We start from the raw sequence: 258,077 nt of genomic DNA on the forward strand, positions 1-258,077 counted from the left end.
TTTTATTTATTTTGTATGATATATAATTATATTTCACTGATATGGACATAAATATATAGTATATTTAATGTAAATAGTTATTATTGAGACTTCCTACTCATATGTTTTTATTAATATTTGTACATTTGATGTAACAAAAAAATTTAAACCATTAATCCCAAATTTTTTTATGTGATATCTTTTAAGGCAAATTTCAAAATTACATATTTTTGTATTTTTAAATGGTACATAGTTTAATTTAAACACTATTAAATAAAAAAATCATATTAATACAATATTTGATCATTGTATCTTGTTATAACAAAAATAATTAAGCCATTGATCACAAAATTTTCAAAGGGATTTTGAACTATTTTTGTAATTTAAAGTCGTTTTAAAAAATTCATAATATAACATATAAGAAAAAAATCAAAATTTTTATTATATGGTTAATGTGATTGTTTAATATCTTTTAATAATATAATTTTTTTTTTAAAAATGAATAATGATACAAAAATTGTTATCAAATTTTTATTATTCATAATCATTAGTTGTGTTAATCATATTAGTTAACACTGGAGATTTAATTTAATGAAACACGTTTCTTATATTTTGCGTTAATATAATGTTCCTTAGCAATTGAATTTTGGACCTACAAATTATTCAATTGGTTCTTATGCTACTCAAATTGACATCCTAACAAGTGACACATAATCAAATTTATTTTGTAATTAGTACAAAATATATGTTAGAGATGATGATAATTGATAAATAGAGAATCATAAGATGACGTGAGTAGACGTGGATGTACTGATAGTGAGAGGAATAGCAATATACTTTTGTAAGCGTGAAAAAACGTTAGATTTCGGACTTAGAGCATCTGCGCTTTACATGTACACACATATTTGGGTATTGTAACCCTTTTTTTTATTGAAGACACTTCTAACTACACTGCACTAGAAACTAAACATAATACGAAGAACTTCAACACAAACTCATCTTTCTTTTATTGTCCCACGTGACTAAAGCTTGAGATCTTGTAGAAAACTTGACTTTAGAGCTCCTCGCTGAACGTCGACTTGGATGATTTTTGCTTCAGGCCCGGTTTGAGGAATTCAGTGAACCATTTTGCAGATTCTTTCTCCATACGAGTCAAGTTGTTCTTGAAATCGATGTAGTAGAGACCAAACCTAGCTGTGTACCCGTCTTGCCACTCGAAGTTGTCCATTAATGACCACACAAAATAAGATGTAACATTCACCTTGTCTTCACTGCAAGATACAACAAGGATAATATGTAAATGGGAGAACAGCATGTATAATTAATTAAACATCATTGCCTACCACAAATGATTTAATTGATCTCACCAAATAGCCTGATGCAGGGCCAGAAGATGCCTCTGGTGATAGTATTTTCTGTTGTGGTCATTGAGAGCAACGCTATGATCTGTATCCTTCTCGCCAAGGTCCTCCCCATAACCTATAAAAAAGGATTACAAAAACAATAATAAATTTATACTATGAGAAAAACATTTTAAATATTGACAAACCATTCTCAGTAATTATGATCTCAGGGTTGCCATATCTGTCTTTTATGTATTTCACAAGCTTCCTTAAACCCGCTGCGTATACAGCCATCTTAGCAGTGCTGGGCTACAAAATAAGAAAGACGAAAGCAATTAAAACGCAATTCATGATATTTAACTAAGGTTATTAAGAACGAAGTTGTGTAACCTGGCTACCAATCTTAACGGATCCATCAACAGTCTTGGCTAAACATGTAAGAAAAGCAAACAAAATGTTAATTTATTTTTGTTGAATGAACATTACACTTGATTTATATGAGAATAGGAATATTATTCTTACCTGCATATATTTTTCACAAAATAATCATACATACGTAAATAGGTCTCCATAGATTAATAACATCCGTTGTTCCAGTTACATTTATTAACACGTTGATAGTATATAGCACAAAATAGCAATTTTTTTTTGAACACAGCACAAAATAGCAATCTATTAATTAGAATACGTGAACGTATATAAATATGATGAATCTTACGTTCAAACTCCACTAGAGAATCTGTAGCCCAAGATGGTTGCCGATAATCAGGCTTTTCGCTTGCCTTTGCATAGAACGAACTGTAATAATTTATTCCCACGAAGTCTGCTGAGCCTTTCAGTTTTGCCTTTTGGGCTTTTGTAAATTTGGGCAATCGAGCTCCGACCGCATCTTTCATACTTTGAGGATAATCTCCGTACGTGGTAGGATCCAAATGCCTACGGAGCAGTTCATACGTCCATTCGAATATGAATATGAATATGTACATCGAGAATAAAACAATCAATCGTTCCTTTACCAGCCCATGATGAAGTCAAGTACACGGTCTACAGTACGTTGACCTCCTTCCACATCTTTTGGTTCAAACCAAGCCGGGCTATGAGCAATCCCAATTTTACCACCTTTGCACTTTTAAGAATCGAATAAACCAAAATAAATGAGAAAACAAAATGCAACCAAATTGTCTCATTCTTTATGTTTTGGACTTTTGGTTTCTCTTTTACCTTTTCGCACTTTCTGAAAGCGTCAACGGCTTCAGCGTGACTAATGAGTAAATTGTGACTAACGACATAAGCCTCAAATCCTGACCGTCCATCTTGGCAAAGATGTCCAAAATCTTTGATGTACGGAGAACAACGCCCCGGTGCTTTCTTCCCAGTGTCGTAGCCTGAACGGCTAAAGACCCATGGCTCGTTGAACGTAATCCAGTTTTTCACTTTGCCCCCATATTCGTGGAACGTGAAGTTTGCGTACTCCACAAAATCCGGCCTGTATATAGTTGCAATTTAGGAGAAGAGTTTACGTAACTGATGTTGTTTGCGTACATTAGAGAAAAGTAAATGTAACTGAGATACTAATTAGGTACAAAAGCTTACACTACACGCTCGCTCAAAAAGCCACCATACTCATCTTCCAAATCGGCGGGCATGTCCCAGTGGAAAACCGTTACTAGTGGTGTTATGTCTAAAACAACAATGAAAAGTTAGTTTTTTCCAATTACATTATAGGTTGATACAATAAACCAAAATGAACAAGATAGTGAGAACATATGTGACCATTTTTAAGGAGCTCGTCTATAAGGTCGTGGTAAAATTGAACTCCTTCTTTGCTTATTCCTTTCTCCATCCTCCCATCTGTTATATATTCATCAGTTTCCAGCTGTTATTACAACTAATTCGGAAAATTTTACTCCCTATTTTTATGTATTAAAAACTTCTAAGTTTTAACTTACGGGGAAATATTCTTGGCCACGCAATGGATAGTCTAAAAGCATCAGTGTTCAGCTTTTTCATCAACTTGATATCCTCCTGTTGAGTTTTACGATAAATGAATTTACAAAGGAGAGAGAGAGAGAGAGAGAGAGAGAGAGAGAGAGAGAGAGAGAGAGAGAGAGAGAGAGAGAGAGAGAGAGAGAGAGAGAGAGAGAGAGAGAGAGAGAGAGAGAGAGAGAGAGAGAGAGAGAGAGAGAGAGAGAGAGAGAGAGAGAGAGATTACCTTGTACCGATGGTAGAAATCGACGGCCTCATCAGCATTGTGATTCTTAACTCTATCTGCAGTTTCATATTGAAAAAACTTTTTTATTTTGTTTCTTTCCACTTTTCATAATTGTTTGTTTTTTCATTGGGGTTGCCCTTATGTTCATGGTGAAGTTGTTTTTTCTAAAAAAAACTAAAATTAAATATTTAACAATATATAATAAAAATATCATTATTTTCTAATTAAAACCCTCAAAAGCAAGTTCTGAATACTAGGCAGGCTCCAAGCAGAAAAAAAAAATATATATTGTATTATATATTGTATATTTCGTAGTAAAAATAAATGGTAGAGGAGAGAGACGTAGGTGGAAATTTCTTGGTGTAGAGATCCCACAGGCTTGGTCCTCTACAACCTTCATTTACTGCGCCTTCAACCTATTTTCACCACAGATACAATACATCTTTAATAAGTACTTGTGTTTCGGAAAAGAGTGACTACGTATATATTTTTATGAGTCATTCTTGGGTTCACCCCGTAAGGTGAACCTAGAGGTTCACCAACCAATAGGATTTCATTATTTCAAATTCGATATCTTCTAAAAAAGTAAACAAAATATTCTCAAATTATATTATGTTTTTAAAATAAAAAAGTAAAAAAAGATAATAGTTACAGAAAAAAGAATTAAAAAAAAAATATTTTTAATGTTGTCAACAAAACACTAAACCCTAAATCCTAATCCCTAAACTCTAAATCCTAAACCCTAAACCCCTGGGTAAACCCTAAACCCTTGGGTAAGTCCTAAACCATTGGGTAAACCCTAAACCTTTGGATAAATCCTAAACTCTAAATAAAAAACGACTAAAACCCTAAACCATAAACGCTTGAATGTTTTAGTGTATAGTGATTTTGATTTAGAGTTAAGGATTTATCCTAGAGTTTAGGATTTATCCTAGAGTTTAGGGTTTATCCAAGGGTTTAGGGTTTATGATTAAAGGTTTAGGGATTAGAATTTAGGGTTTAGGGTTTAATGTTATGCTGACGACGTAAAATTTTTTTTTTGTAATTATTATTATTTTTTTTACCTTTTAATTTTAAAAACATAATATAATTTGACAATATTTTGTTTCCTTTTTTAAAAGATATCAAATATAAAATAAGACAATCTTATTGGTTGGTGAACCTAGAGGTTCATCCTAGGGGGTTGACCTAAGAATAAGTCTATTTTTATTAGTTGAGCATGCGCAGCGTATAGTATTTATGCTCCCATGCTTTTAATATGACTTATTCTTGGATTCACCCCCTAGATGAATTTGTAGGTTCACCAACCAATAGGATTGTGTCATTTTAGATTTAGTATCTTTTAAAAAAGGAAACAAAATATTATCAAATTATATTATATTTTTAAAATAAAAATTGTATTAATCAAAAAAGAAGATTTTAATCGCAAAAAAAAAGAATTTGTTTTTCAAAAGTATTTTTAACGCTACTAACAATTATTAAACTCTAAACCCTAAATCTTTAGGTAAACCCTAAACTCTTGAATAAATCATAAATCTTAAAATTTAAGATTTGATCCAAGAGTTTCGGATTTATCCAAATGTTTAGGGTTTACCCAAGGGTTTAGGATTTACCCAAGAGTTTAGGGTTTAGAGTTTAGATTTAGAGTTTAGTGTTTTGTTTATCGTATTAATTTTTTTTGAAAACTTTTTTTTATGCAACTACTTTTTTTTTTAATTTATTTATACTTTTTTTTTAATTTTAAAAACGTAATATAATTTATATTTTGTTTCCTTTTTTAAAAGATATCAGATTTGAAATAACTAAATATTTTTTTTGTAATTACTACTATTTATATTTTTTATTTTTTTATTTTAAAAACATAATATAACTTGACAATATTTTGTTTCCTTTTATAAAAGATATCAAATTTAAAATAACATTATCCTATTGGTTGGTGAACCTAGAGGTTCAATCTAGGGGGTGAACCCAAGAATAAATCCCTTATAAATAATAAACTAAGTAAGTGTTGCTTTATTATTATATGTTTATTTCAAGTGACATTTTCACTAACTAATAACTAAAATCCTAACAAAAATAATGGACTTTCAGAAGGTTTTCACTAACAAAATACCTGATAGGAAGCGGTTGCGGTACCAAACATGAAGCCCTCCGGGAAACTGGCACGACTAAGGGTTTCAGTTTTTGGGCAAACAGGTCCTTCCTCGGCCCTGGTAGGAGAGCCAACAAGACTTAGGAGCAAAAGTAACCCCAAGAGAGGAATCTTCATTGTTGATCTTTTGTATAACCTCACGAGTGTGTTTCTTGGTAAACGTTTAAGAACTATAAGTGGAACACTATTGTTAATGGAGTCGATAGGTAGAAGGGAAATATCGCCGTTATAATATACACACATATATAAGTAGCAACTATGGAGTGATGAAATCTATAGCCGAAAATTGTATTTGGAGGCCGCCAAGTGTCTTAATTACACGAGTTTTTGAAGGCCAAATGTCTCCTTTTTACTCTTACTACTGCATGCACATTGATCACCTGTCTATTGTTTTCTTCTCGATTGTTCTCAGCTGACTGTAAGATTCGTAAGTCAGTAAGTGTACGTCGAATATTCCTTACAGCTGGATGTTAGGATAAGTGTATGATTCTTCAGAAGTACATGTGGACGTTAAGTTTCTTAGTTACACTATTACATGCACATTGAGTTTTGGAAGGCCAAATGTCTCTTATCACTCTCATTGTTGCACGCAGACTGATCATTTGTCTGTTGCTGTCTTCTCGTTTTCCAGCGTAAGTTCATATGTGTATGTCGAATGTCTCTTACATATGGCTGTTAGGGTTAAGTGTATGAATCTTTAGAAGCACATGTGGATATCAAGGCCAAGTGTTCGACACTGGAGGGTTATTAGTGTCCCATTTCAACAAGTGGGACAATTGTCATATAGAGTAACGTGTGATCTTAGGACCACAAGTTTGGTTCTGAGTTATCGCCTATCTAGATGTGCATCTCTGTGTATATAAAACGCACTTGCATTCATCTTCATCAGTACCACACGAGCTCTCTTATCTCTTTCTGTTATCTATAAAAATAAAATAAAAAAACAGAGGTATTTCTCTCTCTCTCTCCAAATGCTTGTAAATGTCCATGTTTTTGGTTAATTCTAACTATTATGAAAACTATATATAAGTTCCAACTGATATGTAAAAAAAAAAAGTGAGCGGGCCTTGTGGTCCAGTGGTAGTGGATGGAATTTGGATGTAAACACATTCCGGGTTCGATTCTCCTGCTGTAGAAACTAAGTCACATTGTGCTGCTCACTACGGCTGCGGATATGTCCGTATGAAAACCCGGGAGAGGGCCTGTTGTGGATTGCACCTCCCACTCGGAGGTTAGGTCTGTGTCTTTAATAGACCCGGATTTAACCTTTTTTTTTACAAAAAAATATGTAAAAAGTACGTAAGTTATGTTTCCATAAAGAAAAAATAACTGTTGGTATATAATGATGGTCAGATACAACAATGGCAGCCGCAACAATGTCTTGGGACGACGGGAAGCACATGAGGGTGAAGAGAGTTCAGCTTACATATGAAGATGTTATCAAGTCCATTGAGGCCGTGTATGACGATGACCAAAATCCTAAGCGTCATGGCACTCCTGGCAAAAAATCTGACGGCGTTAGTACTCACCATTTTCACCATATATTTTATTATTTAGTGTGTTATTTTGATAAATTGTAATATTTTTAATTTTTGTAGGTGAGCCTGAGTCCTGACGAGTACATAACAGATGTTACTGGCTACTACAAAACTACGGGGAACGAAGATGCTATAGCAGCGTTGGCTTTTAGGACCAACAAAACCGAATATGGTCCTTTCGGAAACAAGACCGGGAACCAGTTCTCCATCCAGGCACCCAAAGATAACCAGGTCGCTGGTTTTCAAGGCACTAGCAGCAATGTTCTCAACTCCATTGACGTCCACTTTGCTCCCATACCGTCGGCTTCTGCTGGTGGCCAACCAGCTGGATCAGCTTCCAGTGCCAAAAAACTAGAGGCAAAAGGTGGTAACGCGGGAAACCCATGGGACGATGGTGCTCATGATGGTGTTAAGAAAGTGTACGTTGGTCAAGGCGAATCTGGTGTAACGTACGTCAAGTTTGTCTACGAGAAGGACTCTAAGGAGGTCCCTGGAAATGATCATGGAAAAAAGACACTACTCGCACCTGAAGAGGTTAAATATATAAATATAAGAATCAGTTAGCTCTAAAGATTGCAATATATATATCTTGTTTACGTTAAATCTGTGTTTACTTTCGGTTAGCAAAAAAAAAAAAAATCTGTGTTTACTTTCTTTTGTGCAGTTCGTGCTTGATCCAAACGAATACATCACTGCGGTGGAGATTAACTACGACAACATATTTGGAACTGAATCCGAGATCATAACGATGCTTAAGTTCATGACAAACAAGCGAACCTCTCCACCTTTTGGACTTGAAGGTGCTAAAAGTGTCCTACTTAAAGAAGACGGTCACAAGGTCGTTGGTTTCCATGGCAAAGCAGGTGCTGACATACTTCACCAAGTTGGAGTCCATGTCAAGCCTATCTCCAAGTGAGTTGATAATGTCTTCTACTACGTCCCAGTGTAACAAAGATAGTCATATGTCAATAAAGAAGGCTCTACTTTAGAAATTGTCATTGTACGTGTAAACGGTAAGCGAAAGGATTGAATAAGGTATTTCCACGTACTGTGTGCTTGTGTGTCAGTGTCTCCTTGTGTTGTAGTGGAGTTTGTAACACTCTTTGTAAGATGTATAAAATCTTGGCTACGTTGTAATGTGCTTACGATTCCTTGATGTTTTGAGATTTCAACCAGGCAGGGTCGGCTTAACAGACTCGGGCAAAAAAAAAATTTACCATTTATATTTACATAATGTTTAAATATTTTTAAAATTTAATCAGTAATATTTTGTATATCTTCACATCGTCAAACTCTCCTCCTTGAACACCTCTTGCTTCCCATCTTCATATACAACGTAGTGATTCTTAGCCGATCCCTTTAAGAGGAACCTCTGTCAAGTATGTTCCTGACATCGCCATGTTGAAGCTTCTAAAAAGCTTTTGGTTACTTTTCCTTGTAAGAGTGTATTTTTAATTGTTGTTTTCTGTATGGTTGATGCAAAAATGAAAGTATGGCCCTTCGTTTATATACATAAACTCCTCACAAGATTACAAGAAACCATATATAATTTGTATATATATTTCATTATTGAAACAATTTTTTGATTATTAAATAATATCTTACTATGATGTAAAGTTTTTGATTGTAGAGGTCTGATGAATTTGGTTTGTCTTTTAATTATATTTTTTTACGTAACGTCTAAATAATGTAACCTTCAAAACATAAAGAAAAAAATACCTGGGCGAAAGAGATGGAGAGGAAAAGTAGGTGGAACTACGGGTTTTAGGGTTTTTAAAATGCTCCTCAACGTCATCGCGTGGTATTGGTGAATCCACACATGTGGTCTATGTGTCATCATCTCCACTCCTTACTTAAGGTTTCTTTGCAACCCATTTACCTTCTCAAGCAAATTTATGCGTGATTTTGTGTTATATTATTACTATTGATAATATAAAACTAGAATGAGTCAAATAGTTGATCAATTCCTAACACGATTTAGTTTTTAGTCTCTATTAAGCTATAATTTTTGTAAAATTTCTCCCAAGATTTAAATAACAATATATTTGTGTTGCTTAAAACTGATTTGTAAGGGAAAAAACTCGTATGGATTCATATATACGTTTGGACTACTTCGTTTGGCTCAGATCAGATATTGTGGCAGCCTATATGATATTTCAATCCAATATAGCAGATATATCAATAAACGAAGAACAATACTATTCATATAAATAAAAGTTGGACATAAAACACCATGATGATAGTAGGAAGTGTCATGGACGAAACAAACACACAAATTTATTTGACACACATAAACGAAAGAGGATGTGATGATGATGAAGCATCATCATTCCTGGTCCTGGAGGATGTGGTCATCCATGTCAGCAACCATCATCTCGACGAACTTCATGTAGTTGATAGGCTCAGGAGAGTCTTCGTTCCGCTTCTCCCACACCATAGTGACTTTGCAGATGCAACCTTCCTCAGACGCGGGGATGAAATGAAATGTTACAACATACACCTTTAACTCCTCCATCACGTGACCCTCGAGCCCATTTATCGTCACGGCCATCTTTTCGTCGTCCATCTCTATCATCTCCTTGAACATTTCCTCCTTCCCATCTTCGTCACACACGCAACAAAGATTTAATTTATGTACTAATAGTTGTATTTATCCTTCCAAGAAAATTAGTTGTGAGATAGATTAGTATTTTAATTATTACAACTGTATAGTTTAGTCTTTGCCCTATATATGTTCAGCATTCAAATCCTATCTATAGAGAAAGAGAGTATAGATACGAACCACGAGTGTAGTTCCAGATTTTAATGGTGCCGTGAGAGTCCCAATCGCCATCGTGGACGGTGACTCCTTGGATGTGATGGCCAATGGCGTCGGGGAAGAGGTTATGCTCGCTCCTCCATCTCTTGTAGTGTTTCTCTGCCGTACCCTTTAGAGGCACATCTGTCACGTATGTTCCTGACATCGCCATTAATGATGAGAATCGATTAGCTTTTGATTGTTTTATTTTAAACTGTGTTTTGTTTATTTTGATGATGAGATTGTTATCGCCCTTTCCTTTTATATACACAAACACACCATTAATAATTGCATTAACAAATAACGACGACATTAATAAGGATTTTCTTTTACGGCTTTTCAAATTGTCTGACGGTTCAAATTAGATAGTCATCATATCATATGTGCAGAGCCCTGCTCACCTTGTCAATTTTGGAGTATTGGCCCATCCCCTCCCACATTAGTACATTTTAAGATCTTCATATTCATAAATCATATAATCAATATATGATAATATGATAAAAAAACTATAATTATTTCTTAATATTTTTCAATAATATGATCATTTCTGCTTAGTTGTTGTGAATATTAATTTTATTGTATACTTTTTATTTTGAATGTCGAAAACATTTTCCTACGTATAATTTGAGTTTGTATATATAATTTTCAGTTGTAACCAAAATATAAATTTTGTCATTAATTTTCATAAGATTAATTTTTCTTAAAAATAATTTTAAAATATAAAATAAGAAAACAATTTATTTTTTGGTTCGTATTAAAAAAATTAATACGCATATTTGATATAAAATAAATTATTTTTGTCCTAGACTCCTAATAGCCTTCGCACAGCACTGCATATGTGCATCACTTTTAATAATTGTGCTATATGATTGACTTAATTTCTAGCATGTAATTGAGGAGAAACATCAAATTATTTTTTCTTCAAAATAAATTAAAGCTAACTATCTTATCACCAATTTTAATTTTTCATTTTCTATACGTTGTAACTATTCTAAACACTTACGAATTTCCAAGTAACTCTATCATAACTATAATGCGGTCCTTTCTATACGTTCACAACATTTCCCAAATCGTTGTCTCCAGGTGGTTCGAAGATATAAATAATTGATTATTCATTTAAAAACATCAACCAAGATATTAGTGACGGTTTACAATATCACCAAATCTTATTGAAAAAGATGCCAGCCATTTGCTGACTAACACAAATCTCCCTAAAAGGATAAGTCAACTGTTCAATGGTAGACAATCGTTATAATAATAATTTTAAAATATAAATAAGTTGAATGTAGTTTTCCTTTCTAAGCTACTCGCGAATTGGAACATGAAGCTGGAATGGGATGAAGACTTGCGCAGGCAATTACCGAAACCGGCACAGGACATTTAGATGTGTGCTGGTGAATACAGTGCAGGCATGCCCATCAGGCCGTCCTTGACTTGATTATGGAGCTAAACCGGACATTTAGATGTGGGCTGCTAGAGTTATTAACAGGGGTTTTTTTTTGTTCAACAGACTGTCTTTTTATTCTTCAGTAACTTATATGCGACTTTTTCGGGAAAATAGTGATATGGAGTTGACTTTTGAATTAGAAAGACTGTAGATTTTCAACTAATAAACAAGACTTTTTAGACCGCATTTCTAGGAACAAGCTACGAGATTTTGAACAATGAGTCAGTAGAATGCAAAAGGATCACCAAAGTCACATATGTAAATGTGCTTAGAAAGCAAACAAAGATGTCCAATAAAATTATTCTTTTGAAGTGGTGGATGTATTTCAACACAGCACACTGGAAAGGATAGAAGAAGTGTATTTTATTGAAGTCCTGATTACTAAATCATGGTTATAGTAACAATGTTAGCTTATACAGATTCAAATTCAGGAGTTAGTCATTTCCAAACAAAGAGAGATCAGTCTCCAGCCAAATTTTGCAGAAGCATCACATTCACTGGGGAACCAAAACAATCTATAATGAATAATTCAGAAGCGTATGGCTCCAACCTTACCATGATTGTGGCAATTATCTCAGCCTGACCTCAGCTTTCACTACACAACGCATCAACTTCGCTGCCCTTAGCTCCGCAACTTCTGTACTTCAAGGTACTTGGTCTCTCATGTCTAGCTTGATAAAGAATGATGAAAAGCGGCTAGGTTTGGTTGCCATAGAACTCTGGACCCGACAAGGTAATGTTGGAGGATGGAGTGCCTGTTTGAACTCAACCACCGCCTATCCATCAGATATACCTCCGGGAATTGAAGTCAAGTGCTCTAGAACTGGAGTTCAGGGCGAATTTCTCTATGACCAAGACACCCTCGTGGAACTTTCAAACCAAGACAGCATACATAGCTCATCATTGTCTAGCCTCAGTCGCACGTATGCAACCGTCTCACGGTCTTCCTTGCTGAACAATATGATTTCCGGCACAGTTGAGATTCACCTAGTCTCCCGGATTATCATTGTCAGTATTACAGCTGGTCTTGCTTATTTAATGGACTGCATAGCCAAATCCAACTTTTCTAGGAGCATAGCCAAGGCCTTGATCTTCACAAGACAATACATCCGAGGATCAACCCGGCAGGACTCTGTACGCTCTCCGGTGGTAGCAGAGGCTCTAACGCTTCAATCCGGCTTTATCACCGCAGAGAACCTTGAGTTACCAACACTCAAGATGCTCTCTGACAACTCAACGTTCGTTAGAGCTATTAACAACGACAACCAGAGCAAAGAGATCTATGGTATTGTGAAAAATATCCAACAGCACCACTTTAGGCTGTTCTCTTGTATTGGACCCAGTTCGGACCGGATCTTGGGCCTGAGGCCTCTTTTAAGATTTAATGAATTTGTGCAAAAAAAAAAAGAATAATTCAAAAGCTTACTTCTTTTTTTTTTTTGAAAAAATTTTAAATTTTATTTCAAAAAAAAACCTTTGTACAGAGTTTATACTGCTACCATATACAAAGACTACTCATTCAAAGGAACATTTAAAAGAATATCAAACTGTGTAAAATCTGTTATCTTCTTCCAAACCAAACCTCCATAGTTTTCTCATACTTACTTCCTTTCCTTCTAAGTGAGGTTATCCTGTTTCTGATTTGCTTATCAAGTCGATTCACCATACACAAAGCTGGCATTGTTGGATCTCCCACTCTCCTAACATTCCTTTCAAACCAAAGTGCATATATCACAGCTTGAAAACAATATCGAAACAGGATGGACAAATTCTTTTCATGCAGCCCTGTTATCACCAGCTGAACTGCATTAACCCATTGGTGAACACTCCTCGAGCCAGCCAAATCCTTCACTACCCCATACCATACTTCCTTAGAGTAACTACAATAAAAAAATATGTGATCCCTCGTTTCTGTTGTTGCTTTACACAGCCAACAAATTGACTCAGCTTGTGGATTCCATTTAAGAATCCTGTCCCCTGTAGCCAGCCTGTTATGAATTGCCAACCAAGTAATAAAAGCAAACTTTGGAGTAGCTTCTGAAAACCAAATCCCCTTTGCCCAAGGAACCTTTAGGGACCGATCCCGAATTAAATTCCAAGTTTGAGAAGATCTGAACATCTCCTTAAAATCCCCATTCTCCTGCTTCCATAGATAGATGTCATCTCCTCCAGATAGACCTCTACTCCTTAAATCCAATATTTCTCGATCAATCAACCGTAGAGTGTTAACTCTATGCCTCCTTGCCCTATATATCTGAATAGCTCTCTCAACTGTAGTATGTATAGGGATACCAAGGTCCATGCTTCCTCTGTCTCCAGTCATCTCGATCAATCTACCCAAAGGCGACCATTTATCAAACCAAAAAGAAGAGTTTGAGCCATTGTTTACCTCCACTTTAGATAGCTGCATTGCCAAAGGTCTGAGACGTAGCAATTTCTTCCACATCCATGAACCTAGACTGCTTGTCACCTTCACACTCCAGAAAGAGCCTTTGCGAATGAGATACTTCCAAATCCATCGTACCCAAAGAGAATCACGAGTTGATAAAATCCTCCATATGAGCTTTAAACTTGAAACTCTGTTCGCAGTGGCAAGGTTTTTTAGGCCTAAACCTCCTTCATCTTTTGGCTTACAGACATCATCCCAAGCAATCTTTGCTTTTCTAGTTGACAGGGTAGGACCCGACCACAGAAAAGCTGAACATATGCTGTTAATTTCCTGGATACACTTGTTTGGAAGCCTATAAGCCGACATCCAAAAACTGGTAATACTGTAGATGACTGATCCAACAAGTTGTAACCTTCCCGCAAAAGTTAAGTGTCTCACTGTCCAAGAAGAGATCCGGCTTCTGATTCTAGCAATTAGAGGGCTATAATCGTGTACATTCATCTTCTTTGTTAGAAGAGGGAGACCAAGATAGCGAACTGGGAGAGACCCTGCTTCAAAGGGAAATTGCTCTAAAATAGCTTCACTGTCTTCTGCTTTAACCCCTGCTAGAAACAGAGTAGATTTCTCAAGACTAATATTGAGTCCCGAAATTTCAGCAAACTTCTTGAACACTTCCAGCACCCCTTCAATAGACCTCTTCCTCCCATCCGTAAAGACCAATACATCATCAGCGAAACAAATGTGAGTTAGGCGCAACTCTTTACAGTAAGGATGATAACCAATTTTCTTCTCAATAGCGGCTTTATCCAGAAGAGTTGAGAGCACTTGCATACAGATTACAAACAAATAAGGAGATAGCGAACATCCCTGGCGCAAACCTCTCTTACTATTAAAATAACCCGCCAGTTCTCCATTAACCTGAACTGAGAAAGAAGCGAGCTCAATGCACTTTCGAATCCGGACAATGATCTATAACAGACCAAAAAGACAAAAAGAAGTCTACATAGACCAATTGTGATCTATCATGGACCAAGGGCTGGTAAATTACCAATTTGCCATTAATGAAAGTGGCATGTGAACCATTGGATCAAATAATGGAAACTCTAATCTCGGTCGTCCAATTTTCTTCTTCCTTTCTCTTTCTCTCGCCTGGGTCCCACCCAAAATCCATATTAACTCCCTCACATCTTCATCTTCTTCATTACTCAACCACCCACGAAAATTCATTTCAATCACCAACCAAAGTTCTCTTCTTCAAGTTTTTATCCACAAACCTTTAATTCTGTTTCTTAGGGTTCTTCTACAGCTTTTCTCGTCCTTGAAACAGCAAATGTGCCTCGTCCTTGGTCTTGAAATCGCTTGGTAAGTGTATACTCTCTCCCTCTCCTTCTCTCTCACTCTTCTCTTCTTTTTTATTTGTTTTCTGTTTAGTTTTAGTCCCATAATATGTATGTTACCATTATGAGTCAGGTTCCATGGTTTAAGATAACGTTCTTATAGTATGAATCATGATATTGTAGATTAAATCATTTTTTACATTGGTTACACTGGTACAACAGACGTTGAGTACACCTGGTAAACCTGGTAAAACTCGTTAAGAATAACACTAGTACAACTAGTAAACCTGGTACAACTCTAAGTAACACTGAATAAGACTATGGGTAAAACTTGTATAACTCTTAGTAGTCCTTTGACAAGTCAAATACTAGTATAACTAGTATAACTTATAAACGACTGTTACATGTAAACCAGTATAACTGGTAATACTAGTATAACCCGTATTTTAGCGACTTTAGAACTCGTATAACTGATATAACTTGTAAGCTGTAATGTTGGTTTTAACTCTTTTCAGGAACTATGGATGGTACTGGAGCTGTGGTGATACATTTTGATCATGGTGGAGACAAAAATATTTATACATTAGTAATGAGAGGAAAATATGAGGAGATAACCTATTCTCGCTTGGTTGATAGAATAGGCAAGAAAATGAATATCGATGTAGCTGCGACGAAGCTTCAACTGAGCTACTATCCCCTGGTCGTGGATAATAAGAGGCCTTGTTATATTTTGGATGATGAAGATGTTTTAGGATATTTAATGGAGGTGGATAGGAAAAACCGGCGTAGTGTTTTGCATGTGGAGTTTTCCGAAAATATCTCAGAAAATCAGAGTAACGAGCAGTTTTCTATGAACGAGGAAATTCAGATTGATGCCAGAGCTAATGATGGTATGGCTGGAGTTGAGGAGTTGGCAATTGTTCCTCAAAACCAATCAGATGGGTATAATCATGAGGAGTTAGCAATTGTTCCTCCAAGACAATCAGATAGGTATGAGCATGAGGATTGCAATGAAGAGGGTGATGAAATGAATGATAGGGAGGAGTTGCCGGCTGTTACACCATCTGTAGACACAATTGTCAATGCTGAGTGGGATGATGGTATTGATATGAGTTTGTATCAAGAATTTGCGACTAAGGAAGAGCTGAGGAATTTAGTGGACGCAGGAGTGCATTCGAATTGTTTTGAGGTTGATATAATCAAGACGAATCGTACTGTTTATGTATTGAAATGTCGTGGGGTTGGATGCAGATGGTATTTACGAGCTGCAAGGCTGAAAAACTCAGCCTTTTTCAGTGTCAGAACGTATAGAAAGATGCATACGTGTACTCGGGGAGAGGGAAGTGTAACCAAGAGGGGGAAAAGAGGAACACCAAGCTTGGTCGCAGGAGTGGTGCATGAAGATTATCCAGGCCAATACAAGACTCCAGATCCAAAGTCTCTCATAAAGTTGGTGAAGAACAAACTAGGTGTCACGGTTTCATATTCTACAGCTTTGAGAGGGAAACACAAAGCTGTCAGTGATTTGCGTGGTAACCCTCAGGAGAGTTTTGCTAGACTTCCATCTTACTTGTACATGTTAGAAAGAATGAATCCTGGTACCATCACAAGATTAGTAGTGGATGAGAAGAAGCAGTTTAAGTATATGTTCTTTGCGCTTAAAGCTTGCATCGAAGGGTTTCAAGCAATGAGGAAAGTGATAATAATGGATGGAACTCACCTGAAGGGTGTGTATGGAGGAGTGCTTCTCATTGCCACTGCTCAGGATCCAGATCATCATCATTATCCCCTCGCTTTTGCGGTAGTAGATGGTGAGAAAAATGCGAGCTGGGAGTGGTTTTTGACTATACTGAAAACTTTGATACCAGATGATCCTCAGCTTGTTTTTTGTACTGATAGAAACCAATGCATCATCAAGAAGGTGCACGAGGTGTACCCAATGGCGATCCATGGATATTGCATTTTTCACTTGTCTAATAATGTTGCCGGAGCATGCAGCAAAGTTAACAAGAAAGGGGTTGCCAGAAAGTTTAGAAAAATTGCTGGTATGTACACAGAGGTCGAGTTCAGAAAAAGCTACAATGATTTCAGGAGAACGTTGCCTCAAGCCGCTGAGTATCTAGATGAGAGTGTTCATGAGACCAAATGGGCAAGATGTCAATTTCCGGGAGAAAGGTACAACATAGATACAACCAACACTGTTGAATCAATCAATGGTGTTTTAAAGGAACCAAGGAAATATGCATTGTTGCCAATGCTTGATGTGATCATTGGGAAGATGGTAGAATGGTTTAACAAATATCGTGATTTATCTTTACGCGTTCCAGAGAGACAGATACTAATTCCCTACGTGCATGGGATATTGCATCACAGTTATCCGAAGGCAAAAAAGCTCACGGTGATGGAGCTAAACAGATTTGAACGTCAGTACACTGTGATTGGCAAAGATGGTCAAGGTTATTATGTTGATTTAGGCAACGGAACATGCCAGTGCAAGTGTTTTGATATTGATCGGTATCCTTGTGTGCATGCACAGGCTGCGATCATCGCGCGTGGAGAAATGTCTGAAGACTATTGTTCTAAGTATTATTATATGGAGCAGTGGACTTTGGCATATTACAAGACAATATATCCAGTGCCTCATCATTCATTATGGGAAAGTTATGAAATTCCAGATGAAATCCTATCTCAGGTTGTCTACCCTCCGCATGTGGAAAGAAAGAAAGGAAGACTACAAGAAACTAGATTTCCATCAGCTGGGGAATATCGGAGGAAGAAAAAGAAGAAGTATCCACCATTGGTGTGTGAGAATGATGGAATTGACAGCGATGAAAGTGGAAGCGATGGAATTGATGAATGAGTCTTACTTATGTGTTATGGAACTTGCTTATGTCTTGTGAGTCTTACTTATGTGTTATGGAACTTGCTTAGTCTTGTGAGTCTTACTTATGTGTTATGAAACTTATTTATGTGTTGTAGAACTTATTTATGTAATGTGTTGTTTCTGTCAGGTACAACAGGTACAATTGGTACCTTATCACCATCACAATTGTACCTGTTGTACCTCCATCACAAAAGTTTGCTTGATCTACCTTATACTTTTAAGGTTTGTTAACATATTTGTCCACATATTTTTTGAAAAACATACATGACAAGTATTTTCACAATAGTGATGATTTCATTGTATCCGGGCAAACACATGTTAACATAAATGAGTGGTACAACTTAGATAATGGTATTTCTCTTTGGTACAACTAATATATTCAGGTTTCACTGCCAAAGTACAACTCTGTACAAACTAGTATAACTAATAAACTAGTACAACTTTGTGCAAGCCAGTATAACTAATAAATTAGTACAACTTTGTAGAAACCAGTACAACTAAAAAACTAAAACAACTTTGTGTGCATAATGAGTTTCAAATAAGTGGATTCCCAGATAAGTCCTACACTTTTTAATTTAACACTAGGTGTACTAGTTTTTCTAGTTATACTACTTTCATATTTTTTGGCATAGTTGATGCTGTAATGTTGTTTTACTTCCCACCTGTAATTGCAACCTGTTCAACCACCAAGTTTGGATTTAGGTTTTAAAACACACACACATACAAGTTTTAGGTTTTAAAACACACACACATACAAGTTCATCCGTTTTAGGTTTTAAAACAAACACATACAAGTTCCAAAAACAACAACATAGTTCAGCCAAATCAGTTTGGCGTAAAAGGAGACCTCAACAAATGAGAACGCTTGGGCACCCTCTTTGGCATCTCAGCAGGATCCTGTGAATCTCCAACCGAAGCTGTGTTCTCTAAAGCGTCATCAACTCTAACCTCACCTTCCTTCTCCAAAGCATCATCATCTACAACCTCATCTGTCTTGTCCACAACAGCTTTTTCCGCAGCAGCCTTCTCAAATCTCTCTGCAGTGTCTGCCATAATTTGAAGTGTAGATTGCTCATCTCCATCTTCAGTATCTACATTGAACAAAAATACATCCTGACTTAGATCATCATCATTAAAAATAAAATTTGAAGTTATATGTTATCATGACTTACCTTGCATCAACTTCTCAGCCTCTACCTCGATATGTTTCTCACCATCCTTCTCAGCCTCTGCCTCAATCTGTTTCTCACTATCCTTCTCAGCCTCATCACCCTTGTCAGCCTCTGCCTCAATCTGCTTCTCACCATCCTTCTCAGCCTCATCACCCTTGTCAGCCTCATCACCATCCTCGCCCTCCTTATCAGGCTCATCATCACCATCCTTATCAGCCTTATCACCATCCTCACCCTCCTTATCAGGCTCATCATCACCATCCTTATCAGCCTTATCACCATCCTTGTTAGTCTCATCACCATCCTTATCACCATGCATCTCGCCCTCCTTATCACCAAGTATCTCAGCCTCCTTATCACCATACATCTCGCCCTCCTGGAACGACCAACTTTCTCTCTGGATTTTTTCTTCTTCCAACTCCTTTACTCTTGCTTCCAGAAGACGAATTGTTTCGTCTCTCAATGCAAATCCATCATCCATTCTTTTGTTCAACTTCAACTCTAATTCTCTTAAACTCTCACGACCTGCTTCGCCCCCTGTTTGAACTCCTGCCTCACCCCCTGCCTCGCCTCCTGCCTCGCCTCCTGCCTCTCCTCCTGCCTCGCCTCCTGCCTCGCCCCCTGCCTCGCCTCCTGCCTCCTCTTGTTGCTCTCGGGTTCTCACATCCATCTCATATAGATCCGGCCAGAAGATTTTTTTCCCTGGTTCCATTAGGATCTTGTTCCAACTGTCAACAGCTATGTCTAGCGTATCCGAATCATCTATCAGCTCCAAGTCTTCAAAAGTCCCTTCATCCATTATTTCATACAAAAGGTCTACTTCATTTCCTTTTGGTTCCAAAACACTGATAATCTCCTGAAATGACCAACAACAAATTACACATTTAATTAACTATGAACTTGAAGAAAATGACATAAACAACACTTAAAAAAATTATAAGCTTTTACCTTTGTGTTTCCTAGCGTCCGATAAATCATGTCAAGTGGAAATCCTGTTGTTCCGGTCCTCTTGAACTTCCATTTGCACATTCTTGGACAACCATCAAAACAGTTTGGAACAGGCTCTCTGAATCTTTCCCTAAGGACAGGGATACATTCAAATGCTAATATCTGCACATCATTTCACACAATCACTTTAGTTATATTATAACAAATATGCTTATGAAAAATGTTATTCATATACCTCCAAAGGGTTGATAAACCCAGGAAATACCCACTGTGCATGCTCTGGGATCCCATCACGAAAATGATCCCTTACATGAAAAATCTCCTTCATGCAATCATCAAAGGTGTAACGGCCCCATGGAAATTCGGTGCAAAACTCCAAATCTTCTACTGCTTGGAGAAGGAAATACTCAATGAAGTATCCTGCTTTGGACCTTCCTCTTAAAACTGTAGCCAGAAAGTAAAGAACCGCCATCCTCAGACGATCGCCACTACCATCAAATTTCATCTTCTGAAGTTTCTCCTTAACATCCGCTTCTGTCACTTGCAGACCCTTTTCCTTCCCATCCTTTGTCTTCTTCACTTTAAAATACTTTCTCGCAAACTTCAGTCTCCCTATGCTCTGATAGTTTTCTGGATATGAGTGGCAGTATAAACCAGAGAGGAGGCTATGTTCCCTGATAGAGTATCTAATTGGAACACCGTTTACCCCAAACCAAGCTTGTCGACCCTTCTCTGTATGCATAGTACGAAGTAGCAACATCCACAATCCCATCACTTTTCTTGTTGAGGTACAATCCATGTGGAATATATGCTTGAACTGAGGATGTTCCTGAAACCAACTCTTCTCTGAGGCATCCAACTTACCAATCGTCTTGTTCAGAAAATCGTGTTGATGGCACCTTGAGGAGAGCTTGCAACCCTTTCCATAGTTGCTCGGATTGAAGAAAAAACCAGCAGGTCTGTCAGCTTCTACGGTCATATCATCACTCTCAACCTGAAAAATACAAACAAAATACAAAGAATAAATAACTGAGTTATACAACACATAAACACTTAGTTGTACCAGTTACACTAATTAAATTAAAAATAATATTACTAGTTCTACCAGCAAGCCTAGTTATACAACAACAACACCATCTCATTAAACAGTTATACAAAATACTTCTCTAGTTATACTAGTCAGACTACGTATAAGAAGCGTAGTTGTACCAGTTATATTACTTATAAAAAAAAATTTACTAGTTATCCTGAATTTGTTTACAACATATTATTACCAGTTGCACCATTTTCACTCTTTTAGTTGTACTAGTAATTTAATACTCGGTTGTATTAGTTAGACTAATTATACTTTTCATAGTTATACCAGTTATATTAGTTATAAGAAGTGTGGTTGTACTAGTTATACTAGTTCCATTGATTCTGTTTTACAACATTTTATTACCAGTTGAACTAGTTTCATTCTTTTAGTTGTACTAGTTACACTTCTTATATAATCACTACTTATTTTTTTTTTCGACCCTATGATAAATATTTCTAGAACCATTTAAGTTGACTTGTTTACCGTTCTTGGAGCGTCGTTGTCAATGGCAGCAGATCCAATAGCAGCCTCATGTGAATTTGAATCTATGTTGTTAGATCCAATCTGCTCACGGTTCCTATTTGTTAGTCCAATTTTATCATAAAAATTCCAAAACCATTTTAATTGATTTGTTTACCGTTTGCCCGTCATTGTTAATGGCAGCCTCGGGTGAGCCTGATTCTCTGTTGGTAGAAGTTATTGGAGCTTGCAGTGGATTCTCCGCCTCATTGGGTGTTTGAGTAGGTGATTTTTGTGGCTCAATCGGAACTGATGGGCTTGGCGTACCCTCTCTATCATCCTGCGAAGGTAACTCCGTTGATAGTGGCGGATAATGATCAGGATCGGCTTGATGTTCTGGTGAAGATGCGGTCTGAGGCCGCTTGGTTGGATTGGACGAGGACTCATCGTCTACACCACTGTCTCGCTTCCTCTTCTTCTCTGCGGTTTCAATCTTCTTTTTCTCTGCATCTCTTTTTTTTTTAACGGCTTCTCTCCTCCTTTTCACCGCTGCTTGTTTTTTCTTTATCACAGAGTCTTTCTTCTTCTTTTCCGCCTCAGCTTTCTTCTTCTCCACCGCAGCTTTCTTCTTCTCCACCACTGACTCATTCTTCTTCTTCTTCTCCGGCGCACCTTCTTTGTTCGTTTGTTCGGTGAAACGAGTCTTTGGAGCCATAGTGTTTCAAAGAGTAACACGAAATAGAGAAACAAATGAGATAGAGGGAGATCGTGATGATTGTGGTAGAGTTTGATTAGTGAGATGAGATAGAGGGAAGGGGGAGAGATCGTGAATTTTTTTCTGTTGGTTATGTCGGGGAAGAGGAATTAGGGATTTAGTTTGATTTAGGGGGAAGGATCCGGGAAGGGCACGCGGGTCGGGTTAGTGGGTGGGGTAGGTTGGTTGGATATGTAAATAAGTTAAAGTTTTAGGTTTTATAGTATTTTCAGCTTAATTTCGATTTATTATTAATTCATTAAAAAAATAAAAACAGAAGTGTCCTTTTCCAGATTTTTGTGTGCCCATTTGGTCGATCTCAGCATTTGATTCTTCGAATCCACACAATGAACTTCACCGGAAAATTTAAAGCTTCCAACACGGTTAGCAGGAAAGACCACTGCACAGAGTCAAAAGCTTTTGAAACATCTATCTTGACTGCACATCTCTCTGTCACTGATTCTTTATGGTAACTTTTCACAAGCTCCGATGCCAACAGAACGTTCTCCATAAGTAATCTGTCTTTGACGAAGGCAGATTGATTCAAAGATATGAAGAGAGGAAGTAAGCTTTTCATCCTGTTTGCTAGAAGCTTTGAGATGACCTTATATAACACATTGCAGCATGAGATTGGACGATAGTCTTTCATGAGGATTGCATCATTCTTCTTGGGAATAAGTGTTAAAATGGTTGAATTAATCCCCTTTGGCAGAAATCCCTTATCGAAGAAAGACTGAATGGCGACCACAAAATCTCCTCCAATAACTGACCACGAAGCCTTAAAGAACTCACTCGTAAACTCATCTGGACCAGGAGATTTATCCGCAGCCATAGAAAATAAAACCTTCTTCACTTCCTCTGCTGTGACTTCCTTCATAAGCATTCTTCTATCATCCTCAGAACACTCAAAACTGAGAAGAGCTTTCATATCTTCTATATTTGTCCCACTATACTCCGAGGGAATATGAGTTAGAAACTTTTGAAAATGATCCACTGCTTCCTGTTTTATATCCTCTTGAGTAGCTGCAATAGTTCCATCCGAACGTTTGATTTCTCTTATGGAGTTCCTGATTTCCCTTACTTTAGCTGCAGTATGGAAACTTTTATTGTTACCATCACCCACATCCAGCCAGTGAATCTTTGCTCTTTGGCTGATGACTTTTTCCTCTATTGCGGAAAGAAAAATCCATCGCCTATACGAGACAGATTCAGCTTCAATATTGCTCTGAGAGGGATCTTCTAACGTCCTCGTCTGATTATCACAAAGCGTCTTATAAGCTTCTCTTGTCTTCTTTACTATATCACCCACTTTCTCCTTACTCAATCTCTTCAAACTCGGTTTCAAGGCCTTAAGCTTCTTCGACAACCTGAATAAAGCTGAAGTCGAGTTAAACAGAGGCTCTGTCTCAGCCCAAAAATCTTCAATCACCTTAAGAAACTCTGGCATCTCCACCAATGCGTTGACAAATTTAAAAGGCTTCCTTGGCTTCATAACTTCACTCTTTATAATGATCCTACACCTTTGATGATCCGAACAACCTCCCGCTTCAAAAACACAATATGATTGAGGATATTTTCTCCACCATACCTCATTCATCAATGTGCGATCCAGCTTTTTACAAATGACTCCATTATCCCTTTTATTGCACCAAGTAAAACGAAGTCCCTGATATGTCATATCTATCATGGAACAATACTGCACCACTTCCTGAAACTCTCTCATCCCCATAGCGTCATGAAATGAATCCAAACTAGAATGCTCAATCCCATTAAGTATCTCATTATAATCCCCCAGCACAATTCAAAAGCTTACTTCGAAGAATCTATAATAGATAAAACAAAAAGGAACCGGTCAATGTACAAAAGCTTTGTTCTCCCCTAACCTACATTTATTTGTGGGCAACCCAACACTAGACACTAAATGTACAAAACGCACGGGGTGGTTCTTGGTGGGAGCTAGTCTCAGTTCCTCAGTCTAGATACATCGACTTCAACGTGTCAAAAAATCCCACACCCGTGGACAATGCTTGAGAAGGCCCTGAAGTTGCAGGCTAGTCCTCCTCTCTCTATCGCTCTGTTATGCGGATGTGTCCAAAGAATTGAAAGAATTACCAATACAATGCAACTAAACAATGGGACTAGATTCCAGAATCTCTACCAACAATGTATCAGGTGGTTGCTGTAGTTTTGTTCCTGCGGCACATACAGTCAGGGCAAGGGAATATGTAAATGGAGTCACTTGATCGTTTCAGCTCAAACCCCTTGGAGTCGCTATGAGACCTCATGTTTAACATTTGATGTTTAAAACTTCTCCAGCTGCAAGGTGAGATCAGAAAGAGTCATTGAGGGATCAACAAGATATTATAAAACCAAAAGGCATGTGTATAGGTTGAAGAGGTAAGCATCATTACCTCAACTTGGGATTGTCAAAGAGTACTGCTAACTTTCGCTTGTCTGGCCGAATCGTCTTTGAATGTCCTCCAAACAAATACCTCCGATGCCCCATGAGGAAATGAGGGAAGTTCCCTCCTTGTGTCGTCACAAACACCTCACTGTGGAGACACACTGTGTAATCTAGTGCAGCCATTCTCGAGGAGAAACTCTGAACGCAGACACATAATTTAATAAGTCTGAAAAGAATCATCACGTGGATGAGCAAACAATGGAAGATCATGGAAACCAGAAGCCTACCTTAAAAGGAGCCAGTTCTTCTTCAGACGCAAGCATCTCCTTCGTCTGAAGATTAGGGAACATCTCGAGTAGTGGAGCCATAGTTCTGTTCCCACCATATATCGGCCCAGAGGCCAGGTATATATATGTGCTTTTGTTGAAGCCCATTCCTCTAAGTATCAAACCCACCTGATAGGTTTACAAGGAAGACAACTAAACCAATAGGAACAAGCTACTCTACTACTCACATCATTCCTCACAAGGGTATCTACGGATTATTCCACAGTAGTTTCTAGGGATGAAAGAATACAGTGATATTCTCGTATAGTTTATGCTTACCTCTAAAGGAGTTAAAGGGCATTTGCCATTGAGCCTGTTAGCTCCTGGTCGTATGACGCGGCCCGGTTTTGTGAATTTCCCTTTCCAACCCCGTTCTCTCGCAGCAATCATGTCTTGTTTTTCTTGGTTGCCACCATCAAATACACAGCAAGAGAAGGCTACCATATCCTGCAAACATGTTCTTATGATATATCAAGTCTTTCACCTCAGACACAGATCTGTTTTCAGTATATACAGACTTGATATAATGAAGCGTTTCTCCTTTACAGGTAACAAACCTCTTCAAAACGAAGATGCACAGAAACGTACTTCCCAGTGTTGTTTGCACTAAGCTTCTTCATTTTCTTCACCAGTGTTTCTCCTTGGGTGAGTATTGGTTTTGCAAATCGCAAAGCTACATTATTCGCCAAACATCTAAATTTCTGAATAGCTCTTGGAGCATCAAACGAAAGTCTATTTGCAAATGGGGAAATCCTTATAACCCTGTGCCATGAAAAGACAACAAATACTTCAAGAACCTGTGTCCTAAACCAGAATCAAAGCTATATTACACAAAAAAAAACAAGGCGACTTATGGTAGTAACCAACATTAATAAGTGAAGAACACAGTGTGACTCACTTTTCTTCAAGCAGCTTTGGCAGGACTGAGTCCCGGTAATAGCTAGTGGGTGCCCAAGCTTTAACTCTGAAGTTATAGACATTTGTCAAGTTATAGTCAAAACGCTCCATTAAGTACTCAGGAACCGAATCGACCACCCGGACATCATTTGCTAAGGTACTGATAAAGTATTCTTCATCGTAGATGTCCCCAAATTTACTGCAAGAAAAGCCCTCTGTCAGAAAGTAGTTGAAAAAGGGACAACTTTGTTGAATTTAGAAGACCAAGAGAAGATAAGAAAAACTGATATCAGAAACCTCGGATCTTTCCATATGCTGTGATAGTGAAAGTTGGGAATCACAAGGGTCGCATTAAGGTAGCCTGCCACAGCAACCGCATTGCATATCTAAGCAAAACATAGTTAAGTCAATAACTTTACCTTAGACAAGGTCGCTAGACACATGCAAGAAGGCTAGGGTGAAACAAATCAGATTGACTGATAACATGAAAAGATAGACAAACCTACCGAAGTCCGCTGCTGATTCAACCCTCCATTTGCCTCAATGAATATAAAACCATTTGATTCAGGCAAAACTACAATTGTCCCCAGCAGGCGCAAAAAAAAAAAAAAGAAGAAGAAAACTTCATTAGGACAGTATAGTTCTGTTCTTCGGGCAGAGCTTCATCAGTGATATAGGTCTTCCATAACATGAAATGCTTCTCAATGCTGAAACTTATTATAACATAGAACAAGGAAAGCAATGTAATACCTCCATTAGACTTGTTCACGCATGGCTTCCACTCCACGCCTTTATACGAACGTTTCCAAATCGTTGATATCTAGAATGAATACAATGGCATCTAAAGTTAGGAAGGGATATAGCATATCAATAACAACAAGTACCTTATATATATAACAATAATATGGCAACAGAGAAGACATCAGCTAATCAAAAAAAAAAACAGAGGCAAACCTCACCGCATCAGCCGTGGCATTATCGGCGTCAATCACGGCGCGGAGCTTAGCGTAAACCTGAGGGCTCCTGTAGACAGATCCGGGGGCGGGACGGCGATGGATGGTGGGACCCGCGTCAAACGACGCCGTGCGCATGTGAAAGAGCATACAGGAGATGTATATTACAGGAGCGAAGAGTAGAATTCTCCGATGACGCCGGAGGATAACCGATAAGACGATCCAAGAGATTCGTTGAACGAAGGTTTGATTCGCCTGTGAGGTCGATTTAGACCGGGGGAGACTAGGCGACGGCGGCGAAGAAGGGGAAGAGTGGGAGCTTCCCGGGAGCCGGATTTGAATCGACGGATCTCTCTCCGCCTGGGAGATCATGGCTTTCCCTCCTCCTTCGTCAACGCCGTGCGTCGTTATCATTACATCCTTGCATTGTGACAGTGGCAGGTGGCAAACGCCAATTGGGTTAATTAATCCCCGGCGGTGGAGAAACTGTGACGTTAACGGAGAAGTATTTATATATATATATTTATTGTACACTCGTGCGGTGGAAGCGTGGTCGATTCGATCACATGCACTTTGATATGTGTTTTAACTTTTAAGTTCTACGATTCTCTCTCTTTTTTTTTTTTGAACAATTTCTTTCTACGATTCTTTTCATTTCCTTTTCAATGGAAAACTCTAATTGAATGCATTGGTTTCGGTTTATGGTAATTTGTATTATATAGAAACCACTCAGGACAAAGACGTACACATTAATATGCTTCCAAGATATTTTGATAATTAACACAAACAAACTATTTGCCGTACTGCAGCTAAGACAAGACTATACTATAATAATAACACACACCTAAACGACCAACCAGAACCCTTTTGTCTATTCTTTTGCTTTTTGAAAGCAATTCGAAAAGGAGAAATAACACAGATGGCACCAGTTTGCAAACTCTAAAACTCGACCTGATTCAATTGACAAAATGTAATGATGTCAAAGCCATAGAAACAAATCAAGCAGTCAAATAAGCTAAATTTCTAGTTATAAATCCAGTAATGAAATTCGTTGACAAAAAAATATATGATCGAGAGAATACGCACATTCAAGCAAGTCATCATCAGATCACGGAAGAAAGTAACAAAAGGATTGGAATCACAAGATGCAACAGTCAAGTTAACTTCTCTTAAGACTGATGACATTTTGGAAAAACTGGAACTACTCGGTGGGATTAAGATAGTCCATTTAAGGTAAAATTTCAATGACACGTCCAACCACATTCAAAGATAAAACTAAACTCTTATAAATAACTTGTTTCTTCTCTTCCCATAAGATAAAACACAAACAAGACCGCCGCTTGCAGCTCTACTTAGCCTTCTCAATCTTCGTGCAACGTCCCCAAGACGTCCTCATCCCGGAAGAGATGGTACCTGCATCCATCCCCAAAAAAACAACAGTTTTGAGTTCAATTCGCACATATGCAGCTGTAATTGCCATTCTATTCTCCTGATCACGAGATTTTCCACTAACCAGGCATTCAATTACTCAATACGAGTAACATAATTTCCAAATTCTTCACGATGTTACAGACAAATTCTCTATATTTTCATATCTAATTACCAGACATGAGGGATGCTTTTAACAGTTATCACATTTACTAATGATCTGATAAAGCAATCTGCAATGTCAATTTAAGAAGAAAGCTGGTTTAACTTACTCCTTCTCGCCGAGCTTGACCTGAGTGCCGCCGTACTCTGGAAGAAGAACAGTGTCACCTTCCTTGACAGAGACCGGAATCAATTTCCCGTCCTTATCCCTTGATCCAGGTCCCACTGCTATCACCCTGCCTGAGTTCAGCTGTAAATCATCAAGAGAAGCTCATCGTTTATAACATCTCTTGAAATCTAAATCAAATCAGAAGATCAGATCGGTAAAAAGAAATAAACGCTAGTATTATTACCTTGGAGGCTTTCTCAGGGAGGAGGATGCCACTCTCAGTTTTAGCAGGCTGGATGACTCTCTGCACCAGGATGCGGTTGAACGTTGGGATCAGACGCTTCATCATTTCTTCTCTCTGGGGCTGAGTCTGAGGAATTCTAGGGCTTTTAAGCAGACGGAAGACGGAATGTTCTAGATAGCAGGTTGGGAGAAAAAGAGCCAAGGGTTTAGGGTTTATTTGCACCTTCTTGGGCCTGTAATTAGTTTATGGGCCTAGATCATTTCTTGCTAGCCAAGTTCTTTCCATTGCTGCAACGACTGGTAATGGAATGAAATAAAAACGGACTCAGCAAGCCCATCATGCCCACTGATTCAAGATATTTATGTTTCAATCCTGAGTTCTGACTATCATCTCCTTTTGCTCAATCCACTCCTAATTATATGTGGATTTATAGACACTATCTGGTTGAGATGAAATCCATCAATGGCAACGAGACAGAATCATGTATAGAAACATTTGCAAATAAACAGATTAGATGATATAGATGAAATATCATTAGGGGAGGGGAATACTTAGTAAAGGGAGCTAATCATGGAGTTGGAGTTGGTTGGCAGGAGTTCAATGCTGGCACATGAACTTTTTTCCTTATGTATATAATTTTATAAGTAGAAACAACCCTTAGATTTGTACTAATTACTACAAGAAAATATAAAATCAGTCGGGGATTGTATACTCTTAGTCAATCAAAATGTCTGCCTGCTTTTGCCTTGTACAACAAATCAAGGTCTGATCTTACAGTGTGTTTATTACATTGGTGCGCGTATATGCCATGCTCAATACACCAAGACATATTCTTATCTTTCTTGGTGGGAGACTCAAAGAGGAAAGAGTTGGACTTTGCAGTAACAAGATTAGGTACACAGCAGAAAACCGGAGTTGTTTTATAATCCATCAACGCCTCCCTCTAGCCACTTCCATCGAGCTGGCCTTGAGAAAGAAGGTGAGCCATGTATTGCTGCATTTACAAACAACGAACTCATCACTTACTTGGTTTTGTATTCAAACAACCATTTCTATTAACACATGGCACACAAGAAAGTCAAAACACAACATCATCCGCACTATATAAACTAAGTCAAGAAGTCAAGTTAAGACCATAGAGAGATTTAAGAAACATACAGAGTGGTAAACGTATGGAGACTTTCCCTGGCGTTCAAAATGCTTAGCCATTATACGGAACTCAACAGGACCCCAATCCTCAGATTCATAGCAGTTCCCAAGCGCCGCTTTGTACAGCTTTAACACCAAACCAATTGCAAATCAATTTCCATCACTAAGAACAAATCAACTCGAAAAGACACAAGTCAAATGTCTCTGTCAATAAACGAGGACTCACCTTAGCTGTGTCGGTCAGAAGTTCGGTACCGGCAGGGTACGATGCATAGAACTGATCGCCCCTTGAGAATCCAGCTCTTGTCCTACAAAACAATCGCAATTTAAAAAGCAAGAACAACCAAATTAAGAAAATGTAGATCCGAGGTTCAGCTTTGAAGAAGTTTATTACGTGTTGTTTGTATAGAAGAATGTAAGGGCGGCAGTGAAGCTGTAGAACCCAGCGTAAGAGACGACCCGTCGTAGCTTCTGGATCTTTAGAATCTCATTGCATACATCCAAAATCATCATCCTAACCCTCGAAAAATCCAACTCACATCCAAGTAACCTGTGGAAATTCTCTCAGGTATTATATCGAACACGTTGTGATCACATTCTTAAAAGTAGCACAATCACAATTAGTAAAGCCTTTTATTTGTCCAGCCTCTTTGTGGGCCTAACGAAGCCTTTTTAAGTTTTTATATTGCGTCACTAACTTTTTACTATGAAAAGCATACCCAAAATAAAAATGTTAAAAAGTAATAATTTATTCATGTTTATGCAATTTAGGTTAGTAACCACGTGTTGCTATAAAATAATACTAAAAATGTTGGTAGCCACGTTACAAGACAAACACAAAACGACAAAAGTAAGTATTGCAGTCAAATAATACAAAGCTATCTTTATGTAAAACCACGAGCTAGTGGCAATAATGAAGCACGTCCCTACACTCTTCCTCTTGCTCTCCACTCTCCTCCTCGCCGTCTCCGTCGAGTCTCTACCGCCTCCACTGTTTCCCGATGAAGCTCTACCCACTAAATCCGGTTACCTCCCGGTTAAACCCGCCCCAGGCTCCTCCATGTTCTATACCTTCTACGAAGCCCAAAAGCCAACTACAACTCTCACCGACACTCCACTTCTCATTTGGCTCCAAGGTGGGCCAGGCTGCTCTTCCATGATTGGCAACTTCTACGAGCTTGGCCCTTGGCGAGTAGTTTCACGCGCCACCGAGCTAGAACCCAACCCCGGCGCCTGGAACCGCTTATTCGGCTTACTTTTCTTGGATAACCCCATCGGAGTCGGATTCAGCATCGCCTCTTCAAAACAAGACATACCAACAAATCAGAGACAGATGGCAGAGCAGCTATACGCAGCTCTCGTGGAGTTCATCGAGCAGAACCCAGGTTTCGAACACCGACCGGTTTACATAACCGGCGAGAGCTACGCCGGGAAGTATGTCCCGGCCATTGGTTACTATATCCTCAGAGAAAAGCCCAATGGGAAGGTTAATCTAAAAGGCCTTGCCATAGGAAATGGGCTAACCGACCCGGTAACCCAAATCCGCACCCATGCGGTCAACGTCTATTACTCGGGCCTGGTCAACGCAAAACAGAGAGAAGCGCTGGAGATAGCTCAAGAGATATCAATATCTCTCGTGAAGGCTCAGAAATGGCGTGAAGCAGCAGATGCTAGACTCCAACTATTAACGCTACTAGGCAACATGACGGGACTCGCGACGCTCTACAACACCGCGCGAATGATACCGTACAGGACGGACCTAGTGGTGGACCTCATGAACCAGAGGGAGGCGAAACGGGTATTGGGAGTTAGCGAAACGATGCGTTTTGAGGAATGCAGCGATGAAGTGGAAGAGGTTTTACGAGGAGACGTGATGAAGAGCGTGAAGTTCATGGTGGAGTACGCGGTGGAGAGGACCAACGTGTTGTTGTACCAAGGTATGTTGGATCTAAGAGACGGCGTCGTTTCGACTGAGGAGTGGATGAAGACTATGAACTGGTCGGGGTTGGGGTTGTTTTTGACGGCTGAAAGGAGAGTGTGGAAAGACGGTAACGGTGATGTCGCGGGCTACGTACAGAGGTGGGGGAATTTGTCACACGTGGCGGTTTCAGGAGCGGGGCATTTCGTTCCGACAGATAAAGCTGTTAACTCGAGGGATATGATTGAAGCTTGGGTTCTGGGAAAAGGTCTGTTCGGTGGTGAGGATGGACGTCAGACATTAACGTCAAATGTTTTAGAGTCCAAGTCCAATAGATTTGATTCTGAAAATTGAGTGAAATATCTACCGTACTAGTTGAGTTGTGTAACACTGAATAAGATTCTGATTCTAGTTGTTTTGTAATTTTTCATTGTACGTGCAATTGATCATTATGTTCTCAAAGTATTTACTTTCGTGGGCCAATCATTGGCCTGATATATGAAATTTTATCGAGATTTAAAATTAACAAACCAAACGGTGGTTGAAAAATAATAAGTTTAAAGAAAACTCAATTTAATCCTACTATATAAAAAGAGCTAAATCCTAGCTTTTCTAAAGGTGCCACAAGGGCAAAATAATCTCTACCTATTAAACTGTCATGTCACTAGCGGGCTGGGCTTCAAATTAAAATTGCAATAAAAGATTTGGATTTCGATGTCGCTTACAAAATTTTTGGTTTGTCTACGATTTGCCGGTGAGCCAAGTAAAGAAAAATCTCGCAGCCCAACCCATTAACCCAAATCGCCGTCTTCGTAAAACTATTTCCTTCGGACATCCTACTATATAAAAGGAGCTAAATCCTAGCTTTTCTAAAGGTGCCACAAGGGCAAAATAATCTCTACCTATTAAACTGCCATGTCACTAGCGGGCTGGGCTTCAAATTAAAATTGCAATAAAAGATTTGGACTTCGATGTCGCTTACAAAATTTTCGGTTTGTCTACGATTTGCCGGTGAGCCAAGTAAAGAAAAATCTCGCAGCCCAACCCATTAACCCAAATCGCCGTCTTCGTAAAACTATTTCCTTCGGACATCCTACTATATAAAATGAGCTAAATCCTAGCTTTTCTAAAGGTGCCACAAAGGCAAAATAATCTCTACCTATTAAACTGCCATGTCACTAGCGGGCTGGGCTTCAAATTAAAATTGCAATAAAAGATTTGGACTTCGATGTCGCTTACAAAATTTTCGGTTTGTCTACGATTTGCCGGTGAGCCAAGTAAAGAAAAATCTCGCAGCCCAACCCATTAACCCAAATCGCCGTCTTCGTAAAACTATTTCCTTCGGACAATTACTTATTTCAACTGTCAAACTATTTTCTTTTGAATTTTCTATTTATTCAGATAATTTATTATTTCTTCTGTTTTCTTTAACAATGTGTGAACCGGCTAAGTTTCCTTTCATCTTAAAATTGTCCGCCCAAGATAACACAACCCCTTCATTTCATACACAGTCACTATAAATTTCTAAAAAAAAAGCCTAAATTCTACTATCAAACCCACCCAACAAATTTACAACTACCAGTTCCAATTACTCATGGTTCGACCTCATTCAAATAATTATGGGCCAGCCTACTTTAATTTTTAAATAACCATGTCAATAATATTTAAAAAAAACAAACAAACCATAACTATGTTCACTTCAAAAAAATATAAAATTAATAAAAGATGGGCAATACAAAATAATTATCATTCTTATTTGTGTAGAACATGCAGCAGAAGATCAAAACAATTGGGACGACACCCTCGAACCGCATCCAATAATCGTTAGGATCATTAGGATGTGGCCCATCACAAATCACAAAAATAAAAATGCTTTCTAGGAACAATTTTCATTTGTCTTGACATTCAGGTTTGTCTTAAAAATACTTACTTTCAATTATTCCAACTACATTTCAAATAATGGCTTTTAACCACTAAACATGAACAAATAATGGAAGGGATGGTGTCTGTTTCTACGTCTGACACAATCTACCAACGCTTCGAGAAAGAGAAAATTTATCATATTAGATATTTTAATCTTCTTCCCAATAACCAACAGTACAGGCTTACCGTTCAACCATACATAATCAATATCAATGAGACAACAATTATTACACTGATTCAAGAAAACATTTCACCGATTCCTTCATACATATTCCGGCTCCAACGCTACCACCAGTTGATCAGCTTAGCAAATGCAACCAACTTCCTCCCAAAAAAAACCAATAGCTCTCTCACATACAAATAAATACTAAATTTTTGTCCCTAAAACCAAATTATTCCTACAGATGTTGTTGGCCGCATATGCTTCATCTAAGGAAGTGATTTATATAACTACTACACATATTCAAAAATCATCATTGGATTGCGTTTAGACATGTACTAACTTTTTATTAAATAATAATTGATTTACAACTAAACAAAATATAATACAATAATTATTTGTAGATCAAAATTGGTACGTCTAACTTTATGGGACAAGGAAGCGTCGAATTTCAGGGAGTTAAATCACATATATACCAGGAAAAACCAAATTGTAATCATCACAAGTATCATTCCACGGTTACATGAAGGTAATAAACTAAACATAAAGTTTATGTCAAAATAAATGCTTACATATATTTGACTTTTTCAGGAAAACTATCACTCACAACCACATCTGGATCCCGCTTCTACTTGACAACGATATTGGTATCATATAACGCTTACAAAAGAGGAATAAACTGATATCCTAAGCCTCATAGCAAACGACACCAGCCAACTTTTAAAAAATTTACGTTACCACTTCCTATGTCAATTAAATAGGCACACTCAAATACTATTTTCTCTTACGAATATTGAATTCCTCAAAACAATTTATTATTCAAAAACTATGTCAACGTCTTCGCATTATAAAATAAACAAAACATAACTTATCCTTTCAGAAACTTCACAACTCTCAATTTTAATTGAACTGGACTTTTATTAAACATGTAATCCGCGCGAAGCTTGGACACCGACCCTAGTTGATTATAAGAACAAAAGCATGTAATGGCGATTGGAGGCGGGATTGTGATAAGAGATTCAAAGTGGAGAGTAGAAACTACTCAACACAAAGAAAGCACATAAGAACCCGTACTATGAAGCCATTTTATCGTTTTAGGGAAGAAGAAGCAAGGGCACCCCGTAGAAAACCTACGAGTATTTCAGAGCTATTGATCAAATCTCTCCCCTTATTGTTTATTTCGCTTCATTCCCGGATTCATTTTTTTCCAGCAGAGAAACATCACAACAACGAAGAAAATGAAATCTTATGTCTAATCGTTCCGACAACTCCGACAAAATAAAACATACACCGATGCCTCTATGATAAGATTGGAACCTAAACACGGCTCTGTTTCCATCGGTGAAACTTGCAGATTTTATAATGCGATCGCAGGACAGCGCTAGGGCTTACGATACTCGCTGAAGCTGGGCTTACATTAAATTGAGTTTGAAGTTAGAGTAAACTAGCCCATTGGGGTTCATTGTAAACTACGTTTCCATCGTTTGATTGACATTGACTCAATAGTCAATACGCTCATCAAACTAAAAATCGGCAAATCATCACTTAACTAAAACAATTTAAAAAAAAATGATTTATACAATCCGAATTGATTTAAACTATTTAATATCAATTTAAACCGTTTTATATCAGTTATGATCGATTTAAATTTTGTTCAAAATGTTAAATTAAGTTTAAACATGGATGACTGATTGATTAAAATGTAAAAAAAAATTGGAATTTTTTTTTTAACGATGGATTCATTCAATCAAAGTTTGAGCAAAATGACTCAAACCAAGGCAAGCCTCAAAGAGAGTACAAAGGTTTCAAAGAACCAAACAAAAGAAACAACAGAAAACATGAGGAAAGTAGAATTTAGTCCGTATAACTTTTTGATATAGATGAATCTAAAATGTAGTTGTAAATATTAAATAAGCAATGAATAAAAGAAAGATATTCCTACGTCATAGATACAAACCAAAATTAAAACACTTGCTATACCCCCAATCAATCACCTCACTGGTAGTACAAATTTACAAATTTGTCTACTTGTTCTGTATATCTAATTATTCATCAAAATAGTATTATAATCAAATGAAACCACTAAAATAATCAATAATTAGTTGACGGTAACCGGATGGTGATTTCTTGAACATTGATCATCAAGAAGCACGATTCATCCCCTTCTCTATTATTTCTTAACTCAATGGCTGCTGGCTGCTGCTACAATAAAATATGACCATGATTATGTTAATCATTAGGGGGCAACCGTTTCGTACGTTAAAAATCACATAAACAAATTAGAGGTCAATGGTCATATAATTATTGGTTCTTGATGCAATTAATAATGAAGAACGATATAGTTCCAAATTAACTTCGATCATCCTTTTCTCTTCTTCGGAGCTTCATGTGTGTTTGATGTGTACGTGACTATAATCTTGAATGTCCGACCGTGTCCTCAGATTTGTAAAAGACGTGTACCTGATGAAATCGATAAGTGAAACTGGCAGGAACATGAGAAATGTGGTCCTATCAATACTACGATAAGGCAACGCGTAAAATCATTTTTATTTCTTAAAGCCAAAGTAATCTTTGTCCGTTTTATATCAAAACAAAAACAAAATTATTCGAAAACTTCCCTTATAAATAATGTTACCCAATCCGTCAACTTGTCTCCTGAGAACAAGAACAAAAAAAAAAAAGAAATGGAACGCACACTGATCTCATCGTCACCATTCAGGTTCCACCCTTTGACGACGTCACACAGAATCGCCACCATAACTAAGAGGAGAAAACAAACCACCGTGTGTTGCGACTACTACTACCAAGGAGGACGAGTGGTGGACGAGAACATGGTGGTTCTTAGGAAACGGATCCATGAGATGAAGATGGTTGAACGAAACTACGAACCTCCTTCCCACTGGATGCAGTGGGAGAAACGTTTCTACTGCAGCTACGACGCTACTATATGTGACGCTCTCTGTATCCTCCAGACTTTCCTCATGAACTCTCGTCCCAGCGTGGCGTTTGGAACATTGTTTCTCATCTTTGTCAGCGTTCCCGTCTCCACTGCTTTCTTTGCGTTTCGCATCTTTGACATTGTTCTTTGGCTTATGAGTGCCATTCACGCAGGATGATCGTGTATAGTGCGTTAATATATGTGTTTATATTTTCTTATAGTTTATTGTATCGTTACCTAAGATAACAAGAATCCTATTTTTGATATGGTTTGGGGAAACAGAGTAGTAGATATATAAAAGAGAAAGATCAAAAGAGTGATATATATAAGAGATCATAGACAATACGGAGACTAATGTTTCAAGAGAGTAACCAATTGATTTTGTATATTATATTATCCATTAAATTCAAATAAGCTTCTAGAATATGTTTCCAAACGAACAACTTCAACCAAATATTTCTGTTTCATATTTTGACTTTGTTAAATTCTTTGTATTCCTCTCTATCCATTCATAGATGCTTCTCTCCTCACTTTGGCTTTTTTTTTACAAGGCTGATCAACCTGTGCCCATAAAAAGTCAATGTTAAAGCCACACATATATAGTCTTGCATGCATATACGATCTTGAAAACTTGAAGTACATCTTTTGACGAATCCGGCCACAAGATGTCAGAGAAGTCTTCCTCATGGACATGGAAATGGAGAAATTATTTTGATCTTCACACAGTGTGTTTTGTAGTGATCTCACATTGTAGATGTGAGTGGTGCCACTCTGAGGCTTCCAGGGGTTGTGGAGCATGGGTTTCTGGACATGCTTCCATTGTGAAGGTAAGCTTAATGTTAATATCATCAACAAAGAGTTGGTTTAGAAGGAAAAACAATTTTGATGATGTTGGTTTAGAGTTTGGACTATGGTGGCCACCAAAACAGAATTTTATATAATATATAGATATAAAAAATCTAAATGTATATAATTCCAAAATCGAAGAGAAGAATCTATACAATCTGTAAGAGAAGAGAAAAAGAGAACTGAGGCAGGCGACTTTGGCATCTCAACCTCAAATGTCTTTGTATCTGTTGTCTGTAAGTTGCAACAAAAAGCAAAGCTCAGCTTCAGTTCCAGCTAATTCCTCTCCATTGTCAAAAACATATGAGCTACTTTCCTCTGTTAAATTATTATCTCTCCTTTTCCCTCTCGCTTTCATTGTTACTGAACGTGTTCATAACCATAAAGTTACTGTTATATCTCTTTAGATAGTGCGGATTGTGATAGTACTTCCGGTTCTTCTGCTGCGTCCTCCAGTAGCATGCAAGCGCCCCAAACGCGCAGCTAGCAAGCGCTATGGCCAACGCAGCTCCCACCGGCACAACTAGAGCGTTGGTGGGAACCGCCATTTCCTCTGCAGCTGCTGCAACAACCACCTCCTCCTTGCTGCTCCCACCGTCACCGTTTTTCTTGTGAGAGGACACCAGTTTCTCTCCGTAGTACTTCTTCAAGAACTTGTAGACTTCATCGTGATCCCAGTCGGTGCTCGAAAGGTAACACGGCGGGCAAAGCTGCTTCGGCGGCCATATCATCTTCGGGAACTTGGGGTCTCCTGTTCCGAGAGAGGCCTCGTCTTTCTTGAGCCTCTCGTTGACCTTGTTGTGAGCGCTCCACAGCCACAAGACGATGTCACGTGACTTCTTAAACGGAGTTTTCACGCTGTCAAAATGAAAAAGAAAAAACACATTGAGCTGTTAAATGAGCCAACACTGGGAGGACCTCTCTCTCTTCTTTACCTTAAGCACATGTCGTGAAAATGCTGGCGGCATTCATCACACATGAAGAAGTTGTTGATGAAATCACAGACGGCTGTGAATGCAAACTGGCTTTCTCCATCTTCGATCCTCACGGAAAGTGAATGCATCATGATCCATAATCCGCAGCTGCAGACAAACAATTTTTAAAAGAGTTCAATTACTCTTGCTTGAATCTAAAGATCCTGTTTTCAAAACACTACCTGAATCCTCTAGTTTCGTTCTTGCTGCCACGGCAAAACATCTGGCGATGCAAATATAAAATGGGAGAATTAGATATCTCTGCGTTTAAGGGAAAACATTAAAAAAGCAAAAGTTGTTAGGCTCACTCACGTAATATCCACGCGGAAGATCCTTTCCACATATATGGAAGCTTCGTAGGGTATTGTTTTTCACTGCAGAATCATGGCCATAAGAGCATTCGCCTAACGGACACAGATCATCAAAGTTCACGAGTATTTCAGCACTTCCTTTACGACATCTATGGAAGATGTAACAGTTGATCAGGCATGAGAGAAAAGAGTGAGCAAGAAAACGTAGAAGATGGATATTTTGTTACCTTCTTGAAGGATGATGTGGCACTAAAAGCTGCAGGAACCTGACAAACGAAGTGCTGGTTTCAGATGACTTGATTGCCTGTGGTCATCATTCAACAAAGGTGAAAGGGATTATACTTGCATACAACAAAATCCAAAAGACTTGGTCTACCTTATGTGACAAAATGATATCAAAAGCTTCTTCGGTTGCTTCCTCAATGTCATATAAAGCCTGAGAAATCTGTTGATAAATCAACAAACCAGCTCTATTTAGTTTCTTAGAATACTATTATTAGCAAAAGTGGGGGCAGAACAAAATTCTAAGAGACCTGTTCATGGTCAGACATATTAGGCAGGAGATGATCGTTTCCAAATTTTTGATCATCCAAGCCATAAGAACTGCACAACATTTAACAGAAAACAGATTAGCCAACTATAACATAGAGAGAAATAGATTTGCTGGAACTAAAAGCACAGTAGATATGACTTCACTGTAAAAAATTTAAAAGCTTTCAATGCATGTTTACCTGCCTATCTGCTTGTTAATCCAGCTCAGCAAAAGATCAGAAGTGCGCCAATCATCCATTAGGATTATCTCACTTTTATCTTGCTTAGGACCCCAGCTGCCACCAACGAACTTTCTGGGAGGGGCCCAAAAGAGCACAGGATAATGAGTAATGGAGAACTTGTCACAGAGCTTCACATTCATCTGCGCTGCCATGAAAATCACAACCAAACCAATTAGAATAAATTGCATTTACACAGCCCACGATTCAGTATTCAATCCCCAAGTAAGTACCTTTACTGCGCAATCAACACGGGCCATTAAAACGAGGCCAGGATGTACAGCGTCTGGTCCATTGAAGAGCCTTGCGACTTTTTCATAATGCGGCTGACACAGTTCCCAAAACGGCATTTTGAATACAAACACAAGTTGATAAGACAAAGACATTGAATAACCAAAAAGAGAGGGAGGGCATTGTCTGTACCTTGTAGTTTCTACATGCAGGACACCTTGAAGAATCCATCATCAATTTAGCCACAGACAGAACAATGATCAATGTCAGTCACGGCACAAACCAAGCCTTTTCACAATTCATACATTCGAATATTAAAGTTTAGTTCTTTCTGAATAAATCTCAAATATTTTTAATTCAGTAGAAACCAATTAAAAATAAAAATAAAAATGGAAACTTTGTTCAGACAGAAGATCACCAGTGAGCGAAGAACTCCAAAACGGCGTATTTGGCGGGGGTGTCTCGGAAGACTGAATCAAAGTTGGTAGCGTTCAATTCAAAGGCGTTATCTTTCTGATCATCGGCGATGGCATTGCCGATGTCTCGGAGAATCGAACGCGATCCCGGGGAAAACGACGCCGTAGCTTCAAGGCTCACCAAACCCACGAACATTAGCAGGTGTGTCAACACAGACATGATCAAATCCAGTTGAGTATGGTAACCTGATCCGAAAGCTCGAGACTTTTTTTTCTTCAAAGTATCTTACTTTTTCCTTTGTATGGAAGTTTCACTTGATTAACGAAGGAGAGATGAAGCGTTACAGAGGGAAGAAGATCTAAGAGAAACTGAGCTTCCCTCGCTTCCGTTGAGCTTTGACCGGCGTCGATCGATAGTTGTTGTTCTCCGACTACTTTCATAATGGGATTACTAGGCCCATTACTATTTAAGCCCATTATATTTAAAACCCATTAAAAAGATTAATGAATTGGTTGGACATGTACTTGCTGGCTGTTGTGTAACGGCTGAGTCAGCATAATCTTCGAAAAATCGACAGTGCTTCCAACCACAAGTCAACACCATCTCACACATTAACAATTTATCATATACGGATATTCCCCCTTTATACTGGTACTAGGTCTTTTTCCGGGCTACGCCCGGGTTCTGGACAAATATATTTGTATCTAATATATATATATATATATATATGCATATATATTGTGGACATATAAATCCAAATATTATTTTATCTTATATATTATGGATTCTCATGAAAAAAATTGTTGAACAAATGATCAACCTTTGTTTTTAATTTAGTTATTGAATTTTTTTACTAACAATCAAGTTCTTACTTAGAATCTATATGACTTGATGCCGCTAAAAATGATGGCATGATAACTGATGTTGTTAGAAGCTCTTGGATGTATGTATTATTTTTTGGTTATAAAACAGTTAAGTCTCTTCAGAATTGAAAGGTAAATTCGTTGTTTTAAGTTTCTCCGAAATCCGTATGATAAAGATCAAATTTCTTGTACACTCATGCATAATTTCGTTGTCTTCAAACTCAACAATATCTCTCTTGTTTCTTTTCTTTGCTACCACATCTCTTTCGTGGACATTGATCCTGCAAAGAGGATACAATATATGCATGTGTTATATTTGAAGTCATGTTTTTTCTTTTATACTCCTATATTTTGGGTTGATGTGTTTGTGTTTGCTTTGTTTTATACTTTTCATGTCATGAGTAGTTGCTGTAAGATTCTAGTGTCAGTACTCAGTAGCAACCGTAATCCACCATAATGCATTCATTTGGTTGATTGTATATCCACCCGGTCCAAAAGCTATTCATATGCATCCATTACTTTGTATCCCACCATTGGAACCCATATCTCTCTCTCTTTTGTGATTTTGTTAAGGGATATCTTCAACATGTTAATGGCAAGTAACCAAGCAAGTCTCAGCATCATTCGTTCAATGTTACATTAAGAAAATAGCTGCTATACAAATATGAACATGTAGCATTAGAGAAAAAAAAAAAAACAGCAATCTCACACAGGAATAAGCAACATTTTTGTCATCCAGAGAACTTCTATTGAGCAGAGAGGCATTTCTGTCAGTATTTTCAGAAATATGTAGTGATGGACAGCCTGAGCAACAATCAGATCAGCTGATATTCCCAAGTTCTTATCCCAAGATTCCTTCATGAATGGCGACCATTTACTATCTCTTAGTCCATAACCGTTGAACACAGTCCAAAATCCTTGAACCGCATAGCTAGCGCAACTTTGGCGGAGTTTATTCTTTGACCTCTAAACAGATCAATATTGAAACCCTTTTCTTCACCAAGCATGACTCGAGATGAATCATCAGAATCTCCGCCCAGTAGGACGTGCAGAGCAACAGCTTCAGCTTTTGTTGTACAACACATTCTTAACTTTTGAGATCTATATCACTTATAAGTATACACACATCTAATGCATTGGCTCTTTTGTTGTATTCTCTTATATATATATATATGTATCTTTATTTTTCCAAGATAAAATATTTCATTAATTGTACTCGAATTGAAAAAAAAAAAAAGTTGAATGGACTTGCTTTCTTTGTACCAAAGCAGATTCAGTTTGGTTCACAGTTTGTGTTTTGAAACCAAATTTGGATGCGGCAAATGTGCCATTGCATTGCTTTGGTGATGACATTGAGGAAGGGGTCCTGGTCTCTTGTAACTTTAGTTGTTTCTCAAACATCATCTGTAGGCACTGCCCTGTTTTTCAAACTGTAATTGCAAGGACCATTGTATCTGGGGCATATAAATTAAACAACATCAAATTATAGGACTAATACTCTCTTTGGTTAGAAAGCAGACAAATTTTAATTTTAGCAGCTATGTAGGTGAAATCATTACCTCGAACTCATGGAAACATTTCTAAGCTTCCATATGTAACATTGGATCTTATCTGATCTAAATGCTCCTGGTAAAAAAAGAGTGAAAAAATAAAACATATAAGTAATACTATAACAATCAAATTCTGAACCAATGCGAAAGAATGATTCCATGTTTGTTGTGTAGTCAGAACAGAGACATTTCTTACGTTTTAATGTCAAGAAATTTGATATCTTTGATAGATGTCATCTTATTCACTTAAGGTCTCCTGTGAAAGAAAGGAAAAAAAAAAGAATAGGTCCCTTTGTAAGCTGTTTGCCTTCGAGACTTTAGCATTTCTAAAGACTAAGTAACTCTCTAGAGACATGTGTGGTTTATAGCTCAGAAAAAAAATACAAAAGTATTATGTGAAAGTATATACCGGCAGCCTCTGAAACACCTTAAGCATCCAGTAATCAGATTGTACTGATCGTACAAAAAAATGGGACTGTGCGTTGTGAAGTCAAGTGGTTTGGGACGGGTGTGAAACACCTTAAGCGTCCATTGTTCCTCCCTTTACAGATTAAGAAAAAAGGAAAAGAATGTTAGGAGCTGGAGGAAGAAAACCTCAAGCCAAATGCAGAAGAAATCATAGCTGAGTTAATACCAAAGTAAAGAGAACAAAGATAGGTGAAAGAAAAAGGCAGAAAATTTGAACACAAATATTGCAACTTGTACAAATCATGAGAACCATTTCATGATCTTATCTCTTCTCAATCTGTAAACCTACTCCCGAACTGTTTGATTTTTGTGAAACGAACTCGTCTAAGCAACTTACCTCACTCTCTCATGAATTCTTCAAGATGCTTATGCACAACTCTCCTGAAGCTTAACTATAGAGAAGAAACACAAAGTGGTGAGGAATATAGCTGAAAATAGGTATGCAACTTATCAAGGATGAAATGAAATTGTAAAGCTTGATAAATGTTTCTCTAAGTAAGTAAGCTCTTCGTCACTCACCTTTCCTCGCGTGTTTGGTTGGAAACGTCTAGATGGAGGTCCATATCCATCTAAATAAACTATCTTGAAAACTGAGAGATAAAAAATAGTAGACAACTTGTAAACTGACGACATAATTAAAAAGGCCAATGCCAAAATCAGAAAACTTTATAAACCATAGTGTAGCCGCTTAACTTTTGTGTAGAAGGGTTGATTTCATCTTATTTGGAGATAGTTTGAAAACCCGAAATCACACATCTAACACAAAACTTGAAACTTAATTGAAATTTGATCAAATGAAACAGTAAACGACATACCAAAAGAAGTTGGATCAAAATCTTTTTTTTGTCGCCTTTAACATTGCTTCTCGTACTGTCTGCCCTCACGGAGGAATAGATTCTTCACTCCTCCTTCTCGGAGATGGTCCTAATCGTCACTCCCTGAGCCTGTCATTTTCAATTGGAGAGAGAAACATCTACATGAGTTTTTCCGGTGGAGAAGGCAGACTTTCTAGTGATTTCAAGGCGGTGGATAGTTGTTTCTACAGAGTTTCGATTAGGGTTGGAATGAAGATGATATAGAGTGCTTTGTATAGAAGGAGAAAGAGGGGGAGGTGGAACGAAACCATTAAAGAAGAATTAAACAGCATAATATTTTGATGAAGAGTTGGTTTTGGTAACGGCGAGTGAAATGGTCGAGGTAGAACAAAACTTTACGCTTCAGACATCTAAGGTGAGATGGGCTTGTATTGGGCTATTTAATAAATGCAAACACAGCCCAAATTAAAAACCCGTTTCTGGACTGAAGCGTATGACATGGCAAATTAACTTGTTATGATTGGTTGATTTTTTTTGCAGACGTGGACAGCTTCTCCTTTGAGCTTATTCTACTTTTAGTATTGTGATTATCATTGCCACTTTCCTCCATTATCAATTTTTTTTTTGTTCATACGGGAAGAGAAAAATGACACTAAAATGTGCCGATCATGTGCACATCCTCTACCTCTAATAATAACAATAAAATAAAAGAAAAATGAAATTGTAACTACAAGGTCCACGTGCATGAATTCATTTTCTGATATCAGGAGAAGTGGCATTCGTCCGACATATTTAAATTCCCTGATTTTTGTGAGTATTAATAACTGATAAACCACTTTAGTAAACTGTGTTCTCACTTCTTCATTCGTATTATGCATGTATGGAAGAATACCCATTGCTTGAAAAAGGTTAAATCAAAGATGAAGAAAAATATATCTATATCCACCTTCAGTCTATGTATATTTTCGTGAACTAACTAAAAAAAAGATTGAATAATTTAGAGAGCCAGTCTTTCTTTTTGTCAAGTCTGCTAAAATAGCATTTCAAAAGTCCAATTAATCTAAATGTGTTTTTTGCCCCTTGCCGTCCGTCAATATCTAGGATCCCACCACATAGCTTATTACTAAGGCCATCGGTGAATTTGTTATATACTCCCTTCTATTATGCAAAATTTCCACTTCTTCCTTTTTGTTTTGAAATTATAACACATAACCCTATAATTCAAATTTACAACATTGTAACTTTTATTTTGAACAGCTTCAAATAATTTCATTTTAATTAGAAAATGATAGAAAAATGTTTGCTAACCAAACAAAATAAAAACTCTTTCTCACATACCCACTTACAGTGGGTTTAGGCCTTGGGGGGGGGTGTATTACTGATTCAAAAAGAAATATGGGTGAATAAGTAACTAATCATAACTACAATGGTCGAATCATGCAATAAAAATAAATAGCGGTGTGTTCTTCTTTTAATTTGACTCTCTCCTCTCCCTCTCTACTTTCTTTTTTCTTTTTGTAAAATCAAAAATCTTTCTTTCTCCTCATTTGCTTGAATCGTGTTTAAAACTCCTCAAAACTCTCAATTTAAATCAATCTGTACGACTGACTAGTGGGGAAGAGTGTTACATCGTCGTCGTTTTGAATCCCTTTTGAGATGTTGGGAGCTGGGTTTCAGTTGACTAAGCTGAACGACGTCTCTAATGGCGGATCGATTCACAGTCAAAAAGGGTCTGCGTTGGAAGCATCGACAACAAGTAATGTAGAACGGTTTTTGGAGTCGGTCACACCATCTGTGCCTGCTCACTATCTCTCCACCTCCAAGGTCAAAAGTCGATACCTTTTCCTTTTATAAAGACAAGAACTTTTTCGTTTTGTTTAGAGAGGCAGTGATGTTGTTGAGTTGCAGACTCCTCCTTACTTTGTTCTTGGAGATGTGTGGGAATCGTTTGCTGAGTGGAGTGCTTACGGCACTGGAGTTACTCTCTCTTTGCATAACAGCAACTACAAGGATCGTGTCATACAATACTACGTTCCTTCTCTCTCCGCCATCCAAATCTATACTGATCAAGCGAGGTAGAAAGAAAGAAGCTTGATCTAAATCTATTGCTGATGAGCAAGCTTCTTGAACTTGTGCTTCAGTCTAAAGCTTGAGTCTTGTTTTTTTTTAAAGGGGGGCAGGTGAGGAGAGCGAGAGCGATTTCAAGGATTCTAGCAGTGAAGGAAGCAGCAGTGAGTCAGAGAGAGGACTCTCTGGTGGTATGGACCAGCTCTCGTTAAGAAAGGAGCATCGTGAAGACTCGTCCAGTGATGATGGGGAGCCTTTAAGCTCTCATGGTCGTTTGGTATTTGAGTATCTTGAACATGATCTTCCTTACATCCGTGAGCCCTTTGCCGACAAGGTTTGTCCATCTATATTAACACTGAATATCAAGTTAACAAGTTATTAGAAACCATAAGGATTCGGAAAACATGTGAAGTGTGCTTTAGACTAAAACATTAAAAATCTCATAGTTTAAAATTAATTCTTTTATGCGGCTACGCGGAAGTTAGGTACTATAAGGCTTTGCTGTAATCAGATAAGTTTAACTTTTAAAAGCAAACACTTGAAGTGACGTCAAATATTTATCTATGAAAGTAATGTTATGAGTTCATGTGGGATGTTCAACTGCTGTCTTGAAACTTCTCCAAATCTCAAAGGGAAAAATGCAATATCAATAGCTGTCTGTCTTTATTTAATTGTTACCATTGCAGATGTCTGATCTGGCCTCTAGATTTCCTGAGCTGAAGACGCTGAGAAGCTGTGATTTATTACCTTCAAGCTGGTTTTCTGTGGCATGGTATTCCTCTTTGTACTTACTTAATCCATGGTGCCCTCTCGTGTCTCTTAGAATCCCTTACTATACTATGTAGGTACCCAATTTACAAAATACCCACAGGACCCATGGTCAAGGATCTGGATGCTTGTTTCTTGACGTATCATTCCCTTCACACTCCCTTTCAAGGTTAGAAACACTTCTTCGAACAATTGTTTTAGGTAAATAACGTTTAAGTATGCTAGCCATATTAACACTGGGATAAATATTCATTTACTGTCTATCTTTTGGCTCTTTTAGGTGCAGGCATTACAACACAGTCTATGTGTGAGGTGCAGCCAATGGAGAGTGTTGAGAAGACAACCCTGCCTGTGTTTGGCCTTGCTTCATACAAGTTGAGAGGTTCTGTATGGACAAGCATCAAAGGATCTGGGCACCACCAGCTCGTGAACTCCCTTTTCCAAGCCGCAGACAACTGGCTGAAGTTGCATCAAGTCAACCATCCTGATTTCATCTTCTTCAGCCGATGATGATAGGATTATTATGACGACAAAAGATGTAGGAACTCTTTATAATTACTGTCCTGAGGAAACTCATATATACATACATACATATAGGGAACTTGTTCATGTATTGGGTTTTGATCATTAAACTTTATTGTGAACCCTGCTCAAATGGTGATTGATGTATACAGAAAACTAATTTTCTTTTATATGTAAAACATGTTTTTGCAATAAAAGCTAATAGTTAACTATGTCTCAGTGGGTTCAACTTCCAGCAGCTTCCTCTTGATGGCATCAGAGCAAAGACGAGCCTTCATACGGTGGAAGGAGAGCAGGTCAGATAAACGCTCTGCAGACAATTTGTCCATTGCTCTCTCTTGCACCTCTTTCCTTTTCATATACACACACGAGTTCCTCACCGTCGCTCCCATCTGCTTCAGCCTGTTCTCTTGTTTCTTGCTTAGAGCCGTGTTTGATGCCTCTAGAAGCTCAGCCATGGAGAAGCTTTTGACTAGCCTCTTCTTCTTCGTCTTCAGCTCCATCACAATCTCTGCTGCCTCAAGTTGCTTCTTCTGAAACGCGGTAACAGCTTTCACAAACTCCTGATAAGCAGTAGCGCATCCCGGATAATCAAACTCATCAGAGCCTCCCGAGAGCCTCATCCTCTCGGGATGAAACTGGAGACCCACCAAGAACCGACCTTCCTCTGGATTGTACCCGTTCGGATCGTAGAACCCTTCTATCAAACCATCAGGAGCGTACGCCATCGGCACAAAACGTTCCCCTAGTCTCTTCACAGCTTGGTGATGATACGAGTTCACCATTATCTGATCCATCTCGTCGAACCATTTGTGCAACGGGGTCTCCTCCACGACTCTAGCCTCGTGCCTGTGGTCATCGTAGTTGTCGTAGTCTATATGCTTCGTGGTGGTTCCTATCTCCTTGTCAATGTCTTGGTAAAGAGTTCCTCCGGCGGCCACGTTGAGGATCTGAGAGCCACGACAGATGCCTAAGAAAGGAATGTTTCTTTCGAGGCAGAGTTTGGCTAGAGTCAGCTCGATGCTGTCTTTCTCTATGTCGATGGCCGTGTCACTCGCGTGCAAGCTCCTGATCTCCTCCATGTCCTCCTGAGAGAGTCCTTGTTGTTCTGCGTCTGCGTAGAGAGATGGGTCTACGTCTTCTCCTTCGCAGAGGAGGACGCCGTGGATGGGCTCGAAGCTCTTGAGCATAGAATGTATCCCGCTGACACGTGGGACAATGACAGGAACTGCGCCGTTTGAGACGATGAGGTCGAGATGGTACTCTCCCACAAAGTCCACGAACTTGTTCTTGCGTAGAGTTCGACGAGAGACGATGAGAACTCTGGGGAGAATCTTGGACGTCGAGAGATCATTATCATTAGCAACCACCATGTTTAATTAATATCTGTGTTTATGTCTTTTTTTTTTTTTTTGGTTGAAACTGTGTTTCTGTGTTTGTGTTTGTCTTTGTTTTAGTTCTTGTTTGTATGCTTTTATGTTTTATTACGTTGTATTGTGTGTTATGTCTTTGATTGTGTTTGTTATTTATAGAGTGGAGACGCAGCGTACAGGCAATGCACAGACTCCGCACTCTGTCAACATCATCATGTTTATCTGTACTTTTATTGGTCAAAGCTTTACAACTAGATGCTGGCGTGGACTTTTCTGGATATAACCAAATTAATCTTCCTTTTTGTTAGGTTAGGTTGGATTGTTTTTAAAAAAAAAACGTTTCATTTACATATCTTTGTTATAATAAAAATGTGTTTTGTGATGGGTTTTGGGAGGATTGGATATGGATGGATGACTCACTGACTTGTTGTAACCAATATTAGGCAGGCATTGCATTACTGTCTTTATTATTTTTTATTTTGTACGTAAACCATATCTCTGTATTTGGAAAGTCTTGAATTAAATTATGGATATCACGTTCTACGTTATATAATTTAAAAATTCATCCTAAACAACCCCTGTTTTGTTAGTTAGTCTCCTGTCACTCATACGTGTAAGATAAACGTCGTAGACTTGAAACCAATTGGTATGAATGAAAATGTAAGTGTAAAAGATTTCCATTGGTGCCATTGTTAAGCTCCCATGTCTGGTAACTATTCAGATTTCAGTCACACTTGCTAAACAATAATACTTTATACTTCGATCGACATTAACTTTTATTTTGGTTGGCAAGACAAGATTCAGAAAGCAAGAACCAGAAAGGAGCTGATATGGACATTAGAACAAAGAGTGCAGATGAGAGAATCGTCAAAGTTTTTGAGCTTAAAAGAAAAGTAGAAAATCGTTTCTTCTTGTGATTCTCAGCCGCTCCACGTTTTCTACCAACTCCCTGCCATTTTACAATAATCTCAACTCATTTAAACGCTGTACTTAAGTACAAATTACAAGTTTGTTTGTATATAGAGAGAGTCTTGAGAGCTTACTTCCATGAAACATCCTCAGCATTCCTCCAAGTGCCTTCTTTGTCTTTGTACACCAAAGAGAACTCTGATTCTCTCTCGAACAACCTCAATCCCGTTACACTCTGCATCCCTGCAGAATGCAACCAACATCATAATCAATCCCATATAAGTCTATTAGGAACATTACAACTTATCTTTGAGTCCCATGAGGAGTAGAAAATTCTGAAAATACTTAAAAAAGTACTAAAGCTTCTCATCAAAACCTTACCAAACATGTCCTCTAGTTGATGAGCAAGAGTTGAATGCCCTCCATGATCAAGAACACAGACCTTACGACCTACCACAAACCCATCCATTGTGACCTTTACATAACCCACTTCTTTCTCCCTCCTTCATTACTCCCACATTCTTTACCACATCTTCCATTTCTGGTTTCGTGCCTCTTCTGCAGAAACTCGCCACGGTTGGACTTCAAGTCATCTGTAACTTCTCTATATCCTCCCACACCTACCGTTTTGATTCAAAATTAAACAAAAGAACAGAAAAGAAACTGGAATGTTGATTGCTGTGGAAGTGAAGAAGACACTAAAATGTTGAAGTGCAGACAATCTTGACCATTAGGGGGAACTATTGTTATGCTTCATATCATAGAAACCAGATAGATTTGAGAGAGGATGGTCATACATGTTAATAAACAGTACACATCGTTTCAAAGTTGAGAAAATCTACCAAGGAAACATGTTTTGTATATTTTGCCCAAAGAAAACTCTAAATATATTCTTTTTGTTTCATTTTAATTGTCGTTTTAGTTTTATGCACACAGATTAAGAAAACATTAAATTTTGCATATTTCCAAAATAAAAACATCATTACTTATACATTTAACCATATTTCAATAGACGAAAATATAAATTGGAGAATATAATTAATACATTTTGTATCAAAATTATAAAATGGTACTTATTTTGACAAAAAAAAGTTACTCAACAACTATAATTAAATCGAAACGGAGGGAGTATATGTTAGCTGAGAGGTAATGGAAATAATAACAAAAAATCTCACTTTGGCCTGATGTGTGGTAAGGCTCATGTTGTATGGTTCTAAGACTTAGGCCTAAATCGATTACGCTGCCACATTCCATGGTCTAAGAGTTATATGGATGATACTTAAAAAAACTTCGGGAAAAACAAGGTGGATATGAATCTTCTATGACAAATGGAATAAAAAGGTGAGATGAATGATGTGGATTTATAGCACGCAGCTAAGGCTGAAAGTTAAGAGACATAATTGCAGGCAGGGCAGAGACAAAAGACAAAGAAGAACCCATTACCAATCACGCAAGGGTCAGTTTTGTGGTCCTTTTGTTGTTTGTCTGATGACACTAAGTGCAAGGGATGGGGGAGGTCATCACAGGTTCAGTGTTTGTCACCCCATACGTTGCTGTAATATTTCTTGCCAGCTAGCATTAGCAAATAAACCTGAAATCATCAGGATTGTACTACTAATCACAGCAGACAAATCTCCATCTCGTGAGCTGCCTCAATAATATCAGAGTGTCGCCAACTCAATGTCTCAAGTCACAAAACCTGGAAACTGGAATCACTCAAAAAGAAAATATCAGAAGTCAGTATGGTCTAACATGATGGCAGAAACACACTATCTTTCAAGAGAGACAACTCTGTTGTTAAATACTAGACAACTCAGTTGTATCATTAAGTGCATCATGTCTCCCACACCTTACTGAGAGGTAGGACTGTGAGGTTAGTAAATTCCAAGACAAACATGATTCCATATTTCCATGTCTATAAAAATTCTCTCGTGGATAATTTAAGCCCTCCAAAAGAAGCGGTACAAGGGAACACACCCATACTTGTACAGATAACTTTTCAAATAAATAGCTCGTCGCCATAACAAAGGAAGGTAAATGAGCTTCCACCATCTCATTAGATGTCTAATTTACAGGTGTATGACTTCAAAAAAATAAAATTCCTCATAAGCTAATGTTCAGTTTTCCCAAATAGTCAATGTATATGTCTTAAACGGAAATGACATCCTTATTAACATGCGCTTCTGATACACATGTTATGTACTAACTGGAGACCACCTTAGAGCAACGTTTACATGCCAGGAAGGGAAGAGCCCATAAAGTTTCACTTATGCAGAATCATGGTGGCTAAGAAATTCAGTTATGCAATGATAGACTTGCTCCACTGCCTTCGGTGAGATTATCAGAGATAGAAAACAAACACGAACATAACATGGCAGTGAACAAAGTTCTAACATGAGAGACCTAGATATATATGCAACATACCAGTCGTCCTCCCACTAAATCTTAGTGTGCATAATGTGGTCCGTCTGGTTCTCCAAGTAACTTATAAGTGATCAGGGAACAGCTTAACAGTGTCTGCCATATTCACTAGCAACTGTAGTGGTTAGAAAACATAATGCATGACAACTACGTTAATTGAACTCTGTCTTGTAGACGTTATCAGTCTTTGGTGCGTGCTTTCTCTAATTTTTGGGCTGGGCTGTAATTAAAGGCCATATGGCTCGTAGTAATAGAAAGGAACAGACTTCACACCAGTTAAATGACCATTAGCTAACTAGAAACTAGAGATACAAAAAAAACTAGGAGGGTGTGAACCTCCGACCTTGTGGCTAAGAGCCATCTGAAATTCTGAACTATTCCAGTTTATTGTTGACAATTTACAGTTGTGAATCTTAAGACCAAAGCCAGAACTTTGAGGTTTACAGAACACAATATTTATATATTTTCGGGTCAAAAACAAATACAGAGTTCAAACTGGATGATATGAGTGTATAACTAATATTAACGACTAGGCTACACATTCAGTCGATAACATATAACTAGGATAAGATCCGCGCCTTGCGCGGGATTAAGTTATTATTTTTATTATATTTTGGAGAATGAAACAATAGTTTGACTTCATTTGGATTACGGGTGTTCAATCCGGATATCGGGTTGGTTTCGGTTCGGTTCGGTTTTTTTTTTATATTTGGTTAGTAAAATATTACTACTATTCTAAATCCATATTTACTTTGACTTTAGTCTTTCACATACTTTTGAAAGATTTCAACTGGACGACTAAATTGATCAGCCAATCTTGTTGATTTAAATCATTAGTGTTTATATATATATATATATATATATATATATTATTTAGTTTGAATATTTATTAAATAAAAATTCATATGCGTTATATTTTATGATCATTTGTAACTTATTATAACAAAAAATAATCTATTGATCACAAAATTTTCAGAGTGGGAATATTCAAATTTCTAATAATATATAGACGTTTTGAAAAATTTAAATATAACATATAAGAAAAAATATAAATGTTTTTGTTATATATTTAATGTGATTTTTTAATATCTTTCAATAATATAAAATTAAAAAAAAAAGAACTAAGATACCAAAATTGTTATCAAATATTTATTATTCATAATAATTAATTTTCATATATACGTTAATCATATTAGGTAATTTCGTAGTTTCTAATTAAGGAAAGTGCAAAAAAAAAATTTGGTAGATTATTTATCAATTCGATAGTTAGTTTAATAAAAAATATAATGTAAGTCAAGATGGACCAACCTAGTTTTCTAAGAATAGTATATTTTATATAGTCATTTATTAAATGAGAATTTATAATCATACAGTTCTATGATCATTCATATCATTTTATAACTGAATATTTAAATCATTGATAACAAAATTTTCAATGTGAAATCTTTAATAAGTTTATAATTTATAAATATTTTTGAAAATTCATTGAAAGTTTTAATATTAAAATATTTATGTAATCTTATGGTATATAGTATAATATATATATATATATATATATATATAAATATATGTTTTACTATTAAATGATATTTTTTACTCATATGGTTTTAAAATAATGTGTATCTTCTTATAATATTAAATAAAAGTTCATATTAATACAATTTTATGATCATTTATAACTTATTATGACAAAAAAAATAATCTATTGATCACAAAATTTTCAGAGTGGGGATCTTCAAATTTCTAATAATTTATAGACGTTTTGAAAAATTCAAAATATAACATATAAGAAAAATTATAAATGTTTTTATTATATATTTAATGTGATTTTTAAATATATTTTAATAATATATAATTAAAAAAAGAACTAAGATACAAAAATTGTTATCAAATATTTATTATTCATTATAATTAATTTTCACATATACGTTAATCATATTAGGTATCGTAGCTTTTATTTAAGGAAAGTGCAAAACATTTTTTGGTACGTTATTTATCAATTCGATAGTTAGTTTAATAAAAAGTGTAATATAAGTTAAGATGGACCAACCTATTTTTCTAGGAATAGTATATTTTGTATAGTTATTTATTAAATAAGAATTTATAATCATACGGTTCTATGATCGTTCATATCGTTTTATAACAAAATATTTAAATCATCGATAACAAAATTTTCAATCTGAAATCTTTAATAAGTTTATAATTTATAAATGTTCTTGAAAATTCATTGAAAGTTTTAATATTAAAATATTTATGTAATCTTATGGTATATAGTGTTTAATATATATATATATATTTATTTTATTATTAAATGATATTTTTTACTCATATGGTTTTAAAATCATGTGTATCTTCTTATAATAAAAATGTTAAACCATTGATCATTAATTTTTAACATAATAATTTTAATAGTTTTAGTCATTTATTGTCGTTTTTAAAAATTCAAAATATAACATATACGAAAAAATCTAAATTTTATTTTTATAGCTAATTTGATTGTTTAATTTATTTTAATAATATAAAATTAAACAAAAAATGATGGAGGAGATATACATTGTTATCAAATCTTTATTATTAAACTCATTAATTGTCATATATATATTAGTCATTTATGGTAATTTCGTAGGTTTTATTTAAGGAAAGAAAATATCATATCATATCATTATATCATATAGTTTGACCAACTTATGTATCTAACAACATATAAAAATCGAATGTGGACCTACTTATTTTTCAATTGAATGTAATTGACTACCTAATTGAGTGCCACCTATGCATTGGGGTCTTTTTTAATTAATACAAAATTGAGGTTACATCTTTTCAAATGTTCCTCAATTAATATATAAGGGATGTTATGATAAGATTTATGATGTGATAACTAGTTTACATGAATTTGTTCTCTTTTCTTGTTCAATGGGCATTTGGGACCTGTTAGCTATTACTATTGCGAGTTGTTTTCTTCTTGTCAAAAGGTAATGCGAAAGGATATTTGTGGGGTTCAAGGCCCATGCGTCGCTTAGGAATTGACCCACTGCCGTTTGGCCTTTTCCTTAATTTTAGGATAACATTATTTTCTCAATTCACACTCTTTTCTCCCTTTGAGTATCCAATGATTGCTTTTATTCGGTAGGAGTATATTTTATGGCTGTTTTAACGAGCAAATAATAAAATATGAGCCATTTTATTATGCTTTTGATGACTTTGTCCAATGAAGTTTGCACTCTATGTCTTGGATTCCTCCTAAAGGTCACTCTTTTTCACCTCCTTTTACTTTTACCTTTGTTGAATTATGCAAAATTTATACTGCCTTATTATATTAAAATACTAATTCTATTTGTATAATTGACTAATCAACTACGTGAGCTAGCTGTATATGGACTAGAAACCTGGAAATATTGAGTTCAGCTGAGAGCTGTACTTTCACCATTTTTGTATAATTATTCAAGGACACTCGGTAAATAATTTAAAGATTATTAAGCGTTAAGTGTTCTTTTTCATCCTAATAATATATTTTTCATCTTCTAATGGAGTATTATTTATGTGTGTGTAGTGTAGTGTAGCCGTATGGACCATTTATGACTGATTGTTGTTATCATTTTGAAAACTCAAAAGTGTGGTATTACTACTATGATCATGGCTTAAAGCAAGCCATTTCACTTCCCACACACACACGGGCCTCCTACTACTAGGAAAAGGTAGTATATGCAATATGCTCATATATCACATTTATCATTATGTCGATCATTTTCTTTAAGTAACAAGTTAATAGTATGTCAAACCAAAACAAAAAGGTGCTCAACATACAAAAAAATAAATGAATGACGCAGAAAGTGGCGTTGTCATGATGTAATACAGTCTAATCTGAGTAGTGCGGAGTGTGGACGGCCAAGATCGAAGGAAGGTGTGACCGTGTGAGAGTAGTCCCACTCACGGTGTAAAATGGGAATATTACGTAAGAGTGGAGGGTCAACGTAAATAGATATAAAGGTGTTACCTTTTTGTCTATTTAGTCACTAAAGTGTAAAGATGTTTGACAAAACTCAGAAAAAGTTTACGACACGATAAAATTGAGACCCACCTCTGACTGCCACCACATGCACGTCTTCTCTTATGTATTGTTTCTACTTTCTTGAATTTGGATTGCTTTGCAAAAAAATAGTGTAGATGTGATTACAATCAGAAAGCCTAGAAGACAATGAATAGACTGAGATTAATTACTAGTGAATCTACTAAAGCTCTGCGAGTCGGTGGAATTAATATGGATTGGGATTTGGAAGATGGATAAATGTGCATTGGGCGATGAATGAGTACACAATCAGCACACAAAAACATACATATGTGTGTGTACACTATAAAGAGAACGTACGGCGACATGGATGACCAAATGAGGAAGGCCCATTTATTTGTCTGCTTATAACCTAACATCCAAATCTATACTCATTGCTCTCCGCGTCTTCTTTTGTATTTATATGCAAAATGCATATAAATTACTACTCCTATCTTGATAACAAAAATAAGATAACATCAGAAAGAAACGTATGCAGTGACAAGTATGTCATTTGAAGTGTAACAACAAAGTAATAAACAAACCAGAAATACTTTAACTAAACAATTTGTTTTTGATAAATAATCCTGAAATGCTGTTAAACTAATTTTGTAGACTAATGAACTGTTTCCTTTTTAATTATGTTTTGAAATAAATATAGAAAATGTGGAATTGCGTTTTTTTTTAATATAAAACATGAGTAAACATTATATTCAACACCGTCGTGGTAGAATTCACGTATGCTCCAATTAGTAAATACAAACACGAGAAAATAAATATACAAACGTTATATTAACTGTATGAACGAAATAAAAAGACAAAAATATAGCATTTGGTATAGTGAGGACTGAGAAAAAGAAGGAAGCTGCACAACACTCAAGGCCAAAGACTATTCCACCATCTCTCCATCTACGTGCCTTTCTATGCATTTCTTCCAGATACGTATTTAACTAGAGTAACCTATAGTCCCATTATCTAATATTAAGTCGAATAACCATGCTACATGCTTCTTAATATTGTAAAAAGGGTTTTAGGGAAAACATACCCTATAGGCTCGGAGATCAAAGTTATTTAGAATTCTTTTACATTCCCCCAAGAATTATAGTTTTAACTTTTGCCCCTCAACGTCATTCTAATCTCCAAATCCCACCCCAAACTGTGTGTCAATCACTTGTATATCATTGCTAATCACAATCATATTTACTTTTCTTTGTAATTATTTATATCAGTAAAAGGAGGAGGGACATAGCCTCCTTGACCCTTTATATAAGACGCACTCATCATTCCATCCTTTTGCACACTGCATACTATATCAGTCTTCTTCTTCTTTAAGTTGCTGCTTTTTGTTTTCTTTGAGAGATAAGCTATGGTGTCCACAGACGAAGAGGACGACGGTCGAAGGAAAGTGATGGAAGGTGTAATATATATGAATTAACATATTGAGAAAGATGGGCTTTGCAATAATCTACGCTCTTTCATAGAGAAGTAAGTCTAGGGAGAGCGAGATTATTGCATTGCTTGATGCTGGGGAATCGAAGGTTACTGGTCCGATTTTTTCCTTAACCTGAAAAAAAAAACAATTCTTATATCTATTACTATGATGGTGTTTGTGTGTGAGCTTTGTGTCTGTGTGTGTTCAGCCTACGAATACATTTATGTTGTGTTAATGTTATGAAGAGTCTCCTCTTGTAGAAATGGTATAACTTAATAACAAAGCTTACGTTGCAAATAAAAAGAGTATAGCAGCATTAATATATACATCAAACGGGTAATGAGTTGAATCTTAAGAAATTAAGATTATGTTTAACCTAACTAAAACAACACTTTAGCTTCGTTTTGAGCTTGTACGATTGGCTGAAAAAATCAAACTCTGCTATACAGAAAAATGTGGAAGATGGTTATTAATTGATACAGGATAAACAGAGTTCTTTGATCCAACATAACACCAGATATCCTTCCCCTAGATCTATACCCCGTAAACTCGCTTCCTAAACCTAGCGTGGAAGCACTATAACTTTAAAGATTACAAGTACTTGAAGCATATAAACCACACTTTCCTGAAGATATAGGTTCGTTCTCTTCGAAAGCATATTCGAAGCTTCCAATTGCATTCAAAGCTTTGAAATCCCTCTTAGCTTCTTTTTTTAATTACCAACTCAGTGATAAAAGGGTTGATGCTATAACTTCTGCCACATGTGTTTAATTCGAATTGGGATGAACTATTTATAATGCTTGAATTTCTGGTGAAAAAATGAAACCACTGTTTTGGAGAAAAAAAGTTTTGCATTGTTTTTTAAAAAAATTCTAGATTTTTGAGTCATCAATCTAGGTGTTGACAGGCATATATTGGAGCCAGAAATAGGCCAACTATGATGTTATTGGGCCATTCCCTCTATTCGAAAGCCCATATTACTGTGTTCACACATTTTTCTGAAAAGAAAGATTCAACTGGATCACCAAGACGTGTTCAACTTTCTCAACTTTTTGTATACAAACCGAAAATGGGGGCTGAAACATTGCAAACTGAGAGTGAAATAACAAAGAAATCCCTCTTCTCTCCACTCCTTTCAAATTCTATTATAGCGGCCGCCAACTTGTTAAAAAAAAAATGGGGGACGAGTTCACACTTTTCTACTTGGACAAAGACGGGTAGGTGAGCCCTTAACAACATCCAAGTTTACGAAAGACGGACCATGATGAGTCTTTTATGAGTTGGTGATGCGGTTTCGCTTCTTCACCATTAGAATATTATCTGTTCGCCACTGTAATAGAATTTGAAAGAGAGGTATTGTTTCTATTAACTTATATGTCGTACTGAAAACACACTTGACACTATTTTAGCTTCGTGTTGGTGAACAACAAAAATACTTAAAAATGCGACATAAAACATGAATACTAGAGATATTGTTTAATCATTCTTCACAAATTTACATATGGGCAGTATTGAAAACACACAAAGGTCGTCCTCGGAAGGGATAGACCTAAAAAAAGGAGAAATAAGGGCGCGCATGGGTCAGCCACCTAGTTCTCTGATATCTACCTACCTCTTTTTTTTTTATATGTAATTCATATATATAAAGGACAATTAAAGATGGGTGAATCACCACCGTTGGATCGAAATCTTCCGATCCGGTCACACGCTTGAATCAATGGAGAGAGAAGCACGAGATCAAATCCCTCCCAACGCGCCGCTGCGTTCGGGAAACGCAACCATCGGCGACCAAAGCCGATCTACATAAAGGACACGTGAAATTGAGGTGATGAAGCCATCCCTCTAAGCACAGCTTGTGGAACACGTGTCCACACTCCAGCTTCCTCACCTCCTCTCCTTCATGCAGCTCCGACAGGCACACGACGCAGTCTGAACCGCCTTCGCCGGCGCTCCGGTACGAGGAGAGCCGGTTCAGGCTCAGCTGATCGGCGAGGACGATTATGTTGGCGAGTCCCGAGGCTATGATGGAGCCGTCGACGAGGGGGAGATTAGAAGCTGGATCGCAGGGAGGGAGGAGGAAAGAGCGGAGACGGCTGAGGAATACGGCGAGGAGAGAGAGGAGCATGAGAGGGAGTGAATCGGAAGAGACGTCACTGAGCTGACCTTGTAGCCCCATCTTCTTTTCTTCTTCGTATCATTTGCTTAGCTCGTTTCCAGTATATATAGCTTTCTTGGGTTTTACCTATTTACCCCTTTTTTAATTCATGGATAACTGGGTCAATCGGTAATATTACAAACTTGTTTTTAAGATTATTCAAGTTTCTACTAACAAACACCAAAATAAATGCTTTATGATTCAATTATAAGCTATGGTAGGAAAGCGTTTGATTATGTTAGATTTAATAATTAGGATTGTAACAAGATTTCTCATATCATTGTGTAACTACAGCTGTATCTATCATTTTCTTACCACTCCGATGATTATTATTATCTAATTAAAACACGTATAAACCCACAAATACCAAACTTTTATGCATGTGTTATGATATGTACTATATACATACAAACCACTGTCGTAGAAGATGATTTTTTCCTCTTCATATTTCAACCTCCTCCACTATTCTCTATTCAGAACAAATTGCTGAAGTGAAAGAAAAAAAAAAGATTTTGCACGATCCTCGCTAACTTGTTGGCTCAAACCACCTTCGATATTTTATACGTGATGATAACGAAGCAAACACATGATGATAATGAAGGAAACTTAAGCAAAAGATTGAAGAATAATTAATTAACATCATTACTTAGAATAATGGCAAATGGCGATGTTAAGTATTCAGGTTTCGCTATATAACATACAATTATAAATTTAGGTTTATAATAAAGAAAAGAAAGTGGAGAAACACAAGTCTCAGTTTTCGCCATTCAGACCATGTTGAGAATCCCCCGATTGATAAAAGATAGCACAAGTTGGGATTAAGAAATTTGATTAACACATTAACTAGGCAACTAACAAGACCGTATCATTGAAGCATAGTAGCTACTAGCTGATAACGAAATGCTATATGGGGCAAAATTATACTAATAAAGAGAAATTCCAAAAAGGGAAGGCTTAAAAGCAATTGACGGAAAGGATATTTTGTCTTGTATATCGTAATTAGCAAGGTTTATTTATTGGTGGTGATCACCTACTCCAGTTATCGTGTGGTGATAAAACATTGAATAATAAAGTAATAATACAACGAGCATCTCTTGTTTTTTTTCATACTTGGTTGGAGAAGAGGCAGGTAATGCAGAGGCCATTCATTTCAAGCATATGATGTGGCCAAACGGAAGCCATACAAGTTTAACAAATAATGCTGTTGAAAAAGGCAAGTCGCACTCCCAGCTGAAGTAATCACACCAATAATATTAGATGGATCCAACTTGGGCCTAGTCTACATCAGTATGGGCTTAATTACTTTTGTTTTGCAGTACTTGATGGCCCATTTTGTTGTCAGTTATCTTTGTTTAGAAACATTGAAAGGGGTTATTTTCTCATTCTTATCATCTTTCAATTTTTGTTGTTTGCTTATTAAATAGCTCGAGTAACTTAGTTACATTATTACTATTCAATTATTCACGATTGGGATGGTCATCCTAAAAACTGCAAAATACGCATATAAACTTGTTAACGGTGTTACTAGGTCAAATTGATTTTAGACAAGTTTATAAGTTTTAACTTGGCATGGGCCTCTGCCACTGCCGTGTCCATGGACATAACAAATATGCACAAAAGCCATACTTATCTATGTTTGTAACTTGTAGGTATATTCCTTTATTGATATATACGGTTACTTCTTCTACATGCATTTTCTTGTTGAACATTTTTTGGTTTTTTAGTGAAGTTTGGGTAATTTTTTTTATTCTACGAAATGAATTGTTAGTTTCTGTTTAGGATTTATAAAAGTGAGTGAGGTTCTAGAAAATGCAGCTTTACCAAATAGATTGGAAAGAAAAAGGGATCACGTGATAGTTGGATCTAACAAGAGGCAATATTAATTGGTGGTTAATGTAGCATTTCAATGTACCGATTGACAAACTTCAAACCTGAAAGCAGCAATTTATAAGAAGAAGATATGTTGTGTTATTGGTGGCGTTGCAAGCAATTAATGGAGATAGTTATGCGATATATATTATATGTGAATATGTTTGTCGCATTTCTCGTCGCACTATATTGTATTCACTGAATTTGCGAGTGGAAATTTTCTAAGTGTGACCGGCCAGTGAGGACTGAGTGATCAGAAAACTTCGAAAACATAATAAGTATGTCATTAATTATCATAAAGAATAACAAACAAAAATGACCAAACTCTAGGGGTTGGTGGTCTTAGCAATTAGGAGCATGTGGGTGGATCAGACATATATGCATATAGTAGAAACTATAATTAAAGTCGTCCGGACGGAACCATAAACAAGAATGGACCACTCTTGATGCTTGTCTTCATGTGCTAACACTTATACTTGAGACTGACTATTTTGAGGTTGTCCTTCCTCACATCATTTCTAGATGTAGACCACACCTCCCTCTCGTTTTACCATTTACGTGAGATTAACTCGCTTGTGTAGTAATTCTACGTGTTACAGTTTCGTCATAATCATAGTTCTTACAGGGTGGTATGCACTTATGACGAAAGCATTATCACACCATTATTGCTGTCAATCAATATTTGGTAATATTATGTAGCGATAATAGTAGTATATAGTTAGAGCTGTAATGCTTTTTATTCTGCCAATCATTACTACCTCAATGATTTCCGAATATCATCAAATCATTATTCTTAATCCCTCTAATCTAATCCCATCACTTACTTTGACCCTAATCATTATTATCTCTCTCACACACACGCTTTTCTTCTTGTACTATTCCTTTACTCTAGATATATCTTCACTTTCGTTCCTAAGATTCCATCTAATATCAACTTCTTTTTGTTATTTTCAAAACCCATTGTTTATTATTTGTTAATTATTACTAGTGAAAAGGTTAAAAAAAACAAAGAGAGAGAGAGAGAGAGAAGGGTAATGTTGTGGCAAGTGACTACAAGTGGCGTCTCCATCTGCATGTTCTTCTTATAAGAGTGAGCTGTTTAATTTGTTTCTATTCAAATTCAACTTATTCGATATTTCCTCAGTGTTTAAAATTTTACTCGCAGTTATGTGATCTAAACCAAGAGGTAGATGCATTAGTTAGGATTTCAGTTCTCTACATTTTATACAAGTATGGTAGAGTTGATTGTGATAGCTTTTATGCATAGCTAGACATGTCGATATCAAATACTAAATGACTTTCATTTCCTCCTTTTTGTATTTTTTTGGTCATTCAGTAAAATAAAAAATAAATGATTATATACTAATTAGGGTTGTTATTCTCTGCTTCTCCGTTGTACTTTTGAGAATATCTGTCAACTCAATTACTTAAACAATAAAATGAATATACTAACAATTGATGTGTTTCATTTAGTTGCAATGAAACAATCGCTTTAGTTATTGCAAAGCCATTAATGTTTGAAGTTATACTTTCCCATCGACGACCCATACTGTATATCATATATTCAGATTATATAATACTCAATTTTCTTTTCGGCCGGATCAAAACCTCAATCACGGTGGTCTGTTTAAAGCACATGTAATTTGCTTATTTTTTTTGTTCGTAATTCAAAATGATATTTTTGACATTTATTTCTTCTAAATTATAAAAATTTATTCATAATTTTTATTTTGACAAACAATATTTATAAGGTGGTAGTGACGCACTGACAACAAGACGTATATAAGTATATATTTATTAGGTAGTATAACCAGACGAATTAGGTGAAAAGGGAAATAAATGGTGAATAAGACATGAAATAAAAATTGTTTGAAATAGTATCATTTGTCTGTGATAAATTAGACAAATACTAACAACATAATCCCTTTATTTTTAATCGAGAAACATTGATAAAAAATAACCTTAGCCTCATATGTTTATTATATGAGTGTTATTTTTTTAGGTGTCATTACCATATTCACTCTCATCTCCTTTAAAAAAAAGCTTTTTATCAACTAAAATAATTACAAAACAAATACCACTGGTCATAACATTATACTATAAAATTTTTGGATTTCAGAAAAAAGGATCGGATTATGTTCGTGGTCAGTCTGTTACGCTTGACTACATTCGGATTTCCAAAAAAAAAAAGGATTTAACTAAGGCAGCATATTAACTCTTTCCAAAGAAAAACTTTATGATTTGTTCGAAAATTTGGAAGTGGTTCTTTTAAATAAGGTAACAAAATATATGAATGTAAACTCGAATGATTTGAATGAAAATTTGGAAGTGATTCTTTTAAATAAGGGAACTTTATGATTTGCTTGAATTGGTTATTTTAACATGTACGAATGTTCATATCATAACGTTTACGAATGTTCATATCTAATCTTCTCAGAAATCTTTTTATTGTGAACAAATATGAGCTTCAAATCATGTTTGAAATAATGTTTTGACAAAATAAAAATGAGCTTCTCATAAATTTACCCGCATGCAAACAAATATACAATTTAATTTTAAAGTCAATCACATATAAATTTATATTGATATACTAAAATTCTTATATTCCGTACTTTCTTACATATATATATTTTTCTTTCTATGATTTTAACTGACATTATGTCTACATACTAAAAGATATAATACTTTAAAAATTTCTGCGCTCTGCGCGGATTATAATCTAGTAGGACTGTTCAATATGGTAAAACTGAACCGTACCGAACCGAACCGAACCGAAATAGACAATATGGTTTGGTTTTGGTATATACCATATAAACCGAATGGATATAATTTTATAAAAACCGTAGGATTTGGATATAGTTTGGTATATAACCGATTAAACCGAATAAACCGAACAAAACCGATTAAAAGTAGAAACATGTAAATATGTATCTATTTTATAACAATACATGAAAATATATTTGTTACATAAGTTAAATTTGTGTTAATAACTATTACCATAATTTTATAGTAATAAAAACCTTAATTTGTAAAACACTTGAACTATAACTAATACATCGCAATTCAGACATCTTATTTTCTAAGTATTTTTTTGATCTTTTTGATTTATTTTAGTCTTCACTAAATTAATATGAAGATTATAAATTTGATGGACAATAATTAATGGAAAATTTTCAATTGAAAAAGCATGACTTTAATGAACACTAAATATGGAAGAGTGGAAAAATTTTTCTTTCATGTTTCTGTTTTGTTTCATATTTTTATTTTCAAAATTTCAAGCTTTGATTTTAGTTATAGATTTGATTATTTTATTTGATGGTAGAAGCATTTTTACTTTTTTGTTCGTTTATTTGAACATGTAATATATTTTTAATAAATGACTGTGTTGACAATATGACTCTAAAATTCATATAATATGATCTCAAACAAAATAATTATGTTTTTTTGGTATAAAACCGAAGAAACCGAAAACCGACAGTATATAAACCGAACCGAACCGAAGTAAATATGGATTTAGAATGGTAGTTATATTTTACTAACCGAAATACCGAAAACCGAAAAAAACCGAACCGAAACCGAACCGATATCCGGATTGAACACCCCTATAATCTAGTAATAATAATATACTCCAATAAATCGATGAAGAAGTAGAAGTAAAGGGGTAATTGTGGAAAAATAAAAAGAAGGAAATCGTGGGGGAAAGAAAGAAAAGCAGAGTCGTTTTCAGATCGTGAATGAAGCAGAGAAGCGTATCTCTCTCTCTCTCTACTTTGACCATTCCTCTTCCTTTTTATTCCTCCTCCTCATCATCATCATCTTCGAGCTTCCTACTCCGATTCTTACTTCTTCTTCTCTTATCCCATTAATCAATCAACCTCTCTAGGGTTCTTCCTCTTCAGGTATCCAAATCTCCTCTCTTTTTTCATTTTCTCGCCGACCCATTTCGTTTTTTTTGTTTGTATATCCGCTTTTTTTTTATTTTTTTACATAAATCTTCTTATTATTGCGTCTGCTTTTTTTTTTATAACCTCTGCAAAGACAGAACCTTTTATCTGTCTCTCTGCTTTGTACCTTGTACCTTCCTCTCCCTATCCACTCTATTCTCTGTCTTTCTCCTCTCTCTCTCTCTCTCTCTCACTCTGTTTTGGTTTTTTGAATATAACTTTGCAGAAGCTGGTTCATTAGCCATGGAGCCCAATGGGTATAATAGGAAAGAAAGAAAGAGAGAACCTTTTGGGAGAATGAATGGTAATGGTGGTGATGTTGACGCTGAGCTTGATCCATGGACTGCATGGGCTTACAGGCCTCGCACTATCTCCCTTCTCCTCATTGGCGCTTGTTTCCTCATGTGAGTCTCTCACTTCTTCCTTCTCCTCCTCCTCTGTCTCATTTCTTCTGATCCTCAAGCTTTTTTTTTTTTTGAAATGAATTAGTTGGGCTAGTGGAGCTCTTGATCCTGAGAGCACTACTTCTGATGATCTTGTCACTTCTGTCAAAAGGTTTCCTCTTTCTCTTTACTTTATGTTTTTTTTTCTTCCTCATTTGAATCCATTTATTGACACTACTATGTGTCTTCTCTATAGGGGAGTGTGGGCTATGATTGCTGTCTTTCTTGCTTATTCTCTGCTTCAGGCACCTTCAACGTAATCTTCCTTTACTTTTTGTGTTTATTTGCAATGATGATTACTTGTACTACTCCTGTCTTTAATAAAGTTGTTTCCTTTATGCAGGGTTCTTATCAGGCCTCACCCTGCACTCTGGCGCTTAGTCCATGGAATGGCCGTTATTTACTTAGTTGCACTTACTTTTTTACTCTTCCAGGTTCACTTCTTTATACCTTTACCTATACTTGTGATGTTAGTTTTCTTGTTTTTAGTTAGCAAACTCTAATAGTTACAAATAATTATCCCTCCCAGAGACGTGATGATGCTAGGCAGTTCATGAAGTTTCTCCACCCTGACCTTGGAATAGGTAAATATATATATTTACTGCTGTTTTATTCACCACTTATTCTTATTGAGTTTGCTAATGTTTGCAGAACTTCCTGAGAGATCATACGGTGCTGATTGCCGTCTTTATGTGCCTGATCACCCAACAAACAGGTTTAAAAATCTTTATGTATGGTATCTTCTCTCTACAACTCTCTCCCCCTTTATTTTTATTTTTTAAGAACAAAGTTGTCTTTATCATAGGCATAGCCTTTGTATTATTAATCTAAAGGCTTATTATGCTTTTGGTTTACAATTTTTTCCAGGACACTATATTTGACGAGTTTTTCTTGGCCCACATCTTTGGATGGTGGGGAAAAGCAATTTTGATAAGGAACCAGCCGCTTCTGTGGGTGCTTTCCATTGGTTTTGAGTTATTGGAGGTTGGTCTTTGTCTCTTCCTTCCCTTATGTGTTTCCTGGTTTATAGCTTCCCCTGTGTCACCACCAGTAATGTGTATGTTCTATGTTCTCCAGCTTACTTTTAGGCACATGTTACCAAATTTCAACGAGTGCTGGTGGGACAGTATTGTTCTTGATATCCTGATATGCAACTGGTTTGGTATGATCCTTAACCCACCTTCCATTCTATATCTCTTACATCTAAATTGTTATGTAGAGGAGCTGAGTAACGTTTTGTATTTGTTTTATAATGTTGGTAGGGATATGGGCTGGAATGTATACAGTACGCTACTTTGATGGTAAAACATACGAGTGGGTTGGCATTAGCCGCCAGCCTAACATTATTGGCAAAGTAAGGTTTTGTTCATACACATGGTTGGTTCCTAGCTGTTGTACGTTTCATGAGAGTTCTTGATTTTTTTTCTTTTCTTCTCAGGTTAAAAGGACATTAGGGCAGTTCACACCAGCTCATTGGGACAAAGACGAGTGGCATCCACTGCAAGGACCTTGGCGTTTTATTCAAGTGCTCACTCTTTGCATCATCTTCTTAACAGTGGAGCTGAACACATTCTTTCTCAAGTTTAGCCTGTGGATCCCTCCTCGAAACCCAGTGATTCTCTATAGGCTGATCTTGTGGTGGCTCATAGCGATTCCAACAACGCGGGAGTACAATTCATACCTCCAAGACAGGTATAACTATTAGCCACTGTGATATTGGTTTGGTGTTAGTTGAAATATAGAGTCTTTTTATATAACTAGTGTTCTAAAAATCGGCCTAGGTGCCCGATTAAACAATAATCTCGTTAAAGCGATTAACCACCGCCTAGCAATTTCTTGAACATTGTATATAACTAGTTGTTTTGGTTATTGACAGGAAACCTGTGAAAAAGGTGGGATCATTCTGTTGGCTGTCACTGGGGATATGCATAGTAGAACTTCTCATCTGCATCAAGTTTGGAACTGGTAAGTTGTGTTGCTTACATATGTTCTACTTTATTCATTTTAATGTTACTTATGGTTACATGCTTGTGTTGTGACACAAAAACAGGATTGTACCCAGCGGAAATGCCAGTGTGGGTAGTGACGCTATGGGGAAGTGTGGGACTTGGGCTTGTGGCCTTCTTGATGGGTTGGACATGGAAGATTCAGAAGACACTCGAGAGAAAGAGACGCTAATAAGCTCATATATTATTGTTGCAGCAGAGGTGAGACAGTCAAATGCCATTGTAGGTTTTTTTTTGGTTATTTTGTAAATAGGGGAGAAGAGAGAACAATGTAAATGCAATTTTCTTTTAGGGATAGTTGTGTGATATTTACATTACAGAGCTGTTTCCAATCAATTCTTTCATGCATCAAAATTGCATTTCATTGATCTTTGTTCTCTTCTACTCAAACTAGCAAACATGTTTGGTTTGAATGGTGTAACATGTTAGTAACATTAATATCATCAATGTTGGTTATCAATATCATTCACAGTCTTTTAAATTTAACGCACGTTTTGATGCATTTAAACCAAGTCAGCGCCAACGAGCGTTATTATTACTTCTACTGTCAAATGTCAATCTCCACATTGATTTTATTGACATTAAATGCTATTATCATTGAAGATATTCAAAGCTGTTGTCTTCTTTTGATTTGGTATGTAATATAGGTACCACAACATAGATAATACACATACCTATATGGCTATATATCATAATGACATAACGACATTCTTCGTTACATTTACATATTTAGATACTACAAAACAGTAGCAGGCTAGGCTGTCTTGCGATCAATGCAATCGAGTATCATCTCCCCCTATTATTCTGTGTTATCACAATCAACATAACTAGTTTTCTTTCTTTCTTGTACGAAAATGAAAAGAAAAAAGACGGAATCAAATTTGATATTGGTGGGTGGATAATAATATTAAAGATTGTATGACGTGCCGCCCCAACATGTCACATGTGTTTTGATCTTTCTTAGGTTTGCAAAAATGTTAAGTTGGCATCTAGACTCCGACAATGTTGACCATCTTTTTATCACTTTTCCAACATCATATTCTATTACAACTTCCTTAAAAGCCAAAAAGATGTCAGACGAAGTCTTATGTAAAACGAATATGTCGTCCTTACAGGGAATCTTGGGAGAATCTGGTTTTCGAGTTTTAATGGGCTTTGGGCTTTTGAGATTGTAATTTGTTTGGGCTTACGTCTATCAGAGGCCTATCGAGAAATTTAATGAAATGAATCTGGAGCCATAAGAATATGTCGTCATTATAGGGAATCTTGGGAGATTTTCGGGGTTTTAATGGGCTTTGGGCTTTTAAGATTGTAAATAGTTTGGGCCTAACGTCCATTAGAGACCTGTGGGAAAGCGTAATGGAATGAATCTAGAGACATCTAAAGGAAGACTGACTCAAAACTCAAAACAAATCTGTAGGGTTCGTTGTCTCCTTAAGGTCTCGATCTCCTCTCCAGGACAGGTCAGATTTCGCTAAATAGATCTTACTTCCGTTTTGATTTTGATGTTATCTCCTTACAAACCTATCGGTTCTACTTTTTTTTTTTCTCTGACAAGAATCTCATATATGTGTTGCAGTTTCTACAAGCTTCAAATTTGACTTCTCGCCATGTAAGCTTCGACACCATCCTTTTAGGTTGATTACCAATCTATACATCATGCTGAGTAGATAGATCTCATGTAGCTGTCTGAATTTGTTGACTGGAATCATCATCTCCGTTTTTAGATTTGTGCTATATGGTCTGTGGTGGTGCTAATTGAGATGTAGTGTATTATAATGTATCCTTGTTTAAATTTGAGGTGACTACTACGTAGTGTTGTCGTTGATAATCAAATGAACGGAGTTTCATTTTGTAAGAATGACTCTGGAAAAGACAGATTCGTTTTGTAATGCCATCACACGGGTTTGATTTTTAATAAAAAGATGTTTATTTCGTTTTTTAAATATTTCAGGGCAGATGAGGAAGTTGTTGATCCAAAGAAGTACCTTGAGGAATCTTGCAAACCAAAATGTGTGAAGCCACTACTCGAATATCAGGTGAACTGCTGATGACATTGTTCCTTTGAACAATATACGAATCATGATTGTGTGTGTGTGTGTGAAGATCATTGTTGACTGATACAGTTTTTTTTTTGTGGTTCTCAGGCGTGTGTAAAGAGAATCCAAGGTGATGACTCTGGCCACAAGCATTGCACTGGGCAGTACTTCGACTACTGGCATTGCATTGACAAATGTGTAAGTAGTAGCTATGGTTTTCCCTTTGCTGTTCACATCATCTCCTTCTTTCTACGTTACAATACTGAGATGAAACTTGATTTTATATCTCCAGGTTGCACCCAAGCTTTTTGCGAAACTGAAATGAAAACAACGCGATTCTGGACACAGTATCTTCTTGAGTTTGCTTCATGTTATTTTTAAGAGGGTGTATAAAACGCAGTGGATGTTGAATAACTGCAAACCTGAATATGCCAAATGGCTTTTGTTTCTATCGCCGTCTGCGGTTATTACATTTTTTTTGCTACAGATTTTTTAAAAGTAATTGCATGCCTAATAACGAGAATCTGTCTTTATCTTGGTCTTGATGTCTCTCTAGAGAGGAATCAACAAATTGATCAGGATTGGAGTTTCAATAAAGATAGATTTTGGAGGCCTCTGTTTTTAACCTCCCCGGTAGGATAAACCGCACCAAAGTGTAAGCCTCAACTTTGAAACTTCTTGGGCTTCTAAAGAAACACTCTGATGGGGACGTATAACTAGGGGTGTCAATTCGGGCTGGCTCGGTCCGGTCTAAACCCGCTAAATCTGTAAATATTTGAGTCTAATACGGTCCAGTTCAAAAGTATTTTAGACCTAGAATTTAAATCCGGCCCAGGTTTTATAGGGCTTTTGTGGGTTTTTCGAAAAATAGTGTCATCATCAATTTCATCGTTTTACTACATGTAAATTTTCGTAAAAAAAGAGTTTCATTTAAAAGAAAAGAAATATATAAAATGAGTTTAAACTTTTTTTCTTTATCACAAATGTTTTATTTTTTCGTATGATTTAAAACATATTATAAAGAAACCAAATTTAATAAAATTTAAATAATCAAATATCAATTATAACTAAATATATAAGAGAACAAAATTTATGATAAACATAGTTAAACGTTTTATACTTTGTATTTTGAAATAAAAACGCATGTTGTACATGAAAGAAGAATGTACATTTGTAAAATTTAAAATGTAACACTCGTAATTATGAAACAATAAAGTGCATTAACAACTTCGATTACAAGAAAAAACAATAATATTTAAAATAAAATATAAAATTTTAGATTTTTGAACCAGCCTTATCCCAAATGGGCTTAATCCTAAAATACCCAAGCTCAAATGGACTTAGCCTGAAAGACCCAATTTTTTGGGCATATAAAACTAAGCTCAAACCCAGTAGTTTTTAAGGCTGAGCGGGTTCGGAATGTGGGCTTCGGCCACGTATAACAGAGAAAATGGCCTAACATGAACTTTAAGTGTTTCTTTTTCTACCTTAACTTTGTATATTTCATATTGAACTAAACATAAATTCGAAAATACAACATGAATTTACGCGTCGTACCTTTTTATTCATGAATGTTATACTAGTGCATATTTCATACTGAATTAGATAAAAAATCAAAAATATTGCATGAACTTTCAAAATAGTGTTTATATATATTAACGGTCAAAAGTGTTAGTCATCCTTTGTGTGAAGTAGGAGTGGGCGTTCGGATATCAATTCGAGTTCGGTTCGTTCTATACAAATTCGGATTTTCGGAGTTAAAGATTTAAACCTCATTCAAATATTTATAAAAAAAATCAGTTTGGGATTCGTTTCAGATATTTTTTGGGTTTGTATAACCCATTTATATTATTTAAAATAAAAATAAATTCATATACCATAAATTTCTCAACTATAAAAAAAAAATATTACATATAAATTTTAATAATGAATGCCAAAATGCCAATATATAAATCTCAACTATCACTTCATCACTTAATTAGCCTTGTGTATACACCACTTTATACATACAACACATATCAGTTAAGCCTCACACCCTTTTCAGAGATTCGAAAATAGTTTTGCTCTCTTCCACAGTGATAAAGACAAAACTTTAAAAAATCTGACAGAAAAGATCAGGTTTTCTTCACAACTAAAAACGGGTGACTTGCTTGAACAGAAGATAATATTATATGAATTCTTTTTTTTTTTTTTTTGAGATTCTAATGCTTGGTACCATCACAAAGGAACTTAAACAAAAGTCAAGCCAAATAATACCTCAGCCAAGTATGACTATATCCTGTGGATTTACTTCAAGACATCTGAAAATTAGTTTCGGTCTAATAATATTTTAGAAGAAAAATGAATGAACAATGAAAATGAGATAGAGAAGAAAGAGCAGTTAGGTTAGAAGTCTTACTTGTTTGGCAATAAGTTTCGTTAGTTATCTATAGAGTTATTTAAATATAAATTAAAATTAAAAACTTTTGAACCAATCAAATTATAAAAAAAAATTTCAAACTTTTTGTATAAATAACACATCCTCAAAAATCATTCATGTGACTTCTCAATTAATATATAGGAGGATACTGAATCAACCAAAATTTTGTTTTGACGTTTTCAAGATGTGTTTTGATTATGGTTATTATTAATTAAAATCAATCAAGCTTCGGCTCGTTCAATTTTTTTTTTAATAATCTCCACTAGTTTAGTGGTGTCGTAAGTGTAGCATTGTTTTGCCATTGATGTCAGTTGTTTTATGAACGAGTCAAAAAAACTTTCTGAAAGATGGCATGCTTATATTTAATCTATATTATTATTTGCGAAGTAAATTTTTAGAATCGAGCTCTCACGTTAAAAGTTAGAGCGGTTAATATCGTTTATACCCTTAATGAATAAAATGTATAAATAAATTAGAAAATAAATTCGAAATTTTAATTGATTTGATTAGATAATTGATTAATATTAATAATATTAAGAATTATCCAAAATCTGAAAATATAATTTTAAAAATAGATAATTTATGAATTATCTAAAATCTAAAAAAAAAACAATATCTATATATATATTGTATTATTATCTGAAAAATTATTTTAGTAAAACGTTAAACATAAATTATATAATTTAATATTAATCAAACAATTTTTTTTAATTATATAATTAAAAATATAATATTGAGTTATTTAAAAAATTATTTTAGTAATGAATATAATGTACAAAAAAACTTTTCAAAAATTTATGAAAATGTTTAAGCCCGCTTCGCGGGCAAAACACCTAGTTAATAGTATAAGTAATAGATAAAAAGCCTTACTTGTTAAAACTGATAATGTTTTTAATTGGTATTAAATGGCTTATTAATTCTGGGTTTGTTTGGCTTTGAACGTTGTTTTTAAATAACAACTCTGACCAATTCTCATTTGCCTACTATTCCCAATTGATTTGCCGTATATTTTGGAATAATTTAAAATATTTGTGCAATTTATTCTAGATTTTGCATTTATTGAAATTAGTTGTCGGAGAATTTATTAATTCTATAGATTTAATCTAATTTGTTACTACAATTTATTCACATTATTGGGCATCTAAAGTTGGATAACATACTAATATAACTATGTGTCTTTTGAACATGTTTAATATTGAGTATGATTATCATAAAATTAGTAATCTGAATCTAGTATATGTACCTTTTTTTTTGTCATCAAAGAATCTAGTATATGTATATAAGAATCAATTTAGATGTTTTGATTCGCGTTAAAGATTGACTAATAAAGATAACATGATAAAAAATATGTTGAGTCGACATCCCATCTTGGGAATGATCTTCCATATATGATCATGTGATATATGTACTGGAATTATAATTCTTATTTGAATGTCCAAACTTTATTTATACTGGTTGTGATAGAGGTAAAAATTGTTAGAATCTAGTGAGTCGACACACTAAATTCAGTTTGGTAGTGGTGTGTCATATGATTGTATCAGGTTCCGATAGTTATCAGATTTTTAATTTAATGTCTAATGCTACAAGCATAACTTTTATATATTGTGTTGTTACCTTGAAATAATATTTTCTATTATAAAATTTTAAAATTAAGATATTCAACAATTTATAATCAAATAGAAACATTTGCATAAAAATATTTTCTATAATATTTTAAATATTTGATTGCTTTAATGAAAACTTAATCAATTTATTAACCTCAGTCTCTTAACTGAGGTTATTAGCTTCGGTTAAGAGATTGTTCTTAGTTTTTTTTTTAGATTTTAACTAAGAAAAACTAAGGATTGTTTTTTAAATAAGAGATATAAGAACATCCATAACTGTGTATCCCCATTAAAATTCTTAGAAAAAGTGTTTTTCTATTTTTTTTTAACTATTTTTTCAGATTTTTTTTTAAAAAATATATATATAACCAATCGCGGACCATCACATGTTAGTGGGATCCGCAAATAGTTAAGAGATTCCACAAAATTGATCCTTAACTAAGAAATTTAAGGGCACCAACAGAAATCTAAAAATCGTGAGCCCCATATAATTTTATAATAATTTGTTTTTTAAGAATTCCAACTAAAGATTATTATTGTACTTGCTCTAAGAACCTTCTTTTAGCCAAAAAAATGTAAAAAAAAAATAAAAATAAAAAAAATATCAAATCATAAGTTAATAACTCTATTTAAAAGACCGGGGTTAACCATGTCCTAAAATTCTTTGAAATAGACCTTTTTCACACGTATAGCACATGGGAGCCGCCGCGTTTAGACTTAATCGTCTTTCCACGTGGCTACAAGTCTTTGTTTCTTATAATTCCACACATTCACGCTACAACTACAATGTAGTTTCTCCCACCCTCATACAATACCATCACACAGCCATGAACGGTGGAGACGGTCCTTCTAGCTATGCTCGCAACTCCTCCTATCAGGTTTAGAGTAGATATACATCACCCCCACTCCCCAACCACCTTTTTTTTTTCTTTTATTTATTTATTCTAAGTATACCAACATGTTCAACTGTGTGTAGAGGGGAGCCATTGACGCTGCTGAAGCACTCCTTAGGAAGGAGATCCACAAGCGTCTCGACCTCACCAACCATACATTCTCTACATTCACCATCGCTGACTTTGGATGTTCCTCTGGCCCCAACACCCTTCTTGCTGTGGACATCATCATTCAAGCTCTCCTCCACAAGTTCAGCTCCTCTATGGCTAATGATAAAACCCCTGAGTTTCAAGTCTTCTTCAACGACCTCTCGCACACTGATTTTAATGCACTCTTTGCTTTGCTCCCTCCTCAGAGTCAACGCCCCTACTTCTTGGCAGGTGCATTACTTTACTTTGGTTTTAATCGGCTCAAGTAACAACTCTACTTAATGGTCATAATAATGTTTCACAGGTGTCCCTGGCTCTTTTTATGGAAACTTGTTTCCCAAGGCATCTCTCAACTTGGCCTACTCCTCCTGTGCTCTCTGTTGGCTCTCCGACGTGCCACCCGAACTAAGTGATACAACCTCTCCTGCTTACAACGGAGGCAGGATTCACTACACGGGAGCATCAAAAGAGGTTGCACAAGCCTACGCCTGTCAGTACAAAAAGGATATCACGTCTTTCCTTGTTGCAAGATCACGGGAGCTCGCAGAAGACGGGCTGATGGCATTGATTGTGCCCGGTGTACCAGATGGCTTTCTCTGTTCTCAGGCTTCAACGGGATCCGAGTTCGATCTCGTGGGCTCATGCCTCATGGACATGGCTAGAGAGGTACTTGGTTGTTGGTTTTTCTTAATAACCACATGAACGAGTAAAATGACTCTAAAACACTTTACCGCAGGGACGAATCAAGGAGGAGGATGTAGATAGTTTCAACCTGCCTATCTATTACACAACTCCAAAGGAACTGGAAGAGATCATCAGATGCAACGGGGAGCTCAAAATCGAGAAGATGGGGACACTGGATGGTGTGGAGGCACACGACACCATGCCTGACCTTGAATCGAGGGTCCTGTACCTCAGAGCGGTCCTGGAACGTCTCATTCGCACCCACTTTGGCCACCAAATCCTTGACGAGCTGTTTGACCGCTACTCTCTCAAACTTGCTCAGTCCTCTTTCTTCCTCTATCCTCGAACCCACAAATCCATCATGATATTTACCCTTCTCACTCGCCTTCGTTACATCTGATGCATGTTGTCCAATTTCAACCAATAATAAGGGTTTACTTTGTTTATGGATTAGTAATAATAATGTGTTTACACAAATGATATCACATTGTCTATATTTTGAATATTCAAAGAATTTGAGTCATTATTAAACAAGACTTCATGTTCACTCAAGAAACATGCAAAGGAGATGGATAGATATTCATGAAGTACTCACAGAAAACAAAAAAAAGATAACAACAATAACACAACAGTTTATTGGTTCCACGGTAGAACTCAATGCCTGTAGTATCCACCGCCTTGGTGAGGGGGCTGAGGCTGAGGCGGGTGTAGGTACGGGTTCGGGGCGCTATAAGGAGGCCGAGGCTGCTGTGCCTGGGGATCATAGTACGAGCCTTGTTGCCATGATGGATAAGGAGGCTGTTGCTGTTGCGGGGCCTGAGGAGGGTATGGTTGTGGCGCCTGGCCATGAGGTGCCTGGTACGGGGGAGGTGGACCATAGGGTGGCATAGAGTAGCCAGGTCTAGACACTTGCTCGGGCGGTCTATAGTATGGTGCTTGTGGGTGAGGATGAGATGGATTATGAGTTTCTTGTGGAGGCGGCGAACTTGTAGCAGTCGGCTGATGTACAGATGGGTATGGACCGGAGTTTCTACGATCCTGAAAACTCAGACCAGACATCTGTCGTTGCACATCCTCAATCATTTCTCGGCACTGGATACTCCTTGTCATCACAAAATCACTGCATTGCTGCTTCACATTCGTGATTGCATCCTATTGACACCAACAAAGACAATGTCTCACATTGCAGGGAAAGTAATATCGTATCCTCAATGTAGTGTAAAAATAAGAATTCAAGACCCTCCCAGACAAGTGACATAGTGTAGAGTGAAGACATGCTTATACAGAGGTTGGAACTATAAAAAGAAAAGAAACTCACTTGGAGAGTGACATAGAACTTCAAGCCCTCATTGACATTTTCCTTGATCTCTCGATACTTGGATATAGCCGCTTGAATCTGGTTATAGCACTTCTCTCTGGATGCTGAAGAACAGGGAAACACATAAAACAAATAAGTGGGAGCAAATGAACAGGGAAACACATAAAACAAATGAACCTGAACACAGGAGCATAAAAATGTCATTTTCTTCAAAATCAGAATGTACCAGTTTTATCACAGATTACGCATTAACCAAGATATAACACAAACTACTTTGATCCATTATATTTCTTCAACATTTTTATAGAGTGCATGCAAGACAGTAGCTGCGAGCTCACCTTTATAATCTTCAAGATTAAAAACAGTTGAGAACTCTTCATTTTGAGCCTATAACCAAGGAAAGAAACCCATTATGAGTAGTCAGTTTCTACTACCAATGAGACATGATCACTAGATATTGATTACTATCACCTTACATTCATTGGTTATCAAAAAAGGATAAAAACCATGATGAAAAGTAAAGTGCTACTACAAGAGTGGTCAAAAAAGGTACACCTGAATTTGCCTCAACAACTGTTCTTGAACTTCAATGTTTTGAGAAATATCTTCACAGATGTGATCATACTTTGATATCTCTTTCCTGAACATATCTTCATATGAACCTGTAATCGTCATCAGCTTTGGCAGTATGTCATCCTAAAACAGGTATCCAGTAAAAGTCTAATGAGTTTTGCATTCCAATATCAAGAAACATAATGATTGACCAATCAATAGAAAATTATTTCACCTTTCTTTTCATCTCTTTGAGCATGTCTTCAAGACCTGCCCGCTGAGCACCAAGATTTTCCAGTTGCCTCTGTGCAAAAAGAAACAAAATTGTGAGAATAATGATTCGTGAAAGCTGCCCAAATTCCTTCCTAAGTATATAATCGCAGCTTCACCAAAGGAAATAGGATATACCAGACTCTGCTTCAGAGTTCCCACGATGGCATCCTCCGTTGCATCCAGAGACATCATTGGCTTAGCTAGAGATGGGATGGCAGATTCTATCTGATAATCAAAACAGAAAACCATAACGTCTAAGTGTGTGATTTGAATAGGCTGCACCCAAAGATTTCAGGTACTAGGATAATCGAAACGAAGAACCCTAAGAGACAAGTTTTAAGCCTAACCAAAAAAATATTAAAAAACAAGGAAGTACATACCGGCCTTCGATCAAGAATTGACATGAGGGCGGAGTTCTCTCTCACAGAACGCTCAATCTTCACATCACTTTCTCCAGCTTGTTTCAAATTGGCTGCAAAACGATTTAACCTATCCTGCAAGTTCTTTGTCAGAGTGCTAGACTGAGGCCTAGTCCACCGAGTCCCAAATTGGCTTCTAAATTGAGTATCTTCAGTTGCTTCTTTCTGCAAAAGCTCTTCGGTGTGCACCAACAACTCCTGATTAACCCTCTTCAAATCTCTAAGTTGCTGGAGTTCAGCTTCCAAGCTAGCTGGACCACCACTGATCTGAACAGCTTCTACATCTTCTCTAAGATCAGCCGGAAGAGTTGAGTGACCATCCACAGCAAGAATAGAATCAGGAAGATCCATCTCTTTGAGCCTCACCCGAGTTAGTTCGCTCGCTTGCTGTAATCTCTCCGCCTGAGTCCTAATCACATCATCCACCATCTCAGTGTATCTAGAGAGCGCTTTAGCACTACTATCCGGAACAAGGATGGCAAACATCTTCTCCTTGCTTGCATCCAATATCTCAGTCATGTTCATTGGCTTAACCATTGAGAAAGTCGGAAGCGGAGACAAAGAAGCAGGAGAAGGAACCCTCATAAGGTACACTCTATCGTTTTCCTTGACAGCCCTATCCAAATTGCAACTAATGCTCGCCTCTAGTTTGTTCATGGCTTCTATAAGCTGAGCAGGAGCTCCTCTCGAAGACTTCTTCGCCTCTGCCAAACGGCTGCTTCCGCTCCTCAGCCGAGCTATCTCTTCTGCAATTTCCTCTTTCTCGTGCAACTCCATTCCATACCTATAACAAGCTTCACTATAAAAGAGTGCTGCTTTCATCTGCACATGAGAAATCCAGCCTTTCTCAAAATGATCCTTCAATGGTGGAGCGGTTAACGCAGCCAAAGCTTCCTCGTAGTATATACCAACCTGATTTCAAGCAACCAAGAATTGCAAATTCAAGCTAATCATATATGCTCATACTGAATCAAATTCTAGATCATATACACATTATAATGGTTTTACACTAACCTGTCTAGCAATTTTAGCACAAACACCAGGAGTGCTTCCTTTAGCAATGGTATTCTCAAACACACATTCCTGAGCCTGAGCCAACATGAGCCTCTCCAACATCCCCACGCACTCCACCGACACATCCACGGTGGTGCTGCTCTGCCCGATCGACGCCTTAGTGGACTCGTTATCCCTCAGGTACGCGAACGCCCCCGCCGCACCGATGAACGCGTGCGAAGCCTGACGGCGCCCATCCACGGTGGTGCGATCGTGACCGAGCCCGATCTGGCTGTAAGTAGCGGCGAGATTGAAGAGAACGGCGGCTTTCTCCAGATGAATGTTCTGCTGAGTGGCCTTTTGCTTCTGCTTGAAGGTGTCGTGCCATAGGAAGGAGACGGCGTTGACGTGGTGCTTCTCGGGGGAGATTGGGAACCGCGTCTCCACGAGGCATAGGGCTTTGTAGTAGGAGATGAGAAGGTCTCTTCTGGCGGAGGGAGACGGATCGGGGACGCGTTCTACGTCGGAGCGGAGTTGATTGAGGGTTTCGAGATCGTCTTCAAGAAGCTGAGCTTCGCGCTCGGAGTAGGTGAAGGTTATGTAGTTGCGGAGAGGACGGTAGAGATCGACTGAGTTCGTCTTCTTCTCGTGGATTGCGAGCATCAGATTAGAGAGCGCCGATGAAGCCATGGCGAATAATTGATTCGAATCAATCGCTCTTCTCTTTGATCCTTAACTCCTTATTGACTAAGGATTGATCGTGTTGGAGACGGCACGAAGTCCTGCTCTTTTATATGGAAACGGCATGCTGTTTAATTATGTGACTAATGCGCGTTGAGGACTGATCTTTTCCGTATTAATGAGACAATTAATGGATGTAGAAACTGGAGTACATTATACTTTTCCACCTTAACAAAAAGTCATTAGGAAGAACTAGAACCTTTCCCGGGCTACGCCCGGGTTTTTTGCATAAAATTTAACTACAATATAAATTTAAATGTTATTTTTTGAGTATATATTCATGTATATTTTTACAGCACTAAAAGAAAAATAATTTATGAATCTGAAACTATTTAAAATTAAAATTTATTGTTTTTTTTTGCAATGTGCATATTTGCTTAACTATGAAAAACAAAACCATTTGGATACCCAGAATTTATTGTACCTAAAAATTGTTCTGTTCCAAAATGCTTCGGTTCTTCAGACCAAACTAATCTTGAAATTTCAAATTCTTGCTACTCAAGCTACTATTTGGGGTTGAAGGGTCGTTGAAGTTGTTAATGAAAACAAACCATGTATGATGCATGCATCATATGACAGATTTGAACCGTTTGTAAACACAATAAACAAAAACCACAAAACAATGAGAAGACTAATATGACTCACTTCGCTTTCGGCCTTGAAGAAACTTTTAAACAATGAATAAAACTAACGAATAATCTCATTTTGAATCTCTCATTTTTGGGGTTTGACGATCATGTGAAATACAATTTATGAGGTAATGTTGCAAGTTTTGATCCCTTCAGAAAAGATATTGACTCTTTAGAGCATCGGGCAAGTTTATAAGTACATGTGATCCCTAATTTACCTAACGAAGCCACATAAATATTTTAAAATTCAACAAATAATGTATGCTAAATCATCTGCTTACAACTGTTGCTTTTCTTCCAAGTAACTTTGCTGAGAAGAGTAACCAATTCACACGAAGAAAAACAAAAACAGAAATTGATAAATATGGAAAACAAAAGAGTTTGGTTATTTTCCCACTTATATTACAAATATAACAAAATAAAGAGACAGTAAACCAAAGAGTTTGATTCTGGAAAACCTTTCGGCTCACCTACTCCGGATTTGATTCCACAAATGAATTGGTCTCCAAAATTTCAAATCGAGTGAACAAAATAATTGAACAGAAATTATTGGCATGCTTTACGAAGAAGCTCTAACGAAGATGTAGCTTTCCTTTTGTCTACCTCTGTTTCCAATGTTGGACAGATCCATCAGTGGGCACAACTGAACCGAATCTACCTACTGAGACCAGCCTCTCAGTGTCTCTCTTATACAGGGAAAGCAATGGCTGCGCCTTCTCTCAGATTGTAGCTTAATCCACCTGGAGAATATCTATAAATGCCAGTAAAGTATTAGTTTTTACTATCACGGCTTTCATGTCTAGGTTACTTATATAGTCCAACAGTATTGTCTAAGCTTCATCAACACTTAGCATTTTCACCAATGCAGCTACTATACCGGCTCTAATTGTCCTGCCTTTGTTTCCATGCTTAAGGCAGCGACTGAACAACGTCGTTGCTGCATATCTCTTCTTCTCTCTCAGGTACTCGTGCTCGAGAAGATGGAAGTTAATATTTTTGTTGCTTTTTATTTTGATATATCTTATAATTTTAGTATAAATTTTAAATTACTTATTTTATGAGTATTTTAAATTTTTACTTTTCATATCTTATAAAATTTGTCTTCTAAATAGTTTTTATCAACATAAAATGTTAAAACCCATCTTCAACTTTATATTTATATAGATTGATTAGCCATTATTTTAGTTTATTTTGTATTCTTGTGTAATCTATTATAAATGTATGTAATTATTTATATATAATACAAATACTTTATATATAAATAAACTTATAGATTAAATTTCAAATTTTATTAGTTGAGATATATTGGTAGTAGTCACCTATTTATTTTTATATATACTATTTTAAAGTTCTTACAAAAATTTTGACAAAATGTTTAGTATTCTCTTCTGATGGTATTTTCTGATAGAATAAATGTAGCTCTTTAATAATTCTGCGAGTTTTTCTACTTTTTTGTTATTTTAAAAAGAGATACTTACTGTTAATTTTCTTTATTTTTAGTAATACAACTAAAATGAAACATTATTTTTTTTTTAAATATAAACAACTTTAATTATTTATATCACAAATGCAAATATAGATATATAATACATATATAAATTTGTTACATAACTATTTTTGCTTTATTAATTAGTTAAAATATGTACATTAGAACATACAATTGACTAATTAGTCAAAGTTCTGTTAAACTTTAGATTTGAGTTGGCATATGAAACACTTGCACACTTGGAACAGATACACCATGTATCAATAGGAGGGAGGGATTCGCTAAAGTTCTAATTAAATCACTCCAAAACATGTTCAGTCACCATGAAACATATCCCAATATATAACTCAAACCGAAGAAACATTAAAAGATCAAAATAACAATATTATACAAACAAAGATTTTGAAGAGTCTCTACCTAAGATTTCTATACAATTCCCCACACATTCTCAGAAGCTAGACCCTCAACAACTGGGTTTCCGTTCTCAGCCTCTTCCATGTTAGCATTTTCCTTGTTCAGGGTTACCTAGTCACGCTACAGCCATAGCCCGATCAGTTAGAAGAAGATAGATGGAGCTCGAATGAAAACAGGGGATGGTATACCAAAAACATTAAAAATAACTACTGAATCTGTACGCATAAGGAAAGTTCAAGACATCAATTTCCATGTGCTTTCCACTAAACAAAACATAGGGAGAGAAGGCTGTATGACTAAAACGTGACGGATGCTTCTCCCACAAAACACGATATACAGGCAGCCCATCCTCAGAACTTGCAAGTGTACGTAGACTCAGTAGCGGGGGCACCATTGTCGATGTTGTCAAGTGGAATCCGAAGTGCCACCATGTGCCTTTGTCTATACATATATTCAAAATTTGAATACATATCAACTGATTAGATGGTCTGGTACTCAATTTGAAACAATATACATAACGGATCTCTTGCTAATCTGTATAACACACATGTACGTTTACATGAAGCGGGCACCATCATCAACTTTTCCAAAATTTTCTTCCATCTTCTGTTTCTCCTCTTCGCCCATCTGTTCTCTCTGTCTTCACTCAATAATATGTAATTAACGTAGTCGTTTGAACAGGGAAGTTTCATACCAAAAAGATTTCAGTTGAGTTGTCCATAAAGCTTTTGACAAAATGTATCATTGTCATCTGGACATTTACGAATTTATAAATCTTTACTCTAATAAAAGATGAGCATTCTCGATTTGTATATCCAGAAAAAAAAACTTGCATTTCCAACTTACAAATCTTCGAAGTTTACCAATGTAGTAGCTTGGGTACCGTACATAATTCCTCTAAACTGGTTGGAGCCAAGTTGTCTGGAAACACAATTTTTCTTTTTTAACAAAACCCAAGGATTCTTCTGATTAGCCTCAAGGGAAGCTACAGTACAGTAATGAGAAATTAGTGGCATAACATATCTTAGAGTTTTTTAGTGATAGCTTAAAATGTTGCTACCTTCTTGATCCAGTGACTTTGGCTCCATAGAAATCTTCAGGAACACCTTAATGTGTTGTCACAAACATCACCTATGAAGCAAAACAGTTTAACCAGATTAAAAAAAAAGAAAAGAGGAAGGGTTTAACTTTTTCAGGTAACTTTGATTCTGAGGTATTTTGTGGCCAAAATCCAAGGTTCTACAGTGAATTAGCTAACCCCATCACCGTCTAGAGCAAACCCCCCAATATCCTTCAAGGTATCAACTCGAGACATGATGAATCCACGTTTACGTCTCCGGTGAAACTTTTCCGCAATAATGAAAATGATGCAATATTTCTACATCTTCGGTAGATTTTTCTTCCTTTTCTCAACAGCTATTTTAGAATCAGAGCACACCCACATTAATTCCATCTGATGCAGGCTTCGAGACCTGAAACTCAACCCCACATGCTCTGAATTTTACTTCAAAGTTTATTAAACCTCATTACTTATTAAAAGTCGTGACTGATGGAAGATTATACCAAAAACTAAAAAGAATGTCTTAAAAAAAGAGTAGCTTGTGATCACCAGTTGTAATCAGAAACAGAGGTGGTTCATTTAGATAGCCAGTAAAGACATATATAAATCGAATGGATGTTCATCAACTGATTTGCAGACTCTTTTTTTTTTTTGCTCTTGAAGATGACGTTGATGATCTGGATGGCTCTCCAAAGATTTGACACTGTTAACTGTAAAAATAAAACTAAAATCGTTCAAAGAAAGAAAATATGGAAAATATGGAAATTAGACCACATAAGTGAACTAAATACGAAGAAGACAAACACAAAGACTTAAGTCTTGAAGAGTGTTAATCAGAATCAGTTGATTTGACCAGATTGTTCTGAGCTGTAAGGTGGGATCGCCAATGCCATTCTTACTTGATTGTATTATTTATGCAATTAACTAATATAGTCCAGGAAAAAAATGAGCAGACCAGATAGGAAACAAAAATAGCTTACAGTTTCTAGGGTCGTCTTCTGGTGATAGCGATGAGGACTCAGCAATCAAGATTCAAGACCAATAGAATCAGCGGTGGCATAGCTTTTTCGGGTGATGATTGACTGTTTGCAGAGATGATTGACTTTCCCGATGGGAGACGATGAAGGTGAAGCGGAGTCGTCAGAGATCACTTGCTTTGGAATATATTTGGGCCAAGAGATGGGCTGTCTGAAACATAGCCTTTCAATAAAAATGATGCTCTCTGATTGGTCTGAATAAACTGTCCTACGTGTCATAACTCTCTGCTCAGTATATCGAGCTTTTAGTAGTGTTAGATGTTGTGGTGTTTATTTTTTTTTCTCAAAAAAATAATAATGTTGTCGTGATAAACAATACATATCATTAATCTTAAGGGATTACAAAAATCTAGATGTGTGTGTGTATGAATTAGAGGGGGGCTTTGGTAGCAAAGAATAATCTACTATCTGTCAAAAGTTTTTGAGCATCTTGTCATTTGAGACTCCATCGGCTACAAGCATTGCTGTTATCTCCTGCAAATAGACACAAATCAAACAACGATATAGATACAATATCTTCTACATAAGCATTTTAGATTTCAAGCAACACAAGACAGTGCATACCTCAGCCATTTGTCTCTGTCCGCACAGCACCACTCCTGTGGCCGAGGGATCTGAAACCTGTTTAGCGGCCCTTGCGAAAGCAGCCTATACAATACATGATCTATATATTAGTTTGATCCACTTTTAGTTAAAGCATTTAGATTGATCTCACCTGTACATATCCGGTCTCCCCTCTCCACCCATCATCTGGCTGTGACAACACCGGCACAACTTTGACACCTGATGATTCCCACTCTTTAAACTTTTCCTGCAAATCGAGAAGCACATGTAAATCCTTCTATAGATCAGATCCAGAGCGATAGATAGAAAGGCTCTTGCGCTTATCATCAAAAGATCTTAACAATTCAATGCACTGACGAATGAGGGAATGAACCAAACCTGATAAGCCATTCTTTTCAGGTTCCTAGCCCCGTAATAGAGTCTTACATCAGATCTTCTATCAGCGCCAAACCCTGTCTCGATTAGTGAGCGGATGGGACTGCAGAGAGATAAGAAGAACATGAGAGATCACATTCCAAGTAAAAGACAGTTGCTATAAGTCCCCTATCACCACCATCACTAGACCTTGTTGCTAATTGAACTAAGCATCATATAAGCTACGCTCGCAATATCAGTAACCAAATTGAAAGATACAGACTTTGAAAACGTTGTGCACTTAAACCTTTAAGCTAGACCAAACTCAGATCATGGAGCCATCAGCTAAGACGTAAAAGATTCTAACTTTAGCCTCTCACCTAATTCCAGATCCAGTGGCGAAAATCAAAACTGTGGAATATTCCTCGGGAGGATCGATCTGATCGACGTCGAAACCATTACCCATCACGGAGCTAAGCTCCACGGTCTCCCCTCTCTTCAACCCGCAGAGAATCTCCGCCGTGGATCCAGCGATGCTCTTGACCAAGAACTCGAACGCACCGCTCGCAGCCGCGAAGGAAGGAGGAGAAGCGATCGCCAGAAACGAAGGCCTCTCGACATCGGGAACGCGGAGCTGGAGATACTGACCGGGCCGCGTGTAGGAAGCTGCGAGATCCGGGGAGTTGGAAATGTCGATCGAGATGTGGAAAAGCGATTCCGCCGCGGATTCGACGAGAGAGAGAGGAGCTGGGGTCCAGAGGGTGGCGTCGTGACGAACTGCGGCGGCGGAGGAGACGCGGTTATTGCGGGAGAAGGGTAGATGGCGTGTAAGGTGGGGACGGCGCAGGATAAACATGGGAGAGAGGGAGTTGCTAAAATGCGCAGGGGTAACAGGAAGCGCGAAAGAGAGAGAGTGGGCATGGTGGAGATGAGTGTTTTGGGCTTATTGGACCGTCAAAATTAGCCGAAGAAGAAAAAGTCGCCACGAGGTTCTTTTTTTAACACTTAAATCTGCAGCAGGTCTTATGTTTCGCCACGTGGACGGTTGAGATATCGTTTGCTATATCTTCTTCTCGGCCACTTGTTTTCTGTAAAGGTTCCCCCAGGCACTTTGATAACCAGAACAAACAAATAATCTAACAACTCTTTGAAGAATGGCAAACTTTTGTTTGATATCTTTTTCGAGAAGATTCCAAGAAATTTTTTACCAGCAATTGGTTTACATTTCCAAACTTGTACACAAACTCTTTACTGATTTTCTGGAACAACCGTCGGTTTATATTCTTTTCAAGAAGATTCTCAAAATCATGGAACTGTGAATGACACAATAATGGGATCAACACTACAGTGAATCAGTGATTTACAAACAGACAAAGGTTAGTACAGAGAAAAGTAATGGAAATGTCAAAGAAACGTTGGTAAAAAGTCATTTTCTCTAAAAGTCAAAACAAAACTCTTTGGGATATACTACAATATATAGACGCGAAAACCTGTCACCCGTGAGCAATTTAGCTTAAAAGGTGATGTAAATTTTAGTATATATAGTAGAAAAATATGAAATTGTGAACCACCCACGACGATGGACAAACAAACAGCAAAATACAGAATTGTGAGTTTAAATGACGTTGGGATCTCATCTTAGACTTAAGCCGCATATAAAATTATTTGTTTACTTGGTTTTGGAAAAAAAATATTAGTTGAACGGAGACATGCAGGCAAGCACACAACAATAACATCATCAACACCGCCTTGTTTGACACTTTCACCACATATAACTCAGTTTAAACATTTTTAAAACACAATTTTCTCTCTCTCTCTCTCTCTTTCTCTCCGGCTAGATGGTGGACGCAGAGAGCAGCGCCAAGGATGTCTTGCTACTATCGGTAGACAGAGTTCAGGTAGTGACATGGAGAGATCTGCGAGACGGATCATTCACCGAAGAACTCAAACGTCTCATCTCCTTCGCTGCTCCTATGGCTGCTGTCGTCATCGCTCAGTTCTCCTTGCAGATCATCTCTATGGTGATGGTTGGTCACCTCGGAAACCTCGCACTCGCCAGCGCCTCCTTAGCTTCTTCCTTCTGCAACGTCACTGGCTTCAGCTTCATCGTATATGCTTGCTTACACCTCTAAATTTGAATATATTCACTTTATCTTTGTTATATTTAGTAATCAAGAACCTTGATTGTTATTATTTGTTTGCCTCTGATGCTACTACTAGATAGGATTGTCATGTGCCTTAGATACTCTGAGCGGTCAAGCTTACGGAGCTAAACTCTACCGTAAACTAGGCGTTCAGACATACACAGCTATGTTCTGTCTCACACTAGTATGTTTCCCTATCTCTATCATATGGTTCAACATGGAGAAGCTTCTTGTTTTCCTTGGCCAAGACAACGCTATTGCGCACGAAGCCGGCAGGTATGCCGTCTGGCTCATCCCTGGGCTCTTCTCTTACGCCGTTCTCCAGCCCCTCACTCGCTACTTTCAAAACCAGAGCATGATCAGACCCCTCTTGATCACCTCTTCTTTTGTGTTCTGTCTCCACGTACCTCTCTGCTGGCTTTTGGTTTACAAGTCAGGGCTTGGTTTCCTAGGTGGAGCCTTGGCTATGGGTTTGTCGAACTGGCTCTATGCTATTCTTCTTGGGTCTATCATGTACTTCTCCTCTTCTTGTTTTGAGACGCGTGCGCCTCTTACTATGGAGATGTTCAGTGGCGTTGGAGAGTTCTTTAGATATGCTCTTCCTTCTGCTGCTATGGTTTGGTATAATTAATCACTTTTCTCTGTGCCTTTCAACTTCTCAATATGGTAATAAACTATTTTCATGTGTTGCAGCCTAGAGTGGTGGTCATATGAACTCATAATATTGTTCTCTGGACTCTTACCCAACCCTGAACTGGAGACTTCTGTGCTCTCTGTTTGGTAACACTCCCCCATTGCATCTACATTTCATTTTCTTGTCACATTCTTGAATAACAAACCTATTAACAATCATGTGCAGTCTCCAAACAATTGCGACAATCTATTCAATACCACTTGCCATCGCGGCTGCTGCAAGGTTAGAGCTATAGTCCTTACCTAAGAGAGCTGAAGCATACTTGATTCATATGTTTTCATTTTCATAAGTGGATTATTTTGCATGTGCAGCACAAGAATCTCAAACGAATTAGGTGCTGGAAACTCAAGGGCAGCACATATTGTGGTCTACGCGGCAATGTCTCTTGCAGTTGTGGAATCATTGATAGTGAGTATGTCTCTGTTGGTAGGAAGGAATGTTTTCGGATATGTTTTCAGCAGTGACAAGGAAACTGTTGACTATGTTGCAAAGATGGCTCCGTTGGTCTCTATCTCTATCATACTAGACGGTTCACAGGGTGTTCTCTCAGGTCCTATTCCTCTATTGTTTTACTTAATCTCCAAAGTGAAGTGTCTTTTACATGTTATATACTAATCCATCTCTTATAATTTGCTTCTGGATCCTCACAACATAGGTCCATGTCTTCATGTTGTTCATGTTGTTGTCCTTCTTAATCCAGTCATCCCAAAGTTATACTCTTCTCTGCCACTACTAACCCTGGTTTAAAATGGCTAGCAGGTATTGCAAGGGGATGTGGATGGCAACATATAGGGGCTTACATCAATTTAGGAGCTTTCTATCTATGTGGGATACCCTTTGCAGCAACTTTAGCCTTCTGGGTTCATCTGAAAGGTGTTGGCCTTTGGGTTGGAATACAAGCTGGTGCCGTTCTACAAACTTTTTTGCTAGCTCTTGTCACTGGCTGCACAAACTGGGAACACCAGGTCCATTTCCTTTTCTCATCTCTCCTTCTTCATGACTTGTTTTTACTGTGAAATAGACTTTCATTGGATAACTTTTTTGAACTCTAGGCCTTTGAAGCAAGGAAGAGAATGGCTTTAGCCTAAAGGTTAAGCCGCCGGCCCCAAGAGCGTCTAAAGATTATAGGGACCATGTTTTCCTCAAGTTTTACCATTTTGGTAGCAGTCAAATTGTATGTTACTTTGGTTGCTGCAAAATAACGAGTTATTTTTGTAGCAATAGTTCATTACGAGTGTACTTGTGAGGTCATTTCTTTCATCAACATCATATCTTTTAGTGGAATCAGATGGTGTTCTTTCATCAGCTTGTAAGTAGATATATTTACAAGAAACAAATAGCTGAATAATCAAATCGCATAAGCGCGGGAAACTAAACAACAAACTCATAACCGCCATAACGGTCCCTTCTCTTCCCTATATAACAAACTCATAACCGCTTTCTTCTTCCTTCTTCCATCTTCTCGCTCTCTTCAACCTCGCAAGTGATCAACAATGGCGACTATCTCATTCTCCTTCGCCATCTTTCTCGTTGCTCTCATCCTCTGTTTCCCTCATCCTTCCGCCGGAGTTCCTCTGGAAGAACTGGAAAGAGCCATCACGGTGCTCCGCGTCAGAGGCCGAGCTCTCTTCGCCAACGCCATCGTAACCTCCGATCTCCTCTTCGATTTACTCTCCGCCGAAACCCTCACACTCTTCGCCCCCACCGACTCCACGCTTTTCGATCTCGACATGACTCGTTCTTTCTCCTTCTACGTTTCCACCCTCCGCCTCCACTCCGTACCCGTCCGCCTCCCGTTCTCCGATCTCCGATCACTCCCCAACGCCACCTCTCTCCCGACGCTGCTTCCCTCTCACCACCTCCTACTCAGTAAGTCTTCTTCGTCGAACGAGTCCGTTTATCTCGACGGCGTTCGCATTCTCCTCCCTGGTTTGTTCTACGGTCAGCATCTCGCCGTACACGGTATCGACGGTCTTCTTTCGCTCACGACTCCTTCGTCTTCGGAACTTTCCGTTGATTTGCCTCCCGTGGTCGATTCGCCGGCGGAGTCACCGTATGTTGTGGATTCGAGATTCTCGCCGGCGCCACAGCCTTACGCCTCCTTTCTTGGTCGTACACCAGCAGAGACGCCGAGGGTTGAAGAAGTTTCACCGTCGCCGTGGAGAGAAGGCATGATCGTAGGCGATGAAGGAGGACCGTTAGATTGGAGGAGTAACCACTTCTGAGGACACGTGTCGTAATCTTTGCAAGTGGAGATTTAGCCGTAAACAAGTCCTTTCTTGAGAAATTTGTAATCTTTGATTTTGTAAACACATTACTCGTTCTTGAGCGTAAAGATTGGAGTTTCATAAGTAATAATAGCTTTTTTAAGTATGCAAAGTTAAGGCCAAAACTAGTTGATATATAAATTAAATCACAGCACAAAGGCAAAATCCCTTTTACAATACCATAGTCCAGCATAGTCTTCTTCTAACTCGTAAACTCCAGGTGTCCTATAACACGAACATCAAAGAACAACACACACTAAGACCTTTGACAATCTACTGTTCAATGTCGCCTTCCACTGCTTCTGCTTCCGCAGTATCTGTTGCCACTTCTTTGTCGTTTCCATCTCCCTCTTCCAGTACATCATCCATTGTCATTTCATCCTCCCCACCATTGATATCCTCTACTTCATCTTCTTCATCTTCATCTCCTCCTCCACCACCTCCAGGTATCTTTCTTTTCTTTGGACCGTGCTCCATTATATGCGTCTCTAACTCCTTATCCATGGTTTCCTGCAAATTCATATCCCCGTTGTTTGCTTTCCTCGCCTTCCTTGCGTTTTCCCACTTTTCCAGCTCTTTCTCCACATTACTCAGATATTTCTCTTCTATCTCCTTTTGATACTTACTCACGTCTTGTCTCTTTGCCGCCTTCCATTCTAAGAATGCCTGCGCCCACACCTCACCAATTACATTTCAATATCATATAGCATGCATGTCAAAACATTACATTCACAAAAACTACACTTTACCTGCTCTTTGCGTTGCTCCGCCTCAGTTGTATCTTCTTCCAAAGGCCTCGTTGGTGCATAGTATATATGTGGCTCTGCTTTAGTCCTGAAACAGCCGTCCATATGCAATCAAATGAAAAGGATGTTAACAAAATACCTCTATATCATCTAGCAATTTCTACCTATGGCCTTGGCCATCAACATCTTTATGCACGTGAATGGAAACTTATCTTTGTTTCTATTAAATTGTTGTGAATATGCACACTTTGGACCGAAATTAAAAATAACCTGCAGATAATACACATCATTAGGATTCATCATGCAGAGGAAGTAGGGGTAGAGTGGAAATAAAAACAGCAGCTCACCTTATAAAATTGCCAAGTTTCTTCTTCTGCTCACACCACCTAAGGAATAGCAGTTCCAACTCTTTTTGTTCTGCCTTAGCAGCAACACGGGCTCGAAGCGTCTGATTGACAAGTTAAATTGTATATCAGAACGCTATACACAAGAATGCCATTTGGAATAGAAAGTACGAATAGCTGGGTGCTTACAAGATCTCTTCTCCTCTTTTCAGTCAGAGTCTCACGCTCTTGCAGCCTCAGTCGCTCACTTTCTTCACGAGCCTTTTGCTCAGCCTATACGAGTAGGAGGTATACACGGTTAATGCATTGTAGAACTATGAAAGAAGTTTAGATATAACCTCACACCTAACTGGACATATAATGATAACTTATACCTAACATCTTAGCAACAATAATATTATCTCCAAATAAAAGGCCAAGAAGATCCAATTCCAAAAATAAATCATATCGAGATAGATTTAAGCTCCTTTACAAATGCCACTCATGTAACTAAACTAGAGGCCAATCCTGTATTGGCTAGAAGATGAAGACTATCACATCCAAGTACAATAAAGTGACAGTTCCCCTCACTAAACAGCAATAACTTAGAAAAATATCTCGTATCTGGGTTTTAAGTAGATGGAGACTATCACATCCAAGTACAATAAAGTGACAGTTCCCCTCAATACACAGCAATAGCTTAGTAAAATATCTCGTATCTGGGTTTTAAGTACGTGAAACAAGCAATGAGAACATGAGTCTGTGCTTACCTTTTGTAGCGCAGCGGACCTTCGAGCATAGGCATCTGTTCCAGAAAGCTGTTTATCTTCTTTTCTGAACCTCTGCAGAATAAAAAGGAATGTAAACAAGTGAGACTACGAAAATTTTGAATAAAAGAACGACATATCTGCCATGGAACAAGCTAAACCATGAGGGACTAAAGAACATGAGCATAAGAGCAATGTCCATGTAATGAAAAAAATACCTCCAAAGTCCCTAGAAGATTCCCCAGCATTCTTCTGTTCCTATTAACCAGTTTAGGATCCTCATTCTTAGGTAGATTCCTTGGTGCAGGCTCAGGCAATTCCATAGCTTCAAAACCCTGATAAAGAGCATAGCGACAAAGACTATTGAGTAAACTCTCACTATGCAAAAAACTAAAGAGACGATCTTTGCAAGAACTGTACGTGGGTATTGATTACCTTCTTGACCCCTCTATGTTCTGCATCCCTCTGAGACCAACTTCCACGACGATGGCCATCTAGCTTCCTGTCCCTTAGATCAGAGTTCCCATTTTCACCAGCCGAAACATGAGTTTCGTTGCCATCATCAACCTTACTAACATCTTCACCTTCGACCTGAGTCTCCTAATAGTTAAAAAAAAACACTTCTTAACGATCTATTAATAACAATACATTACTTTCTTAACAAGAGAGTCCTCCTTCAGATACCTTAACAACGGCGGAAGACAATCTCCGTTTAGCAGGAGGCTCATCCTCTACATCATTCCTCTCCGCCTTCAAAATCAAATAAACCTATTAACACAATCTCAAAGAAGAGAACTATATTAAGGAGAAAGGAAAGTGAAATTACAGGTCGAAGAAAGCCTCTACGGGGTTGGTTGCGAGGACCAGCGCCTGAGAGTCCTCCTCGTCGGATTCCACGAGGATCGCGAAGCCTCTCCGTAATCTGATTACGATATAGAATCGCCGTCAAAAAAAAAGAGAATTGGAATGGAGATTTAAACTGAGAATGAGATTGAGGTGGAGATGATTGTACCTCGCGCTGCTGACGGCGAAGCTCATCGATCTCGTGCCGTAGCTCTTCGGCGGTTTTCTCCAAGGCGGTGTCTCCCATTGTCGCAGCTGCAAAGAAGTTCACTCGAAAACCCTTGCAACTTTCTCAGAAGAGACGAATATTTTTTTATATGGGCTTTAGAACGATTCAGTACCGTTGGGCCGTAGTTTTCTTTGGCGGTCCGAGTCCATTTACCATAAACTTCAGGAAAAGGGGTTTTATTCGTTTATTATATTTTAATAACTAGTTTTTTGGGTCAAATTATATTTTAACTAGTTTAAAAATAGTAGATATAGGGGTATTGTATTGTATAGCATTAGTAGATATAGGGGTATTAGCCAGAAAAAAAAAATGAATAGTGCAAGTGGCATTTAGCTAAACGGTGTATATGAAGCCTAATATGAAGTTTATTATTTGTGATATACTGAAAATTGTGATAATATAAGTATTATCAGTATATGTTAATTAGCACATAAGTTGTTCTCTAGTTTTATTTATTTTTTAAAACAAAAACAGGTGGAATTATTGGTTTGTGTATTATAATGAATTTAAAAATCTAAACAAAATAATGTTAATTATCACCGTCGTTTTGTATTAGATAGCTAGATTGCATGGAAATAGAAACAGATACGCGGAAACGAAACGATTGAAACGTGGAAACGTGATTTTTTTTTCTTTTGAAACGTTTTAGAAACATATATATGATATCTAATTCCGCGAGTTTTAGAAACACGTTTTCTCGAGTTTCCGAGAGATTCTAATTTTGAAATGTAAAACAGACCTTCAACAGAATTTCCGGTGTTAGATAGTTAGTGTCCAAGAAAACACCTTTAATATGATATCTAATAATACGACTAATCTAATTATCATATTTTAATTTAATCACAGCTAGTCCTCACTTCGGCCTCTTCCTTTTCTCCCCCGACAATCAAGGGAGGCCACGTGATTTCTCCCATGCAAGATTCGTTTATAAAGATATCGTCTCAACATTAAAAAAAAAAAAAAAATCGTTCGTTGGTTAAATAAACGTGCTCAAAAATATTTTAAGTGTTGTTGAAAAGATGGCAAAGAGCCTAAGCGGCGATGTGACAGAGGGACATCATATCTGTCAATTTATTTTAAAGGTTTTGTACACAGTTGACAGTTCATAGCTGTCATTCTCGTGGGTACAGTTTTGTTCGGGTTCTGCACTGTAATTAGTACATTCGTAACGACTCTCATCCTTATCACTACCACTATCAATCATGTTCCTAGTGCGTTTCTTTTTTTTTTTTTTTTTTTTTTTTTGAAACACTTTCCTAGTGCGTTTCTATAATCATGAATCGTTAAGTAATAAAGCCACCTTTCTATGATTGGTTACAAGAGAAGGTGAGGCAAAGACAAAACAAATAATCCCAAAAAAAATTTACCAACCTGGCTAGACCACCAGCTACAGACGTATCATATCAAATATTTAGTGTGTATGATTGATTTTTAAGTTTATTAAGTGTGTATGATTGATTTTTAAGCAGCCTTTATCGCTCCCACATGGATTATACTCTGTTAAAAAGGGTTCCATTATAACATAACTTACTAAAATAATCACAAACTTTTAAAATGGCTCAACCAGTTGCAGATATTTTATGGGAATATTTTATTTATTTTTTCTATCGTTATGAAGAAAGTGTTCAAAGTTGACCTGACAAAGTCTTTACTCCTCTGTTTCGTTGCTATTTAACATTCGAATTGTTGTAGGAGGAACCAGCGGTCTTCTTCTTCTTCTATTTTTCTCATCTCTTTCTATTACAGTCACAACCAGACTATAGTCTAAAAAGAAAAAAAGAAGAAACATCTAAGAATCAAGAACATAGAGGTTCATCCAAGATGGATTACGATCCAGCTCATGCCATGAGCAGAGGAGGCAGTATGCGGCGAAGCATAAGCCGTAGCGTAAGCAGAGCAAGCAGAAACCTCGAAGACATATTCTCACCGAGCTCAAGACGAACCAAGTCAGTCAACGAAGACGAAGAAGCTCTCAAATGGGCAGCCATCGAGAAACTCCCTACATACAGCCGTCTCCGGACAAGTCTCATGCCCGCGCTAGGGGAAGACGACATCTACGGTAACCAGATCCTCAACAAAGAAGTCGACGTCACCAAGCTCGACGGCGAAGAACGTGCCAAGTTCATCGACATGGTCTTCAAAGTCGCGGAACAGGACAACGAGCGTATCTTAACAAAGCTTAGGAACAGGATCGATAGAGTTGGGATAACGCTTCCCACGGTGGAAGTGAGGTACGATCATTTGACTGTGAAAGCTGACTGTTACACGGGTGATAGGTCTCTTCCTTCGCTTACCAACACGGTGAGGAACATGGGAGAGTCTCTTCTTGGCTTGGTCGGAATCCATCTTGCTAAAAAAGCGCAGCTTACGATTCTAAAAGATGTTTCTGGGATTGTTAAACCTTCGAGGATGACGCTTTTGTTGGGTCCTCCCTCTTCGGGGAAGACAACGCTTTTGTTGGCTCTTGCTGGGAAACTCGACAAGTCTCTTGACATCTCAGGGGAAGTGACTTACAATGGTTACCGCCTCAACGAGTTTGTTCCTATCAAAACCTCTGCTTACATTAGCCAGAACGATCTTCATGTCGGTATCATGACCGTTAAGGAGACTCTTGATTTCTCAGCTAGGTGCCAAGGCGTTGGTACCCGTTATGGTATAACTCATTCAACTATTTTATTTTATTTTTTAATTATTTTGTCAAGATAACAACTTTTTTGTGTGACAAGTTATGTAGTCTAATGGTTTCTTGTATGACAAGTTATGTAGTCTAACGGTATCTATCTACTATGGCAGATCTATTAAACGAGCTGGCGAGGAGAGAAAAGGATGCTGGGATTTTTCCAGAAGCTGATGTTGACTTGTTCATGAAGGCATCTGCTGCTCAAGGCGTCAAGAGTAGTCTCATCACTGACTACACTCTCAAGGTTAGCCCCTTTCAACATTAGAACCTATTTCAAAATTCATATAGATTATGGTTCTTATGATCATATAGTATGTCGCTTATGTTATGATACTTATGAAGGTTTTTTTTTTTTTTTGGTATAAATGTTAAGAAGTACTTATGAAGGTTCTTAAAAATAAATGTTTGATGAAACAGATTCTAGGGCTTGACATATGCAAGGACACTATAGTAGGAGATGACATGATGAGAGGTATCTCAGGAGGTCAGAAGAAGCGTGTGACAACCGGTGAGATGATCGTCGGACCAACTAAGACGCTGTTCATGGATGAGATATCCACAGGGCTTGACAGCTCCACAACTTTTCAAATCGTGAAATGCTTGCAACAGATCGTTCACCTTACTGAAGCCACCGTGGTCATTTCTCTTCTGCAGCCTGCTCCTGAGACGTTTGATTTATTCGATGATATAATCTTATTGTCTGAAGGACAGACTGTGTACCAGGGACCTAGAGACCACATTGTCGAGTTCTTTGAGAGCTTTGGGTTCAAGTGTCCTGAAAGAAAAGGAACTGCTGATTTCTTACAAGAGGTAAAATACACATTTCTCTAGCTAGATTCGTACTCATACCAATTGGAGCAGCGAAAATCTCGCCCCGCTTGACCCACTAAGGCGCTAACCCACGGATCAAATAGTTTGTTATTCAAAATTCTGACTGACCAGCTAAGAAATTTTTTTTTGTACCCGTATCCGCCCACCAAACTTTGCGGATAACCTGCAATAGCTTTTAATATATTAATTAATTCTGAAAATAATATAAATTATATATTTAAAATTGAAATAAGAAAATCTTGGTAGTTTTTTATTTATTTTATTTTCACAAAAATAACTCATAAAAAAATTGACTAAAAGATGTTTTGTTGAAGGGTAAACATATCTTTATACCCCTAAGATTAATTAACCATATACTTTGGGTTATGAGTTAAAAGGATGAGGTTTAAAATTTGAAAATTTAAATAAATATTAAAATTTTAAAAACAAAAATTTAGGCATTTTGGAATTTCAAAAATAAAATTTGAAAAAAATCAAATTCTTTTTATAAAAAAGTTAGAATTTGAAATTACATAATTTTTTATTATTTATAAATCTATAAAGCAATATGTAGAAATATATTTTGCATCTTTAATGACACTTTTTGATCATTTTTTCTTTAAATGTTCTTTTGCGACAAATTTTTTTGAAAAACTATTTAATAGATTGTCCTTTAAATAATTTAAATATTCGTAATATTTTTACGAATATATGTCATTTTGAAAACATTTTTTAAATTTATTGATTAGCCGATTCCCGCATATAAATGACTCATATTCCCAGCATAATACCAACAACACTTGACGTGTCGGACAGGTTACCTCTAAGAAAGATCAAGAGCAGTACTGGGTGGATCAGACCAAACCTTACAGATACATTACAGTGCCGGAATTCGCCAGAAAATTCAAGACGTTCCATGTTGGTAACAAACTCTCCAACGAGCTATCAGTACCGTTTGACAAATCCAAAGGCCACAAAGCAGCTCTAGTGTTTGACAAGTACTCAGTGAAGAAGTCTGAGCTTCTCAAAACCTGTTGGGACAAGGAGTGGATGCTCATGAAGCGAAACTCCTTCTTCTATGTCTTCAAGACAGTTTCAATCATCATAATCGCTGCGATCTTGTCTAGTGTTTTCCTCAGAACAGAGATGAACACAAGGAACGAGGCTGACGCGAACATGTACATGGGTGCACTTCTGTTCGGTTTGATTATGAACATGTTCAACGGTCTTGCGGAGATGGCTATGACGATACAGAGACTTCCCGTGTTCTACAAGCAAAGAGATCTTTTGTTTCATCCACCTTGGGCATACACGCTTCCTACTTTCTTGCTAGGGATCCCAATCTCCATCTTTGAGACAACTGCTTGGATGGTTGTGACGTATTACTCCATAGGACTTGCACCAGAGGCAGAACGGTTCTTCAAACAGTTCCTCATCATATTTCTAGTCCAACAAATGGCTGCTGGGATATTCAGATTCATTGCATCTATCTGTAGAACCATGACCATAGCTAACACAGGTGGTATGCTAGCGCTACTAGTCGTGTTCTTAACCGGAGGGTTCCTTCTTCCTCGCCGTGAGATCCCGGTTTGGTGGAGGTGGGCTTTTTGGGCTTCTCCACTTTCATACGGTTTCAATGCCATAAGCGTCAATGAACTGTTTGCTCCTAGATGGATGAATAAAATGGTAACTATCTTTTAAAATCATATACTAAAGTTAAAAAGACTGCAAAGCCCTCATGTTGTTTGTATACATGCAGTCTTCAGACAACACGACGAGGTTAGGGACAGCGATGCTTAACATGTGGGGTGTATTTGATGACAAGAACTGGTATTGGATAGGCATTGGAGGTCTGTTTGGTTTTGCTGTCCTCTTCAACGGTCTTTTCACACTTGCACTTTCTTATCTAGACCGTAAGTTTCCTTTTTTAGTATTACTTCCAGCACAAGCTCATAAAGATACTAACTATATATATATATATATCATTACAACAGCACTTGGGAAGCCACAAGCTATACTCCCAAAAGAAGAAGACGAATCCAAGAGTAAGTATTACTTTGTTTATACAATAACTTATATGAGAAAAATAAAAAAAGGAAGTTAATGCTAATGTATATATTGCAAAACAGATGAGATTCCAATGGAGAATGTGAGCACCAAGAAAGGAATGGTTCTTCCTTTCACTCCACTAGCTCTGTCCTTTGACGATGTTAAATACTTTGTTGACATGCCTGCGGTAATCTTTTTAAACACTAGTTTGATTCTTATTTTTTTACTATAAGTGAAAAACATACTCATAGGAAACTTTGATGATGCAGGAAATGAGAGACCAAGGAGTTCAAGAAACAAGACTGCAACTACTAAAAGGAGTAACAAGCACGTTCAGGCCAGGAGTGCTGACCGCATTGATGGGTGTGAGTGGTGCGGGGAAGACAACCTTGATGGACGTTTTAGCCGGGAGAAAAACAGGAGGATACATAGAAGGAGACATAAGAGTGTCTGGTTTCCCCAAGAAACAAGAGACTTTCGCTAGAATCTCTGGTTACTGTGAACAAACAGATATTCATTCTCCACAAATTACTGTAAGAGAATCACTTATCTTCTCTGCTTTCCTTCGCCTTGCTAAAGAAGTAAGCAAAGAGGAGAAAATGATGTTTGTGGATCAAGTGATGGAACTGGTTGAGTTGGTGGACTTAAGAGACGCCATTGTGGGTATACCAGGTGTCACAGGACTTTCCACTGAACAGAGAAAAAGATTAACAATCGCTGTTGAGCTTGTGGCCAACCCTTCAATAATCTTCATGGACGAGCCTACTTCAGGATTGGACGCTAGAGCAGCTGCCATTGTGATGAGAGCTGTGAGGAACACAGTGGACACAGGGAGAACAGTGGTCTGCACCATTCACCAACCTAGCATTGATATTTTCGAGGCGTTTGATGAGTTACTACTAATGAAGAGAGGAGGACAAGTGATCTACTCTGGTCCTTTAGGCAGAAACTCTCACAAGATTGTTGAGTACTTTGAAGCCATTCCCGGAGTGCCAAAGATTCCTGAAAAATACAATCCAGCCACTTGGATGCTTGAAGCTAGCTCCCTTGCTGCCGAGTTGAAGCTTGGAGTTGACTTTGCTGAGCTCTACAAGTCTTCTTCTCTATGCCAGTGAGTAAACATAACAACAATATTCTATAGAGAAATACTTTAGAATAGCAATAAAAAACTTTTTATCACAAAATAGCTATTTTAATATTTATATATATATATATATATAAAGTTATTTTAATATTTATTTATTTATATGTTTATAGTTATTGTCTTCCTTATTTATTCTTTTGGTCATAAAAACATTTTTAAGTCTTTTTTAGAAATTTTGCTTTTTCTATGTGTTACATCCAAACTTACTAACATATGAGAACTATTGTCACAGGAGAAACAAGCAACTGGTACAAGAACTCAGCGTGCCTCCACAAGGAGCATCTGATCTCTACTTTGCCACACAGTTTTCACAGAACACATGGGGACAATATAAATCATGTCTATGGAAGCAGTGGTGGACTTACTGGAGATCACCTGACTACAACGTTGTCCGGTTCATCTTCACCTTAGCAACAGCTCTTATGATCGGTTCTGTCTTCTGGCAAATCGGAGGTAAGAGATCAAACGTCCAAGACCTGACGATGGTGTTAGGAGCAATCTATTCAGCAGTTATATTCATTGGAGTGAACAACTGCTCCACGGTGCAACCATTGGTGGCAGTGGAACGTACAGTGTTTTACAGAGAAAAAGCTGCTGGAATGTACTCAGCTATACCCTATGCTATCTCCCAAGTGACTTGTGAGCTGCCTTATGTCTTCATCCAGACCACATACTATTCACTTATCGTCTACGCAATGGTTGGATTCGAGTGGAAAGCTTCAAAGTTCTTGTGGTTCCTCTTCATCAACTACACTTCTTTCCTCTACTGGACTTACTATGGCATGATGACTGTCTCCCTCACACCTAACCAACAAGTTGCTTCCATCTTTGCATCAGCCTTTTATGGTATCTTTAACCTCTTCTCTGGCTTCTTTATCCCCAGACCTAAAATCCCCAAGTGGTGGATATGGTATTACTGGATCTGCCCTGTCGCTTGGACCATATACGGTTTGATCACCTCTCAGTATGGTGACGTTGAGACTCCCATTGCTTTCCCTGGTGGTCCTCCTAACCTCACTGTTAAGCAATACCTTAAAGACCAATATGGTTTTGAGTCAGACTTCATGGGACCTGTTGCAGCTGTCCTTGTTATCTTCCCTGTCTTCTTTGCCTTTGTCTTCGCCTTCTGCATCAAGACTCTCAATTTCCAGACTAGATAAAACCATGCTCTCTTTTATTATCCACTGTCTTGTTGCAATAAAACTCTTTCTTCTTTTATTATTTGTGATATATACTGAATTTTCGATAATATAAGTATATGTTAATTGCTGTCAAAAAAAAAGTATATGATAATTACGATTTACCCCATAAGGTTGTTCTCTAGTATATTAAGATTATTAATTTGTGTATTATAATGAACTACATTAAGATTCGCGCATTGCGCGGAAAAAACATTATGTAAACAAACTATTTTTACGTATTTTTATTTATTTTGTGTATATTTACGTATTATGAAATAATGAATATATTGAATAATTGAGAAGCGAGTAAATATTATGTATATAATTAAAGCGGAAGAAACACATAATCAAAGTAAATAAATAAAAACAATCATTTTATTTATTTTATATGGTATATAATTAATTTTTTTTGATGAAATTTAAAATTTATTGATCTGTTAAAGAATGTTATATACAAACCCAGCCTCTAGATTATAAACTTTCTACTCTATGGTATAAAAAGAAAAAAAAATATCTGATCTATGTGGTAATCTCAAACCATCTCTGTAGGAGACCTCCATATTTATGATCTTGTACCGTAAAGAGACCATTCTGTTCCTAACGGCTTTGTCAATGACTCTTCTCAGTTGATCAATGGATGTCCATGTTTGGTGATGTCGTCTCGCGTTACGTTCTCTCCACAGATGGTAAATCACACTCTGCAGTAACATCTTTGAAAGAATTATGTCCATTCTCTTCTCCCCCAGCCGCTGCAAACGATTGATAGTCCAATGCCAATCTGGATTGATTCCTCTTCCCATTAATCGGTTTGCAAGACCTTCCCAGACTGTATAGGAGTATGGATATACGAAGAAGAGGGGGTCTCTCGTTTCATCTCATTCTCCACAAAACACACAACCCTGCACCACACCCCATTGCCTCATTCGGTCCCCTGTGGACAATCTGTTTTTAATGGCTAACCAAGTGATAAAAAGGAAAACCGAGGAACTTCTTGCGAGAACCACACCACTCTACTCCAAGCTATTTTAGGGGTCTTAACTCATATGATTTTAATGATATTGACATAAGTATAGAGTATATCATAATATGAATATTTAATTGAAGTTTCCTAGTTTCTACTCATATGATTTTTATTAACATTTGTATATTTTTTTCATTGTGAAATTTTTAATAGTTGTAGTAATTTTTAATCATTTAAAAATATTCAATTAAAATTTAAAAATTAAAATATTCAGGTCTCAATACCTTTTCAATGTAAATTTATTAACGTATTTATATATTTTTTTTTTTTGAAACACAATTAACGTATTTATTAACGTATATATATATATATATATTATATGGCATATAGTTTAATTTAAACGATATTAAATATATATATATATATATATATATATATATATATATATATATATATATTTAATCTGAATATATATTAAATGACACTTCATATTCATATAATTTTATGATCATTTGTATCTTTTTATAACAAAAATGTAAAATAATTGTTCACAAAAATTTCATTGTAATATTTTTAATAGTTTTAGTAATTTATAGTCGTTTAGAAAATTCAAAATATAACATATAAGAAAAAAATCTATATATTTTTATTATATATTTAATTTGATGGTTTCTTTTTTGTAATAATATAAATTAAACAAAAAGGATGGATGATGCAAAAATTATTACCAAATATTTATTATTGAAAATTATTAATTGTTATATATATGTTAATCATATTAGGTAATTCTGTAGCTTTTATTTAAGGAACAAATGAGAATATTTTTATGCATTACTAACCGATTAGTTAATTTAAATGTATAATACATATTTAGATGAACCAACCTATTTTTTTTAAGATTCTGAAAATTATTCTGGTGATGACACGTGGCTATACTCAAATGTTTTTTTTTTCCTCTTTAAAAGTGAAGGTAAAAGTGATAAGTGTAAACATAAAAAAATGGTATTATGAATGTTTATTTTTGGCAATACGGTAATCAAATCCTCAACAAAGAAGTATCATACACTATCCATGTTTCCAAACAATATGTATTATTAAAAATAAAGTATATTTTGAAATTGTTTGAAAACATGGATAGCAATATAATTGAGAACTAGATTTTGACCCGCGCTTTAAAAGCGCGGGATTTTTCTTTTCGGTTCTACTTCGGTTGTTGTTTTAAGTTCTTAGGTTAAAGAGATAAAACTGTTTGATTATGTATAGATTTGGCTCAAATTATTTGACCTGATTAGTTTTTGATATTTGGTACATTGATTCCGTTCTTGGTTTAGTTCTAATTTAGTCTAATTTTTCATGTTCTACAAATATATAAATCAAAGCGCATGATTTTTTTTTGTCATAATTTTTTTAGACTAAAAAGATATAAAAACCATTCGATTATGTATAGATTTGGCTCAAATTATTTGACGTGATTAGTTTTTGATATTTGGTACATTGATTCGGTTTTGGTTTAGTTATAATTTAGTTCAATTTTTCATGTTCTATAAATATATAATTCATTCTGATTTATATGAACATTTTTCACCTAACTTCAGAAGATCAGAAAAGTCATATCTCAAGACAAAAAAAAAATATCTGGAGCTAAAGGATACAGAAAGATCGATCTCTTCAGGTCAATTTACTTTCAAATAAGTTTGTTCAGACAGTCTACTTAAACAATAAAAAAATCAAAATCTGAAGTTTTTACTATTTTCAGAATATGTTTCATGTCACCCGATGAGTTATGCCGTTAAATGCTTGTGGATCAATGATCGGGAGAAAATTTCTTACTCAATACCTTCAACTTCTTGTTCTAAAGATAAGTCTTCAATTTTTCTCACATTTCTAAAGTTGTATGCTATAATATAATATCCGTTCATATTCAAATGTTGCGTTATGATCTATGTTTGATTTTACTGAATGGTTTGAAAATTTGTATCAATACATACTTGAGGACACAAGCTTTCGTATACATACTTGAGGACACAAGCTTTTGTACTTTAGTTGATTTATTATTTAATCAAAGTTTCGAGATTGAATATATTAGTGTTTGATAATTGGATGTTTGAATCTTTACTAAATTACAATATAATAATGTTGGTATCAATAGCAATTACCTTTTATTTGTTGATTAAAAGGAACCCTCTCAAAGCGTTATGTGAACTTCATGATTTGTTTGTTTTTACTCACTGTATTTTTGTCCGTTTATTTTAATGTTCCTATGATTGTATTGAATATTGATATCTACATTTAAGATCTCTGTCATGAACTATTATTGTTTAGTTTATTAGATTATGATAACCAGAAACGGTAAAAAGATCTCCAATCTTAAAATTTCTAATTGATATATCATTTGTTATTCAGTACATAGCTCTCATTTATTTTCAATATAGTTTGATTATTGTTCCATGAACCTTAATTCTCTGGTTTGTTTCAGGAGTAAATGAAAATGGTTACAATCTATACCAAACAAAGGTTCCTCTTATTATCAGGTAATTATTAGCTCTCATTTTGGTCGTAACTCTTTTCCAAGTTCACTAACTTGGAAGTTTTCAATAGTCTTGCATTCGCCAACAATGCATTGATCCCCCAAAGATTTCAAATTGTTATTTCTACAAGTAGCATGAACTTTGATACGCTCGAAGAAATTTTAAAGAATAACACATTATTCACGATTTAAGTAAAACTAATCATTACTCTTGAAAAATTTAAATTATAGCAGTATTACCTTTTTGTCTGCCAATATGATCTCTAAAGTCTCACCAAATTCGGCTTTGAATGGTTTGCAGATGTGTATGACTTTGGTTTGCAGACCAGTTTTTTCTTAGAAGACATTATATGAGAATTGTTTTGAAATCTGCGTGATTGATCCGAGGTTAATATGCTGTATATATAGGAAAAAAAGGCCGTGGGTTTAAGATATTCCAAATCAATACTGTTAAAGTATATAAGGCATGAGTTTATTAAAATCATTAATCTTGTTATGATTGGTTGTTATTTATATTTTGAAGATATGAAAATAAAAAATTTAACCTGGTAGTTATGCTTTGGTATATTCTTTATTGTTATCTAAGGAACCTCCGAAAATTTAGATCCTTTTCTTAAAAGATTGGTGGTACAAACGATTTAGTATATTCGATATTGTTAGGTAGGCTCTTCCGGCAATCAAGTTTATTTGCCAAGTTTTAAGGTTTTGATTTAGTGGATTATATTTTTGGTATTTGATGTGGGAAAGTTTGGGATTTAAATAATTTGGTCAACTATATTTGAATAATGCAACATATAGGATTTATGGTGCAATCGTTTGTAAGCAAAACTTCTGTTTGGAAGTGACGACTGGTAAAAACAATGATATTAACAGATATGTACTGTTTTTATTTTGAAGTTTGCAGAATCCAATAAACGTTCAAGCTTGGTGTTGCTGGAACATCATTCTCAATATACAAAGAGATGGTACATCTAATCTATAAAAAAGGAAAATTAGTGTTGATGCAATTGAAGTTTGTTTAAAATGTAGATGTTACTTTGTTATTTAATGATACGTTATGTTTCATTAGGAAGACATTATGTTACTTTTAAAATAAAAAAATTACGTAGCTGTAATGTAGGTGTTTCTGTTTAAATAAAAAGAATTTCGAAAATACTGATTTTAATTAAAAGCATATGTTTAAATAAAGTTAGTGGCAGTATATTGTAAATACTTTAAAACTCTTAGGTGACTTCAAAAAAAGCCCTTCAGTTTTAATAGTATTGATTGGTTGGAAAAAGAGATAGCAGTATAAAACAAGTATAGTATTCTTTTATTAATTTCATTAATATAATTACATTAATTATTTTTTCATATTTCACTCAGTTTAACAATTTCATTAATTATTTATTGTAACAATACATCACATCATTAAATATATTACCATAATAATAATAAGTACATATTTTTATTTATTAGTTTTAATTTTGTGCCAATTATAAAATCAAAAATGTAAATAACTGGGTTTTACATATTGTTAAACGTTCGGTTGAGTTTGTTTTACTAATTTTTTTTTGTTTCGATCGGTGGAAAAATACGTAGCCAAAAACATAATTCAAAGTCATGTTTTTGTAAATAAAATAATAACTTAAATCAAAATAATAAAAATGTATTACATTTATTGTCACTTAATTTTTTACTCCATATAACTATTTTACTTATTAAAAAAAAACTTTTCTATTTCACTTAATTTAGCCAAACACATAGAAATAGTCATTTTTTTTAGTTTATAAAATCAGATATGCATGAACATTGACTATCCATTTAGGTACGGGTTGTTCCTTTCAAGTATCGTTTTTTTTTTTGAAATTAAGCTTCGCTTGAATATTATAAATTTATGTGTGGGTATTGAGTTGGGTCTTTCTGGATGAATTCGGTTGTGATATATAGGAACCTAAAAATACCTAAATAACAAATGTATCTAAAACGGGTTCAGATATTTGTACCAAAAATAATCGTATTATCTGATTCGGTCCAGGCCATTTGAATACAATTAGTTATATTACTACACATTTAAAATATATAATACTAACTATGAAAAACAAATATCAATGTATAAAAATGTAAGAACCAATATCCGCGCAGATGCAGATCAATCTCTAGTTATCATTTATATTGCTATCCATGTTTTCAAACAATTCTCATTTATACTGTTATCCATGTTTCAAAACGATACCAAAAAAATATTTCAATTTTAGTAATATAGATGATAAAACTAGAGAACAACTCATATGGTAGTTAACATATACTGATATACTTATATTATCACAAATAATAAAAGAAGGGAATAAAGAGTTTTATTGCAACAAATATTTAACACCAAAAATAAACACAGAGCAGGGGGTTTATCTAGTCTGGAAGTTGAGAGTCCTAATGCAGAAGGCGAAGACAAAGGCAAAGAAGACAGGGAAGATAACAAGGACAGCCGCAACAGGTCCCATGAAGTCTGACTCAAAACCATACTGGTCTTTAAGGTACTGTTTCACAGTGAGATTAGGAGGACCCCCAGGGAAAGCGATGGGAGTATCAACATCACCATACTGAGAGGTGATCAAACCGTATATGGTCCAAGCAACAGGGCAGATCCAATAATACCAGATCCACCACTTGGGAATCTTAGGTCTTGGTATGAAGAAGCCAGAGAAGAGGTTAAAGATACCATAAAAGGCTGATGCAAAGATGGATGCAACTTGGTGGTTAGGTGTGAGGGAGACAGTCATCATGCCGTAGTAAGTCCAGTAGAGGAAAGAAGTGTAGTTGATGAATAGGAACCAGAAGAACTTGGAAGCTTTCCACTCGAATCCAACCATTGCGTAGACGATAAGTGAGTAGTAAGTGGTCTGGATGAAGACATAAGGTAGCTCACAAGTCACTTGGGAGATAGCATATGGTATAGCTGAGTACATTCCAGCTGCCTTTTCTCTGTAAAACACTGTACGTTCCACTGCCACCATTGGTTGCACCGTTGAGCAGTTGTTCACTCCAACGAATATAACCGCTGAATAGATTGCTCCTAACACCATGGTCAGGTCTTGGACGTTTGATCTCTTACCTCCTATTTGCCAAAAGACAGAACCGATCATAAGAGCTGTTGCTAAGGTGAAGATGAACCGGACAACGTTGTAGTCAGGTGATCTCCAGTAAGTCCACCACTGCTTCCATAGACATGATTTGTATTGTCCCCATGTGTCCTGTGAAAACTGTGTAGCAAAGTAGAGATCAGATGCTCCTTGTGGTGGTACGCTTAGTTCTTGTACCAGCTGCTTGTTTCGCCTGTGACAATAGTTTTCATATGTTAGTAAGTTTGGATGTAACATATATAGAATATTGTTAGTTACGGGGTTTCGGCCCGAACCTCCTGGTATTAAAAATAAAATTAAAAAAATTGTTATGTTATGTTTACTCACTGGCATAAGGAAGAAGACTTGTAGAGTTCAGCAAAGTCAACTCCAAGCTTTAACTCGGCGGCAAGGGAGCTAGCTTCAAGCATCCACGTGGCTGGATTGTATTTTTCAGGAATCTTTGGCACTCCGGGAATGGCTTCAAAGTACTCAACAATCTTGTGAGAGTTTCTGCCTAAAGGACCAGAGTAGATCACTTGTCCTCCTCTCTTCATTAGTAGTAACTCATCAAACGCCTCGAAAATATCAATGCTAGGTTGGTGGATAGTGCAGACCACAGTTCTCCCTGTGTCCACAGTGTTCCTCACGGCTCTCATCACAATGGCAGCTGCTCTAGCATCCAAACCTGAAGTAGGCTCGTCCATGAAGATGATTGAAGGGTTGGCCACAAGCTCAACGGCGATCGTTAACCTCTTTCTCTGCTCAGTGGAAAGTCCTGTGACTCCAGGTAAACCCACAATGGCGTCTTTTAAGTCCACCAACTCCACAAGCTCCATCACTTGATCCACAAACATCATTTTCTCCTCTTTGCTTACTTCTTTAGCAAGACGAAGGAAAGCAGAGAAGATAAGTGATTCTCTTACGGTAACTTGTGGTGAATGAATGTCTGTTTGTTCACAGTAACCAGATATTCTAGCGAATGTCTCTTGTTTCTTTGGGAAACCAGACACTCTTATGTCTCCTTCTATGTATCCTCCTGTTTTCCTCCCGGCCAAAACATCCATCAAGGTTGTCTTCCCCGCACCGCTCACACCCATCAACGCGGTCAACACTCCTGGTCTAAACGTGCTTGTTACTCCTTTTAGTAGTTGCAGCCTGGTTTCTTGAACTCCTTGGTCTCTCATTTCCTGCATCATCAAAACTCTCAATGAGTTTCTTTCCACTTATCGTAAATAAATAAATAAATTAAAACTAGTGTTTCAAAAGATTACCGCAGGCATGTCAACAAAGTATTTAACATCGTCAAAGGACAGAGCTAGTGGAGTGAAAGGAAGAACCATTCCTTTCTTGGTGCTCACATTCTCCATTGGAATCTCATCTGTTTTCAATATATACATTAGTATTAACTTTCATTTTTTTATAGATATGTTTTTGTATAAACAGATGAGTACTTACTCTTGGATTCATCTTCTTCTTTTGGGAGTATAGCTTGTGGCTTCCCAAGTGCTGTTGTAATGATATATATAGTTAGTATTTTTTTATGAGCTGGTGGGAGTAGTAACACTAGAAAAGGAAACTTACGGTCTAAATAAGAAAGTGCAAGTGTGAAAAGACCGTTGAAGAGGACAGCAAAACCAAACAAGCCTCCAATGCCTATCCAATACCAGTTCTCATCATCAAACACATCCCACATGTTAAGCAACGTTGTCCCTAACCTCGTCGTGTTGTCGGAAGACTGCATGTATACAACAACAACATGAGGGTTTTTGCAATGTTTACTTTGTTATGATTATGAAAAAAAATAGTAATGGAAGAGTTACCAATTTGTTCATCCATCTAGGAGCAAACAATTCATTGACGCTGATGGCATTGAAACCGTATGAAAGGGGAGAAGCCCAAAAAGCCCACCTCCACCAAACCGGGATCTCACGGCGAGGAAGAAGGAAACCTCCGGTCAAGAACACGACTAGTAGAGCGAGCATACCACCTGTGTTAGCTATGGTCATGGTTCTACAGATAGATGCAATGAACCTGAATATCCCAGCAGCCATTTGTTGGATCAGAAATATGATGAGGAACTGTTTGAAGAACCGTTCAGCCTCTGGTGCTAATCCTACTGAGTAATACGTCACCCCCATCCAAGCAGTTGTCTCAAAGATGGAGATTGGGATTCCTAACAAGAAAGTAGGAAGCGTGTATGCCCAAGGTGGATGAAACAAAAGATCTCTTTGCTTGTAGAACACGGGAAGTCTCTGTATCGTCATAGCCATCTCAGCAAGACCGTTGAACATGTTGACAATCAAACCGAACAGCAATGCACCCATGTACATGTTCCCGTCAGCCACGTTCCTTGTGTTCAGCTCTGTTCTGAGGAAGACAGTAGACAAGATCGCAGCGATTATGATGATTTGGACTGTTTTGAAGACGTAGAAGAAGGAGTTTCGCTTCATGAGCATCCACTCCTTGTCCCAACAGGTTTTGAGAAGCTCTGATTTCTTCACTGAGTACTTGTCAAACACTAGAGCTGCTTTGTGGCCTTTTGATTTATCGAACGGTACTGATAGGTCGTTGGAGAGCTTGGTACCAACATGGAACGTCTTGAATTTGCTGGCGAATTCTGGCACTGTAATGTATCTGTAAGGTTTGGTTTGATCCACCCAATACTGCTCTTGATCTTTCTTAGAGGTAACCTGTCCACAAGTAAAGTGTCATTGATATTAGTGCTGGGAATATGAGTCATTATATGCGGTCCCATTCCATTTGATCCGCTGCGGGTCGGGTGCGGATTAAGCTTATTTTAAGCAGAGTTGGTGCGGATTGACCAAATTTAAATTTCGGGTATTGGTAATTCGCTAATTATAAAAAAAAGTTTTAAAATAATATATTTTTATAAGAATATATAAAATATTACAATATTTTAATTATTTTAGTTATAAATATATTATTCATATTATTTTTTAAAATGATGTGTATTTTACCTCTTGCAAGAAATCAGCAGTTCCTTTTCTTTCAGGACACTTGAAGCCAAAGCTCTCAAAGAACTCAACAATGTGGTCTCTAGGTCCCTGGTACACAATCTGTCCTTCCGACAACAAGATTATGTCATCGAATAAATCAAACGTCTCAGGAGCCGGCTGCAAAAGAGATATGGTCACGGTGGCTTCCGTGAGGTGAACGATCTGTTGCAGGCATTTCACGATTTGAAAAGTTGTGGAGCTGTCAAGCCCTGTGGATATCTCATCCATGAACAGCGTTTTAGTTGGCCCAACGATCATCTCACCGGTTGTCACACGCTTCTTCTGACCTCCTGAGATACCTCTCATCATGTCATCTCCTACTATAGTGTCCTTGCATATGTCAAGCCCTAGAATCTGTTTCATCAAACATTTGGTAAGAACCTTCATTAGTATTATAACAAAACCAATATACTAGAAGATTCATCTGCTATGTTTAATAACTATAAGAACCAATCCAACAATCTAGATGAGTTTACACGCTTTAAAAAGTGTTTAAGGTTGAAAGGGGCTAACCTTGAGAGTGTAGTCAGTGATGAGACTACTCTTGACGCCTTGAGCAGCAGATGCCTTCATGAACAAGTCAACATCAGCTTCTGGAAAAATCCCAGCATCCTTTTCTCTCCTCGCCAGCTCGTTTAATAGATCTGCCATAGTAGATAGATACCATTAGACTACATCACTTGTAATACAAGTAACCATTAGACTACATAACTTGTCACACAAAAAAGTTGTTATCTTGACAAAATAATTAAAAAATAAAATAAAATAGTTGAATGAGTTATACCATAACGGGTACCAACGCCTTGGCACCTAGCAGAGAAATCAAGAGTCTCCTTAACGGTCATGATACCGACATGAAGATCGTTCTGGCTAATGTAAGCAGATGTTTTGATGGGAACAAACTCGTTGAGGCGGTGACCATTGTAAGTTACTTCCCCTGAGATGTCAAGAGACTTGTCTAGCTTCCCAGCAAGAGCCAACAAAAGGGTTGTCTTCCCCGAAGAGGGAGGACCCAACAAAAGCGTCATCCTCGAAGGTTTAACGATCCCAGAAACATCTTTAAGTATCGTAAGCTGCGCTTTCTTTGCAAGATGGATCCCGACCAAACCAAGAAGAGACTCTCCCATGTTCCTCACCGTGTTAGTAAGCGAAGGAAGAGACCTATCACCCGTGTAACAGTCAGCTTTCACAGTCAAATGGTCGTACCTCACTTCCACCGTCGGAAGCGTTATCCCAACTCTGTCGATCCTGTTCCTGAGCTTGGTCAAGATCCTTTCGTTGTCTTGCTCCGCGACTTTGAAGACTACGTCGATGAACCTCGCACGTTCCTCGCCGTCGAGCTTGGTGACGTCGACTTCTTTGTTGAGGATCTGGTTACCGTAGATGTCGTCTTCCCCTAGCGCGGGCATGAGACTTGTCCGGAGACGGCTGTATGTAGGGAGTTTCTCGATGGCTGCCCATTTGAGAGCTTCTTCGTCTTCGTTGACTGACTTGGTTCTTCTTGCGCTCGGTGAGAATATGTCCTCGAGGTTTCTGCTTGCTCTGCTCACGCTACGGCTTATGCTTTGCCGCATGCTACCTCCTCTGCTCATAGCATGAGCTGGATCGTAATCCATCTCTCTGGTTCTTGATTGTTTGATGTTTCTTCCTCTTCTTTTTTCTCACACTACGGCTTATGGTTGTGAGTGTAAGAGAAAGAGATGAGAAAAAAGAAGAAGAAGATGGTTGGTTCCTCCTACAGCAAATTCAGATATTAAATAGCATAAAGCAACACGGCCAATGGTCATTTACTATCCTTCGAGGAAAAAGCAGCAAAGACTTTGTCCAAGTCTGCTAAATTGAAATAGGAAGAAGAGTAAAGACTTTGACAAGTCAATGTTGTCTACCTTTGGTTCTTCATACGCTGCTTTTCAACACTTTATTTTAAACAAAATAAATAAAATAAAATATCTGCAATAGATTGAACCATTAAAGTTATTATTATTTTAGTAATTTATGTGATAATGGAAGTATGGAACCTCTATTTTTAACAGAATATGATCCATGTGGGAGCGGTAAAGGCTGCTTAAAATTAATCAATCATACACACTTAAAATATCTGATATGATACGTCTGTGATGACTCCGGTGCCAAATGATGTAGTTGGTGGTCAAGCCTGGTTGCTAATTTTTTTTGGCTTTATTTGTTTTTGTCTTTGCCTCACCTTCTCTTGTAAACTATTATAGAAAGGTGGCTTTACTTTTAAAGATTCATGAATTATATAAACGCACTAGAAACATGATTGATAGTGGGAATGATAAGACGAGAGTGAAGGAACTAATTACAATGCAGAACCGTAACAGAACTGTACCACGAGAATGACAGCTATGAACTGTTTTGTACCTCGGTCAGATCGCCGCTCAAGCTCTTTGCCATCTTTGTCAACTACATTTAAAATATTTTAGAGCACGTTTATTTAACCAACGAACTATTATGTTTTATTTCTATAAGAAAGATTTTTCTTTTTATATTGTTCACCTTTCTAGAAGGACGATTATGTGTTATTTTTCCAAAAATGTTGATACGATACATAAATAAACGAATCTTGCATGGGAGAAATCACGGGCCTCCCATTATTGTCGGGGAGATAAATGAAGAGGCCGAAGTGAGGATTAGCTGTTATTAAATAAAGTATGATATTTGATTAATCGTATTAACGGCACACGTTCAGTTTCCTTGGAAACTAATTGTCTAATACAACTAGAAACTCTTCTCTGTCAACTACTTTTCCCATCTATCAAGTCTTTATAATTTGAGATACTTTTTTCAATTTTGTTTTGGCCAAAAACCTTTTTTCAATCTGAGAGACTTTTGATATTATGGAATTTAGAAATGCCAGTAAAAAAAAACTAGAAAGACACGTTATGTTCAACTATAGATTTTAGAAAAGTCAGCAAAAAAATCTCTAGAAAGAACCGTTAATGTTCAACTGTATAGACTTGAGTTCCTTTATTTTGAGAAATAATTATAGCCTCTGTAGGTAGTGCTTTTTTTGTATAAATATAAATGGTCGACAAACTATTTTTTCATGAGAATTATCATATACCACTAAATATCTATGAAACTATGACCCCGTGCTATTGAACTGAAATAAAAGTTCGAATCTTAAGATAGTATTCTAACTATCCATAGAATAACTGATTTGAGTTTTCTGGTTTTGAATGTTTGTAGTATAGTTGTGCTACTGTTATGTAAGTATTATGGTTCAACATGTGAAATAGTTGAGGCGTCATCTGTTATTATTATTTTTTAATCTGTTAATTTTTATTTCTTTGTGCAGAATATATTGCTGTGTTGACCTGAATTTTCATGATGTTCAAAACAAGTTACATTTGTTTTAGCCATTGTCGTGAAGGAAACGCAGAAACATCATTCGTGGATGAAAATATGATATTTGATTAAATCGTAGTATTTGATTACTCGTTTTAAAAGAGGAAGATTCCTCAAGGAAGAGTTTCCACACCATTTGTCTCCCATGTTGAAAGACAATTATATCTGCTTTTGTGGAATTTCATCCGAAACCTTTATTGCTATTGGCTTAGATACTAACATTAGTGATTTTAATTAAAAAACTAATCATCTAATGTCCGAAAGATTAAAGGTTAAATATGAACTTAATTAATGGCTTTTTATGGTATTATGGGCTAATTCACTCTTTAAATAATCCGAGGACAAAATGTAGACAAATCATCTGCTATTTAAATATAATTTCATAAATGTGACCAAGACCTGCAGTCCAGATTTAGATGAAGGCTAGAAGCAATTTATTAAATATTTTAACTAAATTTTTTTTTTTACAAATTTAGGGGTTTTTAATTTTTTTTCAGAAATTTACATCTAAGTTTTTTTCAAAATTTTTATAAGTGTAAGACTAATGTTTCATTTAGATTTTTCCCATGACTGGTCCTAAATGTTATGTTATTTTAATTTTAGTTTTAAAACATATTATTATTATTTTTAAAATATTCTAAAGAACCATTTTACAGAGATTTTGGTGGATTTCGTAGTTAAAGATATAAAATCTAAATTTGAAAATTCTAGATAAAATTCTTGTGTGTTTTATATAATTCAATAAAAATCATTTAAAACTCCTGTAAGATGAAATAATTCCAAACTCTACCCAAATACGATACTATAATAACATACCTGGTCGGGTCTAATATAGAAAGGAGAAAGCCCATATAGAAGATTAGTATTCATTTGTGGCCCATCTCATCTCATCTCATCTCTCTTATAGTCAAAATATCAATTAACACACTGATTCTAAACACTACTAACAGAGTAGCACATCAACTTGTTCTTCGATAATGGATGCTCCCGAAGATTCCTCCCACTATTTCACCGATTTCACATTGGCCGAGGTATATTTGTTTTCTTTCCGTCTTCATAGATTTTAGAGATTTCATGCGATGTAGTGAACCTTAGTATTGCTCTTCTTAATCTGCGAAGATTGTAGACATGGAGACTCTGTTCAAGGAGCTCGGTGATCAGTCTCTCCTCAAAGACTTTTGTCAAACTGTTGCCTCCTCTTTTAGGTATTTTTATTTTGAGATCATGCAACTCCTCTTTTATTATGTAATTAGATTTTATTTGTATATATGTTGTCTTAACTGTTTATGTCTGTTCCATGATTTAATTTTGGTCGGAATCAAAAGTTGCTCAGTGAACCGGAAGGGAAAATCATCAATAACATGGAAACAAGTGCGTTTCTTTATTATATCCTTCTTACAACGCAATGTTGCTCAGGGAGAAGTAACCTTTGTTTCGTTTGAGATGATGTTTTTTTTTTTTCAGGTACAGGGTTGGTTTCAGGGGAGTTTAGAGAAGCAGAACCAACCAAAATTCAAGACTGCGCCATCTTCCCCTTTGCTGATTGTTGACTTATCAAATCCCGGTGGTGTCAGAGATGCTGGAAGTCCTGAAACTGTTACCTATGGTCAAAGAGTGAAAGGCTAGTTTCCTTTTCTTGTGTGCATTCTTTTTCATTAAACGCCTATCCTTCTTCCTTAGTCTCTTAAACATTTTTATTTTTGGGTACACAGGTAAGGCCTCTGATGTATCTGATCTCGCTTTTGAGGCTAAATCTGCTAGGGATGACGCGTGGTAAGCGCTTTTACTTGTATTGAATATCACATACATACGTTTGGGCGCAATTCTTTAGCACAAGACTTTTGTTAAAACTGGCCATAGTAAAGAAACATGGAATGTATTATATTACCTGTTGATTGTTAACTTAACAAGCAATGCCACTACCGAAGCATATGATCAGTCTGAACGTTTGGCTAAGCACTTTTGTCACAAGCCTAATGTCAAGCATGTAATATACTTTTGTGTTTATATATATGTGAGCAACCTGGTCTTTCAGGTATGACGTGGCATCGTTCATGACTTATAGATATCTTCGCACTGGTGAACTGGTAAGGGCTCGTTCTCTTTTGCTGAATGGCTGATTTGTTTGCAACTGAGAGTAATGTCTGCAACAGGAAGTGCGTGTCCGGTTTTCTGGGTTCGACAACCAACACGATGAGTGGGTGAACGTGCAAACGTCAGTGCGTGAGCGGTCTATTCCTGTAGAACCATCAGAGTGTGGGAGAGTGAAGGTTGGAGATCTGCTTCTGTGTTTTCAGGTAAACTTAACTTTTAATCTAATTGAATGGAAGCTTTAGAAACAAAAGGAATTAAAAATAATAATGGAGACATGGGGGGGTGGTTAATGAGCAGGATAGGGAGGATGAAGCACTGTACTGTGATGCTCATGTTGTGAATATCAAGAGAGGGGTTCATGATCACAGGAGTTGTAACTGCGTGTTTGTTGTTCGCTACGAGTTTGACGGTACAGAGGTAAACAGCTTGATCTCGACCTTTATGTTTGGGAGGTGTGGGAAGTATAATTCACGAAGTTGAGTTTTGACTGTATGAACAGGAACCGCTGGGACTTGAAAGTATTTGCCGTCGTCCTGATTCTGAAGAGTGAATTTGTTTGGTCATGAAGTGATCTTTAGAATCAGATTCATGATACTCGGTAAACTAGATTGTATATATTGAACCAAGGGTTGCCCAAGGTGCCAAGCAACTAAGTGTTAGTTTCTTTGGTGTGAATAATGTGGAATTAAGACCTATAAAGTGCAAAAGGGCTTTAGACAATGTAACCAAACCTAAATGCTTAAGCAGTAAAGTCCGTTTCTTATATGAGATCACAGGGGCTCAGTTTCTAAAACCTCACTTCAAGTTTTCTCTTGCCACTTACAATTTTCAGTAGAATGGAGAGAGCCAAGGTTTGTTTTATTCGTAACCTCTGAAGAAAGAGATACAAATACAGGGAATATTTTGCGATCTGCGTACATACAAAAACTTAGAAATTGAGACTACAAGATGAACTTTAGTTCAATATCTAAGTCTATCATTCTTGTGGGCAATTGTGTGGTACTCATTCCTTCCACATAGTGTTTTATTTGGCTAAGACGATAATATCTGACTCAAGCACAACAGAGCTAAGGAGGAACTAACGGAGATTCAGCCATCTCCTCAGCCGGGAAGCCACTCCCTGAGGAGGAGGGGGAGGCGGAATAAGAAGATCGAGAATGGTGACTCTCTCTTTTGGAGTCAATGAAACACCTCTAATAAGATCCAACGCCATGATGTGCACATTAGTCCTTTGCCTGTGCTTACTGTAAACCAACCCTGCAGCAGTACCTCCAGCTATCAGAACCTGTCATAACAAAAAACACCAAAACTCCATAAAACTAAACGTCTCTGTAAGGAGTCTTTAAGTGTTAATTGACCGCTGAAACTGACCGGAGTTAGCCACAATGCAGCTGTCTGCATATCAAATTTGGGAGCATAAAGAACAGTCTCTCCAAACTCATCCTCCAGCTTACTGTAGATCTCTTTGTCGGTTTTTCCAGCTCCAATCTCATCGCGTATCAGCTGCAAAACTCTGGTGTATTAGAAGGGGCAGACATCAAAACTAATATCTCTTTGGAAAGTTTTGAAGAGAAACACACACTCACCTGTCTAAGGAGAATAGCAACATCTGCCTGTGAGTCTTCAATGGACTGACTCCCACACTCAGTGCAGCGAACGTTGTGGCTGATGTTTCTGGCTCGAGCGTCCAGCATCTGAGCCTTCTTCAGATCCTCGTCTCTTTTCTCCATTGCCCTGGACAAATTTCATGGTATCCAATATCGTAAGTTTTCACTCACGCATTTCGTCGAACATGTTGTGGACACAACATATCAAAATCACATAATGTAACGAACTAAAAGTGAATGATGAAGGAAGCGAGAGAGATTTGAAAACCCGCCTTAGTCAGCCCTCAGCTCAGATGATCAACCTGGAGCTGAAAAATGAAACCTTTCGAATCTCCGAGCAACAAGGAAGAGATACCGGTTGATCGAGAAGGGCGTGTGAAGGAGCGTTGAAACTTCAAACTGCAACGTGTGTTGTAGAGACGACCTTCGCGTGTGAGAGTTATGGCCCGAGAGCATATAAACAAGGGTAGGGCCCTTCCGTCCATATTAAAATTGGGCCCTATAGTTGCATTAATTAGAAGACAACAAACATGGAGCAATGAACCTAAACATACAACTGAGTCAAGAAGGAACATATGCAAAACAACAATTCAAGCAAGTACGCATTCTACGATAGGAGAAAGTGAGACTGAACACAAACGCACCACACTGATAACTCGTTTCTCTAAACAGAAATGTTCCTTTGTGGTGTGTTAAAGTGTTACTCTTCTTCTTCATCATCACTCATCTTGTGTACTTGGGGTGTGGAGCCATGGGTGGATGGAGGCTAGAGAAGCTTTAACTCACTCAGGTGTACCCTAACACTAGCAAAATGCTATCATCTCTCTCTTTGAACATACTGACGCCAGAGACCCAATGGTGCCTGATATTTTGGCCGTCTTTCTAAATCTTTTAGCGATGTAAGTAGTCGTCTGGTCATTACTTGTGAAGACCGCACATTCATTCAGGCATATCATAACTTCCATCTTTGCTTTTATGCCAAGACTGAGCAAACTCAACAACAGAGGGAAGGCAATTAATCTATTTCTATACACAGAATTTCCCAACAACACACATGTCTAATATGTGTTTCTAAATGCCTTTGACAGACCGAGAGCTAATAAGAGTTTCTTCTCCACAAGACATGTTTGAAACAGGCACAAGCACACAAACTATAACACTATAAAATTCAATATGGGACTTGATCCTCCAAAGAACAGATAGAGAAGAGACATACATGCCTGCTATGATCAGCAGTCAGCGCCGTTATCTCCCTGCATTCCTGCTATCACTATCCATTAGTTTGAGACAAAATAGCAAAACGAATCAATAGTTCATGGGATAGAAGCAGGAAAAGTAAGTCAAAAGAGATCGTATTTCATCCAAGTTTCATGTTTTAACATGCGATACAAAAGCTTTGACACCACTGCAAATGAAAGACAAAGCTCAGACTTTTAGAGGCAAAGCTGCTAAAAAGTCTAATACTTTATTTATATACACAACTCGTGGAACACTCTTCAGACAAATCCTTCAACCAAAATCGGCTTCCTCTCCTCTTCCTCGTCTTCTTCACTCTGATCCCTCTCCTCCCCGCTGCTCTCAATACCTTCAACGTCTAGATCTCTCAAACCATCACCGCAGCTCTTCCCTTCTCCTCCTTCCCCCGCCACCACCACCGCATCTTCCAACTTCTCATTGCCCTTTTCGACTAGACACGGCCCAGCATCCCCTCCATTTTCCCCGCCTACGACGATCGTATCAGAACCTCCTAGAACGGGCTTCGTCTCCGTTCCCGGACGCGGATCCGCTACGCAACCGCCTTCTTCCTCGTCGCACTCGAAAAGCGACGCCGCGCGAGATTTCACGGCGTCTGCGGCTTTGCGAAACGCTTCATGTATAGAATCAGGCGGCAGAGCACAATCTTCTAGGCCGGCGTCTGCCAACGCCGGAGGAAGGATCTTGTCAAGCAAGCCGACTCTCTCTTTCGCAGCCTCCATAGATTCAGAATCAGAGCTCTCTTCTGTTAATCATGAACCCTAATTTCGATATTTTAATATTTTCGAGGGGGAAGGCGGTGACAAGGGTATTTACGTCATTATACTTAATTGTTGGAACAAGTTAGCGAAATAGCCAAGGGTATTTATGTCATTATACTTAATAGTTGGATCAAGTTAACGAAATAGCCAAGGGTATTTACGTCATTATGTTGTTGGATTAAGTTTAAAGAAAGAGCCAAGGGGTTCTGGCGACGAACCAGGGTTCGACGCTTTGCGAGAGATCACATGGAGTTGGTTGCCAAGGGTCCGATTGGTAATGGCTGTAGCTTTAAATATTTTGCTGTAGAAAAAAATCTGTAGACTTTTTGCTGTGGCTTTAGATTTTATTGCTGTAGAATTTTATTGAAGCACTAAAAAATTGCTTTGGATATTTGGCTCTGCAGAGCACTTGTACAGCTGTAGGATATTTTAAGAGCTGTAGTTTCAAAAAAGAATTTAAAGCTTGATTGCTCTGAATTTGGTGCTGTGGAAATAAATAGAGCTGTGGACAGCACCTACAGCAACTACCAATCACCCCCCAAGTGTAAAAGATTAATGAAACTGCAAACCACGAAGAGGAGGAGATAATTAATTAATAAAAGATCTTTTAACATCTTCCCGGGAACGCTCGCCGGAGAGGAAGCCTCCGTAATCAACAAGCGTCACCGGGAGAGAGAATCCATTTCCGCCGATTCTATCGATTCCCTCAGGCTTCGATCCCAAATCAGCTCGTATTCCTTCGAATGAGACTTTAGTTTCCGCCCTAGGGGAATAGGGGGGGGTTTGATTCAGCTATGAGCACACAGAAGCAGGCGGCGACAGTTCGGGACCTGGTAGAGGAAGCCAAGAAGCGGATCGTAATCCTCGTGGTATGCGTCGTCGGACTCTCCTACCTCCTCTCCCGTAAGTTTCATACTTTCTCACTTGCTGACGTGTCTCCCTCTAATTAATTTGAATATTCACGTTTGTTTTTGACACAGTGACAAGCTCATCTGTTTTGGTGAACCTCCCTGCTGCTGCGTGTTTAATCATCCTCCTTCGCTACTTCTCACTCGATGTCGAAATGAAAAGAAAGTCTGCAGCTTACAATAATAGCAAACCTTCTTTATCTCTGAACAAACCTCCTGAACTCCTTAAAGCCGCTCCACGCTCTGACTGGAGAAGCAAAGTGAACTCTCAGGTCGTTGAGGATGCTATAGATAGCTTCACTCGTCACCTCATTTCTGAATGGGTGCTTGATCTCTGGTACTCTCGGATAACAGCGGATAAGCAAGGTCCTGAGGAACTGGTTTTTGTTATTAACGGTGTTCTCGGTGAGCTTTCACGGCGGTTTAGAAACGTAAATCTCATTGATCTGTTGACGAGGTATGTTTTACTGGTTATGATTGCCTCTCCAAGGAACGAAAGAACTAAACTTTATGATTGGTTCAGGGATCTGATTGATATTATATGTCGTCGTGTGGAGATTTTCCGTGAATGTCAAGGAAAGATTGAGAGGAAACAAAGGAGAAGTCTCAGTTTTGAAGACCGTGACTCAGAACTAAGACGTGTGATGGCCGCTGATGATAAATTGCACCCTGCATTGTTCTCTCCTGAATCCGAGCATAAGGTTTAATGTAGTTTTAGTTGCAACGACCTGTTATGTTAAAGTTTTTTTTGTTGTTTGTTGTTATATTCTGGTCTCTATTTTTCAGGTTCTTCAGCATATAGTGGAAAGACTCATAACGCTAACGTTTAGGCCAGAAGATCTACACTGTGCTTTTTTCCATTATACCGTGAGGGAGCTTCTTGCTTGCTGTGTGATGCGACCAGTCCTAAATTTAGTCAATCCTCGGTAAGCTATTACCTCTTTAGACCACGTTTTGTTCCTGTTAATTTCACCTTCAGTGGTCCTCAAATTATTTTCCAGGTTTATAAATGAGAGGATTGAAGCTGCTGTGATATCAAGGATAAAGACTACTGACGGTTCTAGTGCTGCCAAAGAGACTTCTCAATCTGAAGATCTCTCGGAAGTTTCTCATGATCCTTTTGCTAGATATCTGGACCCCTCTGTCACAGGTGTTGAGCTTGTGCAATTGAAAAATGAACAGCAGAAAGGGAAAAAGGCTACAGATAAACAGCATGTAACAGATTTGGCCAAAGATCCATTGCTTTCAATGGACACTCGGTCTTCCCGATCTTGGAACTCCTTACCCTTACCTTCCAAAGTGGTTGATGATATTAAAGATCTTCAAGAACATCGAGAAGGAGAGGGATGGGGTGATGTATTAGACAAGATGTCACAAAGGAAAACTGAGACCCTTTCTCCCGAGCATCTTGAAAGCGTGTGGGCAAAGGGAAGAAATTATGAAAAGAAGGAAGGTGAGAATGTTGTTGAGCGGGTGCCGCCCAGATGGTCTAGCAAGGAATCGTGCAACGATGCTGATGATGCACGGCCTAAAAACTTGAGTGAAGGCACTGCAAACGCAAGAGGAACCAGTCAGCATAATGTAGTAAATAGAGAAAGTTACTTATCAGATTATTCCTCTGCTGAAGAGGACGAGGGCCAAACAAAGAGTAGTCATTCTTATACATCTGAGGATGAGGAAACGGTAACAGGTCTAAACAGTCCTGGGACTCGAGTCTGGGATGGTCGAACGAACAGAAATCCTGTTGTCTCACGGATACACCATCCACTTGAAAATTCTGGTCGTCGTTTCGGTAAACACAGTAAAGGGGATGAATATTACGAGCAAGCACCCAGACATCAATCTAGCCGGAAGAGATCCAGACGTTCTGGACACATTGGCAATGATGATAGCGATGATTCTGAAAATGATTCTTTGGCTAGATCATGCAGTGGAACATCTGCAACCTCGTCTGCATCATACATTTCAGTGGCGGGAAGTGACCTTCCCAATGCCCTTAAAAGTTCTTTGTTGGTTGATTCCTTTGACAAATTGAGATGTGAGGTGAGTAAAATATCTATTTGTCATCCAAACACCGATAAAGCTGTAGACAATGACGAATCATATGATGGATGGATAAATTTAGGTTCTTCTCGCAGGTTTTGGGTGCCAATATTGTGAAGAGTAGTTCTAAGATGTTTGCTGTGTATTCAGTCGCTGTCACAGATGAAAGTAATCATAGCTGGTCTATCAAAAGAAGGTGATATAATATTACTGTTACGGATCTGATGATAGCGCATTGTTTTTTTTTTTAAATAATATTTACTTATGTGAATTTTCAGATTTCGACATTTTGAGGAGCTTCACCGGCGGCTTAAAGTGTTTCCCGAGTACAATCTTCATTTACCGCCAAAGCATTTCCTATCAACAGGAGTGGACATACCTGTTATCCAAGAGCGATGCCTACTCCTTGATGACTATCTCAAGGTCAAACGGCTTGTCACTTGTTTTTAGTCTCTGTTGATGCTTTATTCATGGTGCTTTTGTCTAAGGTTGTGTTTTGTTTTCTACTGAATTTTTATTTTGATGAGTATATCGACTGTGAATTGGCTTTTGTGTTTTCATGTTTTGGTAGTTACTTCTGGATTTTTGAAAAGCTATTGCTCAAGTTTACGTGCATAAAACATCACCGTGGGCTAGGACTCTGTAAATTAGTCTGAAGTAGAGTATGGCATGCTTTGATGTACTGAAGTTATGTGCTTATGTATATTGTAGTGCTGATATTTCTAATGCGTGAAGCTTTGTACATAGTTTTGTTTCGCATGCTGCCTATTCTTTCACGTTAACCAACATGTAATTGAAAAGATTTGCGTTGAAGTGATTTCCCAGTTTTTCCTAATCTACGAATTACCGTTTCTCTACTATGCTCAGAAGCTACTGCAGCTACCCAGAATTTCAGGATCAATTGAAGTTCGGGACTTCCTCAGTGTGGATTCCCAGGTAAATTCTCTTCTGTTGACTCAAAGATCACTAGTGCTAACAGATTTTGAATGTGTACAATGTTGCTGCTGTGCAGACTTATGCGTTCTCAAGCTCCTTCTCGATCATTGAGACGCTGACGGGTGGGTAATTCACAACACAATGGGATTTTGATATCTACTAGTTTTCTGTTATTTATTGTCACTAGCAAAATCGTTTCAGTTAAACATGTCCGTAAGACCTCTGCAGTATCTACAAATTTGGCTAACGTGACGCCGGGTCCTCTTCTTTCGAGAGAAAATCTGAGTTCAGAGAATGGGAAATCGGGTCAACATATTAAGAATAACGTTATGGTGGATGATCTGAAGTCAAAAGTGAAAGCTCCTGGAAATGATCATACCAAGACGTCTGATTCAGATGTGAGAAATAACAAAGAGAACGGCGGGCTAAAAAAGGGTATTCAACATGCTGATGCAGTGGCCTTTACCGGCCTGCCCACAGAGGTATATGTTAACATCTACGCGTAGCATAAGCCATTAGAGTTTTGTTTCTGATGATTCTGTCTTTTGCATTGTGGGAAACCATGAGGCCAGTGCTTGTATTTGTATCTTGCTGTGCTTGTTGTAACACTGTATTTCTTGCAGTGGGTTCCTCCAAAGCTAACATTACCCCTTCTAGACTTGGTAGATGTTGTCTTTCAACTCCAGGAGGGTGGGTGGATCAGGTACATCAATTTATAACCAAGGGCCATACTATTTTTTTCTTTTTAAGTTAACAAAATTAAGTGATTTTGATCATCTATCTTTGCACATTACAAGGAGGAAAGCTTTTTGGGTTGCCAAACAGATACTTCAACTGGGGATGGGCGATGCATTAGACGATTGGGTACTAGAGAAAATCCGTATTTTGCGGCGGGGAACTGTAGTTGCTTCTGGAATTCAACGGGTTGAACAGGTGAGAGAACCTCTTCCTATTGAACCGTGAGGTATCATCGGAAGTCACAGTGAGCAATGGAAAAAGTATTGCCTAACAGTGACACCTCTATGATATTTCAACCCATGTTAAGATTTGAAAACTAATACTTGGTTATTACCTCTCAGATACTATGGCCGGATGGGATATTCATCACAAAACATCCAAAAAGGCAGCAACAATCCAGCAGTTCTGACGAGGAACAGCAACAAGAAGCAGAGAGACGGGCCAAGTTCGTTCGTGAATTGATGATCGGTAAATGATCTTCCTGTCACCTAATGCTTTTTTGCATCAGTGATATCTAAGCTTTGTTGGATTAACACATAAAATGTTTGAATCAACCCTGAACACAGAAAAAGCTCCAGCGACTATTGTGAGCCTTGTGGGTCAAAAGGAGTATGAACAATGTGCGGAAGATCTCTACTTTTTCCTTCAGGTAAAAACATTCCAGTATTGTCTTTAGGTTGTGAGACTTGAGCTCAAGAATTGGGTTTGATTTTGTTTAACTATTGTTGTTTCAGTCATCAGTATGTCTAAAACTGTTGGCATATGACCTTGTGGAGCTGTTGCTAACCTCGGCGTTTCCGGAAATGGAGCAGTCTTTCAAACAGTTGCAAGAAGAAAAACATCTCTTTGGTCAATACACACCACCAACCTGATCCTTAGATTGTGCGTTGCAACTCCTCCCAATCTTAAGTTGAGTATTGCTAAATATGTTTATACAGTGAAGAGATCACGAAAGCATTTCAATGAATGAATCATATATACCATCAAAGCATTTCAAGAAAACGTAGTAGTAGTTTCAAAGCCAATTGGCACAACACTTTCTTCTCTCAAAACATGGGCTTACCCATTAAGGGCTTGGTTCTAATTATTTAAGCCTGTGCAGCTGACATGTATGATGATTGATGAGCAGTGGTGGCAACAACGATAAGTTGGGGACCATTGTGAACACTGCTTATCAATGTGATGACGATTTCTTACCTATAAAAGTGTCCTTGACACTCATCCACATGACACCTTCTTTAAGTCTGACTTTGACATATCATATCAGCTCCCTTCTTCTAACATGCCACTGAATGAATGTTAGGTTTCGTCTTGAGTTGCATAAATATGGTTATCGTCTCAATAAAGGAACAGCAGGAGAGACAAAAATAGCTACAATGATGAAACCCTCAGCGAAATCAATTCAGAGAGTTGGTCGTTTCTTAAGGAAGAGCCTTGGGAGCATCAAGTCCACTGTCTGCTTTGGTAAACACCACAACTTCCCTAACAACAACACTCCACTCTTGAGCCCCTTCTCATGCAGTCTTAGCCACCCATGTCCACAAGATTCCCAAACTGAAGAAACATACAGCGTTCTATCCTGTGAGAGCAAGGTTGTTGCAGATACCAGAGATGAGAGACTCATCAACAAAAGCCAACATAAGAAGAAACCGAAAGAAAAGGTTGCAAGGCCATTCGAGGAGGCGAGGAGAAGAGGTGACATGCTGGCGCAAAAGATGAAAGATCTCAACATGGTTGATCTCAGAGACGTGGAGCATGCATTGGATGTAAGAGAAGCGCTTCGATGCTATTCAAACATTAGGAGCCCTGTCTATCTAGACATTGTTGACAACTTTTTCACAGACATGTACTACGAGTTCTCTGATCCACGCACCTCTTCGAGCATCAACGGTTCAAGAAGGAAAGCAGGATCTTTCAGACTCTAAAACCCCTCTTGATCAGCTTCGCTCTCGTTTAGAGCATGCACTACTTAAGAAAGGTTGTTTATCCTATTACGCAGTACATATATTTCACTCGTTACTTCTTTGGTAAAATCACATGTCACCCTCGGTTACTACCTCTGTAGTACCTTATAGTCTTAAGTTATCTCATCTTATAGAGTCTTCATTGATGACAAGCAAACAGCATTTGATATTAGGATAGTAACCATTTTCCAATTTCAAGAAGAAGTGGTGAGAGTAAACATATATGTATGGGAGAAGCAAAGTCACTCTCTTACACAGCACACGATTATTTTGTTTTTTCAAGTAGATAAATATGCACTGTCAACGACAGGCTACATGGATAAGAACGGAATCATTTCTTGCCGCTCTTCTTAAGTCCAGAGCCTCCAAAGGATCCCTTCTGCGATGCCTTGGCTCTTAGTTCTTTAAGTGCCTGTTTTAATTTTAGAAAGAAAAAAACAATTGGTCAGGCTCTCAATAATGAGGCAAACATTTACGTTTTAACAATAGTACCCTAATCAATATCATTTCCATAATTAAAAAAAAAGAGAGGTAATGGATTATCTAAACTAACAAACAGTTAGTGATATGACCCCATCTTGTTGAAAGGCCACTAGGTATATAGTGTCATTGTTCAGATTGACAACGTGACCATACTGAACAAAGTGGCACTACTGCATAATCTCTCTAAAGTAGTGGCTTCTTAGTGTAGACTACAATCTTCGGTTGAAAAGAGGAGCAAAAAAAATAAACCTAACTATATGCAAACCAAAAAAAAACAACTAATATGAACAACAAACGAGAGTATCAAAGTGAGAACTCACCTTTTCCTCGTCTTTCTTCTTCTGAAGGTTGGCCATATCGTGCTGCAGTAATCACGAATCAACATTCAAGAAGTCAGAGAGTGTAAAAATAATGTCTAAAAAACACTTTATACTTGCAAGAGAGATGCTTATGTATCATTGTGTGACTTTTAACTTTAAGAATTCAAGTTAGTTTTACACAAATCAAAACAAGATCCAGAAAGCGTTTCAATCACATTAAAAAGGTGTGAAAAGAGGGTTCACCTCGTCGTATTCCTTCTTATCAGCTTTTGGCTGCTTCAAAGGTTTAGCCTTTCCTCCTGTTTTTCAAAGAAAAATTATTAGCAGATCGCAAAGTATGCTCTTTTATTCCTTCTTCTCGCAAACGAATCAACACAACATAAAAGAAGAACCTTAAATCATGAAATCTAAAATTGATTTTACCTTGCTTGGACGACATGACTAGTTTCTGGAGCTAGGGTTTGATGCTGCTTGTCTGAGAATTTGCGGAAGAAAGTAAAGTTTCAGACGACGGACTTGTGTCTTAGATAGAATCTCTAACCACTTGCTGTTATATATATTGTGTTCGTAGTAACAACGCAACCCATTTAATGGGCTCAGAGAGAATATAAAGCCCATTAAACATTTGGGCCACCTCACCGACTAAACGTTTATTTATCAAAGACCTAACCAATGACTTGTCGGTCAAGCAAAAAGGAAACACAAAAGAAAAAGGAAATCACAAAGACGGCTATAAAAGAAGAACCTGATCAACACCCACACACACAATTCATTAACGAACAAGAAGAGCTATAGAAGAGGAGATTCTTTTAGAAGCGTGCGTTTGGTAAGCCCTTTGATATCTCTTTACTATTAAGATATGGCAGAACTTGAAGATTCTTTCCTCGCAGAGATCGACGAGTTATCCGACTATGAAGAATCAGGATTCGAAGACAACGTCCCAAACTATGGAGAAGATATCTCCATGGACATGTCAGACTTGGAAACCCTAAAGTCTGACGATGACCTCGACACCGTCTCTAAGCTACTGAGAACTCAAAGATACGCTGACGTAATGAACAAGGTGGAAGACGCTCTCGGCAAGGATTCGTGTGGAGCTTTGTCAGAAGACGATCCTCTATACAAACTAATCGTGGACTGCAACAAGCTCACAGTAGATATCGAGAACGAGATCGTCACCGTCCACGGCTTTATCCGTTCCAAATACAGACCTAGGTTTCCAGAGCTGGAGTCGCTTGTGCATCACGCAATCGAGTACGCTAGCGTCGTGAAACAGATCGGGGACGAGAAGGACTTAACCCTAGTTACTCTCAAAGGTCTCTCGGCAAAAAGTACTCCCTTATCTGTTTTACTCTTTGCTTCGACCACTAAAGGGAAGCCTCTCCCAGAAGATGTCTTGCAAAAGACGTTAGAGGCGTGTGATCGAGCTTTTGAGCTTGATTCCGCGCTGAAGAAGATTCTTGCCTTCGTTGAAACCAAGATGGGATGTATAGCACCGAATCTCTCAGCCGTTGTGGGGAGTGCTGTTGCAGCTAAGCTCATGGCGACTGCTGGAGGCTTGTCAGGGCTTGCTAAGATGCCTTCTTGTAACGTTCAAGTTCTTGGTCAGAAGAGGAAGAATCTTGATGGATTCTCTGCTGTAACAACACAGTCTCGTGTGGGTTACCTGGAGCAGACTGAGATTTTTCGAAACACTCCTCCTGGATTTAGGAAGCAAGCTATCAAACTCTTGGCTGGAAAGTCTACTCTGGCAGCTAGGGTTGACGCTTGTAGGGGAGACCCGTTGGGGACTAATGGTAAAGCTCTGAGGGAAGAGATTCAGAAGAAGATTGACAAGTTGCAAGAGCCTGGTGTTGCAAGGCAGCCTAAGCCTCTTCCTGTTCCAGATATGACTGCTAAGAAGAAGAGAGGTGGTCGGCGGTTAAGAAAGATGAAGGAAAGGTATGCGGTGACGGAGATGAGGAAGCTTTCCAACAGGGTGGCGTTTGGTGTTGCATCTGAAGAGAGCTCGCTTGGGGATGGGTTAGGTGTAGGGTATGGGATGCTTGGGCAAGGTGGGAGCAAGAGGCTGAGAGTTTCCAGTGTTCCCAGCAAGCTGAAACTTGGTGCTAAGCTGGAGAAGAAGCTTAAAGAAAGACAGTATACAAGTGGTGTTACTACTGCAACCACTTCTGGTTTCATGACATCAAGACTTGCTTTCACACCTGTGCAGGGAATAGAGCTGTGCAATCCTGGAGCTGTGAAATTAGGTAGTGGGACTCAGAGCACTTACTTCTCTGAGTCAGGAACCTTCTCCCAGATCAAGAAGATATAAAAACCTTTTTTATTATTCTGGTTTGTTTGCTAGTTTGCTTTATTGTTTGAGATGATTGAAACTTAAATGGAATGTGTTAAGGATGATTGATACTTGCTTTTAGAAAAAAATCCTTAGGAAAACATGAAGTTTCAGCTTGTGTTCTATTAAACAATAACTACAGAGTACTCTCATGATTATTTAATGAGTAATTAGGGTAGATATACACTTCCAAGATCAATATTAGGAAACTACCCAATCCGTGTTTTAAGTACTGTACAGTTTCAATTAATACCATTTTACCCCTATTAATTGGACCCCACCAAATTCTGGAGAAAGATTACATGTGATACGATTTTATCTCAAGCACTCGGCATATTGAAGAAAGAGAAAAAGAGTAAACAGAAAAATATGAGAGATATAAGAGTGAAAAAGAAGACCAGAGAGAAAACAAATGAGAGAAAAAAGAAGAAACAAAGAAGAAGATAAGAAGAATATGTTATACACGGAGATGGATGTCGGTAGACACGAAGTGATGGTAAACGCCGTAGACGGCAAGGCAATACGCTTCCAACGGCGATTCCATCACCACCTCCTTCACTTCCTTCACCACCAACACCACCTCTAGCAACATGAACCCTAGCTAATTGCATCATGATCGCCTTCACCGCACTAGTTTTATTTATCTTATTCTTCACATTTGCGCAACCGTCTTCGGAAAGTAAAAACATAGCTTTTCGATCAAAATTAGATTATTCACTGATTAATATCTCCGTTACTAGTATTTCGTATTGTCTTCAGTGTTGATATCTTTTTGAATTGGTGTTAACTGATAATAATAATAGACCATAATAACTTACTTACGTGTATGATATATGTTAAGAAAATAACTTAGGCGATAACATTTTTCCATCAGTGCTATGTTAATAAGAAAATAACTTAGGCGATAACATTTTTCCATCATTGCTATGTTAATTTGTACTTGCTTTCCTAACTTAAAAACATTACCTTTTTGTTTGTTAATCATTGAATTAGTTTATGTCTTGTTTGATTTATGTCTTGTTCGATGGTAAATTAGGTTCCATTTACTGATACATAATTGGTTACTTGTTAAATAAAAAGATTTCTGCTAACTGTTAAATGGTTGAAAGAGTTACAAAATAGTTGTTGTTAGCTGATACATAGTTTGTTACCTGCTAAAATAGACTTCCATTAGCTGTTACATGTTATGTTAGTTGTTATTCAGTAACATTGTTGTATAACATATATATTAGAATATCTCTTTATAGATACTCTTCTAGATATATACATACCTGCTAACAAACAGTTAAAACCGCTATGTATAATTGTATCATTTATAAACCATTACTTTTTACTTCTGTGAACTCACTCAAATATGTCACCGCTAAGATGAGACTGTGGCTGAGATGAATCTAGGTTACCATCGCCAGCACACACTTTTTAGCTGCGATCCACCCTTGTACAAACAATCATTCCCAAAAAGATCCATACAATTGATTACACTACAAAATTTGTTATACGTTTTTGTTGTTATTAACGTGCTAAAATTTATGTTACAGGTACAAGGAATGGAGTTTAGTGAAACTAACGTTACGACAACCCCAACAATAAAGTTATTCTTTTTAAGACAACTCCCAACAATAAATTTATGTTACATGTACAAGGAATTGAGTCTCGAATTTTATTCTTTTCATCTGATCACGAGAATGCAAATGATTTTCTTTTTAAAACATTGCAACAAACTTTTAACAGGGAAAAACCACTAATGGAAATGTTGTGAAGATTGAAGAAGATGATTTGAGAGACACGTAAGAGTGAGATGCTTACAAAATTAATAAAGAAAAAAAAATGGTGTGGTTTACAATCAACCTACCTACTGGTGAATAGAAACCTACAAGATCTGAATCCATATCTTGTCAGATACTACCATCTAACGTGTCATGAGTAAAAGGGTAAAATCGGTATGAAAGAGACAAAATCGTACAGTGGTATGGAGTTTAAAGGCGCGTGAGGTATTTTGCCAATTTTGGCTTGGTTTCAAGCTAATTAGCAAATTCTCTCTTATTTAATTTTCTTACTAGCTCAATATATACCAAATAGCATTGTAAATAGGAGGTTACTTCATGTCTGAATGTGGCTTCAGAGTCAATGAGATCTTTTAAGACATGAGGGACCATCCCTTGGCGATGTAAGATTAATACCAATGCTCCTTCAACACACTCTCTGATTGTCAGATGGATTCAAGAGTTACCTTACGAGATATCAAAGTGATTTCTCATAAGATTCAGCTTCTGAAGCCTTGATGCAATTTGAGAAAAGGATCTTAATTAATTAACAATACAATCCTGAAACGACGCCGTATTATAATTTTTTTTTTTAATGTGAGAAATTAACAAAAAAATCGAATTTATATTTTAATTTGGATAAGACTTCGCTTCCACTGTTAAATCTATTTATATAAAAAAAAGTCAAAGTCTCTTCCACTCCATTCGATAAATCGCAGAAGAAACGAAACGCCTCTCTGCAGGTAAACTAGGGTTTAGGTTTTCTTCATCCCTTCGATTCTTCAATTACTCGACGAGGTTTCTTCATCTAGGGTTTAGATTCACGATTCCTCTCTCCTTTTCAGGTTTCTAGAGAGAGAGAGAGTTATGGCGCAAGCTGATGCAGGAGAACCGGAGTACGAGAGTGATCCCGAGGAGCTGAAGCGCTCCTTGGCGGCGAGGAGGAGAGAAGCTAGTGACGACGAAGAGGACGATGACGGTGGTGAAGGGGTTAAGAATCGTAGAGCTGAGGTCGATTCAGATTCCGAGCAATCTGATGAACATGTTGGTGCTGTGAAGTATGATAATGACGAAAGTAAGAGTGAAGATGGAGAGGAGAGTTACGATGAGGAGGAGGAGGAAGGCGATGAGTATTTGGATGATGACAAGAGGAGTAAGAGTAAGCCAGCGGAAGATGCGGCGGGTCATGTAGATGGAGAGGAAGAGAAGGAGAAGCAATCGGCTGCGGTTCCTACAGGTGGAGCTTTTTATATGCACGATGACAGGTTCCAGGAACTCTCTGCTGGGCGAAGCAGGTACACTCTTTTCCACAATCTTCTCAATTGCAATTGTTCTTATTAGAGATACAATAGACTGAAAGGTGGAGTTTTTACCCTCGTAAAGCAACGTATTATCATGCAAATTCATGAAGTATGAAGCTTTTGGGGTTGCTATGTTAGATCTGGCCTAGTTGATGCCATTGGGAACAGATAAAAATAAATTTGAATATTCATTAGCTCTTTTTGTCAACCTTTTGTCTGTTGATTCACGGTGATGTCAGAATGATATAAGTTTGTTTTTGGCTTACATAGGCGAGGGCGGGGTGGAAGGAAACCGTGGGGATCTGGAGATGAAAGAAAATGGGGACATGACAAGTATGAAGAGATGAATACTACTCAGGAACAACATTATGATGTATAACTTCTCTCTCTCTGTTTATTTGAAAATTTTTAGCTCTCTCTCTCTCTTTGCAAAAAGTGTATATTAAGTGTATAATTGACTGGTTGTCTGTGTAAATTCAGCAGAAGGCTTCAAGAGGCAGACACAGAGGTCGCGGTCGAGGTAGGGGACAAGGGCGTGGATACACTAGAGGGAGAAGCTCTAGTGCATCATCCAGCAATGGGCAGCAAATTTTTGTTCCTAAAGCTGCCACACGAGAGGGAGAGCCCAGGAAAGATGAGACTCCCCTTAGCAAAGGCAATCAAGCACATTCCATGCAGAAAAAACAGTGAGTTCTTACTTTTTGTTTTCTATAGCCGAGTAAATATTTTTTTCTCTAATACGATGTACTTGTGTGTGTACTGGATCTGTAGGTTAAGAAATTCTCGAGGTTCACAACATTGGCATGAGAAAGGGACACATCACGATTCACAGCGTTCACCATCTGCACCTGCTAAAACTGGGAATGAATATTCCCATACCAAAAAGAATGTAGTTGCTTCAAGTCTTAGTTCTGCTTCTCCTCCTTTTTATCCTTCAGTGTCCTCGAGTAATTTGGCACATGGTATACAAGTTGGAATGGAAAAACTCCACACGAATGAAAATGCCACTTCCTCTGGGAAGAAGTACAGGAATACAAAATCCGTTTATCTTCCTGTTAATACTGCCCGGAATGTTCAGTCCACGAGTCAAGGTAGAGGTGCTCCTGCTGCTGGGAACGTGTTTTACCACCAATCTCATAGTCGAGGTGACAACATGCAACTCAATGGAGATTCAAAAGGCACTGGCCAAAGCTATACTAGATCCTCTACCCAAAACACTAGCTCATCAAAAAATCGTTATCCTCCTGGTGAAATAGAATCTGCGTCGGAAACAGGTGCGTCATTTGGTAAGGGTAAAGGGACTCTCCAACCTAGTGGAAGCGGCTCTTTGATGTATAGTGGATCTCATGTGATGGGGCGTGCAGAAAGTCTGCCGTCTGGTGACAATTCTAATTTCCCAGCTTTTCTGCCTGGTAAGTTTTTTTGGAAGACACTTTTCTCTCTGCGATGGACTATTTGAAAAGAATTTCTTAAGAATGAAACAGATAATATTTTAAAATTGAAAGTTGCTGATGCTGAACCACTTGGCTTGATTGTCTTGTCCATGAAAAGTATTTGTCAGATTCTTGTATCTGCGTACTTAGATTTTTCCGGGGTCTGGCTGGTTTTTAAATTATTGTCTATCATGATTAATTGCAAATGCAGTTATGCAATTCGGTGGTCAACATGGTGGGGTTCCAACTTTTGGAATGGCTTTTCCAGGATATTACCAGCCTGAAAATGGTGTTGGAAACCCGGAGATGACTTGGTATGCTTATTCCTTCTTCTTCTAGTTGAACTTTTTGGATGCTAGTTTTCAGAAGTTCTTGGTTGTTAGTATTTCAAACAATTAGATGTTGTGCACAATGTTAGTTGAATTGCCAGTGATTTTCGTGGTTTGTATAAAGTCCCATTTGATCACCATTGTTCTAGTCTGCATGCTGGAAAAAACTGAACCTACAAAGACGTAATTTTATTTGTATGCTTGCTTTGATTTTGAATACTATGCTGTTCGTATGCCCTGTGTGCTCCATCTATATGTATTTAGTTCCTGATTTGTTCTTTCTCCTGCTTGCTGTTGAGATTTTTGTGTCTGATTGGCAGGATGCCAGTTTTGACTGGTCCAGGAGCTTTAGGAGCTTCATACAGTCCGCCATATGCTGCTATTGATGGTTCTTACCAAGCACACAAGCCAGGGTTACCTTCCTCTGCAGGATCCTCCAGGTTTAAAGAGTAATCTGCATTGTTGTTACTTGTTTTAGATATCTTTAGTGCAAAAACCATGTGGATTGTGTAGAGATTTAAATAACATAAAATCAAGTGATGTTTGTAAATTTTAATTGTTTCTCTTATATAAACCTATCGCATATGCTTGGCACATGTTATATCCCATATTTATATTTCAAAGCACGCATTTTTGGCTTACGGAATTGACTTACTAATTTTGCAGCAAAGAGAATAGCACGAATAACCTTACCGATCTGGAGAATCCCATGGAGAGTCCTGGTTAGTCATCTTGCTATACTGGGTTATAAGGGGATGAATTTGCATTTATTGGCTTTTTATTTGGAAGTAACAAAGACATTGGACTTTTTCTTGCGTAAAGGAAATAATTGAATAATGAGAGCTTATGTGATAGATAAAGTAGTACAGAAAAATATATGTGATGAATATTATTTCAACAGGTACTGTCTTCAAAAGTAGTTGTCTGTTAGTCACGAAATAGCCAATTAAGGAGATATTCATCGGCTAATATGAAGATTGAGTGTTGGGATGAGTCTGTTTAAGTTAAGCTATTTTCCTTCTATGCAGAGGTTACAGAGAGTGGGGTTTCAAAACGGCAGAACAACAACCCAAGCAAGCAACCTCGTAGGTGAGTTTTTGAAGTTAGACCTACTCTTTGAAATCCATCACCAATTAATATTGAACCATTTATTATGGCCCACTATGCATTATGTCTACAGATTAGACTCGCTCTAAGTGGCTCACTGCACTAAAATACATATGGTCGAATATTTTTGTAGGATTCATGTAGAATATGTTATGTGGAATTTGATCTGATCAAAAACAAGAGCAGTTACTTGAGTTGTCGTTGGTGTTTATGCAGGTACTCGGAGATGAGCTTTAGCAAGTGATTACATTTGTGTAATACTAAGAAGATGTGTTAGGGACTCCTTTGCGCAGGGCCCTCGCGCTTCTCCAAGCTTCTTTACTTCTCACTTTGGCCGCAGTTGTTCCTGCATTTCTTAGGTAACTGATTCAAAGCTATATTTTAATTACGGGGGATTGAAATAGACTAGCGGGGAACGAATGCTGTGGTTGCTGCAATTTTATAATGGAGTGTTAGAATAAAAGACAATACTACTAAGACTGCCGCTAGCAAATAGAAATGAAGTGATATGGGTATGTTATGCATGTGTTATTTCGTAACTTCGATCATCTGCTTGTTTAGTAATCACTACTATTTGACGCTATTTTCAGGGAAGTCGTTGTCTCAAGCCTTGGCCAGCCTGTTTGGTGTTTCTTCTTTCTATTTATTTCCTATGTAATCATTTCTGTTTCTTATATAAGGTTGATGACTTTCTTCTGGTTTGGTGATGTGTTTACTTTTCCGTAGAACAACAGACTATGTTACGAACAAGAAATGGTTAATGGTTGAGACGTGTGTGAATGAATGCCAGCTACATTTTAGCAATCGTTATTGCAATTTCCTCTTTTCTCCATTGCGTAAAACTGGGTAGCTTTACTGAAACGTTGGGACTGTTATCTTTTATCGCCTGTGTTGGTGACCCAAGTCTGCCTCACACTGTTCGGGCCTGGATGGCTTGCTTGTCTGGTCTGTAAATAAGCCAGATTAATCACTCATAAGCGGATGTATAAAATGATTCTACGAACTCCGAAATAAGACAAAGGGAAAATGTACGAAAGTTTTGCAGCACCAACAGGTCTAACGTGTATCATACATAAGAACAGAACCACCCAAACCCGAAAAGAAGTCCAATAGACCAAATGAGATGAGTATACTCTGCTTTACAAGAAGCTTTATTTTGTTAGCTTGATCAAATCCACTTATCAGATCATGCACAAACGGACGACGGTTGATGGTAAATCCCAGCTGCATCGTTGGTAAGTCGCTTCTTCCTCCTCTTCTTCGCAACAATCACAAACCCTTCACCTCCATCCGTCTCACTTTCCTTCACTGCACTGTTCTCGTCTCTTCTGTCAACTATCTCTGTTACTGTATTATCCTTTGCAGAGTTATCTGCCAAGTCATCTTTAGGCTTGTTTTCCTTCTTCGTAGATGCTACAACCTCCGTCTGGGATGAATTTACCATGAAGCTAAGTAGTATCTGCCTCGCCAGCTCTTCCTTCTTCAACGCAACGTTTTTCTCAGCCTCTAGGCTACTGCTGGAGTCAACGGACACACTTGCATCTCCACCTGCATGTTGAGAGCTATTCATCACGGATCTCCTCGGAACAAACTCTGGCGCATCCGGATTCATGGTTTTTGGCATCCCAATTCCATTGGAGTAATTAGCACCGTAATATGGTGGTGAAAGAAGTCCAGTTCCGGAAACAGATTCTGCAACCAGACTTTGCGGATCAGTAACCAAGAAACCTCCAGGACTGTAAGGCTCTGCGGCGGCCGACAGCTTTCTCCTGCTGATATCCGAAGCCTTTTGCTCACGACAGGACCCTAGATCCCCTTCAGACTCTGACGTTAAATTTTCTACTGACTCAACACTTTCTTTTGACTCTTCTTTTTCACAGGGGAGCTCTGTGCCTTCCGTTGGCAAATCCGACATTACAGCATCAGACTTGCTTTCTTCTCCAGTTGATGAACTTGAAACCCTGTATATCTGAGTTTCAGTTCTTTCCAAATTCAGTTCTAATTTTTCTAACATCGGCTTCAGAACTGTACCTGGTTGTGCCAAAGCAACCTCTTTGTATGAGAGTGACTTTGAAGCCAAAGTACTACTGGTCGCCGCAGCATAACCAGGAGACTTTATTTGTGGCTTAATTGTTTTTGTACTGACATCTATCTCCCCATTCTTCAGAGCCCTAAGAGATGATGGCTTAGAGAGTGAGGGTCTCGGACTCGCTTTCTGCAAGGGAGAAGCTATATACTGTTGATGAACATCCTGTCTCCCATTGAAATTTCTATTAAGCGACATTCTCTGATAAGGCTGCCTTTGTCTAAATTTCTTTCCAGCACCATTTCCGGATCTCCCCTTTGAGTAAGCCTCTTGCCAGCCCCCATCTAAAGCTGACTCGTCCACAGTTTGGTTGTCTACACTTGGCCTGTGTACTACAGTTTCATCCGTCTCTATGTGGACCTCATCAACAACTGCATTAGGATCATTTACTTCGTTCCTACTACTCTCGGTGGCATTTGTTTCTACCAAGTCGTTCAATGTAGCCATGCCATGCTGTGAAGCAACGCTGTGGGTTGCATCATCAGATGATGCAACATTATCATTGACCGGGAATACCTGTCGAAATAGAAGTAATGTCACACACCTTTGACATGAAATCCATCTCGTTCTTTTCGTTTCAATATGTTTTTTCCATTAACTTCTAGCGTGGGAATGGTAATTAGACAAGCAGCATAGTTTGAATTCAAGCTCTTCAAGCAAAGTTCTAAACAATTAAAGGGTTTTATAATCTGGTTGTTGTTTTGATCATCAAATTTCAGAATGAGTGACCTGAGAAAAACAAGGATCACAAAAGTTCAGGAATTACATTGAGACGCCGCTGTTTTCTGTGAACAACACTTCCTTTAGTATCTGGATCAGAACTTATATAGTCCATCAGATCTTCTACACTGCAAGAAAAGTTGGACTTTGGTGCCAATGAAATTAATTACCATATCCTTTTATGTGTTCTGGGAGTTTCCATTTTTGTACCTAAGGTGGCCTTTGCTCGCAATGGAAGCATCAGGCTTTGGGATTCCATTTCGAGCTGCTTCCTGCTGCTCTATGGCTCTTGATTCAAAATATTCAAGCCACGCAGCAGCATCCTATGAAGAGACCAAAAGAAATTTGAGTTCAAAACCATTCACTTTTTTACTTCGCTAGTAAAAATTATAATATCCAGCTGAGATTGCATGATTCCTAATCCTCAAATGTGAGAAAAAAAAATTTGTAACAGAAACATAGGAAATAATTTGTTTGTCACCTGTGTACGAAGGTCATCTGATCCAAGTTTTTTTGTAAGTATCTGAAGTGTAGTCTGTTCATGATGCACACTCAATGAATATGCTTCCATGAGAGAGAGAGCCACAGCTATTGCATGATAGCTTGCTGCTGTCTGGAAAAGTAAACATGAAAGAAATGGTTAGTTTGAGAATGTGGGCAAACAGGGGCAAGATAGATAAGAAACGAACCTGAATATGGTCAGCTCCTAGCAATCTTTTATTGCACTTTAGAGCTTCATGTAAGTATCTTAGAGCTAGATGAACGTTCCCTACTCCTTCTTCCATCATAGCCACATTAATATATGTGGCAGCAGTATTCGGGTGAGATAGCCCACAAGTGAAATGAAGAAGAAACAAAGCACGGTTCACATATCTATAAACAGATGACAGATAAAAAAAAAGGGTTAGAAAGATGGCAGATAACATTTAAAAAGAGCCAATCAGAGGAAAGGTTGGATCATAAGACGAGGTGATGGAAAAGCAAAGTAGTGTTCGATCAGTAGTGACTATATTAACTACAAGAGATCATCATGCACCACTTACTTCAGTGCCAACTCAATGTGCTGAAGGCGATAATAAAATACAGAAAGATCCCCATAGCTTTTCATAGTGTCGGGATGGTCGAGAGCAAGTTCTTTCTCATTTATATCCAGAGCCTTCTGCTGATATATAGTTGCCTGATCAAGAGAGGAAAAAAAAAACATCAGAGTTAACAATGCCTCTCATTGGTTTTCTCTTTTGTTTAAAATGGAAAAGGTTATATAACAGTGGCTAGAACAAAACATCAAGCTCGACAAAAACTCTCTATCTGCTGCTTGAACTGATAATCAGAGGTGCTATTAGGAAGAAGGTGAGAACTGATGATACCTGATTAAAATCACCAGTGTGGTACAGTACAACGGCTAGAAGGCTGTACGCACAAGCAGTATTTTTATGATAAGGTCCACAGACAGCAATCATCTTGGCTAACGCCTAGAAAATGCAAGAAGTCAACATCTTTTGGATAACAATTCAGATGGTTATAACATGAAAATATCGTTGCTTCCAAATGAATTGGTACCTTTGTTCCATGGTTGACAGCATCATCTAGTTTTCCTTTGTCAAGAGCAAGTTTTGATGACTCCAAGAGTGTCCTTCCGTCAGATGAAACGCATAGCACATGCTGTTCAATCGAACATATATCTTAAAGATTAGTGTCTAGCGTTTGAACCATATTTGACGGACCAAGATTCAGCCAGCCGTAGATAAAAAAAAAAGAGTTTGATTTCCTCGCTTTTAGTCAAGCTAATATTGGATCGTGGGGAGAAAGAAACCAACCTTGCACACAGGTATCAAGCCAAAAACATCAGAGCTCTTAAAGGGATTTGGAGAATCGAAGTCATAGTCTCTTGGAATTAGTTCTAATCCAACCTGTAAAAGCATGAGTAGAGAACTATAATTCTTATTGAAGCAGCAAATACATTAACACTGAGGTACATTACCTTCTGGCAAAGTCCTCGGAGAATGGAAACTTTATTCAAATGCTTGAACTCATCTTTCTGTATCCAACCAAATCTAGTGGAGAGAAATTTCTGTAGCCACTGTAATCTGAGACTAGACTCTTCACTGGAGATTCCATCACTCCCTTCCAATCCATGGAGGCCAAGTATGAAATTTAATGACGCAGCTATAGCCCCAGGTAGCTCTGCCATCTTATTGATAGATGCAATAACCGCCCTAAGAAGATGCTTGAAAGTTCTCGTAATCATCTCATGAATACAGAGGGACTGTATGTGAGGAAGGTCCTCAGCAAGTTTAGCCTGATTTATAGGAATAGTGAATACTCATTATCAACTTTCTACCATCACTAATTCTAAGCTCAACAAATTCCCTTTTAGATCGAATAACTTGGCAACAGGAAAGGCACTATTGACGAGGTAAATGATTCTTACCACATGTCCTAGAGAACGCATTTGGAGTCCTCTAATATGCATGAAGTCTGTCATTGTGCGGCCATCAACTGGAGAAAGCTCCAGGGACCCAAAATCTGCTACCTAATAAACCATAACAAAGATTCCTTAATATAGCATTTGGTTATAGATAATTTCAGATATTAATATTCGTTATCTAGCTTTAACACATACCAGCCTTGGCAAAGCAATTTCATCATAGTATCCATATACCATCTTGGTAAGCTCTTCTTTTGACTGTATCACAACAACAACTGAGTAAGCACCACAGTCTCCAATATGATAATAAAAATACAGTACGCATACATAAACAAAACAGAGAAGGCAGAAAATAGATTTCATAATGAACTTATGCTCTCTCCTGGTTAAAAAGCGCAAAGAAAGGTACCTTTAAATGGAGACCAGTTCCACTTTCTTGTAGGCGAGAGAAAGCTTCTTCAGAAACCAGTTCCTTCAGTTCAGCCTCCCCATCTAACTCGCGTAGACTGATATTTTCTTCTATTTCCTTCACGGTACTTGTATTTTCTGATTTCTTATTTTTGATCTTTAGAACTTTAAATTGTTTCCCCAAACCTTTGACTGAAAGGTCAGTCTCACCATTCATTGCAGGCTTCCCACAAACGTCTTCCGTTACTGTTTCTTTCTTTTGTAGATGCTGAACCCAGCAAGAACCGAGCTCCCATCTGATGGACCTTTCGGAAGATTCCCTTTCTTCTTCTAACTTCGTTAGGTTGTTTTTAACTAGTTCATGTACCAAACATCTAAAAGACTCTAAATCATCCAAATCAAACTGTGGAGGCTGGTTCCCTCCAGATTTTCCGACACTATGGGACCTGTGAAGCTGAACCCTTAAGCTGCAATAAAGTTATCAACAAAGGTGGAAAACAACAAGGAGTTAGATGCTGACATATTTTAATTGTTTTTTTACAATGGATGGAAATGTAAGAAAACCTATTATTTAACTATCTATTCCTAGTTTACACAACACGGCGATGTTACAGATAAATTAATTGGAAAATTAATACTCAACAAGTGATGGAAGAAGAGAGGCCAACAACGAGATAGAAAATGGTATTCGAACATGCACAATGTGATAAAATATGTATAAACTTAGAAATCTACTTGGGTGCACATACCTGTTAAGGTTAAGAGCATTAGCTCCTCCATCCGGTAAGTCATCGATCACAATATCACGTAAATCAGCCATTCCCTTCTTAGTTTCGCCCTTCACATTTACCACCGCTGTATATCCACATTGCCTTACAATAACTGTGCTTAAAGCCCGAATATCCTGGAAAAAAAATTCTTCATTAATACAATCTCTAGAATGAGATACATGAAAAGTATATCTATTGTGAATGGTTACAATTCCACTCTGATCCGTCATCTAATAAAACTGTTGCATGATATGATAATGAAATCTTGTAGTGCACAAATAGTCACACTTAACATCAAAGCAAAATGCTGATTGACAGAAACATACTGTTGGTGGCAAATGCAAGAACATAGAAACCATAATTTTCACTAAAGGTCTTTGATAACATAATTACTTTAAATATGGCAATGGAGCTCAAAAAATGGGTGTAAAAAAAATAGATAGTAAAGTCCTATACCATATGCATTTAGATAGCTTAGAAAAGGATGAGAAATAACTTACGTGAACAATGACACTCTCATCAGCTGTTATCCCCTTTAGCAGATTCCTTTCACTAAGTTCCTTGGAGGACAAAGGAAATGCTTCATTTTGAAATGCACCTTTAGGATTCGGGTCAAGGCCGGCTACATCACGTTTTACAATAATAGACAAATCTCCAACCCGATCTTCAAGAAGGATGGAGCCTGCAGGGAAGTCACTAGCTCCACTTGTGCGTTGATTAGTACCAATCACGTCGGAAATGGCTCTAACAGCTCTTCGAACAGAGGCATCAACAAACAGGTTATGAAGCAGAAAAGCCTTCTTATCACGAATAACCCTCTCCTCCTCAGTCTTGCAAGGAAGCGTAGCTAACACAGAAAACTCAGCCGCCCAGGGACGAAGATCATGTTCACCATTCCTCCCCTGGCCCCCACCGTTCCCTCCCCAGTTTTCATCCTCTGTTGGTAAAGGGGAGAAGGTTGATAGAGAATCAGAAGAGGGTACAAGCCACGTGTTTGTTCGTAACCCATACGGAAGGTTGCCAAACTGAAAAAACGAGAGAAGACTTAATATTATTGGGCTTGAAGAAAATCCATTAGTAGCAGGTTGAAACATCAACTTCACCTTATTCCGGTCAGTGAAAGCTTTCATCAGTGACTCATATGCCTGCATCATTTCCAAACACACTAAAAGTTAATCCCTTTGTGTCACATGAATAAAACCAAAACAAAGAGTCAAACAAAAAACGACCTTGGCAAAAGCATTGCTAACATTCTGAAGCAAATCAACAATGGAATGGGTATGAGAGAGCTGCTTCCCAACGGCAAAGAACCCTTTAACAGATGCAACCACATGTATAACCTTCCCATTGCATATCTTGACCTGAAACGAAAACAACTTACATCATTATCAGTTATAACTATCAAGGTTTTAGACAACAAAGCGTCTCTTCAAATCAACATCATCAGGTGATAATCGCACCTTAAGTTCAAAATAGTCACCATCACGCCTCTCTCCAGCTTCCTCACCATCCACTTTCTTCAACTCTGCAACGACTCAGTCAGAGAACGTAACTGCGATAACTAACTTTGCAGAGAGCAATCAGCAATACAAAACTTACGAAGAATCGGAGGAGAGACGTTGGGAACGGAGAAAAACTCGTAAAATTGAGAGAGCTTGGGCGTCGGATGGATAGCGACCATGTCCAGTCCCTCCGGCGCCGGATTGCCATTTCCGACGGCGACCAGTTTGTTGGAAGAAGATTTGGAGGCGGAGGAGAACCTGGTGGTGCACGCTACGATGTCTAGGACTCTCCGCACCTGAGTCAAAGCTTGACTTTCCTCCACGTAGTCCTCTGTGGCATAATTTTGTAAATAATACAAAACTCTAAGGGCGGAGATATAAGAAAATAAAGAGTAAAATAATGAGTTATCGTCTACCAACCAATTACAAAAAGATATTAAACAATGATTAGTGCCCATACATGTATCTCAGTGACACTATCTAGTACTAGTATAATAATATGTGGTGGTAGGAAAGGAAACTAGTGTATACTGTATAGTATTAACCACTCACCTGGAATCATACGGAGGACACAAGGCTTGAGGGTAACCACTTGGATGTTATCACTCAATCTACGCCCTTTCACCTGCAACACAATCATTCACCACAAAACCAAGTTAATAATCTCTATCACGTTTTAGTGTTTGGTGGAAACTGATGATCTTTACTTGATGCGAGAGAGAGTAGTTGGTGAGATGGCAAGTGTCAACATGAGATGCTAAAAGCCTTTTCACATCAATGATCTTGTCAGTAGAGACTCCTTTGAGTATCACTTGTGTTTCGTAAGGAGTCGTGACTGTGATATCAACCAGACTTGGAACCAACACTTTGTCTTCTCTCTTCTTTTTCTCTCCTTTCCCTCTGTTTGGCTTGCCCTTGCTTGACCTCGGTGCCATTTTGATCCTTCATGGAACACACAAAACATAACATTAGATTTCAACACAAGAAGAAAACTCATAACAAGTTGAATCATATACACAGCTCCAAACCTTGGAGCGTAGATTCCGAGAGAGATAGAGAGAGAGAGAGAGCCTTGAGTAAGAGAGGGTGAAGAGAGGATATTTAAAAGAGGAGGATAAGGGTTGCTTTGGTTTTTGGAGATATGTGACTAATACTGGCCTCTCCTTCTCGCTAACGCCAACTATATCTCTCTATCTCTATACTAAACGACGCCACATGTGAGTTTTGATGTTCACATTAAAGTTTTAATTAAGGCACCAATCCAAGTCCCATGCAATCCTACCGAGACTATAAATGATGGTTCAGATTCAGGCACGTGTCACTATTGAGTGGTGGGGACAGAGTGGTTCTTGTCCGAATCCGTTTTGTTTGTTTTCACTTTTTCTTCTCCTTACAGTACTCAACGGTTCGAATCCACTGCTCTCTGTAGTGGTCTTTTTTAGTAGTGGTTGCCCACTCAAAAGTCAATTCGCTTTTTTTAATTAAACCACCTACTTAGTGTCTACACTAAATATACACGAGTTCCACTCGTTACACTCTGCTTACAGGTGACAACAACGTAGGAACTTAAATACAACTACAGTGATGTATGTCAACACCACAACTAGTCACCCATGAGACCGAATCAGAATCCAATACATCAATGCAATCAAAAGGTAAATACTGATATAGTTTGCTTCCACTTACAAGATGGTTTCAGTTATAACTAATTTGAAAACAAATCTAAAAAAAAATAGTAAAACGGAGTTACAACCTCAAAGATTTTTCACAGTGTTTGGTTTTTGAGCCAGTCCTTGGTGCACAAGAGAGCTTCCAAGGTTACACGAGGAAGAGAAGCCTTATAACTGTCCATCTGCTTCACTTCTGTGTCGAATACGGAGTCAGGTGAGACGGTGCTTAAAGGGACGGAGAGAAGATCAGCAGCTATCTTAGAGAGTGTAGGGTAGTTGATGCTGTTGAGCTTCCACCAGCCCAGAACGTCGAAGGAATCAGACATCAGAACCAAAGTATCATCTAGGTATTGATCCATCTCCGTTTTCATATCTGACATGTCAATATCAAAGTCTCCAATCGTGACGAGAGTAGACCCTTCCTCTAGAAGCTCGTCACCCATAAACAACGTGTGGTCTTCAGATTCATCACCAAGTTGCTGGTGCTCTTCACTCACTACTTCACATACCCCTTCCACATTCTGCTTCTCTACCTTACACACTGTAGTTTGCTCTACTGTAATTGAGGCGTGCTCTTCTTCCTCTGCTATTGGACGTGACTCTATGGTTTGCTCTACTTGTGGACTTGTCTCATCTACTGATTGTACATCCCCTGTGCTGGCATCTTGAGGCATGTCTTGTTGGAAGTCAGGTTCTTCAGCCACCTCTATTTCCACATACTCATCCAGCAGGTTGTGTCCACTGTAGTTTAGGAACAGATCATGGACAGCATCACTGACGCTCTTGATCCAGTCTTCTGCATCTTCACCATACGCATTAGTAAACGTCTCCTTAATGTGCTTCATCTTGAACCGAGGATCCATGACCACAGCAACCGCCAAAACCAGGAAGCAACCTCTCCAGTACAAGTCGAATTTCTCCCTCAACGAGTTCACAGTGTTCCTGGCATCCACGTCGTCACCCATGGCTGCGTGGCTCAGCTCCAGCTGAAGCTTGGTCATCACATCGTACAATTCGTTTGCTGTCAAACGGTTTGGCCTAGTCAAGACATTACCCGCTTCGAAAAGAATCTTCAAGCACGAGCAGAGGCTCTCAACCTTTCTCCACTCTTCAGGAGATATTGATGTTTTGTATTCAGGATAGCATGTTTCCAAACAAGAAAACACTTGTCTATGCTCATAGGCCCCCACCAGCATGTTGTAACTCGTGTCCCATCTCGTTTGGTTGTCAAAGAGAAGATCTTTATACGGAACATCGGTTGGAAACAATCTCTTCAGCTCATCAAACTTATCTCCACAATCGTCATTTGTCTTCACAAACTTGATACTATCTCTAACTTTCTTTATAGTCGCTCGAAGCTGCTCATCTCCAAGCGCATCTTGCGCCATACTGCTTATGACACGAGCGTAGCATTTCCCCATCAACAACTGACCGTTCAACACATGCTGGTTCCTGAACGACAAGAAGCCTCTGAGACTCTCAACGCACGTTTTGCTCACCAACGATTGGCTGACAGTGACGCTAGAGATCTTCCCCTCCAGTTTCCAATCAGATAAGCAACTAGCAACAGGCTGGTTCAACGCGAAATCCGAATCAGGACAAGCCACAACAGCAACATTTAACAGACGGCTACTCAAGTTCCAATCTTTATCAACAAAGTGTCCAGTCACAAAGGCATAACCCACTGACTGCCTCGACGACCACACATCTACCGTAAGATTAACTCCCCCAGGAATCTCACCAATAAACTCCAAAAGCTTCTCCTTTTGATACAAAAACATGCTAACACAACCCCCATGAATAGCATCAAAGCTCGCCATACTATACTGAGGACGAAGCGCCTTTAAAAACCCAGCGAAGCCACAATGCTCCACCATATAAAGAGGGTAATCATGCATAATAATCATCTTGGCCATCTCACGGTTACAGTGATCCTGATCCAAAGGGAGATAAGACCCTTTCTTGGGAGGAGGAGGAGGAGGAGGAGGACAAGAAGAAGTGGTGGTCTCATCCTCCTCCTTGGCTTGAGGGGTGAGACTGGTCTTGGGACACTTGGAACATATACCGAGCTCAATGTGACGCTTAAGGTGGCTAGTCCCCGAAGCTTTGGCGCCGTTTATGTAAGCGTACGACTTGTTGCAGTGCTTGCACAAGGCTTTGGTGGTGTCGGAGTTAGTGGCCTCGGTGGTGAAGTGATCCCACACCAAAGACTTCCTCTTCCTCCGCTTGGCGGCGGGTTGTTGTGAATCTGATGAGACGACCTCTGGAGGATTTGGATCCATTATCCTGAAACATAATCCGATCAATCATGAGTTTGATACATACACAATTCAACTACACAATAGAAGAGGAGAGAAACTGATAGAAACTTACGCGCAGAGAGAGGGAGGGAGAGGCAGCAACGGCGGGAAGAATAAAACGCGTGTAATGGGCTTTGGAGGAGGTTGGCTCGGATTAGGGTTTTGAGCTTTTTTCTCTCCGTCGGCCTTTTTTGTTTTCCCACTTAATATAAATCAAGGAAGATGCAGTTTTTTTTTAGTATTTACAATCCGTTGAATTTTCTTCCGCCGTAGATCTACGGACCTTGGTTTAATCTGGACCCTCTATTTCTTTCTTTCCATTTATTTGTACATTGATTGCCTTATATCACAGAAGAAAGCAATAAATAAAAGGAAATTCAAAATTTTGGTAAAGCAGTAATTGATTTGCCACAGAAAGAATGTATATGATAATATCGAACATAGTTTTTAACATATTAAGATGAAAAAGTCAACTGTATGATACACACCTTAATCAAGGAAAAATGTAGCCTGGGTGTTAAGCTTTAAAAGATTAGGATTCGAATCTTAAGCTATGGAATTTCTTGTAGATGTGAATTATATGAGGTCCATGTTTCAGTTCTCAGAAAAAGCGATTTATTAAATAATTATGCAGACTACGAAAGAAATGTTTACAAAAAATCTTCAACATGGTACAAATAAATCTGGTTAAACGTAGATTTTCATAAAACGGTTTAAGTAATGCAGTTAGATGTAGATTCTCATATAGTATTGTCGATTGACAAATCATTTATGTAATATTTTTTATAATTATAATACCATAATAAATCAGCGTTAAAAAAAAATCAAAGAAAAAAATTAGAAAAAGATTCACTACTCAATTATGAAATATCATTATCATCCATCATATTTTAGCAAATATCTTAGAATTAAATTGTGAACAAAATTATGAAAAGTTTCTCATTCAATTTTTTTATAGATATACTCAACCAGGTTTCTTTTTTAGTTGTTTAATTTGAACATTTATTTATTGAATTATATTTTCTAATGGTTTGTTACTTTTTGGCAATTAATGGTTTACTAGGTGTTTTCCTGCATCATGTGCAGTGATAAATTTTTTAAAAGTTAAATTATATTTAAAATGAAATTTATTAATATTATATATTTTATTATTTTTGACTAATATTTAATATAAAGTTGATTATTTAAGCATAAAATAAAGAAAAAAATAACTTTGTTTATTTTAAATTACATTTAATAATATATATGTAATATATTTAAAATTTGAATCTTAGATAAAAAATTTATCTATTTATTTTGGTTAAATGTATTAAATCAACTTGTATAAAATTACTAAAAATCATATAGATTAAAAATTATAACTAAACAATATTTATAAAATTTGTAGATATCTAAAAGAAACTAATGAAATTATGATTAATAATTTATTAATTTTTTAAAAAGATGTAGAAAATTTTGAAAATATTAATAATAAAAATTGTATAATTATAAAAATACAATTAAATAATGTATTTCGAAATTTATAATGTATATTTCAATATATTTATCTTAGTGATAATTTATAAATTATTACCATATTTTAAGAAGTTTAACAAAAATATAAATCAACATTAAATATAATGTATTAGCTATTGCCATATTTTATAAAGTTTACCAAAAATATATATGTCAGTAATAAATGTGATTGTCCATGTCATATTAAGCTGTCATCAATCTTGTTAGCCATATCATCATTTTTTTGTGTAAAAATGATTGTAGTAAGAACATGTGGCAAAATCACTTCGCAAATATAGTTTTTAAAAAATCTAGAAGAAGAAAAGGGAAAAATGTCTAATACTTTGGCTGTGGAAGATATGAATAAACTACTATTTGTCTGATCATATGTTTGTTCCCATCTGCCTCATCAGGCTCTGCAGACCACTCATGCCACCAAACCGCTGCAGCATCTGAGGCGACATGACTTTGCTCATCAGCTGTTGAGCGCTCTTGTTTGAGCTCATATCTCCATTCTTTGGCATCTTGAATCGTTTCAAGTTGCTAAATCTCTTTGCCATCTTCCTGTACTCTTCCAACATCTCCATCACTTCTCTTACAATCCTCCCTGACCCTCTCGCTATCCGCATTATCCTTGACTCGTTAAAGGCCTTCAGGTTTGAGCTATCCAGCTCTGCACAACATCACCATTCTTTTCTTCAGAACTACTATTATCTCTAAACTACAATTAACACACCAAATAAGAATTGCTCTCACCTTCATTTGTCATAGAATCCATCACTGTCATGTATAGCTTTATCTTCGCCTCGCTTTCTCCTTCCGGCATCATTTGGGCACTAACTCCAGGCAGCATTGAGTACAACTGCACACCAAAGACCTCACTTTGTGTTACCATGAGTACAGCTCAGACTAATATTTGACAAGAAATTCTCACCTGGTTAAGTGGCCCGGAGCTCAGGACACTCTGGTACTGGTCGTACATCATTCTCATTGAAAAGTTACCCTTGGAAATCTTTTCCATAATCTCAGCCTGTTGATCTTTAGGTACCACCTCTTGTAGTTTATCTACCAATCCAGACAAATCACCCATTCCTGTTGTACATAAAACATAACTATCAAAACTCTTGAGTCAACAACCCTTGTGGAGACTTTGATTACTCCTCACAATGCTACATATCCTCTATCAATGCCATGGAAGTTACCTAAGAGACGGTTGACAAATGGTTTTACGTCAAAGACTTCAAACTGATCCATATGCTCTCCTGTTCCAATGAATATCACAGGGCTTTTTGTAGCTGCAACACTAACAAAAATAAACAATATAGATCAAACTCACTTGTCCAATGAAAATCGACCATTTGAAGTACATAGGAGGGATACTTACGCGCTAAGAGCACCACCACCCTTGGCATGGCCATCCATCTTGGTAATAATCACAGCTCCCACAGCAACACTTTGCTTAAATGCTTGAGCTTGATCAAACGCGGCTTGACCAATACTGCTATCCATGACAAATATAACAAGATCGGGTTTCTGCAAAGTGAAAAAAAAAAAAAAACAAGATCAGCGCTTCCATCATAAACCAAAAAAAAACATAGACTTGAAGAGATAAAAGAGCATTACCGTTGCTTCAGCAACTTGACGCATCTCTTCAAAGAGAGAAGCTTCTTGTTTATGGCGACCACTGGTATCAACAATAATAAGATCACAGTTTTCTTTCTCGAACCTATCAACTCCCTCAACAGCAATTTTCACAGGATCTGATTCAGTGTAGCTGCAAAGAATCACAGCTCAGCATCAGCACATTATAATCCAGAAAGCACAAATAGGATCTCATAAACTTACCTTCCATAAAAGGGGATCTTAGCCTTAGTAGCATTCTGTTTCAGCTGGTCAAAAGCACCCGCCCTGAAAGTATCCGCACAGACTAGAGCTGGTTTGTAGCCTTTCCTCTGATGATAATAAGCATACTTTGTACACGTGGTGGTTTTTCCAGCACCTAAACATATACTAATAGTAAGAAACGCATGCAAATCTATCTACGCATTAGAACATCATCTTAAAAAGACCTCACCTTGTAATCCGACAAACATAACTACACTAGGTTTGGCCTTTTTGGGGGCAAAGGCAGGCTTTCCCGGATCCAGCATCTTACACAGTTCACCGAAGATAGCCTGAGAGAAAGAAACAAGACAAGAATCAAGAGCGATAAAATTTCAAAATATAGAAATAGAGAATCTACCGTAAAAAAAAAACCTGCTCAATGATCCGGTGCTTGTTGTGGCCGGCAGCTAGATCCTGGAGGTTGACGATCTTCTTAATGTTGGTCTGCATCTCCTTGACAAGGGAAAAAGAAACATCGGACTGAAGAAGAGCACGAGTGATCTCGTTCAAGCATTCATTCAGAGCCTTTTCATCGATGATTGTGGCGTTTCGTATCTGATGTATAGCGTGTGTAATACGTCCTCCGAGCTCCGCCAACACCATCTTTCCTTGTCTATATTTCAACGAAGAAGATTAAAAAGTAATCAGGGCTTTGAGTAGTATTTATAAGAGAGACGGAGAAGGTTAGAAGTTGAGGATTTTATGCGCGTAAAAAAGCCTGATAAGACTAATGGGCCACATGATTTAAACCGTTAAGTATGCTATTAGTCTTGACTGGGCCAATCAAGTAAACCGCGGATTAGAGTGTGTGTTTGGTGATATAAAGTGAAGAGCTTTAGTCATAGGAGTATATGCCTTCAAAATAATCACATGTTTTGGTCTAACCTGTTTTAGATATGAAACTCTACGTAACAAACAAATAAACACACAAACAAAATAATCACATGTTTTGGTCTAACCTGTTTTAGATATAGGAACTTGTTTGTAACTTTGTTTATACTTTTACTAGCTTTTTTTGGCATCATTATACTTTTACTAGTTAAGTACTTGATACCAATGACTATAGAAAAACATGGTTAGTTTCAGGTTTCATACTGTTGTACATGGACTATATGAGTGTTTCCACGAATGTAATCAGCAGCTGGCAGATTCAACATTGCAGCTTTTAGTTATACTCTCAACTAGATGATCCTGATCCCTTAAAAGAAACTGTCGGGTACTGCTTTTTTAGCTTCTTCTGCTCTCCAAACTGGTGTATGGCGTCTTGAATCCCTGCAAATACGACCACAAACTCTGCTGTATCTGTTTGATTCAGCAGCTTCTTCATCACCAGTTCCAACACTTTATACCTGCACAACACATAGCTTAATTAATACTCTCTCATATCTGCTATTCAAAACTCACACTTGAGTCAATCGGACTATAAGACAATAACATTCCTTTTGATTCATCACTAACATTCCTTATCTTTGTGATGTAGAGAAACGCAAACCTGAGTCGTTGTGCCTTTGAGATTACTTTATTGATGTTTCCAAACAGCTCCTGCACAGAACCTAAAGCTTCTTCACGCGACTGAGCATTGCAGAGCGGCGAAAACGGGAGGTGGAGAACACAGGTCGCCTGAATTTCCGCATACTCCTCATCGATCACAGCCTCCTCAATACGTATCTCACGAGTAAGCTGAGAGAGCACACGTTCACTCGCCTCAGAGAGAGAGAAGTTGGGGTTTTGAGCAGCCAGTATACGAACAAGGTCAAGAATGGAAGTGGGACGCCAGTCTCCAAGCCAGGACACAGCAGCCAGCTCATGAGGCGATATCCACGTAGGCATTAGAAGGTTAGAGACGTCCTTCAAGGAGGTTGAAACCATGGTCTTGAAGTAATGCGACTGGTATCTGCTCAGCTGCTCTTCAATCAGCTCATCAAGCTCCCACCTTGATTTAAGCTCCTTGTCTAGTCTCGCAGCTATGATATTCTGTTCTTGCCTCCACAGTTCATACAAGTCTCCAGGTGATTCTTCATCTAAAGCAATTAAAGATAATTATGCTTGTAACATCAGCTACTAACAATACAATACAATACAATAACTCAAAAACTTAGTTAAAGAATGAAACTTTATGCGGATAACCTTTTCTAGAAGAGTCGTGCTGGTGAGATCTCCAGGATTGGTGTCTTTCAGAAGAACCACCGGCTTTACTAGCAGCGTATCTCTCCAGATCATCCCACGAAACTGATTCCACAATCTGGGTTTCCTCAAATGCATTCTCTTCACTACATCGCAGGAAGACACATCAATAAGCGCACAAAACTATCACATTCAAAGATCCTAATGAAATCGATCAATAAAGAAGCAATTTTGAGATCAATTCACATCCGTACTCGCTGAGATGATTTCATCGTAGCTATAGACATCTAATCAATGCGAAACGAAATAAAGAAAACCCTAAATCACAGAGTCTCGATTCGACCCAAGTTTCGAACAATCACTCTCGTTGAAGCTGGCTTATACAGAGAATTAAAAAAAAAAACGAAAGACGTAGAGAAGATACTCACAATCGCGCCACTTCCATGGCTCTCTCGTTATCTTCGAGCTTCTTCAGTTCTCGTTTCTTTCCCTCTCTCTTGGAGATTGAATTTAAAAAACAGAAAACAAACGAGAGAGAAAGGGGTAGTTTAATAATTAACTATAATGGGCCGCGTGGCGCTAAGGCCCAAGTATTCTCACTAACTAACCTGGGCCCCGCGCGAAACTAGTAATCCCAAATCGTTCGGTGTCCTCGGAAAATAAATAAATATCTCATCGAGACCAGCTGTATTGCCAGGTGTTGCATGAAACGAGTAAGCATCGGTCGCCATCGTTCGGTGTCCTTGTCCTAATCCATTAACTTCAAAAGTCGAGCCAAACATCAACAACACTTTTAAAAACGTTCGAGAACCAACACGTTACATCCAAGCCACTTTCAGACACTTATTCACAATGCAACAAGAGAAGAGCAAAGAAGATCACAGCCGCTTGATCAACATCACGGCCAAAGATCTAACGGCCGGAAACCGAAGGCTAGTGGAGGTTCCTTACACGGCAACACTCTCCCACGCAATGAACACACTAGTAGCCAACTCCATCTCCTCACTCCCCGTAGCCGCACCTCCGGGACACTGGATCGGAGCCGGAGGCTCCATGATCATGGAGTCTGATAAACAAACCGGAGCAGTACGTAAACACTACATAGGGATCCTCACGATGCTCGACATACTTGCTCACATCGCCGGCGGAGAACACAAACTCTCCGATCCCACCGATCTTGACCGCAAGATGGGTTCTCAGGTGTCTTCAATCATCGGTCACTGCCTCGAGGGACTTAGCTTATGGACGCTGAACCCTAGCACCACCTTGTTGGAGTGTATGGAGGTGTTTAGCAAAGGGATACATCGAGCGTTGGTGCCAGTTGAGAGCAGCATAGAGAGCAGTAACACTATCTCAGGAGTTGAGTTGGTTGAGTCTTCCTCTGCTTACAGGATGCTTACTCAGATGGATCTCCTGCGGTTCCTGAGAGACCATCACTTTGATGACCTCAAGGATGTTCTGTCACGCTCTATATCTGATCTCCGAGCTGTTAACGAGTCCGTTTACGCCGTGACGGCGAGTACGAGTGTTTCCAATGCCATCAAGTCTATGAAGGCTGCTTTGCTCAACGCCGTCCCCATCGTTCACGCCCCTGATGTAGCTGAAGAGGACCATCTTCAGCTTATCAATGTAAGCTCTTCGTTTTTTTGGATATATTCTTGATTATGTATTATGTAGAGTGTATTCTTCATTGTGTGTGTTTTGGGATTGCAGGGGAGGCATAGGAAGGTGATTGGTACGTTCTCCGCGACGGATATAAAAGCATGTCGTTTGCCTGAGCTTCAGGCGTGGTTACCGCTCTCTGCTCTGGAGTTCACGGAGAAGGTTACAGGGAATGAGAGGGAGACTGTGAGTTGTACTGAAGAAGCGACTATGGAGGAAGCAGTAGAGAAAGTGGTCACCAGAGGAGTGCACAGAGTGTGGGTTGTGGACCAACAGGGTTTGCTTAAAGGGGTTGTCTCCTTGACCGATATCATACGCTCTATAAGAGCTGCGCTTTTGTAATAAGATGATCTTGCCTTGTGTGTTTCTTGCCTTTTAATCTTAGAGCTGCTGTTTTGTAATATATGATCTCATCGCTTTTGTGTGTTTCACCTCTTAATGTTCACTTTGCATCCATATCATCAAACGCAGAGTGAAAAGAAGTAGAGAGTTACCTGAATAACATGTTTTATTCCCGTCCATATCAAGCAAATCATGGCACATAGCATCGTAGGGTCCATTTGTGCATGACATGAGCGATCTACAGTTACATTTTATTAATAAAAACTGTATCTTTAACTAATGATCACATGGTGGCAAGAGACATGTCTTTACAACTTTTTTGACTTCAAAGAAGGTACAATATATATATTTTTTTCATTTAAAGGTGAAAACGTATGAGCCACATTCTCCAGTTTTCAATTCACAACAAGGGATTCAGAAATCAAACCAAACAAAAATCGGAAATGTCCGAACCAATTTGTATGTGTGCGTCTTGTTCATCAGTCATATAGACCATCTTGTTCCCAAACCTCCACTAGAAAATCCACCATTTCCTGTTTTCATCAGTAGCATTAGTCTAATCAAAGTGATAGGGATTTTCCACTACTCAAAAGGAGTTTGATTAACTTACACTGAGAGGAATAGGTTGGGGAAATAGCTTGTTGCTTCCCAGCAAGCTATCATACGATGCCGTGTTCCAACTGCAATGTTTAATCACATATAAAATGTTAAAAACCGTATTCAGCCTTGGCTTTTGAAGAGACTAATGAAGCCGCCACTCACTTTATCTTGGATCCACGATTGCGATTACTAGCTCTTTCCTTCCCCACCCAACGCTCCCTTGTCTGATTCCAAAGAAGAAGCCCTGCAACACACACTTCATATATATACACACCATTCTCCAAAACACTAGACACTAATCCAAAGGCGGGGGGAAAGTGTTACCTTGGTTTACAAATTCAGGAGGTGGATTTGAGTTTCTGGCAACAGATTGAGAATCAAAAGTCTGGTTTGATGATGATATGCTTCCTCCCTGAGAAGGGAAGGTGATGTTGTCCATATCAACCGTGCTCGTTGACCAGAGATCTTCAGAGACGCTCGGTTTCTTAACCGTTTGAGCTATGGAGTTAAAAGGTGGATCCTTTAGAGGAGTTTCAGTTGATCTGGGTTCTCTGTAGCAAGCCACGCAGCCACTGCTCTGTTACAAAACCCACACAACTTCTCATCATCCTCTATTTTCAGTTTCAAAACTTTTGTCTGAATAATAAGCCAAAACAATCTTAACAAGGGTTTTTATCTATCATGAACCCAACACAGCATCAAACCGCAATCAATCAAATAGCCAAAACAGAGAGTGGAAGGAGAATCTCACCCCATCGATTGAAAGTAAAAACGATTTATTAAACCAAGGATTAGCTCCGGATAGATCTGGAAGCTCGAGAATTTTGATGATCCTTCTTAAATAACACGAATCAACAACGAATATATCTAATTAGTTACAAAATCCAGCATTTACAGAATCAGAAAATTAACTTACCTGATGATGATAAGATTTAAACAAAGGTCGTTTCCTTTTATTATGAGGCTGCAACAGCTTCTTCACGAAGAAGAAGAAGAAGAAGAAGAAGAAGGGCTCCTTCCTCTGCCCCCCTTTACGTTTTCCCTTTTCCTTTAGCTTTGAAAATTATTGCGTTTGTCAAAGATGGGAGAAGTTATGATTCATCCCTCTCCAGCCGTTATACGGATTCTCTGGCACTAAGGCTATTCTTGTCATTTACCAAAATAAAATAAAAATCTTGTAATAATAATTGGAAATTCGACCAAAAAAATCACGAACTTTGCACGAATTACCAAAATAAACCTGAACTTTTGGACTGACTAAAAAAATACCAAACTTTTTATTGACTTTAAAATTTATTAACAATGTCTTTATTGACTTGCCAATTTAGCACACCGTTAGCAAACTTAACAGAAAAAAATTGACGTCATTTATTGTTCCGTTAACTGAAACGACGTCGTTTTTGTTTTACATGATCTGAAAATAAAAACAAGTAGAACCCTGGATTTGAACTCGGGTTGCTTGGGTAAAATGAAAATGTATTTAACCACTAGGCTAAAGGCGTTTTCAATATAGTTCCAAACACATTTAACTTTATTTGGTACTCACTAAATATAAAAAGTTCTCTAAAAACATAAAAGATCTTTAAAATTACAAAATATTGAAAATAAAGATTTTGTAAAAAACAAATTGAACTTAGAAATATTTTTTTTCTTTAAATAATCAAAACATTTCCAAAAAAATTCATTTTTTTTAAATTAAATTAAAAATTGAAAAATAAAGAATTTTTTTATAAAATTAATTTTGAAATTAAAATAATTATTTTTCTTTAAAAAAAAACAAAAATCTTCCAAAATTTTCCATTTTTTAAAATTAAACTAAAAATTGAAAAAATAAATATTTTTTTTATAAAATTAATTTTGAAACTAAAATAATTATTTTTCTATTAAAAATAATCTTCCAAAATTTTCAACTTTTTAAAAAATTTAATTTTTAGCTGATAATTGTAACTTAATTTTTTGCATTTTCTTTGATTTTTTAAAAAATTTGGATTTTTTTTAAAAAGAAAAATTTTGAAGATTTTTGATTTTTTAAAGAAAGAAAAAGTTTATTTTTAATTTCAAAATTAAATTTACAAAAAATAATATTTTTCAATTTTTTAGAAATTTAAAGATTTTTCAAAAGTTTTTAGAGAATTTTTTGAGTTTATGAGAAATTAGGGTTATGTTTTGTTTTATTTCAATCATCCACGTCTTTTGATCAATAAAAAGAAATTTGTATCTAATCTTTCAAAAAGTCTCACTAGCCCAGTGGTAAAGCTCTCCTCTGTTAAGTTGAAGAGTGCGTGGGTTCGAGTCCAACCAACAACAATTTTAAGATTTTGTCTTAAACAAAAGAACTGAATGAAACGACGTCGTTTCACTAAACGGTAGTATTTAACGGTGGGTTAACACAGTTTTAACTGTCGGTTAACGGTTTGTTATTTTGGTCAGTCAATCGTAAGTTTCTTAATAAACTAAAAAAGTCAACGAAAGTTTAGGATTTTATTGGCCAGGCTCGAGTACATGTTTATTTTGGCAATTCGTGTAAAGTTCGTGTTTTTTTTGGCCGAATTCCCAATAATAATTTGACGAATCTATGTATGTCTTGTAATTATATGGACATAGTGTGTGTTTGGTCTGAATCTAATAATTATAAAAGTCAAAATAGTTGTGCAATTTTCTTCCAATGCCATTACTCGACCGGTCGACCCCACTCATTACCGTTCACAACCTAATCTATTAATTTAGATTCTTATTTTATCTACTATTAATAAATTAGTATATGATCACTTAAAAAATAATTAATATGATATATTTGATTATTTAAATTAATAATAAATCAACTATAAATTTGATTTTTTATTATACCAATATCTATTTAGAAAAAAATCTAACAATCTTAATTTAACTATTTTTATAATATAACACATTAATTAATTTTATAATTAATAATTATAATATTATTGTAAATCAATATTATAAATTACCTAAATTTTTATTATAAAACAAAAAAAAATTGTACTATTTTTTATAAATTCTATAATTATAATATGTATTATATAAAATAGAAGTATTATATGAATTAAATATGACAAAATTATATTAAATAAGTAAATTAAAAAAATATTTAAATTGTTTCATTTAAAAAATTTATCACTCTTCATTAAATTAAGTTAAAATTCGTAAACTATATTATCTTTAATACAAAAATAAATTTATTAACATATGTTAAACTTTTATATCTATAACTATATAATATATTGTTTAAAATGTTAATATACAAAAATATAATCGTATATAATAACCTTTAGTTAATATACTATTTAAAATACATGTTATTATAAAATTTTGAAATTTTAGTAGTTAATTTAAAATATTAATAAAAAATCATTTAACTATAAATTTATACTTTTTTAACTATATAAAATTCGTTGAGAAAAATTTAGAAAATATTACCAAAACAAATATAAAATAATATATTAATGTAGTAACACAAAAAATCAAAATTTATGTAATCTTTCAAACTCAAAAATAATTAAAAAATTACCAAAAATACCACATTTATAGTATCAATTTTTATGTTTACACTAACCAATATGACTTTTATTTTTAATAAAGGGTAAAACACATTTATATCACTAAGGTTAACTAATCTAGATTTAGGGTTTAGAATTAAGTGGTATGGTAAAAATTTTGGAATGTGAAATTTAGGATTCTAATAAATATATAAATAGATACTTAAAAATATTAAAAATTTTAAAAAATAGTTTCAAACATAATTTTTGATTTTCAAAAAAGAAATTTTGAAAAAAAAAATCAAAAACAAATTTATAAAAAAGTTCGAATTTGTAAAATTATAATTCAAAAACATAAATTGTTTTTTATTTAAATAATAATTTATTATATATATATAACAATGATATAAAAGTCTTTTGTCACTTAATGAAGAAAATATTTTTGAAAATGTCCTTTTAATGGTGGGAAAATGAATAATGGTACCACGAAAGTGGTACACATGAAATTCCCACAAAATAGTTGTCTAATTTTCCAAAGTTTTATTGACAAAATATAAAATTTTGAAAATAAATATTCTCACTCAAAATGATAATATTTCAAATTTTTGAAAAGATGAAATCATATATAATAATAAATAACTTTTTGAAATACACCACAAAAAAATTATGTATGCTGTAAAAAGTTAAAGTAATATAATATTTTTTGAAATCTTAACTAAAAAAGCAAGAAAAGTTAATATAATAACATCCAAAAAATATCTATATCAATAAAAGTTATGAAAATTATATGATAGATGCTACTATACATAAATTTATTAAAACAATAGACCTATATTATTTAAACAAAGAAGTTTTTTACTTCTAAATTCAATAAAATACTAAAATGATAGATGTTAAAATTATTATTTTTTATACACAACATATAAATATAAATTATCTTAAACATATTTCTTTTCTATAATATAAATAAATTTAAATATGTATTATTGGAAAATGTATAAATTAAAAAACGTATTTTGAAAGAAGTTATCTATTTAATTATTTCATATTGTTATTTTATTGTACCTAACATGAAAATATATTAGTAGTAAAAAAATTAATAACAAAGTACAATGTATTAAACAAATCACTATATATTAATAATACCGAATAAGAAATATAAATAATAATATTATAGAATTATACAGTATATAACACTAAAATAAAAATTATATATTTAAAACGTTTGTAATAATTTCAAATACATTTATAAAATTAAAAAAATATCCGCACGGACGTGCGAGTTAAAATCTAGTTAGTGAATTAAAGTGGAGCATATAATAAAAGTGGTTGATTTAGGTGTTTTTAAATGGATCATATAATGAAACACAATTGCAGCAAGAAGACAGAAGAAACAATTCAGAAACCTTTTGTCAAATTGGTTGATTTACGTGTTTTTAAATGTATCTCCTTATTCCACCTTGTTTTTTTTTTCTAACTTTTGTTGGGGTGTAACAAATCTAAGACTTTTTGTAAGTTTTAAAATCATTAATATGATATTTACAGTTTAGCAAAAAAAAAAAAGTGGATAATCTTTTCTGTAAGAAAACATTAGGGACTTATAAGTTTGTTTAGATGTCAACACGCACTGTATGATGGCTTATCAAGAGACTGATACGAGAGGAAGAATGCAAAAAGTCACATAACTATAGCTTTTAGTTCTCTGTTTCTGCCGCAGCAATGCAAGTTACTCTTTAAAAACCCTGAAGAGAACCAAGACCATATGATCTTCTCCTTCCTCTTTCTTGTCTCCTTTCTCTTCTTGCTCTTTTTCTCACCGACATGGAGGGGACAAGATTGAGACTTCGTCTGCGGCGCGTGATATAATTGATAAAAACTGCTGGGGTAATTAGTATTACTCCATGAGACAGCTGGAAGCGTTGATGATGATGTGGACTTCTCTTGATGAGTCTTAGTCACTGCACTCTTTGTCTCTTTCCCTTGAGATCTCTTCTCTTCTTCTGCTTCCTCTGTTTTGACTAGTGGAGACGGAGAGTATGCTAAGAAATCACCCGACATCAAAACTTCTTCAGGTTCTACATCGCTTTGACGAAAAGCTTGACAGGTGGACATTCTCAGACTAAACAACGAGTCATTTGTCAAGTTCGCATCCCCAGTCTTGGCAAATACCGATGCTGGGATCCTCTCGGGGTCGTAATGCGTCCCTAAGCATTCGTCCATCAACCGAACTGGTCGTAACCGCGAGGGGGAAGATGGAGAAGGTTGCTGCACACACGATATTTCAGAACCTGGAGAATAACCTTTCATATTTTTTCCTTTATGGTCCTCATAAGATGTTCGGGATGTTTTCACGCTTATCTCTATCGCATCGTCTTCAGATGATGCACAAGAGGAAGACAGTGAAGAAAAAGACAGAGATGATGATGTTAGGAAGACTTCCCTTGGTCGTTTGGAACCTACTACATTTCTCCTTTGACCACTCATTCTCTCAAACTGGAGCAAAGAAAAGAGTCTAGCGTTGGAGGTGATTAACTCTTCGTGGCTTTGTGTTCGACCTATGGGACAATGCAGTTGTGGAGAAGGAGGAAAGGGAAAGCAATATAATTTATGGAGAAATATTCAAAGTAAAAAAAGAGATCAGACAACAACAAAACCTGAAAAGTTCGAGGAATGAGAGACCGTTGATCGGTTGAATAACAGAATATGGGAAACGGTTGGTCCGTTTAAAAGACTTCAGCGTGCCACTTCTATATCGGGTGATGTATATAGATATTATGGATACTAGGGATTAACCCGGGCTACGCCCGGGATTTTTATTTTTTTTCTAATTTAAGTTGTTAAATTATTTATATTTAGGTTATGATATATATTTATATAAATGTTAAGATGCATGCCATAATTAAAATTTATTTTTAAATTTTAACACGTTAAATTAACATATTTTTTACTATTTAAATATTTTTTTGTAATTTTGCTGGCTATCTAGTTATCATATTTAGCAAAACTATATGTTGAGTGTTGGAATAAATGTTTTAGATATAACTGCAGAGTATTTTCGGATCGACCACATGCCCAACAATCGATCGATCCGTAAAAAGATGGTCGATCTCCTTGGCCAGGTAAGTACAATTTTAGCAAAAATATCTTTGATTTTCAAATATTAAGTATATAACTATTCTTTTAAATATTGTTTTTTTGAATTGTATTTTTTGATTAAATTATTGTATTATAATGTTTATGTAAATATTTTTTGTGATGTTTGAATTTGTGATGTTCGTATACTTAACCTAGATGATATTGATGTTTAACAATATATTGTTTTCTGGAAATAGAAAATAATGATATAACAAAACGTATCTAATACTTGTTAAATGATAGTATAATGTAAATTACATCCATTATTTGAAAATAACTATTTGTTGTTTTTATTTTTTTTTCTAAATCATAAATTATTTTTATTTAAAAAAATTATTCATATATAATATAATAGTTTAAGTTTGGAAGATTAATCTATATATATAAATTATGTATATTTAAAAAATAATAATTTAAGATATTATATATTGAGTAACTGAATAAAAGCTGAATTTTTTATCTTGAAAATCAAATATTTATATTTTTGTCTTCATGTTATACTCACCAATCCATCATTGATATTTATAACTTAGTATGTTTTTTAAAAAAACTTATTTTTAAGTAATAAACGAATTTAATAAATTAAATTCAGCACCTATAATGTTTTGTAAACTATATTTGAAAACTCTCTAAAATTATATTTTAAGCATAATATTACTATTATTTAATTTAAGTTATTTTAAGCATAATATATGCTAAACTAACTTAAACTATATTTACAATAGGACCATCCTAAACCGGTTAATAAACCAAAAACAATACTAAACCAACATGAACCAATACCTGATTCGGCGAGGATGGAAGTGTTTCGGGATAAACGCTTAAATGGTTATTAATTGCAATGGCTTGATCATGAAAGAGTTTGTATGAATATTAACAATAAAATCATGGATTAGATTAATTTAAATTTGTAAGAATACTTTTGAGTCTATGAAAAGCAATTCAATTCCATGAATAAGTTTGGATTTTGGAAGTTACGGGTTTCCCAACAATGAATCTACCTAACAAAAAGTTCGTTGTTATAAAAAAATCTCCTTCAAGGTCGTTAAAGGTTTTTGGGACGGCAAGAGTTGATGGTGGAACCATTGTTTTGCTCGAGTGCTTTGAAGTTTTCTTTGATAGTGTGAGGTTGATGTTGATGGAATAATGAGTTTTATAGGGACTTTCTTGATGTAAAACTATACATTTTTTTGTTTAATGTGGTATTTCCATTTTTATATAATTTACTACAATTTTAAGATAGATGTACATTTTAAGATAGATGTTTAAATCTTAATGTACTTTTTCTATTTTTTAAAATGTTTATTTCCATTTCTTATATTTTTTTATTTACGTAATATCTATATTTTATATTTTAAAATAGATATTTAAATTTTAATGTACTTTTCCATTTTTTTAAATTGTGTATTTACTTATATTATATATTTTACATTTTAAGATGGATGTTTAATGCTTAATAACTGTAGCATAATATTATCTCTAGTTAAAACAAAGAAAAACTTTACTTCTAATTTTATTTTTTATTTTTTCCCCTTTCATATCTTTTATTTTCTCTCTCTTCTTTACTCCAATTTATATCATTTAGAATTGTTGTCTTAAGTTAAGTTGACTTTATGTGATAGTAGAATCACATTTTTTTTACTTTCTCCACCTCCTAACCTGTTACACATTCATAGTATACGGTCATTCCTCATTAATATAAGGATGAATAGTTATTGATCAAGTGATGAGACCTCATCGTCATCTTCTTCTTCTTCTTTGGAAGAATCGATGGAACTTTGCAGCTGTCATAGTTGGATTCAATGGAAGGTTGTGTGTCGATGGGAGAGTTCAATATGTAGCAGCCGCATAAGATTATAACTCTATATGTAAACTAATCTCATCTGATACCATTAAAAAAAATATATATATATATATATCATGATGGCTGATGCAAGAAAAATATTCATATAGCTATACAATGAAGAAAGAAAAAAACTTTTTTTTGGTCTAAAAAAGAACTGTAATAATCTTAGTTAAAACTATGCTTTGTGGAGTGGCTGCACAAGAATAACCTTTCCTGAATCTATCTTTTTTCAGACTCTTCATATCAATTTCTACTGCAAACATTGCAGAAACGGGTCTGTGATCTGAAAACCGTGACTCTCCTGGAGTATAAGAAAGTTATACTCCTTCTCCTCTCCATAGAATCAGATCACACCTGAAAATATTCCAAATTAAAAAAAAATAGAGATTTCTAAGAATCCAAACACACCACGAAATGTGTTTCTAGAGTTTACGATAGTACCAAGCATGAGTACATAGTTGTTTTCTTTTCTTAAGACTTTGTGGCTTCTCCGGCATAAGCAGAGAAGACTCTTCATGGCCCTCTTTTCATGTCGAACTGAAGTTATCACAGATCACAAACGTTGGTTAACTGCAAAAACCAAAATTTGAAGATTTGAGTTTTTAAGATCATTCATACTACAAAACCTGGTCTTTCTCAAGAAGTGTGTCACAAATCATTGTCTTCTAGAAGTGAGAAGAACAGTGATTTTTGAAGAAGTGAGAAGAACACTTACGGCCCTGCAGAGTGAGACATAACCCATTCCATATTTGTGGCAATTATCAGGATCTCTAAGTAGACCAGACCTCATTTGTCTTTACAGAAAAAACTAAACTAAAGTTGAGTGGTATATTAGATTTATTAACAAAAAGAGTGTTTTAAGTAATAACCAACGTTGTTCAAATATTTGTGAGCACCATGACCAAGAAGATTGACTCCATCAAGAGTGATATAAAATCCAACTGTCGTTATCAGTAGAATATCCATCACTGGTTTTGATGAAGTTATGAACAGATGCAAAAGCTTCATCATCTCTACTTGCAATTTTTTCCCTAAAGAGAATACCTACGAACATAACATATACACATGATCTCAGTTGTTGCGTATGCATTTAAGCAGAATAAACAATGAAATAGTAGAGCTGCGAGAAAACAGAGCTTGAACATACTCTATACCTGAAAATTACGTAAATCTTATTCTCAATAAAACAATGTATTGAACCTAATCCTTAATCAACCTGAAGATCTAACAAAGTGAAAATGCTATAATTAGAATGGTCAAACTATAATTAGAGTGTTCAAAGGAAGGAAAAAAAATTGACGTTCTTCTGCTGCAGAAAGTAGACCATCACACCTTAAACCGTACCAGAAGCTTCAAATTTATTACACATTTCAAAATCCATACCTTACGAAGCTGATATGAACACCAAAACTTTGATTAACAGCGATAAAATCAAATCATTCAAAAAATAATAGAAGAAGAATATGTACCTTCGGGACTAAACTCAACATCGTCACAGCGCTCAAGCCCTTGGCGAATCTAACCACCCTCATGGCAATCTCAACTCCAGTTTCATCGTCATCAGCTGTTGCGCTTGTTTGGAGATTTGAGGAAGGAAAGAAGATCAGTATATAAAGAAGGAGGAAAACAGAGAGATGAAACGAAATCATTAAGAAGGTATTGATTGATTGAAACGAAAGTATTGATTGTGTAGAAGTGGCTCAATTACTATTCAGTTTCTTTGCTCTTCAACTGGAGAAGACGAAGTGGTAGAGGCGTAGAGAATCGTCATCCTTCGACAGGTTTATTTTGTGATTTGGGTCTCATTGAGCAGATTAAAAATTCGATGTAGCCCATACGCAAAACTTATAGGATGAAGCCCACACTGTGAGGCTTGTCTGATGTGGCAAAATAGAAGTTTTTTATTGGTCGATTTAATTAAACGACGTGGACAGCTTCTCCACTCACCTTATTCTTCTTTTAGTATTGTGTTGATCAGTATAGCCCAACTTAAGCCCATTTTACTTAAATCGGGCCAGTTTGTTCACGCTGTTTTCGTTCAGTTGAAAACGATAAAACAACAACAACAACAAAAAACGTAAGAGGACATGAGAACACGTGTTGATGCAAGTAAAACTCCAAAAAGGGAGATTCATATACCCGTAAAATTCGCAGTTTGGCATCTTTTCTCCAACAAGAAACCACCACCATTAGCCTCTTGAAAATTATTTGTTTCCATCACGTGTATTTCGTGTTTCAAAAGATAAATAAGTTTGTGTTCAAAATTCAATTTATATTTTTTTTGGTAAAAATTCATTTCATTTTTTTTTGGGTAAAAATTCACTTCATTTTTCTAACCATAGTACATTATCCAGATGAAATATAACAATGATGTGCTTTATATATAATACTCCAGTTGAAGTTGAAGATGGGTCATACTTCCGAGAATTTCAGCTGCAGAATTCATGATTTTACTTTACTAACAGATCCAAATTATATTAACTACAGTATGAGTATCACTCTATAAGTCGCTACAGAAGTCGACAATAAAAATAAATATCTCAAAACAATAATATATTAGATAATTGGAAAAGAAATCACATGCAAGATCCAAATACGGTAATTAATGAAGAGACTATATGGCATGGAAGCGGGGACCCTATATATACGATGACAAGCAATCATCAAATTAGCACCAATGAAACAAATAGTATATACCATATTATTATGTTTAAATACAAGCATACATTAGGTTAAATATGTTTGCTCAAATATTAAACGAGATATATATATATATGAAATTGACACATAAACAGCCTTAATTTGGACCCAAGCCGACAGTTAGGGCTTAGGCAGTGTGTACTGCAACCAACTAAACATTTTTGACAAAACCTTCTACTAATTGCATATGGGCCACCCTTTCTTTAATTTTTGTCCTTTCTTTTACTTTTAACTTGTGTTGACTAATATATGATTATATTCTAGAGAAATTAACTTTTCTTCCTCTAGATATGTGTGTGTTTGTGTCTTATGATGTATATCTCATGTGTTACTTATATTTGATCGAGAGTGAACAACACTTTTCCCAGCGCCTATTTCGTGATTGCTGTATGTGGCAATCTTTCACGGTTGACTAATCTTCTAAAATATTACAACTTTAAGTGTACTCACAGTTACGACCCAACTAAGGTTTATAGCTCAATCTTATTTCTGAGAATAAGAATAAGAAAAGCATACCAATGGACGATGGTTGGTTGATCAGGTTGATAATGATAGTTTTGGACGATGGTTGGTTGTTAACCAGCTTACGACGTATATAAATGAAACATGTTTGGTTCTTAATTCCCACTCGGCCTTAATCATAATACTTTGCAAGTACTAGTGAACACAAAAGGCTTAGACGTACGTACGAAGTAATATACAAATATAAGTGGTTGACAAAAAAAAAAATACAAATATAAGTAAGCATCAAATTAAACATGAGGGAGGCGTAGTACGTACGTAGCTAGCTATATGATGTGGACAATTGATTGGGATGTACGTTCGTAGGTCTGCTAAAAAACAATGTACACGGCCATGTGACACTTGTACAACTTGTGCCTTTCCTACATATAATACGATCTTACCTTCGAAATTTAAATAGTTTTACACTTATAACCATATATCCTTTGTATCCAAGCGGTGACGGTCGAGTAGAGACGGAAGCGATACGTGTCGCTCTGACGACTCTGATCACTACACGTATCCGGTTTCCTCGACGAGTGTACCAGTCGAAGTCGTCGGGTTTTCTCGTGGTTCGGGTTTGGGTCGTAGGCCCATTAATTGTTCTTGGTTGGCCTGTAGGCTTTTATTGTTCACTTTCGGATTAGTAGTTTCTTATGGGCTTCAGCCATGTATTTGGGCTTGGCCCTTCTTCATCAATATTAAAAACATTGACGAAAAAAAAAAAAACCATATATCCTTAACATTAGCAATCACTCTATACCAACAACTCCAACTAAATTCTCTCTCTATAATAGACTAGCTAGCGAGGACGTCACAAATGTAATAAGGGTAAGAACAAGTACAAACCTTTCATCTACCAAAATTTAACCTGTGTATATAAATATACAACATTACTATTTACCAAACATCCATCTTACATATACTACTCGTCATAAAAAATTCATGTTCTCTCTCTGACAAAGAACTCAGAGTAAGTAAGTAAGAAATGGTACAGACGAAGAAGTTCAGAGGTGTCAGGCAACGCCATTGGGGTTCTTGGGTCGCTGAGATTCGTCATCCTCTCTTGTACCTTTCTTCTTTCTTTCCTTTTTTTCTATGTTGTTCATTTATTCCCCCTTTCTGATGCATTCAGTACACAACCAAACACACACACGCTAACATATATATACATGATCGTTTTACTCATTTGCTTTCATCTCTTTAGCTAACACATAAACCCCATTTTAATATTTTATTGCTTATACGGACTATATTGTATAACATGCATGATCAAAGGAAACGGAGAATTTGGCTTGGGACGTTTGAGACGGCAGAGGAGGCAGCAAGAGCCTACGACGAGGCTGCCGTTTTAATGAGCGGCCGTAACGCCAAGACCAACTTCCCCCTCAACAACAACAACAACAACAACACAGGAGACACATCGGAGGGCAAAACCGATATTTCATCATCTTCTTCATCATCTTCATCACTCTCTACCATCCTCAGCGCAAAACTGAGGAAATGCTGCAAGTCTCCTTCGCCTTCCCTCACCTGCCTGCGTCTTGACACAGCCAGCTCCCACATTGGAGTCTGGCAGAAACGTGCCGGTTCCAAGTCTGATTCCAGTTGGGTCATGACGGTCGAGCTAGGTCCCGCTAGCTCCTCCCAGGAGCCTACGAAAAATGCTTCACAAGAAGATGTTGGTCCAGCCACTGAGGTTGGCGGCGGTGGAGGAGGAGGAGGAGAAGAAGGAGTAATGGACGAGGAAGAGAAAGTTGCTTTGCAGATGATAGAGGAGCTTCTCAATACAAACTAAATATTATTTGCTTATATATAGCTATTTTTATTGCTGATTTACAGCCATAATTATTAATTATACCCATATATGCTATATATCATGTTTATATTTATATATATGTAATAGTTATATTTTGTTTTATATTTCATTTTGTGTCCAATAAAGTGTTAGTATTTGTAACTACAATCCAGAAGTGACCTTTTTCTTATTTGTGTTGTATGTTAGTCTTATAATTGCATTCATATTTTAGACTTTAAAAAAAAAGATAACGTTACATTGTACATAATAAGTTTATTACAAGAGGACATGAATTTATAGCAACATCCCTAATCTGGGGGCCAATTTGTCTCCTGATTAAAGCAGACAGTACGCTTTCTAATTAAAAGTGTCATGTGAAATCAACTACGTTGACTAATGATTCCTTCGTTGATTTAAAGGCCTAACAATACATGGAAATTAAATAGTTGGTTAAATTAGGTTTGTAATGTAATATGTATCATGTATCCCCACAAAGCACATGCATTCAGAATTTTCTTCAATTTAGTAGTAATATTTCAAATCTAATTTGCACGCATGATGAGACGTAACAATAGTGAAGAAAAATCAAATATTAATGGGAATCCATTAATATATCAAATTTTAGATTTTATTTATTTCGCAGCCTAGAGTTCACATGAACATTATTGAAACTTTATTATGGTATGAATGTATGTGTCAAGATCACCAGACCTTCTAATGAAATCATGGATTCAAAAGTGAGTGATGGTAACTTTCTAAACTGCATCAAGTATATTGTATAGAGAAGATATGGATTATACCACGAGCTATTAAAAAGATGCTTACACAAACAAAAATCTGAGTACTCTAGAATCCATAAATAACAAAACGTTCGTTGCCTAACCGAGAGAGGAATAAGCATTAAATAGAAGTATAAAACCAAGTTTTGATTGATCATGGACGCATCTTTCATTTCTGGTTTGTTTTAATAAAATAGATATATACAAATCGTGCACCAACATCAGCTCATATTATCTCATTTTCTTATAGAAAATATATCGACGTCTTATTGTGACGTTTTGGATCAAAAGATATATGATTGAATCCTTAAACCTTTCAAATCATCAAGTGGTATCTGTCTTTTGTCCACCAAAATTATTGTACGATATTTCATCATTTGCAAACTTAGAAGTATATACATAGTGACGTGATAAATTTCCAAAAGTGCTATAACACAAACGGGAAAACAAAATATTTAATAAAAAATATGGCGACGAGTTAATTATGATTTTTTTGTTAAATGAACACATATCAATTAACTCTACCATCATCAGTAGTCAGTATTCAGTACATCACATAAAAAAAGAACTGGAGGTGTTAATAATGAGAGATATTTTCAAGTGAAGACTTTTAAAGTTAGGATTCCTTAACTTTCAAAAAGTACAAGTGGAGGTGAAGGGATAACGAATTAGGTTAAAGAAGAGCACCAACTTTCACTTCATCAGTAGCTTGTTGGTACTTGTTTGTTTGTGCTCGTCTTTATGACTTGTCCTCTCTTCACTTTAAACTTGCACTTAACCACTCATTTCATGTAAATAAACTTTCTTTTTTTTATATTTTGTGACGAGAGTTAATTTAAAATTGTCTACAAAGAAATTGGTAACAAGGAGTGTGAAAAGAGAGAGGAAAATGAAATAATGAAGGTAACAAGAAAGAAAAAGGGTGGTCTCTACTTTCTCTTGATAGACTTGGAACAGTGACACATTTCCTTTAACTCTCCATTGATATTGACCTTCCCTCTTTCTTCAACTATCAACATCTTCTCTTCCCCCACTCTAACTTAACTATCAAGTGCATCTACTATACCTATACATCCACTTAATATTTCAGTGTTTCTACTTAATTATACATATACCATCTTTACAAAAAAAAAATTAACAAAGAAAAACTGGTTAACATATCACAGAGTAGGGTTGTTCCAGTACACAAGGATTTACGTTGGGCTCAACAAATAATAAAGGCTGGACTCTGGAGGAGGACTTTGTCAAAAAAGTGAATCCATATGAAAGACTTGTTGTGAAACAGAGGGTTCAAATATTCACGACGAGAAATTACGACAAGGCCCCTAAGCGAATTCAATTTACAATGCCCAAAGGAACAACACAGAGAAGAGAAGAGAGGAAGAAAGCGTAAGAAGGAATCGCAGAGGAAGAAAGCATGATCCTTGCCGTCTTGTTCGCTAATTCCGTTGGGAACGTTTTGATCGAAAGGTTCGCAACCCAGATCCGTATTTTTCTTCTGTTAGTTTCTTCTGAATCCAATTCCTTTTGATCGCAAACTTGTTTGGTTAGCTCACTAAAGATCAAACTCGAGCATTGCCCTAGCTCTTGATCTCGTTAATGGATCTGAAAAGTTGTTTGATTCTCTTGATTAAGGTTTACGATTAGCTTCATTCATGTCTCTGCTTTGTTTCTTTAATTTTGAATTGAGCTAAAGTTTGAAGCTTTATCGAAATTAGGTTAAAATTTCCCTTTATAACTGCTTGTTGTGACTTGTTCGATTTAATTAATCAATAAAGATATTATAATCTGGCAGGTTCAATGGAGTGCCAGCTGAGGAACGTCTCACCTGGCGATCTTTCTTGGTTAAGTTGGGAGCTGAGAATCTCAAAGGTGTTAAGAACGAGGAGCTTCTCGTTGCGTGCCACAAGTAAACATCAAACTACTTCTACTCTTCCTGTGGGATTTTGGTGGCTTTGGATGTAATAGAAGAGAGTTTGTGTTTGTGTTGCAGGTCGGTTTATATCGTGTATACCATGTTAGGGGATGTTAGCATCTTCCTCGTTGGTAAAGACGAGTACGACGAACTTGCTTGTAAGCCTCTTTCTTTCTCTCTTTATTTTTGTAGCTCAGTTGATAAGTGGTTCATTCAGAGTTTGTTGAATCTTCTTGCAGTGGCAGAAGCCATCTTTATCATAACAGGGGCTGTGAAAGACATATGCGGGAAACCTCCTACAGAGCGAGTGTTTTTGGACAAATACGGAAGGATTTGTTTGTGTCTTGATGAGATCGTTTGGAACGGACTTCTGGAGAACACCGACAAAGACAGGATCAAGCGTCTCATTAGATTGAAACCTCCTTCTGAGTTTTGATTTACTCCAAGTTCAACCAATCACACCTTACAATGTGTGTTTTTCTCCCACACTATCAATTGAGTGTCAGTTGTTGAATCACTTCTCTCTATCAAAATATTATACTGTTAACCACTGCTGTTCTTCGATCAGACATGAAGGGATTCAGTGTGGTGATGGTTATTGTATCCGGTTGTAACTGTGTGTGAAAACTCCTTGAAGGAGCTGGTTTTGACTAATCTCGCATGTGACTGACTCTTCCACAAGCCAGGCGCCAAAACAATTGTGTTAACATAAAGAAGTAGCATAGTGGATCTTGGTTGGTCTCTGAACACGATCTAATCTGAATGATTAGAATACATTTGTTTAGATTATTATGTTTCCATCTAAAAGCCTCCCCGAGTTAAATATGATCTATGTTTAGTTGTAATCTTAGCTGGAGAGCAAAAGTGGTAAACGTAAAGTATATGAACAGTCGTTGTCGCCTACTAGATGAGCTGTAAGGATCAGTACTCAAACTGCATACGCTTTGATCAATCAATTAGAGCATGTTGTTTTACCATTCTTCAGGACAAACCAAAAGCATTTTGATTTTAGTTACCTATAGAAGAGAAACGGTTTTGTTTTCTACTTCACAGTCAATATAGGCAACTCAACGTCCACTTCAGAGACTTTCCTGCTACCGTAGAAAAGAAAAGAACGTATCAATCTTGTCTGTATCTCAGACATATGTTTGCTTGCTTTTTAAAAAATGTGTATTGGCCATTGGATGTGGAAACTTCTGCAAAGTGAAAGTTTTTCTTACAGTTTGTTATCTTTGATCGTTTGTAGGTATTTTACTCTTTTGTGTTTCCATTTTACAAAAGGACATAAAAGTTTAAGCCTAGTCATTTTAATTGTCTCTACCATTTGCTTGTTAAGCATATATTTAATTATGAATGCGGTATGCTTATTATTTGTCACTAGTTGTTTCGACTATGTAATTAAGCAAACCTATTTTAATCAACTTTGAAAACGAAAGAAAATGTTAAAAAAGCTTTACTAATCTTGAGTTGGATTCCATATCAAATTTTATCGGCCCTCCGACAAAAGAAAAGGCTGGCCAGATGGAAAGTAATAGTAAATGTGTAACGGGTTTAAAGTGAGTGACAAATCTACACTCACTTTTACCAAAAAAAATAAATTCTACACTCACTGAAAACATAATAATTAAGGGGGTGTTAGTGGGACTTAGATTTCTATAGAGTTTGTTGATTTTAAAAGTTGAGAGATTTGTTAAATTTGGAAAGAGATGTAGAGAATTTTGTATATTGTGAAAATCTATGAAAATAAAGTAATGTAATGATTCTAAGAATTCAAGGTAAACATGTAGTATTCTCAAAATCTTAATTTGTGAGTTAAAAGGATAAGAATTCAACTCCCAATAACACTTACTTTAATAGATTTGTAGAATCATTAAAATCTAAACTTTTTGAATAACAAATGATTTTGTATAGAGTTATAGAATCATCAAACCAATAACAATAGATTTCAATGAGAATATGAGAATCTATAAACCAATAACACTAGACTTAGAAATTTTAAGACTCATTATAAATCTCATCCCCACTAACACCCCCTAAGTCTATTTAAATGGTGGGTTTATGGGGGCATGAAACTATAAAATGATATCATTTGATCATGCGAGATTAGGTAAAACGAAACAATCAGGCTAAAATCCAAAGTGATTGTAAGCCGCCTATCTTTTCTTTTTTCGTAAAAAGATTTTCTATTAAAATGCAAGAGAAAAAAAAGGGTTACAGAGTTTTTACTCAGTGGCCAAGTGGCCTACATATTATGGAAACAAACTTGAATCATCACAAAGTGTAGTGTAGATGAGTAGAAGAAGCGTAGCTAGCAATTTGTGAGGAGAGCTATAACTGCATCAGTGTGGAGGAGAAGATTGGCCTATCGAACCTCAAGCTAGAGATTCTGATTTTTAACTGTGACTTTGATCTGTTTGAGAAAGCCTTCCGTTAAGGAAAAGAGCCGCCTTTATTTTCCTTACAGTGTTGTAATACATGTGTGTGTTTTCTTCTCTCCAACTCGTATAGTTAACTGTCATACTCGTGTCATTTAAAAAAAAAGTTTTTATCTACCGAAAATAACACAACGACAAAAACAAATTAGTTAGTAATAGTGTTACGTACGTACTGTCGTGTTATATTTTAAATTCAAACATGATGTGCATGTGTAAGTTTCTAAGTTATGCGAAATACAAAAAAGTTCTCAGGCTTGAAAGGTAACAGGGGCAAGGGCCCCAAAATCAATTAGTTTTAATGTCGACAGACATTTTTTGTTGGAATGTACGCGGGCTCAATAAGTTGAATCACCGCAGCGGATTACGTAAATGGTGCAGGAAAAACTCACCTCTTTTTGGCGGAATTCTTGAGACTCACGTCAAGCCTCTCAAGAAAAATAAGTTTGTTTCAGATATTTTTCCCGGTTGGTTTTCTGAAGACAATTACGGTTTCTCCCCTTTAGGTAAAATCTGGCTAGTTTGGCATCCTTTTCTGATTGTTTCTACCATCTCCAAGTCGCTTCAGATGGTCACCGTTGAGGTGACCTGGCCTGCTACTCGGATCAGTACGTTCGTCTCTGTTGTCTACGCGGCTAATGATGCTGCTGATAGGTCTGTGCTATGGTCTGAGATTTCTGCGCTGGCTGTCTCGCACAATTTGGATTCGAAACCGTGGCTGGTGTTAGGTGATTTCAACCAGATCAGAGATCCAGTCGAGCACTCTAAGCTGCCCACATTGAATATGGATAAAAATATCAGGGACTTTAATCAGTGTCTTCTTGATGCAAGCCTTGATGACCTTAACTACAGAGGTACTACTTTCACCTGGTGGAACAAGCGCAAACTCTCTCCACTGGCGAAAAAGCTTGATAGGGCTTTGGTAAATGATGAATGGTACTACACGTTCCCGGCTTCTGTTGCTTTCTTTGGAAGTCCAGAATTTTCAGATCATGCGGTTATCAAAATCATCTTGGACCCTGCAAAGGATAGAATGAAGAAGCCCTTTAAGTTCTACAACTTCCTCATCAAGAATCAGGACTTCCTTGCCTCCGTCTTCACTAGTTGGTTCTCCTTTAACATCACGGGCTCTGCTATGTTTAGAGTTTCAAAGAAGCTCAAGTTACTGAAGAATGTGATTAGAGAATTAAGCAGGCAGAATTACTCTGGTATCGAGAAAAAGACTGCTCACGCTCACGAGAAGATGGTTCAGGCTCAAACCGTCATGCTGTCATCGCCTTCTGTCCTCAACGCTACGCATGAGCTTCAAGCTGTGCAGGATTGGGAAGAGCTATCAGTTGCTGAGGCCACTTTCTTTTTTCAGAGATCGCGCATAAATTGGTGCTCCTTCGGCGATGGTAACACAAGACTCTTCCACAGGTACGCGGCTTCCAGGCAAGCTGCGAATCATATCCACTTCCTCATCTCCGACTCAGGGGAAAGGGTTGATTCTCAGATTGGTATTCAGGAGGTGTGTGTGAAGTACTTTCAGGACCTGCTTGGGAGCCCGGTTTCCCAACCAATGTTCCTTCAAAGTGACTTGGATTTGCTCTTTGACTTCAAATGCTCAGCGGAGCAGGTCGTTGGGTTCGAAAAAACCTTCACAGCTGAGGACATAAAGAATGCTTTCTTCTCCCTGCCATTGAATAAAACTGGTGGACCAGATGGTTACTCCACGGAATTCTTCACAGCCACTTGGTCTATTATTGGTCCGGAGGTTACTGAAGCTATCTTGGAGTTCTTCAAGTCTGGTTGCCTCCTGAAGCAATGAAACGCAGCCAACCTGGTCCTTATTCCGAAGAAGCCAAATGCGTCCCTTGCAACTGACTTTAGACCCATCTCTTGCCTAAACACGGTTTATAAGGTTATTTCTAAGTTGTTGGCATCGAGGCTTAAGGAGATCCTCCCTCTGATGGTGTCTAAGTCCCAATCTGCTTTTCTGCCAGGGCGTCTCCTAGCGGAGAATGTGCTACTTGCCACGGATCTTGTGAAAGGTTATAATACTCAGGCCCTCTCTCCTCGTGGTATGTTGAAAGTAGACTTGAGGAAAGCCTTTGATTGTGTTAGGTGGGACTTTATCTTAGCTTCTCTCCGAGCCTTGGCCGTTCCTGAGTCTTATATCAGGCTGATCTCCGAATGCTTATCTACTGCGTCATTCTCAGTCTCGGTTAACGGAGCCTCGGGGGGTTTTTTCAAAAGCACCAAAGGGATCAGACAAGGTGACCCGCTTTCCCCTTATCTCTTTGTGCTTGCCATGGAATGTCTGTCTCGTTTGCTCCTGTCGCGCTATGAGGCTGGTAACATTGGTTATCATCCCGGAACAGCTCACTTAAAGATTTCCCATCTCATGTTTGCGGACGACGTAATGGTTTTTTTCGATGGAACTAGTAACAGTCTTCACGGTATTGCGGAGTGCCTCGATGACTTTGCCTCTTGGTCAGGTTTGCACATGAACACGACCAAGACTGAGCTCTTCACTTCGGGAGTTGACCAAAGCGAATCCACCGCCATTGCTAGCTATGGATTCTCTTCTGGTAAATTTCCAATAAGGTATCTAGGGCTGCCTTTGATGAGTCGTAAACTGAAGATCTCTGAGTACTCCCCTTTGATGACCAAGATCACCAACCGCCTCCAGTCTTGGGCCACAAAGCTTCTCTCCTTCGCCGGGAGGTTGCAGCTGCTCAAGACTGTTATCTTCGGTACTATTAATTTTTGGGTCTCAGCCTTCATTCTGCCTAAAGGCTGCATTAAGGACATCGAGTCTCTATGTTCTAGATTCTTATGGTCAGGTAACATTGAAAAAAGAGGCATAGCTAAAGTGGCATGGTCCACGGTTTGCCTTCCTAAAGAGGAAGGAGGTCTGGGTTTGCGGAGTTTCACTGTCTGGAACAGAGTGCTTTGTCTCAAATTCATTTGGTTACTGCTGTCTAAGTCTCCGTCGCTGTGGGTCGACTGGCACTGGTACACCCATTTAGCGGATAAATCTTTTTGGCTAATTGAGGCCTCAGCGACCGACTCTTGGGCGTGGAGAAAGCTACTAGATCTCCGCCCCCTGGCGGTTCAGTTCTGTAAAACGACTCTAGGGAATGGACTTTCCACGAGTTTCTGGTACGATGTCTGGACCCCCCTGGGTCAGCTATCCACGATAATGGGACCGGCTGGGCCTCGCGTATTGAGAATCAGGGAGAACGCTAAGGTGGCTGACGCAATCTCAGGAACTTCATGGTCATTACCGCATCCAAGATCACAGCAGGAAGTGGACCTTCATACTTACTTAACTACCATTACGCTTCCTTTATCCCATGAGAAGGATGATGTATTTGAATGGGTTGCTGGTGATTCTTCTTTGTCTATTTTCAGGTCGTCCACTACGTGGGAGGTACTAAGGCCAAGAGAAGCGAAAAAGGACTGGATCGACGTGGTTTGGTTCAAAGGAGCTCTCCCAAAACACAGCTTCACGATGTGGGTGACGAACTACGACAGACTTCCAACCAGAGCAAGACTCGCCGGTTGGGGAATGCCCGTATCTGCAGCATGCGCCTTCTGTTCCAGATCAGATGAAACCAGAGACCACCTTATGCTAACCTGCGATTATACCACTCAAGTATGGAAGGAGGTACTCCGCAGGTGCCAATCGTCTGCAACACTGCTCACCAACTGGTCTGAGCTGCTGTCTTGGATCAGAGCATCACCGTCCAAGAGGCTCACTTTGCTGCGGAAGTTGGCCACTCAAACCACTATATTCCATCTTTGGAAGCAGAGGAACAACCTAATGCATAACCAGACTTCGATCCCACCGGAATCAGTCTTCTTTGGCATTGATAAAGACATGAGAAACATAATTTCTGCTAGGAGAGCTAGTAAACATTTTCATCCGCTTATGGCGATGTGGCTGAGATAAGGTTCTACCTTGTAGTTTGTACCTTCTATGATCCATTTTGTTTTTTCTCTCTTTTTGCCATCATGGATCAAACTTAAGATCTTCTTTGTAAAATCTTCTTTTTCATTATATGATATTTACATTTTAGCAAAAAAAAAAAAAGTTTCTAAGTTATATCTGCTCAAAAACAAAAAGTTACTAACTTATAGACGACCAAAAAAATATCTTTTTATCATGTCAAAAGGAAAAGTAAAAATAGTTTCACCGAAGGTAGGTTTCTTTTTACTCCATCTATAGCCAGAATATCGCAAACAAAAGATAACACGGCAACATAAAACAACAAAAGACTTATGTTTGGTTACTTTGGTAATTGCTGACGTGTTCAGTATAATCTCTTATCTTATTAAAGACATGGATTTGTTTTTGTTTTTGTTTAAGTTGAAGGAAAAAATCTAGAAGTTGTGATAGTCCGAGTCAGCTTGGTTGAGTTCTTACGTGTCGAACTCATCCTGACAGTGCCAGGATCACAACATTTTATGTATGCAACCGCCCTATTCTCACATATTTTTCACTTTCCATGTTTACCAATCACATCGGTTCTCAATTATATATTGCGTAGTTGTTGTTTGTTGCTCATCGATCACATTCTTAATTTTGATTATTAGTTGGATTATATTCATTTATACTTTATTATTGTTAATCTTGTTAAGTTTCTAGTAAATCCAAAGCCTATAAAATACGATGGTATATATGCCTAAGTGTGACACGTTTAAGTGTGAAGGTTGATTTTTTTCTTAAAAATCCATAATTTGCAATTTGCTTAGAGTCCTTCTATAAATACATCATCATGGCCAATGTATTTTGATCATTAGATAAGTTGCGTAGTTATCCAATATTAATTTACCTTCCTTCTACACATCTATATATATCCCCCACAACTACAATTATAACATTCTGCAATCGTCTCATCTAATCAACCTCGACTATACGACGTCGACGCCATTGTTATTTAGGAGTTTTTTCTCGAGAAAAAAATGAAGGAGAACGCAGGAAACCCTCTCCATCTCACGTCACTGAACCATGTCTCTCTCTTGTGCCGATCCATTGAAGAATCCATGGTTTTTTACCAAACGGTGTTAGGGTTCTTCCCTATTCGAAGACCTGAGTCTTTAAATTTTGAAGGCGCTTGGTACCCCCTCTCTTGATTATCTTTGTATATAAAATTTGAAAGAGTTTACAGAAACTATAAAATGAATTTAAAAAAACGTTTTGTGTTTTAGGTTGTTTGGACATGGAATTGGAATACATCTCTTGCGTTCCTCAGAACCAGAGAAACTTCCCAAGAAAACCGAGATCAATCCCAAAGACAACCATATCTCTTTCCAGGTTAGTTTTTGACTTTTTGTTTCTACCTTTGTATATTTTAAGCAATTAAACATAATTTAGGTGCATGCGTAGAAGCTCTCTATTCCCCTTAAGATCAGGATTTTCCCTTCAGAAATTTGTCTATATATATTTATTTATTGCATAACACACCAATTTCATAACTATTTATAGTTGTTGCTCTGTTTTGGGCATATAATATGGTAATTGTTGCAAACATTTGGTGTAAAGAAGAAGACTTACTGATTGTGGAAATGCAGTGCGAGAGTATGTCAGCAGTGGAGAAGAAGCTTGAGGAAATGGAGATAGAGTATGTGAGGGCGATAGTTGAAGAAGGAGGGATCCAAGTGGATCAGCTTTTCTTCCACGATCCAGATGGCTTCATGATTGAGATATGCAACTGTGATAGTCTCCCCGTTGTCCCCCTCATAGGAGGAATGGCTCGGTCCTGCTCCAGAGTTAAACTTCATCAGATGGTGCAGCCACAACCGCAGACTCAGATCCACCAAGTGGTCCAACCTTAACAATCTCTGTTTTTGTTGTCATTGTGTTTGTGTTTGTGTTTGTATGTATTGGTGTGCTTGTTTTGGAGTGTAATGAATAAGTGACCGACGTGAATCAGTGAATGTGATTCCACTCGAGGAAATGATCATTCTTCTTGCTCTTTTTACTGTATGATATAACCAAGAATTAATGCAATAATGCTTACATATATTTTGTTTTTTTTGTTGTTGGTTCCTACGAAGTCCTACAACGTTTTTTTGTGCCGTCTTGTATATCTAGCTTGAATTAACCTATTAATGATTCTTGAAATCCTCAAAATATTTAATGTTCTTTTCAAAACAATGATAAAAAATAAATTATAGTTTCTCTTATGAATGAATCCCTTGAAAATCTTAGAACCAATATTCGTTCTAAATATTTTTTTTTTGTTCTAATTGATTTTAAATCATAGTTGATTCAGAAAGGTTCTCCTAAAATATACACAAGCCTGGGCACAATACATCTAAGAAAAATAAAGTGTATACAGTTTAACTAATTGTAGCAGCATTCCATTTAAAGGTTTAATCCAGAGGGTTTCTAGGGCTGTATTGAGTTTTCACAAATATAAAAAGAAAAGTTATATACAAGAAGATATTTGTCTCAATTTGAATGCTCTCTTGTTTTTGCTTTAGTACGATGGTGTTATACATCAGAATTCACAACAAACAAGTAAAATAAATAAACATATAATTCATTATCAACTAGTTTTAAATAGAAATCCCATGAAAGTGGAGTGTAACCTAAAATGACAATTATTCTCTCTCAAATACTGCATACTAGGCCTTTCAGAGTCAACCAAATAAATAAATAATACATGAGTAGTAATACATACAAACAAGTGTGCATTCATAAATAGGTTTAAAGGCCCCGAGAGAGCATGTTGTCGATGGATTCAAGACGCTGGAGAAGAAGCTGCTTTCTGAAATTTGCGATGAAAGCTTCCGCGCACTGGTCCACGTCCATCGATTCCTTCCTCTCCACCTTTTTATTCTTTGTCTCTGTAACAACGATGTTAGTAGTAGTACCATTACCACTCTCTTGTCCCGAACTCATCTTCATATTTTTCTTGTTGTTGTTGTTCTTCATGGTTGACATGTTAGAAGGCTTGTATTTCCTGATTTGATGGGTTTTGGAGAGAAGGTAAATTGTTTGATATTTAGGATGCTCCTAACCTATATATGTATTTATAGGTGAAATTTGATAACACTTTATTTTATAAAATAAATAAGATTTGAAGGAAACGATAAGTCTTCTCTCTACAGAAACCATATTTGAATGTTGAAGGAATAAAAAGGAATCTTGAATCTCAAGTTATGTACGCGACTTAAGAGGCAAGAGGAACCATCCTGAAACCACCGCCTTTACTTTACTTATCATTTTCTAATTCTAGTGAAATGTATTCTCTGCAAAAAATATAGTTATGCTGTTGTTAATTCTGAAGATGTCTTAGATCTATGTGTATCAGCAAAAGGTTCGTTGGGGCAGACATAGCCTTGTAGGCGCAAGTAATATAAATTTCCTATCAAAATTAACATCTAAAGAGTATTGTATGGTTTTTAGGATTTTTTTCTATGATAAGTATGTTTAAAAAAAAATTAGACTGAAAATGTTATAAATATGGATCTAAAGAATTATAAAATTATTCATTCCCATAATAATATACAAACTCTAAACATGTCTTTGACTCAATCGTTTTTGCTTTCTTTGGTTTTTTCAAGTTGATTAGCGTTTCTTCATGACAGCTATGAATATGAAAAACAGAGACTAATTTTTTTTTCTTTTTCTAAAGCGATACCACATATCCTACATTGAAGAAATATATATACATTGGCATGCACTAATCCTTTTATTTTTAAAAAGCGGATACTAATTTATATCTATAAAATATATATATATATATATATATATATATATATATATATATATACATTGGCATGCACTAATCCTTTTTATTACTAAGAGAGCATCAAATAAATGATTCTGCTTGTACAAAATCTAAAAGATGTTGCCTAACTATTGAATTTGACGTTGTCAATTCGGAGAAACAAGGAAGCAAGATTCCAAAAAGCTAAATATAATTTTGACCAACAAAGTTTTGACAATTTTCGCACATAATATTGCTTACACGTCAAGAACTACGGCTTAAGCATCGGAGGTTAGCTTCCTTAACTCGCCGTCATCTATTCCTATTGTCTCCCCTCCGGTAACCCTCCCTGCTTTTGCTGGTTTCTTTTACCAAGAAGATCAAGGAAGAGATCATGTGGCTTAAGTTTGCATCTAACCTAACTCCAAACCCAACTAACAAATTTTAGGCAGATTAATTGAATCATATACAAACCTATACCAGATTTAATAAACTATGGCTCAAAGCCAACGCACATGGTTGTATGTCCACATTTTTACTCTAAAACTGTTATCGGCCATCACCAAACATTAATCCAATATTTAAGCACATTAATAGTTAAATACTTGAATCACTATAGTTTAAGATGTCATTTTCTAACTATGTTATGGAACTGTGGTGGATTGCTCCGTATAGCATCACTAATGTAAAATAAAGTAAGAGACACTTAGGATAAGAAATATTAAAACTCTAAACTACAAGATGTGGATAGTTATAAAAACAACGCACAAGACGACGACCAAGAGCTAAGAGTAATCACAGGTTTATACATATATATTTTTCTTTTTAAAAACAGTATTGGTTTTCGAAACCGAAAAGGAGGTAAAAGGAGAAGGATACAAAGCGGTGGTAACTTGATCTACAAGTTAGAGTGGCCTAAACGAAGCAAGACACGATGCCACGATGTGTTGAGCACCCCTCTTAGGTTCCACACTGACTCCACATTTTCCGGCTGAACATTAGCCGCCGAATCCACCTGCACATTCCCATAATTGTTATACAACATTAATGTCAATAAATCCACTTACTATCTGAGAATAAATGTTGGAGAGGCTTTTTACCGCTTTGGCGATGACCTCGGTACTCTGGGAGACATCAACGGTGGCTTCAAACAGCACCCACGCCCATTTGTCGCTGGAGCTGTGTTCAGAGATGTAATGCTTTCCTGGTTTCTGTGTTCTAGAAGCTTCCACCCAGCTTTTGCCTCCGTCCATGGATATATCCACTCGCTCGATCCCCCGCCCACCTCCAGAAACCGCATATCCTTTGATGCTTACCTGCAAAAAAAACCAATATTAGACTGAATCAGCTTCTGCATTTGTCAGAACAGATTGGGAAAGGAAATGACTTTCAGCTCGAAAGTTCTCACCTTTCCAGGCTTCACCATTTGCACGTCCTCCAAAGAGCAGATTGCACTCTGTTCACCATTACAAAACAAAAAAAGAATGATCAGTTAGAATCCATCATCAAATGAACTACAAACATGGCAAAGAAACTGGAAGATCCTCAACTCATACAACTGTCAGAAAGAGGGTTAAATATTTATCTACCTGAACAGGGAAATCCATTTGCGGTCTCCTTGAGGACCAGTTGATATTGTCCCAATTGACAGAAGGTGGGAACATTTTGTAATCTTTTTGCATGAAAAATCCCTTTCAACACAACATTGTTAGAGCAGTTTCTGATTGCTAAAAAAAAGGGTAAAGTAAAGCTGAGATAGACCTGGCATTCTTCAGCGAGTACATTGATGGAATCAAGCCATTTGACCGAACGTGCACCAATCACACCGGGGACAACCACCCTCAACGGAAACCCATGATCCCTGTTCAGAATCTTCAAACAAGGACAAACATTTATCAACAAACAAGCAATGATGACACGTCAAACAAGTGAATTGAATAAAAATGAAACAGACTTTTTGCTTGCTGAGTTGGCAAAAGAGAAAGAGATATCAATACCTCTCCATTCATCTCATAAGCGAGGAGAACGTCGGCGTCAGGATTAGTGGCTTGGCTAAGAGGGATTGACGCCTTATAAGGCCCACCATTCTCCTCCTATATTAGAAACACAGAACGAATCAACCAAATGCATAACTAAAAGATGAAAGGAAAGTAGTATATATATATACCTTGCAGCGATCAACACTGACAAACTCAACATGCCTGCCACCTAAAACGGTGGAGCTAGTGAGCTTTGGGATCCACAAAAGCTCAAGAACATCAGCCAGTTTGGCCCCGCCCCAGACAGCTGAAAGTCACAGTCTTTGCACTATTATTATATTATAAAAAAAAGACAGTCAGAAAGAAAAAAAAAGAACCGTTGCCAATGGCAGAAACATCCCATCCAACCCCTCTAACATTCCTAACTTTGCTCATGGCAGTTCTTCTGTTACCAGCACACTGCGTTGTTTCAACACATACAAGAACTGAGAAAAAGGCCTGAGATATTGGAAGGGATGGAATAAATAATAGAGACCACCTGTAAAGTAGCAGTGACGTTGTACTTGGGCAGGGACCTGATATCTTTGATGGATAGCTTTGTTGGGTTATCGATCAATCCGGTGACGGCCACAGAGTAGCTGGTAAGTGGAAACAAAGAATCCAGAATCAGACAAAAGGCTGAAAAAGAAACTAGAAGATGTAAGATGAAAGATGAAAGAGGAAGAGGACTTTTCGATGTGATGAACAATGGGAATGGGGCCATGGTTTCGCTTGTAGAAAAGATGGACGGGAGTGACGTAAGATGAAACTAAGGCGGAGCGAGGTGGCTCAGCATTGAAAGGCTCCTGCCATCACATCACATCACCCCCAAAACTGAATTAATACAGCAAAAGCAAAGAAGAAAGAAGTGCTTGCCTTTGCGTTGACTTTGAGACAAGGGTCACGAGATGGTTCTTGTGAGTATTCCGACGGTCCACGAACCCCAGGCATATCTTTTTTTATTGCAGATAACCACCAGAAAAGACAGCTTCCTTTGCTTTGTTCTGTGGTCAGAGAAAGGACTTTTGTGGCTTGGATCACAATGTGTTGACGGATTCTTCATGCAAAAAGATTACAAAATGTCATAAAAAATCTTACACATATTAGACGGATGCAGCAGTTGAGAGAATGTTTTTTATAAGATACAAAAAAAAATCATACTTTTAACCAAAGTATAATAATCAAAGAAGATAAACAAACAGTGAGTATTGGTCATCTAAACGTCAAAAGCTAAATCTATGCAGATCCAATACAAAAAAAATTGGAGAATAATTGTAGAAAAACACTTGGAACAATCGTAGTAAAGAGAATAAGTAACGAAGAAAATGACTAACCTTGGAGTGGAACGAGAGGAGGAGAGAGAGCTCGAGTGGCAATGAGAGGCGTTAGATCGAGATGCCACGTTTTGGAGAGAAAATGACAAATCACATTGGGCTGGTAACATAATGGGCCGAATGAGTATAGCAGGCCCAAATAGCCCACCCGATAAGGGACTGGGACTCCCTCAGTGACCGACCCCAAGCGACGACCATGGAAACCCTTTTCAGAGTCTCACTCCGTCTTCTCCCGGTTTCCGCCGCCGTGACACGTCGCTCAATCCGTTTCCCCGTTTCAACACCCGGTTCCTCCTCCCACTTGCTGAACCGTAGTCTGTATAAGTTCTCTTCTTCTTCCTCCTCTGTGAAGACAAATGCTGGTTGGCTGTTGGGTCTGGGTGACAAGAAGAAAAAGCCAACGAATTTACCTGATATCGTAGCAGCCGGAGATCCGGTTCTGCACGAGAAGGCCCGAGAGGTTGACCCGGATGAAATCGGGTCGGAGCGTATTCAGAAGATAATTGATGATATGGTCAAAGTTATGAGATTGGCTCCTGGCGTTGGCCTCGCCGCTCCTCAGATTGGTATCCCTTTAAGAGTAAGTTAGGGTATTGTTTTTTTTCTAGTATTTTTTTTAACAACATTGCATTCATAAATCACCACATCATGTTACCGCAAACACATGAAAAGTGGGAACATGAATCTAACGCAGATTCATGTGGGAACAAACGCAGACTTAACCGTCATTTTTCTAGTATCCTCTTCTTTTGATTGAATATGTTTTTTTGGTGATTCAGATTATTGTTTTGGAAGATACAATAGAGTATATAAGTTACGCACCAAAGGAGGAGGTTCTTGCTCAAGAAAGACGTCCTTTTGATCTCTTGGTAAAAACATAATAAATACTTGTGAATTTTGTTAAAATTTAGACAAAAGTTTTTTTAATTTTTTTTGGCTTGTTAGGTGATGGTGAATCCGGAGCTTAAGGGGGTTAGCAACAAGAAAGCTCTCTTCTTTGAAGGATGTCTGAGTGTGGATGGATTCAGAGGTGCGGTGGAGAGATACCTCGAAGTGGAAGTCACAGGCTACGATCGTCAAGGGAAACGAATCGAAGTGAATGCTTCAGGTTGGCAAGCGAGGATTCTGCAACACGAGTGCGATCATTTGGATGGTAATCTTTATGTGGATAAGATGATACCACGCACTTTTAGGATAGTCGACAACTTGGACTTGCCTCTCGCAGAAGGCTGTCCTAAACTCGGGCCTCAATGAGACCATACAGACAGATGCTTAGACAGAAGTTTGTTAATGTAATTTTCGATTCTTAAACATGTGAGCTTAATATCTTAAAAAGTTGTTTCGGATTCAAGATTTTTGTATTCATTCACGAAAGTAATATTAATTTAAGATAAGATCATATCACAAATTAAGACAGCTATTTCATAGTTGGAAATGTGTCATCTCGCTCGATCTGGAAGAGACACGGCGGAGAAGGCGTGAAACGCGGCGGTGAAGTGGCACCTCAGATCAAGCAAAAATAGAACTAGAGCTTAAATTTAAGTTAATTAATCAATAAATAAAAAGGAAAGATCTAATCACAGCCGTCCGTTTTGCAATCAACGGACAAACCCATGTCGGAAAGTTTATTTTTATTTTTCTCTGGAACACACTTCAATCTAAAATTCGGACAGAGATTGTGGAACCCATGTCGGAAAGTCGGTTTGATTTATACAGAAATTATATCTCGATAGCTAATTTACAAATCACCCAGAAAAAATCATAAGTATCACAATCTATATAGCTTAACCGGAGGAAATCCAGAAGAGAGTTAAAGATTGTATCAGAGAGCCACACAGAGAAATACAAAAAAAAAAAAAAGAAGAAGATCAAAGACAGTATTACTATTTATCTCTTTATAATTTTGCATGCCTACCTCGATCTGCGCTTCGGTGGCCTTTTCCTCGGATTATTATTCTTCTTCCCCGGCGGTTTCTTCCCAAACGCAGAGCAGCAACCGCACGTCGACAACCTCGGAGACGGCGGCTCCACCGCAGGAGACACTCTTCCGGTAGTTCTGTGATGTCGTGCGGCTCCTCCGCCGTTGGATCGACTCCTCTCGATTGTTGGAACACCGGTTTTGATCGGCCTGAGCTTGTCTTTCTCGTCGCCGGCGATCGGTTTCGGTTGCTCTGAGGTTTCAGACATCGGCTTAGGCTGTTCGTCGCGTTGACTTTCTTCTTTCTGCTCGTTGGCCTGTTTGTTAAGCTCGGCGATGACACGGTCGTCCCAGACTATGCCGGAAGATCCCTGACGGCGGAAGGAGATGGTTGATCTTTGAAGACCTTCCATGGATCTCTGTTTTTCTTTCTCTCTCTCTCTGCCTTGAAATCTTCGCTTCTTTTGAGCTAAAAGACGAGTAAAAAGAAAGAAAGAAAGAAAGTGATTAGGATTATAAGTGATTAATCAATCATTGTGTTCCAGACTTTTATTTCTGTTCTCACTTTTTTAAATGAGCTCGGTCCACTATTATTATTACTATTTATTATTTTGATGATGATTCATTGGTGGTGATGTATCCAATTTGAATTTTTTTTCGTTACAACTTGTATCAACACATAATCCTCTTTAGTTAATATGCAGATCCACAGAAAACTTGTCTGTTGGCTTTTCTTTTTCTATATTTCAAAAACTCAAACTGCGTATTTTTATTATTTATTAGTACTAAAACAAATGGTATGGTTTAGATAATAATAGCTTAGAAAGTGGAAACGAACACGAGAATTGACTTTTAGGCGACGATTTATTTAATCTAAAACAAAATCTTACTCTTCATTGGGTAACCAAATATATTGGGTGAGTGGGTGAGGATGGCATTAGATACCAAATCTCTCGTTTCAAATCTGAAATGAAAAAGAAAAAAATTATAATAGGGAGGGGTAAAAGTGGGTCAAAATAACTCGGTTGCCAATTTGTAACGAAGTCAAGTTCTTCGTCGTATACTATATAGTTTTATTCAAGCAACTCATCCACCCTCTCATGTCATGTATCTTACTGTTTTTAGTTAGTTTTTATTCTTTTTCTTTTTTGCTCCAAAAAAAAACTAACTAAAATCGGTTTCCTCAAAGAAGCAAGGAAGCGTCGGAAGGCAAAGGATTCAGATTGCTAAGATAGAGAAGGAGAGCCACAGGCAAGTCACTTTCTCGAAACGCAGAGCTGGTCTCTTTAAGAAATCCAGCGAGCTGTGCAGTTTGTACGGTGTAGAGGTTGCAATCATCGTATACTCTCCTGCTAATAAGGCTTTCTCATTTGGCCATCCAAACGTCTACTCTGTATTGAAACCACATCAGCAAGGAGCGAGTTAAGTCTGGTGTTGAGCCAGGTTGAAGAAGAAAGGTGAGGAGATGAGCAAAACTAAAAGCGATAGTCAAATGGACTGTGGAGGAAATGAGTTTTGCTTCAGTGACATGGAATGAAAGTTAAGCTAATGAACACAATTCTGGTGCCTCCTTCTTCTTGCATGAACAAAATGTCTACTGGTGTTGATGTCTACAAAAAAGATGGTAGTTCAGCTGGGTACGAGCCAGCAGGCCATGATGGATATGAGTGGCGTTGAGCCGTTATCCATCCACTGCTGAGAGAGGGAGGTGATCGCTGCTCTGTGAAACCAGCCTCACGCATTGCCCTCCACTTTAGGAACCGTCCGCGCGAAGCTTTCGCTCAGCACACACAGACCACTCTCAGCTTGGAACGGGCAGCCCAGAACAGTGCCACATCAAATCCGACCTGTTGGCCGAGCCAGTGTTCTACAAACTTATCATCCCCACATGGGTTACAAGCACTCGTTACTGAGCTCGACGTACAATCATTGGTTTAAGGACTTATATAAACACAACAATTACAAGTCAAGTAACCGATGTGGGACAAAATAGAAGTTTTAGATAATTTTCTGTTGTACTGCAATATTCATCAATTCTTTTTGTTTTCATTCTATATCTTTTTCTACAAATAGAACTTCAATAATTGTATGTATATCGCATTTTACATGTTAAAATCAAATCTGTATGTGTCTCGCATGAAAGTTTGGTTCCTATTGAATATGTTATTGCTGCTCTAAAAAATTTCTCCTTCAGTAAAAAGCTCTCCCTCTTTTGTACAAGTGAGCAAAGAAACTTGAGAAGATCATCCATCCCCTCCATGTTGCAGTACATCTCTTACAAACACACGACACGTCTCTCTGGAGAAATCAGTAACCGACAAGAAGAATGTGACGTACCATGTGAGGAATCAGTAGAAAACAAGAAGACAAAGGAATCCACCTAACAAAGACAACCCACAAGTTGTGCTAGGAAATATATTTATATATAAATATCTCAAGAAACCGAAAAAAGAACCAGACAGAGACAGACCACCACCTTCTCCTTGATTCCATCGCCTTACATTTTGAGGTGATTTTTTATCACTCAACTTGATGCGACTTACTATTGGTCCGTTTCTCATCAGATGATAGAGATGGACAAGCATTAGATTCATTTGAGACCGTTGTTATGATGCCCCCACCTGTTGCTTTTAGTACTCTTTCCTTTTTGTTTCTACCATCTAACACCATAAAGGCAATCAATCACTCGTCCTGCTCAATGAGTTACATATATTTCTTTTCCGAAAGAATCTTCTATATATAAAGTTTCTTGATTCATCTAGAGGTTTACTTCTGTCTTAATGAGGAGCAGAAAGTGAGTGGATGTTATAGATTCTAGAATCTTAGTTACACTTTCAGATATTCAGACAGAAGCTTGGTGATGTCTCTTCAGATATTCACAAACCCATCTCATGGTTTAGCTCAGGTATGGTTCTCTAAGAGGATATCATGCAAGACAAGACTGAGTCGTGTTCTCGCCACGCCACCGTCTTCAACCCTCTTGCATATGGACGAAAACAACAACAATCTTCCCAAGTCCATAAAGGGTTTTGATTCAAGAGGCAGTTTGAACAATCTCCATGCAGATTCTATGCTCAGGCAGGCCAATACGGTGGGAATTATCGGAGGCATTTCAACTGATTCCACTCTAAACTTCGTTAGGAAACTCGAGGACTGGAGCTCAAAAGGTGGTAAGAGCTCCTTACCCTTTGTGCTATGCTCGGATCCTAAGCTCAACAAGGAGCTTCTCTTATACGAGGAGAACTCTTACCCTTCTCTCTACCATAGAGTAAAGCGCACTCCAGCGGATGAAAACCAGATTGTGGAGAATCTAAGGAACAAGAGGAGATCTCTTGAGAGGTGTGGAGCTAAACTAATCTTAATGCCTTGTCATATTGCGCATACATGGTATGATGAGGTCTGTGAAGGGAGTTCAGTTCCTATGCTTCACATGGGTGACTGCATTGTCAAAGAGCTTGAAGAGGCCAAGATGAAGCCTCTTGAAGCTGGGAATCCTCTGCGTGTAGGTGTGATGGCGTCAAGCGCCACGTTATCCGCAGGGTTCTACCAGGAGAGACTACAGAACAATGTGAGTGTTCATGTTGTGTCCATTAGCTCTTATCATTTTTTTTTGTCTGATACTTGTTTTGTAAGCAGGGATTTGAGGCGGTGCTTCCAGACAAGGCGACAATGGATCACACGGTGATCCCAGCTATAGAAGCAATGAAGAGAGATGACATGGAAGGAGCAAGGAACCTTTTGAGGATAGCATTGCAGGTGCTGTTGGTTCAGGCGGTGAATGTGGTGTTGCTAGGGTCAGATGAGATGAGGGACCTCTTGCCAGGGGATGATCCTCTGCTAAAGAAGTGTGTTGATCCAATGGATGCACTTGCAAGGTCTGCCATCAAATGGGCAGAGAGTCTATGATGATCTTAAGGAATGAATTAGTTGAAGTTTGTGTATTGTATACATAGTTGAACTTTGTGGGTGTGTGGACCGGTGTTAGAAAGATCATATCATTACCAAAACAAAAACCAAAGTCTTTTTATTTGTTGGGTCAACACAAGTGTGAACATGTCTAAAGCCAAATAAGTTTGAACATGTGTTGGCATTGAATGCATTGTGTAATATGCTTTATTTTACAGACAATTATTAGTGGAAATTATAAAGGAAAAGATAAATTTTGTGGAGAAGTTAAATATCTGCAGGAGGATGACCAGGCATGCTTGGACAAGTTGTGTTGTTAGGATTCTTATTGTCCAAAGGGTTCTTGTTCTTATATTCATTGTTATTGTTGTTGTTGTTTTTGTTGTCAGTGTTCATCCCCAGTGTGTTCTTCACTGCCTCTGATGCGTCATGTGCCATGCTCTTCACTTTCTCTCCTTTCTGGTTAATCAACATTCTTATTTCTTTAACAAAGACAAAGAAAGAAAATGCAAAACACACATGTAGAGTTGATGTGTTAGTTAACCTCCTGAAGAAAGCTTGATGCTTGAGAAGAGTTGGTGTTGTCTGCTTTGCACTCAGCCCTCTTCACCTGATATTAAACACCAGATTTCTCCACGTTACATAATATCTTTTTTTGTCATACATATTAATATGATCGCAAAAAGTCAGAAGTAGTGGGGAAATTGAACAAGATCACTCACATGTGCTTGGCCCACGATTTGGCCGGCCCTCACACTGAACTCCTCATCCTGTCTGCTCGCCATTTCTTACTTTTCTTGTCAAACAATGTCATCTGTCTTTATAAACAATTTTTCTTGGTGTTCCATTTTTCAAGGAAGGCTTTTCGCTTTTATGATCCATCGTTTTCTCAACCATGATTTTGACTTTTTCACCCGTATTTACATTTACCTTCCGTATTCACGTCAATTTCTTTTTTTTACTTATATGAAAAAATAAAACTCTTTCTCAAAACAAAGTCAAGTCAATACAACAACCATTACGTATTAGAGAATTCATACGGAGACTTTTTGACGTGAGACTGCACCTTTTAGACCCACTCTTAAGAATCTAACAACCAAACAGCCTCACCGCAAATCAAAACTTTTTCGGTTTTCAGGAGTCTTTCCTCAATCGCTCATGTCGTCAAAATCTTCAAACTCATTGACACCATCAGCTGCTTCATCCTCTGATTCGTCTGCATCTTCATCTGTTTCCATTGCTTCATCTGGTCCTTGTCCCTCTTCATCATCAGTGTCCTTGTCCTCATAGATAAGGGGACCTTCATCTTCTTCTTCATCATCCAAATCGTCCACAAGCTACCATTAACACAATCAATGACGAATCAGTAACATACACACAGTCCTAATCAACTTTATGGATGCAAAGCGAGGTCAGAACTTTTATCGCGTTATTTAATTCCCGAAGCGATCAATGGAATCAAACACCAAATCTAATGCTACCCCTAGGCCACACAATGAAATCAAATTCTTTTACGTTCCAGGGGAATAAAAATACATACCAAGTCTAAGCTGCTTGAAACTTCAACGGCAGTGTGAAGGGTTGATACCCGTGATTCAATGAGCTGCACAAACAAAAAGAATCAAATAGAATATTAATCACTCATACTTTCTATCTAACTAGTAAGCAGTTCCTAACCTGATACATGGAGTTCAAAGCGAGCACAGATGACTCTTGGGACATAATCCCACTGGAATGAGTAAGTAACAGACTTTTTATCCACGGAACCGCACAAGCTAAAACCGCACCCCTGCAATAAAAAAAAATAAAAATCAAAACTTCAAAATCAGCTTCAACAACACACATAAACAGATCAAAACTCTTACCTAGATTGTAGTATTGGTAGAAGGGAATTAAGAAGCTTGAGTACTTCTGCTGAATTCAACTTAGCAACCGAGTTAGCAATCACCTGTTAACACACATAATTGGAACAATGAAACAAGCAATAAGAAGAGGTAAACGGAACAGACAGAACACTATCTGCCGAACCTGTTCATCTCGGTTGTACAAGCAATCAAGTAGAAGAGACCGATCATCAGCATGCAATGCTTGTCTCAGAAGAACGTTCACAGAGGCTGCGGTAGGAGGCTTATCATCGACCGCTGCAGAATCCTTACTACTCTGCTTCTCTCCCTCTAATAAGTGAAGACTCTCAAACTTATCACCCATCGTTGGCTCGTTATCAGCATCCTCTACTACCCCTCCATCTCTATCTTCATCAACACCTAACATTCATATATAAATCAGGATTTGAGCCAATCAAAATCTCTAGCTTTATACTCAAAACTTTGTTACCGGAATCACGCGGCTCTCTTGTCGAAGGCACATCGGGATCGGGTTCAGCTCGCTTCCTGCTCTTCTTCTTATGCTTCTTCTTCTCTCTAGGAGTAGTCTCGGCGATTTCACCTGTTGAATTCACAGAAAAAAGGAAAGGGGGTTACGCCATGCGAGAGGTGAAATTGAGCAATCGGAGAGTGAAGCAAACCTCCGTCAGAGGTGGGAAGAGGCTTCAGTTTCTCCTTGGCCATAGTCGGCGGTGAGCGTGAGAAGCGGAAAGAGAGAGAGAGACGGCGCGGGTTTAGGGTTTAGCCTCCACGACTACAGAGTTAAAAGCTACGGGTCGGGTTAGATTAGGTGGAGGTTGACGTGTTCTTTTTTTTTTCTCTATTGGGCCGACATGACTGAATAGTTGGGCTGAGATTATTGTGCAATCTGTTCCCAACTATGTTTTTTGTATATAATAGGGGTGCTTTATTTTTCCGCTTAATTTTATAACAAGCAAATGGTATTGTCACGTTTTTCTCAATACCTATTCTCCTTCTCCCTAAGAAAATTTTGAATGAAAGTATTTCTAAAAATAGTTGGAAGCCTGTCGGTTTTGATTTTAACGCAGGCTAATTCCTTACACCTGCGTAATGGTATGTAGTTTGTACGTTTCTCCTAGACATCTATTTGCACGTATGTAAAATAATTTTCTACCTTAGAATGTAAAGTTTATATGTATGTATATACAATTATACATACACCAAAAAAAAAATACATGTAAACAAAGCATATGTATTATGAAATTTAGACCGTAACACACGATATGTCCACTCTCTATATTAATCGGAAGATATTTCAAACTTGAATTAGACAAAATGATACGTTTTTGATCTATGTAATATTAAATATATTCTTTTTGAAACTAATCGAATTAGTCGATAGAATAAAAAAAAAATATTCTTGGAAAAATGCAGAGAACAAAGAAGCATAGTTTTGGAAAGATGACCAGACAAATATTTTAAAGATATCATATGTATGAAATTTAGACCGTAACACACGATCAGACAACCCCCTATATTAATTGGAAGATATTTCAAATTTGGATTAGATAGAATACGTTTTTGATCTATGTAAAATTAAATACATTCCTTTTGAAACTAACTGAATTAGTCGATAGAACATATAAAAAATATATTTAAAAAAGGATGTAGAGAACAAAGAAGCATAGTTTTGGAAAGAGGACCATACAAATATTTTTAACATAGCATATGTATGGAATTTTGACCGTAACACACTATCGGTCCACCCTCTATATTAATTGAAAGATATTTCAAATTTAGATTAGACATAATGATACGTTTTTGATCTATGTAACATTAAATACACTCCTTTTGATACAACATATATAAAATATATTTAAAAAAGTATGCAGAGAACAAAAGAAACATAGTTTTGGAAAGAGGACCAAACAAATGTTTTAAACATAGCATATGTATGAAATTTTGACCGTAACACACTATTGGTTCACCCTCTATATTAATTGAAAGATATTTCAAATTTGGATTAGACATAATGATACGTTTTTGATCTATGTAACATTAAATACATTCCTTTTGAAACTAACCGAATTAGTCGATAAAACATATATAAAGTATATTTAAAAAGTATGCAGAGAACAAAAAAAACATAGTTTTGGAAAGATGACCAAACAAATATTTTAAACATAGCATATGTATGAAATTTGGACTGTAACACACGATTGGTCCACCCCTATATAAATTGGAAGATATTGCAAATTTGGATTAGATAGAATACGTTTTTGATCTATGTAACATTAAATATATTCTTTTTGAAACTAACCGAATTAGCCGATACAACATATAAAAAGTATATTCTTAAAAGGATGAAGAGAACAAACACACATAGTTTTGGAAGAGAACCAAACAAGTATTTTTAAATATAGCAAATGTATGAAATTTGGACTGTAACACATGATCGGTCAACCCCCTATATTAATTGGAAGATATTTCAATTTTGGATTAGACAGAATACGTTTTTGATTTATGTAACATTAAATACATTCCTTTTGAAACTAACTCAATTAGCCGATAAAACATATATAAAGTATATTTAAGAAAATATGCAGAAAACAAAAAAAGCATAGTTTTGGAAAGAAGACCAAACAAATATTTTAAACATAGCATTGTATGAAATTTGGACCGTAAAACACGATCGGTCTACCCCTTATATTAATTGGAAGATATTTCAAATTTGGATTAGACATAATACGTTTTTGATCTATGTAACATTAAATATATTCCTTTTGAAACTAACCGAATTAGCTGATAGAACATATAAAAAAGTATATTTAGAAAAAAGATGCAGAGAACAAAGAAGCATAGTTTTGGAAAGAAGACCAAACAAATATTTTAACATAGCATATGTATGAAATTTGAACTGTAATACACGATCGGTCCACCACCTATATTAATTGGAAGATATTTCAAATTTGGATCAGACATAATGATACATGTTTGATCTACGTAACATTAGATACATTCCTTTTAAAACTAATCAAATTAGCCGATAGAACATATAAAAAGTACATTTTTAAAAGGACGCAGAGAATAAAGAAACATAGTTTTGGAAAGAGGACCAAACAAATATTTTAGACATATCATATGTATGAAATTTGGACCGTAACACACGGTCGGTCCACCCATGTAATAATTAGAAGATATTTCAAATTGGGATCAGCCAAAATGATATGTTTTTGATCTACGTAACATTAAACACATTCTTTTTGAAACTAACCGAATTAGCCGATAGAACCTATAAAATATATTTTTAAGAGGCCGATAGAACCTATAAAATATATTTTTAAAAGGATACAGAGACAACGAAGCATAGTTTTGGAAAGAGCACCAGAAAAATATTTTAAACATAGCATATGTTATGAAATTTGGACCGTAACACACGATTGGTCCACCCCTTATAGTAATTGGAAGATATTTTAAATTTGGATCAGATATAATGATACGTTTTTGATCTATGTAACATTAAACACATTCCTTTTGAAACCAACCGAATTAGCCGATATAACCTATAAAAATATATTTTTAAAAGGATACAGAGAGAAGCATAGTTTTGGAAAGAGGACCAAACAAATATTTTAAACATACCATATGTTATGAAATTTGGACCGTAACACACGATCGGTCCACCCTTTATAGTAATTGGAATATATTTCAAATTTGGATCAGACAAAATGATGCGTTTTTGATCTATTTAACATTAAACACATTCCTTTTGAAACTAACTGAATTAACCAATAGAACCTATAAAAGTATATTTTTAAAAGGATACATAGATAACAAAGCATAGTTTTGGAAAGAGGACCAGAAAAAATATTTTAAACATAGCATGAGTTATGAAATTTGGACCGTAACACACGATTGATCCATCCCTTATAGTAATTGAAAGATATTTCAAATTTGGATCAGATAGAATGATATGTTTTTGATCTATGTAATATTAAATATATTCATTTTAAAACTAACCGAATTAGCCGATAGAACATATAAAAAGTATATTTTTTAAAAGATGCAGAGAACAAAAAATCATAGTTTTGGAAAGAGGACCAAGCAAATATTCTGAATATTTTAAAATAGTAAATATAAAATCCAAAAGTTAATGTTATGATCTTATATGATTTGTTGTTATGTTTTAAAAAAAACATATATAGACATATAAAGCTACCTATAAAACTGGATCCCAACAAATGAAAACAATAGATCTGAGAGTAGATAACCACAAAACTTTTACATACTATGTTTGTTTCTATTTTATAGAAATGTATAGAAAGAGAATATGACTGGTTATATGTTATGTTTGACCGTATAAAAACAAACCATTTTCATATAAGTCTAAAGATATATGATTCCTAGTAGATTTGAATGAAAAAGAAGTACCATAATAGCTACTAATGATTTATATGAAAATTAATTTGATTTTGGTAAGGAGGACACGTATTGAAAGAAAAACTTTATAAGCCGTTTAAAAAAGAAAAGCAACGGGAAAAAGAAAGTCAAAAAGACAAATGTGTTAAAAATGGCAAGGAAAGTAGAGAGGGTGGACTTACACGAACAGAACACAGCAGGGCAGTTTCGTCATGTCTGAAAAGACGTCTCGACGCCTATAAAAAGGCAAGAGAGCCTCACCGGCAATCTCATATTCACGCACGCGTATCCAATAATCTTTTCATCTTCACCGTTTCATACGTAACTTCTTTACGACCCCCTCCCTCTCTCTCTCTCCTTTTCTCTCTTTCGTTTCTCCGGCGAGGTATTATTTTATTCTTTTATACCTTTTTTATTTCTTTCTTTGGGCGATTGATGATTAACTCGTCGGTGAATCTCTTTGATCCGATGATGTTCTGTCGTTTAGCTGTTTGTGGTGGTTGTGATCCGAGCATTCAATTTCACGCTCTGCTTATTTGTTTTATTTATTTTTATTTCTTGGGCAAAAATTTCCATCGAAATTGAATTGATCTGTTTTCTGCTTAGAAATCTTTTTTCAGAATCGAATGTTTATCCGTCTTTTAGAGGATCAAGAAGTCATTTAACACTGTTTATGATAAGTGAATAGTTTCAAATTTTATTGACCGATTGATTTGAGTTTGAATCATTTATCATATGTGGTTAATGTAACGTTCAGTAGGAGACTAAGCTCGTGTTCAACTACACATTTGAGCTATTCCTTGTCCTGTTTGATGCATTATTGAGTCTTTAGCCTTTTGATATTTGGTCCTCTGGATTCGAATTAACTCCTTTTTTTTGTGTTGCTTTCAGTGTGCAAGATGCTGAAGGAAAGACAGGTTTTGCCGGATTCAAGCAACAAGAACAGGGTGTCTCCCTACCCGCTTCGCTCTTGTCGGAGCAAGAAACAAAAGGAAGCCGAGTCACCTCTCGAGCCAGAGAACGTGAGTGAATGGGAGGATGTGAGGTGTGTGATCTGCATGGAGCCGCCGCACAATGCCGTCCTCTTGCAGTGCTCTTCCTTCTCCAAAGGCTGCCGCGCGTACATGTGTGACACAAGCGCGCGTCACTCCAACTGCTTCAAGCAGTACCGCAGGAACAAGAAGAACGCAAGCCGCTGCAGCAGTGGCAAGACTCTGAGCTGTCCGTACTGCAGAGGAGAGGTTGACGGGACGATGAAGTCAACTAGCGCACGGAGGTTCATGAATGCAAAACCGAGGTGCTGTTCTATGGACAAGTGCGAGTTCTCTGGGACTTACTCTCAGCTGAAGACTCACTTGAAAGCTGCGCATCCGGGTTTCACACCTCCGAAGATGGAACCTTGGGAGCATCTCCACATGTGGGAGGAAGTGGAAAGAGCGGAGTTCATTGAGATGATCAACGCTCGTCAGAGATGGGAAGCGGAGCAGAGATTGTTGGCTGAACATCACTACCAGGTTCCACACCATCATCATCATCCCATGATTGATCTCAACCTTGATGCTTTCATGCACGATGTTTTCGTTGGTGTGAGGGGACAAGCAAGTGCCCCCAGTTACCCGGCTTACATGTCCCAACTTGACTTCCATGGAGCCATGTATCCTAGGTGGACTCCGTGAAGAAGATTTCTCGTAGTGCCGATCAAAGTTTTGATGTCTCTTGATTCTTTTATCCAAAATGTATTCTCAGTGTTTAGGTTTTATAGTGACATCAGCTCTTGTTCTAGGCATAAGTTTTTTACTTTTTGTTTGTATTAATGTTTATGTTTAGTCAAGTCTTCAATAGAATTTGTCTAAATAAAAAAAAAATCACATTTTTTCATACTTAAGTTTTGATGTCTCTTGATTCTTTTATCCAAAATGTATTCTCAGTGTTTAGGTGTTATAGTCACATCAGCTCTTGTTCTAGGCATAAGTTTTTGGGAAAATTGCTAAAAGAGAACAAAAAAACAAGGTTGTTGTCCCCTTGGTATAAAACCAACATGAAGTTGTCTCAATAGTATAATTTTTCTCATAATCCCAAAACTATCCCTATATTTAATCTAATTAAACACAATTTAAAAGTTAATTTGAATTTAAAAAAGAAGTTAATGGAAAAAATGAAAAAAAAATTGAAAGGCAATTGAAAAAAAAAAAAAACGGTATAGATATGCATCATAGAGAACAAGAGTTTGTGAGAAGAATCAAAAGAAAAACTATGGGAAAACCATAGATTGATGAAGAAGAGAAGGGAGAATCATTTTTTCTTTAATTTTTTCAAGTAAAATCGACCATAACACGTTTTAGGAAGTTAGAATATTTTTAGGAGATTTTTATAATATTTCCTTAACTGAAATTTCATTAATTTTCGCAAAAAATCAGGTATTCTTATCCGTAGAAGGCGACTTCTAAAAGTTTAGAAGAATGATAAAAATTTTGAATACATTTTCTACTTTGAGTAGACGTAAGAGTACATTGTACAAAACACATTCCCTAAAATTTAGAATACTTTATAAACGTAGAAGATGCATTCGGAAGGAAAGTGGATACCTTTACGATTAGTAGAATGCACATTCATCTTTTTTAGAAATTTAGTAAATAGTAAAATGGACGTTCTAAAAGAAGTAGATGAACGTGTTTATTTTAGAAATTGTTTTCTACTATACTATTTTATGTTGAAGACGCATTCTACTTTTAGTAGAACGTATCTTAAAAATCTTATTTACCAAGTTTTTGAACAAAACAAAATTACCAGCTTGTGTATATGGATGTTTTATTAATTGTTTATATTTTTAATAATTTTTTTGATTCTCAAAATTATTTATTTCATTAGTTTTCAGAAATACAAAGGGTAAAAAGGAGAAAAAATGGACAAAACTAAGTTTTTTTACTTTTTGTTTGTATTAATGTTTATGTTAGTCAACTATTCAATAGAATCTATCTAAATAAAAAAAAAGATATTCACATTTTTTCACACTTGTGTTATGTGTTGCAGTTTGCGTTACGGTAGTTTGATAAAGTAGTGAGGCTCCATTTTGTTACAACTCATAGATCAAAAATGTTTCCACCAAAAGGGACAAAATTTTCAGTTACATTTTGTAATTGCAATCGAAACTCATATATCAAAAATGTTTTCCCCAACAGGAAGAAGAAAATTTCAAGTTACAGATGCCTCTGATGAGGTCGCAAAATAAAACATAATCTCAATGATTGTTTGGTACAGAACACAAGTAGCGAAGCGTGTACTCGTTGGAAGAACACATATCTGCCAGATCCTGGTGTGCTCTGGTGATTGCCTTCTGCAGTGACTTCAGTGAAGGTAGTAGGTTTCTGTAGTTTCTCTGAATAGAGCTTCCGTGTGCCTTGCATATCTCCTGAACAAAAAAAGAAACACACAGACGTTTGATCAGCTATGAGCAGTTTGGGCAGCGGAAGAAAAGGAAAGCGAGCATACCTGACACCAGTGAAGTAAGAACTCCAGATGAGGACAGTTCTCAAGCAGATCCACCAAAGCTTCCATAAGCCTTTCTAAGTATTTCTGAGGGACAGAGATTGCAACCTCTTTTATGTCAGCAGGGGCTACAGCAAAGATACATTTCTTTATGAAGCTGTCTTCGTTCAAACGCATACTCAAAGCAAGTGCTCTGACCACTTCATCCTTCTTTAGCGCATCCTCAACCGCCTACACACACAACACATTAACTTCGCCTCTTAAAAACCAATAATAAGAACTAAAAAAACACCACCCACTTGTAGAGCTAATGCATATAACAAACCTAACACGGTAAAATCGATTTTACAAAAGGCTCACCTCTGGTGTCACATCTATGTCAAGATCAGTTGGATCAAAGATGAAGGATTCGTCGACTGAAAAGATGAGAACTCCTTCCGTTGTTGCAGCTGCAAAGCTCCTCCCAGTTGGGGCAATGCTGAGGCTTTTGGTCCGGATAATGGGCCTGCCGCGGTTAGGCTTGGATCCAGGCAGATCATAACCCAAATTCCCACGAGACTGTTTGTCAATGCCATCTTCTTCATCGCTGTTGTCATCTTCGATTAGATCCATTGGTCCTGCTTCTGTCATCTTCTTGGAGTTCAGGAAGTCAAGAACCCCATCATATGAGAGATTATGGGATATTTGAAAACGACGCAACAGAACCTGAAATTTAATATTGCAGACGTTTGATAAGCAAAGCACGAGCTTAAACATTTGAGGCCAAGAGAAGTAGATTAGCTAACCTGATCCGAGATGTCATACATGCAAATATATCTGCTGTTTCCTGCGGCTAGAATATAGCTCCCATCAGCGGAATAGCACAGTGTTGTAAAGCACTTTCCAGAACTTGAATTAGCTGCAGACCGACGGTCAGTCATGTTGCGACCTCCAGCAATATCTCTCCGCCCTTCTATGGTGTACATCAACACACCATCGACGGTGTCCCAGAAATGGATCTGCCCATCTAGCGTACACGAGGCTAGCTGCTTGCCATCAGGACGGAAAGTAACTGTGAGAACATCGTGGTTGTGTTGAAACGTCTCCACTGTGCCTTTGCTTGCAAACACGTCCCACAACCGAACCGTATTGTCCCATGAAGATGAAGCTAGAATTTGCTGCAGCGAAAGATAAGCCATGAACGTTATAACAAACGTAAGCAAGAAGTGTACATAACTTCCAAAAAGTTCTACGTCAGTAGCTAGTTTTCACATAATTGTTTTGAGCCAAAAAACAAAAAATATTTGGACCAGAATGAATTTATTTTACCGTTAAGGGAGAAAACATTAACCCATGAACGGGAGCCTCATGCCCATTTAGAATATCCTTTATTTGCCCAGTCTTCTTGGACCATACAAAAATCTACACACAGACCAAGTGAAAAAAGTGAGTCACCTTACCAAAATGGACTGCGATTTTAGAATTTGTGACTATGTGACTGGAAGCAGCAAATGCATAAGTTGAATTACCTCAAACGAATCTAGTGTACCAGCACAGACGACGTCACCAGTGGGGTCTGCTGTTAAAGAAACAAACTGCCGGGGCGTAGGAGTTGTATACGTTTTGTAGTTCTTGTATCTTCTAAAATCCCAAGCACGAACAGTGCCGTCCAGAGATGCACTTAAGAGGGAGTGGTTGTCAGCCATAAAATGAAGAGCGGTAACTGCATTAGTGTGCTCTGTGAAGGTGATGAAACATGATCCTGATGCAACGTTCCACACCTGTAAAATGCAACATAAAAAGAGGATTGTCATCTTCAGAAGTAGAAGAGAATCAAGTTAAAGAACAATACAATGAATTTGAGATTTCTAATACCTTGACTTTGTTATCATCAGCACCAGTAGCCAAGAACTGTGAATCAGATGAGTAAGTGACACAGTTCACATCGAAATAGTGTCCTTGCTGCTTCAGTATATAGCTTTCAGACCGCCACTCCCAGACTAACAGCTGCCCAAGTCTCGCGCAACCAAAGGTCAGCCAATTACCACGCTGATTAAAGACAGCCGTTGTTAGCTTCTCCCTAGAGATAGACAAGAGATGGATACAGATGAAATCCGGCATCTGATAAAGCCCGAATACACCATTTGAGAACCCCACAACAACCATGTCAAGCCCCTGGTGATAGTCACAAGCTGTAACCTTTGCTGATCCCTGATTAAACCCATTCTTCCTCAACAAAACCCATTTCCCCCTATGCATATACTCTTCATCCTCATCCTCACGACCTCTACCTTCATACTCCTTCCGTTTTTTGATATCAATGTCACTTTCATCAGCCCTCTCTGGAGTATCAGGAGACAATGGCTCTTCTGCCTCAACATCATTCCCACTGTACCCCCAACTAAACATGTAACCATCCCTAGCAACGGTGAACGCCCTATTAACCTTATTAGTCATCTTATCAACACCAAAGAAGCAACCCACAACAGAATCTCTATGCCCCAGAAACAAATAAGGCTTATTCAACACACCCTTCAGCTTCCTAACGCAAAACAGCCTCGCAGCCAAATCCTTAGTCCCGACAAGCAAATACTCAGAGTCCAAGCTCCACTCCAAGGAGACAACTTTATCATCCGAGCTAGCGAAAGTCCTCACCCTCTGAAAGGCGAACGCCGCTCGGCTGAACCCAGGCGACTCCCAAATCTCCACCAGCTTACCCACCCCCACGGCGATGAACTTACCGTCGGGGCTGAACTTCAAGGCGCCGACTTTCCCCTTGAAGGTCATCCTGTGGAGCACCGCGCGGCGAGGGACGTTGATGAAGAGGCACCGGTTGTTCTCGTCGACGGCCATCAGGAAAGTGCCGTCGGGGGAGGCGGCGAGGCGGCATATGTTGGTGGAGGTGCTGAGCTCGAGGGTGACGGTGTGGTGCTTGGTGAGGTCGGTGACGGAGACGCGGTTGCCGACGGGGGAGATGAGCTGGGTGTTTTGGGTGACGACGGCGTTTCCGCCTCTGTAGGGGGCGCCGAGAAGGTTTTGGAATCGGTAATTCATGGCTTGAGGATCGGTGACGAAGTCTGGAGAGAGGAAGGATGGAAATGCCGGCGGCGACGTTAGGGTTTAAGGTGCGAGTGTTTCGATCTATCTCTCGGACGCAGAACCCTTCTTCTCGATTATTTTCTAATTTATACTGGTTTAATTACCGGTACAAAAGAAAAAGAAAAAGAATTAAAAAAGGGAAGGACCAAGTTTCGGGGATTTGAACCCGACGTGAATCGAACACGCAACCTTCTGATCTGGAGTCAGACGCGCTACCATTGCGCCACGGATCCTTGGTGCTAGATAACTCATCTACATTGTTTATATCTATTACAGAATCAGTGTTCATACGTTCAAGGATGAAGAAGCTGAAACATGCGTTTGTTTGGAAGTGAATTCGTACATTTTATGAAATTGTTGGTTTATATATTTTGATTGATTTAGAAATTCAAATAGTATTTATAAATCTAATTAAAATATGCAAATCCGGAGGTTTCCCTCGGATTTGAGTCTTTGTATTTTTAACTAAAAAAATCTAAACAAATTTATTCAAATTTATTATAAAATCAAATATATTAGTAAATCCGTACGATTGAATAACACTTGATTTAATATAGAATTTATGAATCATTAAACCAATAACACATGATTTTAATACAAATTTTAAAATCACAGAACCAATAACACTAGATTTAGTTCGGATTTTCAAATTCATTAAAATACAAAAACCAATAATCCCTACTTAGAATAATTCGCACTGTAGAAGACAAGGAGAACGTTATTTATACATGTTCATCTATGTTTTTGATCTACAAACAAATACTATGTGGTCAAATAACTGGAAAAATGGTATATTCATTGTTTTTTGGTTATTACATCACTGACTGTCTCGTAGTACTCGTGTTTCATCCTCTGCTTGCACTTTTTCCTTGGGATAAATCTGCATGAGGTTTTCAACAACGTAACATAAGTGTCATGAAATGTTAAAATTCAAGTCAAGGATGGATCTATAAAAGAAATAAACCTGGTTGCCTTTGTCTTCATTAAGACTAAGCGTACGGACTTTAAGCTCTCCTCTTCTCGTCGTCAACTCGTCTAAAATCTCAGCATCATTCTCTGGGACGCCTTTCGTTGTATCAGTTGCCTAGATCACCAAGGTTGTTAGTTAACTCATGCATTAGTTCCACAAACTTAGATATTAATAAACGTCATACATGACTAAGACAAGAGGTATATATATATACCCGGAAAGACAATTCAAGCGGGTCCCTAGGAGTGCCGGGGATCTCCTCGTACTCGGCCGCGTCGAGTTCTCGGAGATGAGACGGGTTAAACAGCTTAGGGAGAATGTACTGTCTGATGGCTATCAATAGAAAGAAAGGAACCGGAAACATTATTCCCGCCACAGGAATCCACGTGACTCCGTAACAAATCCCAAAGTAGACTATCTGCAAGATTGTGAACGCAGCCATTGACTTGTATGGAACCTTCTCCACGAACGACGCGTGTGCTCCCTCCAAGACCCTGTAAAATAATCACATGATCATCAGTCACATGTCTTTGCTTGAATAACAAGAAAGGGTGTTTTGAGAGTGCATATACTTGAATCTCCGGCTTGGTAGGACGAAGAGAAGCATCATACGCTCAAAGAATTGGTTTCCAGGGAGGCTGTCGATGGCCATGTAAGCGAAGTATCCCCATAGAACTGAAGTCGGCATGAGCTTGATGGCCGGCATAGCCAACACTGCACCTGCTACTAGTAGTGACTGTAAAAGGTTGCTCACTCTCTGCTCGTTGACTCGTACAGGCAAGTAAGCGTCCAAGTGCTTCTCTGGGTCGAAACCACTCTCCTCGTCTCTCTCTCCTTCGTCCTCGTTGCTCTTCATCACCGCTTCTTTTAGATCTTGCAGCTCAAGTATCACTGTTCTGTTTGTCTGCGCCTGTAATTAGATAAACTATTATTATTCTTAAGTCAATGAGAGTGAATCAGAAGTGTACTACTTACAATTGGGCTTTTGTCCATTTCTATGAAGACTTCTTGCATATTCTCGTATACTTCGGAAGATGTTGCTCTCTTCCTGATGCTTTCTTTGGCTGTCTTCACCATCTTCCTCCGAATCAACTGAACAGAATCCAAAAAGGTTCATTAGGACCAGCTTGGTCATAATACTGAGTGTTGAATTTACTAGTAATAACCAAACCTGTCGTTTGAGAACAGCGAGGCTCTTGGTATGCATAGGAGATTGGGGGAGGACTCCATTGGATGGAGGCAGACCAAGCAATCCACAGATCAACGTCTAGGAAACACACACATACACACATTTTTTGAGATTTTAACTAGAGATTTGATGTTGTCAAGGTTAGCTTGCACAGAAAGTTACCATGAAGCCTAACAAGAGAATGTCATAGTGATAAGCAGAAGGGTTCTTGAGATTGAACTCCTTCTGCTGCGCAAGCTGTGAAGCAACACTGTGATCAAAGAAGTAGAGTCCTGCAATCATCAGTGCTGGTATAAACGCCGCGAAAATGTATTCTGGAGAGACTTTCCCCATGTCCTGTTACATACCAAAAGCCAAGTCTTAATTATAGAGGTTCCTATGATGAGATCAAGATCTTGAATTTAATCGTTTTTTTTTTGTGTGTGTTGTGACCTTGATGACAGTCCAGTGTTCCAAAGAAGCAGAGTCCCAAGGAAGAGGACTAAAGAGTCTTCTAGGTACACCAGAGGGGAGTTGTGATGGCGTGGTGAAAGACAATGCTGTCCAGACCACAACCATCAAAGGAACTCCATAGTCCGCTATGAAGCTTCTGTACCATCCTGTTCCATATCGCCAAGACCTAGCTTTTCTGCTCTTCAAAGCAGTGTAGAGAAGGCCAAATGTGAAAATGAGTCCAAGAAGTCCGTTTGTGTATAGCCACTCAAACTTATACTTCTCGAGTTTTGAGTCCCCCTCTTTTGGCATACTAAACTCCCCCACCATACCCTGTAACAATTTCCATTACAAAACATACATGTAACCTTTGGCTTAAAAATTAACCAATTCAAAGGTGGTTAAGTTTTTTTTTTGGTCTTTGTACCTTAATGGCTTGTTGGATGAACAGAACGGAGATCAACATACCAAACAGCTCACCAGCAACCCTCGTAAACCGGTTAATGATGTCAGCCGCGTTGAGGGTGGCCATTAAGAACAGTAACATAGCCGTCCATACACAAACCCTTCAATTAAGCAAAAAACAAAACCATTCAAATAAAAAAAATCATATATAGCTTTACCAAAAAAAAAAGAGAGTTTTCAGAATTTTTACCAAGCCACCCAAGCTAAGTAGAGTTCTTTGCCTAACTCTGGTCTTCCTTTAGCGAAGTTGTACAAGTAAACGTACATTAAGACAGTTGGTTCTGCAACTCCAAGTATCAACAGTGGCTGTCCTCCTAATATTGAGTGTATCACTCCACATAACGCTGTTGATGCTAATGTTTCTACTGTGCTCAACGCTCCATCTATAATTACCACCCAAAAAACAACTTTGAATAGGGTTTTTCTCAATAGAATGCAAAAAAAAAAAAAAAGGTTAAAACTCCATAAAAAAAACAGAACAAAAGTGTGCAACTTGAAGACTTTTGTTCCAACAAACAGAAGTGAACATAACCAGTGAGAAAATAGCAAGAAATAGACCTGTGTCGCGGCTAAGTTGCTCTCCGAAGGCTATAACTGGAAGCGCAGATGCAAAAAATATGTATGTTGTTGGTGCTAAAATCCTGTAAAACTCTCAAACAGCAACAAAATATTCACAACTTTGTTCTAATTCTAAAAGTTTGAAGGGATGAAAAGTTTGGTCAAAGTACCCGAAACCAGAGCGGAGACCAGTGATCCAGTCTTGCTTGTAACACAAGGCTCTTCCTTTGAGATCTGCTATGATCCCTCTAAAGGGCCTCTTTGAGCTTATCTCTTTCTCCATATTTCAGAGAATCACTCAGAGACTCCAGAACTTGTTGCTTTGTTCTGATTCTTAGCCTCTGGTCTGTGCTTTTAATGACCTGCACTACAAAGGGAAGTTATATACTAATTTGTAACATAAACCAATAACTTCAAAATCTTGCATTTACTCTAATAAAATCAATTTTTATATTATATTTTCCCCCTAAATTGTGAATTCAGTCTTTTTCAAACCAATAACAAAAGAGGAATTTCATAGCTTTCGTTTTTGTATCAGTAAATGTCAATTTTATTTTCTTTTTGTGAGAACAGGGAAAACGCAATGTGCCTAATACCAATTGAAGAAACAGCACGATGCACATAACTAGCCAAAAAATAATGATTTCTTCTTCTTTTTGACAAATAACTTATTAGTCTCTCTTCTCTAAAAAATTTCAACGAATTTTTCAAAAAAAAAATAAAAAGAAATTCCAACGTTTCAATCAACTCAGTAAAACTAATATCCATTGTTCAACTTAAATTACTTCTACTCCTCTTTTAACCAAACACGAGAACAAAACATTAGTTTTGATATTCTATTTTTGCTGTAGGTTCGACATTGATATTATCATCTAAAAGTTGTCTGTTACCGTGGAATCAGAGGGAAGTGAGAGACTGAGAGGTTCGAGGCTGAGTCGTAGCCGGAGCCGAAAGTAACAACAATGTTAGCGATTAATAGGGTTTTTTGGTAGAGGGCAACGTCTTTCTGCTAATATTTATAGACGTAGCAATTGAGAACTAGAGAGGGCCCACTTATATGTATTTTTTGTTGGGCCTACTGACATGTGTTAATGATTTAGTGGTGGACTCTTACACTGGTGATCGTGACGCTTTAACTCCCTTCTGTTCTTTCCCCAGGAGATCGTGTCGACTAAAAGAAAAATACATCCGTTTCAAAATAGATGATGTTTTATAGAGTTTTTGATGTTTCAAAATAGATTATGTTTTCATATTTCAAGGTATCTTTTAACTTTATCAAAAACTGTGTAACCAATTATATTTTGTAGTATGTTTTGTGATTAGTTGAATAATTTTTAATTTATATTTTAATAATATTTTAATGAGAAGGAAAATTAACAATGTGCAACATTTGTATTTTGACTATAGCTATTTTTCCTACAAATTTGTTTATTCCTTTGTTGACAAAGGAGTATTAGTTTACTCAAGAGAATTCTAGAAGTAAAATATTTATTTCAATTTTGTTTCCTTTATCTTGTTTTCATATACTAGATTTTTTAACCGCGCTACGCGCGGATAAGATATTATATGTATTTCACAATTCTAAAAAATAATGTATAATATTATATTATATTATTTAAAGAATATAAAATAAGACTACATAACATAAATATATTTTTTATTTTTTCTTTGTGAAAATCATTATGTTGTTTGATTGTTGTACTTAATTCACGTATTTGCATAGATATTTGTGATAGATGAATAACTATATTTTTATTATCAGTAAATAATATATATTTATTATATAATATAAGAAAAATGAAATTATTTACTTTTTAACAAACTTGTCTCATGTTGGGGACTCGGTTATAGACATATCATATTCGAATGAAACATTTTTACACTAATCAATCTTCTTAACAATTAAGAAACAAATCTGAATATCAAAACAATATCTCATACGATCTCTTTGTGGAATAACTGCTCTGAAGAAATTGAATTTATGCATCAAAAAAAACTGGAAATGGATGTGCATATGTGTTATCAAAGTCAGCTTTAAAAAAAACTATTTATAGTTCATATATCATTTATGTCCATCCTATTTTTTTGTCCATCATTTCTTAAACATCTTGAAATAAGTAATGCTAATTAATAATAAACTTTTTGCTCACAAAATAAAAATCAAATTTGTTTAATTATCGCTTAATTTGTCTAACTGATATATGTATTTCTCAATTCTAAAAAAATAATGTATAATATTGTATTACATTATTTAAAGAATATAAAATATGACTACATAACATAAATATACTTTTTAAATTTTCTTTATGAAAATCATTATGTTGTTTGATTGTTGTACTTGATTCACATATTTGCATAGATATTTGTGATAGAAGAATAACTATATTTTTATTATCAGTAAATAATATATATTGATTATATAATATAAGAAAAATAAAATTATTTACTTTTTAAACAAACTTGTTTCATGTTGGGGACTCGGTTATAGACATATCATATTCGAAGGAGACATTTTTACAGTTATCAATCTTCTTAACATTGAAAAAACAAATCTACATATCAAAACAATATCTCATATGATCTACTTGTGGAATAACTACTCTGAAGAAATTGAATTTAGGCATCAAAAAGGACTGGAAATGGATATGCAGATATGTTATCTAAGTCTGCTTCACAAAGTACTAATCGTAGTTCATATATCATTAATGTCCATCCTATTTTTTTGTCCACCATTTCTTAAACATCTTGAAATAACTAATGCTAATTAATAATAAACTTTTGCTGGAAAAAAAATCAAATTTGTCTTATTATCACTTAAATATTTTATTAATATGGTCTAAGAAGCTTTTAAGTGATATCATAGTTTAATTTATTAGTTTTTTTGTTACTTTTTAGAGGTTTTTGTATTTAAGATTTTTTTTCATATTAAACTTCTATTTCTTTCACAGAATTGATATATATATATATATATATATCATAAAAATTGCCATCAAATCAGTTTTACTTATTTATTATTTTGTTTGAACGAAAATACACTTTTTAAATAATTTAATTTAAAATAAAATTATATATTAATTTGCTGTATTTTAACAATTTCATTGATTTAATTAATTTGCTTTGGTGGATAACTTAAAAAGTTTTCATATGAATCTGGGAAAGCAAGCTTATGTTGTTATATTATATTTATTTTGTGTATATAGAATCTATATATAATGTTAGTTTAATAAAGAAAGAACATTATTTTTTTTGTAACTTCAAAAAGATACATTATTATAATTTTAAATGAATCAAAATTGAATAAAATGGTAATTAAATATTTGTAAATCTAATTGTTTAGTTGGATTCTCATGAAAAAAAAATCGATTGGTTAAACAAATGTTTTAAAAAAATTTGTGGTATTTTTTTGTCTATAAATTATAAAATTTATTGAATTAATATATTTAATTATTGCATCCTTAAATAATATTTTATTAAGACATTAGAAAAATATGTTTTGAGTTGTTTTGTCAAATTGTACAAAAATCTATGCTTTTTCATATTTGTAACTTCAAAAAGATACATTATGACAATTTGAAATTAATCAAAATTGAATAAAATGGTAATTAAATATTTGTAAATCTAATTATTTTTTTTATCTTGTTTAGTTGGATTCTCATGAAAAAAATCGATAGGTTAAACAAATGTTTCAAAATTTGTTGTGTTATTGTTTTGTCTATAAATTACAAAATTTATTGAATTAATATATTTAATTATTACACCCTTAAATAATATTTTATTAAGACATTAGAGAAGTATATTTTAATTGTTTCCTATGCTTTTTCATATTTGTCACGAAAATTTATATGTTAAACTTACTTTTACAAAATTCTTAACTTTGTCACGAAAACAAAAATCTATGCTTTTTCATATTTGTCAACGTTCTCACACTTTCTAAGAATATATTAGCTTAGTCACTTACTTATTTTTTTTTTACAAAACAAAGTATCGGAGTCTTGAAAGTTGAATTTATATTATTGTAAATGTACATAAGAGTTTGTGATTATATACTTAGTGGTTCTTGTATATGTGTCCAAGAATGTTTCAATGGCTTAGTGGTAACTGTCCTATATATATATCATACTAACCCGGGTTCGATTCTCACCTTCGCATTGTTTTTTTTATTTTTTACGAAAAGTAAATGAGATGACATGGCAATTTCTGGTTTTCTGATTGGTTGATTTTTCTATCCTATGTGGACACCCTCTCCATGGCTTATATCCCCCTTTTAGTATAGTATAGATATTCTTCCAATTAAATTGCTATAGTCAAAATACAAATGTTGCACATTGTTAATTTTCCTTCTCATCGTCACATCAGTGGTCCCATAATGTATTCTTCTACTACTATATTATCCAAAATCAAACAACCTTATCGCATTTTCCAACATAAATTTTCTCAAAAAAATTCCAACTTAAATTCATCGTTTTCTCCAATTCCCTCTTTATTTATAGCATCCAAATCTAACAGATGCTCTGAATGGTGACTGCGATTTGAGCGGTGCGGAACAACCGGTTCAACTGCGGTGCGGTTTTAACAGTTATAAAAATGTATAAATATATAGTATATATAAAGATTTTTGTTACTGTTAACTGCATGGCGGGACGGAACGATCGTCACCATTCGAAGCCAGAAAATAAGTATTTGAAAGATCAAAAAACATATACGTGTTATTACATCAAAACATGTATCAACCTTGCTAATTTTTTACTGGGTAAAAAAACAAACCTTAGTAATTATATTATTGTTATCAAATTTTAAAAACAGTATTTCCTCTGTGTTCCAACATCTCTATATAGATTAGAAAACAAAACTAAGATGCATATGCTACATACCACATACGGCAAAGTCTGTGAGACCGATATATAAATAATTTGAGGTAGTTGGAGTGGGTGAAGACTGGAGAGATGTTTTTATGTGGTAGAAACGGACACGCACACACATTTTAATAAAGTTACATTTGTTGTACCAAAACTCACTCCTGACATATTTGAAGAATAACGCACTGCTATTTATCTCCAACGCACATGGCCCTGGCCCGTGCAAGTTGCCATTGTTAGTTCTAAAAAAAAAAAGAAGTTACCATTGTCAGTATATGTATTTAGTTCGTACTTCAATCCAGATTATACAAAACGAGCAAATTGAGTTTTAGCTTTCATTGTAATGATGTTACTTACATACTGGCTACATGACCAAGTTTTTTCTTTTTTTTTTTTTGGTAAAATGTTAAATTATTATACCAACTTTTCAATTTTTTACAGACGATACACAGCGAACTAGTAGCAGAAGAACATGAATAAACTAAACAAAAGGGATCTAAGCAACGAAAAACTAATGAAGCAAAGAAGAAGCTGACAATGAACAAAACTTCAACTTTAGCGCGAAGGACCAGAAAGCGAATCGACAACAGAGAGAGCTACCAGTCGCCACGAGCTACCGGAAAGAAAGGCGCCCTCAAACCTTGAAACACACGGCTCCTGCAGCTTCTGGAGAACTCAAACGTCATAAACAGCCCAAAGAATCACAACCCAAACTCGCTAGCTAACCCGAGAGATACTTAACCGGCAGCACGAAGAGAATCTCACAACCGACGATGCCGTCGTTCGGAGAAGGGTGCTGAAGATTGCTGCCTCCAACTCACCAACCCGTGACCGTGTACACCCGTTGAACCCAAGGCTCATATAGAGCAGTGGGACCGGCCAGAAACACCTCTTCCGAAGAAATACCACCAAGCACGCTAGAAAGCCGGAGCCAAACTAAAGCCTATCCAATTCCTGCTAACCCAAACAACTCCACAGCTAAATCATCACCAAAAACCCGAGAGGATGGAGAAACGACGACCGCCATCGCCAAACCCCACATCTTTATTAGGAAAGGCGAGAGTAACCCGAGGGCCACAACATCGGACCTGCACACAAACGGAGGCAAAAACTTCTGCAACACCCCAGATCCGTAGATCGAACAGAGCAAGAAACAAAGTTCTGACCAAACGCGTGACCACTAGAGAGACCAGAGACCAAGCTTACCGACTATAGCTCCGGACTGACTCTCACGCGCCGTTACCGGAAGGACAACCGATAACCCGAGACTGAACAGAAACAAGAAGCCTGCCACAAAGCTCCTAGCCAGAGCCAACCACGGACAGACACCCCGACCAAAGACCGAGAGAACCGCCATGAAGAAGACCCAACCGGCGTCAACGCGCCACTGCTCACCCGAGAGCCCACACCAAGCAAAACAAAAACGCCGGAACTCCAAGCACGAGACAGAAGGCCACAACCATAGGAAAGACAGACACCGTCCTCACGCGCCTAAACTCGCCACCGGAGGCCACAGATCTGAAACTTGAAATTCTGGATCTGAGCTTACGCAGAGCTCTCCCTGCCGCAGAGATAAGAGAGCACAAAGAAGATAAAGACAGAAGAAAACACACAGGAGAAAGGAGGGGATCCGACGACCGCGAACGGCGGAGCGGCCGCCGGAAAAAGCAAGCAAAATGGTGGTGAACTTTGGAGAAGAGAGTCGGGGGGAGGAAGGGGTGAGAGGAGAGAGAACCCGTCCTACATGACCAAGTTGTTACGGACTTTATGTCTTTCAAGTGACACTAACACATTCAAATAAGTTCTATACAAATAACTGAATAAGTAAAGCTTTACATGGTTATAGCCCATATAAAAGATTTGAGCGAAGCTGTAAAACTACATGCATGTCATAACTAAACCAACTATATAATATCACTGAGTGCTATCCAGAGTTATAATACTTGACTAATAACATAATAATTAAGATAATTACATGCTCAGGTCAACATCATTTTAAAAATAGTTAAAATCTATGTATGAAAAGAACTCAAGATTCTAAACGCCGTACCATGAGATCATTAGGTATGTTTTCGTCGGTGTGTTGCTTATGAAACTGCACATATACAAATGTATAAATCATTTTATATTAATCAATCATTGTGTCAACCCATCAAAACCATATTTATAAAAAAAAAACACATTTCGTAAAAATACAAACACTGAGGTTGGTTTGAACTCGAAGTTCAGTTCTCACGAAACTCACCAATCCTCACGTAACTGGGGAGCGACTAGCCAATCATTTAAAGTATGAGCTGTTAAAGGAATTATTTTGAAACTATGAGGCCATATCACTAATACTACTTAAATAGAAGCCCTAAATTGTAAATTACAAAAGGTTTCATGTGTCTGATTTTCTAAACTTTGAACGACCATCATCGTCTCCGCGAGTTCCTCTCTGCATCAAGGCCATTAAAAAACAAAAAGTCGTTCCTTCCTTTTATCATTCCTTCTTCTCTCACTTGTCTTTCCAATTAAAAGAAGTAAAATATTAAAGGTGTGATCCTCTTCAAGGGGAGCAGCAGGTTCATACATTCTCACCGATCTAAGCACTGCGCACTCTTTGTCGGGTATCATGTTACTTTAAGATCTGTCCCGAATCGGACAAAACTAATCGATTATTGTCTGATTGATTTTGATTTTTTTTGTTTCATCAGTAAATAGAGAGAAAGGAAAAAGATGGGGGTTCCGTTAGTATGCCACGGACATTCTCGTCCCGTCGTCGACGTTTCTTACAGTCCGGTGACTCCAGATGGGTTCTTCCTCATCAGCGCCAGCAAAGGTACGATCCTGATTTGATTCAGGATCAATCGATTTGGTTATGAACATATCCATGATCTTTGTCTTGTTCATGGATTATGAGCTGCCTTGAGATTGTTGTTGTAACTATTGGCTGACTTTTTGTGATTGATTATTCAGATTCGAATCCAATGTTGAGGAATGGGGAGACAGGTGATTGGATAGGGACTTTTGAAGGACATAAAGGAGCAGTTTGGAGTTGCAGCCTTGATAAACATGCTATGCGTGCTGCCTCTGCTTCTGCTGATTTCACTGCGTATGTTCTTCTTTGTTTTCCCATTTAGTCTTTTTTTGTAAGTTTAATAGCCACTAGTGATGTGTTGTTTGCTTAAAGCTTCCAGAGAAAATGGTTAAGCGAGTTTGATGGCATTAAGGCTTTTGTTTCTTTGTGGTTATAACATATATATCAGGAAAATATGGAATGCATTGACTGGAGATGAGTTGCACTCCTTTGAACACAAGCACATTGTTCGTGCGTGTGCCTTCTCAGAGGTAAGACTGATTCGAATCCCTTGCCAAGTGGTTTGATATAAGGGATATGGATGGTGTTCATTTTTTTGGTTCTGTTGTGGTCTTAATGCACAACTCTTTACTTTCTAGGACACTCACCTTTTGCTCACCGGTGGAATGGAGAAGATTCTTCGGATATTCGATATGAATCGGCCAGACGCACCTCCAAAAGAAGTTGGAAACTCTCCTGGTTCAATCAGAACCGTCGAGTGGCTTCACAGTGATAATACTATCCTGAGCTCTTGCACAGATACCGGTGACATTAGGTATGTCACCACATCGTTCCTGGAGCCCTTTAGTATATTCCTGGTCTCATCATCCTTTTGGCATATATCCTCTGTAGGTTATGGGACATAAGAAGTGACAAGATTGTTCAGACATTAGAAACGAAGTTCCCAGTCACTAGTGCTGAAGTAAGCCAAGATGGGCGATACATAACTACTGCTGATGGATCTAGTGTTAAGTTTTGGGACGCCAATAAGTAAGTTTCAGATTTTCTATCCTTTTCTTTGTCCTCTTTATGCTAAAGCTTTTCTCCTGCTTTTCTCCTGCTCTCCTAGTTTTGGATTGCTGAAGAGCTATGAGATGCCTTGCAACGTAGAATCAGCCTCCTTGGAACCGAAACTCGGGAACACTTTCATTGCTGGAGGAGAAGACATGTGGGTCCATAGGTTTGATTTCCAGACTGGAGAGGAGATTGGTAAGTTTCTTCAGAAGTAAATAATGATTTTTATATTTGGAATCTGTGTGTAGTCTTTTTAAGCTAATCCGGTGAATGGCAGGGTGTAACAAGGGCCACCACGGACCAGTGCACTGCGTGAGGTATTCTCCAGGAGGGGAGTCATACACGTCAGGCTCAGAAGATGGGACGGTCAGAATATGGGAGGTTGTGGGTTCAGTGAACCATGAGGAGAAGGAGAGTGATCAGAGTGGTAACGTGAAGCTTGTGGCGGAGGAGGTTGTGCGTAAAGCTGAAAGTCTACGTATCAGTGAGAAAGCTGCAGAAGCTAAATGAAACATCGTTACGTATTTAGCTTTATGATAACAGTAGAAGACAACGATCCCTTCAGTTTTTTTCTTTTTTGGCTTACAAGTTTGGCCTGTTATCTTCTTTCCAATAAATAAATATGAACACTTATTCTCCATCATTCTTTCATCACTTGCTCTCTACATATTATCTCTTCTATCTGAAATGACATTTCCACATGCATTAGTCAGGCAAGGAGCATACATCAGCCATGTTAACTCCCTTAGACCTTTGCAGTTCACAATGTCTACACGTGTGGGTTTCGGAAGTAGATAGGATTTGAACTTTTCATGTGCTGGAGTGGCTTATCCATCGTTATCTATGTGATATTACCATATGGCACCTCCAGGCCAGATGGAGCACCTACCACTAATGATATTCTGACAGCATTCGGTTTCGGTATCGAGAGAGAAGTGACACGTGAAGTTCATTCACTAAACTGTGATGTTTCGTAGTCGTTCCATCACAAAGGCATCCTTTAGAGTTGCAAGAGTTTCAAATGTTCCTCCACCAAGCCATTGGCCGTTTCACTTTGACAAAAAATAAAGAGTGACCATTGACAAAAAACATTTGGGCCTCGTTACTAGATGGATCCACTAGACAGCCCAATATGAGATCAGGCCCAAAACTGTAAAACCCTAAACCCCTCTTTTTACTCTTTTAGCTCTCTCTGCTCTCCAAGTTTTTCGATTTGCTCTAGTTCGTCCTCAGTTCACTTAGCTCTTCAGTTACACTCTGTAAATCTCTCATCCTCCCTGCAAACCCTAGTTTTGAACTTTCTGTAATCTTCTCAAAGTTTTAATTTTTCTTACTGGGTCTGATCTTTGCCAGTGAAATGCATATCATTTCCTTCAAATCCGACCTAATTTTTTTTTGTTCTTCTTCTGATTATGTCTTGTCTATGTGTTTTGTCTTTCCAGTAGCAGATCAGTGTCGGTGATATCTCCCGAGGAGGAGAAATGTTTGCTCTTTCCAAGGTTGTAAGAAGGTTTGTTTCCAAACTTCAAAATGTTCTTCAGATGCGTCACTGAGTGGTATACGTAGCTTATGTTATGTATTAATGTTTTCAGAAGCCAGAGTCTTCGACTAGGAGCTTGCAATGCTGTGTACTACTCTAAGCTAGAGATACCATTGGTTGAAAGGAACGGTTCTGTTGAATCAAACGCTTTGATACATGATAAACACGAAGCTTTCTCTAGCTCTTACGAGCTCCCATGGAGCTACTCTACCGGAAGACGCTCGCTTTCCTCTGACGCCGGCGCTAGAAGCTCCGGGGAGGAAGATGGGCTTCAGTCTGAGGAGGAGTTGTCCTGTGATGAAGCTGAAATTGATGGAGCAGAACTGGAACTACTCTCTGAGGCTGGTAAAACACAGGGAAGCAAGAGATCGTCTGAGCTGTTTAAGGCCATTGTCTCTGTCTCAGGTCTATCTGTAGCCTCTGCGCTTGATAAATGGGTTGAAGAGGGAAAGGAGATCAACCGCACAGAGATTGCAAATGCCATGTTGCAGCTCCGTAGGCGTCGGATGTATGGGAGAGCACTGCAGGTACTACATATTAATCTTTCTGTTTTGGTCTCTAGACTTCAAGCTCGCTAAGTGTTATTCCTTCTCTTCTTGTTACTATAGTTAGCAGAATGGCTTGAAGAACATAAGCAATATGAATTGGAAGAGAGAGATTACGCTTCTCGGCTTGATCTTATTGCCAAGGTGCGTGGTCTGTACAAGGGAGAGCTTTACGTCGAAAGAATCCCTGAATCTTTCAGAGGGGAACTGGTGTACCGCACCCTCCTGGCGAACTACGCATCAACAAGCAACGTGAGGAAAGCAGAAGCCGTGTTCAACAAAATGAAGGACTTGGGGTTCCCTAGGACATCATACGCTTGTGACCAGATGCTCATGCTCTACAAGAGGGTCGACAAGAAGAAGATAGCCGATGTGTTATCGATGATGGAGAAGGAAAACCTGAAGCCGACTCTCTACACGTACAAGATCCTCATCGACGCCAAAGGAGCGACGAATGACATTAGTGGGATGGAAGAGATTTTGGAGACGATGAAAAGCGAAGGTGTTGAAGTCGACCTTCGTGCGAAGTCTATAGTTGCAAGACACTATGCATCAGCTGGGCTTAAGGAGAAGGCTGAGAAAGTGCTGAAGGAGATGGAAGGTGAGAGTTTGATGGCTAATCGTTATGTGTGGAAGGATTTGCTTTCCATCTATGGCTTTCTCCAGAGGGCGGATGAGGTGAGCAGAATCTGGAAGATCTGCGAAGCAAACAACCCTTTTTATAAAGAGTCCCTCGCTGCAATCCTGGCGTTTGGAAAGATTAATAAGGTTAAAGAAGCAGAGGCGGTTTTCAAGAAGTCTGTGAAGATGGGGCATAGAGTTTCGTCAGGGATGTACTCCGTCCTCTTGAGAGTTTACGTGGATCACAAGATGGTCTCAGAGGGTAAGGATCTTGTCAAGAGGATGGTGGACAGCGGATGCAACATCGGGGCCTTAACATGGGATGCGCTGATCAGGCTTTATATAGAAGCCGGGGAAGTAGAAAAGGCTGATGCGTCGCTTAGCAAGGCAACGCAGCTGAAACAGATAAAGCCTTTGATGAGCTCATTCATGTACGTGATGGACGAGTATGCGAGAAAAGGTGATGTCCACAACACTGAGAAGATCTTCCAGTGGATGAGGCAATCTGGCTATCATTCTCGCTTCAGGCAGTTCCAGTCCCTTATCCAGGCTTATGTCAATGCCAAGGCACCAGCTTATGGGATGAAGGACAGGATGAAAGCTGATAACGTCTTCCCTAACAGGGGCTTGGCTATTCTGCTCGCTAACGCTGATCCCTTCAAGAAGACGCCTCTCTCTGATCTCTTGGACTGAGTTACACTGCTACCTTTGTGAATCTTTGGTTTGATTGATTCGCTTTCTATCCATGTTAAGTAGCATTCTTAGTTTAAATGAAGCCTCCTAATATATATATTATAAACTCTGTATGGTTGCTTCTTTGCCCAATGGTATGGTTCTTTCTATTTGGTTTGGTGAATGCAAACAAAAGCATTTTACATTAGATTTCCAAACCGAATAATTTACAGAGAGACTTGCACGATTGTGTGCCACGCTCATGTTCAAGTGAATGAATAATAATAAAAGAAACACGCTCAAAGAACACAGAAGAGAAACGAAAGGTTACAACAAATCCTATGATGAATTCACCTAACATGACCTCAAAATTTTGGGCCTCCACTAATGGATTGTAAGCTAGAAGTGATTTGGCTATTGACTCTGGAGATCTGGCCTGAGTACAAGTCTAGTGATGAAAGGGGACATGGCTGCAAGAAGCGCCTTGGGACACTCCTCGTGTGGTAGATGCCCACATCCTGACACTGCTACTAGTCTCTGTCAGTCATTAACATGAACCAATGTTAGTTCCTGTTTTTTTCTTTTTGGCATGAAAACAAACCAAAGCTGAGTGTAAATGAGGGAGTTACAGAGTTTAGGAGTTTAGACGCCATTGCTTGGGATGACTTCAATGGGACAAGAGCGTCTTCGGCTCCAGCAATGACTAATACTGGCAGGTTTTCCACAGCCTTCAGAAGCGAAGCTGCATTTTGAGGCGCAAGCACCGTTTCAGATGAGAGTCTGCCTATCTCATGAAGTGCCTCGTCCCAGCCTTCTACGTGTAGCGGGGCCTGATAAAGAGAGAACTTGGTTAAATATGTTCACATGATTTTGCAATCTTTCATGACATGAGGGTATACCTTGTATAGCCTGAGGACTTCTGTTGTCATCTTTGCAGGATCATACCAAGCGCGACGATTCACCACTTGAGCTATCTCAGTGCGTAAAAGAGGGCGAACGAGGTGCTTCTTCCGTAGCGATGTGTGGAGAAGTATTCTTGCAAAAGCTGGAACCACTTCCCTTGACAAGCTTACATTAAGCAAAACCACTCCTCTGACCACGACCTATTAGAGCAAAAGACATCATGATCAACTAAGGACTACATAGAAAAAAAAAGAGAGAAGCCATATCAAGTCTACTCACTTTGATGGGATCGTTTGTTGCCATCAATCTTTGAGCAGCCTTCAGAGCAAGCAGACCTCCATCATCATGACCAACAAATACTACCGAAGAGAATCCCATCTCATGGCAGAAAGCAAGAAGCATCTCTACCTGATTCTCAAGTGTGTAAGGATTGAGAAGCCGTCTTTCTTCCAGATCAATTTTATGTGGCCTGGCTGTTAATCCCCAACCAGGTCTATCAAACGCAGTGACAACACAGCCGAGATCGTGAGCCAGTGGAGACATCACATGCCTCCAGGAGAACACTCCTCCCCCAAATCCATGAACCAAAACCACACCAAACTTACCGCTTTCGTCCACGCCTTTCTCCTCATCCTCAAAACTGAACACATTCATCATGTCTTCCTCTCTTCCTTTGAAAATCAGAGGAGGAGAAGTAGGAGAACTGTCAAGAAGAGGGTCGTGCAAGGAAGAATTGTTGAACACGCTGCTGTAGCTCCTGTGGTAATGATGATGATGATGATGCTGGCTTTTCTCTGCCATGCTCAACACTTTCCTGTCAAACTTCAACCTTCCAGCCATCGTCTCCGGCGTGGTGATGTAACTTGAATTGGATTCGAGAACATTTGGGGAGATAGACTGCCCTGGTGGACCAGGCGCACAAAGCTTGTAATGCACAGTGAGCCCTCGGATTTTAATGAATAAACTGTCAGTGTCAGCAAGCAAACTCGCTGGAAGCTCTCCTTCAACGTGGGACAAAGGCTTCCTCCTTGCTTCTCCATCAAACTTGGAGGCCGCCTTTCCAGCCATAGGAATGGGAGACCGTGGGACTTTCTGGTGGACGGAGAAGATGCTCTTGCATAAAAGAACCTGCCACACACTCCATATAAGCAAACACAAGAAAATAAAACAAACTTTAAAAGAAAAAAAAAAGGAAACTCACAGCTTCAGGGTCAACTCTGTGATACAGAATCTTCCTCCTAGCTCTACAACTTGTGACGTAAGCTACAACCGTGTGACCAAGTGCAAACACTACGGACGAGAGGAACAAAACCGGCATCCCCCACGACTTCTTCAGGTGAAGCCGGTGGTGCCTAGATGGAGAGAAGGAGGCTGCTTCGGTGTTGAGTTGAGAAGTTACAGTGAAAAGACAAGCTTTAACTGAGAGAAGTAGAACTGAAACCACACAGCACAGAGACACAGTTCCGAGGTAAGGACCGTGCGAGAGTCCAGGAACGTCCGAGAGTGAATAGATACCTGTTCACCAGTGATACTAACTAATGAGCCTCACTAAAAGATCAAATAAAACTCAACACAAAGAGATTGAGCAGTAACAAAGGAACAAAACATCAGTAATTAAAGATTAATGCAGACAAAAATCAAGAAGAAAAAGACATGCAGAGGGCAGAGAATGAATGATTCTTACAGATGACAAGGAAAGATCTGGCGACAGAGACTATAGGAATATCAGTCAAGGATCTCTTGAAACCGTATCGACTCAGATGCTCCTTAGCTCCGTAGCAAGTCACGCAAGTGAAGCTCGACAACAAGAAGCTCGGCACTAGCACATCGCATATAGCTACTAGCAAAGGCAACGACGAAACTAGCAGCGAAGCCAACATAGCAACTAAGAAGAACACTGTCCGCAAGCATCTTCTCACTTTCTCCAGAAAGAACCAACCTTTTGCCATCCTCGATTACAATGCTGTTGAAAAAATAAAAAAAGACAAGATCTTTTCCCACCTCGTCTGTTATACGTCGGAGTTGAAACATAAAGAAGCGAATTCGAGGGTGTCGGAGACAGATCGGCGGCGACAAGGATGGTAAAGACTAATCCTTTTTGCAACAAAATGTGAGATGATAGGATCAAAAGAAGAAGGCCATTGCTACGATTCTGATTTAAGAGATGAAGCAGAATCGCAGGAAAGCCGAGAGAGACAGAGAGAGAAAAAAAAATCAAAACTTTTTGGTTTCTCCAGAAACCAAAAAACCACCGTTTTCTTCTGTTCTTCGTCTTTTCTTCTGTTTTATAATATTGCACGTCGTGTAATTATTTTTCGTTAATATTTTTCACATTAGCTAAGACATGTACGATAATCATATAAATAAGTACTTCAGTGTTTTTAACAATTGTTATATTATTAGTTGACTAAATAGTAAATTATATATATTAATAAATTGATAAACAGGCATTTTTTTTGTTTTATTTTTAAACAACACAATGAAAGAAAAGAAAAAAACACTTTGACAACTTGGTCCGACCTGTCTCTCTGCTCGGACCGTTGTTAAATATTTTTATTGGACAATTATCACAATTCTACCTTTTGTTTGAAACTTAAAAGTAATATTATTCGAAACGTTATAATTTCTTTTTTGTTACAAATAATAACTAGTTTTCTAAGCTGTATTTCTTGCGAAACGAATAATGTGAAATAAAAAAGTATTGTAGCGTTTATTCTCTTCGTTATATGATATCGATACTAGATAGTTTAGATACATTCACGGTCTATACCTTAGTGAAGCTGGCGATAAAGCGAGCAATAAAGGAAATATATCTAATAATATCTTCAGAGCACAAAGCCATAAAGTAATATGATAGTAACATGTTAACACGACCACCGTTCGAAATTTGGCTGTAAAAGAAAATATCAAATGCTCTTTCTTTTTTTATTTTGAACACCCCAAATGCTCTCTCTATTAGCCCAATAACACCTTATAACTTTTCAAAATTTCAAACTCTTGTTTTAAATTTAAAACGTCCGTCTATAGACTATAGAGGGTCCCCAACAACAAAACGAAAGCAAAACTTTATTAGTGTATAAACGGTAGCAATTCATTTGAAAATTTGGATGGTTTCGTCAAAATAGTTTTGAAAAGCAGTTGAGGTTGTTGACATTAAAGTGCTTATTATTTGCACTTTTTTGAAGGAAACAAAAGGATTAAACAAAGCTGACCCCCGTTTATCAAAACCTTAATTCGATGAGAATAGTTATGGGCTTCTCATACGTTGTTTAGAAACAGAAAGCCCAATTTGTTTAGATTGCAAAGGGGAAGCTGGGCTTCACGTGAATTCTCACGAGTCTGACATAAACTGATTTGCATGCCACGTGTGATATTAATCGACAATTTTAGGCCCACTTTTTGGAGTTTTGTTTAATTGAGGAGGGAGACATGGTGAAGGATCTTTCTTCACAGCCTCGCAACACCACCCAGTTGTGCCCATTCACAAGCTGGTGCACGTAAATCAAGGCCCTCGTTTCCTTCGAAAAGCTTATCGATTTTATCTTGGTTAAGATCTCTAAATGTATCCTTGTTCAAATTTGAATATCTATGGTGACCAAAATTAACTGAAAGCAAATTGGTTTGTTGCTGTTGCATTTTCTGCGAACTAAAGAAGGGACTGGTTCTTGACTATATACTTAGAATATATATTAGATCCCTATATACTATTGTCTTGATAGTCCTATCAAACAAAGCAGCAGAGAGTGTGATGAGTTGAGTTATACTCCCCTCCCTACGTTTCTTTTTGTACAATGTTTTAAAAAATATTTTTGTTTCAATTTATATAATGTTTTGAAAGTAAAAACAATTAAATAAATTGACTAAAATATTAAAAATTAATGTGTATTTTTTTTATTTGTTCAGAATAATAATGATTAATTTTATTACTTTTTGTTGTAATCAAGTGCTTTTAATAAAAAATATTTTTTTCTATCCAAGGTAAATCGATGTCTTCTGTGGTCGATTTAATGATTAAAGTAGGTTTTATGATGTTATCGTCTCAATTTAGGGTTCGTTTCCGTTTCAATCGATTTGGGGATACTTTCGATTTAGGGTTTCAAAAAAATTTTGGGTTTTCAATTGATTTCCGGTTCTTTTGGGTTCAACTTATTCAAAACGTTCTCGGTTTCAATCTAAGGGATCTTCGTATTTGTTCTTAAACATGTTTCGATTTCGGTTTCGAAAGACCAATTTGTTTTCAATCGATTTGAACGTCTATTTGTTTTCTTATTACGGTTTATATGTGTTTGGTTTTTAGTTTGCGTATCTGTATGGTTTGATTATTCAAATCTTGTTGTCTGTTGAGCTCGAAAACTCAATCTTGGATGCCCTCTGTAGTGTTGCCTATCTTGTTTTATTAGTTCTCGTTCTCGTTATTCTGTTTCGTTGCTCTGTAGTCTTATTGTTCTTTAATAATCCTTCTTCTTTGCTTACAAATTATCTATTTTTTTCAGGTCAAACAACCATGGGACAAGACTATAGCTACAGCCAGCCTTCTTCATCTTCGGAGTTTGACATGACCTCCCTACTCTTAGCAGAAGCTGAAGCCTACGCGGATGAAGCTGAGAGTAGCTACCCAATTGAAGAGCCGGTTCAGTACCCACTGCAACCTTAGGCAGATGAAGGCATCCCGACGACATGCTATTGTGGTGCTGAGCCAGTTGTTGAAACTTCGTACACTCGTAGAGATCCAGGCAGAAGGTACTTCTCGTGCGTCAACGTTGACGATGGAGACTGTCACATTTGGAAGTGGTGGGATGTGGCGATCATGGAGGAGATGCGTGACTTTCAGAGACAAATCAGGCTGCTCAAGAATCAATTCTTTAAGACTGACCAGAAGGTGGCAAAGCTAGAGAAGACCGTGGGTTTGTTACGTAAGAAGAATTCAGGGGTTGCAAAGGGAGTTTGTCTACTGGTCATGGTAATAACGGTCATGATTTTGTGCTGGTAAGTTACTATCCTTAGTTTAGGTAATTTATTTGAATAAAAAATACTTGTAACTCTTTTCTGTTATGTGTTTTCAGGAAGAGCTTTGGAGGATTTAAGCCACAACGTCTGAACTCGAGATTGTCTTGCCAGGTACGATCTTGCTGGTGCTTAATAAAAACCAGCACTTCACTGTTTTTTAGTTTGCGTATAGTTTAGATATTGTCTTTGAATAAAAAAACATATTAGGATGATTTAATGGTAGTTTGCTTCCTAACTCCTTAGATTTGATAGGTTTTAAGAGTTAGCAGTAGAGAACTTATTAGGATGATTTAATGGTAGTTTGCTTCCTAACTCCTTAGATTTGATAGGTTTTAAAAGTTAGCAGTAGAGAACTTATTAGGATGATTTGATTGGTGCTAGTGCTTAAATGCTTATTAGGTTTTAAATGCTAGTTTACTTTCTATCTGCCAAAGTACGCCGACCATAAATATTTTTTACATCTACTTCGCTTACTTAAGGGCCTGTGTTGCTAATAGAGTGACGCAGACCATCCTCTAAACATGAATCATACAACTGGGTATGTTAATCTTTTGTATAGTCAATGTTCAGTTGACCTTGAGTCTCCCGAACCTGCTTGGTTCGGTAGTCAAGGTCCTGATGAGTCTCCTGTCGAGTCTGGTGTCGAGCCCACTACCAAGGAGAGGAGGAAATGGACCACTAAAGAGGATAAAATCTTGATTAGTGCGTGGCTTAACACCAGCAAAGACGCTGTAGTCAGCAATGACCAGAAAGCCCAAAATTTCTGGAAGAGGATTCTGGACTACTACAACGCAAGCCCTCTCCTTGTTGGGACATTACCTAGAGAGCTTCGCCAGTGCAAGCAGAGGTGGGCTAGGATTAACGAGCAAGTGAGTAAATTCGTAGGATGCTATGATGCGGCTTTGAGGGAGCAAAGAAGTGGCCAAAATGATGATGATGTGATGAAAGCTGCCCACGACAATTTCTGCGATGCTTACGGTTACAAGTTCAATCTCGAACATGGGTGGAGGGAGCTGAGGAATGACCAGAAATGGTGCTCAACCAATGTTTCTAAAGACGGGGGGAAAGACAAGTGAAAACATGTGGTGGACGTTGATAGAGAAGATGAAGTTGGAAAACCTGAGGCTAGACCAATGGGTGTCAAAGCTGCTAAAGCTGCTGGGAAGAGGAAGAAGAATGGCAAGGAAGAAGAGATGTCACAGCTACAGGCCATATTAGAGATGAAGGATAAACTTCAAAAGCAGAAAATTCTGGATCGTTTACTTGCCAAGAGAGATCCACTCTCTGAGATGGAGTCATCTCTAAAACTGAAACTTATGGCTGGGATGTTAGGATGATAGTAAGGTTTTAATGTGTGTATTGGGTAGTTGCTTTAGTTACATGTGCATATTGCTTTTGTTACATGTGCGGTCTACTTTTGTGCGTTGTCCTTTTATGCTTTATACTAACTCTTGTCTTTTGTGTTGTTTCAGGTTCAGCAGTAACTCAAAAGGACGAAGTCACGGAGTTGTGAAAGTTGTAGTACCGCATGTGAGCCAAGTCACGGGTTCTTGTGTTTCAGTTTAAGTATCTCTCTTTGCTTCTTTAGATAGTTATCTCTTTTGCTTTGTTTCTCTGAACTCGAAGTTGTTTCCTTTTCTTCTCTTTTGCTGCTACTATAAAATCTTGTTGTACTCTGGTGGCTACAACTCTCGTTGCCACAACTGTAATCTCGAACAAGTTGTAATATCGGTCTGATTAACTGCTTTCACTATTAGGTAACTGCATTATTATTCCTTTATGTGATTCTCTTATATTACATGTATAAGAACTTATAGTTAAACTTGTCTCAAAACTTCTAGTAAAACTTGTATCAAAACTCGTATCAAAACATGTATAAGAACTTATAGTTAAACTTGTCTCAAAACTTCTAGTAAAACTTGTATCAAAAGTTGTAGTAAAATTTGTATTAAACTTCTGTCAAAAACTTGAACTAAAATTTGTTTTAAACTTCTATCAAAAACTTCTACTAAAATTTTTATTAAACTTCTATCAAAACGTGTATTCAAACTTGTAGTAATTCAATTTTAATTATAATTTCAACCATTGTTTTTACTTGTGTGAAATTAATTGAACAAGGTAAAATTAAAGCTCATAGATAATTTGAACTAATATATTGTACATTAATTGAAGAAACGTGAAGATGAAATTAACTGTTACCTTTTAAATTAAAAATTGTACATAATTTGAACTACTATATAAAAATGTATACAATCTTTTTATTTTGTTACCTTTTAAATTAAAAATTGTACATAATTTGAACTAATATATTAAAAATGTATACAATATTTTTATTTTTGAAACAGGATACATAGAAATGTCTTCATCTTCATCTTCTGAATTCGAAGAGAGATTGGACGAAGTTTTCGATGAAATATTCGAAGATACTTTCAACAACATAGTGGAGGCCCAATCCATACCGCAAAGAACACGTGCTTATGTTGAACGAAACCGCGAAGGAGGACACGACCGCTTATGGAATGACTACTTCAGCGAAGATTGTACATTCGCCCCACATTTATTTAGACGCCGTTTTCGCATGAATAAGGAATTATTCTTGCGTATTGTCCATGGCCTATCAGAGTGGTTTCCATTCTTTCAGCAAAGAAGAGATGCAACCGGGAGGTTGGGTCTTTCTTCTTTACAAAAATGTACGGCAGCAATTCGTATGCTTGCTTATGGTTCTGCGGCCGACACGGTTGACGAGTATCTCCGACTTGGTGAGAGCACTGCACTTTCTTGTTTACATAATTTCACTGACGGAATAATACAGTTATTTGGAGAAGAGAAACGATATTGGAGAGAAACGAGGGTTTCCTGGGATGGTCGGGAGCATTGACTGTATGCATTGGGAGTGGAAAAATTGCCCAACCGCTTGGAAAGGACAGTACGCACGTGGATCATCAAAACCGACAATTGTCCTAGAGGCTGTAGCTTCACAAGATCTTTGGATCTGGCACGCCTTTTTTGGTCTTCCAGGTACATTAAATGATATTAATGTCCTCGATCGGTCTCCTGTATTTGATGATATTTTAGAAGGTCGAGCTCCCAGGTTAAGGTATGTGGTCAACGGACACATGTATAAGTTGGCATACTACCTCACAGACGGTATATATCCCAAATGGTCAACATTTATCCAATCTATCCCACTCCCTCAATCTCCGAAACAAGAGTTATTTGCTAAACTGCAAGAAGCAGCCCGAAAAGATGTGGAGCGGGCTTTTGGAGTATTGCAAGCTCGATTTGCGATTGTGAGAAACCCGGTTCGTACATTGGACAAAGAAAAGATAGGGAAGATTATGAGAGCATGTATCATACTACATAGGGATGTTGTCATGGGCAAAAAAACCCGGCCCGGCCCGAACCCAAACTAAACCCGCCCAGAAAATACCCTAAACTATAAAACCCGAAAAAAACCCGGTACTATTAGGGTAACTCGCGAAAAACCCTAGAACTTTAGGGTTACCCACGGGTACTCGAAAAAACTCTTTTTTGAGTTTTGTGGTTTTTTAGTTAAAGTTTTATAGTTTTAACTTAAATTTATATGTATTGAATATTTAATTTTAATCATGTTTTGTATTAAATTTGATTAATTTTCAATTATCAAATTTATTTTCTGTATAAAGTAACAAATAAAATTTTCATCATTCATAATTTTCAATTTGCAAATTTATACTATATCCATAATGTAAGTAAATAAATAAGTTATAGAGAGTGCAAAATTTAATAGTGGGCATTGTATGTTTTGATTTATACATCTAATTTTTGATTTCAATCATTTAAATCCTTAAAAATTAGGATAAAAGTCGTCCTTTCAATTATATATATATATATATATATATATATATTTAAAAACCCATAGGGTACCCGAAACCCGATAGGGTAAAACCCGAACGGGTAATTTATAAATCAAGACCCGCCCAAAATAAACCTGCGAATTTTGAAAACTGAATATGCGGGTTTTGGTTTTTAAATTCCAACCGGGTTTAGGGTACCCTATGGGTAAAAACCCATTGTTAACATCCCTAATACTACACAATATGATAGTTGAAAATGAACGAGATGGTTACATCCGGTACGATGCAGAAGAATTTGAAGAAGGAGACGTCACCAGAAGTTCAGAGGTCGAAACCGAGAGGCCTACAAATATGAATAATTTGTTTCCCAATCGGAATGATCTTCGTGATAGGCATATGCATGAACGATTGAAGAATGATTTAATCGAAAATATTTGGAACAAATTTGGTGATGAAGATTAATAATTTGTGTATCTTTTCCTTTCATCATTGTATCTTTATTTTTAGTTATGCAATTAATAAAATTTCAATTTCAATTTAATTTTTTTTTTTTTTTTTTGCTAAGGACTCCATCTTCAAACACACAATTGGACGAACATTTTTTATTCCAATCCTTAACTATTCAAAAAAAAAAACAAAAAAAATATAAATAAAATAATGCTAAGGACTCATTGGTGGAGCACACCATTGCATATGCTCTTAGGGTTTTGTAATAAGCAACCAAAACTTTTGTTCTCAGATATTTTATTAATATCTTTTTTTTGAACAAATTTTTATTAACCGTTAATAAACAACATTCTTCTTCGTCTCCTTCTCCTTCTACACATCCACCTTATCATCTCTCTATCCCCTCCTCTCCTACTTCCCCTTCTCTCTGGGTTTTGTTGAGAGAGTGTGATAGAGAGATGGAAGGTCTGATTCAAACCAGAGGGATCCTCTCTCTACCCGCCAAACCCATCGGAGCGAGAAGAACTCTTCTTCTCCAACCCTCTCACGCCTTAAAGCAAAGACTTTTCACCAGAAACCTCCCTCCCTTGTCGATTTCCTCTAATGGGCACTCCAAATTTCAATCCTTTCATAAGATTTCGATTTCCAACAAGGAGAGAAACAGAGGCTTCATCTGCAAGGCTGAGGCCGCCGCTGCAGCCGCCGGAGATGGAGACTCCTTAACGCCTAAGGTTTTCGGCGTGGAGGTCACGACTCTAAAGAAGATTGTCCCTTTGGGGCTAATGTTCTTCTGCATTCTCTTCAACTACACGATCCTCAGAGACACCAAGGACGTCTTGGTAGTGACGGCGAAAGGAAGCTCTGCTGAGATCATACCCTTTCTCAAGACATGGGTGAATCTCCCCATGGCTATTGGCTTCATGTTGCTTTACACCAAACTCTCCAATGTTTTGTCCAAAAAGGCTCTCTTTTACACTGTTATCGTCCCCTTCATTGCCTACTTTGGAGCCTTTGGTTTTATTATGTACCCTCTCAGCAACTTGATACACCCTGAGGCTCTTGCTGATAAGCTCCTCGCAACGCTCGGCCCTAGGTTCATGGGTCCTCTCGCTATCATGCGGATTTGGAGTTTCTGTTTGTTTTATGTCATGGCTGAGCTTTGGGGTAGCGTTGTGGTCTCAGTTCTCTTCTGGGGCTTTGCCAATCAGGTGATTACACGTGCTTGTCATTTGACTCAGTAGTCGTAGTAATAACTGTTTTATATATGTGAATCTTTTTTTTTTGGTGGCAGATCACAACTGTTGATGAAGCCAAAAAGTTCTATCCATTGTTTGGACTAGGTGCAAATGTTGCACTTATATTCTCAGGAAGAACTGTGAAGTATTTCTCTAACATGAGGAAGAATCTTGGTCCTGGAGTTGATGGCTGGGCTGTTTCATTGAAAGCCATGATGAGTATTGTTGTAGGGATGGGCTTAGCCATCTGTTTCCTCTACTGGTGGGTCAATAGATACGTTCCCCTTCCAACACGTAGCAAGAAGAAGAAGGTAACAATATGGTTGAATTTAATATAATACTAAATAGTTATATGTAGCTTATGAGGTTTCTTGTGATTTGTTACAGGCGAAACCACAGATGGGGACAATGGAGAGCTTGAAGTTCTTGGTGTCATCACCATACATCAGGGATCTAGCTACTTTGGTTGTGGCCTATGGGATTAGTATCAACCTTGTTGAAGTCACATGGAAATCAAAGCTTAAAGCTCAGGTGAGCAACATAGAAACTTTCTAATAGTACTAATGCTTTTCATCTTACATATCTTATTCTTTGAGCGCAGTTCCCTAGCCCGAACGAATACTCAGCGTTTATGGGTGACTTCTCAACCTGCACGGGTATTGCAACGTTCACAATGATGCTTCTGAGTCAATACGTATTCGACAAGTATGGATGGGGAGTAGCTGCAAAGATCACTCCAACCGTTCTGCTAGTAACCGGAGTTGCGTTCTTCTCTCTGATACTGTTTGGTGGCCCATTCGCGCCACTGGTTGCCAAGCTTGGTATGACACCGCTGCTCGCAGCTGTGTACGTTGGAGCTCTCCAGAATATCTTTAGCAAGAGTGCTAAGTACAGCTTGTTTGATCCTTGCAAAGAAATGGCTTATATCCCATTAGATGAAGACACCAAGGTTTCTAACTTTTTCTCTCTTCAATATAGTACATGCATTTAGGATTAGGATTTTGAACCGAACTGAACCGCCGATCGGTTAGTTCGGCTAGGAGTTCAGTTCGGTTCGTTAGGATTTAGAAAAAAAAAACGGTTTCCGGTTTGGGAATCGGTTACTTCCTTTTCTTAAAGGAAATAAAAATTATCACCAAACTATACCAAAATCTGAACCGAACTAACCAAATTTCGAACGAAAATAACCGAATTTACCCGTAATTAATCAAATTTTAACAAAATGTAACAAAAATCAAAAACATTGGTAGGATTTTCAAAACCGAACTATTTTGAGTTGATTCAGTAAGATTTATGTTGAACCAAACTATGAGAACCAAATAACTCGAACTAACCGAACCCGCATGCCTACCTGCATTTTTCTGAGCTTTAGTTGTGTCATTGAATTTCAGGTTAAAGGCAAAGCTGCGATTGATGTTGTCTGCAACCCATTGGGGAAATCAGGAGGTGCTCTAATCCAGCAGTTTATGATCCTTACGTTCGGCTCTCTCGCCAGTTCCACTCCTTACCTTGGAGTCATCTTGCTCGGTATAGTCACTGCTTGGCTAGCGGCGGCTAAGTCTCTAGAGGGACAGTTCAACACTCTGATGTCTGAAGAAGAGCTTGAGAAGGAAATGGAGAGAGCTTCATCGCTCAAGATTCCTGTTGTGTCTCAGGAGGATGCGGCACCGGGAGAATCTACTAGCCAACTGCCAGAGAAATCTGCTCCGACCAGCATTTAGACAGTGACGAATTCAAAGGATATTGAGATTTGATACTTGGGAGGTTTAAAGGTGTTTTGGGCTGAACAAGATTTTGATAGTGAGAAGATCAGTAGAGTGGAATCATTTTCTTTTATGCCAATATCAAACTGAATTTAATCTGATCAATAATCACTGTACTTTTAAGACAACATTTTTAAAGAAACTAGTCTATATTCTACTCAATTTATCACATGAGTAGTTTAAGGTTTGTACTAAAATATCAAATTCATTGTTATTTAAATAAATTATTTAGATTCTACTGTTATTAAATTTGATATTTGATAAATACTCTAATATTCATTGTTATTGAAAATTGTGTTTGGATGAAGTTTTTAGTTAAAAAATAAAATAAAAAATTTTGTTCAAAAAAAAATATAATGGTGAAACTCTAAAATAACAAAAGTTAAATTAACTTCTATAATTCACATAAAATCATCTGAAATCTTATTAAAACTAAATCATTTCAAATTCGATATTAAATAATCCCTCCGTTCTTTAATGATAGACTTTTTAGAAAAAAAATGTTTTAAAAAGATGTATTTTTTGTGTTTTCTATGAAAAAATTGTAAACTTGAAGAAAATTAATTGACTTTGTTAAATTATTATTGATTACAAGTTATTGAAAATTACATAAAATATTTATTATGGTAGTTTAATATGTTTTTTTAATGTGTCAAAATATTAAAAATTTTATTTTTGCGGAACCCAGGGAGTACATGGTAGTGTGCTAAAAACGATTAAATACACCCTAGAAGTTCTAACATATTTTGGTGTTAACTGTTACTAGTAAATATGAGGTGAATACGTTTCCAATAACAATGAAAATATCTGATTTAGTGGCGGACACGTCGTCGTTTCGAAGCTAATGATCATCGCTAATTAAGACAGGTCTTGTCCACTCTATCTTCTCGCCTTAAAACCCCCCCACTGTAAAACCTCTACCAGTACTATGAACCATAGTCTTCCCTCTCCGCCTCTCAGACGATGGCGTCTTCATCTCAAACTCCTCACTTCCATCTCAATCCATCAAAGTCGAAACCTTTCCATAGAAAATCTCGTAACCACAGAAACGTCAATTTCCACTGGAATTTCGGAATCCGAAAACTCATCTTGAGAAAATCTCAAGGACTATCAGTCCTCAGCTCGAGTTCCAGCAGCACCCACTTCTCCAATTCCCAATTACACGGCCTCTGCGCGAACGGGAAGCTGGATGAAGCCATAAAGCTCGTCGCTTCGATGCAGGAGCTGCGAGTTACGGTAGACGAAGACGCGTTCGTGGCCTTGGTGAGGCTGTGCGAGTGGAAGAGAGCGCACGAAGAAGGATCCAAGGTTTATGATATCGCTATGGGTTCAATGAGCAGCTTGGGCGTTGAGTTAGGTAACGCGTTTTTGGCTATGTTCGTGAGGTTTGGGAATTTGGTTGATGCCTGGTACGTGTTCGGTAAAATGTCTGAGAGAGATTTGTTTTCTTGGAACGTGTTGGTCGGTGGGTATGCTAAGCAAGGGTATTTCGATGAGGCGATGTGTTTGTATCATAGGATGTTGTGGGTTGGTGGTGTGAAGCCTGATGTTTATACTTTCCCTTGTGTGTTGAGAACCTGTGGAGGTATACCTGATCTCGCTAGAGGAAGAGAGGTTCATGTTCATGTGGTTAGGTATGGGTATGAGTTGGAGATTGATGTGGTTAACGCTTTGATTACTATGTATGTGAAGTGTGGTGATGTGGGGAGTGCGAGGTTGGTTTTTGATAGGATGCCTAGAAGGGATTTGATCTCGTGGAATGCGATGATCTCTGGGTATTTTGAGAATGGGATGTGTTGTGAAGGTCTTGAGTTGTTTTTTGCTATGCGTGGGCTTTCTGTTGATCCGGATTTGATGACTATGACGAGTGTTATCTCTGCTTGTGAGCTTCTTGGTGATGGGAGGTTAGGGAGGGATATTCACGCTTATGTGATAACCTCAGGTTTCGCTGTTGATATGTCTGTCTGCAACTCGTTAACTCAGATGTACTTATACGCTGGGTCATGGCGTGAAGCTGAAAAGGTTTTTAGTAGGATGGAGCGCAAAGACATTGTGTCATGGACCACTATGATTTCAGGCTATGAGTATAATTTTCTTCCCGGAAGGGCCATAGACGCTTACAGAATGATGGATCAAGATTGTGTGAAGCCAGATGAGATAGCAGTAGCTGCTGTTCTATCTGCTTGCGCTACTCTAGGTGATCTTGACACAGGTGTTGAGCTCCATAAGCTTGCGATTAAGGCGAGGCTCGTATCCTACGTGATTGTTGCAAACAATCTCATTAATATGTACTCAAAGTGCAAATGCATCGACAAGGCCTTGGACGTCTTTCACAACATCCCCCGCAAGAACGTCATATCTTGGACATCGATCATTGCAGGGCTCCGACTCAACAACCGGTGCTTTGAGGCGTTGATATTCTTCCGGCAAATGAAAATGACGCTGCAGCCAAATGCGATAACATTGACAGCTGCATTAGCAGCTTGTGCTAGAATAGGGGCTCTGATGTGTGGGAAAGAGATTCATGCTCATGTGCTGAGAACAAAAGTGGGGCTTGATGATTTTCTTCCAAATGCACTCTTAGACATGTATGTACGGTGCGGGAGGATGAACATCGCTTGGAATCTGTTCAACTCCCAGAGAAACGATGTTTCATCGTGGAACATTCTCCTAACCGGATATTCAGAACGGGGTCAAGGCTCGGTGGTGGTGGAGTTATTCGACAGAATGATTAAGTCCAGAGTAAGACCAGATGAGATTACATTCATCTCACTGTTATGTGGCTGTAGCAAATCACAAATGGTCAAAGAAGGTTTGACATACTTTAGCAGAATGGAGGAGTATGGAGTGACCCCAAACTTGAAGCACTACGCTTGCGTTGTTGATTTGCTTGGCCGTGCAGGGGAGTTAGAAGAAGCTCACAGCTTTATACAGAGAATGCCACTTGTACCAGATCCAGCGGTATGGGGAGCCTTGCTTAACGCCTGCAGGATTCACCGTGACATTAAATTCGGCGAGCTATCAGCAAAACGTATATTTGAGCTGGACAAAGAGAGTGTTGGCTATTACATTCTGTTATGTAATCTGTATGCTGATTGTAACAAATGGAGAGAAGTTGCTAAAGTGAGAAGAATGATGAAAGAGAACGGGCTAACAGTTGATGCAGGTTGCAGTTGGGTGGAAGTAAAGGGTAAGGTACACGCCTTTCTTAGCGATGACAAGTACCATCCTCAAACAAAAGAGATCAACACTGTTTTAGAGAGGTTCTACGAGAAAATGAGTGAAGTGGGTGGGCTCACTAAAACAAGTTCTATGGGCGAGGCTGAGATTTCGAGAGATGAGATATTCTGTGGACACAGCGAGAGGAAGGCAATTGCTTTTGGTCTGATCAACACGGTCCCAGGAATGCCGATTTGGGTGACAAAGAATCTCAATATGTGCGAGAGTTGCCATGATACAGTGAAGTTCATCTCCAAAACAGTAAGAAGAGAGATCTCTGTTAGAGACGCTGAGCATTTCCACCACTTTAGAGATGGAGAATGTTCATGTGGAGATTAGAATGAAAAAAAGAAGGAATACATTACATAAAGGTATTGTTAATGTTATTACAAGTAAAGCTAGATTATATATTTGGCTTTGTTTTGTCTGTAACATGTTCTGTATGTAACATTAGCTATAGATTCAATCTTAAGTTTTATTGATTACCATTACAATAAGAAAGAATAGCTTATAAACAAAACAAAACAAAACAAAACAAAACAAAAAAAATCTTTTTATTTGTGTTACAGGAAGTAGAATGCTAAGTGTATAATTTTTTCAAATAACGAAGAATGTAAAAATGTTCTATCTCTTTTGGAAATTGAAACTCTTGATTCCAATAGCAAAGATGATAGCAAAGGCCAATGGAAAGATGACGTTCATGGCAGCAACCACTCCCAAGAAACCTTCTCTGAATCCATAGAAATCTTTAATAAACTGCTTCACGCTCGTACCATCTGCCATCGGTGTAGTAATATCACCGAACTGTGATGTGATTAATCCATACAATGTCCATGAAACTGGGCAAAGCCAGTAGTACCACTCCCACCAAACCGGCATACTCTGTTTTTCCAAACCAAAACAAAAGTTTAGGGTCAAAACGTAATAACAAAATAAGTCCAAGCCCCATTTTGAAATTTATTACTAACAGTTATATAACGATAATTTTCAAGATTTTGGTGTAGTTACCGGACGAGGGATGAGGAAGCCGGAGAAGAGATTCCATATGCCGTAGAAAGCGGAGGAGACGACGGAGGCGATGTGGTGGTTAGGTGTCATAGCAACAGCCATCATACCGTAAAAGGTGAAAGTCAAGAACGATCCATACATGAAGAAGAGGTACCAAAAGAACTTAGCAGCGGTCCACTCGAACCCTATCATCGCATACACTATGAGACCGTACACCACCGCTTGCACGAGGACGTAAGGCATCTCTATGAACACCTGAGCGAAAGCATACGGCATGGCTGAGTACATTCCCGCGGCTTGTTCTCGGTAAAAGACTGTTCTCTCTACGTTGACCACTGGTTGCACTGATGCAGCGTTTTGTAGTCCGAGGAAGAGAACAGCTGTGTACATTGAACCCATAGCGTTTGATAGATCTTGTTGCGTTCTCCTGAAGGTGAAAACAAGAAGAAAAATTAAGTGTTTGTTTTGAAACTTGGAAGTCAAGTTTTTGTTTCTTGGAGGTTACGCTTACGTTTTGCCTCCGAGGTCCCAGAACATTGTGCCGAACATGAGAGCGATACCGATTGTGAATAGGAATCTAACGGCGGTGTAAGGAGGGTTTCTCCAGTAGGACCAGTGTTGTTTCCATAGAGAAGCCATGCATTGTGTCCAGAAGGATTGTGAGTATTGTGTCGGGAAGTATAAGTCTTTTGACCCTGGAGCTGGTTGGCTTAGCTCCTTGATAAGATCCTTGTTTCTCCTACAAAAGATTGGTTAGATCACATTCTACAACGTCTTGACTGTGAATATATTAATACTTACTTGTAAAGTTCTGAGTTCTTGTAGAGTTGGGCGAAGTCAACTCTTAAAGCAGCTTCTTGAGAAGTGGTTGAAACTTCAAGCATCCACGTTGCTGGGTTGTACCCTTCTGTGATCTTGCTGATGCCTTGAATACTCTGTTGTGGAGTTAAACATATTCAGTCCATGTCGCTACAAACAAACTTAGAATATAATTTGATTAACTATGTCTTATGTTACCTCAAAGTAGTTAATCAAATGGCTTGATTCGTGGCCAAGAGGTCCAACGTAGATCTCCTCACCTCCACGCTTCAGCAAGAACAACTGAAGATACACAAACATATTAGAACAAATGGTTTTAAAGTTTTTTTTTTGTGTTGAAAATGATCGTTTACATACCTCATCAAAGGCTTCGAATATGTCAATGCTAGGCTGGTGGATGGTGCAAACGACTGTTCTCCCTGTATCCACCGTGTTCCTCACAGTCCTCATAACGATGGCAGCAGCTCGTGCATCCAATCCTGAAGTAGGTTCATCCATGAAGATGATGGAAGGGTTTGCAACTAGCTCCACAGCGATGGTCAGTCTCTTTCTTTGCTCCGTTGACAAACCGCTCTCACCAGGTAGTCCCACTAGTGCTTGCCTCAGGGGCGTTAACTCCACCAGATCCATTACTTCATCTATGAACATCTGCACCATTACAACCAAAACATTTGTTAGTACTATTTCGATTTACTCATTTAATTCTTGGAAATGGTAATGTCTGAAAAATAACCTTTCTTGTGTTTGAATCAACTTCTTTAGGTAAACGTAACCAAGCTGAGTAAACCAAGGACTCGTAGACTGTAACATGTGGGGAATGGATATCGGTTTGTTCGCAGTATCCTGAGATACGTGCAAATGTTTGTTGGTTCTTAGGGTAACCGGAGATAGTGATGTTGCCATCAATATAACCACCGGTTTTCCTTCCGGCAAGAACATCCATCAGAGTTGTTTTGCCAGCGCCAGAGACACCCATGAGCGCTGTAAGGACACCTGGCCTGAATGCACCATTCACTCCTTTCAACAGGACAAGTTTGTCTTCTTGTGTCCCTTGCTCTATCATTTCCTATTGTGAAAGAGAATCCATAACCAAGATTAGTAAAGGAGCGTTTCTTTGATTGATGAGAACTCAAAGGGCCAAGGATGTTTTGTTACCTGAGGCATGTCTACTGAGTATATAACATTGTCGAAGGTTATTGAATGTGGCTCAAATGGAAGCACCATTCCTTTTTTCTTATTATTTGCTTCAACCACGAGAAGTTCTGTCTCGTTACTTGCAGGCTCTTCCGTTAAAACAGCTTGAGGCTTTCCCAAGGCTGTATACACATAGAAAGTTCATATGGTTAGAGAAATAAATAAAATGTTGTATCAGAGATGTGATCAAGTAAAATGATTGGTTACATACAGTTGAGATATGTTAGAGCTAGCGTGAAGCCAAAGTTAAAGAGCACCACGAATCCGAGTAAAGCTCCAGTTCCAATCCAGTACCAGTATGCATGTGGTAAGAACCCACGTGACTTTAGGACAGTAACTCCAAGTGTATCACTTGAGTTTGGGACAGCCTGTAATACAATCAAACGTATCAGTCACGCCTAAAAGATTAATACCAAAACCATGATAGGGGGATGGATACTTACTCGACTCCAGCTGTGTCCGAAGAACTCGTTGGCAACAATAGCGTTCTGTCCGTACATGATTGGCGAGATCCAGTAACCCCAAATCCACCACTTCTTAATATCATCTGTTTTGATAATAGTAAAATAAATGTTGAGCTTTTGATATGAGTATGTAAGAAACTTGATGTAAACGTATATGCATGATGAGAGCACATACCTTTTGAAAGTACCACACCACCCAAGGCAAAGAAGACAAGCATCGCAAATGCACCAAATGTGTTTGCAACGATCATGTTTCTTCCCAATGCTGCCACCATCTTAAACAATGCTGAAGCCATCTGGTTCATGAGCACGAGCAGAATATACTGCTTAAACAACCTGAAAGTAACCAAGAAGCATTCATTCTTATCAACTCTTGAGTAGCCAAATGATTCATATTTAGTTGTTTAATTTGGTGTATGTATTAAAAAAACTGTTTGCCAAACAAAATATTATTCCGTAAGCGCATGTCAAAATCTAGTGTTATTATAATGTACCTTCCAATGTTGGGGTCAAAACCGATGACATAGTAAGTGATGAATGCTGTGAGAGCGGCTTCGATGAAGCTTATAGGGATCTTGAGGAGCCAAGGAGGCAGAGAGTAAACCCATGCAGGGTAGAAGAGTAGGTCTCTTTGTTTGTAAAAAACAGGAAGTTTTGCAATGGTCATTGAAAGTTCAGACATTCCATTGAACATGAGCATCATAAGGATGAAGAACAAGGCTCCTGTGTAGAGACTCCCATCTACTACAGTCTTCTTTTGCATCTCTGTCCTAAAGAACAGTGTCATTGTCGCAAATGCCATCACCAGCAGCTGTAAACAACAACATGTTCATGAATCTGCCTTGAAGATACAAAACACATGAGAAGAGTTGGTGGTATTGACTTACTTGTCCGAATTTGAAGTAGTAAACGAATGAGTTTCTTTTCATGAGTAAGTACTCTCTGGAGAAGCTGGTGTTGACAAGCTCCTTGATTCCAACTCCATACTTCTTGGTGGTTAAAGCAGCTGGATGGCTCTTCTTCTTGTCAAACGGCACGGCAAGCTCATCTCCCATTCTCCTCCCAACATGGAACGATTGAAACGCCTCTGCGAACTCCCTCACTCTTATGAACCTATAAGGCTCATCAGGTCGCGACCAGTACTGCATTTGGTCTTTCTTTGACGTCACTTCTTGAAGAAAATCAGCAACGCCTTTTCTTGGAGGACATTTGAATCCCATGGTCTCAAAGAACTCCACCACATGCTCACGAGGGCCCTCGTAGATGATCTCTCCTTCCGCAATGAGGAAAATATCATCGAAGAGATCGAATGTCTCGGGGGCAGGCTGAAGCAGAGAGATCAGAGCTGTCCCGTTGAAGATGTGAACATAGTTTCTTAGAGAGTTCACGATCTGGTACGTCGTTGAGCTGTCTAAACCAGTGGATATCTCGTCCATGAACAAAGCTCTAGACGGTCCAACCAGCATCTCACCAGTTGTGACACGCTTCTTTTGTCCTCCGGAGATACCTCTCAACATATCATCACCGACCATGGTGTCTGCGCAGACTTCAAGGCCTAAGATCTATAAAAGAAGCTTATATGAGTTCAGTCTAAGACTTTGATAATTTTCTTGTAAAAAAAAATCTTTGAATGAAACTATACCTTGAGGATATAATCTGTCATCACATTTGTTTCTTCACCTGCTGTTGATGTTGCCTTCATGAAGACATCAATATCAGGATCAGGTTTGATGTTTGCTTCCTTCTCCCTTCTTGCCAACTCCGTCAACATATCTAATGCACCACAAAAAAAAAGTGATGGTCAGCAAAAATCAACATATACCAAAAATAATTTTTTTGAGAAAATTGTTAAAACATATAACTCACCGTAACGTGAACCAACACCTTGGAAGCGAGCCGCGTAAGCAAAAGTCTCACGAACAGTCATTTCACCGATGTGAACATCGTTTTGACCGATGTATGCAGCTGCTCTTTGTGGCACAAACTCATTCATTCCATGACCATTGTATGTCACTCTTCCAGTTTCCTACAGACCAAATAATGATAAGTTTAATATTTTGATTCCATTTTCAAATAAAGTCTGAAACAAAGAGAAAGAGGTAAAGTTGGAACCTTTAGTTCATGGTCAAGCTTTCCCGCCAAGGCAAGCAAAAGGGTCGTTTTGCCAGAACTTGGAGGACCCAAAAGCAACGCCATCCTGTACAATGCAAAGTTTTTTTTTTTTAATTTTCTTAAAGTGGCCAACAAGTTCAAATATTTTAACAACTTTTCATAAAATAACCAAATTTTTTTAATATAGAAATAGATAACGGAATCTGAAATTTTACCTGCCGGGCTTAACGATTCCACTGACGTCATTGAGTATAGTGAACTTCTTCTTCCGGTTGGGAAGGAGATGCAGAGAGTTCAGTAGCTTCTGTTAAATAACAATCGAAAATCGAATAAAGACTGTTGTTAGATTATTTTTTTTTTAATATATAAAGCAGAAAAAAGAAGAAGTTAAAAAGCATTCTTACATCTGCAAAGTTGGACATGAAATTAACGAACGTGGGTAAAGCTCTGCCACCGACATGAACCTCTGCTTCAACTTTTAGATGATCAAACCGTACTTCTATTGTCGGAAGATCGATTCCAACCCTGTCATTTTAAAAAAAAATTAGTACACAGCCCAAAAAAAAACAGAGCTCCTCTGTTTCTAATGAGAGCTAAACTAAAAAAAGAGATTGTATTAGATTAGATTAAGTCTTTTTACCTGTCGATACGGTTCTTGAGTTTCCAGAGGAGCTTCTCATGCTCGTCGTCACCGACTTTGATAAGCCTCTCGAGCAGTTTCTTGGTATCTTGGAATCCAAGCTTCTCAATGTCGATCTGGTTGATACCATGAGAGGCAGTGAGGATTCCTTTCCTTAGACGGTCAAAGGTTGGGAGCTTCTCAAGAGCAGCCCATTTCAAAGCTTCTTCGTCGTCTTCTTCTCTAGAAGACCTGGAGAAAATCTCCATTCCTGAATCTCTCTTCCACGCTGAGGAGTCTCTTCTCAAACTGTTACTCGCTTTCTGAAAACTAGTTCTTTCCATTTTCCTCGGATTAGTGAATCCCAGAAATCAAATGTTTTTTTTCTTTTTCTCTTCTCTCTCTTTTTTGTTTTTGTTTTTATATCAGATCAAGAATTAAAGAATAAGTTATGCAAACATATGGAGCAAAAAAAACTAAGAGAAATGTGAGATGAATGATGAAATGAATGTGTTCTCGTATATATACATATTTGGCAGGGAGAGATATCGTTATTCACGAATAAGCACATGCATGTATTTTGATTAAAGGTGGAAAAATCAGAGACGGAACGTGACGAAGAGACTGACGTTCTACGCTTTTTCCTTGGTGTACTTTGAATTTACAAATAGTAAAAGGACAAAGCTTACGTCAGCGGTGACTCTCTCTCTCTGGGACATCTAGAAGCAGCATATTAGGAAAGGGAATCCTGTAGATATATATACACCAACGTTAAACCTTGATCCTAAAGGTATTAGAAACTTCTAATATATCTATCTCTACGAGAAGACAATGATAAAACAGCACCGTTTCATTTCATTACTTGATCCCACTTTTATAACTTTTTACCAGAACCATATTGTGTGAACTGAATAATTTAAGGTTTTTGATACATTGCCAAACAAACAAAAAAAGTTTTTGAAACATAATCATGTCTTTTTCATACGTTCTTCATGCATCGATGATCTTGGTCAGTTTTTTTTTGTCTTTGTCATTATAAATACGATCATAAAACTTAAATTGGAGTACAAAAACCTTGATACAAAATATAAAAAATGGTCCAAATTCCACCGAACACCATATTACGCATTATTAGCAAGCAAACAAAAAGTAAACAAAAAAACTGTAATCAAATCCGTAAATTCATATTTTTGTCCTGTCAATATTTTTTTTAAAAAAATCTGATAATTATTACAAAAAAATTGCTATATCTACTTTGAGGAAGGAAAAATGGCAAATATTCTTGATAGATTTTTATTTTTTTCCCAAATTAGCACCCAAAAGTCAAAATAACCAATATAGCTTTCACTAGAAATGATAATTAAATCCTCATTTATAATTTAAATTATTAAATATATATATAGAAGAATTTCAAAAATGTTTTGGAAGAATTTCATGAACGTGTATGATATAATTTAAAATTAATTTGTAAAAAAAAAATCCTGAATTGAGAATTTTTTATGAATGCGTATTTACTTCTTGTATGTAACATACAGTTTTCTCTAAATATGTATGTCATCTTTCTAAATTTAAATATATGTATATCTAAAAGATATTATTCAATATATAACATCTCTCGAATATTTACGAAGATGTTTTTAAATATGTATATATATTTATAAAATTTAGATATTAAATTCACGGAGATCTTCTGAAAATTCTAAGAAGATGTTATAATTTTAAGAATATTTTATTAAATATATATATAATTAAAATTCAGTAAGCTATTGATGAAAGTTTTCCTAAATACACCTTTGATAAATTTTATGAAGATATTATACTTGCTCAGACTGAACTAACATTTTAGAATTATATTATACACATCCAAGAAGATATTCATAAACTCAAATTCAAAAAAAAATATTATGCATATTCAAGAAGATTTTCTTATTTTTTTTTTTTAAAACTGTTTCTTAAAAAATTCAGAAAAAATGTTGTAGAAAATATTTTCAAAAATCGATGTTTTCAAAATTTTCTAACTTTTAATAAATATTTATTTATATATAGATAATACTGATAGAATATATATATGCAATTATCATTTACTTATTTAATGAAACTTCTTTGGTTATTTTGACTCTTAATGAAAAACATTTTTAGTACTATAGTAAGTATTCCTTAAGAAAACATAATCAAGTATATTACCATCGTCTAATAAATTACATGTTAAATAATAAAAGTAGCTAAGACATAATAATACTACTGTATTAGCATGAATAATATCATATACGTGAAATAAATAGTAGTGTGAAGAAATCAAACGATTGTAAATACCTAATACGTTTAGAGTTTAGACTTTGACGCTTCTAGTTAAAGTTGCAAGGCCCTTCCTTGTTCCCAAACCGCCATTATTTAATTGAATTGTATCCCGCTTGGACTAATACCTTTCAAAATATACATATTTTACAAGTATACTTTATTTAGATTTTCTAGAGCTAAACCCACATCCTAAGTTCATGTTATGTGGTAAGAATTTAAGATGAAGTTATGTGTTTGATTTTAGTACCATAGAGTTAGGACTTAATTTGTTAATTAAACTAGACAAGATAGCACTGAATAAAGATATATTTTATTGGTAAAAAGTGTTATCGACCGTAAGTAAAACGTGTAATTAACGTATCTAGTCTCATTCGAAGATTCAAGTAGAATCAACAAAGATGAATTCAACGTTGGTCTTCATATAACTTCCTCACACAGCCACATTCTTGGAAGTTTCTATATCCAATTTTATCAAGACCTTTTAAATATGGGGTGACTGTTGTTTCAACTTTCAACCAAAAGGGTACGTCTCTAACCGGAAAATAGCTTTGGTGGAGCATTAATGTTGGCTAATGAAACAATTATTGGTAGGGCAATTAAAAATGGGTTCTTTGGTAGTTGTTGCGAATCATATTTATTGGTCCAGCGTTCTGCTCCTATCTAATTTACAAGGGTAAGCCAAAAACCGGACATAACCAAAATTCATGAGCCTAAAAACAAACCGACGGTAGTCAACGTCCGCGGCTTAAGAAAGTCAAAGGTTACACTTTACAGTTGAGAAATTGGGAAATGTCAAAGCCAGTGTCGACCAATAAGGACCCCACTCGGCTTTGAGAATAAAATAACGGGCTTTTGTTGAATTAACCTGAGTAGGCCTCATAATAGCCCAATAATGCAGAAGACTCCCACCCAAATACAGACAAAAGTCAACGAAAGCATCTTATACCCAAACTAAGTGAAGTATCTTTCAACGGGAGTATAAACACATATTCGATGCCATTTCACAACTATAAGTTTTAGGCAAATATCAGTTCACATTAGTGAGCAGACTGGTAAAATTTCCGTAATTCTTTTATTTTCTTAGTTAATAGAAAGATTGGATCATATGTTTTTTACGTTCACAAGATTGTATCATATGTTATGAACAACAATTGCATTCATTTATTATAACAGTTTATTTTTCTAATGATTTGTGTAACTCTGATTGTGTAGGATAGTCAAATGGGTGGGAATGAAACTCAAGAGCTTCCGGTCATCAACCTCTCTGACAAGAACCTGAAACCGGGAACAGAGCTCTGGAACTCGACGAGAAACAGCGTCCGTGAAGCTATGGAACACCATGGTTGGTTCGTGGCCGAGTACAACAGCTTTCCAGCAGAACTCCACAAGTCAGTTCTAGAAGCTTCCAAGGAACTACTTGATCTTCCTCCCGAAGTTAAGGTAACGAACGAGAACCACAAGGCTGGACACGGCTACATAACCATGATCTCCGATGATCAGCCCGTTCATGAAGGTCTTGGTATTGACCAAGCCAACGATATCCAACAATGCCGCCAATTCTCCCGTCTCATGTGGCCTGATCATCATGACAATGACCGTTTCTGGTATTACTTATTTATCAAGTAATTTAATATGAAGTCTTTATTACTATTATGAATGTGAACAAATAAAATAATATAAAAAAAAACTTAAGAAAGCAAAACATGATTAAAATAAATACTCATTTTAGGGTTTATATATTAATTATGTGAATGAAATATTTACAATTATTACCCAATTGAATGTGGCATTTTACTTGTGCACATATACTTAATTCATTTCCAAACTCAACAATAATTATGTGTTAACGATGTTGTTATAGTGAAATTGTTAACGCATATGCGAAAATGCAAGCGGAGCTGGAGCAACTGGTGATAAGAATGCTCTTTGAAAGCTATAACCTAGAGAGGTATACAGAGAAACACATAAGAGGATCACGTTACCTTCTTCGGTTGCTGAAATACAGAAGACTCCCTAATGGAGAGCCCAACAGGAAGTTCATTTCTCATACGGACAAGAGCTTCATCTCCATCCTCCATCAGAACCACATCACTGGACTCATGTTGAAATCCGAGAAAGAGGACGTTTGGTATCCTTTTATCCCTTCACCAACCCGGTTTGCTGTTATAGCAGGCGACGCCATCATGGTATAAACTAAAAACTACCAACTCAAGTTTTATAGTGCTGTCAAATTAATCATGTGCGCCAATATATATCATCAGGCGTGGAGCAACGACAGAATCAAATCGTGTTACCACAAGGTGGAGATGGAGAGCGTGGAAATGAGGTATTCATTTGGTTTCTTCTCGTTTCAAGAAGAGATGATATCGACACCAGAGGAGATGGTGGACAAGGACCATCCTTTAGCATACAAGCCCTTTAACCATGACGGACTTCTAGCTTTCTACGAAACGGTGGACGTTCATCTGAAGGCACACCGTACGATGACCAAAGTCTATTGCGGTATTCAACAAGCGCATGAACCATAATCACAAGCATATACAAACCTAGTTATTTTCAACCAAAATGTATCCTTTTCGTGATCTTGTTATTTAGTACCATACTACCATGTCTGCTCTATTATATCTTTGAAACTAATGATTTGAACCTACAATGTGTACTAATGATTTGAAACTACAATGTGTGAATAAAAATCTTTTTTTTTTTTTTGCATTCAACTAAAGCGGAAATGGGCCTTATCTTAGACTAACATGAGCTTTAACTAATAGTGGTTACTTCAATAACAAAATACAGTGAAACTTCTATAAATTAATAATGCTGAGATTACACCAAAACTATAATTTTTTTATTAATTTATAGAGATATTAATTTATCAATATACTAATTGAACCAAAAACTCAATTTAAAACTATAAAATTATATTATTTTATAAAGATTTTTAGTGTATATTAATTTAAAGAAGTTATACTGTAGTTTGATTTAAATAACATGAGCCTTATCTTAGACTAACATGAGCCTTAACTACAATGTGTGAATAAAAATCTTTTTTTTATCCACTTTTGGTTGTGGAAATAAATAACAAAAGAAAAAAAAACTTTTTCATGTCTCAATTATACAAATAGTTTGATTTAATTTCTAATCAATGATATATCAACACGGAAAATTCCATAAACATGGGCCATATTCTGCTGCACACATCGAGACGGAAGATATTGCTTGTAAAAAGTTAAGATAAGATAATATAATGTTATATGTTTTGGTCATTTTCGTTTTCTTTTTAGATTAGACATATAGCCTCATCTTAGATGTGCTCTGTCATTTTATATTCAGACAATCTGACAAATAGCAATCAAACAAGATGAATTGTGTAGTATTCTGAATATAACACCATGCTGTGTTGTCTTTAATGTTTAGTATTTTTTTAGCGTTTCAATCAAAGAATTTATTGGGACCATCAAACGCATAATTGCACAATTACTAAACAAGATTCTCATTAGTGGCAGTGTGGCAACATGTCATGGGACGATTTAAGAAGCGCCTGTCTTTTTGTTTTTGTTTATGTGGAATGCAATTCAAACACAATTAAAGACAAACAAGGATATTAATAGAATACTAATTTACAACATTTTCTTCTAATCAAATTAATTGGCCGATAACAAATTATTATAATCTCATGAAACTGTTTGTTATTCATCTATGTCATTTTTAATCATTGAAAGAGCTTCATTGAAGTGAGTTGCTTTTGTTCTAAGATACTCTGTCCATGTGACCGATCGGTATAGAGGCGATCCAACAGGACTAACCAGTTTTGGTACGGGTGATATCTTGATATCAGATTGTGGTCCCCAAAGGAAAGCTACTGATAACCGGGATCTGGTTTGGTTAACCCGAGCGCGGTGTAGCACGCTCTTAAACAGTCCATTCGATAAGATGTGGAAGAGATCACCGACGTTGACCACGAGGGAGCCTGGAACCGGTGGCACGGTGACCCAACCTAGATCATCACGAAATACTTGGAGTCCAGCGGTATTGTTCTGATGGAGAATAGTTAAGAGAGTGGAGTCGGTATGGGCAGCTAGACCCATGGCCCGGTCCGGTTCAGGACAAACCGGATAGTGATTTAGCTGGAGGGCGGATTGGGCCCAGTTTAAATCTGGATTAGCACTGGCCCATTTAATGTCTTCTTCGCTGACGCCAAGTGAAGTTAGCGATAACCACATCAACTTGGATGCCAACTTTTGCATTTGTTCCTCGTACTCTTCAACGATGTCGCTGTTAATTAAGAAAATACGAATTTGATCCAGTAATTAGTACATATGAGATTTATACACAATTTGCATATAAATACGTTAAAATTTTGTACGACCTTTTAAATAAATAGGAAAAACAAAACAAAAGCAAGTTGGGCTTTTTGTTTTCTCCGATAAGATTAAAAGAAATATATCTTCAAATCTTGAGGTGGGTCCAATATGCTAGATTTTCATTATGCTCGTTACTCTTAATTCCACTAAATTTGAATGACATGGCGAAATCTCTGTTGCTTCTGTTATTCATGGTCCATGTTATTACCAAACTAATAGGTATAGAAGTATATATAGTACATGAAATAAATATATAATGTTGTGTGTGTATAGATATATACCAGTAGTTGTTAAGGTGATGTTGGGGCCAAAGTTTACGGAAGTCGTTGAGAGGGGAGCCGGTGATGGTGAAACCTTCCGACCACATTTGCTTATTGAAGAAAGATGAGATACGAGCGACGCCGTAGCCAGAGAAGCCTGTCTCCGACCGAGCAGCCTTAAGCTTGCGTTGGACAGGTAGCTGAAAAAGACTACCGGTGAGAAACTCAATGCCTTGGAGAAGTTCCAAAGGCACGCCGTGGTTCGCGATCTGGAACGCACCCCAAGTTCTACATGCGCTGCCGATTTGGTTGGCCGCGTCAGGATGGTTCAGGTCAATGAGAGGGATGTTTTCACTTGCGGCCGGAGGGGAAGGAGCGGCGTCCAAGAGGGGATCGTCTTTGGGGGTCCATGTGTAAGAATCAGGGAGCTCACTGAGGGATGTGAAGTCAGGTTGGTGAGAGTGTGGGAGGTGAATGGGATGGCCTCTAAAGACGTCTGTTAACATTGTAGGCATCTTGCTTTTGAAAGAAGTTTAACTGTAGTTTGTAAATTATAAATCTGATAGATGTTTTGTGTATTTTTCTTATGAGATATGTGTATAATGTTTTGTGGTGGAAGATTATGGAAGTGTTGGACAGTCTATTTATAGTGGTAGAGCCGAGATCAAGAGGAGGCAAAAAAAAAAAGCATGTTAAAGCTCTTGTTTTTTTATTTTTTTTGAACTTTATGTTAAAGCTCTTGTTTTGATGAGTTTGTATATTGTTTTTTTTTGGTAACAAAAGAAGAAATGCATTTGTATTGGTTATTCGACTACTTTATTCGACTAAATACAATACGAACAAACCAAACCTCTAGAAAATTATGGAGGTCCCGCCATTTCCTTCTTTTGTAAGAAAAAAAAATATTTGTTATTTTTTATGCAAGATAAGGTATATACACATGTTGTCAAACTGTATATAATTAAATTGAAAGGGAGGTATATTAGTACATTTTGTCTTTCTCATCTTGAAGCTCGACATTTTTATTAAAAACGAATTTAAGAGAGCGATTAATGTGTAATTTTATTATGACCTTAAACGGCTAGACAAACATAGTAAAAGAAAGAAAGTGACCAATGTTTTTTGTCTAACTAATTTTTTTTTGTTGATTATTGGAGTAAGTTTTATCAATTGATGGGTTGTCAAACTGTATATTATTCCTTCTGTTCCTAAAAGATCCAAATTCTAGAAAAAAAATTGTTTCAAAAAAATAAATATTTTATATTTTGATACAATTTTTATCAACTAATAATGAGAAATTGTGAAGTTTAAAAACATTAATTGCATTTTAAAAATTTTATTGCTTTAAAAATATAAAAAATATAAAATTACAAAAAACTATGCATTTATAGCTAAATTTTAATATGTTTTATTAAAAAGTGTGAAAATTCTAAAACATAGATCTTTTAGAAACGGAGAGAGTATATAATTAAACTGGAGTGGATGTATTATACTCTATACGTTCCTTAAAGTTACATATTATAGATTTTTCACGCGTTTTAATAAAACAGATTAAATTTACATAATTTTTTGTGTTTATCTTTTTCTATAATTTTAAGCCAATAGAAATTTAACTAATACAATTAAGTTTTTTGAAATTTAAAAATAGTTAATAAAACATGCATTGAAAATGTAAAAAATTGATCTTTTTGAAATAAAATTTTTCTTTAGAATATGTAACTTTAAGGAACGGATGGAGCAGTACATTTGTCTTTCGTCTCTTGAAGCTCAACATTTTAATTAAAAACGAATTTAAGAGAGCGATTAATGTGTCGAGGTGATAAGATGTGATTATGACCTTAAACGGTTAGACAAACATTGCAAACGAAAGAAAGTGACAAATGTTTTTTTGTCTAATTAATTTGTTTTATTGATTATTTGGAGTAAATTTAATCAAACAATTAATTTCTTGGTGATACGCTTCCTCATATTTTCAACTATTGACAAAAAAAAATCCTAAGTTTCTTCAAAATTAGATGCAGTATATTACGTAAGTTATGTACGCAACTATGTATTTATATACTTTTCCGACCACAAGTTACTTTTTGTTTTTGTTTTTCTATGACTGTGGTCAAATTAGTGTTGATTGATTGAAACTATAATTGTAAGAGGAGGAGACACAACGAGGAGTGTTTTTGGCTCGGACAAAAGAAGGAACAAAAATAGAAAGGGCCAATGTTGTCCTCTTCAAACAATATCTAGCTAACTGCAGCAAAGAACAAAATAGCTTATCTTCTTCAAATTCTCCACCAAGAAAAATTGAAAGATTTCTGGATGTATAATATGCTTGGAGAAAAAAATAGATTTTCAGTATTTGGATATAGAAAATACTTAGGAAGAAAACAAATCAAATTTAGATGAATTAAATAACATTACCTTTTCATGATTAAAAGCGTAAATACTGATTAAACAAATTATCTAAGCAAACATTACTAATGACGTCGTAACATGCCAAGTTGAAGACTAAAGGCAGAAAGCCATGTCGAAAGTATACAAACAAACAATGCGTCGAGGCTACAAAATTATACAGGTTTTTCTCAAAAAAATGCAGCTATACAGGTGCGTCCATGCTATGTTGTAACCTGGGTTTGAATCCGGCCACCTAGAATACCTTAAGTGGTAAAAAAAATATGAATTATACGGATCTCGCGGTGATTATTCTTTAGGCCTAAAATTTTTTTTAGGATTACACCACAATTATTAAAAAAAAAATTGCAATTATGTTTATGAATTATGATTCTTCCTGTTCTTTTTTTTTTGTCATCATGATTCTTTGTGTTCATGCATGCTTTTTAGTAAAAGTGTTGCTGGTTAGTGAGTAAATAATGTTCAAGCAAAGTCATTAAAACTATGTGTTTTCTTACACTATGTGCAACAATTAAAAAATAAAAATAAAATTATATTTTAATTTTTTTATTTAATATTTTATTGTTTTCTTACCAATATTTACTTTAAATTTAAATTTAATTAAACATAAAAATTAAGATAAATTAAATAATTTTGTTTATTTTCAATTTATATTTAAGAATATATATATATATATATATATATATATAATTGAAATCTTCGATAGATTATATATATTTCCTTTTGTTTAAATATATTGAATTTGAAAAGTGTATAAGATACTAAAATTATAATAGTTCGTAGCCTTTTTAATAACGATAATAGTCAACTATATTTTAAAAACATTTGGTTAAATGTTAAAATATTTTACCAAACGTCTTTAATTCAATTGAAAAATAGCATAAGCAAAATTTACAAATCAAATACATTTAAGATGAAAATAATATTAAATATTTTATTTTAAATTTGAAAAGTATAAATTTTGGTCTATCATTTAATAAGGAAAGGTTTACATAGACTGAAGTACTAATTTAAGTCTATCATCGGTATTAGATGACTCTCCCGTTTTTATGCACATATATAAAGATTAACAAAACAAATATATTGTAATAATTAGTTAATATTTTTTAAAAAATAATTATTTTTTAATTTGTATGTATGATTTTTTTAATGAATAATTATATGTTATTTTAAATATATAATATCTATTTGGTATTGGTTATTATTTGGATATATTGGATTGTATATATTTCTCTAAACTCAAATTAAAAGTTTTGTTCTTAACAAATTAAAGTTTTAATTATTATTTTTTTCATTTAGTTTGATTGTTGTTTTAGATTTCTAAATATAGTTTAGTAAGTTTATGTATAATTTAATATATGTTGTTTTGAGAGTCAAATGAATAAAATAAACTGAAGTGTTGATCAAATCAAAGATATATATATGAATATAAAGATAATCTTTTGAAAACACATACATAAATAAACTTTACAAAAGAACTAAAATGTAAAAATTGGTTCATATTTTATTTCTATTTATTAATATGTTTTGAATTTTTTGTAATTTATATGTATAAAATAATAAATAATATTATTAATAATATGTTGTTATTTTAATTATGTCTTGAATTTTGGGTCTAAATGTTTAGAGTAAAACCAATTATTTATTTTATGGGTATATTGAGTTAGATCTATTCCTTTTAACTGAAGTACAATTAAACAAAGTTATATTACTTCTATTCATTGCATGAGTTTGAATTTTCTCTAAAATTTTCAATTATGTTTTAATATTTTTTTTATTTGATGGTGATTTAAAAAATAATAATTAAACAAACTAAAGTAATAATATGTATAGTTGCATAAACAAATATTTGAAAATCCATAAAAGGATATTAAAATGCAGAAAATAACTCAATTTTTTTTTGTAAATTCTAAGTAATTTATACTTTAGATGTATAGGATATACTGAAAATTATTTTAAATAATCTTAAGCATAAAATTCGAATTAGTTTGATAGTATTATTATGAAATGTTGGGTAGTATAAATATAAACAATAAACTAAAAATAGAAAAAAAAATATTAATGCTAAGATATAATATTATAGTTCCTTAAAAGTATATTGAGTTATGATATATAAGTAGTTTTTTGTGATTATTTGATCATTAAAAATATGTCAGTTTATCTTATTGAGATTTTTAATATATAGCTTGATATAAGGAAAATATTTTATTACTTATATATATACATTATGTTTATTAAGATTATGTTTTAAAAGAAATATATTATTTTAGTATCAATATTATTTTTTCTGAAATTTTCCTTTATGTTAAATCATATTATGTATAATATATTTTTTGTTTTTAAAAGTATAATTCTTTCTTTTAATTAATATTTTCTTTAATTATATATGATATTTGAAAATAATATAAAAAGGAAATAAAAATTAAAAAATATTATAATGACAGTTGGATATGATATTTTTAATTCATTAAGAGTAACTATATAATTAATTATCGTAAAAATTAAAATGAGAACGATGACACATGTGCAAATATAAGTGATTTGTCAAATAATATAATAGAGATCACAATACAGTTTTTTAATTGAATCAAATGTCATTTTCTGAAAACACTAATACAATTAGAAGTGTAGTGACCAACAGAGCCGGCCCTTGGGCCAAGCCAAAGAAGCCATTGCTTCCAGCCACATAATTATAAGAATAATTTCGGCCACAAAATACCAATAGTTTTCTTTGGTCCAGTGGTAAAAACTTAAGGGTTCTAACTTTCATTTGCTTCCAACCAAGGTTCAAATAATAGAGGGCGGCCAATTTTTAAAATTTTGCTTCCAGTCTAATATTTTATAGGACCGGCTCTGGTGACCAACCTTTGCTAATTTCCCACATTGCCTTTTCGCGACATATTTAAGCCTCTACTGTTTTTGACTCTCACTAGATGACAAACTTATTTCTTATCTCGATACCATTGATCAATCTAAAGACAAAATTTGACATTCAATACTATTATTATGTATATAAAGATACACCATCATGGATCACAGGACTCTCTAGAATATACAGAGAAATGTTTAGTAGTTGTGATAATCACTCTCGAATACTTTAACAAATTTCACGTACGTCATATATAAATCAAGGAGCCAATATATAAAAAGTTTCGATGAAACCATTGATTAAGTATACGAATCTTATAAAGGAAATAGTTACAGTCTTTTTATTTTCTTATATAAAAGAAATTACTTTAAATGGATCAAACATTGAATCAATATTGGGAACCAATGAAAAGTGAGGAGAGACTGGATGATTCCCTTTTCCACTGGCATGTTAACAAGGGAAAGACTACCCCATTCAATTTCTTTTTAATTTATATAAATTTGGTCGTTTCCGTCTTATATGCATTTGGTTTTACTGTTCTTTTAATTATTTTTGTACTTTTTATATTTTGTCTTCTTCTGTCCTACTTGGCTCTCACTAAGCCATATTCCAAAAAACAAAATATCTACAAAACGACAAAAGTTAACATCTCGTGGGTCCTTGATTTTATCTTAAACACTAGTCCTTGAGATTAACGCAATATGTAAAAAGTGAAGAACATAAACGCAATAATGGCCACTGCTTATTCCGATAATCTTAATTAAATAGTTATGACACAAATTCAAATTTTATAGTAAGAGGTAAGTACTAACAATTTATCACAAGAGTGAGAGTCAAAAATATAACGTTATAATATTTTTATAGTAAGTACTAAAATGATGATCATCAATACCAAACGAGAAAATAACAACCAGGTATTCGGTTGAACAAAATGAAAACAATCAGATATTCAATATAACTAATAAAATGATATAAAGATGATGAATCATTTTTTCCCCACAACTAAACGTTTCTGGTTATAAAATGCTCTTATGCGACAATATTGTCGTAACAAACCTAGCTCTAACGATCTCACTCGGTGTTATTGGTGTTTTGATAAAGGTGATTATATTGGCGAAGCTTGGTGTTACGTTACATACGTCATTTAAAAAGAACAAAGCCAAAATAAGTTATGGAAAAGAAGCAATACGTGAGTAATACACATAACACATGGACATGCACATGTATCATCATTTTCATCATCACCCATGCACGTGCTCCTCACATAATGCTCTCTACATCGCTTTCCAAAATGTCACAAAACAGAATAATTATGATTTTCATCATAGAGCTAGAGATTGTCCTCCTGTACCTTGTCTCCCAGTTATAATCCCACATATATGTATGAGTGTATATAAATATATATGTATGCATTGAATTTGTATTTAAGCAATATGGTTGCATGTAAGAATGTTAATAAACATTTTTCATGATGATAACTATAAATATCTAAGTTTCGTTTGAGCTAATTATTCTGTATGTTTTAATAATATGAATAAAATAATTGTTTTTCTAAAAAATAGAATAATATATACTCCATCTGTTTTATAACACTTGATGTTTTAGAAGATTAATTTGTTATTTCAAAATATAAAATGTTTTAAAATATCTATGCAACTTTAACTGTTTAACCAATATATATTTCATAGTTTTCCTGATAATTTGTTGTATTATTTTTTATTTATATTTTAAATAGATTTTTTATAGGAAAAATATTTTTTCTTAATCTTTGTGATTTCATCCATAGCCTCATATATTATGAAATAGAAGGAGTATTGAAAACGAAACAAATAGGTTACTCAATTATGAATTTAACTATTACAAGCGGAATCGTATTATTTGTGACAAACAGAATAGGATACTTGTCTCTTGGCTTTAAGAGATGTATACGTCTGTGACATGGTCGATAATCATCCACGTGTAATAAAATAAACCCTATCTGGACGTATTAGGGCTTTTTGTTTCTTATAACAAAATGTACAAACGCCACTTAAAATTTTGTAATTATATGTCGGACCTAATATTGACAGTGTTTCACATATTTTAGTTTTCTTTTTGTTAGTCAAAAACATATATTTTGTGTTATCAGCATAATTAATGATTCGGATTTATTGTAGGTTGTATTGGTAAACAAATTTTTAAAAGAAAAAAAAGTTTAGATGCTTTTGCTTCCAATCTCATTGGATACCATCGCTTTCTCTAACATGACTCTGCCCCGTATCTCTATCGTTAAACTTACATGGATCCCGACACTAACTAATACAGCAAAAAAAGACTTGAATTATTTATTTTTCCTTTTTACATTTTCTTACCTGAAAATATTTTATATTCATTCAAACGAGTGTAGTAGGGAAAGAAAATTCAGACAAGTATAGACAAAGTCAAGAAAACGACAATATTCAAATATGTCGTTTTACCTAGCATAATAAGATCACGTCAAAACAAAAGGCTCTATACCATATATTTACGAGTTACTATATATTTTTTTTTTTTTTTTGATAAAGGGCTTGCTAGTTACTATATATTTAGTATACGTATGTAAAGTATAATTTTCACCGTAAATAAATGATTCGTTATATATGTCATTTTTTCTCCATGAGAATAAATTAATAATTCTTTTGTTTGAAACTGGGCCAACTTAAAAAAGTAGTATACTCTTTCGTTTAATTATATCGTAATCAAATGGTTGTTTATATCAACTTTTAAATATGTGTATATTGAAGTTTGTCTATCAACTACGTATACTCTTGAAACGAATGTGACATGATATATGATTCTCCTTGTCCAAGTGAGGAACAGGTTCTTTATAAAGTTTAGATTACAATAATGTAGGATTAAGGATTGACAACACATTTGTCACCAAGAAGGGATTTGACAACACACTTGTTTCTGTATCTATCACCTTCGATTAACTAACAGTCGAACGTGTTGTGTAAGATTTCGTTTAATATAACAAAGCATTTTTCTGTTAATCCAATGAAGATTTTTTTTTTGTCTGATTAATTACGCTATTACAAATTATGAGAAACATTACATAGACGATATTACAGCCGACAATT

General features: G+C 37.0%; 60 protein-coding genes, 2 long non-coding RNA genes, 1 other non-coding gene and 1 pseudogene across 89 annotated transcripts; 30 read left to right on the forward strand and 34 right to left on the reverse strand.

Moving 5' to 3' along the window:
- Positions 1-816: 816 nt before the first annotated feature.
- LOC106346620 (beta-glucosidase 19) lies at positions 817-5,933 on the reverse strand. 3 transcript variants are annotated; one of them, XM_048782317.1, is made up of 13 exons: positions 5,648-5,933; positions 3,881-3,950; positions 3,535-3,590; positions 3,272-3,347; positions 3,096-3,173; positions 2,916-3,003; positions 2,544-2,808; positions 2,339-2,448; positions 2,041-2,258; positions 1,713-1,750; positions 1,529-1,631; positions 1,323-1,458; positions 817-1,250 (listed from the first exon to the last, which is right to left on the reverse strand). In XM_048782317.1, exons 1-12 carry the CDS (start codon positions 5,927-5,929, stop codon positions 1,343-1,345), a joined length of 1,500 nt encoding a protein of 499 aa, XP_048638274.1. In that variant the 5' UTR covers positions 5,930-5,933; the 3' UTR covers positions 817-1,250; positions 1,323-1,342. The 3 variants fall into 3 exon arrangements, with proteins under 3 accessions (XP_048638274.1, XP_048638272.1, XP_048638275.1); XM_048782315.1 differs by having other exon boundaries at positions 1,347-1,458; positions 5,648-5,931; XM_048782318.1 differs by having other exon boundaries at positions 1,347-1,458; positions 3,877-3,950; positions 5,648-5,930.
- A 648-nt stretch (positions 5,934-6,581) lies between these two features.
- On the forward strand, positions 6,582-8,377 carry LOC106346621 (jacalin-related lectin 36). The gene is made up of 4 exons (XM_013785993.3): positions 6,582-6,635; positions 7,040-7,203; positions 7,285-7,758; positions 7,889-8,377. The coding sequence occupies exons 2-4, from the start codon at positions 7,048-7,050 to the stop codon at positions 8,138-8,140; spliced, it is 882 nt and encodes a 293-aa protein (XP_013641447.2). The 5' UTR covers positions 6,582-6,635; positions 7,040-7,047; the 3' UTR covers positions 8,141-8,377.
- Positions 8,378-9,347: 970 nt separating this feature from the next.
- On the reverse strand, positions 9,348-10,376 carry LOC106351308 (MLP-like protein 328). Its single transcript, XM_013791123.3, has 2 exons — positions 10,007-10,376; positions 9,348-9,825 (listed from the first exon to the last, which is right to left on the reverse strand). Exons 1-2 carry the CDS (start codon positions 10,332-10,334, stop codon positions 9,551-9,553), a joined length of 603 nt encoding a protein of 200 aa, XP_013646577.2. The 5' UTR covers positions 10,335-10,376; the 3' UTR covers positions 9,348-9,550.
- A 4,444-nt stretch (positions 10,377-14,820) lies between these two features.
- On the forward strand, positions 14,821-18,204 carry LOC125610212. Its single transcript, XM_048782319.1, has 2 exons — positions 14,821-15,219; positions 15,710-18,204. Exon 2 carries the CDS (start codon positions 15,715-15,717, stop codon positions 18,052-18,054), a length of 2,340 nt encoding a protein of 779 aa, XP_048638276.1. The 5' UTR covers positions 14,821-15,219; positions 15,710-15,714; the 3' UTR covers positions 18,055-18,204.
- A 595-nt stretch (positions 18,205-18,799) lies between these two features.
- LOC106405994 (uncharacterized protein At3g43530-like) lies at positions 18,800-22,814 on the reverse strand. Its single transcript, XM_013846565.3, has 6 exons — positions 21,914-22,814; positions 21,760-21,840; positions 20,434-21,192; positions 20,199-20,360; positions 19,251-20,106; positions 18,800-19,169 (listed from the first exon to the last, which is right to left on the reverse strand). Exons 1-6 carry the CDS (start codon positions 22,448-22,450, stop codon positions 18,904-18,906), a joined length of 2,661 nt encoding a protein of 886 aa, XP_013702019.2. The 5' UTR covers positions 22,451-22,814; the 3' UTR covers positions 18,800-18,903.
- Positions 22,815-24,298: 1,484 nt separating this feature from the next.
- Positions 24,299-27,614, reverse strand: LOC106377051 (O-fucosyltransferase 4). Of its 2 annotated transcripts, XM_013817206.3 has the most exons (11): positions 27,076-27,614; positions 26,867-26,936; positions 26,623-26,690; positions 26,414-26,502; positions 26,118-26,315; positions 25,777-25,981; positions 25,499-25,666; positions 25,181-25,348; positions 24,901-25,091; positions 24,648-24,805; positions 24,299-24,563 (listed from the first exon to the last, which is right to left on the reverse strand). In XM_013817206.3, the coding sequence occupies exons 1-10, from the start codon at positions 27,481-27,483 to the stop codon at positions 24,658-24,660; spliced, it is 1,713 nt and encodes a 570-aa protein (XP_013672660.2). In that variant the 5' UTR covers positions 27,484-27,614; the 3' UTR covers positions 24,299-24,563; positions 24,648-24,657. The 2 variants fall into 2 exon arrangements, with proteins under 2 accessions (XP_013672660.2, XP_013672659.2); XM_013817205.3 differs by having other exon boundaries at positions 24,299-24,805; positions 27,076-27,613.
- A 664-nt stretch (positions 27,615-28,278) lies between these two features.
- LOC106377058 (10 kDa chaperonin-like) lies at positions 28,279-29,226 on the reverse strand. The gene is made up of 3 exons (XM_013817213.3): positions 29,013-29,226; positions 28,770-28,909; positions 28,279-28,482 (listed from the first exon to the last, which is right to left on the reverse strand). The coding sequence occupies exons 1-3, from the start codon at positions 29,115-29,117 to the stop codon at positions 28,431-28,433; spliced, it is 297 nt and encodes a 98-aa protein (XP_013672667.1). The 5' UTR covers positions 29,118-29,226; the 3' UTR covers positions 28,279-28,430.
- A 472-nt stretch (positions 29,227-29,698) lies between these two features.
- Positions 29,699-30,818, reverse strand: LOC106377057. The gene is made up of 4 exons (XM_013817211.3): positions 30,556-30,818; positions 30,388-30,469; positions 30,171-30,287; positions 29,699-30,006 (listed from the first exon to the last, which is right to left on the reverse strand). The coding sequence occupies exons 1-4, from the start codon at positions 30,672-30,674 to the stop codon at positions 29,956-29,958; spliced, it is 369 nt and encodes a 122-aa protein (XP_013672665.1). The 5' UTR covers positions 30,675-30,818; the 3' UTR covers positions 29,699-29,955.
- Positions 30,819-30,933: 115 nt separating this feature from the next.
- LOC106377054 (serine carboxypeptidase-like 50) lies at positions 30,934-32,559 on the forward strand. The gene has a single exon (XM_022720729.2). It carries the CDS (start codon positions 31,075-31,077, stop codon positions 32,431-32,433), a length of 1,359 nt encoding a protein of 452 aa, XP_022576450.2. The 5' UTR covers positions 30,934-31,074; the 3' UTR covers positions 32,434-32,559.
- A 4,243-nt stretch (positions 32,560-36,802) lies between these two features.
- Positions 36,803-37,366, forward strand: LOC106374930. Its single transcript, XM_013814852.3, has one exon. The coding sequence runs from the start codon at positions 36,847-36,849 to the stop codon at positions 37,276-37,278; it is 432 nt and encodes a 143-aa protein (XP_013670306.3). The 5' UTR covers positions 36,803-36,846; the 3' UTR covers positions 37,279-37,366.
- A 648-nt stretch (positions 37,367-38,014) lies between these two features.
- Positions 38,015-41,260, reverse strand: LOC125575040 (sulfhydryl oxidase 1-like). 2 transcript variants are annotated; one of them, XM_048782321.1, is made up of 11 exons: positions 40,651-41,260; positions 40,425-40,449; positions 40,235-40,327; positions 39,963-40,144; positions 39,765-39,834; positions 39,608-39,676; positions 39,459-39,535; positions 39,233-39,380; positions 39,103-39,143; positions 38,882-39,028; positions 38,015-38,804 (listed from the first exon to the last, which is right to left on the reverse strand). In XM_048782321.1, exons 1-11 carry the CDS (start codon positions 40,866-40,868, stop codon positions 38,276-38,278), a joined length of 1,599 nt encoding a protein of 532 aa, XP_048638278.1. In that variant the 5' UTR covers positions 40,869-41,260; the 3' UTR covers positions 38,015-38,275. The 2 variants fall into 2 exon arrangements, with proteins under 2 accessions (XP_048638278.1, XP_048638279.1); XM_048782322.1 differs by having other exon boundaries at positions 40,425-40,520; positions 40,651-40,886.
- A 4,561-nt stretch (positions 41,261-45,821) lies between these two features.
- LOC125610213 lies at positions 45,822-48,121 on the forward strand. Of its 3 annotated transcripts, XM_048782324.1 has the most exons (7): positions 45,832-46,169; positions 46,254-46,420; positions 46,518-46,746; positions 47,099-47,184; positions 47,258-47,349; positions 47,461-47,718; positions 47,923-48,121. In XM_048782324.1, the coding sequence occupies exons 1-6, from the start codon at positions 46,002-46,004 to the stop codon at positions 47,688-47,690; spliced, it is 972 nt and encodes a 323-aa protein (XP_048638281.1). In that variant the 5' UTR covers positions 45,832-46,001; the 3' UTR covers positions 47,691-47,718; positions 47,923-48,121. The 3 variants fall into 3 exon arrangements, with proteins under 3 accessions (XP_048638282.1, XP_048638281.1, XP_048638280.1); XM_048782325.1 differs by lacking the exon at positions 47,923-48,121 and having other exon boundaries at positions 45,822-46,169; positions 47,467-47,914; XM_048782323.1 differs by lacking the exon at positions 47,923-48,121 and having other exon boundaries at positions 45,833-46,169; positions 47,461-47,914.
- LOC106439978 (putative glutamine amidotransferase GAT1_2.1) lies at positions 47,775-49,160 on the reverse strand. The gene has a single exon (XM_013881544.3). The coding sequence runs from the start codon at positions 49,073-49,075 to the stop codon at positions 47,912-47,914; it is 1,164 nt and encodes a 387-aa protein (XP_013736998.2). The 5' UTR covers positions 49,076-49,160; the 3' UTR covers positions 47,775-47,911.
- Positions 49,047-51,934, reverse strand: LOC125610214 (annotated as a pseudogene).
- Positions 51,935-59,302: 7,368 nt separating this feature from the next.
- On the reverse strand, positions 59,303-60,236 carry LOC106373887 (E3 ubiquitin-protein ligase RHA2A-like). Its single transcript, XM_013814001.3, has one exon. It carries the CDS (start codon positions 60,056-60,058, stop codon positions 59,597-59,599), a length of 462 nt encoding a protein of 153 aa, XP_013669455.2. The 5' UTR covers positions 60,059-60,236; the 3' UTR covers positions 59,303-59,596.
- A 5,372-nt stretch (positions 60,237-65,608) lies between these two features.
- Positions 65,609-68,774, forward strand: LOC106377066 (CDP-diacylglycerol--serine O-phosphatidyltransferase 1). 2 transcript variants are annotated; one of them, XM_013817221.3, is made up of 13 exons: positions 65,609-65,805; positions 66,077-66,254; positions 66,340-66,405; positions 66,490-66,549; positions 66,637-66,727; positions 66,823-66,877; positions 66,945-67,024; positions 67,161-67,277; positions 67,371-67,455; positions 67,556-67,647; positions 67,732-67,985; positions 68,170-68,258; positions 68,344-68,774. In XM_013817221.3, the coding sequence occupies exons 2-13, from the start codon at positions 66,094-66,096 to the stop codon at positions 68,469-68,471; spliced, it is 1,278 nt and encodes a 425-aa protein (XP_013672675.2). In that variant the 5' UTR covers positions 65,609-65,805; positions 66,077-66,093; the 3' UTR covers positions 68,472-68,774. The 2 variants fall into 2 exon arrangements, with proteins under 2 accessions (XP_013672675.2, XP_048638283.1); XM_048782326.1 differs by lacking the exon at positions 65,609-65,805 and having other exon boundaries at positions 65,849-66,254.
- Positions 68,775-69,623: 849 nt separating this feature from the next.
- On the forward strand, positions 69,624-70,861 carry LOC106377067 (cytochrome b-c1 complex subunit 6-1, mitochondrial). Its single transcript, XM_013817222.3, has 5 exons — positions 69,624-69,762; positions 69,879-69,911; positions 70,254-70,338; positions 70,447-70,536; positions 70,631-70,861. Coding segments are annotated over exons 2-5 (210 nt in total). The 5' UTR covers positions 69,624-69,762; positions 69,879-69,909; the 3' UTR covers positions 70,664-70,861.
- Positions 70,862-74,970: 4,109 nt separating this feature from the next.
- LOC106373888 (loganic acid O-methyltransferase-like) lies at positions 74,971-76,565 on the forward strand. Its single transcript, XM_048782328.1, has 4 exons — positions 74,971-75,239; positions 75,338-75,635; positions 75,709-76,070; positions 76,141-76,565. Exons 1-4 carry the CDS (start codon positions 75,057-75,059, stop codon positions 76,486-76,488), a joined length of 1,191 nt encoding a protein of 396 aa, XP_048638285.1. The 5' UTR covers positions 74,971-75,056; the 3' UTR covers positions 76,489-76,565.
- LOC125610215 (vacuolar-sorting protein BRO1-like) lies at positions 76,516-80,403 on the reverse strand. The gene is made up of 8 exons (XM_048782327.1): positions 79,665-80,403; positions 78,612-79,562; positions 78,367-78,456; positions 78,194-78,262; positions 77,962-78,102; positions 77,745-77,793; positions 77,407-77,510; positions 76,516-77,240 (listed from the first exon to the last, which is right to left on the reverse strand). Exons 1-8 carry the CDS (start codon positions 80,331-80,333, stop codon positions 76,743-76,745), a joined length of 2,571 nt encoding a protein of 856 aa, XP_048638284.1. The 5' UTR covers positions 80,334-80,403; the 3' UTR covers positions 76,516-76,742.
- Positions 80,404-85,274: 4,871 nt separating this feature from the next.
- On the reverse strand, positions 85,275-87,037 carry LOC106349838 (fruit protein pKIWI502-like). The gene is made up of 5 exons (XM_022720730.2): positions 86,309-87,037; positions 85,953-86,052; positions 85,726-85,821; positions 85,575-85,658; positions 85,275-85,484 (listed from the first exon to the last, which is right to left on the reverse strand). The coding sequence occupies exons 1-5, from the start codon at positions 86,782-86,784 to the stop codon at positions 85,422-85,424; spliced, it is 819 nt and encodes a 272-aa protein (XP_022576451.2). The 5' UTR covers positions 86,785-87,037; the 3' UTR covers positions 85,275-85,421.
- A 493-nt stretch (positions 87,038-87,530) lies between these two features.
- On the forward strand, positions 87,531-90,050 carry LOC106346685 (protein DETOXIFICATION 12). The gene is made up of 7 exons (XM_022720731.2): positions 87,531-88,036; positions 88,149-88,693; positions 88,766-88,852; positions 88,932-88,988; positions 89,078-89,316; positions 89,526-89,731; positions 89,819-90,050. Exons 1-7 carry the CDS (start codon positions 87,767-87,769, stop codon positions 89,852-89,854), a joined length of 1,440 nt encoding a protein of 479 aa, XP_022576452.2. The 5' UTR covers positions 87,531-87,766; the 3' UTR covers positions 89,855-90,050.
- An 88-nt stretch (positions 90,051-90,138) lies between these two features.
- On the forward strand, positions 90,139-91,030 carry LOC106346687 (fasciclin-like arabinogalactan protein 19). Its single transcript, XM_048782329.1, has one exon. It carries the CDS (start codon positions 90,260-90,262, stop codon positions 90,989-90,991), a length of 732 nt encoding a protein of 243 aa, XP_048638286.1. The 5' UTR covers positions 90,139-90,259; the 3' UTR covers positions 90,992-91,030.
- A 116-nt stretch (positions 91,031-91,146) lies between these two features.
- Positions 91,147-94,052, reverse strand: LOC106346683 (pinin). Its single transcript, XM_013786083.3, has 10 exons — positions 93,882-94,052; positions 93,696-93,791; positions 93,554-93,619; positions 93,305-93,469; positions 93,088-93,204; positions 92,873-92,944; positions 92,313-92,396; positions 92,127-92,227; positions 91,783-91,867; positions 91,147-91,699 (listed from the first exon to the last, which is right to left on the reverse strand). The coding sequence occupies exons 1-10, from the start codon at positions 93,957-93,959 to the stop codon at positions 91,307-91,309; spliced, it is 1,257 nt and encodes a 418-aa protein (XP_013641537.2). The 5' UTR covers positions 93,960-94,052; the 3' UTR covers positions 91,147-91,306.
- A 1,555-nt stretch (positions 94,053-95,607) lies between these two features.
- LOC106346682 (ABC transporter G family member 35) lies at positions 95,608-101,919 on the forward strand. Its single transcript, XM_048782330.1, has 9 exons — positions 95,608-96,594; positions 96,735-96,865; positions 97,039-97,431; positions 98,248-99,117; positions 99,191-99,344; positions 99,426-99,476; positions 99,561-99,667; positions 99,750-100,591; positions 100,857-101,919. The coding sequence occupies exons 1-9, from the start codon at positions 95,763-95,765 to the stop codon at positions 101,782-101,784; spliced, it is 4,308 nt and encodes a 1,435-aa protein (XP_048638287.1). The 5' UTR covers positions 95,608-95,762; the 3' UTR covers positions 101,785-101,919.
- A 2,439-nt stretch (positions 101,920-104,358) lies between these two features.
- LOC125610216 lies at positions 104,359-106,452 on the forward strand. Of its 2 annotated transcripts, none has more exons than XR_007340237.1 (3): positions 104,359-104,438; positions 104,523-105,297; positions 105,595-106,452. It is a non-coding gene; the product is annotated as an uncharacterized LOC125610216 (long non-coding RNA). The 2 variants fall into 2 exon arrangements; XR_007340236.1 differs by having other exon boundaries at positions 106,191-106,452.
- Positions 106,453-107,564: 1,112 nt separating this feature from the next.
- LOC106346681 (ABC transporter G family member 35) lies at positions 107,565-113,139 on the reverse strand. The gene is made up of 9 exons (XM_013786079.3): positions 112,196-113,139; positions 111,925-112,055; positions 111,373-111,765; positions 110,215-111,084; positions 109,976-110,129; positions 109,850-109,900; positions 109,666-109,772; positions 108,740-109,581; positions 107,565-108,605 (listed from the first exon to the last, which is right to left on the reverse strand). Exons 1-9 carry the CDS (start codon positions 113,025-113,027, stop codon positions 107,678-107,680), a joined length of 4,308 nt encoding a protein of 1,435 aa, XP_013641533.2. The 5' UTR covers positions 113,028-113,139; the 3' UTR covers positions 107,565-107,677.
- A 2,516-nt stretch (positions 113,140-115,655) lies between these two features.
- LOC106346679 (protein SAWADEE HOMEODOMAIN HOMOLOG 1) lies at positions 115,656-117,642 on the forward strand. Its single transcript, XM_013786077.3, has 9 exons — positions 115,656-115,811; positions 115,900-115,985; positions 116,106-116,151; positions 116,245-116,401; positions 116,493-116,553; positions 116,816-116,867; positions 116,934-117,077; positions 117,172-117,291; positions 117,374-117,642. The coding sequence occupies exons 1-9, from the start codon at positions 115,758-115,760 to the stop codon at positions 117,422-117,424; spliced, it is 771 nt and encodes a 256-aa protein (XP_013641531.2). The 5' UTR covers positions 115,656-115,757; the 3' UTR covers positions 117,425-117,642.
- Positions 117,643-117,711: 69 nt separating this feature from the next.
- Positions 117,712-119,080, reverse strand: LOC106346680 (cytochrome c-type biogenesis CcmH-like mitochondrial protein). The gene is made up of 4 exons (XM_013786078.3): positions 118,754-119,080; positions 118,461-118,608; positions 118,246-118,377; positions 117,712-118,159 (listed from the first exon to the last, which is right to left on the reverse strand). The coding sequence occupies exons 2-4, from the start codon at positions 118,602-118,604 to the stop codon at positions 117,953-117,955; spliced, it is 483 nt and encodes a 160-aa protein (XP_013641532.2). The 5' UTR covers positions 118,605-118,608; positions 118,754-119,080; the 3' UTR covers positions 117,712-117,952.
- A 737-nt stretch (positions 119,081-119,817) lies between these two features.
- LOC106346678 lies at positions 119,818-120,508 on the reverse strand. Its single transcript, XM_013786076.3, has one exon. It carries the CDS (start codon positions 120,455-120,457, stop codon positions 119,978-119,980), a length of 480 nt encoding a protein of 159 aa, XP_013641530.2. The 5' UTR covers positions 120,458-120,508; the 3' UTR covers positions 119,818-119,977.
- Positions 120,509-121,039: 531 nt separating this feature from the next.
- Positions 121,040-126,157, forward strand: LOC106346675. Of its 7 annotated transcripts, none has more exons than XM_013786073.3 (15): positions 121,040-121,399; positions 121,477-121,861; positions 121,928-122,105; positions 122,191-122,330; positions 122,406-123,447; positions 123,543-123,643; positions 123,726-123,870; positions 124,315-124,383; positions 124,460-124,505; positions 124,585-124,865; positions 125,007-125,086; positions 125,181-125,316; positions 125,463-125,589; positions 125,688-125,770; positions 125,856-126,157. In XM_013786073.3, exons 1-15 carry the CDS (start codon positions 121,291-121,293, stop codon positions 125,991-125,993), a joined length of 3,060 nt encoding a protein of 1,019 aa, XP_013641527.1. In that variant the 5' UTR covers positions 121,040-121,290; the 3' UTR covers positions 125,994-126,157. The 7 variants fall into 7 exon arrangements, 5 of the variants coding, with proteins under 5 accessions (XP_013641527.1, XP_022576457.1, XP_022576456.1 ...); XM_022720736.2 differs by having other exon boundaries at positions 124,612-124,865; XM_022720735.2 differs by having other exon boundaries at positions 124,318-124,383.
- Positions 126,158-126,200: 43 nt separating this feature from the next.
- Positions 126,201-127,211, forward strand: LOC106346676. The gene has a single exon (XM_013786074.3). It carries the CDS (start codon positions 126,414-126,416, stop codon positions 127,044-127,046), a length of 633 nt encoding a protein of 210 aa, XP_013641528.3. The 5' UTR covers positions 126,201-126,413; the 3' UTR covers positions 127,047-127,211.
- Positions 127,212-127,254: 43 nt separating this feature from the next.
- Positions 127,255-128,457, reverse strand: LOC106346677 (translation machinery-associated protein 7-like). The gene is made up of 4 exons (XM_013786075.3): positions 128,312-128,457; positions 128,132-128,187; positions 127,889-127,930; positions 127,255-127,497 (listed from the first exon to the last, which is right to left on the reverse strand). Exons 1-4 carry the CDS (start codon positions 128,325-128,327, stop codon positions 127,417-127,419), a joined length of 195 nt encoding a protein of 64 aa, XP_013641529.1. The 5' UTR covers positions 128,328-128,457; the 3' UTR covers positions 127,255-127,416.
- Positions 128,458-128,545: 88 nt separating this feature from the next.
- LOC106351324 (U4/U6 small nuclear ribonucleoprotein Prp31 homolog) lies at positions 128,546-130,354 on the forward strand. 2 transcript variants are annotated; one of them, XM_022720739.2, is made up of 2 exons: positions 128,563-128,714; positions 128,779-130,354. In XM_022720739.2, the coding sequence occupies exon 2, from the start codon at positions 128,853-128,855 to the stop codon at positions 130,200-130,202; it is 1,350 nt and encodes a 449-aa protein (XP_022576460.2). In that variant the 5' UTR covers positions 128,563-128,714; positions 128,779-128,852; the 3' UTR covers positions 130,203-130,354. The 2 variants fall into 2 exon arrangements, with proteins under 2 accessions (XP_022576459.2, XP_022576460.2); XM_022720738.2 differs by having other exon boundaries at positions 128,546-130,354.
- A 2,215-nt stretch (positions 130,355-132,569) lies between these two features.
- LOC106346673 (protein MLN51 homolog) lies at positions 132,570-136,960 on the forward strand. Of its 2 annotated transcripts, none has more exons than XM_013786069.3 (11): positions 132,570-132,729; positions 132,832-133,281; positions 133,558-133,660; positions 133,768-133,973; positions 134,059-134,699; positions 134,932-135,034; positions 135,370-135,489; positions 135,716-135,771; positions 136,078-136,138; positions 136,373-136,515; positions 136,747-136,960. In XM_013786069.3, exons 2-10 carry the CDS (start codon positions 132,854-132,856, stop codon positions 136,398-136,400), a joined length of 1,746 nt encoding a protein of 581 aa, XP_013641523.2. In that variant the 5' UTR covers positions 132,570-132,729; positions 132,832-132,853; the 3' UTR covers positions 136,401-136,515; positions 136,747-136,960. The 2 variants fall into 2 exon arrangements, with proteins under 2 accessions (XP_013641523.2, XP_013641524.2); XM_013786070.3 differs by having other exon boundaries at positions 133,771-133,973.
- Positions 136,961-137,183: 223 nt separating this feature from the next.
- LOC106346672 (protein REDUCED CHLOROPLAST COVERAGE 3) lies at positions 137,184-145,345 on the reverse strand. 2 transcript variants are annotated; one of them, XM_013786068.3, is made up of 23 exons: positions 145,099-145,345; positions 144,778-145,012; positions 144,623-144,695; positions 144,168-144,401; positions 144,029-144,093; positions 143,798-143,929; positions 143,672-143,713; positions 143,069-143,593; positions 142,548-142,702; positions 141,800-142,265; positions 141,586-141,648; positions 141,394-141,495; positions 140,944-141,261; positions 140,780-140,872; positions 140,523-140,624; positions 140,330-140,434; positions 140,006-140,139; positions 139,652-139,835; positions 139,444-139,575; positions 139,173-139,285; positions 139,009-139,090; positions 138,188-138,758; positions 137,184-138,117 (listed from the first exon to the last, which is right to left on the reverse strand). In XM_013786068.3, the coding sequence occupies exons 2-23, from the start codon at positions 145,003-145,005 to the stop codon at positions 138,071-138,073; spliced, it is 3,966 nt and encodes a 1,321-aa protein (XP_013641522.2). In that variant the 5' UTR covers positions 145,006-145,012; positions 145,099-145,345; the 3' UTR covers positions 137,184-138,070. The 2 variants fall into 2 exon arrangements, with proteins under 2 accessions (XP_013641522.2, XP_013641521.2); XM_013786067.3 differs by having other exon boundaries at positions 137,184-138,758.
- A 341-nt stretch (positions 145,346-145,686) lies between these two features.
- On the reverse strand, positions 145,687-148,260 carry LOC106346671 (zinc finger BED domain-containing protein DAYSLEEPER). The gene is made up of 2 exons (XM_013786066.3): positions 148,114-148,260; positions 145,687-148,026 (listed from the first exon to the last, which is right to left on the reverse strand). The coding sequence occupies exon 2, from the start codon at positions 148,020-148,022 to the stop codon at positions 145,836-145,838; it is 2,187 nt and encodes a 728-aa protein (XP_013641520.2). The 5' UTR covers positions 148,023-148,026; positions 148,114-148,260; the 3' UTR covers positions 145,687-145,835.
- A 1,598-nt stretch (positions 148,261-149,858) lies between these two features.
- On the reverse strand, positions 149,859-152,067 carry LOC106346670 (signal recognition particle 54 kDa protein 3). Its single transcript, XM_013786065.3, has 9 exons — positions 151,791-152,067; positions 151,609-151,708; positions 151,380-151,533; positions 151,158-151,308; positions 150,919-151,067; positions 150,737-150,837; positions 150,469-150,626; positions 150,291-150,396; positions 149,859-150,207 (listed from the first exon to the last, which is right to left on the reverse strand). The coding sequence occupies exons 1-9, from the start codon at positions 152,019-152,021 to the stop codon at positions 149,918-149,920; spliced, it is 1,440 nt and encodes a 479-aa protein (XP_013641519.2). The 5' UTR covers positions 152,022-152,067; the 3' UTR covers positions 149,859-149,917.
- Positions 152,068-152,457: 390 nt separating this feature from the next.
- Positions 152,458-154,221, reverse strand: LOC106346668. Its single transcript, XM_048782334.1, has 5 exons — positions 154,151-154,221; positions 153,971-154,038; positions 153,546-153,688; positions 152,911-153,439; positions 152,458-152,767 (listed from the first exon to the last, which is right to left on the reverse strand). Exons 2-5 carry the CDS (start codon positions 153,985-153,987, stop codon positions 152,596-152,598), a joined length of 861 nt encoding a protein of 286 aa, XP_048638291.1. The 5' UTR covers positions 153,988-154,038; positions 154,151-154,221; the 3' UTR covers positions 152,458-152,595.
- Positions 154,222-154,336: 115 nt separating this feature from the next.
- Positions 154,337-155,630, forward strand: LOC106346666 (SNF1-related protein kinase regulatory subunit gamma-like PV42a). The gene is made up of 2 exons (XM_048782333.1): positions 154,337-155,171; positions 155,256-155,630. The coding sequence occupies exons 1-2, from the start codon at positions 154,395-154,397 to the stop codon at positions 155,544-155,546; spliced, it is 1,068 nt and encodes a 355-aa protein (XP_048638290.1). The 5' UTR covers positions 154,337-154,394; the 3' UTR covers positions 155,547-155,630.
- Positions 155,631-155,868: 238 nt separating this feature from the next.
- Positions 155,869-157,309, reverse strand: LOC106346669. 4 transcript variants are annotated; one of them, XM_013786061.3, is made up of 6 exons: positions 157,063-157,309; positions 156,898-156,979; positions 156,471-156,718; positions 156,309-156,390; positions 156,157-156,226; positions 155,869-156,079 (listed from the first exon to the last, which is right to left on the reverse strand). In XM_013786061.3, the coding sequence occupies exons 2-6, from the start codon at positions 156,900-156,902 to the stop codon at positions 156,026-156,028; spliced, it is 459 nt and encodes a 152-aa protein (XP_013641515.2). In that variant the 5' UTR covers positions 156,903-156,979; positions 157,063-157,309; the 3' UTR covers positions 155,869-156,025. The 4 variants fall into 4 exon arrangements, with proteins under 4 accessions (XP_013641515.2, XP_048638292.1, XP_013641517.2 ...); XM_048782335.1 differs by having other exon boundaries at positions 156,471-156,723; XM_013786063.3 differs by having other exon boundaries at positions 156,898-156,982; positions 157,063-157,278.
- A 7,335-nt stretch (positions 157,310-164,644) lies between these two features.
- On the reverse strand, positions 164,645-166,583 carry LOC125610217. 5 transcript variants are annotated; one of them, XR_007340240.1, is made up of 5 exons: positions 166,091-166,580; positions 165,495-165,665; positions 165,248-165,340; positions 165,063-165,158; positions 164,645-164,975 (listed from the first exon to the last, which is right to left on the reverse strand). XR_007340240.1 is itself a non-coding variant. In XM_048782337.1 (3 exons), the coding sequence occupies exons 1-3, from the start codon at positions 166,268-166,270 to the stop codon at positions 165,287-165,289; spliced, it is 405 nt and encodes a 134-aa protein (XP_048638294.1). In that variant the 5' UTR covers positions 166,271-166,583; the 3' UTR covers positions 165,165-165,286. The 5 variants fall into 5 exon arrangements, 1 of the variants encoding a protein (XP_048638294.1); XR_007340242.1 differs by having other exon boundaries at positions 165,248-165,665; positions 166,091-166,185; positions 166,330-166,579; XR_007340241.1 differs by having other exon boundaries at positions 165,248-165,665; positions 166,091-166,193; positions 166,330-166,579.
- A 2,106-nt stretch (positions 166,584-168,689) lies between these two features.
- LOC106378117 (ethylene-responsive transcription factor WIN1) lies at positions 168,690-169,844 on the forward strand. Its single transcript, XM_013818303.3, has 2 exons — positions 168,690-168,890; positions 169,101-169,844. The coding sequence occupies exons 1-2, from the start codon at positions 168,811-168,813 to the stop codon at positions 169,618-169,620; spliced, it is 600 nt and encodes a 199-aa protein (XP_013673757.2). The 5' UTR covers positions 168,690-168,810; the 3' UTR covers positions 169,621-169,844.
- Positions 169,845-171,696: 1,852 nt separating this feature from the next.
- On the forward strand, positions 171,697-172,968 carry LOC111206597 (TSET complex member tstD-like). Its single transcript, XM_048782339.1, has 4 exons — positions 171,697-171,869; positions 172,195-172,308; positions 172,393-172,472; positions 172,554-172,968. Exons 1-4 carry the CDS (start codon positions 171,817-171,819, stop codon positions 172,748-172,750), a joined length of 444 nt encoding a protein of 147 aa, XP_048638296.1. The 5' UTR covers positions 171,697-171,816; the 3' UTR covers positions 172,751-172,968.
- A 6,397-nt stretch (positions 172,969-179,365) lies between these two features.
- LOC106346665 (glyoxylase I 4-like) lies at positions 179,366-180,760 on the forward strand. The gene is made up of 3 exons (XM_013786056.3): positions 179,366-179,854; positions 179,946-180,051; positions 180,309-180,760. Exons 1-3 carry the CDS (start codon positions 179,700-179,702, stop codon positions 180,570-180,572), a joined length of 525 nt encoding a protein of 174 aa, XP_013641510.2. The 5' UTR covers positions 179,366-179,699; the 3' UTR covers positions 180,573-180,760.
- Positions 180,761-181,266: 506 nt separating this feature from the next.
- Positions 181,267-182,961, reverse strand: LOC111209091. Its single transcript, XR_002660853.2, has 2 exons — positions 182,717-182,961; positions 181,267-181,705 (listed from the first exon to the last, which is right to left on the reverse strand). It is a non-coding gene; the product is annotated as an uncharacterized LOC111209091 (long non-coding RNA).
- Positions 182,962-183,146: 185 nt separating this feature from the next.
- On the reverse strand, positions 183,147-185,921 carry LOC106346662 (sulfite oxidase-like). Its single transcript, XM_013786053.3, has 12 exons — positions 185,808-185,921; positions 185,350-185,530; positions 185,164-185,279; positions 184,973-185,072; positions 184,812-184,893; positions 184,623-184,741; positions 184,453-184,548; positions 184,217-184,327; positions 184,045-184,146; positions 183,864-183,911; positions 183,556-183,771; positions 183,147-183,470 (listed from the first exon to the last, which is right to left on the reverse strand). Exons 1-12 carry the CDS (start codon positions 185,915-185,917, stop codon positions 183,354-183,356), a joined length of 1,398 nt encoding a protein of 465 aa, XP_013641507.2. The 5' UTR covers positions 185,918-185,921; the 3' UTR covers positions 183,147-183,353.
- Positions 185,922-185,943: 22 nt separating this feature from the next.
- On the forward strand, positions 185,944-187,206 carry LOC106346664 (peptide deformylase 1A, chloroplastic/mitochondrial). The gene is made up of 3 exons (XM_048782341.1): positions 185,944-186,387; positions 186,587-186,676; positions 186,753-187,206. The coding sequence occupies exons 1-3, from the start codon at positions 186,004-186,006 to the stop codon at positions 187,059-187,061; spliced, it is 783 nt and encodes a 260-aa protein (XP_048638298.1). The 5' UTR covers positions 185,944-186,003; the 3' UTR covers positions 187,062-187,206.
- Positions 187,207-187,495: 289 nt separating this feature from the next.
- Positions 187,496-188,442, reverse strand: LOC111216269 (uncharacterized protein At1g15400-like). Its single transcript, XM_022720750.2, has one exon. It carries the CDS (start codon positions 188,136-188,138, stop codon positions 187,719-187,721), a length of 420 nt encoding a protein of 139 aa, XP_022576471.1. The 5' UTR covers positions 188,139-188,442; the 3' UTR covers positions 187,496-187,718.
- Positions 188,443-190,186: 1,744 nt separating this feature from the next.
- On the forward strand, positions 190,187-191,897 carry LOC106346658 (broad specificity amino-acid racemase RacX). Its single transcript, XM_013786047.3, has 2 exons — positions 190,187-191,293; positions 191,362-191,897. Exons 1-2 carry the CDS (start codon positions 190,586-190,588, stop codon positions 191,629-191,631), a joined length of 978 nt encoding a protein of 325 aa, XP_013641501.2. The 5' UTR covers positions 190,187-190,585; the 3' UTR covers positions 191,632-191,897.
- On the reverse strand, positions 191,724-192,521 carry LOC106346661 (late embryogenesis abundant protein 1). The gene is made up of 3 exons (XM_013786052.3): positions 192,354-192,521; positions 192,176-192,241; positions 191,724-192,090 (listed from the first exon to the last, which is right to left on the reverse strand). Exons 1-3 carry the CDS (start codon positions 192,414-192,416, stop codon positions 191,899-191,901), a joined length of 321 nt encoding a protein of 106 aa, XP_013641506.1. The 5' UTR covers positions 192,417-192,521; the 3' UTR covers positions 191,724-191,898.
- A 48-nt stretch (positions 192,522-192,569) lies between these two features.
- LOC106346659 (WD repeat-containing protein 43) lies at positions 192,570-194,411 on the reverse strand. 2 transcript variants are annotated; one of them, XM_013786049.3, is made up of 7 exons: positions 194,156-194,411; positions 193,966-194,076; positions 193,660-193,895; positions 193,497-193,579; positions 193,309-193,420; positions 193,172-193,234; positions 192,570-192,968 (listed from the first exon to the last, which is right to left on the reverse strand). In XM_013786049.3, the coding sequence occupies exons 1-7, from the start codon at positions 194,196-194,198 to the stop codon at positions 192,780-192,782; spliced, it is 837 nt and encodes a 278-aa protein (XP_013641503.2). In that variant the 5' UTR covers positions 194,199-194,411; the 3' UTR covers positions 192,570-192,779. The 2 variants fall into 2 exon arrangements, with proteins under 2 accessions (XP_013641503.2, XP_013641502.2); XM_013786048.3 differs by having other exon boundaries at positions 193,966-194,079; positions 194,156-194,338.
- Positions 194,412-198,017: 3,606 nt separating this feature from the next.
- BNAA06G10140D lies at positions 198,018-199,779 on the forward strand. Its single transcript, XM_013786051.3, has 2 exons — positions 198,018-198,279; positions 198,786-199,779. The coding sequence occupies exon 2, from the start codon at positions 198,794-198,796 to the stop codon at positions 199,568-199,570; it is 777 nt and encodes a 258-aa protein (XP_013641505.1). The 5' UTR covers positions 198,018-198,279; positions 198,786-198,793; the 3' UTR covers positions 199,571-199,779.
- A 1,165-nt stretch (positions 199,780-200,944) lies between these two features.
- On the reverse strand, positions 200,945-204,531 carry LOC106346656 (periodic tryptophan protein 2-like). Its single transcript, XM_013786044.3, has 7 exons — positions 203,235-204,531; positions 202,889-203,140; positions 202,689-202,781; positions 202,166-202,537; positions 201,741-202,085; positions 201,384-201,611; positions 200,945-201,303 (listed from the first exon to the last, which is right to left on the reverse strand). The coding sequence occupies exons 1-7, from the start codon at positions 204,411-204,413 to the stop codon at positions 201,133-201,135; spliced, it is 2,640 nt and encodes an 879-aa protein (XP_013641498.2). The 5' UTR covers positions 204,414-204,531; the 3' UTR covers positions 200,945-201,132.
- Positions 204,532-204,619: 88 nt separating this feature from the next.
- TRNAW-CCA lies at positions 204,620-204,691 on the reverse strand. Its single transcript has one exon. It is a non-coding gene; the product is annotated as a tRNA-Trp (tRNA).
- A 542-nt stretch (positions 204,692-205,233) lies between these two features.
- On the reverse strand, positions 205,234-208,632 carry LOC106346657 (boron transporter 4). The gene is made up of 12 exons (XM_013786046.3): positions 208,243-208,632; positions 208,073-208,155; positions 207,705-207,897; positions 207,477-207,615; positions 207,050-207,382; positions 206,780-206,953; positions 206,600-206,695; positions 206,404-206,520; positions 206,001-206,338; positions 205,643-205,922; positions 205,423-205,542; positions 205,234-205,338 (listed from the first exon to the last, which is right to left on the reverse strand). The coding sequence occupies exons 1-12, from the start codon at positions 208,353-208,355 to the stop codon at positions 205,276-205,278; spliced, it is 2,049 nt and encodes a 682-aa protein (XP_013641500.2). The 5' UTR covers positions 208,356-208,632; the 3' UTR covers positions 205,234-205,275.
- Positions 208,633-215,324: 6,692 nt separating this feature from the next.
- Positions 215,325-217,424, forward strand: LOC106346655 (serine-threonine kinase receptor-associated protein). The gene is made up of 8 exons (XM_013786043.3): positions 215,325-215,537; positions 215,625-215,749; positions 215,887-216,022; positions 216,177-216,258; positions 216,367-216,542; positions 216,620-216,757; positions 216,837-216,976; positions 217,059-217,424. The coding sequence occupies exons 2-8, from the start codon at positions 215,647-215,649 to the stop codon at positions 217,289-217,291; spliced, it is 1,008 nt and encodes a 335-aa protein (XP_013641497.2). The 5' UTR covers positions 215,325-215,537; positions 215,625-215,646; the 3' UTR covers positions 217,292-217,424.
- A 537-nt stretch (positions 217,425-217,961) lies between these two features.
- LOC106346654 (pentatricopeptide repeat-containing protein At1g15480, mitochondrial) lies at positions 217,962-220,329 on the forward strand. Its single transcript, XM_013786041.3, has 4 exons — positions 217,962-218,040; positions 218,224-218,291; positions 218,374-218,848; positions 218,930-220,329. The coding sequence occupies exons 2-4, from the start codon at positions 218,263-218,265 to the stop codon at positions 220,178-220,180; spliced, it is 1,755 nt and encodes a 584-aa protein (XP_013641495.2). The 5' UTR covers positions 217,962-218,040; positions 218,224-218,262; the 3' UTR covers positions 220,181-220,329.
- Positions 220,330-220,343: 14 nt separating this feature from the next.
- Positions 220,344-223,318, reverse strand: BNAA06G10200D. Its single transcript, XM_013786040.3, has 6 exons — positions 222,747-223,318; positions 222,264-222,577; positions 221,342-222,190; positions 221,059-221,262; positions 220,789-220,989; positions 220,344-220,696 (listed from the first exon to the last, which is right to left on the reverse strand). Exons 1-6 carry the CDS (start codon positions 223,009-223,011, stop codon positions 220,574-220,576), a joined length of 1,956 nt encoding a protein of 651 aa, XP_013641494.2. The 5' UTR covers positions 223,012-223,318; the 3' UTR covers positions 220,344-220,573.
- Positions 223,319-225,079: 1,761 nt separating this feature from the next.
- On the forward strand, positions 225,080-227,848 carry LOC125610218 (glutathione S-transferase T3-like). Of its 2 annotated transcripts, XM_048782344.1 has the most exons (3): positions 225,080-226,048; positions 226,126-226,180; positions 227,542-227,848. In XM_048782344.1, the coding sequence occupies exons 1-3, from the start codon at positions 225,870-225,872 to the stop codon at positions 227,551-227,553; spliced, it is 246 nt and encodes an 81-aa protein (XP_048638301.1). In that variant the 5' UTR covers positions 225,080-225,869; the 3' UTR covers positions 227,554-227,848. The 2 variants fall into 2 exon arrangements, with proteins under 2 accessions (XP_048638301.1, XP_048638300.1); XM_048782343.1 differs by lacking the exon at positions 227,542-227,848 and having other exon boundaries at positions 226,126-227,471.
- Positions 227,849-230,682: 2,834 nt separating this feature from the next.
- On the forward strand, positions 230,683-233,594 carry LOC106346652 (ADP,ATP carrier protein 2, chloroplastic). The gene is made up of 5 exons (XM_013786039.3): positions 230,683-231,560; positions 231,644-231,898; positions 231,975-232,118; positions 232,189-232,536; positions 232,979-233,594. The coding sequence occupies exons 1-5, from the start codon at positions 230,811-230,813 to the stop codon at positions 233,306-233,308; spliced, it is 1,827 nt and encodes a 608-aa protein (XP_013641493.2). The 5' UTR covers positions 230,683-230,810; the 3' UTR covers positions 233,309-233,594.
- A 626-nt stretch (positions 233,595-234,220) lies between these two features.
- Positions 234,221-237,057, forward strand: LOC106346650 (pentatricopeptide repeat-containing protein At1g15510, chloroplastic). The gene has a single exon (XM_013786038.3). It carries the CDS (start codon positions 234,314-234,316, stop codon positions 236,906-236,908), a length of 2,595 nt encoding a protein of 864 aa, XP_013641492.1. The 5' UTR covers positions 234,221-234,313; the 3' UTR covers positions 236,909-237,057.
- LOC106346649 (ABC transporter G family member 40) lies at positions 237,029-243,287 on the reverse strand. The gene is made up of 19 exons (XM_013786037.3): positions 242,807-243,287; positions 242,571-242,691; positions 242,382-242,470; positions 242,167-242,251; positions 241,921-242,080; positions 241,697-241,827; positions 240,942-241,616; positions 240,549-240,865; positions 240,230-240,390; positions 240,034-240,137; positions 239,802-239,958; positions 239,552-239,712; positions 239,130-239,462; positions 238,754-239,044; positions 238,595-238,678; positions 238,379-238,512; positions 238,089-238,316; positions 237,578-238,004; positions 237,029-237,451 (listed from the first exon to the last, which is right to left on the reverse strand). The coding sequence occupies exons 1-19, from the start codon at positions 243,127-243,129 to the stop codon at positions 237,194-237,196; spliced, it is 4,239 nt and encodes a 1,412-aa protein (XP_013641491.2). The 5' UTR covers positions 243,130-243,287; the 3' UTR covers positions 237,029-237,193.
- A 2,724-nt stretch (positions 243,288-246,011) lies between these two features.
- Positions 246,012-247,733, forward strand: LOC106351320 (probable 2-oxoglutarate-dependent dioxygenase AOP1). Its single transcript, XM_022688171.2, has 3 exons — positions 246,012-246,687; positions 246,945-247,269; positions 247,345-247,733. Exons 1-3 carry the CDS (start codon positions 246,305-246,307, stop codon positions 247,609-247,611), a joined length of 975 nt encoding a protein of 324 aa, XP_022543892.2. The 5' UTR covers positions 246,012-246,304; the 3' UTR covers positions 247,612-247,733.
- A 932-nt stretch (positions 247,734-248,665) lies between these two features.
- On the reverse strand, positions 248,666-250,333 carry LOC106351318 (gibberellin 3-beta-dioxygenase 1). The gene is made up of 2 exons (XM_013791132.3): positions 249,726-250,333; positions 248,666-249,355 (listed from the first exon to the last, which is right to left on the reverse strand). The coding sequence occupies exons 1-2, from the start codon at positions 250,217-250,219 to the stop codon at positions 248,770-248,772; spliced, it is 1,080 nt and encodes a 359-aa protein (XP_013646586.2). The 5' UTR covers positions 250,220-250,333; the 3' UTR covers positions 248,666-248,769.
- Between the last annotated feature and the right edge of the window lie 7,744 nt (positions 250,334-258,077).

This window comes from Brassica napus, chromosome A6, assembly GCF_020379485.1.
Source record: "Brassica napus cultivar Da-Ae chromosome A6, Da-Ae, whole genome shotgun sequence".
NCBI lineage: Eukaryota > Viridiplantae > Streptophyta > Magnoliopsida > Brassicales > Brassicaceae > Brassica > Brassica napus.

Coding starts and splice junctions, on each gene's coding strand:
- LOC106346680 (XM_013786078.3), bottom strand. CDS start 118,604: ATGGAGAAAAGAGACGAGGATCTGAAGAAGGCTCAGATGCTGGACGCT. Junction 118,378..118,460: donor TTGCTATTCTCCTTAGACAG/GTGAGTGTGTGT, acceptor AGAGTTTTGCAG/CTGATACGCGATGAGATTGG. Junction 118,160..118,245: donor CTGCATTGTGGCTAACTCCG/GTCAGTTTCAGC, acceptor TTGTTATGACAG/GTTCTGATAGCTGGAGGTAC.
- LOC125610212 (XM_048782319.1), top strand. CDS start 15,715: ATGGATGGTACTGGAGCTGTGGTGATACATTTTGATCATGGTGGAGAC.
- LOC106351324 (XM_022720738.2), top strand. CDS start 128,748: ATGGCAGAACTTGAAGATTCTTTCCTCGCAGAGATCGACGAGTTATCC.
- LOC106346658 (XM_013786047.3), top strand. CDS start 190,586: ATGTCTCTTCAGATATTCACAAACCCATCTCATGGTTTAGCTCAGGTA. Junction 191,294..191,361: donor AGGAGAGACTACAGAACAAT/GTGAGTGTTCAT, acceptor TTTTGTAAGCAG/GGATTTGAGGCGGTGCTTCC.
- LOC106346677 (XM_013786075.3), bottom strand. Junction 127,931..128,131: donor ATAAGAAGGAATACGACGAG/GTGAACCCTCTT, acceptor TGATTACTGCAG/CACGATATGGCCAACCTTCA. Junction 127,498..127,888: donor AGAAGAAAGACGAGGAAAAG/GTGAGTTCTCAC, acceptor AAATTAAAACAG/GCACTTAAAGAACTAAGAGC.
- LOC106346668 (XM_048782334.1), bottom strand. Junction 153,440..153,545: donor GCACGACTCTTCTAGAAAAG/GTTATCCGCATA, acceptor TAATTGCTTTAG/ATGAAGAATCACCTGGAGAC. Junction 152,768..152,910: donor TCAAAGGCACAACGACTCAG/GTTTGCGTTTCT, acceptor TGTGTTGTGCAG/GTATAAAGTGTTGGAACTGG.
- LOC106373887 (XM_013814001.3), bottom strand. CDS start 60,058: ATGGGGCTACAAGGTCAGCTCAGTGACGTCTCTTCCGATTCACTCCCT.
- LOC106346679 (XM_013786077.3), top strand. CDS start 115,758: ATGGATGCTCCCGAAGATTCCTCCCACTATTTCACCGATTTCACATTG. Junction 115,812..115,899: donor CCGATTTCACATTGGCCGAG/GTATATTTGTTT, acceptor TAATCTGCGAAG/ATTGTAGACATGGAGACTCT. Junction 116,402..116,492: donor CTATGGTCAAAGAGTGAAAG/GCTAGTTTCCTT, acceptor TTGGGTACACAG/GTAAGGCCTCTGATGTATCT.
- LOC106346620 (XM_048782315.1), bottom strand. CDS start 5,929: ATGTGTGTATATTATAACGGCGATATTTCCCTTCTACCTATCGACTCC. Junction 2,809..2,915: donor TTTTTGAGCGAGCGTGTAGT/GTAAGCTTTTGT, acceptor AACTATATACAG/GCCGGATTTTGTGGAGTACG. Junction 1,251..1,346: donor GCCCTGCATCAGGCTATTTG/GTGAGATCAATT, acceptor TGTATCTTGCAG/TGAAGACAAGGTGAATGTTA.
- LOC106346670 (XM_013786065.3), bottom strand. CDS start 152,021: ATGGTGTTGGCGGAGCTCGGAGGACGTATTACACACGCTATACATCAG. Junction 151,309..151,379: donor AAGATCCCCTTTTATGGAAG/GTAAGTTTATGA, acceptor GATTCTTTGCAG/CTACACTGAATCAGATCCTG. Junction 150,397..150,468: donor GCTCCGGGCCACTTAACCAG/GTGAGAATTTCT, acceptor TTTGGTGTGCAG/TTGTACTCAATGCTGCCTGG.
- LOC125610213 (XM_048782324.1), top strand. CDS start 46,002: ATGTTGGGAGCTGGGTTTCAGTTGACTAAGCTGAACGACGTCTCTAAT. Junction 46,421..46,517: donor ATCTATACTGATCAAGCGAG/GTAGAAAGAAAG, acceptor TTTTTTTTAAAG/GGGGGCAGGTGAGGAGAGCG. Junction 47,350..47,460: donor CCTTCACACTCCCTTTCAAG/GTTAGAAACACT, acceptor TGGCTCTTTTAG/GTGCAGGCATTACAACACAG.
- LOC106374930 (XM_013814852.3), top strand. CDS start 36,847: ATGGAACGCACACTGATCTCATCGTCACCATTCAGGTTCCACCCTTTG.
- LOC106346654 (XM_013786041.3), top strand. CDS start 218,263: ATGTTTGCTCTTTCCAAGGTTGTAAGAAG. Junction 218,292..218,373: donor CTTTCCAAGGTTGTAAGAAG/GTTTGTTTCCAA, acceptor TAATGTTTTCAG/AAGCCAGAGTCTTCGACTAG. Junction 218,849..218,929: donor TGTATGGGAGAGCACTGCAG/GTACTACATATT, acceptor TTGTTACTATAG/TTAGCAGAATGGCTTGAAGA.
- LOC106346664 (XM_048782341.1), top strand. CDS start 186,004: ATGGAAACCCTTTTCAGAGTCTCACTCCGTCTTCTCCCGGTTTCCGCC. Junction 186,388..186,586: donor AGATTGGTATCCCTTTAAGA/GTAAGTTAGGGT, acceptor TTGGTGATTCAG/ATTATTGTTTTGGAAGATAC. Junction 186,677..186,752: donor GACGTCCTTTTGATCTCTTG/GTAAAAACATAA, acceptor TTGGCTTGTTAG/GTGATGGTGAATCCGGAGCT.
- LOC106346659 (XM_013786048.3), bottom strand. CDS start 194,198: ATGGCCAAGGAGAAACTGAAGCCTCTTCCCACCTCTGACGGAG. Junction 193,235..193,308: donor CTTTGAACTCCATGTATCAG/GTTAGGAACTGC, acceptor TTGTTTGTGCAG/CTCATTGAATCACGGGTATC. Junction 192,969..193,171: donor TTTCAAGCAGCTTAGACTTG/GTATGTATTTTT, acceptor TGTTAATGGTAG/CTTGTGGACGATTTGGATGA.
- LOC106346681 (XM_013786079.3), bottom strand. CDS start 113,027: ATGGATTACGATCCAGCTCATGCTATGAGCAGAGGAGGTAGCATGCGG. Junction 109,901..109,975: donor TGCACTTTCTTATTTAGACC/GTAAGTTTCCTT, acceptor TCATTACAACAG/CACTTGGGAAGCCACAAGCT. Junction 109,582..109,665: donor ACTTTGTTGACATGCCTGCG/GTAATCTTTTGA, acceptor TTGATGATGCAG/GAAATGAGAGACCAAGGAGT.
- LOC106439978 (XM_013881544.3), bottom strand. CDS start 49,075: ATGGTGGTTGCTAATGATAATGATCTCTCGACGTCCAAGATTCTCCCC.
- LOC106346669 (XM_013786061.3), bottom strand. Junction 156,227..156,308: donor AATCGTGGATCCAAGATAAA/GTGAGTGGCGGC, acceptor TAAACATTGCAG/TTGGAACACGGCATCGTATG. Junction 156,080..156,156: donor CCCAACCTATTCCTCTCAGT/GTAAGTTAATCA, acceptor TGATGAAAACAG/GAAATGGTGGATTTTCTAGT.
- LOC106346662 (XM_013786053.3), bottom strand. CDS start 185,917: ATGTTACCAGCCCAATGTGATTTGTCATTTTCTCTCCAAAACGTGGCA. Junction 184,549..184,622: donor TCAGTGTTGATCGCTGCAAG/GTATATATATAT, acceptor TTTCTAATATAG/GAGGAGAATGGTGGGCCTTA. Junction 183,772..183,863: donor AAATGGTGAAGCCTGGAAAG/GTGAGAACTTTC, acceptor TTTTTTTTGCAG/GTAAGCATCAAAGGATATGC.
- LOC106346671 (XM_013786066.3), bottom strand. CDS start 148,022: ATGGATCCAAATCCTCCAGAGGTCGTCTCATCAGATTCACAACAACCC.
- LOC106377067 (XM_013817222.3), top strand. Junction 70,339..70,446: donor AGCCACTACTCGAATATCAG/GTGAACTGCTGA, acceptor TGTGGTTCTCAG/GCGTGTGTAAAGAGAATCCA. Junction 70,537..70,630: donor GGCATTGCATTGACAAATGT/GTAAGTAGTAGC, acceptor TTATATCTCCAG/GTTGCACCCAAGCTTTTTGC.
- LOC106346656 (XM_013786044.3), bottom strand. CDS start 204,413: ATGAATTACCGATTCCAAAACCTTCTCGGCGCCCCCTACAGAGGCGGA. Junction 203,141..203,234: donor CTGATGATAACAAAGTCAAG/GTATTAGAAATC, acceptor TGCATTTTACAG/GTGTGGAACGTTGCATCAGG. Junction 202,086..202,165: donor TGTATGACATCTCGGATCAG/GTTAGCTAATCT, acceptor ATTAAATTTCAG/GTTCTGTTGCGTCGTTTTCA.
- LOC106346655 (XM_013786043.3), top strand. CDS start 215,647: ATGGGGGTTCCGTTAGTATGCCACGGACATTCTCGTCCCGTCGTCGAC. Junction 215,750..215,886: donor CCTCATCAGCGCCAGCAAAG/GTACGATCCTGA, acceptor TTGATTATTCAG/ATTCGAATCCAATGTTGAGG. Junction 216,023..216,176: donor GCTTCTGCTGATTTCACTGC/GTATGTTCTTCT, acceptor CATATATATCAG/GAAAATATGGAATGCATTGA.
- LOC106349838 (XM_022720730.2), bottom strand. CDS start 86,784: ATGTTTATCCTGCGCCGTCCCCACCTTACACGCCATCTACCCTTCTCC. Junction 86,053..86,308: donor GCCACTGGATCTGGAATTAG/GTGAGAGGCTAA, acceptor ATCTCTCTGCAG/TCCCATCCGCTCACTAATCG. Junction 85,822..85,952: donor TGAAAAGAATGGCTTATCAG/GTTTGGTTCATT, acceptor CTCGATTTGCAG/GAAAAGTTTAAAGAGTGGGA.
- BNAA06G10140D (XM_013786051.3), top strand. CDS start 198,794: ATGCTGAAGGAAAGACAGGTTTTGCCGGATTCAAGCAACAAGAACAGG.
- LOC106378117 (XM_013818303.3), top strand. CDS start 168,811: ATGGTACAGACGAAGAAGTTCAGAGGTGTCAGGCAACGCCATTGGGGT. Junction 168,891..169,100: donor GAGATTCGTCATCCTCTCTT/GTACCTTTCTTC, acceptor GCATGATCAAAG/GAAACGGAGAATTTGGCTTG.
- LOC111216269 (XM_022720750.2), bottom strand. CDS start 188,138: ATGGAAGGTCTTCAAAGATCAACCATCTCCTTCCGCCGTCAGGGATCT.
- LOC106346678 (XM_013786076.3), bottom strand. CDS start 120,457: ATGGAGGCTGCGAAAGAGAGAGTCGGCTTGCTTGACAAGATCCTTCCT.
- LOC106405994 (XM_013846565.3), bottom strand. CDS start 22,450: ATGGCTCCAAAGACTCGTTTCACCGAACAAACGAACAAAGAAGGTGCG. Junction 21,193..21,759: donor ACAACGACGCTCCAAGAACG/GTAAACAAGTCA, acceptor TGTATTTTTCAG/GTTGAGAGTGATGATATGAC. Junction 19,170..19,250: donor GGCTGAGAAGTTGATGCAAG/GTAAGTCATGAT, acceptor TGTTCAATGTAG/ATACTGAAGATGGAGATGAG.
- LOC106346673 (XM_013786069.3), top strand. CDS start 132,854: ATGGCGCAAGCTGATGCAGGAGAACCGGAGTACGAGAGTGATCCCGAG. Junction 133,974..134,058: donor CATTCCATGCAGAAAAAACA/GTGAGTTCTTAC, acceptor CTGGATCTGTAG/GTTAAGAAATTCTCGAGGTT. Junction 135,035..135,369: donor GGAAACCCGGAGATGACTTG/GTATGCTTATTC, acceptor TCTGATTGGCAG/GATGCCAGTTTTGACTGGTC.
- LOC106377057 (XM_013817211.3), bottom strand. CDS start 30,674: ATGATGATTTTGGATGTATGCAATGAGATTCTAAAGATCCAGAAGCTA. Junction 30,470..30,555: donor TTCTTCTATACAAACAACAC/GTAATAAACTTC, acceptor ATTGTTTTGTAG/GACAAGAGCTGGATTCTCAA. Junction 30,288..30,387: donor TTCTGACCGACACAGCTAAG/GTGAGTCCTCGT, acceptor TTGGTGTTAAAG/CTGTACAAAGCGGCGCTTGG.
- LOC106377051 (XM_013817206.3), bottom strand. CDS start 27,483: ATGATAACGACGCACGGCGTTGACGAAGGAGGAGGGAAAGCCATGATC. Junction 26,937..27,075: donor ATAATGCCACGGCTGATGCG/GTGAGGTTTGCC, acceptor TATTCATTCTAG/ATATCAACGATTTGGAAACG. Junction 25,982..26,117: donor CCAAAGCTGCTTGAAGAAAA/GTGAGTCACACT, acceptor TTCATGGCACAG/GGTTATAAGGATTTCCCCAT.
- LOC106346687 (XM_048782329.1), top strand. CDS start 90,260: ATGGCGACTATCTCATTCTCCTTCGCCATCTTTCTCGTTGCTCTCATC.
- BNAA06G10200D (XM_013786040.3), bottom strand. CDS start 223,011: ATGGCAAAAGGTTGGTTCTTTCTGGAGAAAGTGAGAAGATGCTTGCGG. Junction 222,578..222,746: donor CAGATCTTTCCTTGTCATCT/GTAAGAATCATT, acceptor ACTGGTGAACAG/GTATCTATTCACTCTCGGAC. Junction 222,191..222,263: donor ACAGAGTTGACCCTGAAGCT/GTGAGTTTCCTT, acceptor AGTGTGTGGCAG/GTTCTTTTATGCAAGAGCAT.
- LOC106351318 (XM_013791132.3), bottom strand. CDS start 250,219: ATGCCTACAATGTTAACAGACGTCTTTAGAGGCCATCCCATTCACCTC. Junction 249,356..249,725: donor CATCACCTTAACAACTACTG/GTATATATCTAT, acceptor CTTAATTAACAG/CGACATCGTTGAAGAGTACG.
- LOC106346685 (XM_022720731.2), top strand. CDS start 87,767: ATGGTGGACGCAGAGAGCAGCGCCAAGGATGTCTTGCTACTATCGGTA. Junction 88,694..88,765: donor CCTTCTGCTGCTATGGTTTG/GTATAATTAATC, acceptor CATGTGTTGCAG/CCTAGAGTGGTGGTCATATG. Junction 89,732..89,818: donor GCACAAACTGGGAACACCAG/GTCCATTTCCTT, acceptor TTTGAACTCTAG/GCCTTTGAAGCAAGGAAGAG.
- LOC106377054 (XM_022720729.2), top strand. CDS start 31,075: ATGAAGCACGTCCCTACACTCTTCCTCTTGCTCTCCACTCTCCTCCTC.
- LOC106346676 (XM_013786074.3), top strand. CDS start 126,414: ATGAATGTTAGGTTTCGTCTTGAGTTGCATAAATATGGTTATCGTCTC.
- LOC106373888 (XM_048782328.1), top strand. CDS start 75,057: ATGGGAGCCGCCGCGTTTAGACTTAATCGTCTTTCCACGTGGCTACAA. Junction 75,240..75,337: donor CTCGCAACTCCTCCTATCAG/GTTTAGAGTAGA, acceptor AACTGTGTGTAG/AGGGGAGCCATTGACGCTGC. Junction 76,071..76,140: donor TCATGGACATGGCTAGAGAG/GTACTTGGTTGT, acceptor ACTTTACCGCAG/GGACGAATCAAGGAGGAGGA.
- LOC106346666 (XM_048782333.1), top strand. CDS start 154,395: ATGCAACAAGAGAAGAGCAAAGAAGATCACAGCCGCTTGATCAACATC. Junction 155,172..155,255: donor ACCATCTTCAGCTTATCAAT/GTAAGCTCTTCG, acceptor TTGGGATTGCAG/GGGAGGCATAGGAAGGTGAT.
- LOC106346621 (XM_013785993.3), top strand. CDS start 7,048: ATGGCAGCCGCAACAATGTCTTGGGACGACGGGAAGCACATGAGGGTG. Junction 7,204..7,284: donor CTGGCAAAAAATCTGACGGC/GTTAGTACTCAC, acceptor TAATTTTTGTAG/GTGAGCCTGAGTCCTGACGA. Junction 7,759..7,888: donor CACTACTCGCACCTGAAGAG/GTTAAATATATA, acceptor TCTTTTGTGCAG/TTCGTGCTTGATCCAAACGA.
- LOC106346657 (XM_013786046.3), bottom strand. CDS start 208,355: ATGGAGAAAGAGATAAGCTCAAAGAGGCCCTTTAGAGGGATCATAGCA. Junction 207,898..208,072: donor GCAACTTAGCCGCGACACAG/GTCTATTTCTTG, acceptor TGGTAATTATAG/ATGGAGCGTTGAGCACAGTA. Junction 206,696..206,779: donor TTCTCTTGTTAGGCTTCATG/GTAACTTTCTGT, acceptor TGTGTTTCCTAG/ACGTTGATCTGTGGATTGCT.
- LOC125575040 (XM_048782321.1), bottom strand. CDS start 40,868: ATGTCTGTGTTGACACACCTGCTAATGTTCGTGGGTTTGGTGAGCCTT. Junction 39,677..39,764: donor ATATGTCTGACCATGAACAG/GTCTCTTAGAAT, acceptor ATTTATCAACAG/ATTTCTCAGGCTTTATATGA. Junction 39,381..39,458: donor CCACATCATCCTTCAAGAAG/GTAACAAAATAT, acceptor CATCTTCCATAG/ATGTCGTAAAGGAAGTGCTG.
- LOC106346675 (XM_013786073.3), top strand. CDS start 121,291: ATGAGCACACAGAAGCAGGCGGCGACAGTTCGGGACCTGGTAGAGGAA. Junction 124,384..124,459: donor TCCTCAGTGTGGATTCCCAG/GTAAATTCTCTT, acceptor GCTGCTGTGCAG/ACTTATGCGTTCTCAAGCTC. Junction 125,590..125,687: donor CGTTCGTGAATTGATGATCG/GTAAATGATCTT, acceptor CCCTGAACACAG/AAAAAGCTCCAGCGACTATT.
- LOC106351308 (XM_013791123.3), bottom strand. CDS start 10,334: ATGTCGTCGTTATTTGTTAATGCAATTATTAATGGTGTGTTTGTGTAT. Junction 9,826..10,006: donor AATCTGGAACTACACTCGTG/GTTCGTATCTAT, acceptor TGTGTGACGAAG/ATGGGAAGGAGGAAATGTTC.
- LOC106377066 (XM_013817221.3), top strand. CDS start 66,094: ATGGAGCCCAATGGGTATAATAGGAAAGAAAGAAAGAGAGAACCTTTT. Junction 66,406..66,489: donor CTTGTCACTTCTGTCAAAAG/GTTTCCTCTTTC, acceptor TCTTCTCTATAG/GGGAGTGTGGGCTATGATTG. Junction 67,025..67,160: donor ACAGGTTTAAAAATCTTTAT/GTATGGTATCTT, acceptor AATTTTTTCCAG/GACACTATATTTGACGAGTT.
- LOC111206597 (XM_048782339.1), top strand. CDS start 171,817: ATGATCCTTGCCGTCTTGTTCGCTAATTCCGTTGGGAACGTTTTGATC. Junction 172,309..172,392: donor CTTCTCGTTGCGTGCCACAA/GTAAACATCAAA, acceptor TTTGTGTTGCAG/GTCGGTTTATATCGTGTATA. Junction 172,473..172,553: donor CGAGTACGACGAACTTGCTT/GTAAGCCTCTTT, acceptor ATCTTCTTGCAG/TGGCAGAAGCCATCTTTATC.
- LOC106346649 (XM_013786037.3), bottom strand. CDS start 243,129: ATGGAAAGAACTAGTTTTCAGAAAGCGAGTAACAGTTTGAGAAGAGAC. Junction 239,959..240,033: donor TCGGACACAGCTGGAGTCGA/GTAAGTATCCAT, acceptor ATTGTATTACAG/GCTGTCCCAAACTCAAGTGA. Junction 239,463..239,551: donor ACTCAGTAGACATGCCTCAG/GTAACAAAACAT, acceptor CTTTCACAATAG/GAAATGATAGAGCAAGGGAC.
- LOC106377058 (XM_013817213.3), bottom strand. CDS start 29,117: ATGATGAAGCGTCTGATCCCAACGTTCAACCGCATCCTGGTGCAGAGA. Junction 28,910..29,012: donor TCCCTGAGAAAGCCTCCAAG/GTAATAATACTA, acceptor GATGATTTACAG/CTGAACTCAGGCAGGGTGAT. Junction 28,483..28,769: donor GTCAAGCTCGGCGAGAAGGA/GTAAGTTAAACC, acceptor GGATGGATGCAG/GTACCATCTCTTCCGGGATG.
- LOC106346683 (XM_013786083.3), bottom strand. CDS start 93,959: ATGGGAGACACCGCCTTGGAGAAAACCGCCGAAGAGCTACGGCACGAG. Junction 93,470..93,553: donor TGTCTTCCGCCGTTGTTAAG/GTATCTGAAGGA, acceptor TTTAACTATTAG/GAGACTCAGGTCGAAGGTGA. Junction 91,700..91,782: donor CGGAGCAACGCAAAGAGCAG/GTAAAGTGTAGT, acceptor GTGTGGGCGCAG/GCATTCTTAGAATGGAAGGC.
- LOC125610215 (XM_048782327.1), bottom strand. CDS start 80,333: ATGGCTTCATCGGCGCTCTCTAATCTGATGCTCGCAATCCACGAGAAG. Junction 78,457..78,611: donor CAATTCTTGATCGAAGGCCG/GTATGTACTTCC, acceptor TTTGATTATCAG/ATAGAATCTGCCATCCCATC. Junction 78,103..78,193: donor TCAAAGAGATGAAAAGAAAG/GTGAAATAATTT, acceptor TACCTGTTTTAG/GATGACATACTGCCAAAGCT.
- LOC106346665 (XM_013786056.3), top strand. CDS start 179,700: ATGAAGGAGAACGCAGGAAACCCTCTCCATCTCACGTCACTGAACCAT. Junction 179,855..179,945: donor TTAAATTTTGAAGGCGCTTG/GTACCCCCTCTC, acceptor TTTGTGTTTTAG/GTTGTTTGGACATGGAATTG. Junction 180,052..180,308: donor ACAACCATATCTCTTTCCAG/GTTAGTTTTTGA, acceptor GTGGAAATGCAG/TGCGAGAGTATGTCAGCAGT.
- LOC106351320 (XM_022688171.2), top strand. CDS start 246,305: ATGGGTGGGAATGAAACTCAAGAGCTTCCGGTCATCAACCTCTCTGAC. Junction 246,688..246,944: donor CATGACAATGACCGTTTCTG/GTATTACTTATT, acceptor ATGTTGTTATAG/TGAAATTGTTAACGCATATG. Junction 247,270..247,344: donor TAGCAGGCGACGCCATCATG/GTATAAACTAAA, acceptor ATATATCATCAG/GCGTGGAGCAACGACAGAAT.
- LOC125610218 (XM_048782343.1), top strand. CDS start 226,591: ATGAATCATACAACTGGGTATGTTAATCTTTTGTATAGTCAATGTTCA.
- LOC106346661 (XM_013786052.3), bottom strand. CDS start 192,416: ATGGCGAGCAGACAGGATGAGGAGTTCAGTGTGAGGGCCGGCCAAATC. Junction 192,242..192,353: donor AAATCGTGGGCCAAGCACAT/GTGAGTGATCTT, acceptor GTTTAATATCAG/GTGAAGAGGGCTGAGTGCAA. Junction 192,091..192,175: donor CATCAAGCTTTCTTCAGGAG/GTTAACTAACAC, acceptor TTGATTAACCAG/AAAGGAGAGAAAGTGAAGAG.
- LOC106346672 (XM_013786067.3), bottom strand. CDS start 145,005: ATGGCACCGAGGTCAAGCAAGGGCAAGCCAAACAGAGGGAAAGGAGAG. Junction 142,266..142,547: donor AATGCTCTTAACCTTAACAG/GTATGTGCACCC, acceptor ACTTTATTGCAG/CTTAAGGGTTCAGCTTCACA. Junction 138,759..139,008: donor GAAAACAGCGGCGTCTCAAT/GTAATTCCTGAA, acceptor CTATTTCGACAG/GTATTCCCGGTCAATGATAA.
- LOC106346652 (XM_013786039.3), top strand. CDS start 230,811: ATGGAAGGTCTGATTCAAACCAGAGGGATCCTCTCTCTACCCGCCAAA. Junction 231,899..231,974: donor CACGTAGCAAGAAGAAGAAG/GTAACAATATGG, acceptor GATTTGTTACAG/GCGAAACCACAGATGGGGAC. Junction 232,119..232,188: donor AATCAAAGCTTAAAGCTCAG/GTGAGCAACATA, acceptor CTTTGAGCGCAG/TTCCCTAGCCCGAACGAATA.
- LOC106346682 (XM_048782330.1), top strand. CDS start 95,763: ATGGATTACGATCCAGCTCATGCCATGAGCAGAGGAGGCAGTATGCGG. Junction 96,866..97,038: donor TCACTGACTACACTCTCAAG/GTTAGCCCCTTT, acceptor TTGATGAAACAG/ATTCTAGGGCTTGACATATG. Junction 99,345..99,425: donor TGCACTTTCTTATCTAGACC/GTAAGTTTCCTT, acceptor TCATTACAACAG/CACTTGGGAAGCCACAAGCT.
- LOC125610217 (XM_048782337.1), bottom strand. CDS start 166,270: ATGATTTCGTTTCATCTCTCTGTTTTCCTCCTTCTTTATATACTGATC. Junction 165,666..166,090: donor TGTTGAGTTTAGTCCCGAAG/GTACATATTCTT, acceptor TTATGTTCGTAG/GTATTCTCTTTAGGGAAAAA. Junction 165,341..165,494: donor CTCACAAATATTTGAACAAC/GTTGGTTATTAC, acceptor CTCACTCTGCAG/GGCCGTAAGTGTTCTTCTCA.
- LOC106346650 (XM_013786038.3), top strand. CDS start 234,314: ATGGCGTCTTCATCTCAAACTCCTCACTTCCATCTCAATCCATCAAAG.